The sequence below is a fragment of the Dermatophagoides farinae genome, chromosome 6 (genome assembly GCF_024713945.1).
Source record: "Dermatophagoides farinae isolate YC_2012a chromosome 6, ASM2471394v1, whole genome shotgun sequence".
Taxonomy (NCBI): Eukaryota; Metazoa; Arthropoda; class Arachnida; order Sarcoptiformes; family Pyroglyphidae; genus Dermatophagoides; species Dermatophagoides farinae.
The window spans coordinates 1,586,080-1,829,872 of NC_134682.1; the positions used below are offsets into that span (position 1 = coordinate 1,586,080).

Sequence of the window (243,793 nt, forward strand, 5' to 3'; positions counted from 1 at the left end):
ACAACAGACACACAGAATGATGATTTGGTAGGCGACGAGACTGGGCGAGTATAAACCGATTCACCAATCCAAATTCTCAAAAATTCGAATGTAAAAAAAAAGTTGAAATTTTCTTTCGTTTGAATTCTTGTTTCGTTTCGTTTTTTTTTGCATTTCCAAAATTGAATGATGATGATGATGAAAAAAACTCCATAATATGCGAATATTCTACAGTTATTCTATAGTCATTGATGAAATTAGTGTTTTGAACAACAAAACATTCAACAAACCATTCCATTCGTTGAAATAAATATGGCAAATATAGATAGATTTATTTATTATATATGGATGACTGGATAACGAAGATATGTAATTTTTGTTTTCCATTCTTAAAATTTGGATTTAACATCATCATCATTCGTTCGTTCAGAGTGGTCATCTTGTTGAAAGCCATCAATTTTTTTGTTTCGTCTATCATTTCCACTGATGAAACAAAAAAAAAAGTTCGATATCGATCGATATTTCTTTCTCTCTCATTTATATTTTGCCAAAGTTTTACAGGCCACGACTGTAAACATTTCATTACATTTCATTTTTTTTTCTCGGGCATGATTATGATGATGATGATGATGATCCAAGCAAGTTTTTTAAAGAGAAAAAAAAATTCAAACAAAATAAAAACGAGATGAAAAACATGTATTTGAAACATCAAAAAAAAAATAAAAAATAATAATAATGTACTGTTGTATTTGAAGGGAGACTTTCGAGAATATTCAAAAAAAATGATGATGATGATGAACCATATCGATTTTTGTTTTGTTTTTTTTCCTATATGCATGTCGTTTTTGTTTGTTTATCTTTTTTTTTGCCTTTTGTTGACTCAAATTCATCATCAAAATGAAAATGTATTCAATGACTTTTCTTATTTTTTTTTTATTTAAAAAAACTTCAAACTCGTAAATTCATTGGATCATCCATTCGTAACAAAAGAAACCAGATGGTCAGAAATGAAAAGATTCATCGATTCTCATCGATTGATTTCCGATTTTGGAATCATCATCACGCTTAGAACAAAAGGATCATCATATTTTAATCATCATAATATTGATCATCATCACAAGTATGTGTGTGTATGTATGTATCGAATTCTTTTGATTTCGTGTATTGAAAACATAATGCGTTTTTTTTTCTTTTGTTTTTTCTTCTGTTTTTCATTCATTCATCATCTTGTAGTGATGATTAGCAAACGATGACGACGACGAATGAGTTTTATTTTTTCATTGAGAGAAAAAAATCGTCGAGTATCTTAAAGAGAAAGAACAAAAAAAAAATTCCATATCAGTACGTGCGTTTGTGTGATTGGGATATATAATATTATTTACAAACACACACACACACGCATATCACATATCACAGTAAGAATTGATCCAGAATTCTGTATATTGTTTTTTTTGTCTCAATATTCGAATGTTGATTTTTGTTTTAGGGATTCTAATTCAGTGATGTTCACCCCGACTACCACCATTAATTCTGTGATTCATGAAAATTTTATTATTATTTTTTTTTTTTTTGGTGTTTGTCAATTCATTCAAACTTTGCTGTTAATGATATGGGCAATATATCATCATTGCATTATTATGACACTGTAGTTGTCGTCGTTTTCCTCATACATTTCAAATTTATAATGGGAAATTCTTTCTCCAATTCACAATTGACTTTTTTTTCTACTAATAATTCTGAATCATCATCATACCCAACGACTACGACGACGACGACAACATGTGAATCGAGGAAAAATGATCCATTCTCAACAAGAAGAAAAATTCAATTCATTCCATTCCATTCTATTGAATTTAATTTAAATAATTCACTTTCAAAATGCAGGTACATTATACACACACACACGCATATATACACTGATTTAATTAATCTTTTATGTGTGCATGTGTGTGTGTGTGTGTGTGTCTGTGTATATTTGAGGGATACACAATTCACATGACATGTCACAATAACAAAATATTCCATCATCATTCATTCATCATTCAATTCTCTATACTCGTGTGATTCTTCTGTTGTGTTGTATTATTGAATTCATATTCTCTATTCATTCAATTCATCCTTTTCGTTCGTTTGTGTGTATGTGTAAGTTTGAGAATTGTTATAAAAAGATTTGTTGTTGTTATCATCATCATTGTTGTTGTTGTTGTTGTTATTATTCGAATGTATAACCAGACAACCAGAAAAAAAATTATTTGTTATTTGATAACACACATGACTACCAATGATTATGATGATGATGATGATGTATAATGAAATATAGAAGAATTCCATCAACAACAACGTAAAACGAATATTGATGTTTGCGGAAATTTTTTTTTTCGAAACAACAATCTATTCGAGAAATTCATAAAAAAAGCTATATAGAAAAAAGAAGATGAAAAAAAAATTATAAAATTTTTTTCGAACAAATATGGGCGTTTGTGTTGTATTCATGTGTCGATTTAACTGGTTCGTTGATTTTTTTTCTCTTTCTCTTTCACTCTTTTTGGCTGGTTTTTTTTTGTTCAAAATTGATAATTTTACAATGCTGTGTATTTATATCGATTTTGTGATTTTGTTTATACAGAAGAGAGAACGAGAGAGAGAGAAAGAGATTTTACAATTTTTTTTTCACTTCTTGTTGTGTTAGCCATACATGATGTAGAATATTCTATATCCTGTATGTGCGTGTGCTTTATAACACATACACACACACACATGGAACAAGAATTTTTTTTTTTTTTTTGATTATTATTATGACTGTTTTCGATTTACAATAAAAATGTTTTCCTCTTCTTAGCTCAAATCATCATTAGTTTTCTCTCTCTAACTACTATATACGTACTAGGCTGATTTGGTCGATGTTCCATATGTGTTTTTTTCGTTCATTCGTTCATTCGTTCGTTCATTTGTTTGTTTGTTTGTTTTTAATCCAAGAAAATTCTAAATAGAATCCTTTATTATTCTGCTTAAAACGGTTCAAATTGGTTTCGTTTGTTTCGTTCATCAAGATGATGATGTAATCATCGATGTTAACTTTTTTTCTTGTCTTTTGTTCTTGTTTGCTTCATTATTATTATTTTTTTTTTTTTGATTATATTTCATTTCATCATCACATCCATTAACAATGATGATGATGATGATGATGACAGGCTCGGCTTATATATTTAGCGAAAAAAATACAGAAGAATTAAAGTAGAAAAAAAATAAATATAAAAAAAAACGATGCGACCATTTCACAAATTATCATTAAGCATCGATGGTATGGTCATCTGTCGTATTCCCCGCGCTCGCACACACACTTTCTTTCTCTTTCTCTTTTGACACTCATTCCCTTCACCCTCATTCAATTAGATTGACTAAAAGTTAGCCTTGTCTATATATTTGTTCAAGGCAATAATCAACTAGGAAATAGGGATCGTGGTGATGAAAGAGAAAAAAAAAATCCAAGCACCCATTATCATCAACAAAATACGAACCGGTAGATGTGAAACGAAATAAACAAGACAACAAAAAAGAAAACCATTCTCTGTGTGTGTGTGTATGTCTCTTTTCCATTGAAAGCCATTTTTTTCATCGCTTCTCTTATTCATAGTGTTCATATATATGGATTGTGATCAAATAAAATTGATCACCAAATCGTTTGCCATCAACAACAATAACAGTAACAGTAACAACAACAACAACTATGATTCTAAATTCCAGGAAATAACATTCAACAACCGTGTATGAGTGCGAAAGTAATCGAAGTAAATTTTTTTTTTCAAATTTTACGGTCTTCACCACCACCATTTAGTGCTTGTGTTCCAAAACATTTGGAACATTTTTTTTTCTTTTCATTTCACTGACAAACCAATAAATGACAACAACGAAATAGAAAGACTTTTTTTAGATTTAAAATAAAAAAAAAAAAAAAAAAATTCTTGACGTCGGTGTATGACCGTCAAATGACTTGTGTCGTTATGATTATATATATATGGCGGCAATCCAGTAGTTTTTATTCGATGTCGTATGGGGCAAAAAAAAAAGAAATTAGGCAATCAATAAAATAATTAAAATGAAAAAAGTACGATTCAAAATGTGTAATGTTTTGAAAAAAAAGGAAATCACCGAGAGAAAAAAAAATCAATTATCGCCCACCGAAACGAGGCCATCATCATCATCCTCATCATCAACAACAACAACAACAACAACCATAGACCATTTGAAGGGAAAAAGAAATGGCAAAAGAATGAATAAAAAATGAAAATTCTCAATTGGGAACATCAATATATTCATTGCTTGTTGTCATTTTGATTCAATCAGAATGTTATGTACTTTTTCATTCATCACTGATGATGATGATGATGATCTTGAAACTAGATAATCGTTAAAAAAACTGTCATTTATTGAAATGTGTGCAAAAAAAAAGAATCAGAGAACGTAAATGATGTGTTTTTTTTAATATTAAATTTATCGATTCTAGCTAATTTTTTTTTCTATTTCATTCTCAATTATCAAACCACTATATATAACAACCAAGGCGTGTGAAAAGTGCATATTGAACATCCGCACCCACCCACTCACACACACACACACACACACACACACACACACACACACACACAATTAACATCATTTGATCCTAAGGCAAATAATAATAACCAGACGACTACTACAAAAAAAAACGACATGACAAAATCAAGTTCTGATTTCTAATTGCAAAATGTTTTTTCTTTCACCATTTAAACTATTCATTGTCGTTTTGTTGTTGTTATTAGTTGTGTAAATTAGATTGCCAATGAATGTTTTACACCATATTTGGTGATGCAATGCAATACCAATTCTATAGATTGAATGAATGTAATGTGATAGAGAAAGAAAGAGAGAGAGAGAGAGAAACAATGAAATTTATTAGTTCATTAAATGAAGATTAAAGGTTTTTTTTCAACAACAACAACAACAACAGAAAAACAGCATGATTCCGGTATTTTCTTTTTTTTTCATTTATCGATATTGGTACCAACCATCTACCAGCAACAACAAAAAAAAATCAACATTGCACGAATATTGTTCATCATTGAATCAAAAAAAAAAATCGTTTTTTTTCTGGTTTCACTATTCTCAATAAATGTATATACATAAAATGAAATCAAACAAAACGAATGAATGATCAAATAAACCTGGTGAATAAATGAATGAATGAATGAATTCGGCAAACATCGAAAATCGAAAATTGAATGAGCAACGGGCAAAAAAAAATTTGATCAAGTTGATCGATATTGAAATCAAATATTAAGTGAATCGCATACAAAATACTGAGAGAAAAAGAGAGAGAGAGAGAGAAAGAGATTGAAGAAAAATTCCAATCGGGCAAAAAAAAAAAGTTATTTAAAACAACAGAAACGATACTGCATAACGCTTGGCCAAAAAAAAAAAACGATCGAAACGAAAATCAAAAATCAAGCGACCGATAAAAAAAAATACGAAATGGGTGTGGCGCATTTTACATTCATCCAACAAACAGTGTATTTCATTTTTCGAGTAGAAAACAGAATTTTATTTTATTTTTTTTCACCATCGTTTCAATACAACGCCCTATTTATTCACTTTAAATTTCGGCTCATATTCATCATCGTCATCGTCATCGTCGTCATCATGTTCAGGATTGAAACTGGGGAGGGGAAAAAAATCTGAAAAGTTGAAAAGAAATGAAAATAGGCACAGTATAGTAAAATCGATTTGCCGAATCTTTCGAATGGTGGTGGTAATACAGGAGAAAGAAAGAGAAAAAAGATTATTCAATTTAGCAGCAAAAATTTTTTTGTTCATAACAAAATAATACGAATCAAGGAATGAAGACGGTCAGAAATGAAAGTGAATGTATTTGAATATTGTGTTATATCATCATCGTCGTCATCATCATCATCATCATACATATGATGATGGAATCATTATGGATGGCTGAATTTTCATTGAATTTTTTTTTCTCCCATTTTCTTTACTTGGATTTAGAGCTGAATCCTTTTTTCTATTCTCTTTTTGTTGTCCCTCTTTTTTTTTCTGCATTCTTCGATCGAATGAATCCACTGCCACTGTAAGACTGATGACAAAGTGACCTTATTCCAATTCTGCTTCTTCTTCGTCTTATTCTTCTTCTGATGCTGATGATGATATCGAATGATCAATTTTTTTTTGCAATCTTTTTGGAACTCACAAATTGAACAGATATCATATCAGATCGTATTTTTTTTTTTTTAGATGTCAAAACATACATGTAACAGGCAAAAAAAGATGGAACAAAAATGACAATATAAATTTGACACACTATATATTAATATACTAATTTGATGAAAATTTCTGGAACCGGTTTTTTTTTCAACGAAAGCAAATAAAAAAAAAATTTTTCTTCCATATTCTTAATCAATTATTCATGGGGCACTTTTTTTGAATAAAGAACAAAAATTGAGATTGAGAAAATATGAAAATTTCTACCAAAAACAAACACACACACACACACACACATCATTTTCAGTCTTTTTAGACATCCGGCCATACAACTTTGACAATGAATGAATGAATGAAGTGAACAAAGTGAATGGCTTGGGAACAAAACAAATAATAAAAAAAAAGTGAAACTGAAAAGACAAAAAAAAAAAATTTCAACCTGAACAATGTATGAATGTAGTGTACGATGTGAATGGAAAATTTTTTTTCATTTTTTTTTTCACTCTCACTTTCTCACACTCATCGCCGTTAAATAAAATTCTAATCTTTTCTGGTAGTTTTATCTAGTTACCAGTGTAGTTTTTGAGTTAAGTTTTTAACCAGGAAAAAAAAATAAATAAAAAATTCTTCAACAAGAAAAAAATTTTTTTTTCATTTCTTATTCTTTCCGTATTCTTCGTTTTCCATTGGGATTCTCCATTCAGTTTCATTCACTTCCTGCTTGTCTTTTTTTTTTGTTATTCGTTCACTCTGTCTCTCTCTCTCAACAACAAAATTCTTTTTCATCATCATCATCATTTTTGTTTTCTCTCAAGTTAGATAAAAATTCTTATGTCTTGATTTTGTTTTCAAGATTTTTTTTTATTGTTATTAAAATTAAATTTATCTCATGATTTCATTTCATTCCATTCCATTTCAACATTTCGTTTAACCGAACAGTTTTTTTTTCGGTAATTATTATTATTTTTTTTTTGTTGTCCAAGAATTTTTTTTCTGTTTGTTGTGAACAACTGGCTATATTTTTTTCTTGTTATTTATGGCTCAAAGAATTCAAATAAATTCTTCATTCGAAATCTAAATTACTGAAAAAAAAAATTTTTTCTTCTTTTCATTTTCATTTCTTAGAATCATCATCATTCGATCATCATCATCATCATCGTCATTGTCCCAAGACATGGTTATAAAAGTCAAAGTTAAAATTACTGATGATGATGAAAGTCTACATCTTCCCACTCATATATATATAAATCAGATTTACGTCAGTATTCACGGAATTTTTCGTCTTTAATTTCAAAGTTATAATAATAATAATAATAATAATAATAATAATAATAATAATGAATTCATTTCATTTTCGTATGTCTGCATAATTTAACGATTCTTTGGGATTATCATTACTAGATCCAAGTTTTTTTTTGTTGATTCTACCAAGTTCTAGAAAACAAAAAAAAACAAAGACAAAAACAAAATTTACTTTCGGGTATGCGTGTGTGTGTTTGTGTTGATTAAAAAAAATGGAAAAGATCAAGAAAACAGGAAAAAACAATAATAATAAAAAATGAGAAAATTATTTTCGACGTGTGCAACGTGAATTTTTATTTTGTTTTATTTTGTTTCACCAAATCCAACTTTTTTTTGGATCATCATCATATCATATCATATCATTCGGTACAGATCAAATTGTCATTGTTTTTAGGCCATAAATTTATGATTACACCATTATTATATAAGACGCGACATTGAAGCTCGTGTTGAATGAAAAAAAACCAGTAAAAAAAATGGCAATGGAAAAAAATAAAATGAAAAAAATTTCTCAAGTTTTTTATTTCACTTGGCAATAAATGGACAATGATGATGATGATGATGATGTTTGCCATGTTTTTTTTCATTGAAACATTATTTAATGTAGAATCCAACCAACCGAAACAAACACAAACACACAACATAACCAAAAAGAGAGAGAGAGAGAAAAAAAATACACAATCCATAACAATGATGTTTTGAATGGAATGTTTTTTTTTTTGGCACGAAATTATTATATCCCATTCAATGTTTCATCATCAACATCATTCTATTGGATCGTCAATTTCAATGGAATTTTTCTCCTTTTTTTCTGTTATTGTAATTCTTTGTATTATTTTATTTTATTTTTATATTTCTTTTTTTTTCGTCTTCAATGGATTCTGATCGGTTTTTTTCACAACATTTTTATATAGTCAAGTCACGAAAACTATAGTTTCACACACACACACAAACGATATAACCAATTGATCATTTCTTGGTATTGTTGCTGTTGCTGTTGAAACAATGCTCGATTCATTCGTTTCAATTTTTTTTTTTTATTATTCTTTGGCTGTGTTGAAGTTTTTTTTTATAGAGAAGCAAAAAAAGAAAAAAGAAAATCAGCCATCATCATTATCATTGTTGTCGTCGCTTTCGTTGTGCAAAAATACATTTAAAATAATCTTGTTATCAACAATCACCATAATAATCATCATCAGTCTTTATTGGCTTATTATTATTATTATAACTTACTGGAATTCTCATCATTGACAATCGTATTTTCTTGGAACATTATTTTGATGGTGTTGCTGATGATTGCATTTTATTTTTGAAAATTTTCTGATACAACTGCTGCCATCTTTCTTCTATAGTGATGAAAAATGTTCATAAACAGCTGTTTTTCAAATAAACAAAACAAAAAAAAAAGAATTCTTGTCTTGGAAATTAAGATAAAAAATGTCTTTCAACAAGTTTTGGAAGCAAACATTTTGCCGTTATAATTTCATTATTTACAATAATTGCCGAAAATGTTCCATTTCATCATCACAACCAATACAATCATCGTTATATGTTTCAGCCAAATATGGACAGGAATTATTTCGTGTACTTGATCCTACATATGATGTTAATTATCTGAATTATATTGAACAAAATCTGGATAAAATTGAACAATCATTTCGGATACGTAACATTGATAATGATTTTTTCAGCAACCATAAATTATCAGAATTATTGAATGATTTTATCAAACATTTTACGGCCACAGAATCGTTGAAAAAGAAACGAAATAAATTGATTGGAAAAATAAGAAAATCCGACGGCTCGAATGAAACTTTACGGGAAAAATATCAACAATGTCAATCGAATTTGGTTGAATCACGTGAAAATCTTTATGCCTTAGAGGAAACTATTGTACCATTTCTGTTGAGCATACCATGTGAAATTGAACCAAGTGTCGGTAATGAACCTGAAATTATGGATCGATGGCAATCGAATACTGTTGATCAAATTTCACATAATTATGTTCGTCTCGGTTATATCAACAACCTGTACACTAGATCGATTGTTGGACCTGGTGCCAATTATCTTCATGGTCAAGGTGCATTATTGTATTATGGTTTGATCGATATGTTTAGCCGATCGCTCAATGAATCTGGCCATATTTTAGTCAATGGTTTAGATCTAGTCAAAAGTGCCATTATTGAATGTGTTAATTATAGATCATTTTCGGAAGACCAATATCGGCTACGTTTAGCAAGTAATCAAAGTGAAGATAATCAACGTTTACATTTGGTTGGCGATGCTTCATTGGAATCATTTTGTGCTTGGCTATCGAAACAGAAAATTAATCGAGGACGATTTTATCAAATCGGTAGCACTTATAATAATTCAGATCAAATGGAACAAAATCATACGATACGAGCGACCATTCTTTCCGATCCAAATGAATCATCCAAATCGATGAATGAATTATATAAATTATTTTGGAATCTATTCACCATGATTGGTATTGAACGTTGTTCACTTCGAACCGATATTCAATCATTGTATCCAAATGAATATGATAAATATACACTATTATCATGGTTAAAATCTCGACAAGAATGGACACCAATTGGTGAGATTATACATCATCATCATTATATTACACAAAGATTAGGAATGTCAAACTATCAAGATTGTCATCTAATTACATCATCAATCAATATTGTTCCATTAATATATTCGATTGTTGAACAATTTCAGATATTTGAAACGGGTAAACTTGAAATACCCGAAACGATTAGAAAGTATTTCATTTGTGAATAATTAATTTTTTTTTATTATTTATTTATAAATGTTAATAATTTGAATCAATTTTTTTTAAACAATAAAATTACAAATTTTTTTTCTCTCTCTTTTCAATTTAATTGATTCAAAATTTAACTACGTGTCTTGATTTTTTTTTTTTTTTTGATTCTTTTATCGGATGTGTATGTGTATTGTTTTGTTTGTTTAAAAACTTTGTCACTTTTCAGCAACCCTAATTTTTTTTATTTATTTTATTGGCTTGCCTGTAAATGATGCGAGGAAATCAGTGACAATCTGTTTAAGTTTACCATCTGTATCTGGACTAATTTGACCTTCAGAAGCGATCGTTGTCAACAAGTTTGAATGAGATGTTTTGATGTGTTGCAAAAATTGTTCTTCAAATTTGCCAATCTTTGATGGATCCAATTTATCCAAATAGCCACGTACACCAGTATAGATGACGACAACCTGTTCTTCGATTGGCATTGGTACATATTGTCCTTGTTTCAAAAGCTCGGTCAAACGAACACCACGGTTCAACAATTGTTGAGTTGCAGCATCCAAATCGGAACCGAATTGAGCGAAAGCAGCGACTTCACGATATTGAGCCAATTCCAATTTCATAGAACCGGCAACCTGTATTAAGATGATTGTAAAAAGAATTAAATAAATAGTAAAACAAGTGGAAATATTAATTTTACCTGTTTCATAGCCTTGGTTTGAGCAGCTGAACCGACACGACTGACAGACAGACCGACGTTAATGGCTGGTCGAATACCTTTGTAGAACAATTCAGTTTCCAAGAAAATTTGTCCGTCGGTAATTGAAATGACATTGGTAGGGATATAGGCTGACACATCACCGGCTTGTGTTTCGATGACTGGCAAAGCCGTCAATGATCCACCACCGAATTGTTCATTCATTTTGGCTGCACGTTCCAATAAACGGGAATGAAGATAAAAGACATCACCTGGATAAGCTTCACGACCTGGGGGACGACGAAGCAACAGTGACATTTGACGGTAAGCGACAGCCTGTTTGGACAAATCGTCATAGATGATCAATGCATGCATGCCATTATCACGGAAAAATTCTCCCATAGCACAGCCAGAATATGGAGCCAAATATTGCAATGGAGCGGCATCTGAAGCGGTAGCTGATACAACGACGGTGTATTTCATGGCATCAGAATCAGTCAAACGTTTGACGATTTGAGCTACGGTGGATCGTTTCTGACCAATGGCAACATAGATACAGAACAATTTTTTCTTTTCCTCACCAGCATCATTGAATCGTTTTTGATTAATAATAGTATCAATAGCGATGGCGGTTTTACCGGTTTGACGATCGCCAATAATCAACTCACGTTGACCACGACCGATTGGTACCAAAGAATCGACGGCTTTCATACCCGTTAACATAGGTTCTCTGACACTAATACGAGGAATGATACCCGGAGCTTTTACACCGACACGAGCACGTTTGCCACTCTTGATTGGACCTTTACCATCGATTGGATTGCCCAAAGCATCTACAACACGGCCAAGTAATTCCATACCAATTGGAACATCGACAATGGCACCAGTTCGTTTGACGATATCACCTTCTTTGATAAATTTGTCGTTACCGAATACGACAATACCGACATTATCGGGCTCCAAATTCAAAGCCATACCCTGATGTTAATGAATATACACATTACATTGATGATTGTTTTTATTATTACAGGTACAAACCTTAAGGCCACTCGAAAATTCAACCATCTCTTCGGCTTGAATATTTTTCAAACCATAAACACGAGCAATACCGTCACCAATAGATAGCACACGACCAGTTTCATCTAAACTAGCCGAAACTGATTGTCCAAGAATACGTTCCTCAAGGATGGTGGACATTTCGGCAGCTGAAGCTTGTTGGCATGTTGATGTTTGAAAATTTCTTGATGCTACATTACCACAGATTGGAACATAACATTTGGTAAGCTAATAATAATTAGATCGGTTAAAAAAACACGTTGAATCGAATGAAACACAAGAGATATTGCATACCGTTTTAAGGGCACCACTTTTACCAGCAGCGGCTTTGGTCAAATTCAATGATCGAATTGCAAGCGAACTCATTGCCATTTTTCTATACACGTTCGTTATGGTTATTTTCAAACTATTTATATTATATTTAAATGATTGATTATATTTATTTGAAGATTCAAAACTTACAATGGACAAATGAAAAAAAATTTTTTCTTTTAATGTTATTGGAACAAAATCAAATGTAAAGAAGCGAACAGCACAACATACATACAAACACACACACACCAGGCACCAATGTCGGCGAATGTTGTCTCTATTCGAAATACACAAGAACAAAAAATCCTCACTCTTTTTAATATAAAATGTGTGTATGTTCATTATAAGAGGAGAATCGATCGTTTCTAAAGACGTGCCCTCAAACGTATGACCTGTTCAGAGGATGCGCAATATACAAAAAAAAATCTGGTTAATAATACCCATTCAAATCAAACGTGACTCAAGTTTTTTAATTTTCAAAAAAAAAATCAAATTGATAAAAGTTCAATTTTTTTTTTGTTTTACTGGTAAAGACAAAAAATCAATTTTATTATTATTATTATCAACAGAAAAAAAATTGGAAAATATTTGACTGAACAAGTAAAATAAAATTGAGAGGGTGCTGCTGCTGCTTATGCTGGTTGACAAATTATCACAATATGAATGGTAATAAATATTTTAAGGGGGAATTTTTTTTTCATTGAATTAAAATTCAATTCAATTCAATTCAATTCAATGAATCAATTGTGTGATGATCGATGTCCTTTCATGTAGGCAATCCAACGATCGGCAACCGTTTTGAAAAGATCATTTCGAGTGATCGTATATAAATATAATAGCTGATTTATATGTGTGGAATGATAATCCCAACGTGCAAGATTCGGTGCTATGCCTAAGCTCAAATGACGAAGATCATAAAATGATCCAGAACCAGAATCATATAATGATAATGCTGATTCTAATGATCGTATACCTTCATCATAAAATTGGCTAGATTTTTGACATATTTGATCGTTACAAGCTTTGCTTAGATCATATAATCCAAACAATGAATATATGAATCCATTCAAGACAAATATGCTCGGTACAGTTGGATATTCTTCATACCAGATGTATTTATCAAACAAAATTGCTTTGACACCGTTTTTATATGATTCAATTTCAAATATATTCAATGCTTTTTTAGCCGTTTCTAGATATTTTGTATTGTTTGTAGCACGATATAATCGAGTCAATAAACTTATAGCATGTCCTTGTGCCATTGCCGAATGCCAACCTTTTTTGATGACCAATAAACCTTTGGATAATTTTCTATCCACTTGAATACGCCATCCACCTTGAGCGTTTTGATTTCGCATCAACCAATCGCCGGCTGCCATAGCAAATTCTTCATGTGCTGAAGTTTTAAGGGCTAAATTTTTGATATAAACAGTACCATCGATTTGAATGTATGAAACATAATAATTGTTGCGTTTTCGGTCAGAAATGAAATATCCTTTGTATAGATCAACAAGTAAATCACGAGTAAAATGAAACCATCCACGTTTGAATGCTTTTGATCCTAAACCATATGTGATTTGATTATCTTCAGTATCTATAACAATCACATCATCAATAGTTGAATACAAAACATAAGATATCTGTTGTGTCTGTATATTGAACATGACAAATGTAATCGAAGCATTTCCAATCAGTTTCATATCAAGTTGACCAATTAGATAATTTGTATGATTATTTTTCAAATCGATTCTTGAATCTTTAACAATAAGATAGTTTTTCTTGAAATCCACTATAAAATTATGATCGACATGGAAATCGGATACAATTCCATCGTTAATCAATTGAATACGTTCGGACGGTGCAGATGTAAGATTCTTATTAAAATGACTAAGACCATATTGACAGATTTGTGTTGGATAAAGATGACCTGCAGGATACCATTGTGTCGATAATGGAACATTATCGATAGCCGAAATACATTTTACACGATCACGAAATTCTACATTATAATTGCCGAACCAAAGAAATACATCGGCAGGATCGTATGGTTGATCTGGATAGAATATCTTTGAATAACTGTGATTCCATTCAAAATATTCATCTTGACTTTTTTGATTGACAATTTTGCCACCAATTTCAAAATATTTATGAATAAATGAAAATGGAATATAAACAGAAGTTTCTTTGCCACTCATTAATTTCAAACAATTAATCTTATATTCACCATTAATCTTACAGGTAATGCTTCGTATTCGTTTCGGTTTTGATACCGATCTAGATTCGGCCAGTGGATCAACATTTTTACTATCAATCACTATTGGTTGTTTTACCGGTGATGCAACAATAAGATCATTGGACAGAGTTTCTGTTTTATCTTCAATTAATTTTCTAGCAATAGGATGAATGGAACTAGCAATAATCGAAAGGTTTTTAGTAGGACTACTATTAGAAATGAAAATAAGCCAACCGAAAATTGATCCAAACGCTATAAAAAGAATAAGTAGAAAATTTCGTTGATAAAGTTTCATTATTTCAAACGTTTATTGTTTGAATAATCAAAATTTTTGGATGAAAATCATGAGTTTCGCAATTAAAATTCATCATCATTTCATTATTGATCATCATGAAAGAGAATTGATAATTTGAAATAGAAAAAAAAACATTCCGAATTTGGTGGTAAACAATGTTGTTGTTTAGTTGAATTCGATATATCGATAGTTGTTGCAGCCCAAATTTACTTTTTACTTTTATTTCTGTGTGTATATATAATCGATATTTTCAACTTTTTTTTTCTCTACATTGTTTACAATTTTGGTTATTATTATGTTGTGATGATGATTTGGAATGTTCCAATCTTCAGTTTTGATTAGAAAATTGTTTTTTTTTCTCCACTATTCTGGTCTAATAAATGTCGAATAATATGACGCCAAATATTGATAAAATAATACAATCATTACAAAAAAGTACTCAACAGATAGATAATCTAAATGAACAGATGAATGATTTGTCCAATTCTTCACAAGATTTACATAAAACAGTCAAATTGAATAAAGAGGTTTGTTTTTTTTTCAAACAAAATTATTTAAAAATTCTTTCAATTCTTTTCTCTCCGTCCAGTATAATGATGAACTTAATAATCTAAATAATCTATCTACATATAATTCACGAGCTTCATTGATTATTGCATTGGAACAGGAAAGAAAAACTATACAAGAATTGGAGAATGAAAATCAAGAATTAGAATCAGCCATACAAAATCATCAAGAAGTTCTCAATGTTATTATGGCCAAATATCGTGAACAAGGACATTTGTTAGAAAGATTAAATCAATTAGAACAATCATATGAAATACAAGATGATCTATTGAATGAACGTGAAAAATTTTTCCATACAAAACTAAATGAATTAGTGCCATTACTGGATTCGGTCGGTACATTCGATGAGATTGAGATTGAAAAACAAGATGCCCTTATTCAAAAATTGATTGAAGAAAATAACAAGATAAAAAACCTTTTACAACAACAATTATATGTTGATAATGAATTATGAACAAATAATGGCCATTTCAAATGTGCCATGATCAGTCATTAATTATTTGTTTTTCCTTTTTGTTGGCAATAATTTGTAAATTTTTAAATCTTTGCTGTACAAATGAAAATAAATTATTTTTTTATTTATTTATTATTTCCATCTTCTTGATTACTGTAATATTCTTCGGGATCTTCTTCATCCAATTCTTCATCGATTCGATCTGGACGAGACAAAGTTTTGTATACTTGAAGGGCCTATTCAAATGGTTGTAAACAAAAAAAAAATTATTGTTTGATTGCAATCGAACTGTGATTTAGACTTACATTTGCCGACATTTTAGCAATATCACCAGCATCCGATGATAGGATTAATGTATTGCCCGTTTTGGCCAATTTTGAAAATGCACCGATATATTGTTCAGCAATATTTAAACTTGCAGCATCACTACCTTCTATCGAACGTAATGATTGTCCAACAATATGAATAGCTTTTGATTTAGCTTCAGCTTTTAGTCTAGTTGCTTCGGCTAGACCTTTAGCTTCGTTGACTTGTTCCATCAGATGAGCTTCAGATGATAATATTCGAGATTTTTTCTTACCCTCAGCAACATTGATTTCTGCCTCACGAATACCTTCGGATTCAAGAACGGCTGCACGTTTTTTTCTTTCAGCTTCAACTTGCATTTGCATAGCCTCCTGAACTCTTGCAGGTAACGTTATATCACGAATTTCATAACGCATACATGTTAGACCCCAAGAATTACTCGCCAAATTGATCGATTCAACAATAGCAATGTTAAGCATTTCACGTTCTCTGAATACAGAATCTAAATTGATTTTACCTATTTCTGATCGCATAGTTGTTTGTGCAAGTTGAGTGATAGCGAATTCTGGATCTTCAACACCATATGATGCTTTATAAGGATCATTAACTTTCAAATAAAGAACACCATCAATATGTAATGTGACATTATCACTTGTGACAGCCGATTGTTGTGGAATATCAATGGCAATCTCTTTTAAACTTTGAACATAACTGATGCTATCAAGAACTGGTAGTAAGACATTGAGTCCAGGATCTAATATTCGATTAAAACGACCCATACGTTCGATGATCCAAGCTTCTTGTTGTGGAACGAATACCACAACCGTATTTAATCGTGCTGAATGTCTAAGACGAAATTGTTGATGCTGGAAATTCCATGGTTGCTGTTCACTATGGAATTGTAATGCCAGACGATTTGGTCGACGTAATGGAACAAATCCATCTGGTTTCAAAAGAATTCTGGTCAAATATCTTGTCGCCGAATTCATATCGAATGATTTAAATTTCACGAAAAAAACTGATTCAAAAAACAAAAAATCAAATGTAATCCACATGCAATCATCGGCAAATCGTCTATGTCGACATCATGAGCAGTTTTAGGAAAAATAGCCGTACACAATTGAACAAAAAAAAAAATTTTGTTCGATTAGATTTTTATTAATAATTGAGATTTGAAAAAAAAATTATGAATTCATAATAATGATAATAATAATTATTATATAAATGATTATGACAATGATGATAATGATTGAGAGACGAAAAAAAAAATCAAAATAATAATTTTATGTTGATGATGATGATGATGAAGGAATTTTTTTTTTTACTCGGCTTTCTCTTCCTTCCATGTTATTTATTTGTTGTATAGAATTAGTGAATTAGTTTTTTTTCATCTTATCCAATAACAAATTGATCAATGATGGTGATGATGATGATGATGATGATAATAATAAAGTTTAGAAAAAAAATAATCGTCTCATAGCAAACAATAAATTATTGACACAATTATGAATCGATTGATTTGAATGCGTGTGTATGTATTGTGTATTCCAATTTCTTATTTGCAAATAATTTTTTTTTTTTTCGTTAAAAAATTTTAGGAATTGTCATACAAGAAATTTTTTTTCATGCTTTTAAAATATTTGAATTCTGTCAATGTCTGTGTGTGTGTGTGTGTGTGTGAGCTTTGATTGATTGAATTAATATCTGTTAATAATAAATTGATTGATGATTTGATAGAAATGATGATTGAAACATTGTTTTGTTTCGTTGTTGTTGAAAAATCTGTCCAATTCATTTTTTTTTTTTTTTGGATGTATACCGAGCACAATGATAATACTGTTTACAAAACAATGAAATTGGATCAATTCTCAATCCAAATCGTTTTTTTGTTTTGTTTTGTTTTTCTTTCTTATTTCGCTTGTTATGTTGTTGTTGTTGTTGTTGTCGTTGTCTGTGTGTCATGTCTTTGATTGATGGGAAAAAAATAAAGAAAAAAAACCTAGGTAATAATTAGATAATAAAAAATAGAAGATAAATCAATAGTCAATGACAATGTTGTCGTTAATGATGATGGAGCTACCCCCGTAAATAAGTATCGGAAATTTGTTGACTCCAGTCTGACACATATGAATGAATGAATGAATGGCAAATGTTGAAAATGTGAAAAAAAAATTATTCTACATTCGCGTTTATGGTAAAATTCTGATGATGATGATGATGATGATGATACATAAAAAGTTTGAAATAATTGAATAAAATTATAAATGTTATATATGTGAGTTTGTTTCGTTAGTTTTTCGTTTATTTTCTTTAAAAATTGTTGAGTGATTGATGAGGTTGATGTTGATGATGATGATGATGATGATGATGAAAAAATAATGATAATTTCTGTTTCTCTTTATATATCGCCACAAAAAATTGTCTGGTTTTTTTTTCGTTTTGTTTTGTGGAAAATCACCAAAAAAATTTTTTTTTTGTCAATAAATAAATTTTCATATTCTGCGGTGCATGAATGAGAGAGAAAAAATCGAGAAAGAATAATCTCCATACACGTTCGGTATATTATTATGTTATCATGTTAATGATGTTGAATCAAGATGATGATGATGATGACAATGATGATGATGGAAATTGAGATTATCGAGAATTTGGAAACGGAAAATTTTTTTTTTGTTCAAGTTCTACTTGACAATTTTTTTCCTTTTTTTAAAAAATTTAATTTGATGCGTATTATTTACATTGGCCTTCGACTGGCTGCTTCTCGTTGTCTAATTGGGTATAATGGAATAAAATTTAAAAATGTTATAAGAATTGAAAAATGTATGAAAATACCTTAGAAATTCTTCTTGAAGAATCTGATGTTGATGTACTATTAAACGCTCACGTTCCATTAGCATTTGTCGTTGAAATTGTTCATGTTGTAATGCTTGTGATTGAGCTGATAAAGCTTGAGCCGAAAACTATTTATTTTATATATATCGTTTAATTAGTTTCATTTCTGAATGAATCAAGAATTTTACCTGATGATTTAGTTGATCTTCAAATGATCTATACAACGATGATTGTTGTGACAATTCGGATGGTCTAGGTATGATCGAAGCCGGACGTGATGGATATGCAGATGATTGTAGCAATGGATGACCTGCAGCAGCTGCAGCAGCCGCAGCAGCATGTAAACTTGCCGGATCAAATTGTGATCCTGGCATGCCGATCGCAGCTGCATTTGCCAATGCAGCCTGTGCGGCAGCCGCTTGTTCTGCCGCTGCTGCAGCATTCTGAGCACTGGCAGACGATGGATGCAAGGATGGATGTGATGGATGTTGAAACGAAGGGCCTGGACCACCAGATCCAGGCGCAGAAGCTCCCGGATGTAATGCATCGGGATTGGCTAGACCCATTTGTAACCGGAAGATATGATCAGCACTTAAACCACCAAGACGATCAGCATTGGCTTGAAATCGAGCAGCATCAGCCGCTGCAGCCATTTGTTGAATTTCACGTTCATTTGGTGAGAATAACATGAACGGATTCAATCCTGGATTCGTACCGGCGAGTGACATGGCTGCATTTGCTGATGATGTGTTTGGATTGTTGGCCATAGAAGAGTTTGGCATACTCGGTGCTGTCGATTGTGCCAAACGTCTTTGCATATCTAATAAATGTGGATCGAACAACGATCCAGCGGCTGAAGAAGTCGAAGGCATAGTGGGTGGTGGTGGTGGTGGTGGCGGTGCTGGATTATGTTGTTGTGTTTGTGATTGTGAACGTGATTTCATTTGTTCCATTTCTTTTTGTTTTTCCATCATTTTTTGTTTCTCCTCTGCTTCCAAACGTTCTTTTAGCATCAATTGTGCCAATGTAATTTGATCGATTTGGCCAGATGGTCCGGCAGCAGAGGAATGTAAACTAAGAGGTAAATTCGGATTCATCGGATGGCCAAGTGAAGGATGAGAAAATGGTGAATACGCTGTATGAGGTCGAGCATATTCGCCTAATTGTCGAAGTGCAGGTGTGTCAAAGTTTCTCGGCGTACGACGACCACCCATCGAACCGAGATGTGCATTGTCACCTACCATACCGGGTGGATTCGATCCATGATTGGATTTCATTTCAGCGGCAGATTTTTCCGAAGATTTCTATGAAAATATAAATTAGTTTAACTGATGCAAATTGACGAATTAACAAAATTTTCATACCTTATGCTCTTCACGTTCTTTTTCGGCAGCTTTACGTGCACGTTCTTCTCGTCTACGAGATAAATGCGATTCTGGTGCCGGTTTGAATGTTAAATCTGTTCGTGCACAAGAATTGTATTCGCCACGATTCCAATGTCTTAAAAATCTATAAACGGGTAAAAATATTAGATAAATTTTTCAGAAAAAAATAATTAATAAATATCATACATGGCCGAATGACTACGATGACATTCACTATCTTCGATTTTCGGTTCTGGACTAGGTCCACGATGCAAGAATGAACTATCAAACTCCTCTTCATCATGTTGATAGAAATCTCTTCTTGGATCGAATACATCTTTATTGTCATGGGATTTATTTGATGGTAAATGTGATGATGAACCATGATGTGAACTCGATTGCGATGTAATGGGAGACTTAGATTTGGATGACATTTGCGAATGAGGTGAATGTGAAGCAGCAGCCGAAGAACCTGGAACGCCGATATTACCACCAGATGTTGTCGAGCCAGGCGGTGGTGGTAAAAATGATGAAGGAAATGCACCTTGTGGTAGACGTGTCGCTGCAGGATACTGAGACCACAGACCAAACGGTAGACCAGGCAATCCGGGTGGAAATCCAGGTGGATAATTCATGATTGGATTGAAAGGCAAACGATCACTACCGGGTGGCAGACCTGGGAAATTCGGATGCGATAATAAAAATGGATCGTTTGGTGATGTCATAAATGGTGGCACTGTTGGAAAGTGCAGTGAATTGTTGTTAGCCATGTATTTTGACATTTCATCCATTTGTAATTCATTAAAATTACCTAATGAAGGAAAACTAGGAGCTGATGAACTGGGCGCCGATGTTCTTGGACTGGGTAAGCTTCGACCACTTTCGCCTTTATTACCACTGTTGCCAGATTTATTACTCCCCGTTTCTTGTCCATCACGTTGTTTATCATCACGTGAACCTTTTAACGTTTCAGTCGATTGACCAACATTAACGGAATCCTTCTCACTGATCGATTTCATCGAAGTCGGATCGTGTTGATGTGGCGATGAAAAATTCAATGGTGGTACTAGATATGGGAATTGGGATCGATCCGATGGTATCGGTGGCATCGGAGGTAATGTTGGAGGAAAGTTAAATGATGATGATGTGGGCGGTATTGGTGGTGGGAGCGATGGTGGTGGTGGACCACCAAGATGAAGTGGATGATGAGCAGGATGATGATTAGGTGATGGCGACATTGATGATGATGATGGGGGCGACACTTTAGTCGAAGCTGATATTGATGATGAATTAGTTGTGCTCGTTGTCGAATAATTGACAGCGGTAACATTGTCTTCTTTTTTGATGATCGATGATATCGTTGATGCCATTGTGGGTGATGAACTGCCACGAATCATTGAAATGGTCGAGAAAGGCACGGGGGGATTTTGTTGCTCGGCCAGACATGGTTTTTCTTGTCTTGATGAAGACGATGATAGATCTTGTGGTGGTGAATAAGGTGGTTCATCTTTGATCAGTGTTGGTTTATGATCCAAATGATCAGATGATGATGGCTCAATTGATGATGATTCGGATTTTTGTTGACCATCCAAATGACAACCATCATTCGAATCATCTTTGGTCGATTTCATCATCATTTGATCATCATCTTCACGAATTCTATCGGAGAATTTTGTTTCATCAGAATCTTTTGTATCTAGACCATTTTTCGATTCAATGGATTCTAGTTTGGCAGAAACATCAGTCATATTCGTACCATCGGCATCATCTGAATCTCGATATTCACTTTTGGTCATTTTAGCTGCTGTACCACTATTATCATCGTCATCATCATCATTATCTTGTGAATCATTTTCCGGTGAACTGTCTTTGATTTTTTCGATAATTTTATTTACATCTTCATTTAGATTAATAGCCGATTCATCCGGTTTACTTTGATCGGAATCAAGGCCATCATCATCATCATCCAATGATGATGATAATTTTTTCCGTTTAATATCATTGTCCAGCTGTTCATCATTTATTGTTGATGATTCTTGTTGTTGATTATTGCCATCACAACCATTAAAATTGTCATTGTTATTGACACTGGAATAATGTCGTTTTTTATTGCTGATGTTAAGAATTGTATCATTCTTTTTGTTTTCATTATTATTATCATTACTAGTACCGGAAATTGTAACGGAAGTAGCATCACCATTAGTTGTCTCATTTTCTAATGGATTTGCATCACTATTACGTTCAGGGCTACTATTTTCAGATGATTTTGAATTACCGCGATTTAATTCAAATTTACTACTTTTATCGCTTTTGTTTCGTCGTACACGTAAATTTGGTTTGCCATTACTCAATTGGCTTGCCGTCGTTGAGAATTGTTCATCTTCCATTTTATTATTATTATTATTAATATGTAGATTGGAAGATGTCGATTTATTAATTAGATCGGTCGTTGCAGTTGTTGTTGTCGATGTTGTCGTTGATGATGATTTATTAACACAAATAGGTCTATGTTCACCAAATTTTTTCAGATAACTTCGACATTCATTGCACAACAATGAACGATCTTTGCCTGTTTGATGTAGTTCTTTGGCTATTGTATTACAATTACTACAGGCAAGGTCACTGTTAATTTGTGAATCCGAATCGTCAGTTTGATCGGCTTCGTCTTCACTTGCAGAACTAGCGGCTACGTTATCGTTATCTTTGTTCGAATTTGATTTGTTTTGAACATTAGGATTATTACTGTTATTATTACTATTGTTTTGTGTACGGATTCGTCGAAGTACACAACGTCTATGACGACGATGTGGTCGTGCCGAAGCCGCTTGTGGAGTTTTCTTCCAAAGATAATAATATTCGACCAAATCGGGCTAAGAAAACACAAAAAAAACAAGAAAGAATGGAAAAAATTTCGATCCAATCAAGCGTAAACTTACCGTTTCTTTATGTGATAATAATTCTTTACGAATTTTGAAGAAATTTTTTCCATATAATCGTAAACCTTTAACGAATCGTTTCTGTAGTATGACAATGATCATATTATTTGAAAGTTTTCATTTTAATAATAATCAATAATGATAATTTTCATAACAAACAATCGATTACCTGCTCTTCTTCAGTCCATTTTTTATCAATGCCTTTTGGCACTGGACTTTTGACAAGAGCTTGTAGAGCCTTACCAGTGTCGTAATTGCTTTCGTGCAACTATTTTGATGATTAAATTTTATATATAACGTAACAAAAAGAGAAAAATCGATATGTAAAACCAAACGAAATAAAAATAGATTAATGAGGTTCAATTAACTTTTTTTTCAAAAAAAAAAAAAAAAAAAAATTAGATACCAATTGTAAAGCGTTTATAGTTGTATCGTCCCTGGAAGCGGCTAGACATCCATCTTCAGCTGATCCACCATCACACATACCGGCGAATGCAGCCATGCTTCTAGCCGCACGCAGATACATTTTTAGATCGCATTCTTCTAGTCCAGGCATCCATCTCAGCTCTTCTAATAATTCGCATTTTTCGGGCATCTCACGAGGCGACACATCCAGTTTGCAATCGGGCAAGCGTGCCTGGTGTGCTGGCCCAACGCGAATTTCGCCCACAGAATTTACTGCCAAATCGTCAGCCACCTTGTTGTACACTCCCGCCCGTTTATGGTGAGATTATGAAGTGCGTTTTCGCTTGTTTATATATCAATTTTATTGTTGTTGTTGTTGTTGTCGTTTTTTTTCAATATTTATATAAAAATCCAGTCAATTTTTATATTTGATAAATTTATCCGTTGATCATTTTCCGGAAATCAAAATCCGTTTTTTTTATTTCATTTGATGATTGACCAATAATCGATATAGAATGGAGGATTATGTTATGCAATCAAAACAAAAAAAAAACCTTGACAAATGACAACAACGATTGATGGCGATGATGTGATCGAAAAAAAAAAATCTAAATGATAAACAAAAAAACGAGAAAAAAACATCACAGGAAAATTAGTATCATCATAATTTATAAAATTTATCAACATTGTAATTAGAAAAAAAACAGCAACAAAAACAGAGAAAATGGAATATTCTTTACTGTCAAATATATTTAATCTATGATCTGAGCTACATCACAGATGATGAGATACAAATCAGAATTTTAATTTATTTATCAATACCAACAACAAAAACCACTACAACAAAAAAAATATTGAAACAAAACACTTAATGTAATCATCATCATCCAGAATTTCTACAATTTTCATACTTGCGGATGAGAACAAATCAATTCTGGGAAACAAAATTTCGATATTTCATTTTGAATTTTACTCATTTTTTTCCTTTCCTTCCAATTTCTGCTATAGTTGGCTAATATTTTATTCTTGTTTTCATTCTAGGTTCACTAATTTTGGCAATTTCATCCCACTTTTCTCCCATGGATACACAATCAGAAAACAATTAGAATTTCCAGAAAATTTTCTCATGAAAAAAAATGAATTCTTATCAAATGAATAGACAGACAAAAAAAAAGAATCGGAATCGTTTATGAGACGATGATGATGATGATTCTGTTGTTATTTTAGCTTCATTTTCATTTCTTTTTTTTCAACTATACATACATACAAACAAATATACTCAACTTACATATATAAAGAATGTGAAAAAAAGAGTCATGAAAAGTTTAGTTCATCAGAATCGTTTGTATGTGTGTGTGTGTGAGGACAAGAATAACAAGAATAATAATAGGTTACCCCCCATACTACCAACATTGGGTTCAAAAAAAAACAATTTTTTTCCTTTTTTTCAGAATATTGTTCATTGTTATATGTCATTATTATATAGCAAATGTGTGTGTGTATTAGACAAAAAAAAAAAAAAATTTTTTATATTATCACACACAAGTGTATTGTAAAGTATAGGATCCCACTTTAGATTTGACGCAAACACACACACACACACACTAAACACTTTACCAATTATATAACAAGATTTGTTATACATACTCGATTCTTGGTTAGTTGTGTGTTTTATTCTGTGTGTGTGTGTGTGTGTATTCTTTAGTATATATTATTATTTAGATACACATATACTTCCTCGATTATCATGCTAACCAACCAACCAACCAACTAACTAACTAACCAATCGACCGATAGACAACTTCTCTATTGCTCATTCTTCTTTTCTTTTTTTTTTAATTTTTTCATAGCCACAACAACAACAACAACAAAAAAAAATCAAACCATCTTTACGCACAAACACAATGGTCTTTTAAAACGTATCATCATTTTTTTCTCGACAAAAAAACAGGAAGTTATTAAAAAAAACATAGATTATTACATTACAAGATGCAAGAGACTGAAAAGAACCAAAAAAAAAAAAAAAAAATTTGATGTTGTTTTTCAAACATTTTTTAAATGGATGAATAAATAAACAAACAAACAAACAATCAAACATTAACTAATTGAAATCATTAATGAATACAAATTATTCTCATCATCATCATCATCATCATCTACATGATGATGAAAATCTTTCTTCCATTTCATTTAATGTCAACAGAAAAAAATTGGTTAATTAAAATATAAAAAATTTTAATCAACATCACACGATTCACATGATCATCGTCATTAGTTAATGATGATTATAATAATAATAATAATGATAAAAACAAATTATTCAAGTTTTGACCACACAGAATCATTAAAATGGTGACCATTATAAGAAACGGAATTTAAATAATTTATCAATTATAGATTTTTCACCCCCCTCTCCCTGATTTATCAATCAACTACATCAAAAAAACCACCGATAAGATTCTCGGAAGGTTTTCATATTTATATATACACACACACACACAAACAAACATCAAAATGACATTGACCGACAAGTTCATCATCATCATTATCAATGTCCACAATGAATATACTAACTGCTGTCCACATAATGAACTACCGGGAGAAGACAACCACTACTACTACTATTATTATTTAGCGGCTACTAAAAAAAAGAAAACAAAAAAAACTAACCAAACAACAAAAATGATAATCATCATCATGATGATAATAATAATAATAAAAAAATCAAAGGTGAGAAACTTTTAACAACACCAACAATAGCAACAAAAAAAAGAAGGGAATAGGAAAAAAAAACTTTGATTCGAATCATGCAAAAAAAAGTTCAATTTCAAGAATTTCATCCATCCATCCATCTTTCTCTCGTTTTGTTGTTGTTGTTGTTGTTGTTGTTGCCTGATGTTTGTAGGATTCGAGTTTTTTTTTCTCTCCTACCAAAAAAAAAAAAAATCAGCTCAATTGAGCTGATTTGATATTATTATCATTATTATTTGCTGTTGTTGTTGTCGATTTTGTTGATTTGAAAAAGAAAAAAAAAACCATCAAACATCACCACCACCACTACTACTAAAACACTCAATACCTACAAGAATCAAAACATACATAGAAGTAGTCATGCAAGTCAATTATGAATTATTTACACCACCAACAATCCACACACACACACACACACACACACAGAGACAAATAAGAATGGTATCTTTTTATTTATACTCAAAAAAAAAATTCTTGTTCTTCATGTTGTTGTTGTTGTTGTTGATTTGATGATGGCCAATTGTGTAAAGTGTGTATATGTGAGATAAAGACATTCTCTCTCTCTCACTCACACACACACACAGACTATGCTTGTTTGTTGGTTGTATAATATGTTTAAGAATGATAAATGTTTGTCTGTCTTAATATTCATATAATCATTTGATTCAATGACAGTCATCATCATCATCATCATTTATTCATTTAAAGCATTTATATATGTATTCGATATATGAGGATATAATCTTTTCATATTATCATCATCAGAATTATTGTTTTTTTACATATTGTTGTTTTTTATATTCATTTTTTTATTATTTATCTACACACACACAAAAAAAAGTCATCATTGACAATTTTTTAAAGAAAAAAAAAATTTTTTTTCTTGTAAACAAAATTCTTTACACATATACAAAGACAACAACAACAACAACAACAAAACAACAAGAAAAAAAACAGAAGCTACAAAAATGAGAAAGAAAAAAAAATCACTTTATCATTCATTTTATTCATTAAAATTCATCTTGTTCTTGCTTTGTATATATAGTAGTAGTAGTAAATGAATAATACAACCATACATACCAATTGGAATTGGAATCATTCAATTAGTTGCTTATTATAATTTAACACACACCAGAATAATGAATTTTGTATTGAATAATTTTTTTTTCTTTCTTCATTTTTGGATTTTATTCTGTACAATATATATATATATCACACATTAAGTTTATACAATTCAAATACAACGAACAAGAGAAAAAAAAACAAAAAACGAACCTATGATAAAACCAAAAAACACACACACATATACATAACTTTTTTTTTGTGTAAACGGACTCGCCTTTTTTTCTCTCTGTTCATTTTGCCATTGAGTGTGAGCACAATATATAAAAATAAAAAATAAAAATAAATAGAGATCTTAATGTTAACCAGAAAAAAAGTATATATAAAAATGAGTGCGTGTGTGTGTGTGTATGTATGTATAAAAAACAAACAAACAAACATTGCCCAAATGATCCTTACTTATCCTTTAACAGAAATATCAAAAAAAAACAATCCATATAATGGTGGTTAAATATATAATCAATATAAATGTGTTCCAGTAACAAACAACAACAACAACAAGGAATAAGAATAATAGAAAACCAAGTGTGTGTGTGTGTGTATATGATTCAAAAGATAAGCAATCTTGAAAGTTAACAACAAACACGGTAAATACATGTGAAATCATATTCTTTTTTTTCTCTCTCTCTCTCTCTCTCTCTTGCTCTCCTGTAAATGTGACAATTTATTATTCTAGAAAAAAAAACAAACGACAACAATATATTTACAGTTTTGAAAAAAATACAACAGAATCATCATCATATAGTAGAAAGAATTGTGCCAAAAAAAAAAAAAATTTTTTTTTCATGCTCAACCAGCCACCACAAATTCTTGGCTTGTAATGAAATAAATTCATTTTTTTTTCTTTTTGACAAACAGAATATTTATGATTTCATTTTTCTAATATGGCTTTGGTTAACAATTTTATTCATAAACAAAAAATAATAATAATCCTACAAGAATAAACATAATGATGATCATCATCATGATGATTATGATGATAATAGTGGCGGCGGTGATGATGATGATTAAATCCTTTTTTGCTAAACGAAAAAAAAAATCATTATACAATGTGACTATAATAATAATCATCATCATTATGATTATCATTTACCATCAACAGAATTGATGATCATCATGTTTTTAAACGATGATAATGATGATGATGATGATGGTGATAACATTCTTAGACAAAACAAAACAAATATAAAACCATTAAATATCCAATCCAATATAATAATTTTAATGATAATGAACAAATCAACAAAATTTGAATATGACTAATAGGGGTCATTTTAATTATTTGACAATCAAACATACAAATCAAACAAAAATCATCATCAAGTTTATATTAGAATATTAATATTCAAAACTCATCGATCATCATATAATTCAATCAATCATTATGAATAAATTTGTAATTCATTCATTTAAAATAAACAAGGGAAAATAAAAATACAAATAAAACACAAAACAAATCCTATACTGATGACAAATGACAACAATGTGGCAGTGAACAAAACATGAACATTGTTCGCCAAAAAAAAAGGATCAGAAAAAAGATCTCTGTAAAGAATCTCCCATAAATACACACACACACACACAGATCATATTGGGACAACAAAAAATACAATAATGCGATTTGTGTATTAATGAAAAGGCAAATACAGACAACAGAACATTTTATTAAAGAATCGAATATTATGCGGAGCAACAGAATTGAATGGAATGAATGAATGAATGAATAAAAAAAGCAAAGGAAGAGGATGCCGATTCTGAGCCATTTTTTTCTCTTTCATTCACTCATTCACTCTATTTATTATATGCAATTTAATGGCAGCAATGAAGTGGTTATGTTGATGATGATGATGATGATGGGCAAACAGACACTTTATACAACAACAATACACAAGCTACAAAAAACCAAAATCTACAGTGTGTGTGTGTGTGTGTGTGGATCGGGATCCGTGTTTTTGGATCACTTCATTCACATATTATTATATTATTATTATTATTATTATGATTATAAAAAGTTTATAGCTAACAAACATTCATGTGAGAACTATTTGTCCATTGTATTAGGGCTGTGTGTGTATATTGTATGTGGTATAATATAATGTGTGATATAAATATGATGACTACGGCGACCTATGGTGCCAACATAACAAATCATTTTTTTTCTCACTTTAGTAATTCTGTTGTCAGAATTTTCATTTTTTATTCATTCATTTGTTTGTTTATTTATTTATTTACAAGAATAATGTTGTTCTGTTCACAAAAATTACAATCTATTTTAATAATGAGTAATATAATATATTTTGTCGAATATAATAATGTTTTGAGTGGTGAAGAAAAAAAAATGCAATAAAGATTATGATGTTAGTGGATAATAAACACACACACACACACACAGGACAACAAAAAACTAAACTAGCAGACCGGAAATTTTTATTCAACCATTACAACCATTTTTATATATTGTACTACTATATATTTGTATGTTTGTTCAGTATTCTGGATAATTATTTTTTTTTTTGTTTAAATTACAAAATAAAGAAGAAAAAATAGATTTGAACAATGTTGATTGATTGATTAAAAGATATCATCATTTTTTTTGGAAAAACGGAAATACAAATTCATTGATGATTCAAATCATTATGTATCACACAAACGGAAAAAAAATAGGAAAAGTTTTCGATTGGAACAAATTGAAATAATGTAATATGCGTGTGCGTTTCTCTGATTTCAATCTAACAAAAAAAGAAAAATAAAATCATTATCATTACATAGAGATAGATAGATATGTATCGTATTTTCATATCGAAATAAAACAACAACAACAACAACAAAAATGAAGAAATCGAAAAAATAATGATATGAAATAACCCAAAATAATCATCATCATCATCATATAATAATAACAATCGGATCATCATACATATTCAATTTCAATTGATTTAAAATTTATAAACAAAACTCACCTATATATATAGTAAAAAAAAAACAACAACAGCAACAACAAAAAACAAAATTTAAATTTCCACCGGAAAAGAATATTTATTACATATATTTTTATTTATAATAATCATTTCGGTTGTTGTTGTTATTGTTGTTATTGTTTCGTTTTGCTGTTTAACACAAAATAATCGACGTGGTAAATATTGGGTGTCGATATATAAAATGTAAAAAAATGAGTATCTTTCGTTGTACACAGTATATTTGCATACAAACACACACGTTAAATGTTTAGTTTGATGATTAGTTATTTAAATAAATGAAATGAAATTCATTTAATCAATCAATTTGATTTGTTATAATCAAAATAATGAAAACAAATGCACAACAAACATACACACACAGACACAAAAAAAAACGAATGTTGTGTTTGTGTATCAAAAGCAAAATGGTTTCAATGGTTGTTCACATTTATTGTACATACACAAATAAATTCACACAACAACAACCAATACATTTAAATAATGATGATGATGATGATTATGAATTTCTAAATGATGATGATGATGATGATAATGATTTGTTGATTATAATGATCAAATTCATTTATTCATTCATCATCAACACAATAATCGTATATCACCAATTATTATATATACACACACACACATAGACACATATTGAAATATATCAAATCAATCAATATCAAAACATGATTTGGTATATATATACCTTATACACATACACAATACATTGCTACCATATTATATGCACTGAACAAAAAAAAAATTTTTCTTCACTAACTGATGATGATGATGAGACTATAATCAATCGATGAATTAATCATCAATAATAATAATTTGATTATTATATATATTTTAAACATTAAAACTTTATAATATTTTATAACGATGATTGTTATATTGGGCAATATATTATTTTTTTTTTTCTATTATTGATCCATTATTGATTTGGTCAAGTATGTTGATGATGAGGTCAAGGAAAAAAAACACGAAAATATAAAATGAATGATGATGAATGAATGAAGTGAGCACACAATAAGTTTAAAGATGTATAATAATAATATTCAGTTGAATTTTTTTTATTTTGATTTGACAATTTCAATAAAAATAAACTTTAAAAAGAGAATAGAAAAAATTCACTCACAATAATAATCAAAATGTTTTTCTCATCATTGTGTTGAACATGGGTCCAAAAAAAAAATATACCGAATCCGATTATTTTGATGTTGATGTCGATGTCGATGATAATAATGATGATGGTGGTGGTTATGATGTTTTAAAAAAAAAAAACACAGACACACACACACAACACAAATATAACACACTAATTATACTTCATTTTTTTCTTGTTTTCATTCGATTTCTCCATGTTGATTATATCTTGGATTTCCTTTTTTTTTTATTCAGGATCCAAGATTCTTGAATATTTTGTGTTGTAATAATATTATTATTATATTATTATTATTATTACAATACATTGATGAGCTAGCTCTATAGCTATAGCTAAATGGATAGATATAATAATGGTTGATGAAATAGAGATCAAATAATCTGGCACCCAAGAGAAAACATCAACATCACCAATAACAGCAACAACAACAGCAACAGCAGCAGCAGCAGCATCAACATTAGCCACTGAAACAACAACAGATATATATAAAAAAAAACAGAGGGAGAGGATATATAACCCAAGAAGGCGCACAAATCTATCTCTAACACACACACACACACAACAAAGACACATATAATAGATAGATATATACGACGACGAGTGCGACAAGATTCAAAGATACTCGACTCAATTCAACTCAAATCGGTTCGGTTCGGTTTGAGCTCTCACTCACTTATTTTTCTCTCTTTTTTTTTGAAAATTGAGGAGGATGAAAATTTGTTCAGGAACATGATAATATGATTGAGAGGATGAGGAAAAATACTTATAGCTATTTGTTGTGTGAAATATACAAATTTACACGATTCCGATTTTTTTTTCTTCTTTTTTTTCTTTTTTTTTTTTACTCTTGTTGTTCGAATTTGAGCGCACGGACTTAATAATAAGTTGTGTTTGTTGTTGTTGTTGTGTTAGATGTGTGTGTGTGTGTATGTAAAACACACAATGAATGAACGAAAGAACAGAGGTAGAGGAAGAGAAGAATATGTCGGCTGTAATGTATGTGTATACGTTTGGATTATTTTTTTTTATTTTGTTGGTGAAGAATGTATATTAGTTACACAATGAAAATGATTTTTCAATTGATTCATAAATTTTGAGTAGTAGTGTATACAAATCATCATTGGTATATTTATTGGTGGTAGTGGAACTATCTATAGTTCTATCTTATGTGTATATGTGTGTGGGTCGGTCCAACCAATCATTGTATAAATATTGAATATTGGAAGGCGCAGTCATTTATTGTCTTTGTTCGATTCCGACCTAAAATAGCGAAAACCGAATATAGCGAATGAAAATATTACATATACGATATCGCTATTTTCGGCTATCGCTAATTTTTTTTTCGCTATTGTTGGTCGAAACCGATTTTTTTTCACAGGGGCAGCCATCTTCTTCTTCATTGAATCGAATGTTTAAATTTTTTTTTCTATTTATTTATTTTACAAATTCTTTTATGTATATTGTCATCATCATTAAATTTGTACTCTATAGAATTCTATGGAAATTTTATTAGTTGTGCGTATATTGAACAAACACGTAGCTAGAATGATGATAAAAAAAATTAATTTCAAATATCACCAAACGAATTATGGCTTTACACACTATCAATTGATCGATTTAGATCATCGGATATCAATTTTGATATTCAATCGAATGAATGGAAATCCTGTTTTAGTTGTTGAAACACAACAACAACAACAAATTGGCGCCATTCATTTATCATAATTCTCAATATATGCCAATAACGCCATCTATTAGATGCCGATCAAAACCATCTGGCACTAACATACACATTCATTTATGACGTTCGAAAATGTTTTCTTTTCCTTCACGAAACCACATTTTTTCAAAAAAAAAAAAAAAAAAATCTGAAATTTTAAAGAAAAAGAAACGAAACGAAAAAAAAATCTTTTCAATATTTGTTTATGTAATAATAATCTGATCAACAACAATGTCAACACCAGAAGCTAGATGGGTTTTATAATATAACAACACTTTACTTTCAATATGTTCAATTTGTATTTATAAATGTGTGTGTGTTGTTAAATCTGCGCAAGCTACAAAAAAACAACAAATTTTCTTTTTTTTCTGTTAAAAAAAACTATATTGTTCTGTGTGTGTGTGTGTATGTGATATATTCATCAAAAAAAAAAACCATTCCACATTTACCAACCAAAAACGATTTCCCCATGTATACTTTATCTATCTAATTTATCTGTATATGTATAGAAATCACACACATGTATACACACGGTTTTTGATATTTTGGTTGGAGCCAATGACAACAACAACAACAACAACAACAGCACATTCAATCTGTTTTAATCCAATATTTATCCAACATCATCATCATCATCATCATCATCATCAGCTACATATACACATCATACACAAAAAAGAGTGAAAAAAAATAAAGAAGAAGAAGAAGAGAACACAATAATTTGGCGCCCCATTAAAAAAACACACACACACACACACAATCAAGCAACCAACCACCTACAACCAGATATTTATATTTTTACATTTTAGTTAGTAAAAAAAAAAAAAAAAAATTTACATAGCTATTGTATAAATTTTGTTGTGTATAATAATCTCGCACATGTATGAACAACATCATCATCATCATCATAATTGCAAAATCTATAGACAACAGAAAAAAAATCAAACAACCAAATCTCTATCACCATAACAGCCTGTTTTCTCTTTCTCTCTTTCTCCATTGTTTAATATTCTCGCTTTTCATAAGCAAAATTCTTTCAATCCATTCGTTTTGTTTGTTTGTTTGTGTGTGTGTGTGTGTGTGTATCGGTGTTTATGATACACATTCATCAAATCAACAATAAAAACACAATAATTGATGATAATAATTGATCATCGCCAAAAGATTCACATAGTAAACATCATTGATTGATGAGAATTTTTTTTTCTATCCATCAGTGTGGACATTTCACAATGATGATGATGATGATTATTCATTTTGTTATTTAAATTCTATAAAAAAAACAAGAATTTGCGAAAATCAAATCAAAAAACAAAAATTTGTTTTGGCCTTACTTTTCTGTTCTTTTGTTTGTTTATTATTATTCCTCAATTCAAATTGATATCCACTATATATATTCTGAACGATCTGATCTGTATGATCAAACGAAAATTTGTGCAAATGTTTAAACAAATTCAAATGGGTTTAAAAGCATTTCTATTATTCACTGCACGTGTTTGGTCTTGTATATGTTATTCATTGAAAAAACAAACTCGAGCGGTAAGTTATTTTTTTTTTGTTTCGAAAATTATAGAATTTTTTGTTTTTACTCATTTAAATTGTTTTTCATTTGTTTCCATGATATATATGAACACATCATCATCATCGTCATCAGCTGAAACAACATCAAACAGTTAAATATGACATAATACCATTATCACCATTATCAGCACATCGATTAAGTAAGTTGTAAAATTTGATGATCATCATATGCAATAATTTTATGTTTTGTTTTTTTCGATTGTTAGATCTTGTAAAACGGAAAACATTGGTACTTGATCTTGATGAAACTTTGATACATTCACAACATGATGGCGTAACAAGACAAACAGTGAAACCGGGTACACCACCGGATTTTATACTTCGTGTTACAATTGATCGTAATCCAGTCAAATTTTATGTACATAAAAGGCCACATGTTGATTATTTTCTTGATGTGGTAAGTATTTTTTTTTTTTTTTTGAAAAAGTTTTATTCATTGTTGATTTCATTTTTTTTCCAGGTGAGCAATTGGTATGATTTGGTTGTATTTACAGCCAGTATGGAAATATATGGCCAAGCAGTTGCAGATAAATTGGATAATAATCGTGGTATATTACGGAGACGTTTTTTTCGTCAACATTGTACATTGGATTTTGGTAGCTATACAAAAGATTTGTCCACAATTGTCGGTGATTTATCAAGTGTTTTCATACTGGATAATAGTCCAGGAGCATATCGTTCATATCCAGGTAAGAAATTTCAAAGGGAAAACAAAATTTATTTTTAATTTTTTTTTGTTGTTGTATCGTTAGACAATGCCATACCAATTAAATCTTGGTTTTGTGATCCTTCCGATACGGCATTATTAAATCTATTACCAGTATTGGATGCATTACGTTTTACTAGCGATGTACGATCTGTATTAAGCCGGAATCTTCATCTACATAAAATGTTTTGAAAAACCAAAAACTAAAACCAGAAAAAAAACATCTCAACATCATGCCTACATTACAAACAAAACAACAATTTTCGATAAAAAAAATTGTCTATTTTTCTTAATTTACACAAATTGATCATCATCATTTTCAATTATATTTTGCAGCCCATAAACTATAAACTACCCATAGAGGTGGCAGCCCATGAAAACAAAAATTTATTTTGCATAATCATCACCATTATCATCATCATAATTAATCACATCACGAATATGATTTCGAAAAAAAAATTATCAGCCAAAAAAAACAATGATTTCAAATTTTCGCCAAAATTTTTGCTTTTTGCGTTTCTGCGTTTGTTTCCTTTTCAAAAAAAAAGATTCGAATTTCAATCTTTTTTTTCCATGATTCATTTTGGTTCTCATTTTCAAAAAAAAAAAAAATCACATGTAAATCAAATCATCATGTTTCGATCGATTTGTTTGTGTGCGTGCGTGTGTGTGTGTGTGTGTGTGTGTGTGTGTGTGTGTGTGTGTGTGTGTGTAAATTGTAAATATTTTTAATTATCAAATTTAGGATTTATATTTAGTTTTGTTTTTTTTATTTTATTTCACGACTGAAATGTATGTAAAATTGGTATCTAAATTTGGATAACAACAACAACAACAAAATTCTGCCATTTCAAGATGAGAGTTTGGAATTTGACGACGACATTATTCTTCAATTCAAGTTTGAGACAAAAAAAAAATTTCCATGTTCAATTGTTTACCTTTTTTATTTTTTTTTTTTTTTTTGATTTATTATTTGTTGCTTTCACTTTTTGTTGTTTCCAATAAAAAAAAAAATGACAATGTTATGTGATCATTTTTTTTCCAACCAAATTTAAACTTGAGTTACATGGTGGTGTTGATGTTTTTTTTTTTTTTTTTAAAAAAAAAAACGTCATAGTCAATATGTTTGACCATTATTTTTTTCGAGCAAATCAAATCGATTTCATCGTTTTGATTATTTATTGTCATCAGATCATGATTGTTGTTGTTTTTTCATTTTCATTTTCATTTTCATTGTGATTTATGAAAAAAATGGCAATTTTCATCCAAAATTTTTTCATTTTATCCATCATTCTGGCTACAGTATTGATTTATGCAAATGAAATTCTTGGCGATGATGATGTTAATGGTACGATCGTTTTTTCAACCATCCAAAATGATCAACTACAAATAACCAATCGAAAACATTTGACAGAACCATCAACATTATTATTGAAACAGAAATTGAATAAAGAAGAATATGATAATTTCCGTGATAGATTATTTTCGATGCAACAACATCGTTCACGTAATATGATTCGTTTGAATGATTATTATCAACGATTATTACGAAAAGGTTCCAGTAATATTGATCTTACATTTCGTGCATACAATTTTACTACCGGTATTCAATTTGAAGAAGAATTTGATTGTGATCTACATTTATTAACCGATTGTGAATCAAGTTTATTACGAAAAATTGAAATTATTGAAGGTCGTTTTGTTGTGTTTACCGTTAATCGTACCGAAGAGGAAGAAGTTGCATCACAAATTGATGTATTGAATGTATGTCGATCGTTGGATAAAGAATTTACCTGTTTGATTAGATTTGCTGATAAATGTGAAGAAAAAATGACATGGTCAACATTTAGCATATTGAAATATATTATCACGCAGAATAATGAAACAATTGTTTCGTGTAAACAAAAAGAAATCGATTGGCTTGGTCCACAAAATGGTGATGAAATTATTACCGAAAATGAATGGATCGATCAGAATGGTATAAGCCATACGATTAATAGTAATTCACGTGGACCATGTATACCGACACAAGTTATTTGGATATGTTGGACAACAAACATGGGCAATGATTTTCAATTTGGCCATGATGAAATAAATACCGGTGATCAATGTGAATCTTTATATCATTTTGAACGTTGTTTGAAAAAATATCTCTATGAAGAAGATAGCAAATGTTCATTGGATGAAAAAGAAGCTACCATACAGATAATTCTTGGCACAGTCAAATGGAATTTGACACAGAAACAGAATTTGCCAAAAATTTGTTTTGAATTAAAACATCAATGGATGCGTAAAATACATGTGATTGGTATGCAAGAAAAAATCTTCAAAGATTATTGGGATCGTTCACGACGATTTGCATTCGATCTACGAACAGATTTTGGCAGTCTTCTTGATCCATATTGTAATTGGGTGGTGAAAAAATTCGATAAACCATGTGAACATCGTTTTGATGGCCGTATTCGTAAATTATGGAATGAAGAAGACGTAAATGGCATACAATTAGATTGGCAACGTGAAAGTGAAACAATTTGTTGGTAAGAATTTAAAAAAAAAATCATTTTGATTTTATCAATTTAATAAGAATTTCACTAACTTTTTCGGTTTGATTTTTTTTAGTGCCATTTCTGAATTTAAACAATGTGTTTCCATATACGTACTTATCCGTTGTGGTAAAGATTCATTTCGATATTTTAATAATTATTCAAAAATTGCACAATTGGATCAATGTGATCAATTGGATTATGGATCTGAAACATGTTCAATGCGGTTAAATTTTTAAACAATTTTAAATAATTTTGTTTTCATCAATATATATCGATGTAATATTTTTTAATTTAATTTATGACAATAGATGTCGACAGAATCGAACCAAAAAAAAAAAATTCGAATCATTCCATTTCCACATTTTACATGTAACAATTTTTTTTTGTTTGTTTGAAACGGTATAGGAAAATATAACCGTTTTCATTGTGTTTCCGATTTATATTTGCACATGCTGCTTGTGTTTGGGGAAATTTTCTTTTCTTTTTTTTTCTCAAAATTAAATTTTGTTTGAAATTGATATTTTTTTCCAATGAAAATCATCAAAAATGAGTGATAAAAGTTCAGACATTTATAGTGCGTACGTGTGTTTGTGTGTGTTTGTACATTTCTCATTTACAATACAATAAAATGCATCATGATTGCCATTTATCAACATCTTTTGTCGCATGATGATCCGATTGATATATTTTTTTTTTATTTTAATTTTGGCAAGTTATTTTTTTCATAAATTTTATCTTATTCAATAATAATAATAATAAGAATGTGATTCGTAAACAAATTCGATTTTGATATATTCGATTATTTGGCAAGATACATTGGGACCTGCAAGAAAAAATGAAATCATTGGCATATGAAAAACGTTCGAAACATAAATGATAAAATTATGGTTGATGATAATATCGTATGTATGTATTTTTATCTGTCCTTTAATTTGTCATTCAATGAATTTTTTTATTTCTGAATCTATAAATCGATTGGAAAAAAATGTCACCACCGCTACCACACCATTCGATAATTATTTGGATTTGTTTTTCCGAAATTTCGACAAAAAAAAGTCAAAAAAAACGATCATGATGAATGTTTACATTTCGAATGTAAGTTTATTCATTTTTTTCTGTTGGAAAAAATAGCACCATTTTGATTTTAGGTAAAAAAAATTGAACGAAAATGATGTTGATGAATACTCATCATTATCATCATCATCAACAACATCTTAATTTCTTCATTCGAAATTCATTTGAAAAACAGTGGGTCTATTTACCCGAACTAATTTTTTCCCGATTGCATGCACACACACTTCACATTCATCAAGATGATGATGATGATAGTGGTGTTGGTAATGGTGGTAGTTGTGAAAATTTTATAGGAAATCTGGACTTAATGGATACCATTAATAAGTTTGATTTTTGTTTGTTGTTGTTGTTGTTCGAATTTAGTTGTCCAGTCTGTGAAAATAATCGAGATCACACACACACACACGCATACATAACATCCAAATACAATTCGAATGAATGGTAATTTCTTCTTTTTTTTCTTTTTTTTACAGTACCATTAGATGAAACTATTTTTAAGTATTATCGGATTTTTTCATGGAAAAATCTCAATCTCAATTTATTATTGTAATCTCTTCACCAAAATTCAAGAGAAAATTAGAAATGAAAAAAAAATTCGTCAACCTCATCTAATGATGATTATGCTGCTGCTGCTGATGGTAATGATGATGAGGGCCAGATGTGTGAAGAAACGTTTTTTTTTCTTCATTCCCGAACGACCAACAATTGTGATCGGTTAAACTATTTTTTTTTTGTTTTGTTTTTCATTTGAAAAATTCTGTCTCGATCATATTGTTGTCTTGCCTGTTGATGATTTTTTTTTATTCATTTTCTTGTGATTTTTTTTCGACATTCTGATTAAATTTTTGTCCCATCATCATCATCATTATCATCAACTTATCTTATTGAAATGAATGAAAAATCTTGTGACATATACCATTTGCATCTTGATTTTTGTGATCATTTCAATCAATCATTCAATCAATCAACCAAACAATCAATGACAGAGTATCAAATTTTTTTTTCTTGCTTTGTAGTTTTATTTGTGTGTGTGTATGTGTGTGTTTCCACACCCAAGACAGATCAAATTCACACTCACACACACACACAGACAACAGAAAGAGAATGAGTCTTATGAGTTCTGGTGACAAGATATAAAAATACCGAATCATGATAATAAAAAAAAATCAACATTAAGATAACTTTAATTTCAGATATATTCTAAATGACTCACAATGTGTGTATGTGTGTGTGTGTGTTCATGCATCAAACTATGGATGTCATTCATTGTGACACTCGCATCCGCCCACACTCAATGACATCCATAGTTTTGATGTGTGTGTGTGTGTGAACAAGAAAAAATAATCGACACTAATCGATCGATTTTTTTTTCAGCTTATTGCAATTCATTTTCATATATCTCAAATTTTCTTTCTATATTTATTCCATTGGATTTTTCCACTTTTTTTCAATCCAAAGAAAAATATAAACAGATTAGATCATCGAATCATATCATTGTGTGCGTGTGTGTATGATCAACAAGTGGAAAAAAAGCAATGTCCATCACCAATGTCGGGTCGTTGTTTTATTTCATTTTATTTTTCTATAAATGTTGATTGATGATAAATGTCTGTTTTTTTGTTCTTTGATGGTAATATAATTTTATATATCGTTGTTTGGACCGAATTGAAAATTCATACGATCATTTTCTATCTGAAGTGATGATAATGAGTTTGTTGTTGTAATGACAAAAATATCGATATTTTTAAATTCTGAATGTTGATCGAAAAAAGCTAATTGAAAAATATTACCACAACCAATTAAAATAATAATGATTCAATTAAGATCCTACTAGCCAATTTCTAATTACAATTATGATGATGATGATGATAATGATAATGATAACAGACAAAACTGTTATCATCATCGTATTGATTTTTTTTTCTGCAAAAAATTATCTCTAGACATAAATGTTGAAATTAATCACCAATTAATTGATTGATTCATGTTATCATCACCTAGATTTTCGATGACCAAATTAATTATCTTTTAAATCAATCAATAGATCGATCATCATCATTATTATTATAATCCAAATAAAAAAAAACATTGTTTTTTTTTCTTGAACTATCAAGACGACAACTTGATTTGTCATTTGATGATGATGATGATGGTGATGATATTAATGTTGTTGATGATCAATGCAATGATCACATCACCATGGTGTATGTATGGTGGTGGAAATTTTATTTATGATTCGTTTGTGATGATGATGATACCGGGTCTGGTTTGATATACTAGTGTGTGCGTGTGTTTATATCCACAACCTCTTAACCACATTATCATCCAACAAAAATCAATGGTTGATTTTTTTTTTGTTGGTAATATTTTTTCTATGATGATGATGATGATGATAATCTGTACTTACACACACACGTTATCAAAATCAAAAGTTTCTATTTGCACTTCAAGGATCGATATTTTTTTTCCATTTTCGATGTTAAAATCGCTATCAGTTTTTTCTATGTTCTTTCAATTCGAACAAATCAACAACAACAACAACAACACCCTATTATCCATATGAAATATTTGACCAGAAAAGTTTTTTTCCACAGAATTACATTATCATCATCATATATAGATTGTTGTTGTTGTTTTTGTAATTTTTTTTTGTTGTTATCATTACACTCCCTCCACCCATTCAGAGCAAAAAAAAAAACGATTACCAGAGAAAATACACAGAGAAAAAAAAACAGTAAACTCATCTTTATTTTCTTGACAATTTCTTCTAACAGAGTAAAAAAAAAGAATGGCTGATTTAGCAGAAGTATGATGATAATGATGATGATGAAATTTATCTATTGCTCTCGCCTATACATCATCATCATCATCATACAGTTTGTTTTTAGTGTATGGATACGACCAATGACAACGATCTCAATAATCATTCTTTCTATTGATGGTGATCAAATCAACTATAGAAGATATACAAGAACAGAACTGGCAAATAAAATTAAATCCAATCTGTAGAAAAAAAAATGAAAAGATTTCTTTTCATACATCACACACACACACACACAAACATAAATATCTTTTCTATTATTATTATCATCATCAACAACGATGACAACAACAACAACATTGTATTGGATTTGATATATAAATTGAGAATGAAATAGAAAAAAAAGATCGGATCATCCCTATGGTGGTGGTGGTGGTGGTGCTGTTTTAAACCTCGAGACTTTATCATCATCATCATCATCATCATTGTCGTCGTCGTCGTCGTTGATGATGATGTATATAAATAACGGTCGACATTCGTCTATGTCATTCCGTTTTTTTTGTTTGCTTTCTTTTTTTTTCATTCATTCCTGTTATAAATATGTGAAAGTTGTACAGTGTGTGTATATTGTATTGTGCGTTTGTGTGTATGTTTGCCAAAAATATATTATCTTCTTTATTCCGTTTGTCAACTTTGAAATTCTTTCACCAATTCTGAATACAAACGCGATGATGATGGTCGGATAGATGGATGGATGGATGGATAGATGGATGGTTTGGATGGTTGATTCGTCATCATTTTTTTTTTTTTTTTTTTTCGTAAAAAAATTCCTATTTTTCTTCATCATCATTATATCACCAAAAAAACACACACACACTCGACACACGAAAAATGGTTCGTCATTTTGTAGTTGCAATCCTTTTTTTCTGTCTTTCTTTAAAAAATTTTTCTCATTTTTTAAAAAAATTTTTGTCTGATTAGGAATTGAGGTTGGTTTTTGAAATATTTGTTTTTTTTTATGATTGCAAACAAAAATCATGGTTGTAGGTATGTTTTTTTTTCTGTTGCTGTTGTATATTTAGGAAAAAAATGAGAATATCGATTTTCATTCAGTCTGATGATTTTGATTTTTCACTCGAATCAAATGGATATTGTTACCGTATTTTGTCCATTGATGATTTCTGTTCATACTAAAACAAAACAAAAATGCAAAATACAAAATTTCTTTTCCTCATTTTATTTTGTATTCAATTTTTTTTCCTGTTTGATAAAAATATTTCAAAGTATAGAATGGGGAGAGAGAGAGATAGGAAATTTTTTGATTTTTATTTCTCTGTTCTCTCTGTGTACATCATTTTCTGATTTTTTTTTCATTATTATTCCCCACACCACATTTCTTTGATGTGTGATGCCTGTCTCTCATTTTTTTTTTCATTTCCATTTCCATTCTATCTCTATCCATCTATCTCTTTCTTTTTTTTCTCTCTCTCCTACTAACTAACTCTATGTCATTCTCATATATATCCTTCACATATAAAACACATGTCTAATCACTCCTACTTTTTTTTTGTCTCTTTGATATTTTTATATGTGTGTGTGTGTTTTTTTTGTATGTATGAAAATGTCGCCATTTGGTTCAATATTTTTTTTCTGGCTATGATGATGATGATTATGGTGGTGTTGGTGTTGGTGGTGGCCATGGTGTCGGCGTGGTTGATGATGATGATGATTGTTGTTTGCTTTATTTTTTTCTTTTGGTTGTCTGTTTTGTTGGTTAGATTGGTTGTTGTTGTTGGAATGAATATATAATGTTAATCTTTTTTTAATTTATGATTTGTGTTACTGTTTTTTTACTGTTCCCCTCCCACATTCAGTTTTTTTTACATTCATCGTTTTTTTTTTGTTATTATAAACCAGGATTATTATAATACCAGTGTTGCGCCAAAACAAACCAAAAATCTTGTATCATCATCATCGCCATCAACATCATTATTATTATTTGTTGCCCTATCATTCTTTGATTCAAAACAGTATATCGCACACATTTGTAAATCACAACTCCAATAGTATGGTAATATATCTGCTCAATGCTATGTGTATGATATCTGTGTGTATACAGTTATCGTTTTTTTTATACTAAATATGTAATGTGAAAGTTTCACACCCATAATCATCATCATTTTTTTGTTATCTTTGTGTTTTCATTTCATTTTTTTTTCGGTTCATGATTTGAAAATTCATCGAACGATCTAATATAATATATTGGTATAATATTTTACTATCTATGTGTATTTTGATTAGTTTGATCATCATATATCCATTTAGCTAAATGCTTTTCATATACCAACAATCATCATTGATTATTATTTTGTTGTTGTTGTTGGTTTCGGTTCAATTGATATATCGATTTATAATACACTCGTCTCTGTTATTGATCTGTAGTATTTTATTCAACTTTTCACGCACACATACACACACATTACACACAAATAAATCTGTGCCAATGTTATTGATGTGTACCAATATATATATGTTGTATTTAGGAATAACAACAACAGCAGAAAAAAATATACCACCAATAATTCCACCAATCAAAAAAAAAAAAAAAAAAATTAACAGACAGCCACAAACAAAATGATCATGATGATGATCGACCAACAAAATGAATAAACGTCGATGACATTGTAAATTTAGCAGTGGTAATACAGGAAAGGCAACAATAACAACAACAACAACAAGAAGCAACAAGTGTGTCGCCGTATTGAAACAAACGGCTACAACGATGTTGATGATGATGAATACTTTGATTTTGATTTCAACTTTTCAAAGCTTCAAGCATTTTTTTTTCGAGGATTGATGATGATGATGATAATAATAATAATGATGATGATGTTGTTGTTGTTGTTGTTGTTGTTGTTTTTGTCTTTGAATGAAAAAGAAATACAACACCAGCCTTTTTGAATTGATGATCATACTCACACATCCAAAAAAGACGTAGAAGAAAATGAAATGAAATGAAAAAAAAATTTTTTGTTTGTAATTGTCGCGCCCGTATATATAATACTACTTGTTGTTTATTGATTGTTTGTTGAGTCCAAAGAAACTTATTTTATTTTTTTTTTGTTTTGTTTTTAAAAGAGAAAAATATCTCGTGTTTCATTGATGAGCTTGACTCTATTTTGTGCGTGTGTGTGTGTTTTGCTGTTGCTGTTCTCGTATTACTTTTCTTCAATTTTTTTTTTTGAAACGCCATCATCAATGATGATGATTGAAAATGAAGATCATCATCCAATCCAATAATATATATTGCCGAACATACAAGTGCTAAACACCGATCAGAAACGACATTTGTGTATTTTGTTTGTACGTGTATGTGTGTTTGTTTTGAATTCGAAATTTAATTTTTTTTTTTGTTTTGTTTTGTTTTGTTTACCTGTTGCGTTTTGTATTATTCGGTAAGTATATGAAATTTAATGTATAGGTCAACCAACTACTAATAAAAAAAACCAACCGCCATCATTTTTATTAAATAGTTGTGAAATCATCAGATCGACAATATAAATGGTAAATGGTGACATCCATATGTGTGGTAAATCTATTTCATCATCATCATCATCATCATTTTTTTCCTACTTTCAATCCTGATAAAATGGTGGTATTATCAAAATCCAAACAAGCCAAAACAAAATGTCGTTGATCGGATCCTAAACAACGAAACGAAAAGAAAACCACATCACAACCGAAAAAAAAAATTTGTTCATATTATTATTATTATACAAACATAACTAATCTCGATTTTATTTCTCGTTGTTTTTTTCCTTAGTGACAAACAACCACGATCATGATGATGATGATGATGATGATGGAGGATGACGTGCAGAAAAAAATAAAATTAAACAAAACGATGATGATCCATCCACACGGTATGATGATGACGTTTCGATTCGATGGATTTTTTTTTCAAATTTTCGTTTTTCGAATAATTGCACATATGTGATTGATTCGACACAATTTATTTTACATTGAATTTAATCGATTGGATTAATCCAAAAAAAAATTCAACCTGTAAAATTAAAGCTATTGAGTAACGGTTGCCATCTTACCAGACATGTATTAGATCCATTTTTTATCGAAATGAATAATCCATCATTATTATTCTAATACTGTCTCGTAAGATGTTGTTCGATTACTTATTATTCAACATACAACAACAACAACAACAACAAAAAATAAAGATACGAAAAAGGTATTGTTTTTTTTTACTAAATTTTATTTTTTACTTTTTTCAATACTTTCATCCCATACAGTTAAATAAATAAATAAATAAAATAAATTGTAAAAATATTTGCCATAATGATTGATTTTCATTTTTTATGATCCGAAAGAATATTCTGAAAAAAATGTTCAGCATCCACTTCGACATATGAAAGTGTTGTTGGATTTTCAGTTGTTGTCACAATTTTCGTTGATGATGATTCCGAAATGATTCTGTTTGTAGTTGTAGTTTTTGTCGATTCAACAGCTATTGGAACAATATTGGAACTGCTGAAATTTGTAATACTGGGAAGAATTTTTGGTGGCGGATTTTTCGGTATCATACCGGATGACATTATCTGTGAACTAGTCATTACATCACCAAATTGTACCAAAACATCATTGACAGTAATTGCCAGATTGGATAATGTAGCAATGGCTACAACACGAGCACGAAGTGATTCAAGATTTCGATAAATTTGTTGCACATATGTTTGTAATGGCCGTAATCGCATTACCAATCGATATTGACGATTTAAATTAGCTTTAACTATGGCGATGCCAATCATTTCTTCAATCTTTTTCAAATCGGTTAATAGAACAGAAAAACGTTCTTCTTGTTGGTATTGATTTTTCGAATCAGCTGATTCATCGACCTGTTGATTGTTGACATTATGATCGATGGCCATTTTTGAATCACCATCATCATCAATGACTACTGATGATGATGATGATGATGCTTCAACATGATCATCCGAAATATAATAATGTTCACCAGAAATCGAATCATCATTATTATTATTATTATTAGCGGCTAATAATTTTTCAACCAATTCATCGACACGGATCAATAATTTTGCTGTTGTTTCGATCGGATCAATCGATTGTGATTTTTCATCGCCACCATCATCATCATCATCATTGTTATCCGTAGTAGCATGAATATTGTCAGTCATCGATGGCAATCGGCCATCATTGCTTATATTTATTGACGTTCCAATCAGATTGGCATAATTCAGTATGAATGAATTACCCAAAATGAATGAAAATAAACAACAAATCGATAAAAATTTCATCATTTTTTTTTTGTTTGTGTGTGTATTATGAAAATAAATGAAGAAACAAAATGAACAATTTTTTTCTTGTTGATGACGATGACTATGACTAACGATCAATTCGAACTGAGGTCAATTCATTCATTCATTCATTCATTCGCTAAATAAGATTTATTCTAACCGATAAACATAATAATAATAATATAATAAATTCGAGAATGATCCGGATGAACCGGTTTTTGTATCAAGTTTATTGGTTTTTTTTTGGTTCCAATGAATCGTGACCTGATCATACGTTGTGTATAACGGTGAATAAAATTATTAGCCACTCAACTAACAAACTTGTTTACCTAAGCAACTTTATTCGAAACAAAAACAACAACAACAACAACAACCATGAGAAACATTTTTCAAAAAAAAGTGGAAAATGTCAAATTTATTCATGATTAATCTCAAAAAAAAGAAAAAATCATTTCATTTAATTATTTCCAAATTAATCCATGAAAAGTATGTATATGATAATCAGATGTAATTGTGTTTGTGTGTGTGTGTGTATGTTTGTGTGCGTGGGTGGATGGATGAGATTGTGGTTGTGTATATAATCAAAAAAACAAACAAAAAAAAATCAAATTAAAACAAAGAATTCGAACAAAAATGTGATTATAATCAGTCGTGATCGAATCTTTTTGTACTTTTTTTTTAAATATAAAAATGCAAAAATGAATAAATGAATAAAATGAATGATAGAAAATTAATGCAACATTTTGGTCAATTTACTTATGGATCTGGTTTTTTTACTTTTTCTTGATCCAACAATTATTCCTTTATTATTATTATTATTATTGTTGATATTATGATTGTTTGGAACACTATTTGTATTATTTATTGCTACCATCGTTGTTGCCATTATACCATTATTATTATCCAAATTTTGATTATTGCTATTATTGATTGATTGATTTATACCATAAAATCTGGCATCATATTTTGAATATTTTATGGCCATTACATCATGATCGTTTGAATGATTCATTGGTAAATCATTATTTGATTGATTATGTTCCAAACTACCAACACTACTGACTGTTGTAACAACAAATGAATCGATTAATTGTACAATTTCTTTGTGACCACAATTCAATGCAACATCTTTGGCATTTCGGCCATAAAAATCTCGATGTGAAATATCCGAACCAGCCTGTAAAAGATATGCACAGGTTTCATAATGACCTTGTTGAGCTGCCACTAGTAATGGTGATGCACCTTGAGTCGATGATATTGGATTGACCATGGCACCGGATTCAATTAACAATCGTAACACTTCAATATGACCATTCCAGGCACACATATGTAATGGTGTTCTACCTTCAGCATCGATGGCATCGATATTCGTTCCAAGTTTAATTAAACAATCAACTATTGCATATGTTCCTTGCCAGGCTGCCACATGTAAAGCTGTTCGGCCTTCGAGATCTTTAATTTCCAAATCAATACCAAATCGAGCTAAAAATTCAATTGTCTTAACCGCTGTTTCCAGATATTCTTCTGGTCCATTTTTGTACAATGCAGCAAGATTGAAAAATGGTGGCCCTTTTTGTTCTAATGTGCTATGCGTAAATGCAACAACACAATAGATGATTGATCGTCCATCAGCATCTTTATAATTAACATCGGCACCTTTAAGGATCAATAATTGAGCCAAATCGAGGTAGTAAGATAAGATTGCAATTCTCAACGGTGAATTACCACTATGAGCAGCAAAATTTATTGATTTCGGTGTAATTAATGGTTCGCATACTTCAAAATTATTCTTAGCAACTGCTTCATGTATGGCAAGTTTTCCGGATTTATCTTGTGTATGAATTAATTTATCGCCACCAAACTCTACAAGAACTTCAACAGTTTCAAGCGAACCATTAGCAGCGGCCATATGTAATGCAGTTTGACCATTATTGTCTCGATGCATTTCATCGCAACCAACAGTAAGCAATAAACTTATTGTTTGTCCCCATGTTTTCGGTTCATTAGCAGCAAAATGTAACAAAGATCGACCAGTTTCATCAATAAAATCTGTATGCGATCCCCAATACAATAGTAATTTGATAATTTCCGGTGAACAATTAACAAGAATGGCATGTAAAATTGGTGGCATTGAATATCGATCCAATAGTTCAACATCGGCATCATTTTCCAATAATAATTCACACATGTCGAACGAATGTTGCATCAATGCCAATATTAATGATGAATATCCCCATTGCGGATCACAGACAGCATTGACATCGGCATTAAATTCAAGAAACAATTCAACCAATTTCATATTGCCTTTTTTGATCGCCCAATACATTGGTGTTTTACCATTAATGAAATTCTGATTGATTATAACATTACCATAACGGCTTAAAATGCTACGTAATGCTTTTAGATCGCATAAATGTAGTGCTTGCTCAAATTTCTGATATAATTTGTTTAGATATTCTTTGGATATTTCTGTTTTACTTAAATCTTGATCATCGACTAATTGATTTTGTTGTTCATCACCATCACTGTCGACAAGACAATCATCATCGATGGTCATTGGTAGATATGGTTTGGATTTACAATCCTTCAATGAATTCGATGTAGTACTTTCAACCAGATTTGTGGAATTAATAAATGAACTACTATGATGATGATGATGATGATGATGTTGTTGTGAATCATTCGGTACCAATGTTGAATCAAATTTCAATGACAATTTTCCATTATATTTTTTATTATTATTACCAAGATCTTCTTGTTCAATGGAATTAGTTTTTGTTAAATTTTTATCATTATTATTATTGAATTTATCAATATGACTGTAATTGGCTTCGGCATAAATGCCTATTGTTTGAAGTTCAAATAGTTTATTATTTGAATTTGTCGATACTTGTGCTTGTCCACTGGTTGTTCCCATTTGTGAATCTGAACGATCTCTTTCATATAACATATCATCGGATATATCATTGATTGAATCATCATTATCCTGTATATATTTATTACTGATGGCCAATGCTAGTTGTCGATTTTTTGCAACTTGTTCACTAAGATTCATCATTAATAAATGTGATTGTTCCGTATCTGGAAAATATGATCGACAAATGAATCTTGCCGTGCAATGTTTAATATCGCTTAGCCATTCAAATAGACTACCATGTATTAATTTGATCGATTGATCATTATCGGTATATAGAATCAAATGATGAACAAATAAAACATTCAATATTTGATTCAATGTTTCTTCTGAACATTGAAGTTTTGTGAGTAGATTAGCGACGGATACTTTAAATGAATTAATTCGATCTATCGATGAGAATATTGTTTTGAATTCTGTTTCCCATTTAGAATTATTGTTAAAAATGTTGGTGAATAAAGCTAAATAAAGACCATTTAAAGTGGCACCAACGAAATCTAATTGTTGAATGTCGAAAATTTTTCTTTCAAAACAATCGAGCAATATTTTCACATATAAAATCGATCCATTACTTTTATGAACAATTCTATTCAACAAATGTTTCGATGATGATGATTGTGATGATTCGTTTGAGGTAGTTGCTGATGTAGTTGTTGCTTGTATTTTCGTTTGATGTTTACAAAGATAACCCATTATATCATTATAGACATTAGATTTTTTAATATCATCAATGACAATTTTACGTGCACCAGAAAACATTTTCGTTATGCCACGATAACGTTTTGGTCTTGCCGTTATGATTACATGTAGCCAATTAGGTAATGAATGTAAATTGCTAGCAACTAAATCACAAATATCTGGACGTAGATCAATCGAATCGATTAATAATAGATAACGTTTCGATTGTAATTGATACTTATTTACAATAGTCAAATCTTTTGAAAAACTATTCAATAATTTAAGTAAATTTTCACGAAAATTAACACTATGATTAGCAATGTTGTTTGTATCGATAATACGCGATGTAAATAATGATGAGGATTTTTGAACATGGCTAAATATCTGTTGAATCTGTTGATCAAAACAATCAATGAAATCATTTGGTGTGGATGAGGTGAATTTACAATAGAATGAAATCAAAACACGACTTTGAAAACGTTTTGTTTGACTGAGCAATTGTATAAGAAATGTTTTGCCACTACCGGCTTGACCGAATATTACGGTAACATTTTTAATTGTAGGCTGTTGTTGTGATGATTGTTGTTGTTGTTGTTGTTGTTGACCAATTGAATTATTCCCATTGGAAATGTCGAGAATTTTTTCAATTTTATTGAAAAACCAATCACGCCATATAATGTCATTATTTTCACGAATCTGTTGAAGATTTGTTTCTAATTCTGAATCAGATATATGAAGATCGGTTCGTGGTAACGGTTCAGATGGCTGAGCTTGATTATCATCGGATGATGATGATTTTGGAAAACTGATATTGTCGGCCATATTGTGTCGGCATATATTTCAAACACAATTATATGTAGCGCGAATATTGAAAATATTGTCAAAGAAAAAAAATATATGAAGTTTAAGAATAATTGAATTGAACGAACAAATTGAAAAGTGAAAATAATTGTGTATGCGAGAAAAAAAATTATTTAAAATGAACAAAAATTTTTTCAGATTGAAAGTTGTAGTTTGTAAATAATGATAATTCATATATATTTCATTTTAATGGCGATATAATTGATTATAATTTATGGTGATTCAGGATTCATATTCTTCATCTTCATTTGGAACATTTAAACTATGCTGAGCAATGGCAGCGTTTTGCATTTGTAACCATTCTTGTTGTTCAATCAATGCTTGTTCTTGTCTAGCTTTGGCGAATAATTCTTGTTGTTGTCTAAGTAGTTCTTCTTCAGGTATGCCTAAATGTTCTAAACGTGTTGATTGTCGTCGTCTTTTACCTTTACAATCATTCATAACAGATTCGGCTTCGGATTTATAATTGGAGAAACCAAGTCGATCAAGTGCTGATAGAACATGTTCAGCCGACATTGTTTTTTTCTGTTGACTTTCACATATTAAATTTGCTTCTGTTGTTATTTTATGTATAAATTCTGAACAACATTGAAGAATAAATTCACGAGAATCATTGGCCACACGAATATCTGGTACAATCTCTTTGATCAATTTATTGATTGCCGCACGCGGTATTGTAAGTTCATCATCATCTTTATCGTTTGAGGCCATTTGACGAAATAGTTTGCAATATTGGATAGAATTTTTTTGAAACAATTGTAAACAAACACAATTATTATGTGAATTTTATATATCAAAGTTTGGATATTTTCTCGATGAAACAATGTTTTCGATTGAAATGAATGGTATCCATACAGCGGTCAATCCACGAAACACGAATGACGTTTTCTAGATATTTTTTTTCTCCAGTATTTATTTATTATCGAAAAAAAAATCTAAATCTAAATGGAATTAAGTTCAAAAATGTTGTCGGTTTGCATGAATGAATGAAAAATATTTAAAAACCAAACAATCACAAACAAAAATAATGAAATTGTAGAAAATTCTGAGTCAGGCCATCGATCGTGATACCCGCAAGACAGAGAATCCTCGTTTTTTATTATTTTTCTCGCTCGTTTTTTCAAATGGACCGTACATAGAGGATAGGAAAATTTCAATTTAAATTTTTCAATTCTAAAATTTATTCTATTTTTTTTTTAGTTCCAAAAAACAAAAATAAAAATTAAATCAAAGTAATTTCTGTTTCGTTTCATCATCTGATGTTTGGACTAGATAAAAAATTGCCTCATCTTTTAGAAAACTGTGTGGTAAAAAAAAAACAAAAATTAATGGTCATAATTAATTTTTTCCGTTGATAAAAAATGGTTACCTATACCAGAAAAATGGAAAAAATGTTGTAGCCAAATGCCAAATGGAATGAGCATCGAATGTGTAGAAAATTGGAGCAAAATCAAACAATTCCAATGTTAAGCACAAGTTAACAAATAATAAACTTAGAAAACATTTTCGAACATGTGTACGATGATGACGATTGATGAAACACCAGACTAACCATAAAATTGTACTTGCAATGCCTAACCATTAATAATCATCAAGATTATTTAAAATCACCAATGGCTAACAATCACATACCAGTTATAACATTGATTTTCATATTGTAACCATAATCGAATCGATGATACATTCGAATCAAATGATAAACGTAGAAGCTGATGAAGGGCATGGCTAATGAAATCTGAATCATTTTAGAATTAAATTTGAACACTTCGACAAACATTTTGACAGTGATTGTAAACAATAAATAGATCACAATTAAATAGGCAGAAAAGTAATCCAATTTCTAGTGAAAAGAAAAAAAATTTAGCTTTTGAATCATCTAATCAAGGATTTTTTTAAAAAAATAAACCTCGGTTAACGGTGTTTCACGAGCATGGAATGCCATTGACCAAAACCAAGCATTCATCGAGATAAATGCTTGTATTTGCCATAAATTATAAAATGGATCATTTGAATATTTGCCGAAAATTCGATAATCTTGCCAACAGTAAAAATTTGTTGCCAAATTACCGATGGAAAAAATGAACGATGCTGGTTCCTGAATTCCGAACAATCGATAAAATGTCCACTGAATGAATTTCGTATAAAATTGTTTAGAATATTAAGATAACCATAATTTTAAATTACATCTTACTTTTCCATAAAATTGTGGAATAGATTGTGGCGTTTCATGATTCTGTAATCGATCAATCGTTTGCCATTGTGCTTCTAATTGACATTCTGATTGGCAATCCCATCCGAATAATTTCAGATAAATTGGTTGTCTTGATTCGAATTGTGCCAATGAATTTGGTTTTGAACAATTGTTTCGATAACAATTGATGAAAAAATATTGAAACAATTTTAATCGATCACCGAACGATGCTTGAGCTATATTTTCATCAATAGAATTGTTAAAATGATATTGGATTATCAATCAATAATGAGAATTACCATAATCAAATAAAAATATTGCAACAATGATGATCCATGTATATTTGATCATGGCTATCTTTTGGAATGATTTAAGATGATTAAATTATAGAGACATTGCACTAGGATTCCGAATAATTTATTCATTAAATAAAATGATGATGATGATTCTCGACATTATGATTTGGAAAGTTTCTGGAAATTGTTTTGTTTCAACGAGAAAAATTTTTCCCGTTCAAATGTTCGTTTGTTTTATTGTCGAACAAATTTTTGTTAATAAACACGCGTTTTTATTTTTTTTTCTAGTTCCAAAATGTCATCGAATTCGGAAGCCGATCGTATCGAATCTCGAGTGATTGAATTTCTGGAAAATGCTATCGCTTCAACCAATGAAAGTGAAAAAGTATCATTCCTAAATCAGGCTCAAGAACTGGTCATTCATAATGATATTTTGGATAATTTTCTCGATGAAATTCTTGGATTTCAAAATGATAAATTATCTGAAGTACGTAAATTTGTTGCCAGTTTTATCGAAGCAACATGTAGAAAGGATCCGGATTTTTTTCCCAAAAGTTATTGTCAATTTAAGCCTTATGTTAGCCGATGAAGTTCCCAATGTTTTGAAACGTGTAATTCAAGCTTTAACTCAATTGTATAAAATATTTTTGCCATGGATTTCGGCGGCAAAAGTGAATGAAGAAATTGAATCAACTGGTGAAGTTTGGAACCAGATTAAAAATCAGGTTTTCTCATTGATCGATTTAACCGAAAACGATGGTGTTCGTACCCAATGTGTTAAATTTATCGAAATGGTTATCGTATGTCAAACTCGAAGGGATAATTTCTCTAAAGAAGAAGATTTCTCTCTGGATCAAATCGTTAACGTGGATAAAAAATTAATCGACATTGAAACATTGGAAGACGAAGCAAAACAATTGTTTGAACAATTGATTAATTTTCAATCGAAAATTCATATTTCTAGTGTAAATTTAATGGCTACAATGCAAAGTTTATCGTTGATTGCAAGACAACGTTCACGTTTGTTTTTGACAAAGTTGTTTTGGCATTCGAAACTTTAAGTACAAATTTACCACCAACATTGGCCAAATCACAAGTTAATTCTGTCAACAAACAATTAAAACTTTTAATGTTCATGTTATTTAAACATCCTTATATTCAATTCTCGAAATATCAATCGAAAATAATGCAAACATTGCAAAATATTGGCGTCAAACAAAGCGAAATAAATCGTTGTATACAGGAAAGTAAAAAACGTGGTATCAAAATCGAAGCCAACAACAGCAATAATAATGTTGGTCATGAACCGAAACGAATCAAAATTGAAATGGATGAAGATGATGATGAAATGGAAAACAATAATGGTAATAATAATCAAGTACAAGAAAATGAACAACCAAAATTCAATCTGGATACTAGTCTACATGATTTGTCAAGAAAATTTTCTCGATATGATGCTATTAAAGCTGCCGATATAACGGCCAAAGATCTAATTGGTCGTCTAAATAATTCGAATACTGTCTGTGATTTAGTTCTTACATCATTACATTTATTACCAGATAATTTAAAGCCGGAATCAATTGCTTCATTAAATGATTTTTCATTCTCATTGAATGATCCGGCAGCTATTGCAAAAAAAATGGCATTTTTTCTCACCGGAATGGCTATCGGACCAGGAATCGATGAAGTGATAGCTAAATATATGAATCTATTTGAAACTCAATATCGAATGAAAATTGACAATGAAACAAATAAAAAAATAACAAGTATGGTAAAAAAATTAATAAGTCGTGAGATGAAAAATCAACAACAAAATCATAATAAAGTTAAACTTGTACAATCGGGAAAGAAAATGACATCAGCCGTAAAGATTAAACAACTTAAATTGGAAGATATAACTAAACCATTGGAATTGAATGAAAAAATTCGTCATATGGAAAAATGTATTTCACGTATATTGGTGTCCAATCAATCGGCACAATTTTCAGCTAAACAATATGAAAATTATCGTAAAATAATTGGAAAATTTTCATCAAATCTAGTTGCATTTGATCCATTGAAAACATTGATAAAGGATTATATTTTTCAGGATATTCGTTCCCGTTATGATATATTATTCAATGCTTTATATCTAGAATATATTCATTGTAAATCACATGAAAAATCAATGAAATCATATTCCGATTATCTTGCATGGATCATTGAAAGTGTATTCGATACTTGTGAAACGAATGATTTGGATTTTTTTCTTCAAAAACTGTATCTAGAATCACCATTACTTGATGATAGAGCTATTGAAATGTTTAAGAATTTTGTACTTCATTCAGAAGATTTTGAATCATCATCAACCATATTACGAATATTGGTTGAGAAAAGACCATCGTATAGGCAAGAATTTCTCACCTGTTTATTACAGATTTGTATTGAAACAGAAAATGCTGATATTCATCAATCATCATTGGCGATGATTATTGAGATTTATCAGAATCCTAAATTTAATCTAAAAGAAACTGCTGAATCATTTGCATTAGAATGTTTGAATCGATTGAAAAATGATACATATGGTCCGAATGTACTTGGAGCAAAGGAACCGATGCCCTGGAATGATGATGCCATCAAAGCTGTACTTGCTGTTTATCTAAAATTATTACCACTTAATCAAAAATTGATTCATGAATTACCAAATGTTTATGTGGCAACAAATGCCCATATAAAACGTGTTATTTTACGATTAATTCAAGAACCAATTCAAGATATTGATATGAATTCAATGGAAATGATTAAATTCGTACAGAATGGTTTTATTGATGGTGCCGAAATTCTTGTATCACGTGTAATACACATATTGACCGATAAACGAAAACCAAGTGCTAAATTGGTTGCCTGTGTTAAAGATTTATATCAAAAACAAAAACGTGTTACCGATGTTCGTTTTCTAATACCAGTGCTAAGTGGTTTTACCAAACGAGAAATTATTGAAATCTTACCACAACTAATCAAATTGAATCCAAATGTTATAAAAGAAGTGTTCAACAGAATGTTCGTTTCACATGGTTAGTCTTTCGTATAATTGTTTCCGGTTTATTAAATCTCTTCTCGTTGTTTTTGTTTTTTTTTTTATTTTAGATCCATCATATCAAAGTCCAATTTCACCTGCCGATCTCATGATTGCATTGCACAATATTGATCCATCCAAATGTGATTTGAGGACAATTATAAAAGGTAAAATAGTGATATTACCCTCTCATAGTTATACATCCTTGACAATTTGTTTTATTTTTCGATTTAGCCATACATTTATGTTTCGAAGAGAAATCATTGTTTACAGCTGAAGTTTTTGCCATTGTCATGCAAATGCTTAGTGAACAAAATCCTTTACCAACATTATTGATGCGTACAGTGATACAAACATTGGGCCATTATCCAAGGTTAATCAGTTTTGTTATGAACAATATTCTTCAACGTTTAATATTGAAACAAGTTTGGAATCAGAAAAAAGTATGGGAAGGTTTTATCAAATGTTGTCAACGAACATTACCACAAAGTTTTCCTGTATTATTACAATTACCACCAATACAATTACAATCTGTATTTCAAACATGTCCAGAAATTCGTCCATCATTGATTAATTATCTACAACAGATGAATCAACAACAGGTTTCATTAATACCACAATCATTATTGGATGTAATATTATCATCTGAATATGATATGAATACAAATCAAATGATCAATTCTGATGGTGGCCATCATAGATCACAACAACGGCAGCAGCAGCAGCAATCAATCACTGAATCAATAACTGATAATGTTGATTCATCATAATAATAATTCAGTATTGTAAAATGAATAATTTTTTTATTTTTTTTCAAAAAAATTAATAATTTTAAAAAAAAGTTAAATTAAAATTTGTGAGTTGAGTTTGTGTTTACAAATTTTTTTTGTTTTGTTTTGTTTTGTTTTCCAAATCATGTGTACACCGAGGAATGAGAAAAAAAAATTGAATATTTTATTTCCAATATAAACACACACACACACGCACACACATAAACAGAAAATTTTCGATTTCATCGACCCTTTTTTTCGAAATTACATTCCATTTGTGAAATCCATAATAAGTATATATATAAAATCAAAATCGATCAATCATTTGATACCATATCTGTTGGTGTGTGTGTGTGTATGCATAAATACATCCAATGTATTCGAGGTTGTGATGATGATGATGATGACAACCTATACAGGATGCCATGATCTGCATTTGTGAGGGAATGTCGAAAAAAAACCAGCTATTTCAAGAAAAACTAGAATTTTGTTTTTAGGGTAAACAAGGACACATACACATTTTGTATAATTTGAATGGTGTAACCATTCAAAGAAACATAAAATCATATAAGATCTTCATAGTCATCATCATTGTTTGTCTTGAAAAAAAAATTGTTGTTCATTTTAGTGAACCTGAAATAGGGTTGATAGGTTGGTTGCTTGGTTGATTGGTTGGTTGGTTGGTTTGGTCGGTCGGTTGGTTGATCGACGATAATGATAGTGGTGATGGTGGTGGCGGTGGTAGTAGAGAGGTGATTCTTTTGGTGTACAGAAAAAAAAGTTTTTTTTTGTTTTGTTTTGAAGAAAATAAACCCGAAAAAAAAGGAAATGGAATGAATGGATGACATATAATAATGATGATGAAGTGTATATTTAGGTTGAGCAACAGGTGTGTGTGTGTGTGTGTGTGTATGTGTGAGCCAAAGAAAACATTGGTATTCAAAAAGAGGGGGTTAATTATTTTGTTTTTCTTTTATCCAGATCATTTCCTATTCCTGGTTTTTGTTTTGTTCATTTTTTTTTTCGTTGATTTTTATTATCATCATTATTATGATGATGATGATGATGATGAGACTGTGGTAGCATCAAAAAAGGGAAAAAAAGATGTTTAAACAGTACAGAAACAGAGCTTTAAAAGCAAAAGAATTGTTCTTGTGTGTGTGTGTGTCTGTATGCATGTTTTTCTGTTTATATTTGTATCCGGTTGTGGATCTTTTTTTTTGCTGTTTTGTTTTTTGTTTCATTTTTCTCGGTCATCTGTGGTTGAGGTCGTGAGAGAGAGAGAGATAGAAAAAAACATATAAAATTCATAATGGTTACCAACAACGGTCAATGATGATGAACGACCGAATTTTTGTGTGTAGGTTAGGGTATACAGTGGAGTCATGAGGTATCATCATCATCATCATCAAGGAAAAAAAATCAATTTTTCACTGTACTAAGTATAATATAGATATATAGGATTGACAGAATAAATGGATGAAAACAAAATAAGTTTATTTCTCATCATCATTCGACATCATATGTCTCTTGTTATTTATTAATGGCTGAAAAAATGGTAATCGATATATATATGTATTCTGATAATGTGTTTGTGTGTGTGTATGTGTCAATGGCTCGATAAAAAAAAAGTTCAAATCATAATAATAATAATAATAAATATTCAGCAGAAAAAAAAGAATAAATAAATATCATCATGTGATTGATAGATAGATTTGATATATTAAGAATAATAAATATATATTATATTATATAAGATGATTAGATGATTTTCAAATTGAATGAGTAAATGATGATAAGGTATTTGTGTGAATTTGATGATCATAAAATATATACAAACAAAAAAAAATGATTTTTTGCTTTTCAATCTTTGCTCTTTTTTTTGGCTCATGAATCATTCAACAATCATATTGTTGAAATTTTTTTTTTGTTTTGTTTTCATTCTTCATTTTTTATGATTCTTTTTATTATTATCATCATATGCTGTTGATCTGAATCCAATATGTTTCTTTGAATTATTATTAAATTCTTTTTGATCCATATGCAATAATCGATCAAATTGGCTGGTAGGAAAATCAATCCTTGGCAATAATGGTTTTCCATAACCATTCATATTTTGTCGATTATGATTTTGATGATGATGATGATGATTATGATGATTGTGGTGATGATGATTATGATGTAGATGATGATGATGATGATGATGATGTCCAACAGTAGCTGCTGCCATTGATGCAGCTGCAGCAGCGGCTGCTACATTTGTAGCAGCTACCACTGATGATCGTGAATAATCTTTACGAGAATTTGGTGGCGAACTGATTGACAGTTTGCTAAATTTAAGACAATCAATCTCGTCTAAATATATGAATATAAAAAAAATTGAAATTAATTAATTATTCACAATAAAAATTAGAATAAACTAATTAATCAATCAACAAATTCACACATACACAAAAACAAATATAATGTTTGTCTGATCAAATGATAATTATCATTGACATTGGCCGTGGATGATCATGATCAATGCCAATTATATCCAACATTATCATCATCATCATTATTATTATCATATCATTATACATTGTCAATGTCAATGATTATTATCATACACACACCAATATCATTATCAACAACAAAATAAAAACGTTTATCCTTGGGCGTTAACGATTTTAATTTATTAAAGCGAAACCGGTAAAATGAAAATAAATCAACCAACATAAAATATAAAAAAAGGTTGACATTGAGATTGTCACCAGAACAACAATATCGATATAGACAGACAAAACATTTGAAAAAAAATCGTTGATATGAACCAGAAAATGTGGATTGTATGGTTATGTTTATCACAATACATCGGATTAGATTTACATTTGATTATTTTTTTCGATAGGATTTGAAAGAAAATATTCTTAAGTGTATATTCCACTGTTTCACAAAAATTTCATTCATGATTTCTCAAATGATATAATGAGATTCATATGAATTAATTTCACGTTTCTTGTTTGTTTTTTGAAATTCAGGGATATGGTCAAGTTCAATCAGCAACGATATTATCATCATCATCATCATCACTATTGTTAACAATCATTCAATCAATGATGATGATAGTAATATACTACATCATTATCATCATTTTCAATTAAAACATGATAATATCAAGATGTGTGTGCGTGTTTGTCTGTATGTACAATATTTCAGTGTCAAGAACTTTGTTCTTGAAATTACAATCCAAAATGTATATAGTAAGTAAGATGAGATATACATTTCAACATTGAAATTTAGAAAAAAAAGATAATATTACAAGTGAAGAGAATCCTAAAATGCGGAAATTTGCCCTTTAAAGTATATATATAATACAGCAATGATAATCATAGCAAGAGAAGACAACAAACAAGTCAAGAGAAAAGGATTCATCGTGGTGACCCGGTGTGTGTGTGTTCATTCAAATGGCGCCATGAAAACAAAAAAAAAATCAAGGGCAAACAATATATATGTTTGTGTTTGAAACTATTGAAAAAAAAATTCATTTTCATGGCCAAATGAATTTAACGAAAAAAAAATTCATTCAAAAAAAAACGGACACACACACACACACGCTATCTATACCATCATAGAGATTCAATCATCAATAAACATTTCAGGAAACAAGAACGACCGGAATGAAATGATAATAAAGTGAAACAAACAACATATTTACCTACTGCTGCTGCTGCTACTTGTGTTTGATACAACTTGCTTCACCACAAACTTAATGAAAATTTCAAAAAAAAAATAAAATAAAATAAAACTTACAAGGAATGAAAATTTGTACAACAACAAAAAAAATGTGAATGGATTCACCAAGTGAAAAAAAACAAAATTTTTTTTTTTACTTACAAAATAAAAAAAACTAGTTCTTTTGCCTGTTGACCTATTCTCTTCTTCCCCTTTTTTTTATATTCACATTTGAAAAAGAAATAATCAAATGGCGACATTATTATTATATAACACTCACACAGAGAGACACAAACATAGAAAAGAAAACTTGCCCTGAACTTGATAACAATCACTTTATATATATATTATATATATATATAGGGAGAGGGAGGCTAGCCTAGAAGATAAATTTCATTCATTGAAAATTCACAATCACACAACAAGCAAGAGAAAAAAAATCCCTTTACAACCAATTAATGGATTATAAAGAAGACATTATGGACAAAATTTTTCTAACGGAACATACAAACATACATACATGTATATATGTTATGTTATAAAAGTGTGTGTGTCCGTATATTTGTGAATGGAACTAGATCTTATGTGTGTGTGTGCGACTTGTCTTAAGTAAAGTAAAAAAAAAATAAAATAACTTCCAAGATCAAGGCTGATGATCACCGGCGGCCATTATATTATTATTATATATCGGGTTATGGGAACGATACAATAACAACAACGACGATGTCGACCACAAGCACATAGTGAAGCCATCAGTATCAAGCTCAGAAATTTTTCAAGAAAAAAAAAGAGAGGACAAGGAAGAGAAAAACGAAAAACTGATGATCCGAAATGATGATGATGATTGAAATTTATAAAATGTATGTCATTTCAGACAACAACAACAACAACGATCACTACATACATGATTCTAAAAACAATTCATCATCATCATCATCATCATCAATATCATTAGCATATGTTGTTGTCATTTATACCGATTAGGTTTGGTTTGTTTTAGTCAATGGCAATGAATTATTATCATTATTTCAATGTTTATGGCCCACACAGTTGGGAACTAACAAATTTTTTTTTTGCTCCATAAACAAACAAATATGGCAATGACCATGATATCTCTCACTCTCTATATACATATAAATAAAACACAAAACAATTGAATGTTTAAAAGGGTTGACACAACACATTCTAACAAATTGTCAACTTGATGGTTGTTTTGTGCCTAAAGACCATTTTGCCCGCAAGAAATAAAAAAAAAATTCTTTCGAAAAATGTTTCTAAATTTGGATCAAATTCATTGTTCACACACACACAAACACAAGAATTCATTGCTTCTTTGATAATTTTGAATTTTCTTTTTTTTTTTTGTCAAATGTTAATTAGCATTCAAACACACAGGGTGACTGACTGAATATGACCGATTGGCTGAAATATTGACAATGATTGACGGATTTGGAATACAAGAAGTACAAAAAATATTTTCCTTTTCATTTTCAAGTTCATTGTGATCAACGAAAATAAAAATCGACATGATTGAATGGATAGACGATAGAAAAAAAAATGACGATAAACAATTGTCAAATCATCATCATCATCATGAATCAATGCCAAGGGCTTGCCTTCAAGAGTGCAAGAGAAAAAAATGAATGAATGAATGAATATATAAAGCAAATCCAATATTTAATGGTAACAATTTTGATACACATTCTATTACTCTCTTTCTTTTTTGGGCCATAATAAATGTGTACTCAATGGCGGAACTATGCTACATTACCGATTTGGTATTTATTCATTTTTTCTTTGTTTTGTTTTGTTTTTTTATACATTTCATCATCAAAATCATCATCATTAGAAACATTCAGTTTTTTTTCTGTATGAAAAAAATAAAATTAAAATTAAATTACCAAGGTCATCATCATCAAAATTATTAAAGAGAAAAAAAAGTGAAAGCAATCATCAAATGATTAATTTGTCACTAATTATAATAGCATAAAAATTCATTCATTCGTGATATGAATAATGGAAAGGATTGGTTAGATTGAATTTTTTCAGAATAAAACCATAAATTCTCTCTCTCTCTCTCTCTCTCTCTCTGATGCTGATAATGATTTTTTTTAAGGGAAGACGGGGGGTAAATTATTATCCTTCTCAATATATTGTCATTAATTTTTTTTTGTTGCTGTTGTTGTTGTTGTTCACTTCAAGATCATTCGAAGGTTTTTGTTTTGTTGTAAAAAAAAACAAACAAACATTCAAATTCGAATGTTGTACACGCGGTTTCATTCAATCGATCGATTGATTGATAATTGTAATTTGTTTGTTTGTTTGTCTGTTTATTCAATCAATAACAAGAAAAAGACAGAACAAAAATAATTTTAGAAAAAAAACTTACATGTAGTACGCATTTTATCGGATCGAATCATTGAAATTTTTTTTCTTTAACAATTTGTCTCAATGATGTAATGGAATGAAGGAAATTTGAATGAAAACAAAAAAAAAAATAAATTCAATCTATAGATGAAAATTCACAAAATTTATTCGAAAAACACAGACAGACACACAAAATTATGAAAAAATTTTCATTGTGAATGTTTTGGATTTTGAAAAAAATTGAAGCCAAGTTTTTTTTTTCACATTCGAATGTCCGAATGTTTTTTTTTCTTGTCGATGTTGAGATGTGATGGAATGAAACTACGAGATCTTTTATGATGATATAGTGTGACATGAGTATGTTTGTGTGCATGAAATGTTTTGTTTGATTCAACTGGTGGTGGTCGTCATCGTCATCGTCATCAACATCATCATGATTATTATTATCACCACAATCAAAAACAACAACAACAACAACATCATATATCGACCACTAGTTCTAGTTTATCAATGTCTTCTGTTCTGTATGTTTTTTTTGTGTATGTATAGTTTATGATCATCAATATATCTGAATCTCAACATTACATGTTTTCGATGTTTCGATGTTGATGATGATGATGAATCAAAACCTAAGGTGGACAAGTCAAGTTTTTTCTTCTTCCACTTTTTTAGCTGCTTTTTTTTCAATTATTTCGGGTATCTGGAAAAAAATTTTGAATTGATTGTGCGGTGTACACATGAGAGTGTAAGAGAGAGAGAGAGAGAGGGATGAAGAATAATAATTGAAATGAAAGATGAAAAAGGGGGTATATCATTCGATTCTAACAGTAGTAATATATGTGTGTGTGTGTAAATGTGTTGTAGTAGCATTATCAATTGAATGATGACAACTTGTTGAATGAATTTGATGAACGCCCCTTTCGTATATATACAATACATAATCTTACTCCTCCTCCACTGTTTCATACGTTGTATATGTATCGATAGATATTACCTGTTGCTTAGACTACTACCCCAAAATGAATAGATAAACGCCTTCCTCTCTCTCTCTCTCTGTCTGTCTGTCTAATGGAATGCATCACCAAAAGAAAGAGAGAAAAACCAATGTGTGATGTGTGTGTGTACCACGTGCAACAATACAAAGGTACAAATCAATTTTTTTTTATTCATTGGAAATTTTCAATTTACCGCTCTAACCTTTAAGATCATCATCATCGTATTATATTGTGTTGAATACACCTGGGCCAAAACGGTAAATGTGGGAAAAAAAATTTGCAACCCTCTTCCGAATTTGGTCCTTACACATACAGACTTACACCATATATATTATATATATATGGAACAGATGCAAAAGAAAGATCACGGGAACAAAAACACAGAAAAAAATCATTCCAATTGTTATTTTATCATCAAATACACACTTGAATTTGTAATTTTCAATGTCAACCGAATTCGGCTCTTTTATGTAAATGACTGCAACATCTATTGGATGCAAAATCTGCAGCAAAGTGTGCTGAGCTAGAACAAGAAAAAAAGTTTACGTGTTTCTTTGTTATTGTTTGTAATTTTCAATGTCAACCTTTGGCTCTCTCACTCACTCACTCTTTTTATGGGCTTGTTATTTATTTGAATGAATGAATGTAAAAAAAACTCACTCTTATGGGCTTGTTATTTATTTGAATGAATGAATGAAAAAAAAACTTTCTCTTCCCGGTTTGTATTTGATTGAATGATTCAAATAACAACAATATACTATCGCTTTCTCTCTTTTTTTCCAATTTTTTTTTCATGTCCCAATTTTATTTTCATCTTCAACAGTCAATGTTAATGATACAATTTCTGGTCGATGATGATGATGATATATACCTAGAACGACCTTTTTGACCTTTACCTCATTATTTTCAATGATAGACAGCTGACAAACGAATAATAACGGATTTTTAAAGATTCTCTCCCCCCTCACCAAAAAAAAAATTCACATTTGTTCTTGGAACGACAAAATTTTTTGTTTTTTAAAGAAAAAATTTTTAAATTTCATTTGCCAGAAAAAAAACAGCAACCACCAGGAAAAAATTTAAAAAAAAAATATGAAAATTGAAAACGAAAAATTGAAATAGAAATTTTCAAGGGTGTGTATCCCGAGAAACGTTTTTTTTATTAATGAATTCAAAAAAAACTACAACAACAACAACAACACAAAAGAACGGAAAAGGGCGAGATCGAATGGTGAAAGTGATATCGACAACAACAACAACAATGATAAAAAAAAATCTAGCGGGATTTAGGCGAGGCCAGCGTGTGTGATCAATTGAAATCGAAAGAAAATTCAATCAACTTAAGTGGCACGAGACAGGCACACGACACCTTAGTGGAATCATTCTTTTTGGTGAAAAAATGGATGATGTTGGCTTAACCTTCGAATTTTTTTTTCTTTGTTCTTCTCCAGACATCTTTCTTTTTTTTGTTCGTTACAATTTTTTCTTTTGAATAACAATCGATTTTTTTTTTGAAAAACAGGAAAAACATATGCGTCTTTAGCAGCAGCAGCAGCCTTTTTGGTCATCACCAGATAATGACCAGGCCTGATGTGATCCACACATAATCAATGTTGAATGACCATTAAGGTCAACAAAACAATACAAGACAAACAGACAGAAAGAAAAAAATGGATCAAAAATAAAAAGAAAAATCCTGGATACAAACAAACAAAACAAAACAAAAAACTAGGTCCCATTTTTTTCTGTGGATTGAATGACCGAAGAATTTTGAATCTCAATCCATCCAAAAGAAACAAATCCTCTAAAAACGAACACAAATAACTTTCATATATGACAAATGGACAACAACAACAAAAAATTTATTTTAGGTCATAAGTTTGTGTGAATGTAAAAAAAAGGGCCAAACATAAATTCATGAATTAAATGAATGTTTTTGTAGTCATTCAATGTGAATTCATCATCATCATCATCATGACTGAGATCACTGGATGAATGAATGAATGGTAAAAAAAAGGTGAAACGAAAGAGTTGATTGACCTAAACGAGTTCATTTTATAGTCATTTTTTTTTCTTCTATTCAATCAGAAAAAATACGTGTTTAGACATTATCATTATTATTAGCTGCAAACTGCACGATTATTTGGATATTTTTTTTTAGTCGACGACCCCACAATGATCCCAACAACTTGTTGTCGTTGTTCACGAGAAAAAAATAACACACACACAAAAATTGTGATAAAAGGATTTAAGCAAAGAAGAAAATGGACAATGAACAATCAGTCTTGTCTATTTTTTTTCTTTCTCTAAAAAAAAAAAAAAAAAATATAACGGGATATTTGCTGTCCATTTGTTGTTGCATGCACACGTTTTTGTTGTTCACTCTTTTTATTTGGTTATAATTGACCATAAGGTCCATATGATGATGATGATGATGATTCAAGGTCATGCACATGGGTTCTTAGAAAATTATTTTTTTTCATCCAAAAAAAAAGCAAAAGCCTATGTGTAGTAGGTATTATTATATTTTTGTCGTGTGCCGGTGTGTTTAGAGATTGTTTGAAATAAAAGAAAAAAAAATCTCGACACACACACACGCACACATGCACAATGCAACCAAATAAAAAGCCAACAGGAAACCAAACCAAGCCAGGTCGATGATGTGTCAATGTCGAGACAACAAACAAACAACAATATTAAACGAATAGAAATGAAAGAAAGAACGGTATATACAATCGTAGATCGCGCGACTTGCTCGTGTTTCGCTGACCAAATGTTTTTTTTTTTTTTTTTTTTTTTGGTAGTAGATGATGGTGTCCCGTTATAGCCTTCGAGAAAATAAAAACGAACCAAAAACGAAAAAAAAGGTGTTCTACAAATATAAAAATAAAATCCAAATTTAGAAACTCGGCATCTGCCTTTACTATATAGATTATGGGCTTCTGTTAGAGAAAAAAAAATGTTTTTATTACAAATTCCTATGTATATGACATGACCTTTGGCGTGTGTGTGTATGTGTGTGTGCACATAAGCACCGGGTCCTGGGTCAAAACCCCAACACAAAAAAAAAATCTTTGCAATTATCACAATCATCATTGAAATCCGATGATTGTCCTCACATTTACACACACACACACACACACACACAAAACGTGTGTTCCAATGATGACCAGCAGATGATGATCAATGTACAAAAATAAAAATAAATTTCAAACTAAAAATTAAAACCAACAGTTGTATAGGTCAAATGGTCAAATGAATGATTTTTTGTTCTGACCAATTCAATCAAACAATAACAAAGAGAATGATAATAATAATAAAAGAATTTAAATTTCAATTAATTCAACTCAAAGATACTAGATGGCGACTGTTAACAAGAGTAAAGAATCCTGAATTTCTTGCACATTGTTGATGAGAGCCGGTTTGTTGTTCTCAAATTTTTTTTTTTTTTTTTTTGATGTTTTTTTTTGTGTGTTTCGTTCGTTGTCAGTGGTGGTGTTGTTGTTGTTGTTGGTCTTGCTTTTTTTTTTTTTTTTTTTTTTGGTGTGAGCCAACAACCCGTAAAACTATAATTCCATATACATCAAAACTATATGGCAACAATGATGTTGTTGATGGTTATTCAATAATGATGATGATGATGATGATTCATTGAAAATGTGTAATTTATTTCATTTCTTTGGCTATCTTACTGTTGTATAGTACATGTGAATTTGAGAATAATTCTTCATTCTTGAAAATATTCTTCATATAGTGAGACATTTTAAATGTGTTCATGTGTGTGTGTATGTGTGTCTGCGTGTGAAATATACAAAAATATTTTTACCACTTCTTTTTTCCCTCATATCTTGTTTGTCAATTGTTGGTGTTTTATTTTGTTTGTTTGTTTGTTTGTTTGTATGTATAATTTGTCTATTTTTGGGACAATATACTATCTAGCACTTTGAATATTTGAAGAATATTTATATAATAATTCAATATAAATTGAACAAGTTCCCAGAATTTCAGACAATAAGCAAGTATTTTTGTTTGTTTTTTTTTCTTTATTCCTAATTTTTCTCTTCATTTGCTTACTTGCTTGTCTGTACACTACCACTAATCATTCGTCATCATTATCAACTGTCTCAATTTTCACTTCCATAATGATAAATCACATACACACACAAACGATATCCAATAAAATTTAATAACCAGCCACGCCGCCATCATCATCATCAATGAAATTCGACGGAACGAAAAAAAACAAACAAACAAAAAATAATGATTAATCATAAAGATTCAAATATCAAAATCAGATGATCGATACATCATTTTTTCTTGTTGTTGTTGTTTCGATGGTGATCGATTGATTATAAACAACACATATAATGATGATCAACAACAATAATTGAAGCAATCATTACTTGAACGTATCAAACATCACCAAAGTTTAATTAAATTGACAATCATCATATCATTCCCGAGTAAGAAAGAGTAAAAAAAAATGAATTGAATTGTCTGTACTCAAGATTATTTTAAGATTCTTTTTTTTTGGAAGAAATAATAATAACCAAAATCACAAAGCAATTACGTGTATGTTTTTTTTTTTTTGGCCGAATTTTATTGGCAAACAATACTCCAATTACCAATAATAATAATCATCATCATCATTGTGAATGGTAATAATTTTTCGGGGGGCGTTAATTTTTATAATTGGAAACAATTATTATTCGAATCGAATACAATAACAATTGTGGAATTTAAAAAAATTCGAATTTATCGTTTTTGATTGATAGAGTGACCCATATACAATTAATGTCTTCAATATCAAGACAGGCATCATTGCCCAACGAAACAAACGTAGCCAACACCAACAACAACAACAACAACAACGACAACGACAATATTGTTATCGAAGCAACATCATCACCAAATGCTCAAAAAATGAATGGATTAACATTAAGTGAATTATGTTGTCTATTCTGTTGTCCACCATGTCCAGCACATATTGCGGCTAAATTAGCATTTTTACCACCGGAACCAACATATACAATCATACCAGATGATAATCATTCATCGAAATTAACATTAAAATTTTCTGAACGTGCCGATTGGCAATATACACAACGTGAATTAGAATGTTTCGAAGTTCAATATGCTCAATCAAGCCGTGGTAATCGTATTGCATGTAAGTTGTTAATGCATGCACATTGTTTTGATGTTTGATTTTTGATTGTTTATATTCAATTTTTTTTTTGACGTTGATAATGATTTTGTTTTATTTTATCAATTAAAATATAGGCATGTATGTACGAGCAACGGCTAATCCTAAATATACGTTATTGTTTAGCCATGGTAATGCGGTTGATTTAGGACAAATGAGCAGCTTTTATCTTGGCCTTGGTACTCGTATCAATTGTAACATATTTTCATATGATTATTCTGGCTATGGTGCCAGTACTGGAAAACCGTCCGAAAAAAATCTTTATGCTGATATTAATGCCGCATGGTTAACACTACGTAGTAAATATGGTGTTAGTCCGGATAAGATTATTCTTTATGGCCAAAGTATAGGCACGGTACCTACTGTTGATCTAGCTTCACGTTATGAATTAGGTGCCGTTATTCTACATTCACCATTAATGTCTGGTATGAGAGTTGCATTTCCTAATACAAAACGTACATGGTTTTTTGATGCTTTTCCAAGGTATTTTTATTTTGAAAATTATTTGTTTCAAGATTAATTTATGGAATTTTTTATTTTATCAATTATAGTATCGATAAAGTTCCAAAAATTAATTCACCAGTACTAGTAATACATGGTACCGAAGATGAAGTGATTGATTTTTCACATGGTCTAGCTATTTATGAACGTTGTCCACATGCAGTTGAACCATTATGGGTTGAAGGTGCTGGCCACAATGATATCGAGCTATATTGTCAATATTTAGAGCGACTCAAAAAATTCATATCGGTCGATTTACCTGCCTCTGGATCTACAGCAGCATCTACAACAACGACTACGAATCAATCGTAATAAAAAAAAACAAAACAATTCAACCAAAATACTTTCAAAAGAAAGAAAAATATCAAAATAAAACAATCAACAAATGAAAAATTATCATTATCACCATGAAAACAAAGCGATAAATTAGGGCTTTCTTTCAAATGAAAACTAATTTCAATTCAAAACCTTTAACACTTTTGCCTATTTAAAATTTTCGAGGTAAATAATGTTGGTCGTCGTGTACATAAATCACATCATATGAATATTTACACCAACCACCACCACCACCACTACCATATAAAAAAAAACAATTCAACATAATGCATCATCATCATGATGATGATGATGATTATGGAACGAAAGAAAATGGTGAATGACACACACATACACACACACACACAGACAAACTGATGAAAAACCAAAACTTACATTTTTTTCTTCTTCTTATCTTTTATTATCATTCATTTTCATTCTTCATTATTATCATCGAATCATTTTTTTTTTTTGATATGATCCGAATTTTTTTTTTAATTTTACGAAATTCTTATTTATTTTTTAAAAAACCATTATTATAACCAAAAAAAAGTGTGATGAATGAGAGAATGATGCATTTTTATTGGTAAAAAAAATGAATGAATGAATCTGTATTATTCATAATGAAAATCTGTTAACTGTGTTCTCTCTCTAATAATAATAATCTATATGTGCGCCTGTATAAAAAAAAATCGCACACATACACGTCTTTTGTGTTTTTTTTTTAAAGCTGATTCTGTGAAAGAATTCAAACAACAACAACAACAACAACAAAATTTTTTTCCATTTTATTTTCATTCATTTCTAAATAAAAAAAAATGAAATTTTTTTCTAAATAAAAATGATGATGATGAAACATTATATATTACGGTGTGTATTTGTGTTTATACAGCGAATTTTTTTTTGTCATATATATTGCCGCCAAATATTCTTTGAATCATTCATTTCCTGACAAATGTATCCGGTTGACTGTGTGTCGGTGTGTGTGTGTGTTGAAGGCTATATCCGGTTTCATTGTGTGTGTATTGATGAGCCATCATCATCAAGAATAATAAAGTTTTTTTGTTTTTTGTTTATATTCAGTGTTTGTGTGTGAGCGTCTTTGGTGTAATTAAATGGTTATATATTGATCATAATGTTTAATGATGAAATATTTTCGATATTCCGCCAGGAACATTATCCAACATTTTATAAATATAATGGATTGCCAAAAATTTGGATCGATATCAATTTATTTCGTTTGGTTGCATTATTTACAGCCGCATTATTGGCTTTTTTAATTATTATTCCGGGATTTCGTGGCAAGGTGTGTCTTTGTTGATGTTTTTATCAAATTTGATATGATCGATTAATTATTGATTGATTGATTGATTGATTATTATTTATAGAAATTTTCGGTCGTACTACGTTGGAGTACCAGTTTGGTCATTTTGTTTCTAATACTTTGTAAATATATTTAGTCAATTGATTGATTTTCAATAAAAATTATTCTTGTTTTGTTGATTGTAGATTGTAATCTGATGCCATATTGGGAACGTGGACAGATACGATCACAGATGCCATATCGTTTTGGACGAAATTTAAAAATTGATGCAACAATTGGACTTGATATTGGACTAAGTGGTATCAATATTACATTGATTGGCAATCCAATCAATCAACATAATGATACGATTGATTTTAATGAATATTTTGATTGGACATGGTCACAAGGAAAACCTGGTTTTGGTTATGATGGTTTGTTTGTTGGATGTAGATCTGTCTTTTAATTCTATAAAAAAAAATGTTTTTCTTTTCTTTTTTTTTGTGATTTGAAAAAAAGCTGGTAGTCTGCAAAAAAATTATCGTCGTGCACAATTTCGTGGCCTACCATATCCAATTCTATGGGTAGCTGAAACATTTACAATTGATTATGAATCAATACATATTGGTCGATATTATCGGCAAGCCGGTTGGCTGGCACATATATTCCTTTGGTATTTATTTTTGTATACAATTAAGTCAATGTACGGATTTGATTAATCGTTATTCATTCATGTTGTTCAAGGACGGCTATACCATTATTCATCTTGTGCAATATACTATTTCAAATGGTCATCTATTATGGATCATTATTCATTATATTTACTGGTATTAGTTTATTGAGTGCCAATTTTGTTCATGATGTTCTATTTACATTATTCAATACCATTAACATTGGCATTTGAAAATGGTTTCTTAATCACACATTATTCATGGTGTTTTTATATCAATCTAATCAATGGAATATTATGCATTATAATCGGTATTATTACATTGATTGCCGATCTCCGTTTACCGGATGAAACGGCCGAATTTTTCGGCAATGATGTATTACAAAGTTATGAGGATTATTTTGCCGATCCACAGGATAATTTTGGGCCAAATGAATTTCATAATATTCATTCGAAAAGCGATAATGAAGTTTTGTTACGAAGAAAAGAACAACAACAAGTGAACGGCGAAAAGGTATTTATATCCATGATTTTTTTTTATTCTTTTTGATTTTTCTATTTGTCCAAAAAAAAAACAAAAAAAAAATATATAAAAAAGGTCATGACACATCAAGCAATCATGATGGGTGGCGTAACAAGAGGATTAAAGAAACGAACCTTATCGAATCGATTTTCACGTTTTCAAAAATCAACAATACGTTCTGTCAAAAAACCGGATACACATACGAAGACGACAACGACGACAACCGATAGAAGACATTATCAGGATGATGAACCAAATAATAACTCTGCGAATGAAATCATTATAGATGATGATGATGATGATGATGATGACGGTGATGTTGATGTTGATGTTACGTTAATGTCAAACATGGCTAATGATGGTGGTGATAATAAACAATCGGATGAAATTCCATTATATGAAAATTTTCGTCAATTTTCAACCATCGGTGAAGAAAAGGAAGATGATGATAATAATGAAATGTAAATATTAATTTAAAAAAAAAATCAGGCTGCCATCTAGCGTTAGCGGTATTGATTTGAGGAAACCAAAAAAATTTATTCGATTCGTTTGTGTTTGTTTGTTTGTTTGTTTGACGAACAAAGATTGTGAAAAGTAAATATTAATCTCATGTGGATGATGAGAAAGAGAGTTTTAAATTTAAATAAATAAATAATAAAACTTTGCATTTGCATCAAATTTCATTTCATTTTTTCATTTTTGTTTTACATTTTATTTTATTTTTTTTTTGTATTTCAACACCACCACTTCCATCAAACATCAACATCCATTTCCTCTAAATTGAATGAGAAAAATTTTATTTTTCCTATTCAAATGTAATCATTCGTCAATGTATACGAATGTTAGAATTTAAAACAATCAAAATCATTCAAGAATTGATGGCCGATAAGTCAATTTTGTACAATTTTCAATCTGAATTTTCATTATACAAGGTTTGTAAATGTGTGTGTGTGTGTGTATGTGAAATTATAAGTATGAAATAATTATAGAAGTGAAAAATTGATTAATCAATCGTGATTGTAACACAGTGATGAGCAAAGGATGATAATAATAGTTATGATAATAATTGATCCAAGTCGTTGATGGTGGCCATTAGTTATTGATAATGATGAATTTATTTTCATTCCAGGTGTCAATTCTGGTGCCATATAATTTGTTTCATATTCCCAAATTTCATTTCCATCATCATCATTATCATTGCCATCATCATGAAGATGATTTCGGTTATTATTAATGTTCATAGTAAAGTCTGACAAAATTAAAAAAAAAATGGAAATGAAAATAAAAATAAGTCATTGTTGACATATATATGGGTTTTTTTCTTCAAATGTAATGTTTACCTTGATGATCTTGAGACTGATGAACATTTTTAATAATCATATTTTCCGATGTTTTAGTTGGCTTATCTAAATTATGATTCTGTTTGTTTTCATATAAATTTGAATTTGACTTTTGATTCGGATTCTGATTCTGATTTTGATATTTTCGTATGATAGTTGTTGGTCGTTGTGGTTTAATTGGTCGCCTTGTAGATGGTGGCCGTTTTCTTTCCAAAAGTTGTACAAAATTTTTTTCACTACCCATTTTATTTTTAGCTATACAATTATATTTATCAAAATCATTTTTCTGTATATCACTAATTTTGAGCCTAATGAAGCAAAATGTTAATTTTTTTTTTGATTACAACAAAAAAAACCATGTATTACCTGGCAATAAATCTATAGGAAATGATACTTTCATTCATCGATAATGTATATTTCCTATCACTATAAACAATTGGTGGTAATTGATTATTTTTTTGCCAATAAACATTAGCCCTTGGATAGGATTCAATATGACATTCAATTGTAGGATTGGCATTGATTATTGCTTCGACCATACGTTTATTTGTCCATATTATTGGTGCAACTAATTAGGATAAAAGGAATGTTTCAAGAATTTTTTCATAATTTAAATATAAACTTACAGCTGACGCCAAGAAATATTCGTTTACTTATGGTTGGCAATATACCATTGGAAGCAATACAAAGATAGGCACCTATATATAGCAAACCATATATCGCATTTACATTAGAGATTCAATATGAAAAAAAAAATTTTTGATTTTACCCATTTGATGTCTGGAAACATTTTTTAAATTCAAATGTTGACCTTTGATTGTCAACGATGCTTTTAAAAATGAAATGAAATGATTAATCACCAATAATTGATCAATTCATTATAGATTTACTTACAATCATTTGTTTGTGAATCCAATTGAATTGGTTGTTCATCTTCACGACGCCATAAAATCTGTGGTTCTGGCCGTCCATTTGCTGAACAATGTAATGTTGCCGATGAATTTTCTGTTATATCAAAATCTGAACTAGTTTTTTCCTCAATAAATGATGGTGGAACTTTTTTTTATTTTAAAATCATAATTATAAACCAGAAAAATAAAAAATGATAATTTTTCATCAACAATTCAACACACACAAACTTACCATTCACTTCTAGATGACCGATTTGTATACGCATTGGTTTTGTATTCACTTGACACATATAAAAACCACGATCCATTTCCTGTACATCATGTATGGTCAAATAAAATGTTGTATTCGCATGTGATCGTACTGAAATACGTCCATTTTTACTGATAACCGTATCATGCATGGCTAACAATACATGATGATCCTGATGAAACCAGACCAGCTGTCCGAGAACAAACCAAAAAAAAAAAAAAAAAAAAAAACGAAGAACGAACAAAAAAAATTCAAAAAAAAAAAAATAAAATAAAACATATGTTGATGAACAAAACAAAACAAAACAAAAAATAGAAGAACATAAACGATTCAATTCAAGTTTCAATTTTTTTTTAATTTAATTTAATTCAATTTAATCCAATATATATGCGCGATATCTCTAAAACATTTCATCCTTTTTCTTCATTACTCAACAATCATCATCATCATCATCAAAATAGATTATTACAATTATTGTTCAGTTGGTGATGATGATGATGATGATGATGATATTAAACTTGTCAGACAACACAAGTCTTTTTTGACAAGTTTTTTTTTATAAAAAAAAAAAATTTTTTTCGCTTGCTTTTCAACAACAACAACAAATAGTGAAAACTGCTGCTGCTGCTGCTACTGCTGCTATTCAAGAAACATTTAGCAAAACATTTCATATAGTTATATGTCATTGTTCCACAATCACAATTACATGCACTCGAGAATAACATTCCATTTCACAACGATTGTCTTGATGTCATCATCATCATCATCATCGTTTCATAAGTTTTCTATTCATTCTGTCATTCTGTTATTATTATTCACAGAATGATGCATTTCTTTGTGTGTATATGTGTGTGTGTGTGTGTGTCTATTGTGGTATATTTGTGTATATTCTGGGATGTCAATATTGTTGTTGTCACATCATTTTTTTTCAATAGGAAAAAAAAGATTGAAGGGAATATCACTGTGTGTGTGTGTGTGTGTGTGTTAGACTTGTTTTTTGTTTCTCTCTTTCTTTGTATGATAAGCATTTGGATTCTTTTTTTTTTCGTTAAAGATAATAATATGGTGCTAATTGGCCATCTATTGGTCATCTAGTCAGGCAGATCGACTGACCAACCAACCAGATCATCAAATTGATTGATTTTTGTTGTTGTTGTTGTTGTTGTTGTTTGGATTCATGTACGCTCATCATCATATCCTCGAATATATTGTGGGTATTGGAATGCATGAAATAAGGATTATTAATCAGGATCGAAAAAAAAGTATCGAATTTTTTTTTGTTTTGAAGATGTGTTGCATTAAAAAAAAATTGAAATCGATAAACTGATCGTGTGTGTGTGTGTGTTTGTGTGTTCGGATCGAACGCACACGAAATGATCCAGAATAGAAAATAAAAATGATCCATAACTGGAGAAAAAAAAATCATAACCGCTGAGCAGGCTAAGCATTAGTATTGTGAAAACCAAAAAAAAAAAAAAAAAATTTCATCAATCAAAAACAAAAAAAAAATTCTTTCTCTGTTTGAAACAAGTTGCCCAATTTTCGACGATTCTATCATTTTGAAATGATGATGATCATCATCATCATGATTATGATGAACAACTGGTCGAAATTAAATTAAATTAAAGTTAAATTTTCCATTTTTTCCCCCATTTTTTTCGTTCTTACCCAACGAAAAAAAACGGATGAATGGATCCGGAATATCTCCCTGAGAAAGGATTTTGCAAATTTTTTGTTTTGTTTTTAGCTTGTTTCATTTCATTGAAATATAAAAATTCTTTTGTTTCTTTTTTTTTTGTTCACCGCCAATATTATCGATTATAGAAGAGAATTAAGAATTTTTTTCCTCTTCGAAAACCAAAAAATAAAGAAACAGAAAATTCTTTGGAATTCTAGTGTGAAGAAACCAGTGAAAAAAAAATTCTCTATACAGAATTGAATGAAAATCATAAATGGAACAATGTATAATAATTCTATGACAACGAAAAATTTTTTTTTTCTTTTTTTTGGAACGGGTTAAAAAGGATTGAATTTATGGCAACTGGAAAACAAAACAGAAAAAAAAACACTTTCATTTATCATTTTTTGATATTATTTTTGTTGTTGATGAAATGATCACATTCTATTTGGCAATTCCAATTTTTCAAGATTCATAAGAAGAAGAATAAAAAAAAAACACAAAGACAAGTCTCAATTCCAAGAATAAGTAGAGAAGAAAAAATTTGAGTGACAAACAACATCGGTTTGTTCGAAATTTTCTTACTCATTCGCTAAATGATGGCTATTCTATTTGTAACCCCATCATATTACAGATTCAATTCAATTGGAAAAATGAAACCCATAAAAAAAGGCCGGGATTATTCATGATCATGATGATAATGTTGAAGGTCGACGACTAACCAACCGACAGACCGATTGTGAATTTTCTTTTGTTGTTGTTGCTGCTGCTGCTGCTGTACAACAAACGATTGTAACACAACAAATCAGTCATGACAATTAAATATGGTGGAATCTGTTTTTCATTTTTAGGCTGTCCATCATTCATTCATTTCATTCATTCCATTTTATTCATCCATATGTGGATATATTTCGTTTCTTTTTTTTATTATCGTCATTGAAATTGTTGTTGTTAGAATTGGCTACAACAACCAGGCCAGAATCCATTTTATTATTACTACACACTCTTTCTGTCTATGTATGTTCAGTGTTCTCATATCTCAAATTTACTAAATTGATCTTTTGTGTTGTCATCATCGTTTAACTCTTTATTTTATTCTCAATTCTCAACATTTCATATACGATTGTATGTATGTAATGTATAGCACATACAATCGCATATTATTTGCTTATTCAGCATCAGAATATTGTTCAAAAAAAAAAAAAAAAAAAAAAACACAAAACATTCACACACACAATGGGATAAAAAAAAGAAGAGAAAAAATAAAAAATAATGTGACCAAAGCTAAGTAATGATTAAGAATTGTAGAATTGTAGAATTCCACATGTGTGTGTGTGTGCGTCTTAAATTGAATCGAAAGAATTATTATTATTATTATTATTATAAGAGTTAATTAAAGAATAAATTCTAACTAAGATATAAAAAAAGGTCAAAAAATGTTATTATTCAAAGATTTATTGAATTTTTTTTTTAATTTCAATGAACAACAGTTGCAGCAGCAGCAGCAGCAGCAGCCATAATAATGATAATAATTATCTACCCGGCTGCTGTCGAACAACCGGATTCAAGTACATTGAACAGGAAGTAGTGTAAGAATAATAATAATCATCATCATTATTCAAATAATGAATTATCATCTCATTCACACACAAAACCAATGAATGACTTACACGAAAATCTTTTAATTTTGGAAATACACATTCAAATGTTGCATCACGACCAGCAGTAACGGTTATATTTTTCATTGTATTTGGCCAATCTGAATTATTTGGTGTTGCTGAAATGACGTGTCTTGCGTCATGATTCTGATGATGCTGATGCTGATGCTGATTGTGATTTCGATGATGATGATGATTTTTAATTTTATCATTATCATCCTGTTCATTATCATCATTAGGATGCAGATGTTGCTTTCTTTGATTTTTCAATGATGATATTTCATCTAAATCATTTAGTTGTTGGCCATCATCATCATCTTGTACATTTGTTGTTGTTGTTATTTTGGTTTGAAGATGATGATTCCAATGATTGTATGGTCGATGTTGTTGTTGTTGTTGTTGTTGATGATGATTCCTAATTTTTTTTTTCGATATGATGTTTTTCATATCGATATTTGATTCAAATAAGTAAAAAAAAAATGAAAAGAAATGATAACTAATTAGTATAATGATTCTAGGCTTGTTTTCATGTTATATTGAACATGATGATGATGATGATGAAATCAATTATTTACCACGATAATAATGAACGATGTGATCGTTGTATTAATGAAATATTTTTCCATTTATTATGATCAACATGATCAAATGAAGAAGATGAATAAGATTCAGTGGCCACAATAGAATTTATATTATGATTTATAATTGTTGTTGCCGATGTTTCTAAGGATGGTGATTCAATAATGATTTGATCATCATTAGGAATGTTTGAATTTTTCATTATAATTGTATGATGATGATAATCATTCTGTTTATCATTATTTTGATCCAAACAAACAATCATTGTTGTAGTCATCATCATCATCATCATCATCTTCGTGTAGAAACATCTGGTCAAAGTTGGCTTAATAGAATCTATAATAGAATCAAAAAAAAAAAAAAACAAAAAAAACAGACAAAATTAAATTGTAAATAAATATTAATCACACACAGAATATTGACCAAAAAAAAAAAAAAAGAATCAGGCAGGTAATCTCTGCACTGAATGAAATGAATTTTCGTTTGCATTAAATTTTCATTTCATTATTATTCAATCTGTAAATAAATTCTATCAAAGAATTATAATTATATATTCCATCATCATGATATTAATGATCATGATGATGATGATGACCATTATGGCACGTATTGGAATTTTTTTCTTTCCGGAATCGGATTTGTTATTCACATATGGAACATGTCTCTATCTATCTATCTATCTATTTACAATGTTTCTGGTTTGTATGTTTTCAATCATAGTTATGATATGGAAAATGAAATTAGAAAAAAAACAATCTACTGATGATTATCAATTATCATTATTAGTATTTTTTTTTTGTTTCAATGAATTATTAGTATTCAGCTGATCAAATCATATATATTGTATATGATGGATGCTGTTGTTGTAGTGGTGGTGGTGGTGGTCATTCGTACAGCAAAAAAAATACTTTTGATTTGGAACTTTTGAATTCATTTTTTTTCTACCTGATATCCGGTGGTGGATAAATATTTTTTTTTTTTCATTTCAGGTTTTTTTTTGTTTGTCTATGCTTTTTTGTTGCTGTTGTTGTTGTTGTTGTTGTTGTTGTTCCAGAATATTGTTTGTTTGAGTTTGTTTCATATCGTCATCATCACCAAGAGGTTTATGAGTGGAAATTTTTCATTGAATAAATTAATTAATTAATTAATGAAAATGAATTATAGAAAATTTATTTATCCACACACACACACACAGGTTTACTTACTCTAATTTTTTTTTCATCTGTTTATACTATCCAGGTTAGTTTTTTTTCCGGACAAGATAGAAAAAAAAGTAGGGAAGATTATGTTTATTCAAGCCAAAACATTATTGACAAAAAAATTGAATTATGATCATCATCATCATCATCATGTTGAGAATGAAAAAAAAAAATGTTTCCGGGAGCAAAATTAATTCGATTCCAATATATATGGCCAATGTGTGTAGATATTCATCATCACCATCATCGTCATCATCATTGTACAAACAAACAGATAAATGAATTGCAAAGCAACATCAGTAACAACAACAACAACAACAAAAGAATATTCCATCATAATAATAAACATAGATTAAAAGTATTAGGGCATTGTAATTTCTATTACGCCGAAAAAAAATCATCATTTGAAAATGAAACTTCTAACTTCTAACCACATTAATGATGATCATGATGATGATGATGAAAAAAAATCAAAGATAATGCCCATCAATGTTTATCTCATCAATATTTTCATCGAAAATACATTATTTCGGGCAAACAAAAACAGAAAAAAAAATTCGAATAATGAAAAAACAAACACCGAACAAAATGATGTTGTTTTGTTCTGTTCATAAATGACGAATATATCACCGATAGAAATAGTTTCGAATTTATTTGATGATGATTATCATTATATGTGATTAGGTCAGATGGCAAACAATAAACAATCATCATCATTTGATGATCCAAGTGGACAGTATAAAATGATTCATTTTTTTTAGGTTTCTGGATCGAGAAAAAAAAACAACAACAGATCTATGAACAAATGGATTTGAAATTTTGAACCAGCAAAAAAAAACGATGAAATTCAGTGATGCATTAAATTTATTATAGTTTTTATCCACAAAGATGATTGAAAATGAAAAAAAGCAAAATCTATGATGGCCGAAATAAAAAATTGACTCGTTTGTCTTTTTTTTTCATATACAAACACACACACACACACACACACATCATATATCTTGATGAAATTAACTTTTATCTGATTTGATTCAATTTCTACAAACAACAAACAACAAACGACGACAACGACGACAACGACGACGACCGTGGAAAACATCTCAGATAACTTCTTTATTTTTTTTCTTTATTTGAAAATTGATTTCAAGTTTACGAAAGAAAAATTGGAAAATTTTCTGAAAAAAATTCTTGTTCAAAAAATATAGAAAAATCATCATTTGAAACTTACAAGAATGATAAGGCGCCATTGTTTTTTTTTATTCTTCTTAATTTTCTGCTTTTCGTTTGTTGATCGGAATCGGAATTGGAATTTGTCTTTTTTTTTGAATGAAAATAAGGTGAATTTTTTTTTTTGGTCAATGAATAAACCAAATAATCACTTGTGGCAATTTCAAATGTTTTGAATGATTATGATGATCAAGTAGTGTCATCATCATCATCATCAATGATCACTATTACAGTTGGACCAAAGAGATAGATAGAAAATAAAATCGATTCAAATCGATCGATGATTGGTCATCATCAATGAACAATTAGGACAATTTTTGTTGTTGTCAGATCGTTGTGGTCGTCATCATTATTATTTCAATATAAAAACAATTCAGCGAAAAATAATAATAAAACACATTAAGAAGATTAACATTCGATCATCATCAATTTTGTGTAAGCCAATAATATTCTTGTTGATTAGTGTTGGTTTTGTTTGTTATGTGGTAACAAGAAGAATTTTTTCCTCTTATCTTTTAACGATTGAAAATTGGCTTAAGAATTTTGTTTCAATTGACAATTTTCAATCTGAGAGAGAGAGAGAGAGAGAGAGTGAGAGAGAAAAAAAAATCGTTATTCGTTGTCTAGGGCGATAATATCAATGGATAATTCTCAATAATAATAACCGGATAGATTCTGGTGATGATTAATTTAATTGACATGGTAAACACACACACACAAACACAAAGAAGTTATTGATGAAAAATTTCATTTTACGCATTCATTCAAGTTTTTTTTTATGATCATCCTCATGAAATTATAGGTAGTAAAATGATGATGATGATGATGACGAGAAGGATGGAACGATGGATCCAGCCAATTTTAATTTAAAAATGGTCGTAAATTTGATTATATTTTTGATGATGATAATAATATTCGTATTTTTATCGCATCAAAAAAATAAAAAAAATAAAAAAAAACCATCGTCGACAGAAAAAATTCCAATCGGTTGTGATTTGGCTATGGACAACAAACAAAAAAATTTCTTCACATAGAAGATAATCATACGCGTGTTCGTTTTCGTCTATGGCGTTTGAATGATTATTCTGAAACTCTTAATAGACCAATCACACATACACAATGGATCCCGATATATTTATATTATATTAAAGTGAAAAAAAAAAATTTCTGTCGATCTGGCTGGCGCGGATGTTGCGTAGCAAATGTGTTTGATGTGTGTGTGTGTCTCTGTGTGTGTGTGCCAAATGGATCGCATCCAATCATAGTGATGTGTTTTTTTTTGAGATGTATATGTGGCGGTACATCCACATGTGAACATATAATCAATGTTTTGGAATCCCGACAATGAAGACGACATTGCAACATAGCAATTTCAACTGCAACTATGACGAATAGAATAAAAGAAATAGTGGAAAAGGAAAGAATAAAGAAAATAGTCATTCAACATTTCACTACGACCAACAACCAACAAAAATAATAATAACCAATATATAATATACAAACAAGTCATTTTGTCTTGTTCCAAAAAGAGAGAGAGAGTCAAAGTTCCACTAGTGTGTGTACACTAGTCATTTTTTTTTTGTATTATTGAATTTCAACCAATGAATTGGTTTTTTTTCCTCTGGTTTTATTCATGGTCATGATTCATAGTGGTTCATTCTTATTCGACGACAACAACGACAACAACAACAACAACAAATGAAAAAAAAAATCACGATCGATATCTTCAGGATCAATTGGATTCCGATATTATGAAAGACTACTAGATTTGTAGACTATATTGTTGAGGTTTTTTTTTTGCTGCCTTATTACAATGTGAGATGAAATTCCATATTTCACATTAACAACTTTTTTTTCGGGTTATTTCGTGTTGTTGTTGCTTTGACTATGTCAATTTTTTATATTAGATCAAAAGAAAGAGTTCAGCCATCATCATCATTGGATTTTTTTTTTATTCATTACGATGATGTTAGTGGATCCATCAAAAGAAGAAAAAAAATGATGCATAAAACAAAAAAAAACAAAAAAAAAACAAAGTGATGAAGATAACAGCAAGACATGACTAGCTAGATTTGTTAACTTGAAGTTAACAAAGATCCAAAAAACAGAAAAAAAAGAAACAGAAAGTTTCTAGAAAATTGTAAATTCATTTTCATTACCATGGTGAAATATATCGTTTTTTTTGTTCTCTGGTAAATTTGTGAATGAAACAGAAACAAATTGACAACGGCACAATTGTGAGAGATGATGATGAGAGAAATATCATCATCATTGAATTTGAAAATAAAAGTTCAATATAAGCTATTAATAGTCTACAAAAATTTGAAATCATGTTTTTTTCCAAAAAAAATCTATTGAAAATCTTTATATAAAAAAAAATAATTTCCTTTACAAAATCATCCAGAAATGCCATGAATCTATTATGTACTCATCCATTTTTTTTTTTCGTTGTAGAGATAAAAATCAACGAAATGAAATGAATCACATCATCATGTTTTTTTTGTGCGAAATAGAAAAAGAGAGAGAGAGAGAGTGAGTGGGAGATGGATCGGTTAGTCGTTTTCGTTGGTTGGTTGGTTGGTCGGTCGGTTATTCGGGATAAATGTGTATCTGGATGGATGAATGGTGTTGATGGTTTGAAACAAGACAACTATTGGATAGATCATGACGACCAACCCCAAATTGTCTAAAACTATGGATAAAGTTGATCTACACACACACACACACACACACAAGTCGTACAAATGAGTGACAGCATCCATCCAAATTTATTTTTTTGGGTTCCACATAAATAGAACAAAAAAAAAGAAAAAGAAAAACACCAGATACAACATCAGCAACAGCAGCAGGAAACATTTCATCTTATATTCTCCCATTCTACATTCATTGCCCCATCGTTTTCTCCAAACTACTGATCCAAAATTTGAACTTTGAAAAAGGGCACAGAAAAAAAGGATAATTTCTTTATGGTTTGACTATTTTATGGTATATTGGATCATCCTTATATGACCAAAAAAATGTTGATGATGACTATACCGACCGCCACCACCACCACCATTATTGAGTATTCAAAATGAATGAATCCTAGAAAAAAATACTCGAAAGTGAACTTTGACATTGACGGTCATTTGGTTGATGATTGTTTCTGTTGACGCCAGTATTCATTTTGGTTGAATCAGAACAGAAGATTTTTTTTTATGCAGTTTATGGTTTTTGATTGCTGTAACATATACATCAAGTAGTAGTCAATGATTGCATGGATTTTCCCAATTGATTGTGAATGAATGTTGTTTCATTGGACCATTCCGTTTCAAAATTCTTGTTTGTCCATTGGATTTTTGGTCATTTTTATTTATTATATCCGGATACAACTCACATCACCATCTTTTATTATGGTAATCACAAAATGACAACAACAACAACAACAAAAAGTTTTCATGATGCTACAAGTGCCATTTTGATTTGGCCTGTTGTTGTTGTTGTTGTTGTTTTCGTTATTGAAACTTCGTTTCTTTTTTTTGATGAAAATTCTAGATTTTTTTTCTATCATTCATGATTAACCCTATGTGTGTAACAAAATAAAAAAAAAGAAGGAATCATAAATCATAAACAATACAACAACAACAACAACAACAACAACGGCGTAAACCGTCGTATTTTTACATTTCGGTTGTTGTTGTTGTTGTTGTTTTATTGTAAATTTCTCCAAGGAACAACAACAACAACAACAACAGCAGCAGAAAAAAAAAGAAAAATTACCGAAAGAAAACAAAACAAAACAAAACAAAAAAAAACATTTAACCCATATTAGTTAAGTCAAGTCATTCATTCATTCATTTAGTATTTAGTTTAGTTAATTTTTTTTTATATATTAGACTTTAGTTGTTCATTAAGTTTGTCTGCCTGTCTTAACTCCCGGTTTTAATAATAATGATGATGATATAATATTAAATTCTTAACTTGACATTCTACATGGTGGTTTATTATTTCATTTAAATAATCACCAAAGAAAACAAAACACAGAAAGAGAGAGCGAAAGCGTAATAATCTAATCTAGTAAGATTTACAGGGATAATTTATGATTAACAACAACAACTGAATTTTTAGCCATTTTATTATTATTATTATTTTAGTGTAGTAGTCATCATCTACCCATCCGCTTTCATATATACACATACACGAAACAGATTTTTTGATCATAATATAATCATTTATACTGCCTAAACCGATGTTTCAATTCTTTATTTTTTTTTTTTTTTGAACACACACACACAAAAAAAATACAAGAATCGTTTTTCTATTGTCAACATAATCTATTACACACACACACACACACATATTTGCTATATCGGTGTATTGTCGTTAATAAAAATCGAGAAAATGGCAAAAAAAAAAAAAAAAAAAATCAGTTCAAAAACAAAAAAAAAAAAAAAAAAAAACGATCAGTTGTTCCAGAAACAGGGTGACATGGCACACACACACACACACACACACACAGGGTTTTTTTTCTGTTTTGAAAAAAACTTTTTTTTGTTCACATTTCTACAACCATACGGCAAATCCATACTAACACGATCGTCATCATCAAATTTGATATTTTCGGTAACAAATAGAAAAAAAACAAGAAAATTTTTTTTTGTCTCTGTCAAAAATTCATCAATGGTCAATAGAGTGTGAAGCAAACTCACACACACACACACACGATTGCATCACTAATTATTCAAAGAATATTGGATATTGGAAAAAAAAACAATGGATGGATAAAAAGAAAGCAAGAAAAAAAATGAATAATTTGAATAATAAAAAAAACATTCACACCGGCCAACAATAGAGTGTGTGCAAGAATATTATTATTATTATCATTTAGATTAATTCTTCATGACAATATGTTCATCATAATCAATCTCATCATTCGCTACTGCTGCTGCTACCGTCGCTATTGTTGATTATCAATATATTCGCTACTGCTGCTGCTACCGTCGCCATTGTTGATTATCAATATAAATTCTATGAGAATTCAGCAATAACAACAACAACAAAAAAGAGTTGAAGCCGTTTTTTTCCTGAATTTCTAAATTCTACGGTTGTGATTGAGCCAGAATCAAAAAATAAAAAAAAAATAAAAAATAATCGGATATTCAGCCATAGTGAATGGTAAATGTGTTCAATATGTATGTATATGAATGGTGGAAAAAAAATGAGATAACAAAAAAAAAACAAATTCACATGGATTATATATATACACACATATTCACAACCATAGTCAACTTGTTTTGTATGATGATGAATCAAATTCTTGATATTGAAATTGTTGTTCAATTATTCTTTGACTTTTTTTGGATTCGGTTTTCTTTTCTTTTCTTTTCATTCTAGTTTTTTTTTCATGGATAAACGACATAATAATGATGATGATGATGATGATAATAATAATTCTATTTCAAACGACAACAAAGAATTCATTTGAACGCTTGATTTGTTCGATCATTCGTTTGGTGTGTATAACCAGAAATTGTGCATATTGTTGTTGTTTACTGAATTAAACTTCAATATAATATATCCAACTACAGCAACAAAATATGGATATGGATGATGAAGATGAACCAAAAAAAAAAAAAAATGGTCAGTCAACGGTGTCATTGGTGATAAGAGAACATTATTACTTTTTCTATGATTCTTTGTCGCTACTGCTGATATTCTTCTTGGCCAAAATTTTTTTTTTTTTTGGTCCTTTGCTTCTTGTATGTTTGATTCGTTGGCTGGTTGGTTGTTTGTTGTTGTTGTTGTTGTTGTCCACTGGATACAATTGACCATTGTTCATATTTTTTTTTTAATTTATTTATTCATCCATTCATTTTCAGCTAATAATCTTTTTTTCTTTTCTTTCTTACAAGAAATTCTGAAATTTTTTTTCTCTCATTGCCACATTGGTGAAAACAATATCCGATTCTTTCTTCGGCCAATGGTTTGTTTAGAAAAAAAAAATTCTTGATTATTCACCGACAACAACAACCATATTCCAGAAACAATAATAACAAGCACACACACCTGAAAAAAAACACACACACAACACTTGTATTTCCAGTAGCTCAAAACATTGGAACAAAAAATCATCAATTGAATTATTATTGTCATCAAACTCCGAGAAATAAAAAAAACTAACTTCACATATTTCATATGATCCGATGGTCAAAGCAACAACAACAACAAAATTGGATATTTTGGATCTAAATATGACTAATAGGCTTATCTATTTCATTCATACGAATTCGAATTCGAATTCTATTTCAACTTATTTAGGTCCAAAAAAAAAAATAAGAAATAGATAAATCAATCGATTGATCTGTGTGTCTCATTTTTTCGACTTATGAACTGTGATAATAATGATGATGAAGATTTGATCTTCAAAAGATGAGAAATAACACGACGACGACGATGACCAATGTGCATTGACAGAATTATTTTCGAATAACGGATATTCTTCTTTTCAATAATAATCATATTCTCTTTTTTCTTCTTCATTGATAGATTGCTACAACAACAACAACCAATATAATAATAACCAAACAAACGGCTAATAACCACCATCATCACCAACATATGAGCAATGCACAAACACACACACACACACACACACAAACATCAGAAGAAAAAACCAGATAAATTCTAATTGAAATGATATGATATAACCCTCCCCATAAGAAACGACGATGGGACAACCAAAATAAAAAAAAAGATTGAATAAAAATCCATCATTGATGAAAGTAAAATATTTTCCCATCAACAAATCAAATTTATATACGGATTATTTTGTTTATGATGATCACTAAATGAATTTCAACATAATTTTCTCTCTCTTTTTTTTTTTGATCGTCCAATGTCCAATGTGACATTATATATACACCATCTTCTTTTCAAATGTAAAAAATATGAATGAACAAGAAATATTCCTAAAAAAAAACTAACAAAATTCTTTAGCCTTTTTGTGATGATCATAATGAGATTCAATAAATCAGAAACGATTTTTTTTCTTCTTTTTTTTGATTTCGTTTTGTACAGCTACTTATTGAATCAGAATCCAGCTTATAATTTCTCTTTTTTTTTGATTTGACTTTTTTTTCTGCTGGTGTCTTTGGATAGCTCGGGTCAATTTATTTTTTTTGTTGGTGAACAAAAATATGGTGATGATGGCGGTGGCCTGGTTCTGGATGGAATAAAAAAAAAAGAAATGTGATAATTTTGAATGACATTTGTTTGTTTGGATATTCGAAAATTTTGTGTCGAAAGAAAGAAAGAAAGAAAAAAAATAATTATATTTTCGAGACCAGTTTTTTTTTTGTTTTTTGTTTTTGTTTTTTACAAGAATCCTCGACAACAGCAAAGATGATATAACATGATTTTTTGTTTCGTCTTCATCTTTTTCTTTTGGTTTTTTTCTTTTACATTTTTTTTGTTGCCTATTCTTCTATTGGTGTTAATGTCAAAAAATTGGACAATGGTCATAACACACTTACACACACACACACTGGTGTATCCAGTTTGGTTTGACAGTTTTGTGAATTTTTTTTTTCTCTCTCTCTCTCTTACTTATGGATTTTATAATTCTGTTGGAAGTGAATGGAGAGAGAGTGAGAAACATGTTTCACTCTTTGGATAGAAAAGATTCTTCTTCTAAAATGTTTCTGAAACATTTTTTTTATATATTCTGTCCATTTGATTTAAATAATAATGATATTTTCTGTTTTATTTTTGTTTCATTCGAAATAAACACTTGTCATCAACATCATTTTTTCATCTTCTTCTAGTCATGGATTGTCAATTTGTATTTTTCTGAAATTTTTTTTTATATTATTATTTTTGATTTAGTAAACAAGTGGTGGATTGTAATTCAATTACAAATGTGTTAGTATTGTGTGTGTGTGTGTGTGTGTCTCAAAAGCACAAAGGTCACTCACATGGATCAATCGATCGATTAAACGTTCAAGGGCATTTAGGGTCAATTAAATTTTCAACAAAGGAAAAACGAAAAAAAAAATTGAATTTGAACTCTATTGGATGAGAGCAATTTTTTTTTCTTCTATTTATTTGTTTCACAGAACAGAAAAAAAACTCTGAATTATTTATAGAATTAAATTGACCAGAAGTGTCAGAGCATCATATCAAGCGAAAACAAAAAAAAAATGGCCAATGGGTAAGATATACGAATCGGACAAAATCGACCGAAACTCAGACACACATACAAAGAAAAATGACCCGAATCAATGAATGGAATCATCATCAGATGTCGATAATAATTTAAATAAACAACTCGATCCATTTTGGTTATTGGTATCTATCTTGGTGGATTTGGTATATTTGCGGTTATATACACAGCTACATTATATATAGTATATATAGTAGTATTAATGATTGGAAACGATCTAAATGATGATGAAAATGATTAAACTTTGATCATTGTACACATATATTCTCCTTACATCCACCATAATGATTAGTCTTTGATATCAATATTTTTGGATTCTCTTTTTCTCTTTTTGCAATAATGAAATGTATATATCGATAATCAGATGATGATGATGATGATGATGATCATTGATTAGAGTAAAAATGTATGTATTGTTTCACAAAAACTTACAACTGGTTTACTGAATATTTTTTTTGTTTCTTGAATTTGAAAGACATTTGTCATATGGCCAACATGTGCCATTCTGTTCTGATGCTGATCATGGCAATGATGATGATGATGATGGTGATGATGATGTTGCTGTTGCTGTTGTTATTATTGTGATGACAAAATTAGATTATCGAATTGCACTCTGGTGAATTCGCCTTTATATTCATTTGTCTCTATCTCTTTTTCTTTGATGTTTTCACAATAGAATCTTTTGCAAACAGTGTTATGACTATGGTGTTGACCATCAACATCATCATCAACATTTATTTTGTGAATAGAAACATTTGTAATGTTTAAGGATAGAAAACAAAACAAAAACAAAAACGAAAAAAAGAAAAAAAAATTCTTCGGCGCCATCATTTCACCAAAAAAAAAAAAAATTCATTCACAGCCAGTCAACAAACACATCCCCCATTTTATTTTCGGTTCTGGTCTATTTGCCCGATGATGATGATGATGATGGTGATGAAAACAGCAATCAATTTACAATGTAAATAACCAAATTATTATAATAAATAAAGACCAAAAACACACATACATCGACACCCGAATAACCGAAATGGCAATGAATGAATGAATAATAGCCACCAACAGGGTGAAATATATGGAACGATCCAAAAAAATGACAACCGATGAACCATTTCGAATGAACCAAAAAAAAAAAAAAAAAAAGATTCGATTCTATTTCGACCACGAGCTGTTATTTTGTTTTTTTTTTTTTTTTTTTTTTTTTTTTTTTTTTTTTTTTTTTTTTTTTTTTTTTTTTTTTTTTGGGGTGGGTGGGAGTGTTTTATTTGCGAAAATTAATACGTTCGATGTTTTCAAAAATAAACAAACAAACAAACAAACAAACATTGAATGACATTATTCGTTGAAGCCATTTAATTATTGTATATTCACAATTCTGTCCGATTTGATGATTTTAACCACTGCGAGAGAGAGAAAAAAAAGAGCAACGAAAGCAAATTTTTTTTTTTGTTTCAATTTGCAAAATTCGTGATTCATACATATTCGTTTTAATCATGAAAAATCTCAGTAACACACACACACACACACACACACAGAATATGTGATTCATATTTTTTTTCTTGTGAAACAAACAAACTAAAAAAAAATGGATATTAAAAATCTGGAACCAGAGCAACTTTTTTTCTGTTGTTTTTTTTTTTTTGATTCTCTAGTTTGATCTAATAATCAACGACATGATGATGATGATGATGATGGAAAAAAGTACCCGTTGTCACCGTTGTTCATTGTTGTTGATTTAATAATCGAATCGACAAACAAACAAACGAAAGCAAAAAAAAAAAAAAAACATTCGATAACCGGCCTATGGCCAGAGAGCGAGCGACAAAACTTTGTGTGTGTGTGCATGGTGCAAAAAATTTTTTTTTCTTGTTTTGATTTTTTTTTACCGAAATCTAAAACTTTTTGTTTCTTCATAATTTTTTTTTCTGTTGTTGTTGTTGTTCCGGATTATATAATTACGTTATGGTATTGGTCAAAAAATTTTTATGGATCGAAAATTTGTATTGCACTGGTGTTTTTTTTTTTTTTTTTTTTGCACACATACATCGTAATCGGCCCTTTTTGGTTCCATGATGGCATTGATGATCAGAATAGATCTTTTCTTTAATACTCAAAATCATCAAATGATCATCATCACAAATAGAATGAATTCACATCATCATCTAATGAGCTTTGATTGGAATTGTATCGAATCGAATCGAATTGAATCAGATCGAATAGAAAATGAACATTCGTTTCATTGGATGATGATGATAAACATCTTTATGACTTTTTTGTCACATTATACATTTAAGAACAAACAAAAAAAAACATGATTCAACCGAATAGAATTCCGAATATTCTTCAACAAAATATGATGACAAAAATGATAACAACAAATCCATTTGGGTGTCAATGTACAGAAAAAAAATGTCATATTCTATAATGACTGTTAATTATGGAGCACATAGAAATTCTTTTCAAATCTCTATATATATAAATATCCATCATCAATCGTTAAGAATTATATCGATGAATGAATGAAAAGATTCACATTTGTCTATCGAATGATTATTTCCAAGATTAATGAATTTGATTAGATTATCATTAGATGATTTTTTTTATCGTTTACTCATCCCCCCCAAAAAAACATCTATTAAAAAAAACCGGAATTACGAATCAAATGAAAAAAATTCTCGAGTTACATACTATATGAATGGCTACCCGAAATTGTTACCATTCATTCATGGTTTGCAGACGATTTTTTTTTCACTTCATCACTAAAAATGGTTCTGATGCATTGAATCAGGCAAATTCTTTTCATAAACATGAGCAAAGAGAATTTGTTCTCTGTTAACCATGAATAAACGGTATTTTTGTTTATATTAAATCAGCAAAAGAGAAGAAACAAACGAAACAAAACAAAAAAAAATCCGGGATATACTGGATCATCATCGTCATCATCATCATCATCATCATCAACAACAACAACAACATCATTCTAATAAGGTCACAGAGAATTTTATTTTGAAAAAAAATCACATTCAAATGTATTTTAAAAACAACGGCAGCCAAATTCATTGACAAATGTTGTTTACGTTTTTTTCGATAAACAATTTTACCAAATATTTTATCCTTTTCTTTTTATTGATATTTTTATTGATACTCATATCGAATGTACCATTCGGTTTTTTTGGTCATTCGAATGACAATGAAAATATTGATTCATCAACCGAAATAATATTGGCCCGTTTAAGTCGGGCTATGGCTGAATTGACAGCACTTAAATCACAAAATGAAGAACTTAGAAATCTTATACAAAATTTTATTCCACAATTACAATTGAATGATGATATCCATAATGGTGATGATCGAATGGCTTCAATTCATTCATCATACATTGGTCATAAACAGTTTGATGGTGCAAATTCAATATTCTCATTAGATTCACAATTTGAATTTAGTCGACGAAAATTAACGACCGATGTGAATGAATTATGGAATTATATTCGTACAGTAGAAACGACAAAAGCTGAAACGAAAAATTTTGTCAAAGAACTTAAAAATAGTCTACTATTTGATCTGGGTATGTAAATAAATTTTTTTTTCATTATTCCACAATTACTTACTATATGAATTTTAATCTAATTTTAATCACCCATTAATGGGTGTAGTCATCATCGCTAAACGTGATGAACGATCCAGATATAAACAATTGGAACTATTATCCAATTATATACAGAATCGAATTCATGAATTACAGAATCCAAAAGATTGTAAAACAACTCAAAAAATTGTTTGTACACTGAACAAAGGCTGTGGATTTGGCTGTCAGATTCATCATCTATCCTATTGTATGGTTATTGCTTTAGCTACTAAACGCACTCTGATATTGAATTCACAGAATTGGCGTTATGCAAATAAAATTCATGGCTCATCAACAGCTAAATCTTCATCATCATCATTATGGGAATTGGCATTCCAACCGCTCAGTCATACCTGTCTAAATGATTCAGGTTCACCACGTACAAATTGGCTCAATTCTATTGATCATAATCATCATCATCCACGAAATGTTCAAGTAATTGATCTGCCGATATTAGATTCATTGAGACCACGACCACCTTATCTTCCATTAACAATTCCGCAAGAGATATCAAATGAATTAACTACATTACATGGTTCACCATTTGTTTGGTTTATTGGACAAATATTACGATACATAATGAAACCATCGGATGAAATTGAACAATTTCTTTCGATGAAACGAAGTAAATTTAATTTCAAACATCCAATCGTTGGTGTTCATGTACGACGAACAGATAAAATCAATACCGAAGCTTCATTTCATTCGTTATCTGAATATATGATACATGTTGAAGATTATTTTGATCGTTTAGAATTGTTCAAAAAACGTCAAAATGATGAGGTATTTTTTCTCTGGTGAAGAATTCCATTTTACTGATGATTTTTACCTTTTGCAGACAACCACCAAACGTATTGTATATTTGGCTACCGATGATTCTAGTGTATGGAGAAAAGAAGTGCCGAAATTTGAAAAGAAGGGCTATAAATTTATTGGTGATTCTGAAATTTGTATGTTGTTTTTTTTGTTTGTTTGTTTATTGAATGATTTTTTACAATTTTTTTTCCAAAATGTTTTATCCTAAACAGCCGATACAGCTAGCGTTAATCGTCGATATTCATTTGATTCGCTCAAAAATATTATTCTTGATGTATGGATGTTGAGCGAAACAGATTATATTGTCTGTACGTTTAGCTCACAAGTTTGTCGATTAGCATATGAATTAATGCAATCGAAAAATGTAAGTGAAACAAAAAAAATGTTCAACAATTTTTATTTTCATTTATTCGATTTTTTTTTATCATTCAAACATTCATAGCCTGCTATTGATCGTTCTAACAATTTCTTTTCACTTGATGATATTTATTATTTTGGTGGTCAAAATAGCCATAATCAAATAGCCATATTAGATCATGAAGCAGCAACCAAAGATTCCGAGATAAACATCAAACGTGGTGATATAATTGGTTTGTTGACATTGGTTTTTTTTTGACATTTTTTTTAGATAACTAACTAATTAAAAAAAATCATCAACAGGTATTGCTGGTAATCATTGGAATGGCTATAGTAAAGGCATTAATCGTGTTACACAACAAGATGGTCTTTATCCGGGATTTAAAACCAAAGAAAAAATCGAAACAGCTAGTTTTGAATTGTTCAAAGATTTTAAAGATTCTCATCATCATCCAAAACATAATACAGACAGACGACGACGACGACAAAATCAACCAAATTGAATGAGTAATTTTTTTTTTGTTTCATTCTAGTAGAAAATTTCATTGTCTATCTGTAAATATTATTATCACTCTGTGCAATATATGAATCTATTTTTTGTTGTTTTTTAATTCGTTTCTCATTTTTTTTTATCTTATTATTATTTGATCCCAAAAAAAAGATGTATTTTTTGTGATATCTTTTCCAAACCTGAATATACATGAATATAATTAGGTTTTAATGAATTTTTTTTTCTGTATATGATAAATAAAGTATTAATTAATTGAAGATGATGATGATTATTAAAATCCATAATGGATGGATCGAATATATATTCTTTATTTTTTTTTTAACTAATGACAAGTGCTGCAATCTAGTGGTCGTATGGAATTTTTATTTCTATTCTTGACCACTGCTGCTGCTGCTTCTGCTGTTGATAATGATGATGATGATGCTGTTGCACCTATAATAATAACAAACCACTACAAACATATTCGAGTCGAATAAATCGCGGCCAAATATAATGTGAAAGAAAACTTGAATGAATGAAGAAGAAGAAGAAAAAAAAAAAAAGAAAAACAGTTGACCAGGTGTCATCCATTGAAATATCTGGATGGATGGATGGATGGATGGATGTATAGATAGATAGAATGGTATACTTTGTGTGAACGTCTTTTTTTTCATTTGGCTATTGTCCGAGTAGGTTGAGCTCATCATCATCATCATCAACAACAACAACAACAAAAATCATAATAACTCAATGTAATACGTCAACAACAATTCATTTTTCATATGATGTTCAATTGTTTTTTTTTGTTTTCGTTTCTTCATCATTTGACCATTTATTTTTGGCCAGTTTAAAGTGGATGTGAAGGGAAAAAAGTTACCCGAATTCTCCACTACCCATCTTTATTCATTATTTGACGACGACAATCTAAGAATCTCACACGCAATTTAATAATTTACATCACCTGTGTGTGTGTGTGTTGTTACAATCTTACAGTTAATGATATGTGATGATTGGATCGAATTGATTTGTGAATCAAGTGAATTTTTGAAATTTTCAAATGAATCCCGTTATTCTCGGATGTTTGTTGATCATCGAATCAAATTTCAATTTCCCATTTTCATTGTAATCAATTTTTTTTTTGAATAAATACAAAAATTTTCTACTACAAAACGTAAGTATCTACCATTCGATTTTAATGATTTATCCGTTTTTATGAATTCCAAAAAATAATAAACAGTAGCTATATTGATAAGCTATTTGTATTACAAAAATTCAGTAGCATTATGATTGTTTTCATTCATTTCGAATCCTCATTGTGAATCCAGTTCCCCTCCCCATAAATAACCACTATTATATTCTTTTATTTTTGATGATGATGTTATTATTATATATTGTATATACTACCAACACGCTCTCATTCACATATATATACAAAACACACACATCATGAATTCATATATTGGATTCAATATTTGAATCGGTCGTCGAAACGAAGTGGCATACATACAACACAAACACGACATAGAAAGAAGATGTGTTTGTGTGTTCTATGTATATTTATTTAACATTTATTCAAGTATCAGGATCATACTACACACAAAAAAATATAAAGTGAGAGAGAGAGAGAGAGAGAGAATCCATACTTGTGTGCTCATTTTTTTTTTGCCAGAAAAAAATTTTCGGCTCGATCCTATTTTTTTCCATATCATTCATACATCATACAAATGAATATTCCAAACACACACACACACACCATGCTTATTATTCATTCGAAAATTATATGAACCAAAATTGAAAGGCTAGAATTTTTTTTTTACGAATGAAAACCTGTGCAATATCCATCCATCTATAGATCTCAATCATTATCATCAATCTTTTTTTTATATTTTAAATTCGATTCTCGATTTTTGAAAGGTAATTATTCATTTTCAATATGATACAACATTCTTCGAATGAATTTTACATTTTTTTGACGCGGTATCCTTAGGCGTTTACATTCTCCTCTTCTATGCTAAAGAAGAAGATATATTCATGAACCACCACCCATTTTTGCGATTATCTTCTGTATGTTTTTTTTTTGTTGTAATCATGGTGATGATTATGGTCATAATTCATTGAGGCCTTCGGCTACAAAATAAGGGCCACCTTTTTTTAATATAATGACGACGACAACGTATCCGGATCAAACGTTGTTATGTTGCCCGTGTTGTAGACGAGACTTTCCCCTCTTATTAACATTAGTCTTTTCGATGATGATGATGATGATCTCACTTGTTCTTACATAGGGTTGTTGTTTTGCTTACAGATAATCATTGATGTCTTCAGAATAGTGGCGGTCAGGTCCGGCCTACAATCACGTTTTTTCTCCTCTCTGTGTTTGTTTGTGTGTGTACGGAATCGATCTAATTAGTTTAATATTTTTTTTCCACTTCAAATATTGACTCGACAAATTCATTCATTTTTCATATGTCGAGTTCAAACACACACACACACAACAACAACAACTTTTAAGTTTACCTGTCGGTCTAATTTTTTTTTTACTTTTTTTCATTCCGACAATTGTAAAACGAAAATCTAATAGTTTGAATGAAGATTCGTCAATCATTCGATAATTTTGATAACGATAATAATAGTAACAACAATAATAATAATAACAACAACAACACTATGGATGACGACACTGTACAGGATAAGGAACGATTTGCAAGGTATGAAATTTTATAACTTTTTAAAAATTAAAACAAAACAAAAATAAATGAATGAATTTTTTTTCCACAGAGAAAATCATAGCGAAATTGAACGTCGTCGTCGAAATAAAATGACTGCTTATATAACTGAATTATCCGATATGGTACCAACATGTTCAGCATTAGCAAGAAAACCGGATAAATTAACAATATTACGTATGGCTGTTGCACATATGAAATCATTACGAGGAACAGGCAACACAAACAATGATGGAACATATAAACCATCATTTTTAACCGATCAAGAATTAAAACATTTAATACTTGAAGCGGCTGATGGTTTTCTTTTTGTTGTTTCATGCGATTCCGGTCGTATTATCTATGTTTCAGATTCTGTTACACCAGTACTCAATCATTCACAATCAGATTTTTTTAACACTTGTATCTATGATTTAATTCATCCTGAAGATGTGGAAAAAGTTCGTGAACAACTTTCCACTCAAGAATCGCCTAATGGTGGCCGTATATTGGATCTTAAAAGTAAGAGTCATTGTACAAAACTTTTTTTTTTTGATCGATTGATTTGAATAAATGAATGGAAATATGGTTTTTTTTCTTTTCTTTTATATTGAACTATAGCCGGAACTGTAAAGAAAGAAGGCCATCAATCTTCAATGAGACTTTGTATGGGTTCACGTCGTGGTTTTATTTGTCGTATGAAAATTGGCAATCTTCCTTTGGATGCAATTGCGCCCAATCATTTACATCGAATCCGTCAACGAAGTGGTCTTGGTGCTAGTATTGATGGTAATCATTATGCAGTTGTCCATTGTACGGGTTATATTAAAAATTGGCCACCATCCGGCGTTCAAATGGAACGACTTGATACTTCGGATGAAAATCATGCTGTTAATAATTGCTGTTTAGTTGCAATTGGCCGTCTACAAGTAACATCGGTTCCAAATACTAATGATTTAATGGCCACCAATGCAAACAATGAATTTATTTCAAGACATACATTGGATGGAAAATTTACTTTTGTTGATCAACGTGTAACGAATATACTTGGCTATCAACCACAAGAATTATTGGGTAAAATTTGTTTCGATTATTATCATCCGGAAGATCAAAGCCACATGAAAGAAAGTTTCAAACATGGTATGTCATGACAATCATAATCAATCATAATCGATCCATTTATTTTGTGTTTTTTTTGCCCAACAATAGTTCTCAGCCTAAAAGGACAAGTAATGTCCGTTATGTATAGATTTCGAGCAAAAAATTGTGATTGGGTCTGGTTTCGTACTAGTAGTTTTGCATTTCATAATCCATATACTGATGATGTTGAATATATTGTCTGTACAAATTCGTCTACAAAGTAAGTTTTTTTTTTAAATAATTGATTTGATTTTTGATTGATAATAACCATATTTCTTATTCAGAAACATGCATCACAATGAAGGAATAATAAATGAAACACAGACATCTGTATCATCAGCTGTTGATAATGGACAACAATCTCAACATTATGGTCAACAAAATGCCGCCCATCAACAACATATGGGAACAATGGGTCTAAATCCAATAACAAAAACTGATTCAACCATTGATTCATATAATCTTCATCGAGTCAATGATTCATCAATGTATAATCAAATGGTAGATTTAAAATCATGAAGATTATTTTCATTTTTGCCTATAATTGAATCATTTATTTTTTTTGTTATCAGCCCTATTCTATCTATTCGGATCCAAATGTCATTGGTTACAATCCAAATGGATTATTATCAACACCAATGAATACCGCTGAAATGGCAACAACACAAAGTAGTCCATCATTAAATAAAATGGTATCCAGTTCCTCGAATGAATCTTGGGCAACGCGAAACATGACTAGAGTATGTTTACAACAATGATAGCTGTTTTTTTTTGAATTTTATATACTAACATACTTTTTGATTTTGAAAATCAATTAGACTGAAACTTATTCCAATCAATCCGGTGCTTATAATCAGGTTAGCCCATCACGTAGTCCATCAGCTGGAGCACCAACTTATACACAATTGGGCACAACATCCACACGACCTGGTAAGAATTTATTTAATAATTTGATTTTTTTCAATTTTACCAATTTGTATAATTTAATAATAAGCAATGTGGACACAATGGTCACAAAGTGGAAATGAACATCAACAATCTGCACCACCTCCACCACCACCACCGAATATGACGCCAAACAATACAATAATTACTGGCCAACAACAACAACAGCTTGCAAATTCTCATCAATCACAACAGCAACAACAACAACCATCTCAACAACAACAATCACAACAACCACAATCAGAAATGGATATGTTACATATGTTAGGACAACAAGATCAAAATTCATTTGAAGATTTAAACATGTTTAATTCATTTAATGAATGAAATTGATACATTACATACAATGAATGGGGACCACCACTTATGTACAAAGCATCATCAAATTTAACTAAATAAGAATATATCAATTATTTTATTTATATAATATACAAAGAAATTATTATTTCGTACATTATTTTCTGATACAAATTCCAGAACATTTATATATTGATACAAAATAATAATACAGTAGTAGTGCATAAAAAAATATACAAACATAGAAAATTTTCATATCAATCAATCAATTTTTTTTTTATTCTAATAATTTAAAAAAAAAAATACAACCAAATGCAAACAGTGTACATTTCATCACATTTTGATCAATTATTATTATTGATTGTAAAATTTTTCACTATTAATCACCATTCCAGAATCCGGTACATAATTTAAAAAAAAAATAGAAAGAATGAAATAAAACAAAAGAAGAAAAAAAAATTCAAATAGAAAAAAACTTTTTTGGAAATTTTTATCAAATTTGACGAAACAAAAAAAAATTTCCCAGAAACATCAATGTTTGTGTTTGTGTGTTGTTGTCATCTTGTCTCGTTCTTCTCTCTCTCTCTCTCTATACCTCTCTCTGTCTCTTTCTTTCTTATTTTTTCATTCACGTACTGTGTATTTTTGTTTTGCGTGAGTCAAACCGTCCACCGTCCGTTTTTTTTTTGTTTTGTTTTGTTGTCTCTTTTTTTCCCCCTCTATTTGTTTATTTGTGTGTGTGTGTGTGTTGAATCTGGAATCTCTGTTTGTTTGTTTTGTGTGTGTGTGTGTGTGGTAAGCTAATTTTTATTAATTAAAATCAAAATAAAAGATTTAATTTTAAAATAAATTTAACAGTGATAATTGATCAAATGGATTGATTTGGACGGATGGATGGTTTTTATTAAATTTCAATCCATATTGTGGTATGACCATTTTTATTGATTATTTGAACATCAATAATAACATTTGTCATCATTTATATATCAACGACAGCGATAGGAAATTGATCAACATCATGGATGGCTTATTGCCATCATCAACGACAACAACCAATGGAAATACGAAAGTGATTAACAGGTAAACATCTCAAAAAAAAAAATAATTCGATCATCTTGATGAAATGAATTTCGTTTCAACGATGATGATGATGATGATGATAATGACGATAATAATCAGAAAAAAATGTGCTGTTTATTCATTGCCATTTTCTTCTCTTATATCCCCATATTTTGCTCAATATCACCTTTATCAAATGTAAACAAAAACAAGTTTCTTTCCAAATCCTGTAACGACAACAAATCGAGATTATCTTAATTCAACTATATCACAAGCACAAGCAGTTGATTATTTTGGTCTTGATCATCAATCAACAGCCGGATTACAGCAACAACCGGATGTTACACATTCGAATAATTATGCAGCGGTAGTTGCGGCAGCTGCCGCTGCAGCAGCAGCAACAGCTTCAGCATCGATGCCTTCAGAATCATCTCATCATCATTATGGTTCGACACCATATGTGACAACAATGGCTGCCGATAATGTGATTGCCGCATTCTATGACCATCATCATCATCAACAACAACAACAACAGCACCAACAACAACAACATCATCATCATCATCACCATCAGCAGCAGCAGCAACAACAACAGCATCAAGCTGCACACGTAATCACTTCACGTTTATCTCAATTAAATATTGATTCAACTAATGTGACAACACAAGCACAAATACAAAAATCTGTTCAATATCCGAATCATGATCTAAATTCTTCATCTTCATCATCATCGATGTTACAACATCAACAACAACATAATTCGACTACAACAAAGCCACCGCCATCATCTTTATTATCATCAACATCAACTACGACCACTGCAGCCATAATTACTTCACAACAACAACAACAGCCACAACAAATTGTTGATAATTCGAATGCATCATTTTTTATTGCCGATTCAATACGTGAAGAATTGACACGAAGGATGGCTAAAACTCAGGAAATGGTCTCTGAAACGACAAATATCGAAATACCAGCCAAAGTTGATGTGTTCATTGATTTGATACAAATCGAACCATTATCTGGAGCCAGTTCATTTACATTCAACGGTATGATATCAACTGTTTATCGTGGAACAAATAGCGAAACTGGTCAGTTGTTTTGTTTACGAAGGTTTCATGCATTTCAACCGAATACAGCCAATGCTAAATTGTTGATGGGCACAATAGAATCATGGAAAAGGATCCAACATCCAAATATAATAGCATTACGGCAGGTTTTCACTACAAAAGCTTTTGGTGACAGTTCTGTGATATTTGTCTATGATTATCATCCACTCTCCACAACTATCATGTCCTGTTATTTTTCCAATCAATTAAATTCTCTTGGAGGTGGCCATTCAACAACAATGACAATGAATGGTTATTCAACATCATCACGACCATATAGTCAACAGCAGCAGAATACTCGAAAATTTTTACCTGAACAAACCATATGGAATTTTATCATACAAATATCATCGGCGTTAAGAACAATCCATCAATCTAATCTAGCATTTCGATCATTAGATCCTACGAAAATTCTCATTACAAGTGGTTTGAATGGTACCCATTCAAGTGCCAATCGTGGTCGTGATGCTCGTGTTAAACTTAGTTTCTGTGGTGTAACCGATATTCTTACATTGGATACAATCCATCCTTCTACTAATCATAGAGCATTCATACAACATTTACAACAAGAGGATCTAATCCTATTTGGTCGGCTTTGTTTAGCCATTGCATCAAATTCATTAACAGCATTCACCGCCCTACAACGTGATCATCATAGTAATCTTCAAGAATATCTTGATTCTATGCCTCGTTCATATTCGAATGACTTAAGAAATTTGATCATGTATTTAATATCATTTAAAACAAATTCAGCAAATAAGCCACGATCTATTGATGATATAATGCCAATGATTGGCGCACGTTTCTATATGCAGCTTGATTATTTCTATCTTAGATATGATTATCTTTATGATGAACTAGCCAAAGAAGTTGATAATGGTAGGTTATTACGTTTATTATCCAAATTAGGAACAATCAATGAACGTCCTGAACATCAACTTGATCCTACTTGGTCGGAAACTGGTGATCGTTATATGTTGAAATTATTTCGCGATTATCTATTCCATCAATGCGATGAAGCTGGTAAACCATGGCTTGATCTTGGTCATATCATATCAAATTTAAATAAATTCGATATAGGATCCCCTGAAAAGATTTGCCTAATTTCACGTGATGCACAGAATGTAATTATTGTTTCATTTGAAGAATTGAAACGTTGTTTCGAAGCAGCAATCAATGATTTAATGCAATGATGATGATGAGAAAAAAAAATGCCAAAGCAACTAGAAAAAATGGTAAGTATTTTTAATTTATATTGATGACGCAAATTCCTAAATTGACTGACATTTTTTTTTCTTCCGGGTTTTTTAGCGGAAATTTTTTTTTGCTTAGCCAATATTGCTTTTGACTATACACGAATCATCATTAGGTTTGTATTGAGAAAGAAAAAAAAGGATAAAACGTTCCTAATTGTTTTTTTTTTTTTTTGAAACCATTTTTTCCTGACAGCCACCTGAAAATTCTTTTTATCATGAATAAAAATATCACCAACAATTCGAACAAACAATAAAATGTGCATTCGGGCAAATAAACAAACAAACAAACAAAAAAAAATCCATATCCAAACCCAAACTATATAAATAATTGATAGAGACCAACCAACAAACACACCACACCACACACATACATACATTGGTAACCAGAATGTTACGCCTATAACCTGATATATGGTTACCATATATGGATAAAAAAAAGATACAAATGATGGAAACAAAATCGGATATCCGGAAAAGTAAAAATAAAAAAAAAATTATGAATAATTCACATTAACACAAACATACAAATCCATTAAGAAAAACTCGACATTATTTGTATTTGACTATATAAAATTTTATCATCATCAATCTTATATATTTCAATATATTCATCAAAAAAAAAGAAAAAAATCGTTATAAATATTTTTTTATATTTACCACCACCACCACCATTACAACATCTCGTCATCCCTGTCAACCATTATTATTATCCGCCCATATGAATTTGGTGAAGAAAAAGGAAAAAAAACAAAATACATCATTGACCATCTCATTGAATGTTTTTTTTTCTCCTCTATTATTATTATTTTGGTCAATTTTCTTCTCTTTTTTTTTTGCTTATGCGGTCATCGTATATGTAGTATTAAAAAAAAATGGTGAAAATTGCTGAAATGAAATTTTATTATTATTAATTAATTATTATTATTTTTGCTAATAAAATTTGGAATTGGATACATTAACCAGAATAATTTGTATAATATGGGAGGAATTTTTTTTTTTTTAAAGAAAGTCATTTCATTGTGGAATAACCGAATGAGGATTAACCAGAATTTTATCGCCTATATATATTTAGTTTATATTCAGAATTTCGAATAATAAGTCGAAATAGATTCAAATGTTTTTAATACGTCATCATCTACGTGTATACAACAACCGTTTTTTTTTGTTTTTTTTGAAAATTCATGTTTCATTTTTCTGAGAGCGACTGGGGGAGAGAAAAAAAATGTCACCAAATGATTTTTTTTTTTTTTTGGATAACTGAGATGTATGAATGATGAGCTCAAACAGCTGTTTGTGTGTGTGTGTTTTTTTTTTTTGAGGACAGCAATGAAAACAAAAATGTGGATGGCCGTAACGCATTGATGAATTTATGGATCTATGACGTTGTTTTATTATACTATTGAATCTCATTTTTTTGTCGAGGAAAACGACATTATCGACACAATCGAATAAAAAAAAACAGGATCGTCTCGAATGATGACAATGAAAATGTTTTCCATTTGAAGATGGAAATTGTTTTTGTTTGCTAAAAGAACTTTGTCACAAATTTTTTTAGTGTTTTTTTTTGTTCTGGATCATTTCTCTTTCTCTTTCGAATAAGAAATGATAATTTTCTCTTTACATTCTCATCAATCGATCGACCATGAATTTGGATCATAACCACCATCAATGAATCATTGATTCCAATGTTGAATAATCATGACCATCATCATCAGAGTTGATTTTCATCAACCACATCAATCGTGAAATCAAAATTCTTTATCAAACACACACGATGACCATCATCATTAGTGAAGATCAATGATGATAAAAAAAAATAATTCAAATATAGCCGCCATTATTATCATATATGTGTGATAACGACTGTTGAATATATATATATAGATTTGTTATATCTTTAACAGAAGATTTTTTTTTCCTCTTCTCTCAAAATCATCCATTTCATTTCATTTATGCGCCTGTCGTTTTGTTTTCAAACAAAAAAAAAGAGATATCCAATGTTGGATCCACAAACACACACACACTAACAGAGATATAAACCAACCACGACTACCGAAAAAAAAGGTAGCTGTATAAGAAGTATGGATTTCTGTGTATATAGGGATCCAATATTGAGATTCAGTGCTAATCACTCAAAAAAAAAGGCTGGTTACCAACATCATCATCATCATCATCATGAAAAGCAACAACAACAACAACTGACAAATACGGCTTCGTCAATTGATTTCGTTTTATATTATATTTATTACTACCACCACACACACCAAACCAACACATACAACATCCTGATGAAGAAAAAGAAGAAGACGACGACGACAAAATATCATCGAAAAAAAAATCAACTACATACACAGCTGGTCCATTGGTGATATTTTATTCATTCAATATGTGTGTGTGTGTGTGTGTTGTTTTGTTCTGTTTGTGTGGCCATCCATGTGTAATACACACACACACAAACCGATATATGTAGAAATGAAGAGAACGATTTTTTATTTTTTGATCAAAAGAAAAAATCAAAAAAAAAAACCAGACCTGAATATCCATGCCACCAGGCACTATAGTGTAGTCATGTTGTTTTTCTAGAATTTATTCATTGCATTCGTTGTTTTGCCAGCATCAACAACAACCACCACAACAACAATAACAACAAACTTTTTAATCGTTGTCGAAGTTAAAATTTCATTTGTTTAATCATATGTGTTTATGATGATGATGATGATGAAAAAACACCGCCGAAAACATTGAAAAAAAATAATAAAAACAATTTATGTTTACATTCGATTCTGGACAGATTACATATATATATATTGTATTTACTTTGAATCAATCATTCATTCTCTCTTTTTCTACCATATCAAATTATCAAATTTCCACCGTCTTTCTGTGTGTGTTGTGTGTTTTTATCAAATCATCGGTTACAACACATGATTCGATTCGATTCAATTCGATTGCCCATCAACAACAAATTTCGAACATAACGGGAGGGGAAAAATGAAGAAAAAAATTTTGTAAAGTCCTGCTACATTAAAATATTACACGTATATTCAACCACCATCACCATCCTAATTTCATTTCACAAATCAAAACAAAAACAAAAACAAAACGCAAACAAAAAAAATTTATCATCTAAATGAAACAAAATTACGACAACGACAAAATACCATGACGATAATAATATCATCAACAATAATAATTGAAAAGCAAATTTAAAACGCAAATTTTTGATATCCGTTTTTTTTTTTTTTTTGGAAACTCTCACAATATAATCATTAAAAATTCAAAACATTCATCGTTTGACAACAACAACAACAACAACTACAAAATGAAAAAAATACGCTCTAATCTCTAATGAATCGGAAGTGATATCATCGTCATCATCATTATCGTCGTCTCTTCAATTTTTGTGGATTTCCTTTCAAAAAAAAAAAAAAAAAAAATTTTTATCAATTATTTACTTAAAATTCATTAATGATGATGATGATGGCCTAGTATATATATTTTGTAATTGGCAATTTGATCTTTTATTTTTTTTTTTTTTTTTTGTTAAACCCGTCTTTCATAATCAACAGCGACACGCACACACATTATTGATTTTTTTTTGCCATTTTTAGATAATTTAGATTTTTTTTTTCATTATTTATCACACACACACACACACACATTCAAACATTAAGTTTGCTTCATTCATCATCCATATATATAAATGTTTTGCATATCAGCCTTTCCATATCATCATCATTATTTTTAAGAAAAAAAAATTTTTTTCTGTCATTTCAGCAATCAAAAAAAAAAAAAAAAAAAAATTGAACAGAAATCAATAAATATATATATATATGCAATCAATGCATAAATCAATCAATCACATATTTCATTCATGATCATATGTGATTATTGGTTCTGATTATTATCATCATCATCATCGTCGTTTTTTTTCGTTGCGATTTTCACCAAAAAAAAAAAATTGGTTTTGGTTCTTTTTATCACCGTTATTATCAACTATAGTATATTGATTTCCTTTGCAATATTTTTTTTTTTAATTTTGATTGATTTCATATTTATACTAACACACACCAACACACACACACACACATACAAACTTCGATCGTGTGTGTTTGTGTGTGTGTGTGTGGTGTTAATCAAATATCGTCGATTTTTGCATAAATTTTGTGCCACCATCATCATCATCATATAAAGAATCATTAGTTGCTTTGGAAAAAAATTGATTGGAAAAAAAAAATTTTCCATTATCTTCTAAAATATCATGTGGCATCATACTTTAACATTACAATCATCATCATCATCATCACCATCATCAAAATGTTTGGCCAATAATAATAATAATAATAAAAGAAATTTAATACAACAACATTGTCGAAATCATCATCATCATAAATATACCAATGAAACAATTCTGCCATCATCATCATCATCATTTAATATAATAGCAATGTTTAACAAATTTTTTTCTTGTCAAAATAATAGTTCTCATTATTATTATGATTTGCATAATACTAATAGACAATATGGCTTTTATAGAAAAAATTTTTCACCACCACCATCATCATCATCATCAAATACTAAATATTTGATTTCAATTTGGTCAACTATTATTCTATCTTTAATATTCATAACGACAATCACGACAACAGTACAAGCGATTCGTGATCAACATCATCATTATACAAATGAATTTGCATTAGCATTGAATAATTGTTATGATCATATTGTCGATAATGATGTTTACCAACAAAAATATCATGATAATATTGCCCAACAATTAGCCGATCGTTATGGTTTTATTAATCATGGAAAGGTATGTTTCACTATTTTCAAATTTTCAAATCACAAAATTCTTTTGGGTTTATGTTTTTTTTTTTCGATTACAACAACACTTTTTTATTGGAATCGAATTATTGAAAAGAATGAATAAAAATTCCATTCTCTCTCTCTCTCTCTCTCTCTTTCATGAATTCCTTAATTCCAACAACTTTTGTTTCGCTTTGTTTTATTATTCGATTCAATTTGCAATATTTTCACTTTTTTTATGATCAATTCCTATATAGACAGCTTATTTGATGATGCATTCTGTTAGTGTATATTATGTACGTCATTAAAAGGGAAAAAGATTTAAAAGTTTCACATGATTTTCTTTCTTATAAAACAAACAAACGAAAGAAAAAAAAATTCTTTTTATTTCAAAGAAATAATTCTCATTTTAAATGTTTGTTGTCGTTATCGTTGTTGTTGTTGTTGTTGTTTCTACTCACGTACACAACACTTGCATAGTAAATAATAGAAAAATTATAATCCAGCCAAACGTAATGAAACAGATTGTTTGTCGATTTGATGAAAAAAAAAGTTTACAAATGAAAAATATTCTTATCCTTTTATTATTATTGCACGAACTTTAACATTTTTTTTTTTCGTTTTCAAAATCCAGACCACCACCACCACCACATGATATAATCAATTTTATTTTGTTTGAACATTATGTGGTCATATAAAAAAAAGTTTTTATTTATTCTACACATTCAAATGATGAATTTTTCTTTTTTTGTTGTTGTTGATTGACCGAAATTCAATTTTTTTTTCTATTTTGTTTGTGTTTTTTTTTTGTTTGATTTATTAGTAGCAAATCCAATGTTGAAACGGTTGTTTACATTTGTTTAATAATAAAATGCAAACAATTTCCAAAAACAAAGAATATTTGATTACGGTTTATTATTATTGCGTTTGATGATGATCATGATCATGATGATGGTGATGATCTCCTATTGTGTGATTTCAATTTTTGAACAATAACAAATTTTTTTTTTTCTAAAATTGAAATTCAAATTATCACATTTATCATTTATTACGACCAGTTATTATTATTGGATTCATTTATTCAATCGATATGTGGTGGTTTTTTTTTTTGGTTGTACTGAAATATAGTCATCGATCATATTACAACACATCGATAAACAAAACAAATCAAAGCAAAAAAATCCGATATGCATGAAAATGTTTTGAAAATGAAATTAAATTTTAAAAAAAGCGCCCACTGTGTTTGTTTGTGTGTGTGTGTGCAATGGCATCTTGAATTTTTTTTTTCATTTACATCAAATCATGAAATATTATTATTGCAAATTTACAAATCGTGGAAATAAATATTACACACACACACACACACACAAAAACAAAATAACCTAATCAAACAACCATACCAATGGAGGGGAAGGGGGTAAATGTATGATTTATTTAAATCCGGCTACAATACTATAGAAATATTCAATAATAATAATTGACTATATGTAGATTTCAATAATTCACACATTTTTTTTTCTATCTGATTATGATGTGGTGAATAGTGTGTACGAAACACACACACACAAAAAAAGCGACATTTATTCTAGAAGTATAGCTGTAATAATAATAATAATAATGACAATTAAAATCAAACAAAACGATGAAATATTACAATTGTCCTTCAATTGTAATATTTTTTTTCAACAGTGTTTCCCATTTACTTATTTTTCATACACACACACACACAACAATTTCATGCTGTAGTCGTCGTCTTATTGCATTTTTCATTACATATATAATAATAATAATTCCATTGGAAAAATGAAATTGCAATGATGCAAAAAAAAACAAACAAACAAACAAACGAAAAAAACTGATTGATAATAATAATTATAAATGTAAAAAAAAAATTCATTGAAATCATCAATGAATTATATTATTATTATTTTTTAAGTATTTTAGGATATTAACAACAAGAAGAAAGAGATGTGTGTGTGATGTTCACATTGATTGATGATTATTAATCAATGAATGATAATGATTGCCTAGCTATGTATTTTCAATTATTGGAAAAAAAATGACGACAATGATGGTGATGATGAATTTTTTTTCTCCAACTTTATATTGAATCGAATATTGTCAATCGTCGAGGTAAAAATGTTGATGATGAATAAAAAAAAAAAAAATATCCACTTGGCCATGGATATATGATGATGATGATTTCAAAGGATTTTATAAATGATGATGATGATTTCGCTTAATGATTACTTCAAAAAAAAAAAAAAAAAATTTCATTTCATTACTTCATCATTCAATTTTCATTTCACCAATCATCAATTGTCAAATAATGGAAATTTTATATTGATTGGATGATTGTTGTCCAATTCTCGAATCGTATTGTTGTGATTGATTGCCAAATTTTTATTGTCAAAATGTCATTTATGTTGATTCTTTGATAAAGAATCATTTTCACATTTATATGTGTTTTTGCGTGTGTGTGTGTGTGTATCCAGATTCATCATCATTAAAATCCATCATTATTTTGATGCTCCGGATGTAAGGTTTCATTTAATTTCATTTCATTCATTCACTAGAACCTATTGCATTTGAAATTGGAAATTTTGTTTTTATTACCATTTTTTTCTCTTTGATTCTTTGAAATTACAAATGGTTTTTTTTCACTACTTTTATTCACAATCATCATTACTATTATTATTCAATGGAAAATTGATTAGTTAGATCGAATTAATGATGTTGTTGTTGTTGTTGTTGTTGTTGTTGATGATGATGATGATGATGGTTAAACCTTGACATTGAGAGTGAATTATTCCAAAGAAAATGAAAATAGGATATATTTTGGATTGTAATTTGTCAAATCATTCAGGTTTTCTATTTTTTTTCTGTTTCTGTCAACTATATATAAAGCATTTATTTTGCAATGACAAATTTCATTATCATTATGAGGAATACAACAGACATGGCCAAATCAATTTGAATAATTTTTTTTTGTCTTTTTTTTTACTTCATTGCAGGTTGGAACACTAAACTGTCATTATCTATTTTCGCACAATCATGTTAGTAAACGTTCGGCTGATTATTCTCATCAACATCATCGATTGTTGGCCAACGATGAACAGGTAAACTTTGTTGTTGTTGTTGTTGTTTATTTTGAGATCATTTGGATCTCATACTTGAAAAATTTTTTTTCAACTTGGAAAAATGAAATGTTAATCTTTTCTGTTTTGTTTTCATGTTCTATTTCTCAAATGATGATGATTCCAATTTAAAGGTTCATTGGGTTGAACAGCAACGAATTTATACACGCCAAAAAAGAGATAATCAAAAATCAAATTATCGTTATAGACGAACGATGCCGGATCCTATTTTCAGAGATATGTGGTATCTGGTATGTTTTTTTTTAATATTCAACATTAAACATTTAATGTCCACATTCAAAAAAAAAAATCCTAATCTCTAATTTTCTCTTTTTTTTCTCTCACAAAAAAAAATATTAACACAACACAAATACAGAATAAAGGAGCCCGTGGTGGATTCGATATGAACGTTCAGAATGCATGGAAAATGTAAATGTCATATTTGAACATTGTTTTTTTTTGTTGCAGATAAAAAAGAATTGTCATTAACAACAACTGGTTTATCAACAACATGATGACAATCCCATTAATTATACACACACCAACACACACCTTATTTTTGTATTTTTCTTACGTTTTCCATAAATTTATTTTTCATTTGTTTTTTTTTTGCAGAGGTTACACTGGTAAAGGTGTTGTCGTAACCATTCTTGATGATGGTATTCAACCTAATCATCCAGAACTTGTCAAAAATTATGTAATTATAATTTTTTTTTATATTTCTTTCTGTAAAAAAAATCGAATGAATCGAACAATGGTGCACAACACACATTTATTGATTAGATTTTTTTTATATTTAAAATTTCTATGGTTGACAATGATTCTAATTGGTATTTTTTTTTATTCTTTTCTCTACAAACCAAAAAAAAAAAAATCATTACCAAAAAAAAAGGATCCTCATGCCAGTTACGATATTAACGATAATGATCCTGATCCTACTCCTGCCGATAATGGTGATAATAAGTAAGTAAATGATGATGATATTGTTTTTTTTTTGTTTACAATCATTATCATCATCATCAATAATAATACACTAATGATCATTTTCATTTGTCATTGTCTCTTTCCCTTTGGATTTTTTTCCATTTGTCTTTTAAATGTTTTTGTATACATTTTTCATAATATTTTTCTTTTTTTTGTTTCATTTCATTTCATTTTTTTTATAAAGACATGGAACACGATGTGCTGGTGAAGTTGCAGCCGAAGCATATAATGGTACGTTTTTTTCTTTACATTTTACATTAATAATCGGATCAATTGATTGATGATTCTCGTATTTTTTTATATATATATTTTATTCAACTATAAACAATTTTTGCGAAAAAATTAATGAATAAATGGATTTTTGTCGTTTTTTTTACATCGTTTAGATTTTTGTGGCGTTGGCATTGCTTTTAATGCTAGTATTGGTGGTGTTCGAATGTTGGACGGAATTGTTACAGATCAGGTTGAAGCCCGAGCCATTGGCCATAATCCTCAATATATAGATATTTATTCGGCTTCATGGGGACCAGAAGATGATGGCAAAACTGTTGATGGACCAGGCAAATTGGCCAAAAGAGCATTCGTTGATGGTATACGTAAAGGCCGACGTGGCCGTGGATCAATTTATGTTTGGGCTTCTGGTAATGGTGGCCGCCGTTTAGATAATTGTAACTGTGATGGTTATACAAATTCAATATATACACTTTCGATAAGTAGTGCTACTCAAAATGGTAATAAACCATGGTACTTGGAAGAGGTAAATGAAAAAAATTTTTTTTTTCATCATATATATTTACATTAAAATGTTAATTCCAATTAATTTTGTCTGACTAAATCAAATCATTCAGTGCTCATCAACTTTGTCGACAACATATAGCAGCGGTACACCGAATAAAGATGGCAACATATTGACTTGTGATCAGGATACATCATATTTTAAAGCATTGAAAAAAGGAGAAATACCAGAGAAAGATAGTTTATGTACTCGTACCCATACTGGAACTTCTGCATCAGCACCTATCGGTACTTTTTTTTTATTTTTATCATCTTCATTAACATTGTAATTATTATTTGCTATTTTTCTTTACAAATAGCTGCTGCAATCATCGCGTTGGCCTTGGAAGCCAATCCAAATTTAACATGGCGTGATATGCAACACTTGGTTGTCATGTCTTCACGATATGAACCTTTACGGCATGAAAAAGGCTGGACAACCAATGGTGTTGGTAGAAAATTTAGTCATAAATTCGGTTATGGATTACTCGATGCCGAATCTATTGTCCGATATGCCGAAAAGTGGACAACAGTTCCATCGGCTCGTATTTGTGAAACAGCTACTCAGATCAAAGAATGGGAAATACCGGCACAACATCGAAAACAATTGGAAGTTTCGTTGTTGACAAGCGGATGTCGTGGAACATCAAATTATATTCGTTATCTTGAACATGTTCAGGCTAAGATAACCTTGAAATATCAACCACGTGGTAATCTAAAAATTTCATTGATATCACCTTCTGGAACCATATCGCATTTGCTTTTCCCTCGGCCAAGAGATATGGAAGATATTTCATTCAATTCTTGGCCATTTTTATCCGTCCATTTCTGGGGCGAACCTCCAGATGGTACATGGAGACTTGTGATTCAAAACGATGGCTCGAAATCTAGTATTGTACCAGGAAAATTATATTCCTGGTCATTGGTTTTCTATGGAACGTTCGAGAAAACTTATGCTCAACGTTTCTACAATGAAACTATACGTTATTATCCTCGAAGTACATCGCCGGCAACGGCAAAATTGAATGACTGTGTTCCTCAAGGATTATATAAGATGTATGAATCGGATGAATGTGTGAAAAAATGTCCGCCCAAACAATGGACCAATAATGATATTGGCCAATGTATTCCTTGCAATAATGCCTGTGATAGCTGTTTTGGGCCTTCATCAGATAATTGTCTTTCATGTACGAATGGATATTTTTTTGATTATCATTGTTTAGATCGTTGCCCGGATGGTTATTATGAAGATATTGAGCTTAAAGAGTGTTTACCTTGTTCTACAAATTGTTTAACCTGTTCACAATCACCTGATATTTGTATAACTTGTAGATCATCTGATTACAAATTGAATGAGAAAAATCGTTGCTTGTTAGATGAAGAATACTCCATTTCATCCAATCAATTGTTATGCCATGATAGTTGCGAAAAATGTAATGGATCATCATCAAACGATTGTTTGACGTGCAAAGATGGTCTTAAATTTTTCAAAGGTAGTTGCATCGATTTCGACTGCCCAGAAGGATATTACAACAAACAAAAAGAACGATCAATGTCTTGTGAATCGTAAGTTGTTTGACCTTCACCTTTATTCTTTTCATAGATTTTAAATGATTTTTTTTTCTTTTAAATCAACAATTTTTATAGCTGTCATTATTCATGCGAAACTTGTAATGGACCTTCACATTTTGAATGTAAATCTTGTTTCAAAAATTCGACCCTAGTAAATGGAACCTGTTATCTTTGTCTGGAAGGACATTTTATGAATCAAATGAAAAAATGTGAATTATGTCATTCATCTTGTTCAACATGTTCGGGACCACTTGCCAGCGATTGTATCACCTGTAAATCGGGACTTTTCATGGATAATATGCGTTGTGTGCCTTGCTGTCAAAATATGCTAAACGAATTTACCGAATGTTGTCGTTGTGTTAATCCGGATGGTCCTTGTGCTTCAATAGATGTACCACGCAGTATTCAAACAATCAACGATAAACCGGATCGAAATATCATTTCAATCCATCAATTGTTTGGCTTTGTTTTCAGTCATTTCTCCATGTACATCTTGTTGATCATATTGTTCAGCATAATTGTTTTAATGATTTTACAACGACAAGTTAAATCATTCGGATTGATGAATCGTAAACGTTCAGAATCATTTTATCATGTTAACTATCAAAAATTAAACTTTAACAAATCAAGTCGTCGGCGAAACATTGAACGATCATTGGATGAAGATTATGGCGATGTCGATGATGATGATGAAGAACATACTCTGTTCCAAAAAGTCTGAATTTCTAGGAAGAATTTTCTAGTCTTAATTTTTTTTATTTTGTTTATTTTTTTGTATAAAAGAAAAAAAACGCAAAAAATGCTGATACAATAAGTTAAAAAAATTGATTTGTATAGAAAAAAAATTACTATTTTTGCAATTGAATCCAATTTGAATAAATTCTATGAATATTTTTTCATTTTTGATTCTTTGTTACAAATTCTGTATGTTTTGTATTTTGATTCTTTGTTACAAATTCTGTATGTCTCTGTGTTTGGGTGGATGTGATGTGAAATTAAATTTCAAAGGTCATCATGGAATTCTTTCGTTATTATTTTGTTACCAGGCATTTCCGATTCTCGTTCACCTTCACTAGACTTTTTTACTTCTTATTGAGTATATTACCAGAAAAAATTCCTGAAACTATAGATGGAATTTGACCCGTTCATTGATCCCATATTATTAAACCGACTATGCGCGAATTCATTTTATTTTATTCCATTCTTTTTGATTCTATTCACAATTATTATATGGCATCTATTTGGTTTATTGAAGTATACAATATTCTACAGTGTCAATAATATCATCATATATATGCTGTTGGTTGTTGTTCCATAATCTCACAAAATAATTTTTCTGTGTGTGTGTGAAATTCGACAATCCAAAACATTGGCATAGAATGTGTTGGTATATTTTTCTTTTGTAATCGTTGTAGTCGTAGTTTTTGAAAATGATGATAATTCTTATTCGATAAAAAATTAATTGGCCATCATCATATCATTCAATCAATTGGATCAATCATCATTCAGTTTAATGATCCAAAATGGATGATGTATCATCATTGAATAGTGATCGTTCTAAACGATTATCTGTTATATCAAAAAGAACAACCAAGTCCGATACATCATTACCGTTGTCAAATTCACAGATTTTAAAACGTAATTATTACCTTGTATTTGAATTTTTTTTCATTTTGATTCATTCATTCATTGCTTTTTTTCTGATGATTGATTTTTTCCAGCTGAAAATATACCCGTCGACCTACTTTTACAAGAAGCTGCCATGAAAAATGATGTGACGGCAGTTAAACAGTTGATTGGTTTGGATATCGATTTGAATAAAAAATCACAGCTTGGTCGATCGCCAATCCATTGGGCCATCATCAACAATAATACTGAAATTGTAGCTTTGTTGATCAGAGCAAAATGTGATATCGAAGCTTCGGATAAAGTAATTTTCAATCAAATCCAATAGATTAAAATGATTGATCTAATTTTTTTTCGAATGTTTCAATAATCATTTAAAGTTCGAAATGAAACCAATTTTGATGGCCGCCATGGTCGGTAATCTAGAGATGGTTAAAATGTTAATCGAAGCTGGTTGTAATTGTCGTGTCATGAACAAGGTATTAATATTTATTCATTACGAAAAATGAATGATTTAATTAAATTGTTTCTAATTTTTAGAAACATCAAACCGTATTACATTGTGCAGTAAAACATGATCAAAATGAAATATTAGCATTTTTACTTGACAATGTGACTGATATCAATATCAACGCTGTGAATGAGGTAAATTATTTTTATTCAAAAGTTATTAAACTAATCATTAATTATACTTAGTCATGGCAAACTAGTCTAATGATGGCTTGTATCAATAATAATCTGGAGAATGTGGACAAATTAATTTCGGCTGGAGCCGATGTCAACATGAAAGACAAAGTAAACAAAGAATTGAAAATATTGTCTAAAATATATCTAATTTTTATTTTGATTCAACAGCAAGGTAGAACAGTAGCACATTGGGCAAGTTTCAAAGGATATCATCAAATTTTAGATCGTGTTCTCAAAGCTGGTGTCAAAGCCGATGAAAGAGATCAAGATGGTAAAACTGGTAAGTTAGACATTGGAAATCATAGCAATTTACATTCAAATTCAATTTCATTTGACAGCTCTACATTTATCTGCCGAATATGGTTTCGAAAAAACATTGAAAACATTAATCGAACATAATTGTGATATTTTCATAACCGATACGGTCTGTATCTTCGACATTTGGCCCTAATAGTTGATTTATTTGTTTCATCTATGCATTTTTTCCAATTATAGAAAGGACGAACAGCATTGATGATTGCGGCTGCATTAGGTTATCTAGAAGTGGTGTCCATATTGATTGAACATGGTGCCAATCCAAATTGTAAAGATAAAAATGGTAATACCGCATTACATCTATGTGTTATGGGCAATCATTCTCGTGTAGCACAATTTTTGATACGTAACAAAGCCGAAATCAATGCTTATAACAATGTAGGGTGGATTTTCTTTTTTTTCCTCTCATAAAAATGAGGTAAAACTAATGTTTCCATTCATTTTTATCATCTATTATCAATAGCGAAAACAAACTCCTTTGGTGATAGCAGCCGAGCTTGGCCATACTGAAGTTGCCGAAGTATTAATCAATCACAAAGCAGATTTGTTTGCCACTGAAAAGGTATTGTTTGTTGCTTTTGTTTTGTTCTATTTCATCTTGCTATTGAAATTGATCACTGACCCTGACAATGATATTTTCAATTGTAATTTGCAATAATAATTTCATTTTGTCTCTTCCTGCAAAAATATTTCATAACATAATGAATAACAGAGTGGTAGAACAGCTCTTTATATTGCATCGCGTGGAAGTTTTCAAGCCTTGGTCGATATGCTCATTAAAGCAGAACGTGAACAATTTTTCAAACTAGATTCCAATAATCAACCGATTCAATCAACAATTGAAAAACAAACATCATATGAATTGCCAACAGAATTGGAGAATCAAGAAAGTGCACGATTAGGACATATTCGTAAAATGTTATATCATCTATCTAGACATCATCTAGAATCGAATGATTGGAAAAAATTGGCACGATTCTGGAACTTTACCGAAGAACAAATTAAAGGTAATCATTGAATCTAATTTTAAATGATATTTCAACTGAACAACATAAAATTCATCAATTTTTACAATAGCAATCGAACATCAATATACGGGTAAAACTAGCTATAAAGATCATGCATATCGAATGCTATTAATATGGTTACATGGATTATCATCAAGTAAAGATCCAATGAATGAACTATATGATGCATTGATATATATCAATAAAAGTGATGTAGCTGAAAAGATACGAAAAAAAGCGGAAGAAGATAGCTTCTATCATTATAGCCGTTATAAATGTCGTTGTCTACCAGGGATACCATCAACTGTTTGTCATTATTGCTCCATTACGTGATCCATTCAAACTTGTTGCTTGTTTTTTTTTGGACAATTTTTTTTCCTGTTATTATTTTTTTTTGTGCACCGAGTGTTTTTCAAAATATCTATTTCTCTCTCTCTCTCTATTTCACTCATCATCATTGATAATTGTTCCAATTTTGATTTCGATTTGATAAAAACAAACAAAAAAACAAAATTTTTTTTTTATCAACATTATCACAGATTTTTTTTTTAATTCATTGATTTTGTTGAAAATGTTGTTGTTGATTTTATAGTTTATTGTTACAATAAAAAGTTATAATCTTTATTTCTGAAAAAATGAACAATAAATTTAGTTTATAATAGTTAAAAGAAAATTTGGTAACATACAAAGTGTTGGGTTAACATTAATAATTTTCACTTGGATCAAAAATCACAAAATTACAAGAAAAGCATAAACACACACAAAATGATTTTCACATCAAAAAGTTCGATAAATGTGCTTTCGACTATTCAGCCATATTCACAAACAATGTACCGCAACAATTCTCCCGCCGAGAATGTGATATCCAAACCAAACGATTCGTTGGTCTCCACAATTCTGTTCCATTAATTCGAATTTTTACAGTACGACATATGCCATCAGAACCATTCTTGACTTCCATTACTTGTCCAATAGGCCAATTAGAACGTTTAGTCAGATATTCAGGCAACATTAACCAATCACCAATTTGCACATCAGTCGATTTGTTGGTTGACATTCGAGCCAATTTCTTCAGGTATTGGGACATCCATAATTTGGCAACTTCTTTGACAAATTTTGATCTCTCATTTTTCATTTCCCATACGTTGTCCATATTATTTTCTTGATTTAGATTCATGGTACGACCCATCCATAGTTCAAAGGCAGAGAAAAAACGGCCATCATTTTGTATTATCGGTCGTTGGTTAATAACAAATTCCACGTAATTAAAATTTCGTTGCAAAGAAAAAAGTGAACGGGCCTTTTTTGGCAACATTTTCAAGCATTCCTTCACCAATCTAATCATTCGTTCGGCTGCACCATTCATCCAAGGCGCCAATGGTGTTGACGTTTTCCAATTAACAGTATTTGTTTGACCAGATAGGGCCAATTTATTCAATTTTTCACGAACAGCCATAAAATTGGTTGCGTTATCCGACCACACTTCCGTCGGATATCCAACTTGATTCCACACGGTTCTCAAAGTATCATATAACGAATTTTCGGACAAATTTTCGAGAACACTAACTTTAACCGCTTTTGTTGTTCGACACATAATAACGATTCCATAGCATTTTTTACCATTTGCAATAGTTAACGGTCCAAACGCATCCATCATTATACATTCAAATGGCTTCATGAACCGTTTCTGAATTTCATGTAATGGTCCCAGTGGTTGTTTAATTGCATTACCTCGGATCATTCGGCATAAGACACAATCATTAATTATTTTTCTCATATGACGATTAGCATTTGCAATTCGAACTTCATTCAAAACCATTGCTAATGACATTTCACATCCACGATGAAGCGATTTTTTATGTGCCAATTTCAACATTTCGTTAGCCAGAATTGTATTTTTTGGAATCCATATAGGGCGATTTTCCAAATCTCTTGACCAATAATGCAACAGTCCATTCTTATCGACCAAATTATCTGCGCGTTTCAATTCACTACGTTGGTAAATCAGGTATAAGGTATGTAGAGCGCTAAAATGAGGTTTTCGGTCGGTAGCACTTTCCATCCAATTCAAACATCGTTGTATCCATTTTGTCATTTTTGAAATCACACCGCATTTGTCCATCCAATTCCGCACCGTTTGATCAGGAATCCATGTTTCTCGAATGGTACAAATCAATTTCGTTACAACAGGTTCACTGCTATCAGCGATCATTTTATCAATATCGATTTCATATGGTTTGACGGTAATATAACGTTCAGCGTTACATCCTCTCGAAAACAAATCAGCAGGATTAAGTTTACCACTTATGTGCCGAAACTTAGCATGAATTTCAAACCCAGTCATTAGAATCGAGAGCAATCGACGTGCAATCGAAATCTGAAATTCATTCGGTGACGATTTTAATCGATCAAATTTGCGAATCGGTAAAAATTTCAACTTCGCCAACATATTTCAAATAATCAACAATACGCGAGGTGGCTTTAACGCCTTCATATAATGCCAATAATTCCAAATCGACGATTGTTCGACCACGTGGAGATATTTTAGACTTTCCAAAAATCAGATCTTTTCCCAAATATATGGCGTAACCATAACCATCAAAACTTGCATCCACGAAACATGACACTTGCCTTTGATCTTCAACATAACGGACAAATTTAATTTCATTCAATTCACTTAATCCAATCGTAAGATCGTTGATCTTGGACACAATTTCTTCGTCTAAATCATCATCCCAATCCTTATCCTGGATTGTAGCAAATTCTTTACGAAATAATAATTTCACAGGTTCACAAAATCCTAAAGGATCAAATAGTTGACCAATAAATCGTAATAATTTTCGTTTCGTATCAATTTTATCAGGGATTTTCCAATTAATATTCAAATAATCATCGATACAATTCCAAACCAAACCAAGCAATTTACAGCTTGACGATTCGATTCCAAAACAATCACGAATAAATGTAGAATTCGAGACCATTTTATGTAGAACAAAACCAGACGATTCAAACGATGATTTTGCTTCATTCATTACATTCAACAACAAAGATTCTGAATGAGATACGGCGAGCAAATCGTCCATATACATAGAATTTTCCAAAATACTTCGTGAATTCAACGACATGTTATTAATAATGGTTGACACAACTTGCGTCAATATTGCTGGCGCACTAATAACACCAAATGGCAATACAATCATTTGCATTATCATCAATTGATTACTTTGATTCTTCCATAAAAATCGTAAATATTGGCGATCAGATTCATCGATAACGATTTGTAAAAACGCCTTTTGTAAATCACCAATACAAAGAAACGGAGCCATTCTAATTCTCACAAGATGAGGCAATGTATTCAAATTCAATGATTCACCTTTCCAAAGCAAATCGTTCAATGAATTCCAACCGAATGACGCATTCAATACAATTCGAAACTTGGTAGTCGCGGCATCAGGTCGTTCAACTTCATGATGTGGGATAAAATACCCATCTGTTTCATTAATAATCTCGGCATGATTATTTTCAACAAATTTCATTAATTCAGATTCATATTGTTCCAAAAGACCTTTTTTGCTCAAACGAGATTGCAGACGATCAAGATGTTCAACCGCTTTATTAAAATTATTCGGTGGTCTTTTGCTTGAGAAAAACGGTAGCTTAACTTTAAATCTACCATTATCCAATTTTTCTATTTGTAAATTCATTTTTCCATCATCAACTTCTTCAGGACAATCATTTTCATTCCAATTTACAACACGTTTTTCATTTCGTTGTTCAATAACGTTGATCACTTTCATTGATTCAAGATCTATATCGCCAAACACGGTATGCCAAACACGGTGACCATCACGAAATAATTTGGCCATGTAATCTCGACCAACAATAACATTGTTTAATGGGACACCATCAGAAACATAGGCCTCTATGTTTGATTTGCCATCAGGATGCGTTATAACTATATCAGCAACCTGTTCGACGATTCGGGACATGGATTTTTCGAATCCACAAATCTTTATCGGTGTGACTTTACGCCGGCATTCTAAAGGAGCCAAATTGCTGGCAACAACTGATACGTCAGCGCCGGAATCTATTAGTATGTCACATTCATTTCTGCCGATACGGCCACGGAATTTACCAATATTAAATCCAGTTGAACCACGCACGACGTTCATGTCCGCGGTAGCCACAGTTTTTACTTCAGTTTCAGCAAAATTTATACCATGCAATGATGACGGATGATTGCTATTACATGATGTACACTTTATTACGTCCTTTCGACGGCAATCCATTGATTTGTGTCCAGGCCATAGACATATATGACACAAACCTTTATCAAATACAATTTTCTTTTTATCGGAGCTGGACAATTCACTTTTACAAACGGTAGCCATATGTCCAGGCTTATCACACAAAAAACATTTCTTCATTGGGTAAGCCATCACAGATCGAACAGATGATACTCTGGGCTTTGGTTCAACATTTTTCACAGATTTTGCCGACAACTTAAGCTCAGCATTATGTTGTGCCCACGTTAGGGCATGGCGATGAGCCTTTTTAACCCGTTCCACAAGATCGTCCAACGATTGACATTCAGCAATGATTTTTTCTGATTCTTTTTTCCAAAATTTATTGGCAATTTTCCAAACTATTTGGGACGTGTTATCGACATAACGAGGACCCAAGTTAAACATGGCATTCGCAAATTCTTCAATTTGCGTTTCAATCTTTCCAAGACCATCGGTATCGTATTTGTCCTTCACATTGGTCATTTTCAGTATCATCGACTGGATGTACATATTTATGAGCTCAGGATCTTCGAATTCTTTCGACAAGGCTTTCCAGCTCTTTTTTATATCCATTTTTTGGGTTTCGCATCGATCCCATATCGAAGATGCTTTACCTCTTACAATACCGGAAATGATGATTCTTTTTGAACTTTCAGAAATATTTTTCCGTTCAATAATCAGCGATTCAACACGACTTTTGAACGCTGGCCATTCAGCAACATTATCCTTAAACGATTTGATTGAATTTACAATTTTGTAAATCGGTATATCATTTTTCGCATCAGGATTGGATCCACTAGACGAAACACGATCATCATCATCGAGATGACTACCATGAGTACTTCTATCATCATTATCAGCATCAGATTCATTTAGATCCACGTCATCATCACCATCATCATTATTCAATAATTCATTGATTAACATTATTGATCATTGCCTTCAATATATCGTCATATTTTTTCCATAATTCCAATTCATCTTCATCAAGTCCAGCCGTACGATTTTCGAATTCTTCGTTCAGTTCGGACACCAGTTTTCGATCAAACTTTTTCGATTTGAAAGATTTCGTGATTTTTGCTTTAAAAACTCGATCGGACAATTTATCCATGATTCAATAATCCAAGATTCAAATTCAAACGATCAATTCAATAAATTCAAAATTCAATCCAAAAATCAATTCGATTCAATAAGATATTCAATAAATTCAATTCAATTCATACAAATCCAGGCCAAATTACTTTAAATAAAAGAAACTTGTTACAATAAAAAGTTATAATCTTTATTTCTGAAAAAATGAACAATAAATTTAGTTTATAATAGTTAAAAGAAAATTTGGTAACATACAAAGTGTTGGGTTAACATTAATAATTTTCACTTGGATCAAAAATCACAAAATTACAAGAAAAGCATAAACACACACAAAATGATTTTCACATCAAAAAGTTCGATAAATGTGCTTTCGACTATTCAGCCATATTCACAAACAATGTACCGCAACAGTTTATGTATATAAAATGATGATAAACATTTTTATTTGTGGGTTTTTTTCTCGCTTGATGTTCACATGTTTTTCTTTATTTGTGTTTTCTGTGTGTGTGTTTGTGTGTACATATTATGTGTGATGTTTTTTTCCATGAAATTCTTATAGCAAATAATCGATTAAAAAAAATCTTTTATAAAAAAAAATTATATAACATTTTTGTATATGGAAAAAAAAATTCATAAAATATTGGAATATAACCGATGATGATTTGAAATGTGTCCACAAATTATTGACTTGCGGCTGCTTTATTGGTTGATAATGTTTGAATATTTGATGATGAATTTATAAGACTTGGTGAACGATCAAAATTTTCTGGATTTTTTATCTTAGCCATTACGATTGTCCAATCGAATTTTTTCTCAAATAAATCAATTAATGTTTGTTCAGTGTATAGAATGCTTGAAAATTGTTCAAAACTAATTTGCCAATTTAATGGTTCATGATGATGATGATGATGATGATGGTGTTGTTGTTGTTGTTGATTAACACTTGTAGTGTCCGTCGTAGTTGTTATTGATGACGATGATTGTTCATTAGTTATTTCTTTATTATTTTCAACAATAATATGTTCACTTGAACAGCTACTGAAACTTTTAATGGATAAATCATCAAGTTTCAGATCTTCTTCGCTAATCGTTTGAAAACTATCATCCGATTTTATTGTTTCTTTGTCTTTCTCACGTTCGGCAATAGCCATCGATGTTAAATAACCATGACGAAGAAGATCATTACCAACCCGTGCAATACAATCGAAAATATATTGTTCATTGGTTTCATAGGCAAAAATATCGTACATGGTTTTCCATAATTTAATAAATTGCATTTCTTTCATATTTGGTAATTTTTGAAATGGCATTTCATCACCATCTAAATTATTCATGATATTCTGTTGTTGTGATAATGTATAAGTGATGCTAGTAGTTCGATGTAGTTTAGTAATGGGCAATAAATATAGAAAAGCAGAAAGTGTGAATTCTTTCTGTGGTTCTTTCGGATGATCATCTTGATCATTATCAATTTCTACAAGATTAATTTGGTCGTCTTTGGATGATTTTTGTGGTGAAATTTTGTCTTGAAAAAACTCCATCGCTTCGGATGCGGTTTCTACTTGATCATTGGATTTATCATCAGTATGTTTACTATTATTATCATCATTCATGTTTGTTGTTCCCATTTTCAATATCTAACAAGTGTATGGCGTATAAAAATTTCAGCCGTAGTTCCACATCAGCCTTGATGAAAATAACCATACAGAATAATAGTTGATATGCACCGATTGAACCGTGATGATTTTCATCAAGAAATTGAAAAACACGGCTAATCAAATTTTCAATATTATCACAATTCCATGGAACAAATTGAATAAAATAGCAACGAAATTGTTCAATATCGATTTTAAAAGAATATACATCATTCTTTTCCAATAATGTTGTTGAACTAATTTGACCCCAATATTGTTGTTTCAATTGTTCTTCTTTCAATACCATATACATGCTAAATATTTCTTCATAGGTCAAATAATGAGCAATAATCGGAATGTTTTGTAATGTACGAATAGTATTTTTAATTGAAGTTTCTTCCAAATTTTGAACCACAGTCATACGATGTTTAAGTCTTAATTTTTCAATTTGATTGGCTGTTATAAAATTAAATTTACTATAAGATTCATTGATCAAATCTTTAATGTCGGTCATTTTTTGGCTAGCACGTTTACTAGCTGTTCCATATGAAAATGAATGTACCATATGTGGTACTTTGGCTTCTGGATTGACAATATTCTCCAGATAACCACTAAGTACAGTCATAGCTTCACCATCATCTTTACATTTTCTTAATGCTTCTTCATTTGCATTCAATATTCGTAATGCAATTTGAAAGACGACTTTAGCCCCATCATAGAAAAAATAATCAACAATATTGATAGCCGATTCAAAAGGCATGACACTTGAGAATATGGTCAAAAACCACGATAATGAAATCATTGGTAAAATTCTCAAATGTAATAGTTGATTATAAAGTTCAGGTAAATGATCTTTAACCAATTCTTCTAAAACTCCTTGATCCACTAAAGCGCCTATAACTTTTTTGTTATAATAATCGGGCAACAGACGTTCACATAAGGCAACCAACAACCAAAAGGCATCTTCTTCATTGGCGTACAAAAGAAAAACGGAAGCAACAATATTCATAGCTTGACAATAACCAATGTTTGGATTTCTATGAGCATAGGCTTTCAACACTCTTCGTAAAGCGTTGATGCCAACTTCAGATTGAAAAGCTGGATGTTCCGGTAGTGATCGATGAAGGTCACGTTCAATCTCGTCCGAAGCAACATTCTGTACAGCCATAGAATTTTCCACCAGTTTTTCATAATAACCAGGATTTGTCTCTTTTTCATTAATAGCTCCGGAATAAAGAAGCCATAGTTCATTTCTAAGTTCGTCTGGAATTCCTTGCAATATAAGATCACGAGTTTTGGCCACACGATAACAGGTTATTCCACGGCCATATTCAATAAAATGCAATTGCCATAGATTTAATTTAACAGATTCTTTAGCCTCAGTTTCGGGTGATACATTGCCAAATGAGAATTTCTTATTTAGAGCCGGTTCAATAGTAAAGGAATATGATCTGAGAGTCCGATTTTCGCGACCAAGAACATCAAGCCCTTCGCCACTAGTTTCAAAAAAAAAAATTAATTTATTACAAATTGATACTATTCAACGTTCAAATTACCTTTTAGTGTGATCCAATCGAGCCAACATATTGACAATTTTACCAATGAGAAAATCTCGATCTTCAACGTGATCAAAAATGATATTAGTTTTACTCAACGTTATTACTATGGCTTTGTTCCAGACAGGCCAATTTGAACTGTTGTCCAATTTTTCGACCGAACGAATCTCACGCATTGGAATGATCAATGATAAAAGGCTTAAGACCTGCAAATATTTTCAATTATGAAAATTCAAATATAAACACCACAAACTATTGGATAAACCTACTCGACTCTCGAAACAAATGTAATTATTTGATAGATACATTTTGCCCCAAACATGTTGTTTATTGTATGGCGTCCATAATGTACATGGTAATGTTCCATCGAGTTTTTCGTCCATTGGTAAACGGAATGTAATTTTATAATTTTCACACATTGCTCTAGCGTCCAAATCTCGTTTAAGTATTTTCAATTTTTTGGAAGCACCACGTGAATATTTCGGTTTATTATTTTGTTCATTATCGATAGTAAGTAAATGTTGTTTTTCATCCGAAATCAATGATTTCATAGCAAGATTAACCAATTGTTCCATAAGTGAATAAACTTCAACAGCTCTGAGAAACATTGAGAATAGATATTTTTTTGTTCGAGTGATTACCCGTATGCTATTCGGAAAGAAACGTGGATCATCAATTTCAAGATGCTGTTTTTGATGAAGAAAAAAAATCCTATTAATCCATTGAATGAATGAATGAATATTGATGAATAACTTACCTTGACATCAATCCATTTGGTTATGATTTTGATTTCATTACCAAAAATATTGGAATAGAAACATAAATGATTGATGCTTATGTAAAGCCATCCTTGTCGTGGAAATGAGCCTTTAAAATAACTGCAATAATAATCTAAAAATATTGAAATTAGATTATCATTTTCAAATCAAGAATCATCCATATAGCTTACAATTTACAAGTTTTTCCTCTTCAGGCATCGAAAATAATTTGATAAATTTAGAAACAGATGAAATAACATCCTTGGAACTTTGAACATCTGTTTCGGTAGCATTTTGATCGATGATCATCTGCAAAAGACTTTCAATTTTACATTTAATAAAATCTGTTACATCGGCATCATTTTCAAAATTTGTCAACGTTGGCATCAGATGATTTTCAATGTATTCCCAATCTTTGAGAATTTCGGCAAAACTAGATGATGCAGCAATAACTTGAAACAAGAGAGAAAAAAAAACTGATTAGCTGAAAATCATTTTTTATGGAAAAATGAAAATCAAACATACTGTATGTTGTATCAGAATTGGAAATTTGATGCAAAATCCTAAATGGCAAGGGCTAATAAAATTTTTTTTAATATCACAAATTCCATTGTCAATCATCATGAGAAATAAATACTTTTGTATCGAAAACCGAATCGATTGTTCCAACCAAAAGTGAAGAGAAACCTTTCGTTCCATGACCTAGACGTCTTTGTAGTACAAAATATGGATTGGCACGTTCGGTTATCCTTAAAAAGGTATGAAAAAGAATTTGTTAATAACATGATTGGCACAAAGAATCCAGAAATAAAATAAAACTTACCAAAAAGCATTTGCAACGACAACATTTTCTAGTTTGACCCACATGTTGATTCTAAAGCGGTGTTTGATAAATAGATTATGAGACAATAACACAATATGACAATCAATGGACGATTGGAAAAAAAAATCACAATGAATATGGAAAATCGACTAGGACGATGACTTTCACATTTGTGAATTCGTTGAAATGAAAAAAAATTGTTTACAAATTTATCATTGACCATTCAGTTATAAAAAAAATGAATTCAATTCAATGATAATATGGTTTTTCCAGTCTATTCATCGTTTGATTCATATCGTTCATAGATTCTTTGATGTTTAAAATAATAATATATCGACTGTTGTCAATGGCAACATTAATCATGCAACTAAAGGCAACAAAACAAACCAAACTAAATCAAAAAAAAAACACTGCACTAATTTAATGATAATGATGACAACGGCTGACACTCTATAGCCAATGTATGATGATCCAATAATTATCCAATGAATTAAACTAAATTTTTTTGGAAAAAAACATAAATAACGCAAAAAAAACAAAATAAAAATATCGTCAAGATTTTTCTCGTTGTCTTTGTTTGCTGATCGAAGAGAGGTGTTTATTCTTCTGATCATCATAAACATCAAAAAAATAAAAAACCACCATTATCATCAATCGACAAGCTGCAGCAACAGCGACATCATCATCAACATTAGCAACAACAACAACAACAACAACAAAAACATCGAGACAAAAAAAAACCACAATTTCAGTTAACGACAGAGGGCGTCCACACATTTGGATTAAATAAACCGCTCGAATTACAAATAAAAAAAAACGTTTTTTTTTCATTTATTGCAATATAACAAATACATTTTACAATCATATTATCAATTGTAGAATGATTATCATGATTTTATTATCAATTTGTGTGAGTTATTATGTAAATGATATATGCATAAAAGATTTTCTGTAATAGGATGTATATATAAAAAAAAATATATATAGAGAAAAATAGTGATTGTAATAATATGTAAGCAAATAATTCATATAAAATTCATGATAATTAATATAATTATTATAAATTATAATTAAAAAATAAAATCTTGGAATTAATAATGTTGATTGATTGATTGATTGAATTGAATTGGTATGGGTTAGATTTTGAAATTTTGTTTTGATTGTCCGGCAATCAAAATTATTCATTCATTGAGTAGGTGGAAACATTTGTAATGCATTTTCAATGTTGACAACAATTTCTTGATATAATTTCAATTGGCCAGTTAGAAATTCACGCATCACTTTATTCAAATCATTGATTCGTTCCTGTTCAAAATGATTCATTTCAGCAATTGTTGCATAAGTGACAACATCGGCACGTTTTTCAATACCCATCAATGATTTATCATCTAATCGTCCTTCATCACGTGCTTTTTTATGTTCACGTTTTTTATTAATCGATCCTTTATACACTTGATATATTTCCGGCCATGCAGTCAATATTCCACGATATTCATGCATCAGATTTGATAATGGAACAAAACCACGGCAATCTTCTTTTTCGAATAATTTTCCAATAGTTTCATATGTTTCACTAGTGTTGTTTACTGCCTGTATCAAAGCACGATTAGCTGTACCATCTTTTGTTGGACATGTTTCGAATGCTTCACTTAATGTACTGAATATGCTGCTCATTTTGGAAAATTCACGTTTATAAAATGATTGATAACGTTTGATCATCTCTTGTGATAAATTATAAGTATTTTTCATCGATTCATCTAATTTACCAATAAAACGTGCAAATTGTTCAACTTTAGGATCAGTATTCATATCGATGGTCGCATTTTCTGGTATTTGAATCGTTAAGAAAAACATTCCACCAACAAGTTCATCTTTTTCTGCTCTTCTTTTACCATTTTTCCATTGTTTTTCATCTTTACATGTAATAAAATGTTTCCATACGGTCGATTGACAGAGAACTGGATGGCGACAAATTCTTTCCACCCATGATTGTAATTGTTTTCTTCGATTTTCAATAAAATCATCTTGATAACGACCGGATATTTGTTTATCCGGCAATGATGGTATCGGTATTGTAGTGAATTTATCCTGTAAACGTTCATGTAGCCAATCAAAATGTTTATATCTTCGTTTCACGGGTATGCCCGTATCTGATGGTGTTAAACGATAAGCGATAAAACTTTTCAAACCTTTCATTTTACTTTCTTTTTGGGGTTCTTCCACCCTCACAGTTACATTAAAATAGGTTGGTGCCCATTTTAATTGGCCATCATCATCGAAAACAATATGAATTAGATCATTTTGATTAACATTATATGTTTTCAAACCAAGTATATAATCTTCACCACCTGATTTAACAAAATGGGAAAATCTATTTATGCTTTTCTTGATCGATGGTTGACCAATTTTATTTCCATAATTTCCATGATGATTACCATTGTTACCAATATGGATTGGAGCTATTTGATTCTGTGGAGGATTCGTTGGTGAGTAATCAGCAGTAAATTCCGATGTTTGACTATCATCATCGTCATCCCAATCATCATCACCCCAATCAGCATCATCAGCTTGATCATAATTATTATCAACATTATTAAATTGTTGTGGTGGTTGACTGGTTGATTCAACATTATTATTATTATTATTCATAGCTGTTCCAGTAGGATTCACAAACGATAACATTGTCGGTTTTGGATCTTTTGATGGTGCAATCCAGGCATCATTAGTAGCCGGAATTGGATCAGCGACAGGTGAAACATATTCAGCAGGAAAAAGACCTTTTTGTCCACGAGAATTAATACCTTCCCACCATCCTTCACCAATATCTTGACGTGTAACTATGTGAAAAAAAAAATTTTTTTAGAAAAAAATGGCTAAAAATTATGATGAATGATTTTCATTGTCTTCTTCTTCTTCTTGATTGATTTTTTTCTTCAAAGACAATCTAAAAGACAAATATATCAAATTACCCGTAATCATTTCATCTTTTGTGATGGAAATTTCGCCAGTATCAGGCTGTGCTTGAAAATCATAAAGTGCAATTACTTTCATTGTTGTGGACGATTATTATGATGATGATGATGATGATGAAATGAAAAAAAAATGAAAACACTGTTAGGGGATGAAATAAAAAAAAACTAATCAATAAAAAAAATGTTCTGACGATGAATCATTTAAAATATATGTATTTCGATTCTATTTTAATCGATTATCATCATCATCATCATCATCAATGAGTAAAGAAATAATTATTATATATTTATTGTTTATTATTTGTCGAACACTAAATCAATATATATCATCGAATATCGAATAAAATGATATGATTCTGGATGATTTGACAAAAGACATGGCAAAAAAAAACAAAGACAAAAACAAATAATAAAAAAACATCACCAACACCCACAATCAAATTATTATTATCATCATCATCATCATTTGATACCACTGCATCACAAATCACACAATATCATCATCATCATTAACAGATGAATGAATGAAATGGTATGCATGTTTTGACTCATTGATCGACACACACACACACACACACAAAACACACACGCAGAAAAAAAAACAAGACGTAATTATACGCAAGCTAAGGCTCTACATACACACATATTGTATTTGCATGCATACAATATATACATTTTCTATATTGTGACAACAAAAAAAAAAAAAATTTCAAATTCGAATAAATTGTTGACTACAATTATCATCATTACATTATTTGGAAAAATGTTGATGATTGGAATTTCGTTTTTCTGAATTTTTTCTCATTATAATCTTCATTTGGACAACATCATTCAAACACGTTTTTATGTAGTTTGTTGTTGGTTGTCGTGGTTTTTTTTTTGTTATCATTCACTGCTGTGGATAATTTTTTTTTTGTTTGTTTGTTTGATGTTGATGACGTTTTTGATATTTGTTTGGTTTTCGAATGTTTTGCACAATGAGGATATGTGCGTGTTGTGGACAATTTTATGGAAAGAATTTCAATTTCCTATATCCATGACATTTGCCAATCGATATATATTTTGTTTGAATTCTTGAAAATTGTATTCATGTTCAACCATGACTACAAGAAATGTAAATTCTATTAGAATAAAAATGAAATTCTACGTTTTTGTTTGTTATCCAAAAAACATTTTTTCTTTATTTTCATCATATTTTTAAATAAAAGAGAATTTTTTTTAATATTCAAATATATAATGAAAATAAGACAGGATAGATCCATTGCAGATCAGAGTTCGATTATTAAATTTAACGGATCTTCTTTTTCGGTCGAATATTGTTCGAATGGCCACATTTACGTTTTCGGCAATTGGTAGCTTTTGGATGAAGTCGTGCATAACATCTATTCGATAGAATTAAATTTGATGATGATTGAAGAATTGAAAAATAAAAAGCAAAAAAAATACTCACTTTCGACAGATCATCTTGTCGCAATTATATTTACGAGCCAAAATCAAAAGACTTGGTTCAATAACACCACCACACAATCGTGAAACAAGATGAAGAGTAGCATCTAAAATGAATAAATGAATAAAATAATTTAGAAATATAATTTACTAATTTACAATTACACCATACAAACCTTTGGAGATATCATAATCATTCAAACAAGTTTCCAATTGTTTACCACCGAAAATAAGACGTTGGTCTTCGACCGGTACACCTTCTCGTTGTTGGATTTTAGATTTGATCGAATCGATTGTTTCGAAACGATCAACATCGATCGAAATGGTTTTGTCAAATGTTTTTACAAAAATAAACATTTTTTTGGCGATTCTAAAATTAATTCAGAATAAAAAAAAATCCAAACGAAAAGAAAATACAGACTCACACACACAAACACAAAGCCGGAACTCTGTTATAAAGCAATACAGAGAGAGCAGCAACGTGTTCACTGTATGGATACCCGTCATAAACAATGTATTTCAAAAAAAAATTGTTGGAATGTTTTCCTAAATTATGCTCTTCATTTATATATGTTTTACGTGCGTGTATTTTTCTGTAGACTGATTTCGCAAAAATTTGTTTTTTTTCATCAAAATGAAGATCGAACAAATCAGAAATGATTTATTTGATATCTATCGACAATCAGATGCTCGAGGTTTAAAACAAAGTGCCAAATGGGCTGCCGAAATGTTACGATCGATCAAGAATCAAACGCAGGTGAAAACCAAATGTTTTCTATCGATTAATGATTTAAATAATACATTCGAACAACCGATGGAACAAAGTCCCATTGTTGATAATCAACTGATCAATGATCCGGATTATTTATTCGCCAAAAGTGTTTTTGGTTGCGGGGAGTACAAACGTGCCGCTTTTCTATCACAGAATTTGATTGATTCATCAGCAGAATCTCGTTTTATTCATTTCTATTCGGAATATTTAGCCATTGAAAAAGAAAGACAAGATCGTATGATTGAACCAACATCAGTGGTACCTAATTATCTTCATCGATCATTCATTGAGCTAAAAAATCATATTGAAAAATTATTTCAACAAAATGATGTCGCTTCAAAGGACGGCTATATGCATTATCTTCATGGAATCGTTTTATTGAAATTGGGTCTCAATAAAGAAGCTTTAGATGCTTTATTCAAAAGTGTACGCATCAATCCATTATGTTGGTGTTCATGGCATCAAATGACACATGTTATTGTTGAAGAATCACAAATGTCAAATCTAGTTTTACCGGATCATTGGATTAAATATTTCTTTTTGGCTGCCGTTTATTTGGAAATCAAATCAAATGAAGAATCACTATATATTTATCAAGATTTATTAAAAACTTTCGAAGATAATGCCTATATTCGTACGCAAATGGCTATTGTTAATAATAGCCTTAGAAATTTCGATGAAGCAATCAAATTATTTGCTATTGTACGATCTAGTGAACCTCATAAATTGGATGCAATGGATATCTATAGTAACCTGTTGTACTGTAAAGAATTACAAACTGAACTCAGTTCACTTGCACATTTATCGAATAAAATTGATCCATATCGTGTAGAAACCTGTGTTTGTATTGCAAATTTTTACAGTCTTCGTGGACAACATGCAAAATCTGTCGTTTACTTTTCAAGAGCATTACAATTGAATCCTAAATATCTGTCCGCATGGACATTAATGGGGCATGAATATATTGAATTAAAGAATATAAATGCTGCTATACAAGCATATCGTTCGGCAATCAAATGTAATGAACAAGATCATAGAGCCTGGTATGGACTTGGTGAAGCATATGAAATACTCAAAATGCCCACCTATAGCCTTTATTATTATTCAAAAGCTTTGTTCCTGAAACCTAATGATACTCGATTTATATTGGCACTTGGAGAAACATTTGAAAAAATTTCCCGCTATGAAGAAGCAGCCAATTGTTATGCTAGAGCCGGATTCTCATCATTGATCAAATTGGCCAATCTTTATGAACGTATGAATGAAGAACACAAAGCAGCTGTCATTTACAATGAATTTGTTACGAATTTTGAAGCCAAAAAATCCCAATATAAATTGAATATTTCGGATCTTGCCAATGCATATAAATATCTTGCACATTATTTTCATCGAAACAAACGATATAAAGAATCACATGCGGCCGCACAGATTTGTATGTATTTTAATGAATGTCGTGATGATATCAAAGAATTGCTTATGACATTGGATGGTGTTTTTAAAATGCCAGCTAAACCATCGGCCACACAGAAAAATTGATCTCATTCATCCATTGAATCATCATCATCGGTCGTTTTTGTTGCAGTTGAACATTCATGTACATCCATCGGAATCTTGTCACCCCAACGTGCACTTTTTATGCATTTATAAACATGTCTATATAATAAAATATTTTCATTAGTAAAATTTTTTATATTGAAATGAATTAAAATTCAACATCTTTTTTCATTTACCTATCTGATTTGGATTTCGATACAATTATTTGTTTAAGCATCCCATCATTATCACAGATACGACAAATAGCATGTCCGGCTCTTGCTGCTACCGGTTCGATTATTTTGGCCCAATTTTTTTGTTCCTCTTTCCATTGAAAATGGCCATGTTTTTTCATGATTAGAAATGTAAATTTTTCCGATTTTATACGCGGATTCGGTTGACCATAATCAAGTGGCTGATAATATACACCGAAATTACAGTAAGATTTTTTATGCAATGTAGATTGCCTTGGACATACAAAGTCATGTGGACACTATATAATCGATAATGTGATATTGATTAAATGCGATAAAATTAGTGATAATAAAATGACACATACTGGAGCCATTATTGATCCACTTGTAGATGATAATCTATCAACAATTTCCGTTTCATCTGATTGTGGCCTAAGTGGTTCTGGTTCCATTCGAATTTGACGATTGATTTGTAGAAGAAAATTACGTGCTTCCATAAGGGCGGTATAACCGGCTTTAGAACCATGTTCGATTAGAACTAAACAACCAGAAGTTTTTTGCCATAAATTCTCAATCACATATAATCGACTTCGTGTATCTTCCATTTCAAGCAATGAAAATGCACTAACAACTAAATCATAAGATGGCTAAAGATTGAAAAATTATATGTCAAAAAGAATCGAAAATTTTGAAAAATTAAATCTTACAATATGTTTGGCTGGTAAAAATTGGCGATAAAAAATGCGATTTGAAATATGATCATCATTCGATGTTCCTCGATGTAGTAATTCTCTCGATAATTGATTCATATTTTCATTCATGTCAACACAAAAATATTCTCTAATCGAATCATTCCAATAATGGTCGGCAGCCCAAATAGTGGTACCTATACCGGAACCAAAATCGAATACACTGGATGGATGAAAATCTGGTTCTTCATTGCGAATCTGTTTGAGTTAAAAAAAAAAATTTCAAAAAAACTAATAACCATCATAGCTGAAATTCGAACCTCATTCATTACACGTGAAAGTACGGCATAATTAGCCGGTAATCTTGCAGCCATATAACTTGCACATTCATGGTTATTGTAACTAATTTTTGAAATTGGTGAAAAGAAAATATTCATGTAAATAATGATTGTCAATCATTTTTTCATACAATTATCATTTACAATTCTTTTTGAAAATATAATGTTCGTTGTTGTTGTTGCATTTCTCGTTTGAATTCTCTGTCTTTTACAGCGGTTTCATAATTAAATGATTCATCAACTATGAATAATGAAGACAAAAGAAAAGGCGATAATGTCATGAATAAATTCCATGAATTTTTACCTTTAATTTTCTTTGTGTTATTGGAATCATTTGCACTGGATTCATTTTCTCTGGCAACAAATATTCGTAGAAAATCATTTTCTATTTCATGTACATTTCGACGAAAATTCTTGTTACGATATTCTATACAATTGAGAAACAAAAATAATGTCATTATGAACAATTTTAGGAATTACTGAATCCAATTACTATTGATAACAGATGTAGCAGCAAATTGTAATTTAAATGGTAAATTGCCGGCAAAAAGTCGACGAGTTCCCGGTTGATTTCGATATTTTGTGCCATTTTCAAAAATTTCGGCTAAATTTTCTTTTAATGTAAAATCATGTTTATAACGAATGGATAGACGCCATATATTATCGAACGATTTGAACAAAGAATTCATTGGGCACGAAAAAAAAAATTTACCAACAAAAAAAATGGAAATAATTCAAGAATTTCTCAACAGCTGATCGTAACCACGTGATTTAAACAAATTCTTCAAATATATTCATGTTACATCATCTAATGACGAGACATTGTTATTGATCGACATCGTTCGTTCATCATTTTTTATTCGATCATCAAAAATAAATTCTTTTCCACATTTTTTTTTTACTGAATTAGATTAATTTTCAATTGAAAAAAAATTGAATATCATGGATGGAATTTTTTTTCAACCTTTGAAATTCAGAGTATGAGCCACCTGTTCACACACACACATACAATTGATGGATCGAATGAATAAAAACTTGTTTTCATTCTATATTTATAGTGAGATGATCCAAATTGATAAAAGAGACTCAAAAAATGAATGAATGAGATTAGATTTTTGTTTTGTTTTCTTCGATACTTCGATCTTATTGTATATGTTGTTTGTCTGTGTTTGATATATTATTTTCAAGTTAAAACCTGTATGTTTTTTTTTTGATATAAAATAAAATGTATATATATTGTGATTAGAATAATGCAAAACATGCGCAACCTATTCAATATATATTGTTGAATTGTGAACAAAAATAACAACAACAACAACGACAACAAACAACAACAAAAATATATTGAGAAATTAAATGATTTTTTATTTGTTGTTTTTGATAATAATAAAAACTGTCGTCGTGTCTTTCTCTGTTCCTCTCTCTCTAATTTCTGTCTCATCATCGTCATCATCATCAACACATTATCATCCATGATTATATGACGCATTTCATGATCATTTATAAACATTTATTTGATGATTGAATAAAAAAAAATATCATTACTGTAGTGGTAGCCAAAAGTGAATAATGTCTGCCAAAAAGCTTGAAATTGATAATCTTAAAATATTTACCTTGAATTGTTGGTATGTGTTTTGTTGAAATTTTTTCTTTTTATTGGAATATTCTCTAATTGAAATAATGATAATGATGATGATGATGATGATTACAGGGGCCTAAGATATGTATCAGATCATCGGCAAGTACGAATCAAATTAATAGCTCAACATTTAGTCGATCAAGATTATGATGTTGTATTTTTACAAGAAGTAAGTATGATTTGTACTTTGTTTTTTTTTCTAATTTGTAATTCTAAATAAAATTTCTCTAGGTTTGGATACAATCAGACTTTGAATATATTCGAACAAAAACAAAATCTAAATATCGATTTGCTCATATGTTTAACAATGCAAGCCTTCTTGGAACAAGTGGTTAGTGTTTTAAATTGAAATCAATCGATAATATTAATAATTAATATTTATCATTCGCATCATAGGTCTTGTCATTATGGCCAAATGGACACCACAATTTATCCATTTTCATCCATATAGTATAAATGGATCACCATTTCGTCCATTTCATGGTGATTGGTTTTCAACCAAAGGTATTGTTGTTTTGTTTTGTATCAAGAATCAAGATTTTCTCATTTTCAATTTTTTTTTTGTTTAGGCGTTGCATATGTTCGTATTGAATTACTTGGATTAAATTTACATTTATTTTCTACACATATGCATGCTCAATATGATCTTAATGAAAAGATAATCGATCAATATTCAATTCATCGAATTTGTCAAGCATATGAATTGGGTAAATTTATTAATCTAATGTCATGTAATTGTACGAATACTGGATCAAAAGATTTGATTATATTGGCCGGTGATATGAATACTTCATCGAAAGAATTACCATATAAAATGTTGAGTATGTGTATTTTATTCTGTTTGAATTTTGCCCATTTATTGATTTTATGATTTCTTGTTTATCCTTCTTTTTTTTACAACAACAACCAAAAAAAGTCGAATTGACCGATTTGAATGATTGTTATAAACTTCTTCAGATTGATCAACAACAAAAACGATCATTGAAATGTAATAATAATAATAATAACAATAGTATGGATTTGACAACAAAAACATCGACACCGAATAAACGTATAAATAAAATGAAAATTCAAGAATCATCTATTGATCATGAATCCAGTGATGAAGAATTGACCACTTGTGGACATCGTGATAATACATTTACACCACAACAAAATCTAAAACCAGATGAAAAAGCTGGTAAACGTATTGATTTTATTTTCTTCAAATTACGTGATTCATGTTCACCATCCGTATCTGATCATCATCGAATTCTACATAATCGTTTGAATGATAATGGAATTAGTACTATGGATATATTGAAGAATAATATGGAAACCATTCTACCTAATGATGTGATTCCATCGAACAATAATCTAATTGAAACGACACCATTTTTAATGTGTTTACCGGAAAAAATGAACATTGTTGCCAAAGATATTACTGGCTTATCATTTAGTGATCATCAACCAGTAGTGGCAAAATTACATTTTACATGGAAAACAATCCAGGATATTGTGAATGAATCAAAAGATTTAGGTAATAATCATCATCATAGTGATAATAAACAATTTATGAATAATAATATGGATGAAGAATTGAATTCATCTTTAATTGAAACCACTATAGGTTCATCATCGTCATCATCATCATCATCATCAACAATATCATCTTTATCGGCAGCAATGAAAACAACAACGAACGATATAAAATGTTTAACATCATCAAAATTGATATCAAAATTTCGTCGAAAAGAATGTTATCTAGCATTACGTGAACATCAACCAATGTATAAAAAGATTAAAGATTCAGCATTAATACAGGAGATTGAAACATTATTGACAACGTATGTGGATAAATTTCGGCCATCATTTAATTATACACTAATCACCGTATTGGTTATGGTCATCATGTTCATATTGATATTGATGTTATTTAAATTTATAATTTCATTGACAATCATTGAAACAATTTTGATGTCATTGATAATCATGATTATTGCATCGATTGGTTTATTATTGAAATTCATAACACATCGTACAGAGATTAATGCAATCAAAGCAATTTTAAATGATATACAACGTAAAAAAACATTTCATCCAGATTATGGCCTATGTAATGAATGAATGAATGATAAATATTAGTTTTATTTTGGAAAAAAAATTTGCCTTTCAATTTTTAAATGCTAATGGATGGACGATATTCATTCCAAAACCTATTGGTGGTACATACCCTTTATTTATATAATCAAATTGTATCGAACAAAATTCCAGAATACGATCAACAATATTCCAAATAGGAATAAAAAGTGAAAATTCAGAACAACAACAACAAAAACAAATTCGTTGTGCAAATATTTTTCAAATTTTTTTTTCTTGCTATAAATAGATATATATATAGATTCTTCTAAATGTTATTCGTGGCTGGCTGGTCCAAAATTACCAATTATTTATGATGAGATTGTGTTGATAGTTATAATAAGAAAATTTTATGAAAATTAATCAAAATGTAATTTTTATTATTATTCAATCAATCGATAAAAAATAATAGTAGCACATTATAAAAAAAATGGATTATTGAATATCGTTTTGTTGTTATTTTCATTAGAAAAAAAATGCAAAAGATTTAAAAATTAAAAAACAAAAACATTAAATTATGCAAATGATGGAAAATCTTCGATGATGATGATGATGATGATTCGGAAGTATTCGATAAGTAGTGGTAGTGTGTGTGTGTTTATGTGTGTTTGTTTGTGTAGTTTTAATAGCCAAAAGTGTTGAAATAGAAATTCGATCCACAAAAAAATTATTTTGATGATGATGATGATGATTGAATAGCCATTATTGGATTGGATAAGATTAATATATCAATATATAAAATAGTGATAAATGTTGTGATGTTGAAAATGTATACTGGATTTATATTGTTGTTGTTGTTGTCGCTGATTCTTTTTTTTGGATTTGAATATTGTCAATTTGTCCCCGCAGAATAAACAGATGATGATAAGATGATGATGATTTTGCAAAAAAAAAATGAACATGAAAAAAGGGGGAAGCCCTACAGTAATCAGAAAAGAATTTTGGAATTTTTTTTTTCGTATTGAAAATTCAATGTTTTTGGAGCAATTATATCAAGAATTTTCTGAACAAAATTTCAAGTTTTTTTGTTGTTGTTTCATCAAAAAAAAAAAAATATAAAAAAAATTTATAGCCACAAGAAATGAATGAATGAACATGAACAGATTACTATAAGAATAGATTTAAAAAAAACTCACAAACTGGATATCAATGAATCAAATGATGATGAAAATGACATTTGATTTTTTTCTAAGAAAAAAATCAATCAGATTGATAAGGAAGAACATTCGAATCGATTCGAATGATGAATGAAAATGCAAGCATTATATGTGTCTGTCTGTGTGTGTATGTCATGTGGATGTTTTTTTTTAGTAAAAAAATAAATTGATTACAGGTGAGATACATTCATATATACTTCATAATGAATAAACCATTCGTTTGGAACAAAGTAGAAGACGTTGAAGAAGAAGAAGAAGAAAAAAAAATAATGAAACAGAAACATAAACAAAGAATTTTTTTTTCTGCTTTTTTCATTCATCTCAATCATCATCATCAATAAATACATATAACATGAATATTTGGAAAGATCAAAAAAAAAATTCAATGAACGTGTTCAACGAAACAAACAAACAAAAAAAAAACAATGTGGATAATTTGTCGTTGTATTGTGAAGAAAAAATAGAATTCCAAATAGAATTTTTTCGTTTTACCTGGGCCAAAATGAACATTGTGTTTTGAGATAATTTTTTTCCTGTCTGTCTGTCTGTCTGATTCTTGAATTATAAAATACAAAAAAATGTATATGTTTTGACAACAAATATATTGAATTGAAATCTAATAAACGAAACAAACAAACAAATGAAAAAAAATTTGATCATATTCAGCTACCTATATATATATTACTGCTATAAATTGCACGAAATCAATAGATCAATCAATCAATGCTGTTGTTGATGTTGCTGTGTTGGACCAAAAATCAAAAAAAAAATGATAAAATAAAAATAGACGATGATAATAATAAATTGAAACAAACAAACAAACAAACGAGCAAAAAACAATCGAATAAATTATGTTGAATGTGAACAAAAAAAAATTTGCAAAATCGAACCCGTTGAAATCGATTGATGTGTTTTTTGTTTATATATGTACTAGGTGTGTGTGTGCGTGTGTTTATGATGTAACAATAAAATTGTCCAGCGGTGGGAAAAAATGTCCGTAAATCTTCAAGGCAAACAAAAAAAAGAAAGAGAAACAAAACTCAAACCCAGTAAAAAATAAAAAAAAAAATTAAAGCAAAATGAAACAAATTTGAAATTTTTTTTTTTGCATTCATTCATTTGATCGAATAATAATAAATCAATAATCAATAATCAATAATAATAAAACAAACACCAAAATATAATGATAATAATAAAAAATAAAAATAATGGTTATTAAATGCCATCAATCATTATGTGGGTGGAAGGGCGTGTATTGTATTGTGAGAGAGTGAATGATTATGGAATTTGATTATTTTTGAAATTAAATGAGAGAGAGCGAGAGCGAAAAAAAAATAGATTAATTCGATAATTCGAAATTCAGTGTTTCAGTTTTCTCTTGTGGGTGTGTGTGTAGGTGTGTGTATTCTTTGTGTATTCATCCAACAAATTATAACGAGATAATAATAATCATGATTTTTTTTAAAAAATAATTAAAAAAAAAGTTAACACCAAAAAAAAGAAAGAAAAGAAAAAACACTTGAAAGATCAAATATTTTGTTTGTTCAAACAAATTGTGTTTGTGTTCGTGTGTGTGTGTGTGTGCACTACCATAAATAAATTGGTTGTGGTGGTGGTGGTGGTTTATACTTTCCAAATATTTTTTTTTTTTCATCATCAAAATAATAATAATAATAATGATCAATAACGAGATTATCAATGGACCAAATATAAAACAAGAATTTTTTTTGTTGCTATTTCGTTACCTTTACCCACCTACTATATATTTGATATCAATATTTCAATATATTTAATAATGTGAAAACATAAACATAATTCCTGTGTACATGCATGCATGTGTGTGTGTGTGTGTTTGATGATAAAACAAAATGACAAAAATGAATCATGGAAATGAAATTAATTAATAATAATAAACAGATCAATCAAATTGTTGTTTGTTTGTTTTTAAAACCAACGGATTTTTTTTTCTTTATAACGAGAAAAAGAAGAACAAGAACAAAAAAAAACAAATTGAAAAAAAAGTATTGGTTGCTGCTTCTGCTGCTGTCTGTGAATCGATAATTAATAATCATCATCATGGATAATAATAATAATAATAAGAATGTGACAAAAAAAAGAAGTGACCATTACAAAAAAAAAAATTTTTAACGATTGACAAAAAAAAGATGGAACGTTTTGTGTGTGTGTATGTGTGCGTATGTGAAACAAAACAAAACAAGAAAAAAAAATGGAATTAAGAAAACAGAGAGATAACGGTATCATCATCATGAGTTTTTTGTAATTGTTTTTTGTTTGTTGTTGTTGTTGTTATATATTGTTATTAAGATTTATAAGTAACAAAATATAATAATGATGATAATAATAATAATAATTTTTTTCTGAAAGATAAAAACAAAAAAAATGAAAATAGAAAATGAAAAAAACAAATCCATCTGTTTTGTACTCGCGTTTTGTTGAAATTGTTGCAGCAATTTTTTCTTGTTTTTTTTCTCATTTTGTTTCTTCATATTGATGAATTCGTTGCATTTGTCATCTGATCATCTTGATCATCATCAACATTAATATTTCATATCAAATCATATTTATATTCGGCAGTAGCCACCAATTTTCATATGCGAATAAAGAAAAAAAAACATCAAGATTAAATATTCTTAGTTTTGATGTGTTGCTGTTTTTGTTGTTGTTGTTTAAATTGTGTTTGTGATGATATAATCATCTTCATCATCATCACTATTATTATTCATAAAAACATGAAATATGTTAAAGACAAACAAACAAACAAACAATCAAACAAAAAGATGGAAAAAAAACACGAAGACAGATGATTAATGGAAGAAAAAACGAGAACATCCAGTGATGATGATGATGATGATGAATTGTATCGAATCATTGAATTGATACTTGTTTTGTGTGTGATTTATGCAACTGCATTTGGAAGAGAAAAAGAGAGTTCGATGTACGAAAATGCAATGATTATAATGATGATGCGACATATTAGAAATTGAATTATCAAATGTAATATAACAAACAAACAAGAGAAAAAAAAATAGAAACAAACAAATGCTTTCAATGAAAGAAAAAACAAAATAAAAGATTTTTTCTGAAGGAAGAGGTGTGTATTGATGGTGATGATGATGATAATGAAAGTAGTATCAAGAAGAAAGGACAGATTTTTTTCTTCTCATTAGGAATTCGGTTCCAATTTAGAAAAAAAAGATCAATTGAGATTTGATTAATAATGATAATGATTTGATTGATGTGATCTGATGTGTGTGTGTGTTTGGATTCGTATAAAAATAAAAAAAAAAGTTAATTCGATATATTTGAATCGTTAATCAATCGATCAATCAACAATGATGAGATGATAACGATGATGATGATTGGATATATTTGTGATTCAAAAAAATTCAACAGATACCGCTTGTAGCAACTGCCGTAGCCAATGATTGTAGCTGAAGATAACGATAAATGTAGATACGATAATCTTTACTTGCCAATACAACAGAATTATCATCCATCAATGCAACATCGAAACATTGTGAATGTTTTACTTTTGATTCAAGTGCATTGACCAATGTACCATCTTGTGTGAATATTGTAATATTGAAATTATTATGATTATCAGCTACTAATATTTCGCCATTATCATTGATGCAAACACCAATCGGATAATTGGTCAATCCTTCACCACCAATATTACGTAAAAATGTTCCAGAATATGAAAATACTTTGACACAATGTGCACGATTATCGCTAATGAATATCTCCTGTTTATCATTGACAACCACACCGTTTGGAAATTCCAAATGTTTACTGCAGCCAAATTTATGTAGAACGTTGCCCATTAAATCGAATATGATGACACGCATCACCTTGCATTCGACAATAATGATGTTGCCTTTATTGTCGACAGTAACACCACGCGGATGTTGAAGAATATCGGCTCCGAATTTTCGTACAAATTGGCCATATTGATTGTATACTTGAATTTGATGAGTAGGCGAACGTTCAGTGACAATGATATCGCCAGATTGTTTGACAACGGCCACACGATTCGGATACAAAAGCTGCCCATCACGTTTACCACATTCACCAAATTGAAATTTAAAACGACCATCTTTATCGAATATCTGTATACGATGATTATTTGTATCGGCAACGATTATGTCATTTTGAGCATTAACAGCCACACCGGAAGGTTCTGTAAATTGACCTTCCATAATGCCAAATTCACCAAATTTACAATGATAAATCATTTTCTGTCGTTGAACTTGTGATTTGATAGGCATTGCTGATGATGCCATCGATGATAAAGATGATTGTTCATGATTATTGATGAGATCAATTGAATCTGAGCCGGTCAAATCGGCAAGGCCATCGGTGACATTATTCCATGCAGAGAATAATGTTGAATCAGGCGAGGAATTTGAACCAGTTCCAGCACCTCCACCGTTATTACTACCACCAGTTAAACCATTACCATTCATACTGCCTACAGCTGACCATTTGTCATAACTAAATGCATTATTCAATGAATCAGAAATTGATGATGACAACGAACGATTATTGTTGGAACAATGATTCTGTGAAATATTGAATGATGAAAAACGATCAACAAAGCCATTCGAAGATGAATCAAAGCCATTCATTTGAGAATTATGTTGTTGATGATGGTGATGATGAAAATTATTATTGGCGGCCGTAGCCGATGATCTCGATAGATATTTATTATTATCCGATGATGATGATGCTCGTATGTAACCGACATTTTGTTTGAGTATCGATTGAATACCATTATAGTTGGTGACAAATTCAAGTTCATGTGAATGGAAGCTCGAATCGAGATCAATATTTAAAATGGCTTGAAGTTTATTATCGATAAATGATTTACAATTAATCATGTCGTTTGGACAATCCTGTCCTTGTTCCATGTAGTATAACATTTGTTCAATTTTTCGCAAATGTTCTTCAATTTTTGATGTGAATATCGTCAATGATATTAATCGTGCATTATAAACATCTTCCAATTCTTTCATCAAATCGGTTTTACCTTTTCCCAATGCAGTGATTAAGGCCTGATAGGCATTATCAATATCTTGTTGAGCTTTTCCATGTTGATTATGTAAACGATTTGATATATGTTCAAGATTTTTTTGTTTATGTGCCAAACGATTTCGACATTCTTGAAAAATTCGAATCATATGCGTTGTATCGGGCTGTTGTTGGCCATTATTATTATTATTATTAGTATTATTGTTGTTGTTGTTGTTATTATTACCGACAACTCCATTAATGTATGGGCCATTTGTTGTTAAATTGTTTAATGATGAAACAGAATTATCATCATTACTACTGCTTAAATTTGATGGTGAATTAGATGATGATGATGATGACATTTGTTGCTGTGATGAATTATTATTCAAATTATTATTATTGTTATTATTGGAATTGGAATTATTATTATTATTATTGTTTGACAAGACATTTCTGGTCACTGAATTGGTCGTTGCCGCTGCTGCTGCAGATGATGCTGCCGATATTAATTCATTGGCAAAATGATCATGATGATGATGATGGTTATTATTATTATTGTTATGATGATTGATACTTAGATGATTGATCTGATGGCTAATTGGTGTGCTTGTGGCCACAGCTGCGGCAGCAGCAGCAGCAGCAGCGGCGGCGGCCGTTGATGTCGATGACATTGTTGACAACGTCGATGTATCAAATGTTGTCATCATTTTGTTATCAGTTTAAAAAAAATTGATGATGTTTTTGTGTTGATAATATTAAAATAATCAGATGAGAACAACGAAAAAAAAACAGACAAACAAATAAAAAAAAATGAAGAAAAATAGGGCGAAAGAAAGAAAACACGATCAAATTCCAAAAAAAAAATAATAACGTAATACACAAAAAAATTGATAAAAACGAACGAAAAAAATTGAAGAAAAAATTCGGTTGCACATACACACACACGCAGTTGGATCTTGATTCGCTGATGTGATGAAATGATCCTGGAATTTTTTTTTCACGGATTCCCACTTCATATAAAACAAACGCGAACAAACACGCCAGAAAAATTTTCCACCACTACACCCGATCAACAAATCGAATGGGAATGAATTTGGAGAGAGTGAGATAGAATGTGAAAAAGCCGAAAAAAAAATTCTCTTGGTTGCTTGTGCTTGATTCTCGTTTTGGTTAGACAAAATAAAATAAAAAAAAAAGACAGACAGACCGAATCACACACCATGCACGATGTGTACGTTTAATATTAAAAAAAAAAAAATACGAGATGAGACAATGGAAAAAAGGCAATGGCACTATCTTGATTTTTTTTTCTTTTTCTATTTGTCGAAATTGTCGTCTTCTTGTTTCTTGTTCACGTCCAATAGACTAAAACGAATATAAAACCAAGAAGAAAAAAAAAGCTAAACCAAAACTTCGATTGATGAGAGAGTGAGAGAGCAAGAGCAAGCGTGGTTCGGGAAACAAAGAAAGATGATGATGATGATGATGAGAACTTGCTGCTTTATGTGGGGTATATCAAAAGCAGCGTGTATATGTGTGTGGTTGGTGTTGGTGTGAGTGTGTGTGTGTTGTATTAGCTGCGGCTGCTATGCATATAATACAAGTTTTTTTTTCAATGCTTATCTTTTCTTACACATATATTGTGTGTATATGTATTGTATATATGTATATGATTGTGTTGTGTTGGTAGATGGTTCTTCGATTTTTTTTTATAATTTCAAAGTTCTGGCGCTTTTGTTGTCGAGGATGATGCACTTGTTTTTTTTGTTGTTGTTGTTGTTGTCGTTTCTAAATTAAAAAAAAAATGTTGATTTCGTTTGAAAAAAAAATTTTCTTTTGATTCTGATGATATAGTGGAAAATCAAGATTTCTGGTTGTAGTTGTCGATGATGATGATGATGATGTATCTTGAAAAAGGAAAAAAAAAATTCAAAAGACAATGTGAATGAATTGAATGAGTTAAGATGGTGATGATGATGATTTTTGATTTTAGAAAAATAGGAAAAAAAACAAATTATCTTGATGATGATGGCGATGACCAAAAGTTCGTCGTCTTCGTGATGATGATGGTGGTGGAAGTTTAATATCCCTTTTTTCAGAATTTTTTTTTCTTTAAATGTTTTTGTTATTATTAATATAAATAATAATATAATATTGGGCATGTGTTTGGTTCACAGGTTCATCATCAGGTTCTTTTGTCGTGTCGACAAGTTTTTATATATTTTTTGTTGTTGTTGTTGTTATTCGTTTTTGTCGATAGGGGTTGTTCAACTTGAACTTTCTTTTAAGGTTGTCGTTTTTTTTTCTTGGTCGCTTGTTTGGTTGGTTGACTGGTTGTCTTGACGATGTTTGAATTTGATGATGATGATGATGAACGATGATTGGTTTAAGTAAAGAAAAGATACACACAGGGTCAAAAAGTTCATTTGAAAAAATTTTCAATGCTATGATGTTAATGAAATTATTTTTTTTTCTTTCGTTCTTCATCAGTTTTGATTTGGAATGATGAAATCAAAGAACAAGATTGAAATTTTATAATTTTCTTTTTTTTTCGTTATGAAAAATTCACAAATGATGGAATCTTTGAATGTTTTTTTGTTTTCAATGATGATTTAAACAAAAAATCTGAATCTTGATTCGATCCATGCCTGTTTGATTTGTGAATCAGAATGATGCGCCCGAGTTTAACGGTTTTGTGAGTGTGTGTGTTGGGACCAAAGTTTTTTTTTCAAAAAAAAAAAAAAAAATCAAAACAACAACAAAAATAACAAATGCTTTTTTTCGTCAAGACAGATGCAATTCTTGGATCATGGGGACCACGGACACACACGGAATGGAAAAATAAAAATTAACAAACAAAAACAATAAAGAAAAAAAAACAAGAAAATTTCGCTTTCATAATATCAGACTTGAATAATGTTCATCATTTGATTATGCTCACAATTCATTCATTATTCTTTTAATTTCGAAATTTCGTTTGTCATTTTTTGGTGGTCTATTTGTTGATGATGATGATGATTATATCGATGGGGGTTAATAATAACGATAATAAATAGTTTGAATCATCAAGAAAAAAAAATACACATGAAAACAAATGATGGGCAACACAAACATACACACAAAAACCAGTGTCAATGAATTGCACACCCGAGAAAAAAAAATGGAAAAAAAACCGCCACCACTACTATTTTATTCGACAACCACGCCGCCATATGGAATAAACCAAATCAAGCAGCAGTAACATAGAAAGAAAGAGAGAGAGAGAGACAAACAAACAAAAAAAGAGGGAGGGAGGGTGTGGATCCTAGAGAGGAAATACACTCACACACACACACACACACACACACACACAAAGAAGATAGGTTGGTCGGTTATCATCATCATCATCAGTATTATTATTTGATGGTTTGGTACAATATTTTGTCATGGGTGGTGGCAGTTCATAATCATCAACAATTCTTTTGGTTATTGGTGGTTGAATCCAATTTTTTTTTCATTATTCACTTTTTTTAATACCGCTACCATAACGAATATACCAAAAAACTTTTTTTTTTACCTATCACCAGTATTTTTATTTTTTTTTTGTATCATCATCCTCCTCATATTGTGTGTGTGTGTGTGTGGATGAATCCAGCAGCTTGAATTTTATTTTTTTTTTTTGGTGTGGTTGAACTTTAAGCAATATATTTATTTATTATATATGAGGGTAAATCTTTCCGCGCGATATTGCATTTATTTTATTCATCTGTTTGTTTCTGTTTGAATGAATGGAAAAATTTTTTTTTTCTTTTCGTCAATGACTAACTCTCATTGAAATGTGAAATGGCAAATTCAAATTCAAAAAAAAAAAAAAATTCATATAATGCACATGCGTATTCGATACATGAATTCAAATTATTTCAATGAATGAATGAAATTTTTTTTTCGTTTTGTTTTGTTTTGTTTTGTTTTCATAAAATTTCAAATTGAAATTATATACGCACTAAATAAACAACAACAACAACAACAAAATCACCTTTTTTTCCAATATACATTGCCTCAACACCCCCCACCAACCTCCTATATATTTTTACATCATACGCGTTTTTTTTATCTAAAGATGACAATGATAGTGGTAATGCGTGCGTGCGTGCTTGCGTGTTTGTCCTTGGTCCTTAACCCTGAAAATATTTTTTTATGCTCGTGTCGTATGTGTTTGTGTGTGTGTGTTTGTTGAAAAACTCGGCCCATTATATTGAGACAAATAACAAAAAAAAAGAATTTTTTTTCTTTTTTTTCTGGTTCTATTTTTTCTTTTTCTTTTTGTTGTTGTTGTTGTTTTGGTTTTTCCTGCGTTCCATTATATAATCAAACTAAAAATAAGGTATTCATATATATTAGTCAGCTCGTTTTTTTTTAGTGATTCTCCAATTCATTTTTCTCTTTATATATGTGTGTTTGTCGATCTTTTGGTGTCGTCGAACCTCGTAGTGAACGTAATCATCAGCAACCGACAAGGCATCATCAACATCATTTGAATTGGATGCGGCTACTAGACCAAACTAATAACTTAGACCTGGCTAGTAAAGACAAACTATGTGTGTTTAGTTGAATTTTTTTTTTTTTTTTTTTGCTGTTGTTGCCAAAATCCATATACATTGACAGAACAACAACATCCATAGACAGACAGAATGGGAAAAAACAACAAAATACTAATGCTGACGGCAGATGCAATGAGGATGAGGATGAAAAGTAGTAGGGGTTATAGCTTGGATCCTTCCATTCAATGCATTCATTATGAAAAATTTAATGATCACCATCATCCAGTAGAGAATCCGCAGCGAGAAAAAAGTAAAAAAAAAAACGAAAACGAAGAAGAAAATTTTGAAAAGAAAATGAAACGATCGTCGAACTCCATTCATAGAATAATGATGATGATGATGATGATGATATAATAGTAGCGTGGCAGCTTCTTCAACATTCGGTTGTCGTGTATATTTTATTATATATCGAGAGATGGCCTTCATCACGGCCAACACCCTCGCGGTCGTCTCATTGTCGTTGTCGTCGTCGGTTGCTATTTATTTTGGTTTGATTATTCACGTAATGTGATGTGATGGCAGCCATTGGTGTGATTGTACGACGAAATCCTTGAATTTTTTTTCTGATTTATTTTCTCGGCTTTTTCACAAAATGTTGTCTGTATCTTATACTGCAAGTATTGCTGCTGCTGCTGTCCTCTATCGGTTGAAATTACAGATGTTAATTATAATTTAATTTTTTTCCATTTATCATCAACAGATGGTGTGTATTGGTTCGTTTATTTTTTTGTAAATTAATTACTCCCACTTTACTCACCCTCCTCCTTCTTTTTAATACATTCAACGTTGTTTGAAGTAGTAGTAGTAGTAGTAGTAGTAATAGATAGCGGTAGTAATAATAGTAGCAGTATTTGATTCGATTTTTTTTTGTTTGCAAATGAATCCCAAAAACCCAAAAAAAAAAAAAATAATAAAAAATTTCTCTGGTCCTTGATAATTATATTCATTCCTTGGTATTATATTATTTTTTTTTATCACATCAATTACATCTTTTATGCAGCATGATAATGAGAATGTGTGATGATGATGATGGTGAAAAATTAAGGAGAATCCATCTCTCTGTTTGGTGGTTCGGTGTGTGCGTTCGGCATGCTCTATTTCAAAATGGTGCTTTCAATGATTTGAATTTTTATGCTTGCATTCATTAAAAATCATTTGTTTGTTTTGTGCGTATGTGATGAGCATGCATACATGCTGGCTGTCTGTGTTCAATCTAAAAAAAATTCACTTTTTTTTTTTTTAATTTCTCCTTGGTCCCTTATGGTGTGCGTTTGACTATATTGTGTGTGTGTGTGTGTATACTTTTTTGGTTTTGTGGTGGTATTCATCATCATCATTTTTATTTCGTTTCATCCTCCTCATTTTATAACTATACTGCTAGTGGTATACTCGTGATGATGATTATGATGATAATGGTGGTGGTGGTGGTGGTGGTAAAATAGTTTGCGAGCATTTTTTTTTTTAATATTATTCTCATCATCTTTCTCTTTTTGAGAACAACAAAAAAACAATCACCATCTTCATCATCATCGGTTTTTTTTTCTGTGTCACTTTCTGGTCTTCAAAAAAAACGGATGTCTAATTTTTTTCCTTTTTTTTCGGTTTTTTTTTATTTTCAGTTCATAATTCATACACATTCATTTATCATTAAAAAGATCTTTTTGGACCATCATCAACAACAACGGCAACAACATTTTTTAATCTGCTAAGTTAACTCATACTAACCATCATCCATCTTTTACTTTGTGTATTGTGCATCAAATTATCATTATTTCGTAACGAAAATATCCTTATTATTCAATCAATTGTCCGGTATTTTTTTTTCTCATTCATTACCCCACCATTTGTGTGATCAAAAAAAAAGAACGTGTAAACACCGAATAATCGAAAAAAACAAAATTTCGGAGGCTGAGTGTTCGCAGTTCTATTATAATCATCATCATCATCAAAAATATATCACATGCGATCCTGTGTGCCAAAAAACAAAACCAATTTTGATGTTCATTTTTTTAAAAATTTGATTTTGCATATTCCAACAATATATTTGTACCACAAATCAAATCATCAACCAATTATTCATATATATAACAGCAATCGAATGCTTAAAACATTCGATTTAAAAAAAGTGAATTCATTCAATCAATCTATCAAACACCTCAAATATAAATAATAAACAAGAATTAATATTAATATTGCTAAACAAACTATAGTGCCTCAACAAAATTTATCCGAATCCATTCAATAAATAACAACAACAAAATGAAAATGAAATCCTAAAACTACCTGATCTTCATCTCCCTTTCATTCATTGATTCGATTCCTGTCCTTGGAGCTCTTTCAAAAATTCATTTATTCGATCGATCTTTGATCGATTCTCGCTCTACTTTATAATTCATTGATTTTTTCACTTCTCTCTGAACAAACAAACCAAGAAGTATTTTGAAAAATTTGTAACAATTTTTTTTTCAATTGTGTTTGTTAATGGGAAAGCAAAAAAAAAAAATTATATCAATCAATCATCAAACAAACAAACACACACATCTTTTATTTCCACGTTTTTTATCTATTCCACATCCATACACACACACACCCACCCACATCCCCACATATTCTCTTTCTCCAGTCTATTATAAAAATTAAGAACCAATAATAATAATTTCATCATCAATTCATTTGTGATACATATATAAAACGAATGTGAACAAAAAAAAAACGAAAAAAAACCCGATTATTTATATATTAGTATCTCATGAGTGTCGTCGAATGAAACAAAATCTTTTTTTTTATACACTACTGAAACAAAAAACAAAATCTAATAGGAGATATAATAATTGAAAATTTTTTTTTATTTTTTTTTTTAATAATAATTGTATAATATCAAATTACACATTTTTCATTTTTTTTTCTTTGCTACAACCGAATTTTCTTCTTTTTGAATTTAAATCTAGTTTTTCTTTTCTCTCATTGTGAAACGATTCTCTATCATCAACATCATCATTTTGTTTGTTTGTTTGTTTTTTTTTGTTTGTTTTTTTGTTTTGTTTTTCAAAATTTATTATTATTATTATCATTAAGATACAACAACAAAACAATTGCAATAATTGATTGTAAATTTGAATCTCAACAAAAAAAAAACAGAATCATCGGCAATCACATACACACACAAAGACAGAAAAGAAATTATTAATTTTTGAAACTGATCAACTACTACTCATTTGTTTTGTGTGATTTTCTCACAACAACAACAACAAAAAAAATCTTTAGAATCTCATCTTTAAAATTGTAAAAGAGAATCTTTTTTTTTTCTCTCTCTCTCTCTCTCTCAAGCTTTCAAAAGAACACACTTATTTTAACCTTGTTTCAATTCAATTCAAAAAAATTTTTTTTTTGTCTCGATTCGACAGTTCAAATTGCCTTCTGCTGTCTTGTCGTTTGTTTGTTTGTTTTTTTCGGTTTCCCTTTCATAAAAATTGTAAAAACTTTTCTTGTATCAATTTCTACATACACACACACACGTTCGAAAATTTATAAGCAACATCATCATCGTCGTCATCGAAAAAAAAATCATCTTGTTCATTATCATCATTGACATTTGTTTTTCTCGTTTCTTTTTTTTTCGTTTCGACTTTATTATTTTTTTTTTCTTTCACTCAATACACACACACACACACACACACAAAACAACAACAACAACATACACACACACACACACAACATAGACATTCGAATTTTATTTTGTAACTGACTGTGAAAATTATTGCGATATATTATTAATAATATTATACTAATCATTTTTTTTCATCAAGAAAACATGTCGAATTCTTCGGATGTAAGTTTTTTTTTAATATTTATATAGAATAATTAAGAATAATGTTTTCTTTTCTCTCATGAATATAGTCAAAGATTTTTTTGCCAAACACCGATTCATTTTCATCATCATCATTTTATGATTCTAATAATCATAATCATTTCAATAATAATTCTACATCAAATCATTTTAATTTTTCATCATCAACAACAACATCACCATCGACAATTGACCATTTTCATAATAGTACATCTATTGAATCATCATCAGCATCATGTGTCAAAGAAACAGGTATTATTGAAAAAATGGTACGTTATTCATTATCATTGTTGTATTATGATTATGATTATTAACATTTAATCATTTAATTAACGAATTCAGCTAGTATCATATGGCTTCATTCAATGTTGCGAAAGACAGGCTCGATTATTCTTCCATTTTAGGTATGATTATTAGTTTAAAAAAAATTGATATAATGACAATTTCTCCTTGATATTCTAGTCAATATGAAGATAATATCGAACATCTCAAAATTGGTGATCCAGTTGAATATGAAACATCGTTTGATCGCCGTACTGGAAAACCGGTAGCGATCAAAATTCGTAAGATAACATCGAATAATTTTATGGTAAAATTGTCAAAATCGGAACGATTAACTGGCGTGATTGCAGCTGAATTGTCTGATGATCGTGTAGGACGTATAGCATTTGATAATATGGGCGAATATTTCTTTCTGCCATTCACTCATGAAGATGTTCTTGACAATGTAAATTTTAAGGTCAACGATAAAGTGTCGTTTGTGTTGAATACTGATGATAGTGGAAGTTTTGGTGCAACTAGTATTCAATTGGAAGCATCATCGATGCCTAATAATCAAGGAATAATCAGCGCTATCAAAGATACGTTTGGTTTTATTGAACGTTCTGAGTGTGGACTGAAAATATTTTTCCATTCATCTGATTGTGATGATTTTAAATCGTTGATAATTGGTGATATCGTACAATTTGATATCACTACTCGAAAGAACAAAGAATTGGCCACAAATGTTACTAAGCAAATAAATTTGGATGAAGAATTTTCTGAAAAAATTTATAGAGGACAAGTGACCAAATATAATAATCGATCAAATCTTACATCGGGAACTATTTATTGTCCAGAAATGAAAAAAGATTATTTTTTCTATGATAAAGATGTTCGAGGCAATTTCACTATAAATTGTTTTGATTTGGTCACTTTCCAGATTGCTACCGATCGACGAACACATTATGAACGTGCTGTTAACGTAACTTTTCTTGTCGAAACATTCACTACAAATGCCGAAAATCGTGAACGAGGATATGTTGCCAGTTTGAAGGTAAGATTGTGGAAAATTTTGTATCAAGTAATATAACTTTTATTTCTATTATACAAATGAATATTTCAGGATACTTACGGGTTTATCAAATGTCCAAGTAAAGAAGGTTCCTTAATCTACTTTAAACACGCCGAATTATTAGATCCAAGCATTGTGCTTAAATTAAATGATGAAATTGAATTTACATTCATAACTGATGCTCAATTGAAAAAATGTCAAGCTATACGAATCTCCATACTTCCTAATGGCACATTATTCAATAGTATACTTTCCAAACAACGTCAACCAAACAACAATCATAATCATAATTTTCAAAATAATAATCATTCACAACAGCAACAACAACAATCATCGGAAACAGTGAACGAAGTTTTCAATCTGATTGATCTTACTACACCATCGATTACAATGAACAATAATAATAATGCTGAAAACAATGATACTCAACAACCACTACAACATAATGAAAATGGTATTATCAAACAGAATGGAATTACTGACGATAATAATGGTTGTTCATCAAATTGGACTAAAGAATTGTTGGAAATATTCCAAAAGACAGAAAATGATATACATTCACTAATGCCATTAACTAATGGTAATATTGACTATAATAATCATACATCATCATCCGAATCTGATGAAATCAGTGGTGTAAGAAAAGCTGGCATCATAATCGTTCTTAAAGAAAACTATGGTTTCATTGAATCGATTGATGGTGAAAAAGAATATTATTTCCATAGTCTTTCATATAATGATGATGATTGTAAACTTGGACAATCAGTCGAATTTGATACATTATTTTCGAATGGAAAATGGAAAGCGATCAATGTTTCTTCAAAAGATGAGATAGATTTATGTGAAGATATATCATGCGAAACATTCACTGGAACTGTTGTACGTACTCTTGAGATGTTTGATTCTGATCAAGATAATTATACTGGATTGATTGCTAAGAATGGTATCGAAGGCAAAAATGGCATGATAAATGGATGGGATAAAAAACCTGAATATGAATTCAGCATGATTTCATTGAAATTTCTGAAAGATTACATTAATGTTGGTGATTTGGTACGATTCCAGGTGGCCACTAATCCAGTGACGAGAAAACAACGTGCTTATAATGTTGAAGTTATTCGTGATCGTCTCAAGGTAAGTAATGGTGGATGATTAATGAAAAAATTGATTAATCGTTAACAAAATGTTTTCGTTCAATAAAGGGCACTGTGCTTACATTGCAACGATTATATGGATTTTTGAAACCAGATAATCCGGGTATTGTTGGCAACATTTATTTCAATGCGGCTGAAATTCGATCAAATGTCAAGATTAAATTTGGTGATAAAGTAGATTTTCTTTTGGTCAAGAATAAAAAGACTGAAAAATTTTATGCTATCGATATTAACCGTTTGGATGATAATCAATTTACATCGAATGGTGGATCAACAGCAACTGATCGACAATTTATTCGAAATTTTATCATCAATAAAGAAACGAATGGACCAAAAGTGATTGCCATTCGTCAACCGAAAGCACCGGATGGTACTAAAGGTTTTACCAAACATGATAACATTTACTGGTCAGCATTAGAAACTTTAAAATTTTCAAATGAAAAGTTGAACGAAAATTATTTCAATGTACCTGTGAAGCTATTTGCACGTTCATTTTTTTCGTGTTTTTTTTTCATTCATTATCATTATCGCCGATGCAATATATATATTTGAACCCGTCCTTCACACCAATTATATCTGCTGATTGCAACGTTGAAACGAATCCAAAAAAAAAAAATAACTGAAAAACAATTATCTCTTTCAAACAAATGTGCCTTCAAATTCTTTTTTTTATTATTCTTCTTCAACGAATTTGGAAACGAATCTCAATATTATTATTAACCACCCGATGATTCTTGCTGAAAACAAATTACCACATTTTTCCCTTTCGAAGATGATAATAATGGATGGCGAAACGTTTTTTTTTGTTGTTGTTGAAATTAAATTAAATATATCCAATCAAACGAAAAACAACTGATGATAGAAGCAAACAAGTATATAAAATAATTAATGATTGAAAAAAAAGATTCTACAACACCAGGTGTGTATTTGTGTTTATAATATGTCTGAATATTTTTTTTTATTCACTTTTATTCATTTTGATTTCATTATCACTTATCATCACCATCATCATCATCATCATCATCATTAATGATTTGATTTATAAATTTTGTTTTATCCATTATATACAGTTTCTGTCTTTAGAGAAAACAACATATAACATACAGACTATACAGAATTTCTTATTTAGTAACAATGATGATGATGATAATGATAATTATACAATAATAATAATAATAATAATTTACCCGGCTAGTCGGTTTTCTAGTGTTTCTCACCTTTTTGCATTTCGTTTCATTTCATTTTTTTTTTGTTCTTTACAAATCTCTATACATATATAAGTAAAACAACAACAACAACAATTTTTTTTTGTCACAATATAAACATGATGATGATGGTGATGAAAGTATAGTGAGAGTTTTACATTCATTACAGACTCATTTTCTTAATAATAATTTTTTTTTTTTGGAAATCTTTCAAAATATTCACTCAATCAATCAATTTTTCATTCTAATTGAAAAACAATTAGAACGAAAAACAATTAATTAATTAATTAATTAATCATTATGGAAAAACAATCATATTTAGTATTCAGATGTATGAATCTAACAAAAAAAAAAACATAACGAAAAAAAAATTTTCCAATGACCAATATATTGGTTATTTTTTCATCATCATTATAAATATGTGTATAGTATAGTAGAGTATAGTAGTCTTATTATTTCTTTATCGGCCATTTTCACTTTTTCATTTAATATCGTCGAGCAATTATATTTGATCAATTGTAAATTGATAACACACATACACACACATATATGAACACAAAACACTGTATACTGTAAAACTTTTTGTTCTCATTTTTTTTTTCTTCTTTTTTTTCGATGTAATTTGATGTGATCACAATTTGTTTCTTCATTCAAAACATTGTTCTTCGTAACAAAACATATTCATTGCTTCACATTTTTTTTTTTGATAATGATTAAGCGATTGAAATTTTAAAATTACGCAAACAACAATTCCATATTGTAAACCAATCACAATATATATATAAAAAAATACAACAATTATAAAAAATTTATATTATCAAAATGAAAAATCTCTTTCATCATTCTTTTCATTGAAAACAAAGCAAAAAACAAAACAAAAAAAACAAACGAAAAAAAATTAATTGTTAAAAATTTAACGATAAAAAAAATTGTAAAACCTGATCTATAATCGATTTGGAACAAAAAAAAACGAAAATTTTTGAAATTATTTCCATAAAAAAAAGAAAATAAACCAAAAAAAAAAAAAAAATTTCAATCGAATCAATTTGAATTTCTATTTTCACTTTTTTTGCTGTGTGTGTGTGTGTGTCGGTTACAATAGGATTTTCGGTGGGATTTGTTTTTATTTTAAATTTTGGTTTTTGGATTTTTTTCTCCATCTTTACAAATTTATCACAATTATGAATTCGTAAGTATTCTGTGAGAATTAGACCGAAAAATTGATTATGTTTTAAATTTTGAAATTAGCTATTTAATATCAAAGAACAAGATTACTGTGGCAAAGCCATGTAAATTTTCATTAGTTCGTGATCATCCATTGTCTGTGATGTTGTTAGATTCAGAAATAGATTCATCATTGATCAATGGCCAAAATGGTGATAAAAAACCATTGGGAAAAACAAATTCCATTGAAACAAAATTGGTGACAACCACCTGGAATGGTTTGGATCCATTATCGGCAGCCATTTCTTCCTCTGCTGAAGATGAAAACTCAATCGTTAATGAAGATGAAAGTGTTTTAAAATTTGGCAAAGAAAAAAATGTCTATATTGGAAGTGATTTTAATCATTGGCAATCGTTTCGAACGAAAATTCTCAATAAATTCAATACAGCTGATAAATTAACAATCAGGTCTTCATTTCAATTTGATAAGGGAACGCTGTCAACGCCAAATGTTTCACAAAAAGTTCGTACTCGTTTAGAACAATTAGATGAAATGGAAGAAGGTTCTATTAATGAAATGCATGATCTTAGCCAACAAGAATATATCAAACGTATTGAAGAAATGAATGTTGCCATTAAGAATGCCTGGGAAAGTGACCAACGTGTAAAAGCATTGAAGATTGTCATCCAATGTACGAAACAATTATCATCGATAAATGTCATGCATTTTTATCCAAGTAAATTTGTTCTAATCACTGACATATTGGATAATTTCGGTGAACTTGTATATGATAGAATTGAAAAGAAAATTCATAACCAAATCGAAGATGCTAAAGAAACCTGTCTGAATTGGTTTTACAAGATTTCTAGCATTCGAGAATTGTTGCCTCGTTTCTATATTGAATGTTCAGTGTTACAAATCTATAGTTTTTTGATTACACGAGAAAATCAACGAGAAGAATATGAACGAATTCTATTACGTTTGACTCGAATGACACGTGGTATTGGTGATCCATTGGTGTCAATCTATTGTCGAGTATATCTATGTCGTATTGTCATTAAATTATTTCCAGAATCAAAGAAAATTTTCCTACAAAACATCTACGACATTATTGATAATGTTGATCAGGTATCGTTTTTTTTTGTAATTATCGATTTCCTTGTCTAAATATTTACATTTTCAGTTGACATGTCATTATGTACGTGATAGTTTGATGGCCCAAAATATTGAATATCCACTTTATTATAGCTTATTTCATCCGGCCATGGATTGGATTTTCAATTGTCTATTCTATAAAGGTTCTAATTATGATAATATTCTAAAATATTTTCGTAACAAAATCGAATTCTTCAAGAATACTAGTTGTTCAGCATTTGTCCTCAGTTCGATGATTATGAGCTTTCCACCAAGTTTCATCGCTCAAAACCTTGCCAATCTGGTCACTTTGATTAAAAACATCTACCACAATAATCAAATCGAAGATCAAGCGATCAAAAGGCTGTGATTATCCAAAATATTTGCTTGTCAAAAACATTGGTGAATCATTGGTTCATGAAGATGATTTTATTGAAAAATATTCTGTCGATAAAAATTTACTATTCGTTGATCTTTGGACGTTGTGCCGCAATGTTGAACAACCTAGAAAGGAATTCTTGAGTTGTTTAGAAACTTGGTCAGAAATTATTGCCAAATATAGTTCCGTAGAACACATTAATAAATTATTAGGCGAAATCATACAGAATATAACGGCCAATAATCGTGAACCATATGATAACGTACAACAATTGTTACAGATATTACAGAAAATCATCATGAACGGCAGCAAACGAATTGGTTATGAGCAATTTTTCTCGATGAATAATCTGTTACCATTTTTGGATTTATTCAAAAAAGAAGCAATTAAAATTGATGCCTATAAATTGATTGTTTCATCTTATAACAAAAATTGTTCAGTCATCGATGATTCTCGTATGAATGATGCACCAGATCCGGTTATTCTGAATGCAATGACATATCTTTGTAAATTAATTCACGATTCAATCGATTCATTGACATTGGAAGATGAAAAACGTCAGATTTCAACATTAATCATTGGATTTATTCGCCGTGTTTCATATAAACAACAACAGGATCTTGAAGCTCGTTTAAATTTTTATATTGAATCTCGAGCTAATTTTTCGAATCTTGACCCGGTTCTTAGTTTTATCGTTCATCAGGTCAATACTTTAGCTATGGATGCGTATCGTTTTGTAAACGGAAGACATACGAAGAAAACAATTTCATTTGTAAATGCCTGTATGGCTTTTTCTTATATAACCATTCCATCAATGTATGATATCTTTCTTCGTTTACAGCTTTATCTTTCCAGTTCACATGTAGCATTAGTGAATGGATGTCTACCACAAACTGATGCATTCATTAAATTTACCATTACATTGATTCGACAACTTCCACCTTATTCGGAAAGTTTTGATGGCAAACTATATTCAAATGATGAATTTTTACATTCATATTCATCACAACTTTTATCAACATTGATTGTTGTTCCAGATAATCCTGAACTTGGTATACTATATCTTTTTAAAGGTTTATATAATGTACTCAAAGAATTTCGATTCGAATCAAATTCCAATTATAAACTATTAATATGGATGAATATGGCTAAATATTTAGCCACCTGTATACAGGACAATTATCCATATCATGTTGATCGACTAGATTCGAATGATAGTCTCTATGCACAGGATGAAGAATTTATTAAAGAAGTGGAAACATATTTTGATATCATCTTTCAAGAATCATTGGATATGTTTAAAAAATTTCAACATGATTTTGTAAGTTTTTTTTACGATTTATTTGAGAAAGAAAGAAAAAAATTTATTCATTCTTTTTTTTACATGTATTAGAGTGTCAAACAGCAATGTAATATTGCATTGGATTTTATCAATTTGATCATTAATTTTGGTAACATTCAAAAAATGAGTCATGTCATCAATCAGCTTTGGAAGTGGACATGTAAAACATTGGCCAAACATAATTTCCATTGTTTCGATCACAAAATGGTAATTATTACAGATTGTGGAAAGAATTTTTGGATTTTTTTTGTTTGTTTTCATTTATTGTTGTTTTTTTTCGTAGAAATCAATCTACAATTATCTTGGAAAGACAGTCGATATTCAATTGAAAATGAATTAATCTTTTTTCGGTTTTATTTCTGTCCTCTCATCAATTTTTATTCCGTTTCATTACTATCAACATATTTCCATAATCCATAGGTTTTTCCAATGGTATTTTGCCATAATCGAAGTGTACCATCTTCACTACCACTAGCATATAATTCACCATCCGGTGAATATCGTAAACAATGTACGGCACCAAAGTGTCCAGAAAATGAATCTGTGATTTATAATTTATATATAAAATAAATGATTTTGAATAATAAACAAAAAAAAAAGATAAAATCAATTACCAATTTGTTCACAGCGTTCATAATCACATTTGTAGATAAGAAAATCCTGACCACCACAAACGAATACATTTTTATCTGGATGTAATGACGATGTTTCAATCACTGTAGGTGCTTGAAATTTTTTAATCTGAATCATTCTGGACAGATCAAAGAAAATGACATTTTGATCATAACAAATGGATAAGATTGATTTATCATCAGTCACTTCGATTCCATTTGGTTTTTCATCAAATGTCAATTTAAAATATTCTTGATTCGAACGTTTATCCCAAAAACGAACAGTTTTATCATCGGAACAACTGACAAATTTTGTGCCTTCAACATTAGAGAATACTGCTTGTCGTATGTTATCATCATGACCAAAAAAATTTTCTGGATCTTTAACACAGATAATGGATAAATTTTGTTTAGTAATGTAATTCGAATAAATATAGAAAATCTTACCAGAATTAATATTGTTCAAATCGAACAATCGAATGATTTTATCATTACTCGATGTGAGCAATTGATTATCATCTTTGCTAAAATCCACACTTTTGACAATATGTTTATGTGGTAATGAAAAAAGTTCATCACCTTGTGTTGTATTCCAGATTTTGGCAGTAAAATCAGCAGAACCGGTAGCAGCTAATGATGCATCACTATTTAAAACGACTCCCCACACAGCACCTTTATGTCCTTCGAATGTACCAATCCAATCACCTGTATCGCCTTTTCTAAGCATCGGTTGACCATCTAAATTTTCAAATGATAATCAAAAGTTAGATTGTATTTTTAAAAAATGATCACCAACCTTTGGAAGCTGAAATCAAATAGAAACCATTCTCAGTTATTGTGCTAAAATGTAGATATACAATTGGTCTCGTATGGCCATTACAAGTAAGTGGGACTTGTTTCAATGATGAATCATTGTTTGAATTGATGGAAAAAATATCCATTATTAGCCAATAATCGGAAATATTTTAATTAAAAAAAAATTATTATGATTCAATTTAAATCAAAATGATCAATCAATCGAACAATCAAAATTTGTACACACGTTTTTTTGTTTGATATTTTATGAGAAAAATTCACAATGTACGTACAAAAATAATTGAATTTTATTTGAATTTAAAATTATGCAAAAAAATTTTATATTTATAAAAAAAATACGAAATATGGCATTATGTTATTTTGTTTATGAAATTTTTTTTTAAAAATGGAAAGACCATAGCAATTGGTATATGAAGATCAATGTGAAATGATAAAAAAAAATTTTTTGTTTGAAGATCCGATATTATTGTCAATAATTGAATATTTTCTTGTACATGAACATTACAATGGCAGCACTACCAAGCCAATAGAATACTGTTTGACTGAATGCCGGAACATAGGTTCCAAGAACAACTTTCTAAAATGAAAAGAAAATAGATAAAAATATTAATCAATTTTTTAAAAAAATTCTTACCCATCCACCATGATTGGCCACCCAACTGCAAACACGATCAAGAATATAGTTTAGAAACCAATTGAATAAACGTTTAAGATTAGCCACACGATTCGTATATGCACGAACAACAACATCTGAACAGAAAAAGAATAAAACAACAATTCTTTCACGAGTAATACCATTGGCGAATAATTCTTCCAAAAATTGTCGAAAATCTTCATAATTAACATGATCAATGTCTACCTGTTGAGCTCTTTCCAAAACACGATTACGTTCAGAACTTCTTGCAAATTCTTCCGATATTGCTTTGAGATCGCGTCCAATTTGTTTCAATGAGAAATTATTAAGCTGAAAATTTCTGTTGAATGTAAAAAAAAAAGAATTTTTAAAAATTGAAAACCATTGTCGGAAAAAAAATGGACAAACTATCATACAAAAATTCTAGCTCTGGATTCGTTTCTATTGCCGTTTCATCAACAGCACCACTATGAAGCAATTGTTCACGTGTTAATTCGGAGAATAAACATCTTGTATATTGTTTTATCTCTTCTTCATTATCATCATCGAAATAGGCAACCGTAGGCATCTTGAAACATGGAAATTGAGATCGAATTGTAAAAAAAAAATTATAACTTTGTAGCAGAACAAAAAAAAAATTCAAGGTAAATGATTATAATCGTTATAACGGTTATGTGCGTTTCAAATTATGAATATACCACTATTTAATGGTGTCTATGAATGAAAATGATTGTTTTTTTTGTTGTTTCCTATTTTTTTTTTCATTCAATGGCTTTGAAAATCAATTGATTTGTATGACTATATTTAAAAATGGAATAATGAATTGTGAAAGATGAGAGATCCAAATTATACATGTACATTAACCACTTAATAAACACACACACACACAGACAAACAGTGAGAGAGAATCTTAAAGTTTTTTTTTTTGGCTCGACATTTGACCAAAACAAAAACAAACTCGAACAACAACAACAACATTATTGAATTCACCCTCCTTATGAAGGCGTGTCATAGTTGCATAGGTCAACGTTTTATATTCGTTTTTTTTCATCACAATCAAGGTGATGATGATGATGACTATAGTTCAAATTTCAAGATCAAAATTTTTAAAAGAGAAAAAAATTTTTTTTTTATTCATTTAAGAAATTTTGGATTATATTATTATCACAGTGTATGTTTATTAATTTTTCTGTATCATAATAAAATATTGATGATTGTTTATATTATTATGATAATTAATTCTCATTTTTTGTCACCATTGTCGTCGTGGTCGTGGTCGTTGTTCCAAAACGTATGGTGGGAAAATAGACTGTATCGATAAAATTAAATTCAACACAACCCTATAGTGGATTTGTAACAAAAAAAAATTGATTGATTGATTGATTTTTTCTCTTCACATATAAAGAAATTCATCACTTACCTTTTCATTGTGACCAGAAAGAAAAAGTTTTAGTACAATATTATTTGTTTTAGCAACTTTTATATAGGATTGCACCTTTGGAAATTAAAATAGAGAGAAAAAAAATTAATTAACTTTTAATCAATCAATCAATCAATCTCAAAATTTATATATTACCTCATCTTGAAATGTCAAATCATTTTGTTGTAATGATTCAAAATGTTTTCTAGCTTGTTCAAATAGCTGACAAGCTTCCGTATATAATAATCTTGTCGATGATTTAGATCTAACAAATGAATCAAAACATTCACTATAATTTAAATATGATTGTAATGTTCCTTCCAATTGTAATAGTGGTGAAAATCGATGTTTATAACGAATCTCTTCACTATTTAAACTTTGTTTTAATGGTTTAATTTTTTCATCAATCATAAATGCCATCATTAATCGATTCATTGCAGCTGCCATTTGATTCATACCCTTATAATATGTGATAAATATTTCATGTATATTAAAACGATTACGTATGATTTTTGATTTATTCTTTTTACGGCTATTCTTGCTATTCACCGTTGTCGAATTATTTGTTGAATCTGATTTTTAAATATGGAAACAAAAACAGAATTAGTATTTAATTGATTTAGTGTTTAGACATTGACAACTTACTTAGAAATAATTCATGTTCCATATAATTTTCTAAGGCACGTTTAACAATCAATGAAATATAATCCCAAATATGATCCAATTCAAAATAAATATAACCAAATTCATGTATTGAATATAATTCCAATTCGAATCCAGTCAATAAATATTGTGATATGAAATAAAATTTATAAAACATTATCCACACTTGAAGATGATCACAAAATTTTCTATAAATTAAAATCTGTTCCAATACGGCACATTGTTCACCAATATAGACAACATCTTTGAATATCATTTCTAATTTTCCACGTTGACTTGCACGATTATGGCCATAGATTTGTAGAATTTTTTTAAAAAATCTTGAACAAAAATCAAAAAATGATTCAACATTTTCTTTTGTATCTGTATCCAATGTAATTTTGCCACATAGAATCGGTGGCTTAATAAAACGTTTACATGATTCTTTCACTATTTGAATGAATTCACGTTCACCAAAAACATGATCATCTTGTGGTAGATAAAATAATTGCAACAATGAACGTGATACAACACATGATGGTGTCTGTTGACTATATGTATTGAAAAATTTTAAAACATCTATAAATTTTTCAATTTCTTGTACTTTTAGTAGTTTTCGGATTCGTTGTAATAATTCTCGTAAAAATTGTATAGTTTCTTTGCGACTTTTAATCTTTGTATAACGTGGAAATGATGGTGCCAACAAACGTTGATTGATTAATGGTTCGAAACCAATTATGGTGGGATAATCAGGCTTATTATTATTGATCTGTGATGATGATGATTGTTCAACATTCGTGATTGTTGTGATATTGTTCGGTTGGATACCATAATCAATAGTGGCCAACCAATGAACAAGCAAATCTTCTGAAAGATCAAGATTTTCATTCAATTGTGAAAGAAATTCACCAAGTGATAAAGCATTTTGTTGATATAAATATTTTTTGAATGCATAAAAACAAAGGAAAAAATATTTGGTAAATTTAATCCTTATCAATAGTGCTTCCATTTTTTTTCGTCGATCATGATTAGTGTTAGTAGAACAATTATTTTCGGATTCATTACAGATTTCCGTACGAATTTCATCTTCATTCACTTTGAGCATTGGTAAAATTTTTGAAATATTCACATTACTGGCCAAATCAAATCCATAGTTTTTAGGTTGAAAATCTTCCTCTTCATAAACAGCAGCACGACTGATAAAATTACTGATCATATCCACAATCTTTAACATTGTTATACAAAATGTTTTCAATGTTTTATCACAAATTAGCTGTGGATTATGTAGAAAAACATTGATAAACACTGTTTGTGCTAATGAATGTCCATTCATCCAGGTGACCAAACAACTATATGTATCATCAATAATTCCAATCAATTCTTCAGTAGTGAATGAATCAATTTTGATTAGATTTTCTTTTATCATATCTTCAAATTTGTAATTTTTTTTATTCTTTTGGCCTACCATTCCGGCATCCATTTTTGGATCCATCAATTCTATGGCGGCCATTGCATCGTAAAGGCTAAACATCACATCATGGACTAGTTCACCAAGTTTTAATTCTATTCATTTAATAATTATAACAAGAGAAAAACAAAATAATATGATGATAATGATAATAATAAAGTTATATGATGAAAATTGAAAATTCATACTTTCAGTAGCATTCTTAAAATCTTCGGTTATATCAATCCAATTGTATGTGTTGATTTTTTTTAACGAATCCATTATGCCGTTCTTGTTATACCTGAGATGAATAATCTCTCTTGCATACACACACACACACACACACACACAATCACTCCGAACAATATTCTTTTTGAAACTTGAATTATTTCGTAATTATGAATCACACCACATTGAACCGCAAATATTTTTATATGATCCTTATGAAATAAAAATTAGTAAAAAAAACCAATCGACAGAATCGGATATAGAATTTTCTTGTTACAGGAAACAATGGAATAAATCAATAAAATAAATATATGAAAATTCTATCAATAAACGTGTTGATGATGATGAAAATGATCATGCCATGCACCAAACAAAATTTATTAATTCGCCCTGATCATCGTGAACAGAATAATGAAACATTGTTTATGAACGGTATATATGATTTTAGAATCGCAACCACTACTTCATTGTGTTGGTGAACTGTGTGTGTAAAAGAGAGTGGTAGTGGTGAGCCTTTATAAATCGGTTGAGCCATTTTTATTTCGCTCATTGTCTTGATTTGTGTGTTATTTTTTTTTATTGTGTTGAATTAGGGCAACGATCACGCTGTTTATCATTTCAGATTTGATTACTGAATTTTTTTCCATTTCAATTTAGAAAATTTTCCTTTCATTTTCAATAATTCAATCTATAATCATGTCCGAAAGAATTGATATGTCATTGGATGACATCATTAAACGTGATCGTATTTCAACTGGACGTCGTGGACGTGGTGGTGCCAAAGGTGGACGAGGTGCTCGAGCTTCTGGTATCCGTGGTGGTGGTGGTGGTCGTAAATCGGGTAATATCCGAAAAATTGGTGCCAAAGCTCGTCAAATGAAAGCTGGTGGAGGTGGCGGTTTGAAACGAACCAAAATGACGATCGTATGAATGAAAAAATTTCAAATTGGGTTATTTATATTACTAAAAATTCTATTGTTTTCTCTCACAATAGGCACGAAAATTGCCAGATAAATGGCAACATGATAAATTTGTTGCAGAAATTAAATCAGCAACATTGATGATATCCAATCTCGATTATGGTGTATCAGGTATCCATTGGATTTAATCGTTTTTTCCTTTATATTATTTTCTTGAAGAAAATGAAAGATATTTTTGCTTAAACATGATCTAATTTTAAATATCATCTTCAACCTTAAAGACCAAGATATTCGTGAATTGTTTTCGGAATTTGGCCAACTCAAAAAGGCAGCCGTACATTATGATTCATCTGGACGATCACTTGGAAAAGCTGAAGTTATATTCTTCAAGATAAACGATTCAATTCGTGCCATGAAGAAATACAATGGAGTACCACTCGACGGTAAATTTGCGTTCCTTCTTGATGTTGATATCATTTGATATTGAATATGGATATGAATGAAAAATTGATGATGCGCTGTTATTGTCACTGCAATAATCTGCGAAACATATATGAGTCCAAACTGTTGTCCGGCACAGTTCCCTAACAATTTGGGCATTGAGACCCATATTAATGACCTTTATATGTTAATGGTATCTTTACGAAAGATAATTTTTTTAATTTTCGATTAATTTGACGATGGATCGATTGATGATCCTGATTTGAATATATTTTTACCTGATAATGTTGGCGATGGCGTCTCAACGCGCTGAATTCGCGATTAAGATGATGATAATGATGAATTTACCTTGACAAACTAAACGGACTGCAGCAGCAGTATTGCTACATTCTGTGACTTGTTAAAAAGTCAGCCTTCATCATTCAATCAATTCAGCCACAGAACATATCCATGATGAAACATCCATCCGAATTATTCGTTTAACCAAAGTCCTGTGTATATCTACATCTATCTATATTATTAATATAGGACGCCCAATGCAAATTCAACCAGTGGTAACGACGACGGCCAAAACAAATATCGCATCTCGTATCGGTAATCCCGATGTATTTAAAAAGAATATTGCCTCTGGTGGTGGTAATAATGCTCGTGGAATTGGTCGTGGTGGTCCGGTGCGAACTGTTGGTCGTCGTGGCCGAGGCGGTCGAATTGGACAACGTGCTGGAACCCAACGGTAATTATTTTTATTGAATTTTTTTTTTGAAACATTTTCCTAATTTTTTGTTTCATTCATTCATTTTTAATAGTGGACAGAGGAAGGTTCCAACTGCCGCCGAATTGGATGCTGACTTGGATGCTTATGCAAATAAAGTATGTAGTTTTTATTTGAATCCATCATGATAAATAAAAACTAATGGCTACAATTTAATTTGTCTAGGTCTAATCATAATTTTCAAGAATTTTGAATTCAATTTTACTGTTCATGATATGATTAAATAATCAATCAATGTCATAATTGTCTTTATATAACTAAATATTCAATGATAAAATCGTAATTCTATCCATCAATTTTCATCTTTAATCACAAATTACATACATACAACTGTTATAACGATAAAAAATTGTTCCCATTATTTAAAATATGTCATTTGATTAAATAATTTTGTCTATTTAGTAAAAAAAAAAAAAAATCCATTCATTTACTTTATTCATTAAAATGTTCAATTTTTTTTTTGCATTTCATTACAAATTACAAACTATCTTTTGATCATCAATGTTGCTTGTATAATGATGTAACAGAAAATTGATAATAAAAAATCTTTATAAAATTGGCCAAATGTAAATCGATTGTTTAAAATACGATTTTGGCTATTACCATTGTGACTATAATAACTATTATTATTATTATTATTATTCATTAACCAACCAATAACAAAATGTATCGATTCGAATGTGAAAAATAATGTTGTAAAATTGATACTATAATATGAACCGATACAGGAAATCACAAATAATAATAATGTTACATTCATTAGATACATTAATGGCCAAATGAATATCATTGATAGCATTGAATTTTGTTGCCGCTGAAATTGTTGCGATTGCTGTAATGTTTTATAATGTATTGGTGATGATATTAATGATACTTTTCGTGGAAATGATTCGTCCCGTGGTGGTAATGTACCACAACTATGTGGTTGACTTTGAAATGAATCGGTTGATGATGATGTGGACTCTGAATGATTCAATGGAGAATTATGCTATAATATAAAATATTATGATTATTAGGATTGAAATTATTTTCGAATAAACACTTATACCTGACGAGATGATGATAAATAATCAGACCGATGAGCATCAAATGTATTTGGTGATGATGAGGGCAAATCTCGTGAAATATTGGAATCACGATTTGTTGTTGTTGTTGATGATGATGATGATGATGAGGTTTGTGATTGACTGGATTGGACACCAAAAATACGATTCATTCGATCTTCAGAATTTGTCAGAATTTTTGCACGTCTTAACCTCGCTCGTTTCTCAGCTTGTGACGAGGAATCCATGATTGGTTCAATTCAATTATTAAATCAATCAATGATTTAGATCTGAAAAGCTTTTTTATTTTTAATTTTAATGAAATAGAAATATTAAAAACAAAAAACATGAATGCCGTTGGTACACAACTACTGCTTTAGAAATGTTCATTATTTGATCAGCAGAGTATTTAATGCAGTAGTAGTAGTTCATAATAATCGATATAATCGATGTTTAGTGATGAAGGCCGTAATTTGAATTAATTTTTTTTTGTTCATTGTTCGCTTCCTTCTTAGATCATGATTCTAAAAGATTTTCAAGATGTTTAATATACGAAATTGCTAAACGAAGAGTTTCAACTTTAGATAATCGTTTATCACGTTGATCCGGTAACAATGGTAAATGATTACGTAGACGTTCGAATCCATCATTAACATTACGAACTCTGGTTCTTTCACGTTCATTACGGCGTTTAATGAATGTAGTTGAATCAAAATAATTATGATTACCACCACCATATAAATTCGGTAATGGTATTCGACATTTCGGACTAAATGGATCTTCTTTTTCTTCATATTCATCATCATCATAACCATCATTATCGTTGGCATTTCCAATATTATTATTATTATCACATTCCAAATTAATGGTCATCATTGTCATAATATTATTATTATCAGACAGTTGTTGTTGTTGTTGGTATTGATCCATATTCAAAATGTCGATGTCCATCATCATTGACCGAAACGATTCGATTGATTGAATTGAAAGAATGATCTATACATTTTATTTCAATATTTTTTTTTTGTCGTCGTCGATGGTTGATGAACACTATCTTTATTATCATCATCATAATGAACATCATTTTTTGTTCTGTAAAGCAACAACAACATCAACAACAACAACAACAACGACGAAAACAGAAAAAAAGACATGCATCATTAACACCGATACGGATGTTTCCTACTAACAACATTACAATAGCAATGAACGCGTGCAATATATTTGGTTAATCGACAATCGTTTTTTTTTGTAGAATTTTTATTGAATATGGCACCTGTATTTAAAGCAAACAATTTGATGAAATAGACAACCAGAAACATAAAAAGAGAAAGAGAGGCCATCTCATCTAGTTATTCAAATCGTATCAAATTCCAATCGGGTAATCCAACACATTCGTTTGTTTTTTTTCTTCTAAATAATTAATGAAATGATGATGATGATGATGATGACATTCATTGGAGTAAAGCAAAGAAAAAAATGATCATTAAATTTTTATTTTGAATACAATTTTAACAAGAAAGAAAGAAAGAAGAAGAAAAAAATTACAACATTGAATTTAATGTAAAAATTATTAACAATGGATGGATGAATTGAATTGAATCAAACTAATGATTCATTTTTTATCGAATATTGTATGAATGTATCCTGTAATTTTGAATCAATTAAATCGCATGCATTCAATTCTTTGAATGCTAAACGGCCAATCGATTGTGCGATTCGTTTCAATGCAGCTATTGATGCTAATAACACTGTGTCGCTGTAATTTCGTTCTTTTGGTTCTTTACATAGTTGTATTAAACGTGAAACACCATTTAATTTGTAGATAATTTTTGCCGTACTTTTATGTGTACCCAATCTTGCTAATGCTACGGCAATTTTTTGCTGTATCCTTTCCACCGATAACATTTTTGTTCGTTCCATTCCATCGATTGCGTTCACAGTCAATAATGTTTGTATTAGAAATATTAGGCCACCACTACTTACAACCAGTAATTGATGTTTTTGAGACATATTTGCCAACAATGTTATTATCTGATCTTTTAATAATGGTTGATCACTTGATTCGAATCGTTGTCTTGCTGAATTCAGCACAATGGTTAATGTATCATATTTGATTAAAGAATCAGTGTTCATAAATGATACATTGGCAATGGCAGCACAAGCCATCAAAAATATCTGATCATTAATGGCTGTTTTCAATATATCCGTCAAACCATTTACCAATTCGTTTATCAATGATTTACTATTCAAACTTCCCATCTCATCCATATTGATTATTTTATCCTTATTATTATCAATAAAAACTGTGGTAACTTGAACAAGAAATCCAACGATTTCTCTTTGAACCATTTCTTCAGTTTCACTTAAAATCATTGAAATCAAACATTTATTGCCAATAAATTCACGTAAAATTTGTCGTACAGCATCACGATTAGCCGATAAATAGGTTAGAACACGTAATGCGGCTGCTTTAATCTGATATGATTCACTCAAAGAAACGTTACAATAATTTTGTACAATATCCAGAAGATAATTGATAATTTTTTGATTTTCAATAAACAATCGACACATGTATGGATCCTTTTGGGTTAGTTGCCATAATGCCAACAGTGACCATTTTAAACAAAGACGACTAGTTTTTTTATTCAATGATGATACAAGAATCTAGAAGAAAAATAAATGAATCGAATTATTAAACTGAGATAAAATTAAATTTTCACTATTTAAACTTACCAATGATTCTTTTTTAATAGTCACATCGACCAATTCACCGAAACTTTCTTTCAATTTACGAACATTAGCTTCAATTTGTGCATTATTAACATTTTGTTTCCATAAAAAATTTTTCATAAATCTTATTGTTTGTTCACAAATAACAATTACATCGATGGATAATTGTTTGTTGGCCACATAATCACATCCTTTACGTTTACAAATTTCAATTAATGATTGTATTTTTCGAAATGTATCATGAAATTTTTCCTCAAGATAACAAAGACCATCACAATAAACGGGTAATGAATCGATCAGTGAATCTAATTCATCAATAATAATGGTCGAATTATGACGTATCTGTTGGATGGAAACCTGTGCATTTCGAATGGATAATGCTTCAAATGATTCTGGTGTTGTGGCCACCGATTTTGCTTGCAATGCACTAAGACTTTCAACTTCAGTTAATGATTGTAATTCATTAAGCCATACTTGTACAGGTGATTCAAAACAAGCCTGAAAAAAATAAACAATCAAACAAATCAATGAAAAATTGAAAAAGAATGGAGAAAAAAACAAAAAAAAACTTACAAATTCAAAACCAGGACTTGCGCAGATACCGAAACGTTTTTGACTACGATTCGTATTGAAACCGGAAAAATATCGTTGACTCATTGCCATAATGGGTGATAATTTTTCGTAGATGACCATAATTTAATATATATAGTTGAAATTCGAAGGCAAACAAAAAAAGAAAATTCCGTCCGTCTAATTCGAAAGTCAAAATCCAAATGAAAAAATCCAACGGTCATGATGAGATCAACAGATTTTACTACCAGATTCAACAAACTACCAGATCCTAAATTGGTCCAAATATAGCAGCTGTCATTTTTTTTGTGTGTGTTGTGTTTGTGTCGGGTGGTAATTTTTATTCGACAATGACGCGAGCCAGACACGCGTCAAAACACATTTCGTATCAAACACGCGTTCAATTCAATGGCTCTTTGTTTGAAAGTACTAAATATTAAAAAAAAATTTATTCCCAAAAGCATCTGCTGCTGTTTGTTTCTCTTTTCGGTTTTCCGTTAAAAGTCCCAGAAAAACAACAATTTTTATATTTTTGTAATGGAAAAGACCACGTGCCTATCGACAAACAACCAATGACCCTCAGAAAGTTTGATTCGATTGATTTTGTTCGGTCGTTGGCTGTTATTATAATCGTTAACTGTTGGTTATTCTCCACAGTTTGTATGACAGATGTTCATCTGAAAAAAAATGCCTAATGAATGAATGAACGAACACAACAAAAACGATGAACGAACGATAAAGCCAGCCAACCGCCGTCAATGAAATGTTGTTGAAGCCAACCACCAACCAACCACTATTTTGCCTTCAGTCTAACCATCCGGGTCAAACACAGAGTTACACACAAACATATGGCCCCTTTTTGACCTTCAACCCTAACCCTATACACTGTATGTTGATGAAAATTTTCAAATTTGAATTAGCAAAACAAAAAAAAAATATGCAAGAAGATTCGTAAATGATGAAATTCTATCTTGTTGGAGAAATTTTTTCATCATCATTTAATTAATTGGAAAATTCAATCCCTGTCCAGTGTTTTTTTTTTGTGTGTGTGTGACATATACAAAAAAAAAAAACATTTAAGAACCTAATTTAAGATCGTTTTTTGATGTTGTCGATGATGATGATACTTTTTTCTTGTTTAATACTTGTTGATTAATTTTTTTTTTGTTTCTCATATAAATTTTATTTCAATTCGATAGAAAATGATTATTATTAAATCCAAAGAAAACTTTTTTTTTAAAAAACTTAAACTTCATCATCATAGATAGAAAAAGATCATCAACAAGAGCCATTAATCTCAGGTGTAAAAAATACTGATCATCATCATCATCAAAATCAACATTTGGTGTGCATAAAAAAAGGATATAAAGAAGAAGTAACTAAAAAAAAAAAAACGACCAAGGAGGAGTCTCAGACATATTACCTGATGTTACCATGGTTGATCGAAAAAAATGATGATGATGATGATGATTCGAATGTTTTTTTTTCGTTCACTTCTTCTTCATTCTTTGTCGTTGTTGTTGAACATTTATTTTATTATTTATTTTAGATTCATCTTTTTGAAGTTATTATTCGTATATACCACATTTTTCCGTTTTTTTTTTTGTTCAAATCATACATATATGAAGGTAAAATAAACGAATGAATATTTTTGTTTTTTTTTTCACCGCCGCTATTGCTGCCGTAACTAACCGCCATCGTCGATTAATTATTATTAATCTTGACACTATGATCATCATCATCTCATCCGACCATAACGATTATGATGATGGTGATGGTGATGATGATGAAACAGACAAAACGACACGTTCACTATATATTCACTGATTGGTATATTGTAAAGAAGAAGTATGAGAAGAAGAAAAAGTAGGAGAAGAAATGATGAATAAAATAAATAAATTCAGACATTTTTCAATCCAACCAATTTTTTTGTATATATACGATCAACGAACCAGAGAAAAAAAAGAATCAATCTGTTGCTGTGTGTGTGTGTTTGTTTGTTTGCTACTGCTGCTGCTGTTGTTGTTTAAAAAATTTCTCGTTTTTTCTCTTTCTCGAAAACATTTCATCTTTTCGTTTATCCATCTATTATCTGGATATGTTTCTGTCAATGTTGATGATGACGATATCTAAATTGAATTTTTAATTTTTTTTTAAATGAACAGCTATAATGTTATTAAATAGAAATGAAAGGAGTGAATCGAGAAAAAAAAAATAAACACCTGAATACAAATAGCTAATAATCATTGGTGGTCGATTCGAATTTTTTTTTTTCGTTATACGAAATAAATTGAATTGTCCCAGGACACATGACCAAAAAAAAAAATGAATGATCGCAGTGAGAATAAGAAGCCAAATGTCAACCATTTTCTATTGACCTTGCAAATGATGGTCTCCAAAATATATAAAACCCTTTTGTTGGGCTATTTGACGAATGTGAATGAACACAAAAAAAAATCGTTTCACATATGACCCCCATCCACATTCATGTGTATTGAAAATCAAAATAAAATTGAAATGAAAAGAGAAAAAAAAATTTGTTTAGTATAAAATGGTCACCAAACCAATTTTTATTCAACATTCCGATAGGCCAAAAAAATAAAAAATAAAAAATCCAACCAAACGAAAGGTGTTCAATGGTTGTTGTTTTTTTTTGTTGTTGAATAACCTTAAACCAAAAACTTGAAAGCCAAACTGAAATGAACCGCGCAGCAAAAGGTATTATGATGATGGCAATAGATCAAAGTCAAAATGAATAAAAAAATCTACCTGCGCGTTTCGAAAACATAATATGCAAAAAAAAGAAGAAAAAGACGAATTAAAAATCAAAAGAACGATGGGAAAACCAACTGTGGTGATAGTGAATGAGAAAAAAAAAACCAGAGAACGAAAAATCATCAACAACGTCGTTAGTAGACGTTTGACGATGATCATCTCAGCTGCAAAAATGAATCGATCTCGCGTTTTTTGAATTTGAAAAGAAACTTTTTTTTCCCAATTTTTTTTTCATTCAATATCAAATCAAATTGGTAAGGGAAAATCAATGAATAAAGACGGACTGGCTTTAATTCCCAAACAAAACAAAACAAAACAAAAAAATAAGCGCAAGTGTTAGGTTTTTTCTTTATAACACTGTGTCTGTGTGTGTGTGGTGTTCGGACGATCATGATCATCATACTCTCGTTCTCTCTCTTTCTTGGTCTTACACTAACCAATGTAAACAGCATTACGAAATTACGAAAATAACCAACAACAACAGCAACAACAACAACAAGATTTGTCCATACAAACGACAAACAAATATATTTTGAGAATAAATCTTCTGTCAGGTGGAAAAAAAAGACGAATATGAACGAAGAAAAATAAAAAAAAAATTTGTTCAGATCAATGAAAAGAATGAAAAGCAAGAGATATAGATGGCTAGAATAGATAGTGATAGTTATAGTAGTATAAATTGAATGAATGAATCGAAAATAACCAAAACCCATATATGCATGTATAATATACACACACACAGAGCCGAATGGAAAAAAGGTGCTAACTTTTTTTTTGGCAATTGGTCATTTTGATTATTTGAATCGTCGAATGAAGAACTGAACGAACTGAAGACTGATTTTGGTGTTTTTTTTTTAGAAAATTTTCATTCATAATAATGATATATGTGTGAATCATTAAAAGAAAATAATGATGAAATTATTATTATTCAAGTTTTGTTGATTGAAATTTTCATTTTTTTTTTTTTTTGAAAAATTTTTTTTTTATTGATCACAATGATGATGATCGAACGTATTAATTTGAAAAATTCTGTGATAATTACATCATCATCAATGTTTTTATTATTGTTTCAATTGTTATTGCTAATTGTTGTTGTTGTTGATTCGACAAACATCGTCATTTCATCATTGATTGAAGATCGTGTTTTTTGGACATCACACATTGATCGTTCTATTGATCCACTGAAAAGCTATGACAATGAAATTGATCAATGGATTGATCGGCTATCTGAATCTCGATTCATTCAAATTGAATATGGTTGTGGTCGGATGCAAAATCGAATGTTAATCACTGATAGTGGTGAAAAAATCTGTGCACGTTATCGTCGTAATAATGAACAAATTTTAGGTGAATATTATTCATTTTTATTGGCACGTATTCTACAAATTTCGAATGTAATACCAACAACTTTGATCACATTCAATGACAATGATGATAATAATCAATCAAAAGTGAATTTTAATCGTTGGAAATCAGTAGCAAAAATTCTACATGATCAAGCACGATGGGAGACAAATAAAACAATTGTATTGACTAAATATTTAGTTGATCTAAAACCAACATTAATTCCATTACAATTTCGTTCAAAACCAAAACGTTTATATCCAGTTCCGGAAGATTTGAATTTAACATCTAATCAACAAATTCATGAACTAGTCCAATGGTCTGATTTGATTATATTGGATTATTTGACTGGTAATACTGATCGTATGATCAACAATATGATCAATGAAAATTGGAATCCACAAATGATGGAGAATCCTGTTCATAATTTATTGCAACAAAATTTCAATGATCATAAACTTGTATTCATTGATAATGAATCTGGCCTATTTCATGGATATCGATTGTTAAAACGATATGAACATCTACATCGATCATTACTCGATGGTCTTTGTGTGTTTCGACGTCAAACGATATTGAATTTGGAGAAAATTTCAACAATGAAACCGAATCAATTTGCTAAATTATTACAAAATTATTTTGATCGTTTTGCCATTGAACCGATTAAAAATTCTAACCATTTGATGCCTGTTAAAAATTTCAACATACTTCGACAACGAATACGACAGATATTGAAACAGGTCGATATTTGTCGACAAAAATTTTCTTTATGGTCTCATCATCACTCATTATAATTATATATATAGTCCAAATTCTTATTGTTATATTGAATCATTATAGTTTGTAAAATTAAAAAAAAACATTTTTTAATTGAATTTTGTTTGTTTGTTTGTTTTTATTGTAGAAACAATTGTCATAACAATAATTTTAATTTCATTTCATTTAGAAATAACTTCGCAAAACTTTACATTGTTGATTCATTTCATCGTTGGTCAATAAACGTAGATTGAATGGATTATCCAATTCATCATGTTGTTCAAGTTGTTGATAAATTTTATCAACATTGCCACCGAAATCAGTTTTTTTCCGTGGAAGTATATGTACGTGTAAATGTTCAATCGATTGTCCGGCATCTTTTCCATCCTGAATGGCTATCGTTGATGCTTCTGCCTGATAAATGGTTTCGATTGCTTTCTGTACTTTCTGTACCAATTGAAACAAATCAAATATTTCATCATTGTTAAGCTCGGATAATCGTTTTGTGACTGGTCGTAATGGTGATACAAGAACATGTCCCGGTAACACTGGCCGATGATTGATGAAACCAACCGAATAAAATGTCTTGGCAAATATCTGATGTGTTTTGACGATTGCATTTTCACCAAATTTAAAATCTTCAGCACCTAGACTGGGTTGCTTTGAATTTGTTGTCAAATCAATTGGTTCAGCATAAGCCGGACGAATATAGCCATATAGTTCGGGTTTTCTATCAGTCCAAACGGGTAATCGTTGACGAACTTCTTTCAGATAATCGAAATCGATTTCAGCTAGAGCATAACCTGGTTTTTCATCGTTAATTTCGGCCAAAATCTTACCCCAAGGATCGACGATCATGGCATGGCCATACGATTTTCGTTTTTCATTATGGGCTCCAACTTGAGCCGCAGCAACAACATAACATTGAGTTTCAATTGCACGAGATCTGAGCAATATTTCCCAATGTGCCTTACCAGTTGGTACTGTAAACGAAGATGGATAGCTAAGAATATCGGCTCCAGCTTTAGCCAAAGAAATGGCAAATTCGGGAAAACGGACATCGTAACAGATACCCATGCCAAGTCGACCACAAGGTGTTACCGGTGGTTTTATAACTTCAGTTCCTGGTCGAGAAAATTCCGATTCAACAAGTCTAGTACCTGGAATATCCAAATTGAATAGATGAATTTTTCGATATATCGAAACAATTTGACCATCTTTATCAAGAATGATATGAGCATTGAACAAACGTTTGTCTTCGGATTCTGGACCTTTTTCGTGTAGACCTCCTAATGATAACCACATATTCAAATTTTTGGCCAATTCCTGATATCGTTGCACAGTCGGTCCATTAATCGGTTCACCATTTTCCATTGTAAGTTTTTTACTTGGACAAACCATATCGAAACATTCAGGTAGAAAAGCCATCCGTGCACCTTCATCTTTAGCGGATTTGATTAATTTTTCTGCAATCTGAAAATTATCATCCTTATTCTGTTTTGATGTCAATTGGATGACAGCAATTTTGGTTTTGTTGGCGGTTTCCATACTGAAATGATTTCTGATTATCGATACAGATGATAATCGAAGAATTTTTTGATTGAATCTAGATGATAATTGACTAAGACAACCACCAAGAATTACAAACATAATTTATGACAACACCAATAATCATAGAAATGATCAATATAATACATAGAAAAAAAGAACGTTCTACAATATAATATTTATTTATCATAACGATATCATCATAATTTATCGTGACAAATTTTTTTTGTTCCTTGTATCAAGAAAAAGAACAAATTTTTTTCCAAATGAATAGAAAAATATTGTTTACAATTTTTTTCCATTCAGTCATGGAATCTATGAACAGTTTGATTAATTAATTGATTAATTTTATTATTTCATTTAATAATAAAATTTGATAATCGATTCGATGATCAATACAAGATAATATGAATGAATAAGTGGATATTTTTTCAAAAAAAAAAAATTAAAATTAAAATGAAAATTTAATGTCGAAAATATAATGATGATAAAATACAAACAATGGTGTATAATGTGAATATATGAAACTTGATTGATAATTGTATGTGTGTGTTTTCATTGATTAAAATTGTTATATATGGATAATTCAAACAAAGAAAGGAATAAATATTTTTTTGAGAACAAAAAGACTGCGACCAAAAAAAAAAACAAATGTCATGTATGTGTGTTTGTGTTTGTGTGATAGAATATAATGAAATTAATGATGAAAAAAAAACTGAATAGATGAATCTTCAAAACATTCTAATCGACTATACTATTACGGTATGAATTTTGCATGGATGCAAAACATTCTTCATCGAATAATTGTCCTGCTTTTTTCAAGTCTACTTGATATTTTTTGCTGATTGCTTTGATTATAGCCTATTTTGAGATTTAAAAAGAAACGGAATGATTATTAATCAAAAAAAAAAGAATTTAAGAAAAATAATACATTACCTCAGGTATCCAAACAGAATAAATATATCGTCCAATCATTTCATCAGATTTATCTTGTTTATTTTTGTTTAAACAATCTTCATATAATTTTGATAGATGAATAAATAGTTCATATTGTTGATCTTCATCTTTTATAGGTCCAAAATGATGTTGTCCCTCTTCACCAGTAACATTGGTTTCAATTTGTTCATGTTGTTGTTTTTCGAAAAATTTTTTATGTCGACTATTCTGTACCTTACCTTGATGGATCGATCGTAAAAATGAATCAACTGAGCCATCTTTGATAAATTGATATATAAGGGTACCATCAATCGAAATCGATGTATTCTTATTGATACCACTACTTGTTTGTGAAGTTTCATTAGGTTTAGCCATTGAATTTATCATCGTATTTGATTCAAAGAAAAATTCCATCGGATTTATCTCATCTTCCAATGCTCGTTTTCGAAGATATTGTTCAACTTTTTGTACGGTACGAGATTCGTTTGGATGATTTTTAAGAAATTTATTCACCACTGAACGATCATGCGATACAACCGATTTGGTTGTCATTTTAAAACTGTGAATCAATTCCAAAAATAACAGACATTAGAATGACCATTAATAATGTAATATTAATATCACAAACCTAGTATTTTTTCCACTATAATCTATAGCTCTTAATACCAATTTTCGATCATTCATCGATATATCGATAATTAATGCTGGCCATAAACCGGATCTTCTTTTCACTTCTACCCAAACAATATCTTTGATGGAAAAGCCGTCAAGTTTTTTCACTTCTTCATCTTCCTCATCCTCTTCATCTTCTTCTTCTTCTTCTTCAACATTTTCCTCTTCCTGTTCGGTTTCACCATTGTTGACATTTTTTACATCATCTGATTGGTCATGATTCATAGAAGTATGATCATTTTCATCGATTGGATCAATTCCATTGTGGTCATTATTTTCAATTTTTTCTTCTAATTTATTCTTTTCATTAATATCATCAATTTCAGGTGCTTTACGTTTTCTCAATAATCTACCACTACCACCATTTTGACTTGATGATGATGCAGATGGTTTGATTGATTCCTCGTTGTTATTTTTTATTGTTGATGTAGAATTTTGAACAGTTTTAGATGGCGATAAAATAGAATGTTTCGGATGTGATCGAAAATTTGCACACCAATTCTTATGTGATTGAAATGCAGCGACAATTTGTGTTTTATAATCACAAATATCGCAAGCCAATGCATTTGAAAGTGGTTCATCACGACATTCCGGTTGCATTCGAATAGATATTTTCAAATGTTTTTCTCCAATTTGATAATCACAATAATCTTGGCTTGAACGACGATCTTTTCGTTTAAAATTGACAACATTTTTCGGAACCTCGGTGATCGGAGCACGTGGAGTAGTGGGTATAGATTTTGTTGATTTATTGTCTTGAATCGATTTTTGAGTGTCATCAATGGGGGGAACATCAACATCTTTAGAAAGATTATTAACCGGTGATGGTAGATTACGATAAGAGACCCTTTTCTTTGGTTGTTGTAATGGCGTTGATGATGATTGATCCTGTTGTTGTTTTTGTTTTTGATTTGTCGATCGTAAATCATTGTGTGGTCTCATAGATCTGGTTTGTGTTTTCATAGGCTCTTGATTATCATCGTTTGTAACACTATCTTTATTTGCATTTTGTTGAAAATCAATCGATCCGCTTTTTATTGCGGCCTTATTAGTAAAATTGACCGATATTATGCCTTTACCATCATTATTCATTGTAATTTTAACCTTATCCGATATTTTATTATTAATGATATTTTTATTAACAATTTCACCGCCAATTTTGCTTGATGTTTGAATTTGATTCAATTTAGCTGTTGATGGTAGTGTTGGAAGCTCTTTGGTTTTTATTGTCCGTGGATACCACATTTTTGACGATCCATTATCATCCGGATTATCACTAGAAATCTCGATTGTTGTGGTTAATTTAGTTTCCTCTGTAGTTTTTGTCTGTTCTTTATTTTCCGGTATGTTCAACCAGACAATATTTGATCTGCTATATGTTTTTAAGGATTTAGACAATTGATTCGTCTGATTAAATGTAGTATGTCTCAATAAACTTTCATTTGTCAGCTTTTTTGATTTATTCACTGAAATAGTTGCTTTTTTATTTATTTGAGGTTCCGATTTTAAAATTGTAGCCGTTTTTGTCGGCGATGGAGATAATGCCAACGTATGTGCTGAAATTTTATTATTGTCAATACTTTTGAGATCTTTATCATTGTTTACAATTATTGTTGCTTTCGAAGAAGATTCTGGCATTTTTTCACCTTCTACATTTTCAATTTTGTCTCCGATTAATATTGATTCGGTTGTAGCTTTTGTTGGCGTCAAAATGGATTCATTTTCGATTTTTGTTTCAATATTTTCCTTTACTGTCGTTGATTTTGAAACTTCTTCGACAATTGATTTAACTTCCGGCACTACTACACTTGTAGTAGGAACAACATCTTGTTTTGGGACATTATCAATCGGAAATTGATTTTGATCAATAACAACAATTGCTTCACTGTGGCTATTTGAAGGCAATTCTGTAAAAGTTGGATCAATAGCTACATTTAACGTATTAATCGTTTCTAATTGATGAACATTGTCATTTGCAGCAATCAATAATTCAGCGGTACTGTTCTCAATGGGAACATTTGATCTTTGTACAATTATTTGAGTTTTTTCACCTCTTTCATTTTGAAATGTTGCAATTATTTGTCCATCATCACTTTCCATATATTCACCAGTAAATGTTAATGTTTCACCATAATCCAACATGAGTGCCGGTGGAATCTCTATTGTATTCGAAATGGTTGCAATTTCAGCAGAATCTTTTACCTGAATTGATGTTGGATCTGTAACTGCTGTATCAATAATTATATGTTCATTAGTTTCTGATTCTGGTTGTGATGCCGATGATGGTAATAGATCCATTACAATTGATTCAGTATCATTTATCGAATTTGTTGCCACCAATATCGTTGATGTTGATGTGGTTGGCTGTGTTGTTGATTCAAATTCGATTGGAACTTCCATGATGATAATTGATGTTAATTTGTCGCTTGTGATTATTCAATTGATTGGGATAAATTGATTTCATTCATTCAAATCGTTATTTGAAAGAAGAACAATAATTAAAGCGGTAAAATAAAATTTATTAACCAAATGTATATTTCGCTCGTTATATATATGTTCTTTCAATTCAATGAGTGAGTGAGCGCCATATTCGTTTATTTTGTATGTAAATGTGATACATGCAGTGTGTTTATATCTTTTGTGTCACTAATTTTAATAATAGCGGCCCATCATTTTTTTGTTCATACATTGAAAGTTGATCAACAAATTCGTTGTCATGATACACAACTGCCATCTGATGTTATTTTATTTAAATTTATGAGAAAAGAAATTATAAAAAATTCAATCATATCATATCTATTGATCATAGAACACTTATTAAATCATCATCACCATAATCTATCATCATTTAAAGATGTTTTCGTTTTATATGATTATTAAGATGATCTTTACGTCTAAATCTTTCACTACAATTGGTACAATTAAATGGCCATTCATCTGTATGTGTAATTTTATGGCGATTAAATCTCGATTTCAGTTTGAAACATTTTGAACAAATATCACATTTATATGATGATTTTTTATCGTCAGTATGGATACGATTAATTGATACATTATTCGAAATTGTTGTTGAAGAATTAGATTCGCTTATTGGCTCATTTGATGGGTGTTTACGTCTTTTATGTCTGGCAAGATCTGATTTTCTTTGACTTATGTAATCACAATGATCACATTTAAATGAATTTGATGATTTTTTAACCGAATGTGTGACAAGATGTCTTTTAAGATCCGATTTTCGTATCGTTGCGTAATTACATCGAGAACATTTGTAAGGTTTTAAATTTGAATGTGTGCGATGATGTTGTTTAAGTTCTGATTTTAATTTAAATCTATTGCCACAAATTCCACAAACATATGCTCGACCAGGAACATGTGTTCTTAAATGTCTATTAAGAGTGTATTTTGTAGGGAATTCGAATGGACATTTTGGACAAAGAAATTTCTGATCATCCGTCATTTGTAAATCATCATCGTTATTGATCGCACTATCTCCAGACTCGATAGATACATTATTCATTGTAGTAGATGTTTGTCGATCTTGACAATAAGGTGATGAATGTTGCTGTTGATAGTTATTGAAATCATTTCTCAACGATTCTATTTGTTCTGAACAATTGTTCAATTTAGATTCTATTTGTTCCAACTTGGACAAGATCATTTGAATATTACTAATCATAGTATCTGTTGTCTAGATGAATCGAATGAAAAAAATCATGTATTACAATAATCAACAAATGTTTGCTAACCAAATTACCTGTGTGGAACATTCCATTGTTATCGATTGATTTGTATTTGAAACAGTTTTATTTATTCGCTGATATTCGTGATCAATACGTTCATTGTATCCATAATGATTCGATAATAATGAATTATCAACTTCTATAAAACGATTTTCAATATGATTAAATTCAGAAAGAATTGCTTGACAACGATCATTATGTGAATATCCATTGTTAGACATTGTTGGTTATAGCTAATTTGTTGGTATTTAACACAAGTTTTTGACATTTATAATCAGCAATAAAAAAGAAATCTAATTAAACATTTTTTTCAATCTGATTCTACAGTATATATATACACAGAGCCAAAAGTAAGCAGGGTACCCTGCAAGGTAACCAAAAATGCAAATTTGCAGTTTACCCTGCAATGAAGGGGCCGTTCATATACAATGTAACTTAAACTGCAAATTTGCAGTTTATATGCCCTCCAAATTTGCATTTTTGGTTACCCTGCACTTTACCCTGCAAACTTGCAGCTTATGTAACATTGTATATGAACGCTTTGAATTTTTTGAAACCCTGCAGTTTACCCTCCAAATTTGAATTCATTTTGCCCCCCATTCACTTCATTAATTTTACCCCCATATTAGGATTAAAAAATTTTATTCAAAATTAATATTAAATCAATAAAGCAATGACAATAATTAAAAAAAAAAATTAAACATGATCCAATTTTTGTCTTGTCCATAGTGATCCATTTATAAATTAACCAATGACCATGAGCATATGTCCGCCAATCCAATCTTTATGATCCAAGACTAGTTGTCGATCTTAAATAAAGAAATTCGTTAGTTATTTCAATCATTTCAATCAAGAATCACATACCATGTAAATAAAAATCTATCGTAATGGGCATTCAGTTTTCCATTTCCAAAATGAATCTAGAAAACGAGTCAAGAAAATAGTTGTTAGTTTGGGTAATCAATTGAACAATTTACATACCATGATCTCTGATTTCTCCAACTGGCTTGATTCCAGATTCAATTTCCAAAATGTTCACCTAAATGGAAATAAATATTAGTTTTTTCGTTCAATCAATTCATTCATTTGCTTACCATTACCACTTTCAACTATGTGTTTCATTTCGTGAATCTTCGAAAATTAATCATGTTTGTCAATTGTTTCATTGGTTTCAAAACTTCAACTAGCATCAAATCCAATAGGAAAAAGCTCAGATCATGTTCCTAAACCTAGCCTGTCCTATCCTATTCCTAACTTAAATTTGAACATTACCGAGCTTTTCTTGAATCTGATGCCACTGAAGATTGAAACCGCCAAATCAATAACTAACATGATGAAAAATCGAATTTCAGAAACAAATCTAAAAAACAAAACGTTATCAATCAAGTATAATATCCAAACTTACCAAATAGCTATGGATTTTTCTCATGTCAATGAGAAATCAGTAAAACTAGAAATGGAAAGTTAGTGAAATATCATAAAATGAGACATACCCGAAATATTGGTTAACATTTGTGATGGAACAAAGTCAATACCAAATAATCATTATAACCCGATAAAATTTCATGATCATTTCACCAAAAATTGTCCGAAATCAGCAATCAAAAATGAACAAGACGAGTGACGAAGCTTGAGAAAAAAACGAGCATTTTTGCACAAAGACCAAATGTAAAATATTTTTTCCAACCGTCAAGCAAAATGCTTGCAAGCATGTTTGTTCATTTTGATAACCATCAAAATGCACTGTTAAAGTTAAACAACCATTTTACAAGGCGGAGCATAGCTTACATTTTGAAAGGTGAAAGGGTAAAATGTCTCGAGGCCATAATGACCATTCGATTAGCTTGCAACTGAGCCAACAATATTAACTTGGTTGTGACAAACATGATAGTTTGGAAAATTTGTTGGCGCGAACTTAGACAATTTTTTCTTTTTGAATTAGGATGGATAAACTTTGTAAACAGAAAATAACCCCTTCAGAAGCCCGGATACCCGACCAAACCGGGAATTATATAAAACGACTGTTACAAATTATTGAATTATTTAATCATCTATCTATCTATATTATTGATAATCTATAATATTCAATGAAAAACCAATAAAAAATAATTATTTAATCTGAAAAATTGCAATCTTGAAATTATTTCCATAAACGATTCATTTTTTCATATTATTTGTTAAAACACAATTAGTTGGACATGATTTGCTTAATGCATTATGATTTGTTGCTACCCATTAGTTTTGATGGATTCTTCCATTTACAATTTATGCAAGAGAATGACGATTGAAGACATTTAGCACTAAAATGATTTGGGCCACCACATTTGACACACACTTGTTCATTTCTAAATCATTTTTTCCAAAACAAAGGCATCAATAGCATTGGGTAACTGAGACATAATTTAAAATAGTATAGACATTGTAACTGTTGTAAATATAATTGTTGAATAGAAAATGTTTAATGTAATTATTGATTGTTGGTGGTGTATATAAGTTTGAGTTTAGAATTAAAATAAGTTAAGTCGCCCCCCCCCCACCCCACCCCCCCCAACCCACCCACCCCCCCCCCCCCCCCCCCCCCCCCCCCCCCCACCCCCCCCCCCCCCCCCCCCCCCCCCCCCCACCCCCCCCACCCCACACCCCCCCCCCCCCCCCCCCCCCCCACCCCCCCCCCTTTGTTGTTTCATTTATTTACTCCGTTCATAAATTACCTAATTGTGCTGTGTTCAATTATTCAACAGTAACCAATAAAGATTTTTCCATTGCTTATTCACAATTACCACAATTCGGTGTAGCCCGGGCAATTGCATGTTTCAATCATTTTTAACAAATATAATTTTGAACAATTCCTTTGGATCATAAATTACTTGACGAATTTCATCATTTTGGTTTAAAATCATATCAGGAAGATCTTTTTTGGTAAACATAGGGTGAATGTTTTTCACGAACTTTTGGAACTAAGTCACAATTAGATTTGTTCACCAGTTCATTTAATTTTCGGCAACTTTGTTCATAAGAACATCTGACTTTATGATACAAAGATGTTCAGTTGGAACATTGTATTTTTTAGTTTCAAATAAAGCTTTGGCAAAAGATTTTTTTTTCCATAAAGGCGTAATCATCAATTGATTCTTAGTGTTGAATTGATCCATTGATTAGTTGAATTGATTTGTCAATTCATTTTTGATTTTGTTTTGAAAACTCTTCATGTTGGAAAAATTGTTCTAATTGTTAATAAACTTTTTAAAATGATTTTTGTACTCGGTCATCTCATCGGTAATTTACTGCAACGCAGCTAGTTTCCAAAGATAGATTAGTTGATGTTACTTGAGAGCAATCTTTGTTTAATCGTCGCAAAAAATTATCATCAACGTTACAATAGTTTTTTGCATTCTTGTAATTCATTTTCATAACCAATTGAACAGTTCCTCACCATCGATGCAATAAATATCAGAATTTCATGAAAATGGTGATATGTGTATTACCATGATCATTTGCAAACGATTGTTCAACCAGATAGATCTTTTATTTTTTCTTTTTTGAAGATTAATTGTGATGTAGGTGAATTCTTTTACGAGATAAATCATAACTTTAAAATTACGAATAAAAACTCAAAAAAAAAACAAAAAATATCCGATAATATTTGGCAACTAAAACAACAACAATCATAAAATTGTAAAATTACATTGAAAATGAATGAATCAAAGATTATTCCCATAATGGGTTGTTTGTTATTCATTTGTGAAGTGATATTTTGATATTTCATGATTTAAAAATTTATTTTTTAGAATTTATCAATTAAATTCTAAATTTGATTAAAAATGAAATTCAAAATTGGAGGTTAAGCTCCAATTAGAAAGTGTATTTACCATTCTTTGGTGGAGGTTAATATGCAACTTTGCAGTTTAGCCTGCAAAATAACCCGCAACTTTGCAGTTTTGCCTGCAAAATAACCCGCAAATTTGCAGTTTAGCCTGCAAAATAACCTGCAAGTATGCAGTTTACATTGCAACGAAGCAGCGTAACCTCATAATAAGAAGCGTAGCCTGTGAGCATGGATAGTAACCTGCAAATTTGGAGGGTTTTTAGCACTCAATCTTGCAGTTTACCCTGCTCACTTTTCTCTCTGTGTAGAAGCTTTTCATTCTATATTATAAATTCATACATTGAAAGTTGAACAATTTATATGTTGCCATGCTACACCACTGCCATCTGATGTCATTTTATTCACATATATTTTAAAAAGAAATTAAATTTTTTTTTCATTTTAATAATTATCAAAATTCAATTGGAATTAAATCATTAGATAATTTATCCTGAATCTGATTGAATATACGTAAGAAATGTTCATTGTTTCGTTGTTGTTGTTGTTGTTGTTGTTGTGTTGGATCAATAATGTTCACCATATTGGCTAGATCTTTATTCATTTGAAATATTTCATGTATGCTTGTTAGAAATAATTCTTCCCAATCGTTATTAAAATTTGATAATTGATGAATTGTAATTAATTTCATGAATTTTTCGCACATATCCGATGAATGTGATTTTTTACTTTTTTCCAATATTAATCGCCAAATATTTAGAATGGTCCAAACATGATAATTACAAATGTTCATTAATTTTTCAAAATGCATAATTTTGTCAATATTTTTGGTTATCTGTAAACAAAACAAGAGAAAAAACATGAGTATCCAAAAACGTGAATGAAAAAAAAAATTTCATTTATGAATAACTTACTCGTTTCTGAATTAATGTTAATAATTTGGATAAATTATTCAATGATGCTGGTGTTTTATCTTTCGATTTGACTAGTATACGTTTCTGTAATACACGATGATGTTGTGAAAATTTAGCCACTTCATCTTTGAATTTTTTCAATTGAATTTTTCTTTCCATACGATTACGTATGGCCATACGAAGATGATCGATAAGATTAAAATTCAATTGAATTGATTCAATTTTAATGGTTGTTGATTTGTTTTGTGTCCATTTATTTGTGATTCGTCGTAATAATTGTTGAAACGATACGTATAGGCCACTTAGATCATTACTTTCAACAATAAACAGAATATTTTCCATTGATTGCAATTTGATTGTCGATTGAATTTGTTCATAATTATGAAAACAAAATGAAAAACTATTTGAATTAGAATAATTGGTTTGATTATCGAATAAATCATCGAATAGATTTGCCAATAATTGTGATGATTTTATATCCAATGATTGTTTTGATATGGTTAATTTTATCGAATATTTTTGTCTACCATTCGATGCTGATGTTGATGATGATGATATTAATTTGACCAAACAATCGAATGGAATATGTAAATTTTTCGTAATGATTCGTGAAACATTATCAATTGAATAAATGATTGCATATTTGATTTTCGTCGATAATGGTAATAGATTTATTTTGAATTTTATTTCAACATTAAATCGTTGTTTATCATCCAGATTATCAATGATCATTTCATTTGGTATGATATCATAAAAATCATTTTGATGTGGCATTAATTTCACTTTAGAAATCGTTGTCAATGGAATCATTTCAATAATCATGGTCAAATTGTCCACATGATTCTTATGACATTCAATTAGATTCAGATTAATTGCATCGGCTAATCGATTATCTCGTTCAGCTGGATTATTGTTTGTCTGTTCAAAATTGATCATTTTTTTCAATTCTCTTAATTCTTCTTCGATTTTTTCATTATTCTGTGAATCAGCTAGTGATGGTAATGCTATTATACGTAACGATGGATTCGTTCCAAGATATCCAACAGTCAATTGTCCTTGATCCGATAGTAACACAATGCTTCCGGCAATGTCATTTAGATTAGCACGTCGAATAGCGACAGGAATGAATGGAATTTTTGTTGCCCATCGTAGAATATCATTCTGATAGACCAACATGTTGCTCATCTGTGTTCCAATCAATGTGATTATTGAATCTTTTTGATCATTTGCAAATGCACAAAGACAACTTGGATTGGCATCAAATTTTTTCACAAAAAATAATGTTCCATTATCACGAAGAATGCAAAGATTTTTTTCACCCAATATAACGACATACCATTTGTCTAATTTTACTGTTTGTATATCAATGATTGGTTCACCAAATGCATATGACCAATCGGAAACGGAAACTTTTCTTCCATCTTCATTTTGTACATTTGTCGTTGAATTCATTGCCAATTCTTGATATTGATAACATTGAATTGCATATAATTCATCAACAAGAACAATGAGATCACGATTAGGAATATAGGTGAATTCCATTGGAAATCTAATCGATCCGGTACGATTCCAATGATAACCGAATGAAAATGTTTCATTTTCATAGAATTCAAACATGGATTCCATATTTTGTACGCAAATAATATCTTTTCCTTTTATTTCAGAATTTTAATGAATGAATGAATTTTTTTTTTTGCTAAAAAAATAATTTTCTCACCTTTAGTTTGTCCTAATGGTCCGATTAACATATTGGTCGCTTTATGATTGAATTTAAGTTCATAGATCAAAAGAATATTGTATGATGTTCCATGATCGGTCACACCGGTTGTAGCTAATAATGGGAAAAAAAAGAACCAACACTGGTTGTTTTAATTGAATTGAAACACAGAAAACAACAACTTACAAGAAATTGAATAGACACATAATTTGTTTGGATGTAAAATGGCCAACTGTACATTGGCTGAATTCAATAAATAACCGGATGCAATCTGTAATATTGGATTTTTAAAATCAACTTCCAACAATAGATCAGATATTTGGAAAAGATTTTGTTCATTTTTAATTGCATCATTATTCAATATGATTTTAAATACACGAAGAATTCCATTAAAACTTCCAATGATTATTTTATCTACATGAATGAACAATGACAATAAATTGAAATGAATTTCATTCCACAACCACACTTACCAAATCCATCTGGTTCATTATCAATGTTTGATACACAAATAGAACATTTATCAAATTCTTCATCATTACCAAGATTTGTTGTCCAAAATTCTCGTAAATGAAATAAAGTCATAATATTTCTTCGAATGTCAGACCTAAAATGATGAAATCATACAAATGTGCTCACCAAACATATCGAATTCTTATGACTTGATGACGTATCCCATAGTGACGGTCGTCAATTTTTCAATTTGAAAAAAAATAAACAAAACATTCCATAATCAATCATAGAATTTTTTCTAATGAACAGATCATAATTTTATTCATGTAGAATTTATATAATAAGAACAAAAAAAAAATGCAACATTTTTTCAGTGTTTCATTCTCCAACAAATCAGTGTTTAAAACGTTCCATGTTTTTTTTTCTTAAATATCCGATTATATGAATTGATTGGTGTGTTTGTGTGAATTATAAAAAGGCACTCGACACACAAGCTACAGATAATGTGATTCCAAATAAAATTCATACAATTTACATAGAGAGACAGTCCTGTTTTTTTTGTTATTCATAGGTACAAAGATTTTTTTTCATTCTTCAAATAATTTACATGAATTTAAAAATCAAAATTTTCCCATATGATCGGGCATGTGTGTGTAAGCAAACACAACAAACACATTGAACATTTGAATAAGCGAACAAAACAAACAAACACCAACAATCTGATATATAAAAATCTATATATCAATAATCATTAGCCCATTCATTTTCTGATAGAAAATTATCAATTACTTCTTTCATGGCAAGATTTGGTATCAATTGATTAGCTGTTAATGGTGTACGAGTAACTGGATCAAAATGGCCAACACGTTGTAAATGTTCATCAATATCTTTACGATCATATGTTATACCACTGGGTGTAATAACTGGATCTTGCATTATTTCAAAACTTATTTTACCACATAGATAATCTGGTACTTCACGTTTCTAGAATGAAAGAATTTGACAGAATAATAAATGTTAGAGAAATGAAAAAAAATCACATTCAATAAAGAATAATCAGTTGTATATGTTGTTACCTTTCGTCGTTCATCGACCATTGTGAACAATTCATTTGTAGCAACAATACGTTCTTCGAATGATGTATGAATCATTTGTTCTAATTGTTTGATTATTTGTTCATCTTTGACAACTTCATCGATAATATCTTGTTTAAGTTTTGCCATTTGTTGTTCTTTATCTTTGTGAATTAGATCACAAAGATAACTTTGAAGCTCAATTTCGGCTCGAATTCTTTTCTCTTCCATTACATTCCAACGTTTCTTTTTTGCCAATCGTATTTGATATGCAATTTCATCACCATAATTTCTTTTATTCTCTTTTGATAATTCTAATGCTGTGAAGAAAAAAAAAAATCGTTTCGATTATATTGTAATTTTCAATTAATATTTTGATTATGATTACCTTTCTGTAGATGGGCAATCGATTCATCATAATGTCCCAATTCTAATAATGCTAAACCAAGAAAGAAATGACCTTTAATCGAATTTGGATCGAGATCAAGTGAACGGCGACTATCGTCACATGATGAATCCCAATTTTTTAATTTTAAATGACACAATGCACGATTTGTATAGAATGTGGGCGTTGTTGGGCTACGTTTCTGAATAATAAATGATTTTTTCAATTAGGAAAAAATTGATCAATAATTTTTGATAAATAAAAAAACTTACAATAGCTTGGCTATAAAGATTGATAGCATCTTCATATTTATGTAATGAAAAATATTTATTCCCTTCATCTTTTAATTCAAATGCTGACATCATTTCATTACGTTTCATATCGTTTGTTTCTATACGATCATTAGATTTTAATTCTTTTTTTTGTTTTTTAAATTTTTTCCGAAACAAAAATGATGACTTTGGGCTATTCGATTGATTATGCCCAAAGTTTTTGCTTAGATTCCTTATACGATACAGTTTTTATTGTGATTGGTTGGTTGGTTGGCTGTCAATCGATGATTTTTGGATTGAAAAAGAGATAAATTTTTATAAATACTAAAAAAAAATAGTTACAAAAAAATGAGCAAAAAAATGTTTATTTTTAATTTTGATTGATTGAATATTAAACACACACACACAGATACACAGACAGACATACAATGAATGAAGGCCAAATGATAATAGATTGACCCAATCAATCAATATCAATCGATACGGATGGAACAAAATTTCGGTTCAAATGTCAATTGTTTCTTATTGTTTATCTAATCTTTATGATTAGGATGTATTTTTTTTTGGTAATCAATTGCAGTGTTCGATTATGATGGTGATGATGTTGATGATGATGATGAGTATTTTCATTATGACAAACAAACATTATATAAAATTATCTGATGATATCTGATAATTGATATTTTCAGATTATTCTAAAAAAAATAAATAAATTTTTTCAAAATCTAAAAAATAGAGCATTTGGCAAAATCACCTCACACAAAAAAAACAATCAAAAATAAAACACAGAAACAGTCTGATTTTTTTTGTGGCAATTTTTTTGTTGTTGTTGTTGTTGTTGTTGTTAGCGAAGCTCAAAATCTTTCGTATAAATTGCTACATCTATTTGTTGTTGTTTTTGTTGTTGTTGTTGTTGTCGTCGTTTTGGTTGAAGCAACGCGTATTGGGATGAAGTCATTCATTTTTTTTCCAGCTATATATCCACATAAGCAGTGATTCTCAACCTTTTTTTTGTGGATTATATTCAAAAATTACATTTTTCTTTTATTTGCGTGTTTAAAAAAAAAAAATAAAGTTTATCTATTAATCTCATCCAAAATCATTATTGTCTGAGTTTTGTTGTTGTTGTTGTTGTTGTTGTTATTGCATCAATTCACTATTGTGTATCCGAACAATTGTATAAATATGGAATGTATTCACCAAAAGGCATTCTTGGTTCAAGCTGTTTACCAGATGATAATCCAAATTTTACATATATCCAATTATCATGATTTAAAGTGGTTATTAAACGAATTGTAACCACATCACATAGAACGACAAGAAAATCTACCGGTAATTTTGGATATGGAAGACAAAATTGATAACCTAATCTAATCAATTTGTCATTTTGGACAGCATCATTATCGCCACCAATTACAGCATAATCATTGAAACCTAATTGTTTACACTATTTTTTATTGGTGAAAAACAAAAAAAATCGAATCAATTATTCATCCACCACCACCACCAACACAACTTACCGATTGTTTTTCTCTCATACATTGCCGTGTTTGATCGATCATGATCCAATCTTCATTACAAATTTTTGATTTAATTACACTTACAACTAAAGAATTCATTATGGATTTTGTCTTCGTATACGGTAACATTGCCATTGTAATTGAACAATTTTTGATTCCATTTTCACTTTGAATATGATGGATATCATTCAGATGTAAATCTTGGGCCCTTAAGATTGAATGACAAACTGAATTTTTTGTTGTTGTTGTTGTTGAAATTAATTACAAACACACACACTGGAAGGAAATTATAACTGTATCACTTACTTGGTATTTTTTGTTTAATGAAATTAACACGTAACACAAAACCTTGATTTATTTTTACTCGATAATTAATTTGTGCTGCATTATGTCCAGTTATAATGGTTTTTACGGCATTTTTTCTACACATATGATGAATACGTTCATTAGCATTAAGATCTCCATTCGATTGTGGCCAATATCTTTTTTTAAACATTATACCATCGACAACATCAATATATTGACTTTGATCACAGTCCATATCGATTTTAACGAATGATAATTCAATTAATGAATAACGATCAGTCAGAATTGTCATAAGACATTCATTAGAATGGGTTTTTCTCTGTCGATGATAATACAAACCAGGCATGGTGATGAATCCATTTTCACAATCTACGTTAGACATTAATACCGGAAGAATAATTTGTTTAGTTTTCAAGATATTTTTTTTTTTTTGAATATTATCATTTACCATTTATAGTTATACCAACAGCATTAGCATCATAAAATTTTGGTAAATGTGTACAAGAAATTGAATAAGATGAATGATGAATAGATTTATTTAATGGTAAATAATCTTGTATCCATATTGGCCGTACAGTGAATACAACATAATTATGTGATTTTCCACCTGATATCAAATGAATGGCTGAACTACGACAATTATCCACTTTTATTTCGACTATATTATATTAGTGAGGAGGTGGCGGGGGTAAAAATTTGATTTTGTTGTTGTTGTTGTTTTTTTTTTGTTTGCACAATTTTCACATTTACTTACATATTTGATTCGATAAAATATCATTATACCATTGATATTTAGATGGTATTAACTGTGTGGTAAAACCAAATAAATGGCCACCATCAATTTCAGCATAATCTTCAACTTTAATTGACCGTTGTTTTGAATAATTACCAATATCATAATCGATAATTTTCAATAATGTTCCTATAATTTCTGGTTTTTGCCATGATGATTCGACCATATAAATTGAACAAATTTTCGATTGTTTTTCATTATAATTTTGTATTAAATATGTTGGTGTAAAAGTTTTGATTGTTTCTTTCAAATGAATAATAGTATTGCAAGCTAGAAAAAAAACAGGTTATTTTTTATTATTAAACGGTTTGTATGAGAGAAAACAAAAAAAAAACAAAAAACTTACGATAAGGATTGAAAATGAATCGTAAATTAAAATAAAATCCTATTTTTTCTTCATTTTTAACATCCGAAGAATGAGCTGGAATTGCATTGTACATATAAAGAATTTGTGCCACATTTTCTGTTGAATGAAATATTTTTTTCTTTCGAGATAAAAGCATTTCCTGTCCCAATGAATATGCACATGTTGTTTCCATACGATCTTTGAATGATTTTTTCAAATGTTCATTTATCGGTATATAGTCTTGATTATATTGCCAACCATCAAAAAAATCAATATGTGTATCACTTTGGCCATAATGGTGGCAATATTTTTTAAAATTTACATGTACCATTTGAAATTCAATTTTATAATGTGGTGGTGCCAATAGATAGATAGCGCATTCATGTTTTGCAATTTCTCTAGTAATTTCCATGAAATAAAAACCTTCTTCGGCAAGTAAATAATTACAATATTCGATGTTTGTTTCACCATTATTCATCACTACCGAAGTGGTTGTGTCCAACAAATCGATCAATTTTGTAGGAATTTCCGGAAAAATCGGTGCATGTGTTAAACAGATTAATCTTGATGGTTCTGAATAAAGTTTATGGAATACATCCCATTTTTTTAGTGTTTGAAATTCAAATTTAATATGTTGATTTTTATGTCCATTTATGACCATACGTACGACAATGTTTGGACATATTATTGGAAATTGATGATTGACTAAATGAATTTGGAAAAGAAAATGTTGTTATGAATGATGAAAACAAAAAAATTTGCAACAACAAAAAAACAAAACAAATTTACAATGATTTTCATTGCAAACATCATGATAGACTTGCAATTCATCCAATGGTGTTGATTGTTCACCCAGGTATCCACCGATTTCTACATAACTATTTTGTCCATCTTTATTGCACTGGATAAAAAATAAAAATATCGAATTCAATGAATTATAAAATGAAAAATTGTATACACCACATACACGACCTGGCCATTTAGATGCCGGCATTTTATTGCCACCAACTTCGATTGAATGTATTTTCATCATCATACCATCAAATCTTGGTGTCCATGATGGTGGTTGTAGAATATATAATGATGAAACAATATGATCATTTAAATCATTTGTTAATTGAAATTCTTGTTTAATATTTGGTTTGGCCAATGCAAAATTAATCGGAGCTTTTTTTGATGATGATGAAAAAAAGGAGATAAAATTTCAAGCAATCAAACCAAATTTCTTTCATCTAAAATATTCAGATTTTATCAGAAAACAAACTTACCAAATGATCTATTTCTAAAATGAACACTAAATGAAAAACCAGTATTTACCCTTTTAATTCGATAATAAAACATTGCTGCATTCTGTGACATTTCATAGGAAATTTTTTTTATCGATTGTCCTTTCACACAGATTTGTTTATTTGGATTCCATTTGGTTTTTTTACGATCACGTTGTACAGGAAAATATTGGTCATACCAAAACCAGCCATCAAATAAATTTACATATTCATCATCATTATCACATTTGACTGTACCATGTAAATAATTTATCATAACAAATGTTTGAGCTTTTTCAGCCAATATATAGATACGACATTCTCTGTCCACTAATTCTTCACCAATTTCTACTGAATATTCTCCAGGTTTAATTATTAATGGATCACAATCTATGGTTGAAAAAGATGAACAACAACAAAAAAAAAATGAAAATGAAATCATCAATTGAACAGAAAAAAAAACAAATAAATAAATAAAAACCATTGGGTCCAATTTTTTCTTTTCCAATATTCCATTCTTGTGGTGATTGGTTACCATCAAATCTTGATGCCGTTATCTTTTGAATATGATTATCGAAAAAATTATTGATTATTATCAACAATAGAATGGATAAAATTGTTGAATGATTACAACAACGATAAATTGACATAGAAAAATTGTTTTGAATCTTGAAATTCTTGTCCAGTAGAACGAAAACGAGTTTTTTTAAAAAAAATGATTGAAAAAAGAGAAAAATATAATAAATAAATATCGACTGAATCTGACTAAAATCCAAGTAAAACAGGCCAAATTTCTGTTGTTTCTAAAACTAAAATAATAATTTAATTTTGAAAATTTAAATTTAATTTATTTATTATTATTCTGAAACATTGAGAATTGTTAAAATTGATTAGTTTATATATTGTCCCATAATAAGATCAATTGAAGTTAGTTTAAAAACAAATAAAACTTGAATACATGCACACAAGATCATCATTAGCCAAGAATAATAATTAACATATATATGTGGAAAAAAAATTAAATAATAACTGATTAGAATAGAAAAAAAACAAAAGAAAAAAAGGGGTAAAAAAATGAAAATATTTGAACAATAATTCAGTGCTGATAAATTAATCAAAAAAAAAAAAAAAAAAAAATAATTGCAAATAATTATCTTCGGCAAATATTTATAGACAAATTCTTGAGTGGTTGAATTAAAATAAACATGATCCGTTTTTGTTTTGTTTCGTTATTTATATGTCGATTGATTTGTTGAATTTGAATGATAAAATGTTTCTTTTGTTTGTTTTTTATACACAAATTATCTCATCATATATAACAGCACATTTGGATCGTTGAAAATGTAAATTCAAATTTTTTTTTTCTCAATATATTATGCAGCCAAAATGTTGAACAGTTTGAAAATTATTGATTGATTGAAATAAAATAAATTTTTTTTCCACCCCCGTTGATTATGATGAACTAGTAGAATAATCATCGTATAATGATTTGTGATGAATTAATCAGAATGGTCAAAATGATCGAGATGATAGTATTTTCATAGTCTTTTCAATGTTCGTTTATGTTTATTTTGTGCTAATTTTGATTGCTGTAGATTACGATTATTTTTCATTTGTTGTTGATCGATCATATTTGGATTGATATTTGTGTTAATATTATTAGCCTGTCGTTTAGACAATGGCATTAGATCATTTGTATTATTCGAAGATTTTGTTTTATTATTGGATGATGAATCACCACTTGTTGTTGATTCGTTATTATTATTATTTCTATTATAATCATTTTGTAAATTTTTATCACTGTTCTGATTATTATCATCATCATCATTATCATTACAGTTTCGATCATCAAGACAATTTATTAAACGTTTAGCATGAATTTCAGTAATCATTTTTGCTCGTCGATAATATTCATCATAATCTTCAAGTAATAATTTGGCTGCATCTTCATTCAATGCTGATTCTGGATTCGGTACGATTAACAAACATTTAATGACCAATAATATATGTTTGATGCCCATATTTTCATTCCAATCTTTTTTCAATGTATTCACACATATTTCACCATTTCGAGATACGTTTGGATGAAATATTTTTGTCTGAAAATAACCTTTAGGTGGAGCCGATGGAAACGATTTACCAAGTAAAAGTTTGACACGAAATGCACCATTCTGGTAAGGTGTACCAGCTTGAATGAATGAACAAAAAAAAAATTAGTATAAACAATAAATGTTCTGCCAACAAAATTATTTACCTGGTCCTTCAACAATTGCCTGAATATCGGAAACATCCTCTTCATTCGGTATTACCTTAATACCTTCTGGTGGTGTTTTTATTAATTCGGCTAATTCTTTCGATATTTTTCTCAATACATTCGGTGCAAGATTTTCAACATTTGAAGACTTGATAAAAATTAAAAAATTTTAATTAAAATTATCGATATATTTGAGATTTAAAATAACCGATACTTACAGACATGATGATTATCAATTTTAATTTTATTAAAATTAATTTAATTGAGACAAAAAAAATCCAAAATCATAGACAAATTCGGATAAATCATAAAGGAAAAAATTTTCAACGGTTTTTTTTTACTCTCAAACATTGAGAGCGAGAGTGAGCTTCGATGCCACTCGTAAATAATAAGTATATCTGCGTCTATTTCAACCTGTTTGGTGATGACAAATGAATATAATTTTTTAATTTTAATGATGATGATGATGATGAACACGTAATCCAAAAAACAAAAACAAAAAAAAACAAGATTCAAAGGTCAGATTATCATCCAGATTAATCAACAGATAAATAAAAATTATCCATCAAAACATGGTCATCGAACATAGAAGTAAAAATCATATCAACATTATGAATCTGTTAACGAAATGTGAATGCCGATTTCAACAGATTAAAGATAAATCTGATTGGCGATTAGAGCAGGTAATATAAATATTTGTGACTTATCTTTATTGATTCGAATTGATAATTTTTCTGTCTTTTTTCATCGATACTCATCAGTATATAAAATCTATATTCCAAATGCTTGAACAAGAAGAGATTAAGACCGGTAAACTGTAAGTAATTGGTAATATTATAAATTCTTTATTTTTCATTTCGTATATTCAAATTATTCAAATTAGAAATGATGAATTGGTAGCAGCGAAAAAGAAGGCACAATTTTTTCAAGGATTACTTGATGCCCATTCCAAAGAGACAATATTGGAACAATATTCAATCATTAATTCATTGCAATCAAATTCGGAAAATAAAACAAAATCAGAAACAAAACGAATACATCTAACTGAAATAGCTAACTGTGATAAACGAATTAAAACTGAACTATTATCATCAACATCATTATTATCATCGGACAAAATAACCGATGAACAGGAAAATCGAAAACCACAAAATACTAAAAACAAAAATTATGATGATATCGTTAAATATCATGAATTATTACAAGAACAAGTTACAAATGAAATGGTTGTATTGGTTCGTAGTTTAAAACAAAATCTAACCACCAGTAATGAAATTGTTAAAAAAGATACTGAATTATTGGAGAATACTAATCGTTTTACCGAAACAAATGTATCGAATTTACGAAAAAATACGGATAAAATTCGTGAATTTGCCAGCGCTGCTTGTGAATATTGGTTATGGATATCATTAACATTGGTTATATTTGCATTTTTATTTATGGTTATTTTTATACGATTGTTTCCGAAAAAAGCCACCATTATTGTTATAAATAATGTTGCTGGACAATCATCATCGGAAACAATCAATGCCTATTATAATAATGATAATAATCAACCAAGGATAGAATTATGATTGTAAAAAATATGGAAATGTAATATATTTTTGTTTTTTCATTTCAAATAAAAACTCCCAATAAATTTTTCTTTTTGTCCATTCGATATATAATCAATCAAATCAAAGTCATATAATGATGATGTATATACGAAGCGCACGCACGTGCATTCAATACAACAACAACAACACCAAGCAAAAGATCAAGACATTGTTGAGATCTCTGTGTGTGTGTATTGATTGTGAATTGGCTGGCTGACATTCTTATTTTTATTTTTTGGCCAAGCAAATGGTGATGTGAATTAAGTGTTTTTTTTCTATTTACCTTCAATACTCGCCCCTCTCACCACTCTCATCGTATATATACGATATAGACTTTTTTTTAAAATATATTACGATGTCGTTGTAGTCGTCGTCGTCATCATTGTTGACATTTTTATTATCATCATACATCATTATCATATGATACATACATCATAATGTCTTCATCAAATACAAACAATGATAACCTTAAATGTCAACAACAACAACGTAGTCTACTTCTCGATCGATTAGATTCATTGATAACGCAGGTATATAACTCATTTATGTCAAATGTTTCTTATCAATATTTGAATAATGTGGATTCCTTTTTATTTTATCCATCCATTCATCCATTTTCTTTAAGTGTCATAATCGTTTTGTTAATCGTTATGAATTAGCCACTGAAAATGATTCATTAGTAACAGATCTTTTATCGATAATTGAAGAAATTTTCACTCATGGATTGTTGACAAAAAGACCAAATAAAATTATTGGACGTGGAAAGTAAGTATAACAATTTTTTTGTTAATGGATTGATTGATTTTAATAATGATAACATATGTTTTCAAATGATAGCAAATTATTGAGCAATATTCTTACCAAGAATGATTCAAACCTGTATTTTTGGAATTATATTAGTTTATTTCTTACCGAACATGAAGTAAAACGATTTTTATCACTTCGTAATATCCATACAGGTAATGATAATTATTTTTTTTATTATTATGTTTGAATAATCATAATGAATAATTTCATGATTAATAGATCTAGGTCGAGGACGTGCATGGATCCGTAATTGTTTAAATGAACATTCGTTGGAAAAATATTTCCTAATGATCGTTGAAGACCATCATGAACATCGACAACAATTTTATGATGATTGGGCCTTATTTTTATCTCAGGATCTACTTAATGGATTGCCTTCATTATTTAAACGTATAAATTCAATTCTCTTTGCCCTAAATATTGATAATGCAGATCTGGATAGGCCATCATTGTCATTGTCATCATCACCAAATAAATTCGAAGATGATACGATAGTCAAATCTTTGGCACCGATTAGAAAAAATGATGAAAATGATCGTTTAGTAAAATCGATGAGAAAAAAGAGCAATTTGATCATAATACATGATAATGATGATGATGATGTTGATGATAAATATGAAGGTCCAGAAACTTCTGTTGCTTGCCTTGCTCGAAGTGCACCAGTCAATTCATTTCTTATACCTTCAAGTATGTCAACAGTAACTCAGGAATCAATGATTGATGAATCGAATTCATCTGAAACTAAACGAAGTTTATCATCATTATCTCTAACTGAATCTGAACCATCAAAATTAGTTCTTTATCCAATATCTGATGATGTCAATATTGTACCATCGTCATCGACGAATCCAATTCTAGATGATAAATATCAAAATGATCATTCCAACGATGGTTATTCTATTTTATGTGAAAAAATTGATGATTTACAAAAAACTCGAGATCGTCTGACAAAAGAGAATAATTTGCTCAATATTCAGATGAAAAAATATATAGCAACAATTGAATTGCTTAAATATAATAAATGTACAATTCAATCACAACCAGAAACATATCAGCAACAACAATCATCATCCCATCATAGTGATTATTTAAATCATACAATCGAAGATTATCAGAAAAAATTGATTCAAGTTTCTGAAATGCATGGTGAAATTGTAGAATTTAATGAACATCTATATAAAGTAATACAGATTAAAGATGCAATCATTGCTAGATTAAGAAATGAATTGATCGAATTACGAGGTCCTGTAAGTTTTTATTTTTTTCTGATTCATTGACTGAATAAAAAAAAATTGATTGTCATTTTCATTGATTTAACACACAGTTACCTGATCAGGATGAAGTAATAAGCATATCAACGGAATTAGAATCGAATACTCATTCATTGCAATCATTACCACAACCATTGATACATGTATGGATACCAACGGCATTTTTATCCGGTGGTTTCAAGGGAAAATCACATCACATCTATCAGATTTATGTACGAATTAAAGATGAAGAATGGAATGTTTATCGACGATATTCACAATTTTATAGCCTTTATAGGTTATTAAAAAATCAATATCCAACAACGGCAAGATTTGAATTTCCACCGAAAAAAGCAATCGGTAATAAAGATTCACGTGTCGTACAGGAACGTCGTAAGAAATTGGAATGCTATCTACGTAATGTAATCAATCATATACAGTTACAGCATATGGATATTAATAATAAAGAAAAATTTACAACCATTTTGCCTTTTCTTAGGTAATGTTTCATTCATTTTTACTTTTAAATTGTATAATTATCATTTTTTTCTCCTTTTAATTAGTGACAAATATTTCCTACAGGATCGATCACAATCAGAATCGAATCTTCATCAGCATCATCAACAACAACAACAGCAGCAGCAGCAGCAACAACAACAATCTAGTACAAGAAATTATCTGGGATTCTAGACGCCATCAATCAATCAATCAATGAAACAGTTCAAATTATTTTATATAAATTTAATTATTATCATTGTTATCTTTTTTTCTGTGAAAATTTTAACTGCACCATCAATTGAAAATATTTTATTGTCAAAAAAAAGAAGAAAAAAATATTCAATAAATTGAATGAAAACAACAACAAACAAAAATATTTTAATTATTTATAAAGTTTGTCGATTTTATTCTCAATATGTTCGATTTGATCATAATACCCGTAATCCAAGACAGAAAAACAGAGAGAGAGAAAGTAAAAAAAATGAGATTCAAGTATTCGATTAGAATATTAAATATGTGAATGATGATGATTGGATGGATTGAAAAAAAATTGGATGCCAAGTTCAATAAATTCGATGACAATCAGCTGATTTTTTTTCGAAAGAGAGAGTTCATTTTCATTAACTATTAGGTTTGCTTCTGCCACCATTTCGGTCTTATGTATCTGCAGATGTGTGTGTGTGTGATCATGAATATTTCTACAAAAAACTCCTTTTTTTATTTGGCCGAATTTATTGATTTAAATTTTAATATAATTGTGATAAAAATCAATTGACCATCCAATTATCATACATTACTATAACCGTTGCTTTTACCATTTTATTATTATTGATAAAATAAGCAGTCATGTGTATATAAGAGTTGAAAACAATGCCGAATGATGAATCACAGAATCCATTTCAAATGAAGTATATCAATATTTTTGTTATCATAACTGATTTTAGGATGAATATTTGACCATATTTTGCAATTTAAAGGGTACAAGTGTCTAGATTTAAAGGTTTTCATCCAGGTACTTTTTGTTAGCAGTTTAAGCAGTCATGGCCGAGAGGTTAAGGCGATGGACTTGAATCCGAAAATCCAAAAAAAACCATCCATTTGGATTTGTTAGACATCCATTTCCCAATGGGAGCGCAAGTTCGAATCTTGCTGGCTGCGTAATACGTAATGAATGGCGCCATATTTTTGGTGCCATTCATTTTTATTCAAAAAAAAAATCTAGATTTTGTATCCATCATGAAGATTCATCATTACAATGATAATAATAATGATGATGATGATTATCAAGTTCAGAAGAAAGAAGAAAAAAATGATAAATCGACCTTTAATCATGAATTGTTTGAATTTTTCGTTTTGTTTAAAAAATCTGAAGAGAAAAGAAAAGACAACTGGACAAAGGTCAACATTATAATATAACGGATGTTTGTTATTATTTTGTTTTTCTTTTTGTGACAAATAAAAAAAAATAAAGAAAACTTTCGAAACGATTATTATAGTGCGATAAAAAGACATTATTATTATTATGATCATTTCTATTATGTGCGAACAACAACAATGACCTGGTTTTTTTGTTGTTCTCTGCTGTTTGTATCGTTGTCCGTGTCCATTTGAATTTTATTTTCTTTTTAATCTCTATAAAATTGAAAATTGTCGTCGTCGTCGTCGTCTTCGTATCTTTGTCGTTGTGACATATACTGGAATGAAACAAAAACAAAACAAAACGGAAGAACAATAAAAAAAACAACAATAAAAGTCAACAAAGTTTTTTTGGAAATACCCGGCTAAAATCATCATTTTCCAAAATTTTTCCACATCATCTACGTCAACATCGACATCATCATCATCGTCGTCGTCAGATAGTTCGGATGAGAATATTCTATTATCATTCACGACAACAACAAGACCACTGCATAAAAACCAACAAAAAATGAATAAATATCGATCATCAAAAAATCCTCGTCACAATCTATCAATGACAACAACTACAAAATCCAGTAGTCTTGATCGAAAATTGACTAAAATGAACAAATGGAAAAAATCAACAAATAAAAATAATAATAATCCACGAATTTATGATGATGATGATTATAAAAAACAAAATTATTTCAAAATTAATTCAAATAATAATTATGGCCATGATGATGATGATGTTATTGGCCAAAAGAAGCCTCCCACACCACCATTACATCGTTTACCATTTGCCTTTTCTTAGGTAATGTTTCATTCATTTTTACTTTTAAATCGCATAATTATCATTTTTTTCTCCTTTTAATTAGTGACAAATATTTCCTACGGGATCGATCACATTCAGAATCGAATCTAGTACAAGAAATTATCTGGGATTCTAGACGCCATCAATCAATTGATCAGTTCAAATTATTTTATATAATAAATTTAATTATTATCATTGTTATCTTTTTTTGAGTGAGTTAACTGCATCATCAATTGAAAATATTTTATTGTCAAAAAAAAAAAAAGAAAAAAGTATCCGAATATTATTATATATAGTACAAATTATGATCATTGCAACATATGATATAAATAAATAAAACAAAACGAAAAAAAAGAAATGAATTCGATGATGAAGAATTATTGTGATTATTTGAATCAAATTATTTTCTTCATTTTCATTCAATGATGATGGTCATTTGTCATTTCATTATACCAATTATTTTGTTGAGCTATTTCTTTCGTGACAATTACGAATACTTCCGCATTCTTTTCGGTCAGATTTGTCTGCAAAAAATTGAACAAATTTTCCTCCTTGAAAATAATGATGATAATGATGATCACAAATTATCATCGATCGATAGACCAAATCAATCACAATCAATTTTTTTCATGTTCAAAGTAAAATAATAATTTGATTAAATTGATGTGTTTGATCATGATTATGTATTGACTTACCTGGCCAATTGTGATTGGTTCTTTCAATTTGGAATCTAAATTATAATATTGTGAGTCAAATTTTCTGACAGCAATCCAATGTCGTCGAGATGATGTGAAAAATGTCAATGCATTTTTCCAAAAATCACAGTCATTTGGAATATTTAGAATGAAACCAAATATAACATTCAGATTCAATTGTTTTGGATCTCTATGTAAAAAAAAATGTAAACAAACAAACAAAAAAGAATATTATTTCAATTAACAACAATAAATTGATAATAATTACTTTTTCTTATTGAACCATACGGCTTCGTAATTTTTATTCTGTAATGCCATCAATATAACATTGACATCATAATTACCGAAACCGAATGTTGATTTATGCGGATTGAACAATATCAACGATGATGGTGATAATGTTTCGGCAATTGAATCGAGATCATTTTTAGTGAAAGCATTCGAATTTTGAAATAAATTATTCAATGCATGTAATGCACAAAGTTGGCGACTTTGTTTTTCATGATAAATATTGACTTTGTTTGTCATTTTTACATTATTTACAAGCACATTTTTGATATCATCATCATTTTTAACATCATTCGAATCCGGATCGTTCATTTTGTTGGCCGACATTTTCACCTTAATTTAGCCATCAAGATCTGAAAAAAAAATTTCTCATGGGTTTTTCTAATTATTCGTACATTTTTGTTAGCTGTATCGGTCAATCTTCAGGACATATTGATTGAATATATAAAATTTAATTAGCCAACAATTATGAACATTGAATATTGAGGGGAGGGAAATTTTCCAACAACTGTGGGAAAAGTTCCCATCAAGATATTTGAAACTCAATTTTTTTTTTTTTTTTTTTGAATGACTATCACAAAAAAGGTTCAAATTTATTACATTACAATATATAATATAATATAATATAATCATGATTGATTAATTTTCTACACTCTTCGTGGTAAAATATGACCTTCAGTATTGAATACATAATTGTTTAACAATTTACGTACAATCTTATGGTCATCCATAAATAATAAATACAGATATTTAAGAGTTTCTGCCAACCAAAAAGATTCCATTAAATCTTTTGGTTTAACATTTTTTGGATGACGGACATCATTTATTGTTGTATAACCACCGGAATTTACACGGGTAAATTTTTCAAATGCATTGAATACTTGCATACCCCAATCACGATATTTTTGATTGCCAGTTATATGATAAAGAAAAAATAACGATTCAACAAATTCTGGACGTAATAAATTATGGGTATCTCTTGGTTGGATATAATATTCATGCTGTTTATCATTGATTCCGAAATATGCGATTTCCGGTGCCAAACCAGTTTCAGTTAGATTATACATATAATGGCACGTACGAGCTAAATCTTCAGCTAATTTTAAATGACTAATAAATGTTTCATTCGCAATACCCGATTTATGAAATGGACGTAAATGTTCATGATAATATCCTAATGCTAATGTACCGGACAGAAAACAAACAAGATGATCCATTTTTGGATGAATTGATTGTGGATCGCTGTTTATAATTTCGCCTATATATAGTAATTTTAGTTCACCTTGAGTTGTGGCCACCAATCGATCTTTAATGGCATCGATCGATCGAATATAATCATCGAGTAAGAATTCGATTTTTGTTTGAACATATTGTTTGTAAAGATATTCGTAATATGAATCAGCACGAGCACCAAGTGTTATGGTGGAAGACATTAGATTTCCCGAAAGAGGATTTATATACATTGGCAGCAAATAATTTTTACGTTTTTGAATTAATTCGTGAATATATTTTGATGTTGCAAATGATTTCTCTTCATATGATTTGTCATTTGTTTCATAAGATAGATCACGAAATTCTAGCTGTACAGTGGATACTTCCGACATTGATGATTCTGGCATATAAACTGGTGATTTAGAGATTTTACTTTTAAGATTGACATCACTAAAAGGAACCGTTTTGCTTGGTGAATCAAAACAATGAATCAAACGATTGCCTAGATCTATGGCTTTCTCGAGTAAAATTTTTTCTTTGCAAATATGATACGCTGACGTTAGTCCAGCTAAATGTGTGAAAAGAAAATCAAAAACTATTTCAAGAAAAAAAATCCATACACTACCTAAGGCACGGATAGTTGTTTCAAAACAATTCACATTTTCATTCACTTCGAATGTAAGTTCATGTTTAATCCAGTTTAGAGCTTGTTGAAATTCTATATTGACGAAAAAAAAATGAAAAACTGCATCAAAAAAAAGTAAACAAAAAAACGAACCATTTTCCAGGCCAGCAATCAGCAAAGTATCGAGCGAATCTAAAATGGTCAAACCGATACCGAACCAATTTTTACCTTTTCTAGTGATCGGTTTCAACATATCTTGGCCCCATGCATATTCATGATAACCTTTCCATGAATGTAATATGGCTTCTTGAATCATTTTTTGTTTCTCATTTTGTTTGAGTGAAGCTTGAAGAAATTCTTCACGGGTTATTGCTTTATCATTACTATTATCGCTTTCATCAAGCAAAATGGGTGGTATTTTTTGTGTCACAATAAATTCTTTGATTGTATTATCATCCAAGTGCGGATTTTGTGGTGGAATTAAATTATGTTCAATGACTTGTGAGGGATGAATACGATCATCATCATTTAACAGTAAATCATTTTCATCACTGGCATTAATTTCAATTAGATTTTTCTTTGATGCAACAAAAAATACATAATAAGAGAATGTGAAAGCAACAAATAGAAAAACTACAATCAAATAGAAACGAAGAAATTTCGGTAATCTATTCCATTTCTGTGATCAAAGAAAAAAAATGGAAAAGAAAATGAATGCTAAAATAATAAAGTTCACGAAATAATGCATACCCTTTTTAATAAAAAAAATGATGATTTAAAATTCGGTGACATCTCATTGAGATCCATAATATAATTGTGAATGATAAAAAATGCTGATGATCATCATTCTATGATGATATCTTTTGATGATGACATTTTTATAAATTGGATTTTTTCCTTTGATATAACAGTTATAATTTTTTTTTTTTTTTGGGATTGACGATGTGATGCTTTGTGATTCTGTGAACACACACAAACACACACACACACAATCATCGAAAAAATCGTATTCACAAATGACGTTTGATTTTTAATTTTTTTTTAATAATTTAATTTAATTAATTCGTTTTTTTCAATTAGAAAAAAAATTTCATTAATTAATGTGGCCATAATCATTATCAATGACTTGTTGTTGCTGTTGTTGCTTTTTCATTTCAATATAATCAGATATAAGTGTTGTAATTTGAATAATTTTCTGTTCAGATAATTGAAAAAATAATGGATGTCCATGTTTGTTCAACATTTGATTACGGAATGTAACATTATCAGATTTCAATGTTTCCATTGATAATAATTCATTTAGGCAATTTTGATCAATAGTTAATGTAAAATAGGATTTAAGATAGCCATAATTGAGAACATTTCTATATGATATCTGTAGAATCGAATGAAACGAATCATGTTCAAGTAGTTCGATAAAATCTTCACCAATTGCAATCCAAATGGCTGAATGATTACGGAAAAATTTATACAGATACAGACTGGCTAGATCATCGTATTTGAGACAATTAAAAATAGTAGACTCAAACAATTGATATCCACACAGATTCCATTTCCGTGTACAATTCAGATAGATTCTCACACAATCCAACAACGATCTATCACATAGTTCGATCCAACGTTGCGTCACGATCTCATTGAAACCATTTTTGTTGTGAAATTTTTCGGGCAAAAAACGAATCACTGCCTGTTTCCAAATTTGTTCGACATTGTTGTTATAATTTCGATAATTACCATACTCAATTTGAATCATTAACGACATCAATTCAATGGCTAAATCATATGTCACTGGGAAACGATTGTTGATGACCTCATTGTTTATTTCATAGATCCATATCAACCGTTCTTTGTCTGTTTCGTTTTTAAAATGTCGTTTCAAACATAGTCGATGTTTGTATGTAAGTTTAATTATTTTTGTTGGCTCAAATTTGCCCAGATTATATTTACGCATTGTTGATTCCCAATTGGAAATTGCATCGGCAAGTTTTTCAGATGGATCCAAAAGATGTTCAACATCTTTTTCAATAGGATCGTCACTATATAATGCAAATCCAGAATAAAGATTATCTCGAATACCGGATTCTAAATTAATTTGTCGAATAAATTCCGAAACAGTTGTTGAACCATCAAATCCAATAACTTGGTAGGAATTATTGGCAAAATGTACCGGTATTGAATGTGGCATCGAATGTTGATAAGGATTACGTTGAATGATTGAAAGTACTTCCATTCGTGATGGTATTTTTCGTCGTGGTCCATTCATCAATACTCGTCCTAATGCTCGTTCACAATAAAGAAAATATTTTCCCAATTCAGTTGATTCGGTTTTAAATCGATTAATATGATGTTTAAGTAGCCAAAGAACTTGATTTTGTGGTAAAAACAATGAAATAGTTGTAGATAGAAATTGTAAACATTGTAAAAATAGTGAAGAATCTTTTTGTGATGAAGGTGATTTAGGTACCGGTTCCGGTGGTGATGTGATATCATCACATTTAAATAATGAATGAGGTGCGCACCAAAATGTACGTGATTGATTGTTGGAAGAATGAGGAAATGTTAATCGATAATCCATCATAATATTCGGTGAACTTTGTTTGATTAATTGATAATAAAGTTCAGCTTGTAATTCTGGATGATCCAGACAAACTTGTAGAGAATTTTGTATCAATGTTATATGATAATCAATTGCGTTCGATTCAATTGGTACCGTAATGAATAGATGTATGGATCGAAATAGTTTCAATGATTCACGTTTCAATTCTGCATTGTATAATGAAATCAATGGTTCGATAATGTTGTCATCATTTGAAAATGTTAACAATGAACTATTCCATATTTCGTGTGAATAAAATTCTTCTTTTGAATTACAATTGGATTCAATATTCAATAATGTAATAAGTAGATTTTCGAATGCCGTTTTTGGTACATTATTTTCATCGAATGCTAATTTCAGATGATAATACCATAGACTAAAATCTTGTTTATTCATAAATACAAGATATATTGGTTCATTATTATTATCACCTTTTGGATGAATCGATATTGAATAATGAACATTTTTTTTAATATCATCATAGATAAGAACATTATCTTCAGCATCCGGAACTTGAATCTCTTGTATGTCGCTATCTTTTAGACTAGTATAACCGATTGGAATTTTTTCAAATGGATTATTAAAATAAACAAGATGATGATTATATAATGCTGTCCATGATTTGATTGAATGTCCAAATCGTACTTTGATTAGATAATTTTCAATGATTGGCACTTGATTATCTTGTAATTTTAAAATATTGTTTATAGTCAATGTTTGGCCAATAGCACGAAGCCATTCATTGTATGAATCATTCGTTTCGGCAGCCAAATGAATTGTACGTTGGCCATCTTGATAGGACAAATGAAATCGAAGATCTTTTGATCGAATCAATGAACAATTTTGATCCAATACAATTTTGCCTTTTGGCTTTGTCTTTTTCGACTTTTTTGTTGGCGTATTATCTTTATCGTTATCGTTATTATTATTATCTAGGCCAGTGTCATTTTTACGTTTAAAATAAAAAAGATTTCCATCTTTCAATATGAACCATCGTTTTTTCCATACTTTGAATTTTCCGGACAGTTTGAATAGATAGCCTGATTTTTCAAGTTTATTGTCATTCAATGCTGTCGATGATGATACAACGCCAAACAAAGCTTGTTGTGATGGTGTTAGATTTGAGGCAATTTTCAATTTTTCAAATGAATCTTCAAGAAAACGATAATGATGATGATGATGATCGACTTCGAATGTTGTTAAGGTTGCTGCCCGTGATGAATATTTTATTTGATCATTAAAATCGTGGTGATTTTTTCGCAATAGTGAATGTTGCTTCGGTTTCGTTGTTGTTGTTGTTGTTGCCGTCGATGATGATGATGATGATGGTGATGATTTCAACAACAATTCATTTGTTGCAGCTGTAACTTTATTAGCCATAGCTGTAATTGTCGCCGTCATTGTTGAATCGGTTTCATTTCCACTTGATGTGGTCACATTACTTGCTATCGAATGATGTTGTTGTTGCTGTAGTCTGTTGATGAATGTTGTTGTTGTTGTTGTCGGTAACAAAAATGGACGACTTTCATTTTCACTTCCGACATTTCTATTAACCATTGCCTGTGACATTATGTTGCTACTGTTGTTGTAGTCCAATGATGATGATGATGATAAAAAATGTGTTTTCGGTTGCTGAAATTGGCTACAATGGTGTTGTTGTCGTTGTTGTTGTTGATTTATGATCGCTTCGCTTGAATCATTTTCATACCATTTGTTTTGAATCTGATGATGATCGTTGATATTGTTATAATTATGATTATCATTATTATTGTTTCTTTTTTCAAAATCATTTCTTTTAAAAAATTGTACATCATGTTGTACTGGTGTTGACAATGTACTTTGTATGATGCCATTATTGGCTATTTCATAGATACGTGATTCCCAAGATGGTAAACGATGTAATGGTGGTGTGGGAGGCTTCTTTTGGCCAATAACATCATCATCATCATGGCCATAATTATTATTCGAATTAATTTTGAAATAATTTTGTTTTTTATAATCATCATCATCATCATAAATTCGTGGATTATTATTATTTTTATTTGTTGATTTTTTCCATTTATTCATTTTAGTCAATTTTCGATCAAGACTACTGGATTTTGTAGTTGTTGTCATTGATCGATTGTGGCGAGGATTTTTTGATGATCGATATTTATTCATTTTTTGTTGGTTTTTACGCAGTGGTCTTGTTGTTGTCGTGGATGATAAAAGAATATCCTCATCCGAACTATCTGACGACGATGACGACGATGATGATGATGATGTCGATGTTGACGTAGATGATGTGGAAAAATTTTGTTTTTTCAAATAATATCGATTATTATGTTGTTGGCGTTGTTGTTGTTGTTGTTGTTTATTTGTCATATATCGTCGTCTAGGTGCTTCAGGTGTAAATGATTTTTTCATTACATAACGTTCTTTTAATTTCGATAATTCTGCATTCACTTTTTTATTTTCCTTTTTCAATAGTTGATTTTTTTCCTCCAATTCTTCCAAACGTAATGATATCCATTCTTTAATTTCGGTCACATTTTTCAATGCCATTTTATCGCCATCCTCACCATTCATATTGTTTATTGATGATGATGTTGATGATAATAAATCCATATTTTCGTTTTTCAAAAAAAAAAAAATTTCAAAACAATGATGATGATGATGACAAACACAATCGTGAGTCGCGGTGATCCATCCAAATAAACACGCACACAAATAAATTCTATACACATTCCCCATTCTTTGTTTATATATAGAGTAAAATGAAATGAATTTCCGATCCCCTTCACGCACACACACACACACACACACGCATACACCCGATCCATTATTGGATTCATCCATAAATGATGATTTTAGCCGGGTATTTCCAAAAAAACTTTGTTGACTTTTATTGTTGTTTTTTTATTGTTCTTTCGTTTTGTTTTGTTTTTGTTTCATTCCAGTATATGTCACAACGACAAAGATACGGAGACGACGACGACAATTTTCAATTTTATAGAAATTAAAAAGAAAATAAAATTCAAATGGACACGGACAACGATACAAACAGCAGAGAACAACAAAAAAAAACCAGGTCATTGTTGTTGTTCGCACATAATAGAAATGATCATAATAATAATAATGTCTTTTTATCGCACTATAATAATCGTTTCGAAAGTTTTCTTTATTTTTTTTTTATTTGTCACAAAAAGAAAAACAAAATAATAACAAACATCCGTTATATTATAATGATGACCTTTGTCCAGTTGTCTTTTCTTTTCTCTTCAGATTTTTTAAACAAAACGAAAAATTCAAACAATTCACGATTAAAGGTCGATTTATCATTTTTTTCTTCTTTCTTCTGAACTTGATAATCATCATCATCATTATTATTATCATTGTAATGATGAATCTTCATGATGGATACAAAATCTAGATTTTTTTTTTTGAATAAAAATGAATGGCACCAAAAAAATGGCGCCATTCATTACGTATTACGCAGCCAGCAAGATTCGAACTTGCGCTCCCAATGGGAAATGGATGTCTAACAAATCCAAATGGATTTTTTTTTCTGGATTTTTGGATTCAAGTCCATCGCCTTAACCTCTCGGCCATGACTGCTTAAACTGCTAACAGAAAGTGCCTGGATGAAAACCTTTAAATCTAGACACTTGTACCCTTTAAATTCCAAAATATGGTCAAATATTCATCCTAAAATCAGTTATGATAACAAAAATATTGATATACTTCATTTGAAATGGATTCTGTGATTCATCATTCGGCATTGTTTTCAACTCTTATATACACATGACTGCTTATTTTATCAATAATAATAAAATGGTAAAAGCAACGGTTATAGTAATGTATGATAATTGGATATTCAATTGATTTTTATCACAATTATATTTTAAAATTTAAATCACGGCGTTTTGCTTCCGGCCTTCGGTTTGGTACCGCAGGGTAAATTCGGCCAAATAAAAAAAGGCGTAAACCGTACTTATTTTGCTAATCGATAAGTTTGAAATACGATATTTATAGATACTGTATTCGTTGGATCTTTTCTTCAAGAACAAAAATCTTCAGATTTTAGGATTTTTGCAGCGGCATAAATATTCATGATCACACACACAGATACATAAGACCGAAATGGTGGTAGAAGCAAACCTAATAGTTAATGAAAATGAACTCTCTCTTTCGGAAAAAAATCAGCTGATTGTCATTGAATCGTCAACCGCTGTTTAATATCGTAAATGGTCCATTTTCTTTATTTTAAATGAAAAAAAAATTTTAAATCACCGAAATAACTTACCAAACGATGAGTAGATTGGCATGGAAATAAAAAAAGAATTTTTTGAATCAAATTGGCACACATCCAATGTATTTTTCAGATTCGATAAATCCATCCAATCATCATGCATATTTAATATTCTAATCGAATACTTGAATCTCATTTTTTTTACTTTCTCTCTCTCTCTCTGTTTTTCTGTCTTAGCTTACTAAATTTCGGTTTTACTGAAAATAATTAGGAATGTCCAGCTCGGCTTTGCCAAGTTCATACAATTTATTGATACTCTTCAGACAATTTTTTTCAGATTCTCCACTCTTCTATCACATTTCATCATTGATATTCTAATCGAATACTTGAATCTCACCTTGGATTACTTGGTTTCGCTCTTCAGACAATTTTTTTCTTCTCCATTCTAACATTTCATCATTGAATCTCATTTGTCCACCACCAAAATCATCATCATTATCATCATCATCATCATCAAGATCACAATGGATAATAATGTGTAAGTTGAAAGGTTGCTGCCCTTTTCTTTTCTTTTATATCATTTCTTCACTATAGATTTATGGTTTGCGTTTGCTATATGTGTGTGTTACGGATGAAAGATTATTATTTTTTTCTTCTGTTTTTCATATACTTTAGGCTAAACTTGTTGCTGGCAAAATATTCAGAACACATAAATCAGTTGGATTCAAATACATTCCAAAAGTTGTTCAAGCTGGTATTTGAACATTTTCATCATTGTATCACGATCAACATTGGTCGCGGAAATCAACTCGTTAGTGATAATAATCATCATAATCAACAACAACAACAACAACAACTTGCTTTCACTCATTCGGACCTTACACTTTCTACATTAACTACTGTTGGTGTTAGTGGCGATCATCATCATCATCATCATTATAATAATAATGATGATGATGATAATAATAATAATGATCAACTTGGAAAACTTCTTCAAAATTCTACATTAGCCAATATTGATAACATTAATATTATTGCCAAATCATTATTGAATTTATATTATGAATGTGCTCGATCAAATGCTAAATCTAGAACGGTGAAAAATATTCTTACTGAAGTCGGTTGGTCTGAAGAAAAGCAAACAATTTTCATTGAACATTGGCATCAAAATGCAACGGAAATTTTCGATATTCTCAAAACAAAATCATTCAATTCATCGGCTGAATATTTATTGAAAAATGTTGATCGTAAAATCAAAATTCTAACTGACCATTCAAATACATCGAAACCAAAATTACCATTGGGTGAAATTAATTTCGAATTCAATGATAGCCATAATTTAACATTGAATTTTAATCATTCTGAATTGTTAAATTTTTATGATCAAATCGAACAAATTCAGAATAAAATCGACAAACTTTATAAATAATTAAAATATTTTTGTTTGTTGTTGTTTTCATTCAATTCAATTTATTGGATATTTTTTTTCTTCTTTTTTTTAATTATTTGATGGCAATGACATTTAAGACATCGCCATCTAGAACCAGTTTTCATTGTGTATGTACCGAACAAAACAAATGTGTTAACCTTTGTGAAAAAAAAGGTTCACCGTACACATTTACACATAATCATCGAATGTATTTATCCGGTCTTTTGACCTTTTGATTAACCCGTTTGTTTTAAATATTCTACTACTCATTTGTTCGTTCGTCTATTCACCTTTTAAATTCTGTTGTTCAACCTGATTGGATTTCAGTGAAAATTTCAATCATTTAAAAACCACTATTCATTCACATATTGATCATTTTCATTTATTCATTTGCATCGGAAGCATTTAGAATCACTGTCATCATCAGTTTTTTTTCTTCTCATAAACATGAAATCTTTTCGGTTATTATCATTGTCATCATTATCATCATCCTGTTTATCATCATCATTATGGTGTCTATTCTTCCTCATAATTTGTCCATCATTGTCATTATCCATCAATTCATCTGTTATATATGAAGATGATTATGATGGTGGTGAATCTAAACAAAATGAATTGGAAGTTCCACCACGAGGCAATAGTAAGTAATCATTTTGTCATAAATTTAATCACACACACACACAGACACACACATTGTGGCTTCACAAGCATACATCATCATCATTACTTTATTGTTCGAAAATCAAGTGAAAAAAAAATTTAAATTGAAAAAAATTATTTCATTTTTTTCTCTTAATTCATTTTCAAATGGTCACGAAATACATCTTATGATGATCGATCGAAAATCATCATATAATAGCTGATGACAATGGATTAAAATTGATTTGTTATTATGGCAGTTGGGCTGTTTATCGACCGGGAAGAGGAAAATTTCCAGTAGAAGAAATTGATCCATTTCTATGCAGGTATCTTATTGAAATAAAAATCATTTATATACACGGATCAAACTATTGATTCTCATTTTTTTTTCTCTCAATCATTAAATTTTCATTTTTTTTTTGTTTTGTTTTGTTTTGTTGACAATTCCCACACACACACACACACACAGTCACATCATCTATGGCTTTGCTGGTCTAAGCTATGATAATAAAATTCGTCCACTTGATCCATATAATGATTTAAAAGAAAATTGGGGCAAAGGTGCCTTTCTTCGATTTACTGGATTGAAGAAAATTAATAAAAAACTTAAAACAATGATTGCCATTGGCGGTTGGAATGAAGGATCGGTCAAATATTCGAATATGGCATCGAATCCTGAATCACGAAAAACATTTGTCAATTCAGTTATGGATTTTTTGGAACGTTATGATTTTGATGGTCTTGATTTTGATTGGGGTATGATAATGTGAATAAATTTCAAAATAATTTTATAACTAATTTAAATCAATTCGATTCATTCAGAATATCCTGGATCACGTGGTGGTAAACCTGAAGATAAACGTAATTTTGTCATTCTATTACGTGAACTTAAACAAGCATTCGAACCAAAAGGTTATATATTGAGTTCAGCTGTTGCAGCTGGAAAACATTTTATGGATCCTGCATATGATGTTCCTCAAATGTCAAAATATTTGGATATTATCAATGTTATGTGTTATGATTATCATGGTAGTTGGGAAACACGTACCGGACATCATGCACCATTATATGGTCGACCAAATAATCCGGATGATTTTCAATTAAACGTAAATTTCTCCATCAATTATTGGCTTGCCAAAGGTGCACCACGAAACAAAATAGTTCTTGGCATGGGAACCTATGGTAGAGCTTTTACATTGCGAAAAGCCGAAGATCATGATGTTGGATCAACTGCTCCTCAAAAAGGTCAAGCTGGCCCATACACACGTGAAGGTGGTTCTCTGGGTTATAATGAAATTTGTGAAATGAAAATGAAATTAGGTGATCGAATGAAAAGCCAATGGGATCCATATTATATGTCTCCATTTTCATATTGGGATCGTCAATGGGTTGGCTATGATAATATGAAAAGTATTGAAATCAAAGCTAACTATGCAAAAGCGATGGGTCTAGCTGGTGGTATGATATGGTCAATAGAAACCGATGATTTTGGTGGACATTGTGGTCCAAGATATCCGTTATTGAATACAATACGACGAGTGTTCCAAAGTCAAGAACCGCCAAGAATGCCCAAACCAAGTGTTGATCAAGGTCACGATGAATCAACACATCGACCAAGTTCTACATCACCATTTCCTTCGCCATCAACTAGATCACCGCCTCCTCCAACATCACCAAGACCATCATCACCACGGCCATCATCACCACGACCATTTCCACCATCTACAACAACAAGTCGAATGCCAAGTAGTGAAACACCTACAACGACAACAAGATGTATTAGAACTAGTACTACTAGAGCATCCGCATCAAGTCCAATCATAACGACACCCATGATAACGACAACTACAACAACGACAACCAGCCAAAAACCATGGAAGCCATCATCATCGATGACAACAACATCAACAACAGCTCAACCTACAAAAAGGCCTGATGATTCGACAACGGGTTCAACTTGGTGGTCAAGTTCAACACCATGGTGGCCACAGAAACCATCACCAGGTGCATCGGCCAGTTCAGAAATGTGGTGGTCATCAACATTTCCAACGGTAAATAGAAAAATTAGCATTAGTCCACAAAACAGTATTGAAGAAAAAATAACGACAGTAAAAAATCCATTCAATTATCCGGCAAAAGATGATGATGATGAATTTATTTGTGGTGAAGAAGGTTTATATAGACAACCAGATGATTGTACAAAATTTATACGTTGTGTGGAAACCAAAATTGAAGGACAATTTCAATTATTTTTCTATGAATGTCCAGAAAAGACTGTTTTCAATAATGATTCAAAATTATGTGATTGGGTTGAAAATGTTCCCGAATGTATGAAATCGGTACCACATTATTATTTTCGTGGCAATGTTTTTACCATTAAAAATACCATACTACCAAAAGGAGCTTTGGATCATCCAAAAAAATGAAATGTGGTAATGTAATGGTAGATTTTTTTTTCTTCTTTTTGTTTTTACGATTAAATGGATGATAAACCAATTTTTTTACAAAAAAAATATTTGTGATGGTGATGGAAAAACAAAACAAAACAAAAAAAATTCAGTCGCACAGATCAAATGTACAGTGGCAACAAATGTTTGTAATCAATCAAATTTTATTTATTTGTAATTAAAAAAATTATTATTTTTTTTCAATCAATCAAACAGCAAAAAAAATGGAGAATATTTCAATCTAATAACAAATGATTTTGTTGTATAAATGTTGAAATGGTATTTATAGAATCGAGACTAAAAAATTTCGTACCAAGACACATTTCATATTGTATGGATGATAATTTATTATCACAATGTATTGCATGATAAATGTGTATTAGATCTGGATCAGCTGAACGAAATATGGTTAAATTACTGGCAATAAAACGATCATAAAGATTAACATCTTCCATACCCCAACCATTAATGTTTGTATCATAACCACCAACAGAAATTAAATCCTGATTATATACGGAAACAATACCATAACCAAATTGACGCCAATATCCAAATTCTTGATCATGAATAGATTCATTTTTTGTTATTAATTTTTTCAATGAATTTTGATATTGGCTGAATACAATTGGATAATAAACTTGTTGCTTGAATATAGTATTACTACGAACACGATGTAAAACTTGTTCAGTGAAAAGCATATCAACATCTAAGAAAAATAAAAGTGATGAATTATTGAATAGTAATGAACTTTGTTGTAATGCTGTTCCACGAGAAAATTTTCCATCAACTTGAAGGATATTTTTTGTGCCTGAAAATTCCTTCATAATGATTTCAATTTCAGACACAGTTTGATTCGAATGATTGGGAAATAAAACCACTGTTAAAGTTAAACGATCATCTTGTCGATATACTTGAATAAAATTCCGAACAAATCTTTTAAATGTTAATATTCGTCCGGCTAATGGAACAATTACATTGACAATATCCACAGGTTTATCTTCCAAATGTAACAAACGTGTTGGAGAAAATGTTTGAACAGCGTAAACATGTTTTCGAATAGGAATCGTTAATCGTTTACCTTGATATTTTCGATACATCATCAAAAAATCCAGAACAAATTGTGTGCCAATCGATTGCGTGGAACGAACATAACCATAATGTAAACTATGATAATCAAATAATGTTCCTTTTTTGAATGAATTATGATTCAATGTATTCATTATTTGTTCAATATTTTGATTAAATGCCTGTACAATATCTTTTTCAATATTCTTTTTCGGATTCAATGATTTTTCAGTGTATAATTTTTGTGTGAAAAATTTCCATGTAGGATTTGTTAAAGTTTTTGTAAATAAAACTTTCAATGATGGATAGAAACCAATGTTTTCTGCTTCGTTGGCCAATCGTTTTATGCTGATCAATGTTTTAAATTTCATCGATAATAAATCTATCCAATCATTTCGATTAGTAGTAGCAATAAGTAGAATATTTAAACGTCGAAATAATTTTGTGATTTGAAAATTTAAATTTTGATGATCAATACTTTTAAAATATCGATACAGATTTTTCATTGCATTAGGATTTTTAATCGGATGTATGGTCAAAGCATTCAATAGATCTTTGGATGGAATCATATCGTTTAAAATTGATGTCTGTATTGATGAATTATGGTGGAAAAGATTTTGCATATCATAACTCCATGTACAAGAAATTCCGGCAAATTGCCGTAAACAACGACCAATTTCAACATCTTCATGTGTTGAATAAAGATTTTGTAGACAATATTTAACATTCGAAGCGATTTTAGCCAATGATTTGAATGAAATAATGACACCAGGTCCACCCATACAGAAATTATCATGTGAATCAAGATTCAGTTGTCCAAATTCTTCTTTATTTCCAACACCAGTTTGACCAATATAAATCGATTCCGAACTATTAAGACTTTCTAGAAAATTTTTTAAACGTTCAACATTGACAAAAACATCATCATCGGCACGCATAAAAAATTTATAACGATCACCGAAATAATCGTTCATAAATTTGAACATGAAAAAAGATTTCTTCTGTGGTGGATAAGAATCATCCACCTGTGGTAAGGCGACAAATGGTAGATTCGAATTGGTCCTGTGTTTTCAAAAAAGGATATTCTATCATTATCATGTACATTTCAATTCACTATGAATAGAAAAAAAATTTACTTTTGATTTGAGCTTGTAAAAAATAATACATCACCAGGTAGATCACGACCCCATGTATCATAGATTGTCTGCGCTCTGGTATCCAAAAATGATTTGGCAGTCATCACACCAATCAATAATAATTTACGTTGATGATTAGTTGATGTCATATTATGAATCGAATGAAATGTATGTGCCAAATCATTTTTGGTCGATACATGAATAACATCATTATCATTATCATAAAGCCAAGATGATCGATATGAACAAAGTTGATAGAGAATATCTTTTTTAAAATTTTCATAATTAATCAAACGAAATTGACATGTGATCCATGAACCAATAATGATGCCGATTACAATATGGATGGCCTGTTTCAATGTTCTAAATGATTTACCATAGTTTTTTTTCATCATCATGATGATCAATTATAATTGCAGATGAAATTAGAATTCAAACGACTAGATGGATGATTCCATTCAGTTATTATTATGCCATACCATTATGATGAAAAATGTTTTAAATTTCAATTTCATTTATACGTTTTTTTTTTGGTATCATCATGATTTGGAACACGCAATAACAGATCGATAGTGAACACCCACACACTCGAAGAGAAAGAGAGCAACAGTTATGCACAAATGATTCTGTCATATGGCTTGAATTGAAATCCGAACCAATATATTGTATCATGACTCATTCATGGCAATGATAGAATATATAAATTAATGAACAAGTATGACACAAGATGGCGTTTGGAAATTCCGGTTGAATAAATTGAAAACAAGAATCTCGATTAATAAGAGGTTTTAATGGTTTTATTATATTATATTCATTAATAACAAGAAAAAAAATCAACCGGAAATCGGATTAATTGAAGCGAAGAAAAAATCACACATAATTGATTGCAAATTCACCCACACACACACACACACACACACACACACACACACACACACACACACACACACACACACACACACACACACACACACACACACACACACACATACATTAAATAGAGAAAATAATCTTAAATATCAAAAATAAAAAAAAACAGAAAATGGAATGTTTGAAATATTTTTTTTGTTTTGTTTTTCGATCCATCATTGATTGGCAGCATTGCCATTGTGTATTAGATGAGCGACGATCGATTCGTTGTTGTTGTTGTTGTTGCTATTGAATGGGTGTTTTGATTTTGATTGATTGGAATCGATCCTTGCCCTTGTGGCTGCTGCTGTTGTTGTTGTTGAATTGTTCCACCATCATCCGGTATTCGATTAATAGTCGGCTTAAATTGTTTATACATTATCTGTGAAAGAGTAAGAAAAATATGAAGTTTTTTACACATCAACATCAACAACAAAAACAAACCTTTTCCTCCATATCAGGTACACGGGATAGAAAATCAATAATTTCATTATTATTAATGGAATCTGGTGAACGAAATTTTTTCGTAAATTTATTTATACCCCACAAAAGAATCAGATAACGAATGTGTATAAAATAAAGTACTATCGTTGCCATTGACATACAGATAACGGCTAACCATGTTAAATAAGGCACTGTAAAATTTGTGGCACTATTGAAACAAAAAACAAAAAAAAATTAAATTTTCAACATTCGATTCAACATTGTTACATCATGATTGACTTACTTTTTACAACGTTCAATATATGATGCAATTTGTCCAATAATCAACATGACCAATGTTGATAGATCCTGAACGGTTTGTAATTTTTCTTTAAATGATTTTTTCTCTTCACCTTTTTCATCAAAATCTTCATCAATTAATTTTGTTTCATCGATATATTCATCATCATTATAATAATCATCATTGTTGTTATTACTATTATTAATACAATTCTGATTATGGCCAACTTTTCTTGTGGAATAATTATGAAATCGAATACCAATATAATTCATTAATATATACAACAATATGACCAATGGTATCATATAGAATTCAAAATAATAAACTGATGCTAAAAATGTGATAAATGCAAATATTGATCGTGTCGGTGATTCCCATTGTATGCATGAATGTAAGAATTGTCCAATTTCAACAAATTCTAAGCATATATTTTTCAATCTCATTGCATTACGTATGAATAATGTACGTTTGAATTTTATTTCATTCTGTACATATTTTGTAGGCCTTGGTGTAAATGTTAGAACACTTGCTTTTAGCTATTTTGTACGAATGATGAATGAGTCGAAAAATGATGTAAAAAGATAAAATTGATAAATGGGATTTTTTTGCATATCAATGCCATGGACATAAGACATGAGATATGAAAAAAAAGAGAAAAGAAAATTCAATTAGAATAAAAATCAGATTTTTTTTTTGTTTGAATATTCACCTGATTATATGTGATCCAGCATTCCAGAAAAATATGGCCTTTAGAACGATGACGTAATTTTTTATCCTTCAATGCATACCAATGTTTTTCACCATTTTTTATTTTCAATAATGGTAACGCTACTTTTCCAAGAAATTCTACACGATCTTTATCTTCATCATAGACGGTCACTTCAAGTACATCATGTATGTCTTTAATTTTACTAGTTTTTTTTGTTTTGTTTTGTTCGTACATGTCAAATTCAGATTTTAAATTTTTCATTAATTTTTTTCCAAATGTTACATCTACTTACAATTTAAACAATTTATTCCAAACAGGAGACAATGTTTTATACTCAGTACTTGTACGTAAACGTTCATTTACCAATTCAAGAACACAGAATGGATCAGATTTTCCATTGATATCGGCTGCAGCTAAATTTTCTGCTCTATGTACTGCGTGTGTGTGTGGGTGTGTGTTGATCAAACATGATGATCCAAAAAAAATGATCCATTTAAAATGATGAAACTTTTCAACGTTTTTTTATTATTATTCCTGCTCTTACCTTTTACGATCAATGTACCGATATCGAGAAAATTTTCATAAAAATTATTCAGGTCCTAATAATGGTTAATGGATTTTTTCCGGATAAAAAAAAATAAAGCAAAAAATAAATAAATAAATAAAATTGTTTGTCTTGGATCGATCAATCGATCAATTAGATTCAATTGATAAAATTATACCTTTAGCTTGGCAAGTGAAATTAATTGTTTCAATGAATTTGGCTGTTGTTGTTGTTGCTGTTGTTGTATTTGAATCATATCATATGTTTCTTGTTGCTGTTGTTTAGTTGTTGATGATGACTGTAAACCAGTAATTGTAACGAGCATTTCAATTCTAGCCATCATCATTGTTGTTGATTTATTAAAACTATTATTGTTACTAGAATTACATGCTGCCGATGTAATTGACAATGTTGTCATTGAATTACGATTAACCATCATTGGATTAGTATTGAATTCATAAACAAAACGATGTGTATGTTCAGGTTCTAATTCACTGAGATCTGTACAAACTTTATCAATAAAATCATTATTCTGTTGATGATGATGTTGTTGTCCTGAATAACCAAGTGTAATTTCCAATACTTTTGATTGATCAGCATAAAGATGTAGATCAAATTGTTCAGCCCAATATGGTGATCGTACCGATTTAACGGCTGTTTTACTTTTATATTTTTCCATTCCCAATTTCATACGTATACAATAATCATGATCTAGATCAATATTATCACCTTTTATCAATACAATCGATACAATTGAATCATATAGCTGTGATTTGATTCGTTTATTTGTTTGTCCATCCATTCCGGCTATTGTGGTCCATTTTCCACGTCCATAATAATATTCACGTTCTTCATGTGTTTTTGGATTCAAACGGATTGTCAATACTATTTTACCCCATGAGGAATCATAATTTTGCATATTATTATTTGCATTATTATTATTATCATGAAGATAAAGTTCAAAATCTGTTGATCTATAGTCAAAAAAAAGTGAGTAAAGAAACTGTTTTTTTTTTGTCTATAATTTTCTATACTTCAACATTACTTACATTCCAGGTTCAAGTTTTGTTAGATCAATATTGGCTGTACCAAGATAATCATCCATGAAAAATAAATCATAATCAAATACTTTCAATGTCATTGGTTCACAGATATTATCCACTGGTAAAACAAAATATTCATCCCATATTGGATTCAATGTTTTATATTTTGTTTGACTTTTATATACAACTCTATTTCCAAGCATAAATTTTACATATGGATCACTAGTACCACATGAATCTTTTGCTAAAAGATTTTCACCATGTTTAAGATGACAATCAATCTGAAAGAATGGATATTGTAATAATCGATGTATTCGTTGTAAACGCATCATATCCTCCTATATGAATATGTGAGAATCTGTTAATCCCAAAAAAATTTGACATTTGTAAAAAGATAAAAATTCAAGAATAAAACTTGCATAATTTTGTGCTTTTGGCAACAATGTTGATGTTGCTGTTGTTGTTGTTGTTGTTGTATCAACCATTTCTGATAATCGGCCATTTACATTCGTATCCGTTATTGTTGCCGTTGACATTTCATCACTGCTATCATCATTTTTATTTAAATCAATTGTTTTACTGGCTTTTGTTTTCAGGATACGGATTTTAGGCTTAATTTGTTGTTGTTGTTGTTGTTGCTGATTATCGATTGCCATCATAATCGGTTCATTTTGTTGTTCATCCATAATGGCTATTGGTGCCATTTCGTTATTTTGTATTGATTCAATAGAGTTGTTGTTGTTGTTGTTGTTGTTGTTGTCGTTATTATTCTCATCTAAACTTGAGCTATTATTTGTTAGTTGTTGATAATTTTGTTTTGTAGATATGAATGATTTTTCCGAATGACAAGAATCATCACTTTGTACAACATAATCGGTACCACGAAATTTTTGTTGTTGATTACGTTGCAAACATATACGATGCATATCACGTTTAATTCGTTTTAGACGACTCATTTTTTTCACATTTTCCATTGTTGGTATTGATTGATTTTTCATTAATGTTGATGATTGTGATGATTCGTTTTTTGTTTGATCTTCATAATGATGATCATTACTGATATTATGGCCAATATTATTTTGTTCATCATCTTCAGTTTGTGTATAATAATTATCTATTTCTACACCGGTAGTTAATTTTTTTGTTTTTGTTGTTGTTGTTGCTGTTGGTTCACTCATCATCTGTTCAATTAAACAATCATCTTTAAGATTCATTGAACTTAAATCCGGTATAGATATAGCACGACGATTATCTTGATCAAGAATTAATGATTTTTTTGGCTTCCAAAATGGTGATAATCTCATACTACTTGTTATGCGTGCATTTCTGTGATTATTATTATTTTTATTCTTATGATGATGAACATTATTATCCGATTTTAATCGTTTCTGATGATGATGATGATGACGATTACGTCGTAATAATGTTAAATCATCTGGATCAAAATCACTTGGTTGTGTATCACAGTCACTAGTCATTGTTGATGGTGTAAAACGTTTGAATGAAAACAATAATTGTTTTAGACTTGATTTTGAAAATGATCTAGTTGATGATGTATATTTTGAATGGCGATGAAATGGACTTGCCGATGATGATGTACCACCGGATGAACAATTTGATTGATTTGAACCACATCGATTTTTATCGATATTATTGTTGGTTGTTGTATCATTCATAATATTTGCATTCAAATGTTTATTCATACGTAGTTGTTTCAAACCATAATTATTATTATCATCATCATCATCATCGTCATCACTAGTTTTATCAACAAAAATTTTTTTTGATTTTTTCATCAATTTTCTTGATGACCTTCGACGAATCATTATCGGTGTCAGTGCTGTTGTTGTTGCTGTTGTCATTGCTGATGCTGTTGCTGTTGTTGTTGTTGTTGCTGTTGTTGTTGTTGTTGTTGTTGCCATTATTGCCGATTCTGATTCATCATAATTATCAATGGTTTTTGGTTCAACACCAAATAATAATTGATCACAACGATCTATGAAGAAAGAATTATTATGATAAATAAAATATAATAATGGTATTGAGATGCAAATCCAAAAAAATGTTGAAAATGGAAATAATGGTATATAAACAATGGCAAACATGCAAAATAATCTTGGTGATAAAAAACGGAAACGATATTGTTTCCAACGTGGTAATATCACACGATAAAGTGGATGCATTTCATCATAATCATGATGTATTCGGGCCATCTTTTTTTTGTGTGTGTGAATGAAAAAAAATGGATGATAATGGCAGAGAAGTGAAAAAAAAAAAATAAATAAAATCTCAAGAATCTCAAGGCCAAATCTTAACACTCATAGCTCATTGTTTACGATGTGAAAAAAATGGTCAATAATAATTGTTTTGTCTTTTTTTTTCACAGATTTCAAATAATAATAAATTGTTTAATTTGGTTAATTGATTTTTTTGTTTTGTTTAATTTGAAAAAAAAATCACTGAATCTATGAATGCATAAAAAAATTCATCCATTCATTGATGATTGTGAATGAGAATAAAACAAAAATTCGAATTCGAATGAGCTGTTTTTATATATGTAATAACAACAACACGAAAATATCCTTTGTTTTTTTTTCTGCATTGGCATGTTTGATAATGATAATTGTTGTTGTTGTTGTTGTTGTTATTGATTGAACACAATCATGATGATGACCAAAAAAAAAAAAAAAAAATGACGAAATTCAAAACGAATTTGATTGATTAACTATCGAATCATACACACACATTGGTGAAAAGTGTCATTTTGGTTATAATTCACTTGTTTGGTGGTGGTGGTGGTGGTATTAGTGGGGGAAGTGTATAGGATTTTATTTTTTATATTGTTACACGAAACAAAGAATGATGATGACAACATCCTTTCATTTGTTTTTAACCAGAAGAAAAAATGACGAAAATAAAAATCAAACAGAAAAAAAATGCAAATTATGCAAATGTGTGTGTGTGGACATGTAATAAAAATGAAATAGAGGAAAATCATCATCATCATCATCTTTAAATGGCTATTTGCATTGTATCTGTATGATGCTATTCAATGGTGAATTGATCATCAAAAAGAATTTGGTTGTATCTCTTATACCTTACATACGAAAAAAAAATTGATCATCAATATCGATCGATTGATGAACAATTCATCCATTGATGATCTATCCATAAATATCGATTAGATCAATGTGCCAATAAATATCAATCCATATCACACACACACACACACAAAAAGATTATATTGTTTCATTATTATTCAATGTCAAGGAAAATAGAAGCTGATGATGAAAATTTTTCATTTTTTTTTTGTTTGTTTGTTTGTTTGTCTTAATTTTTCATTTTCATTATCAATCAATCAATCGATATTGATTTGATGGTATTTTCTAATGGAAAATATTTTCTTTCCTTGTCTCTTGTTTTTTCTTTCAAAATTTTTTTTTTTTTTTTTTTTTGATGATTAATCTTTTGACCTATTGATTAGAGCTAATTGATTAATTACAACCATTATAGAGACAAGAAGAAAAAAAAATCTTATGATCCATCATCATCGTCATCGTCATCATCGTCATCATAGTCATCATCATCAGATATAAACACGAGCATAGTGAATGGGTAGAGATAAAATGAAAAAAAACAGATTTTTTTGGTTATCTCGCCATTTATAAAATCACGATTTGAAATAGATAGATGATCTCTACCATCTCGTCATCTAAAAATGTCCTCAAAACTTTGAATAAATATTTGCACTCTGATCCATCAATCCAGCAATCTAGCAAACACGAATGAAATGAATATGTGTTAAAATTCATTTGAACACAACAAAATAAAAAATATCCAAGTATTTGAGCAATAAAATTCAAAAATAGTGGTGGAAAGAATTTCCAAAAAAATTAAATTTTCACATCTAAACAAATTTTTTTTTTTTGATCAGCAAATAGAAAAAAAAACTGATTGCAACAACCAAAAAAAATTTTTTTTTTTTCGTTTTTGATAAGGAAATGAAGATTAAATATCCACATAATAATATACCATATATATAAATATTCAAACAGCAATCTGATGATATGATAATTTCAATAATGGTGGAAATATCTCAAAATATTGCAAACAACAACAACAACAACAACAACGGCAATCTAGGAGTGAAAAAAAAAACAAATGAATGAATGAATTCACCAGATTACTTGATGGTAAAAAAAATTTTTTCGGTTTTTCCCTGTTTGGTTTTGTTTGATTGTCCAAAAAAAAGGTCATCACTTTCATCAGAATCGATTCAATTGAATTGATTTGGTTAACCCTAGAAAGGTAACCTACGTAAAATTTATGCTTTTTGCACTTCAAAATGTTCCAAAAAAACACTCACGATGCTAAGACAGCTGGAACCCCTTTCTATTCCTCAAGAATATATTTCTACACCTTTAGAAATAGAAAAGATCCAGTTTTCGCCTTTTATCTGTTATCTACAAGCTCAGGCGTAAAAGCTTGTACGTAAAATTTACGTATGGTTGCCTGAATCAGCATAGAAAAATCTTAGAAAATTTTGCTGAGAGCGATAGTTTCGGAAATTTTTCCCAAAAAACGTCATTTATGAATAAAAATAATTTTAATCTTTTTCTTTTTTTTATCTTTTCACTTGTCAAAAACGTTTTTTCTCGCAATATTTTTTGAAATAAACGTCTTTTCTGTTCATTTGTTTATGTTTTTCACTTTATTCAAAATTAAAATGCTTGCAAAAAGCGTTTAACAACGACCGGATGTAAACGTTGTGGCACCGCCCCCGTGGCGAATATCAGATAAAAATTTGTCAATCATGTTTCGATACACAATCATCGATTGATTAATCATATTTACAGGATCATTTTTCATTTTTTCTTTACGCTGTGATAATTTCAAAATTGACAATAAAAAAAAATTCAAAATTTACACCATATCTTTGATTTGATATTTTTGAACTTTCCATTTTTGAAAAATGATTTTTTTTTCTTTAATATAAAATAGAGGTGTGATTCAATGAATAAACGTTAAAATTTAACATAAATAATCAGATGAATAATTTTTTTAGCGGAAATAAGTTATGCATATCAACTACGTAAAATTTACGTAGGTTACCTTTCCCGCAATATCGATAAGGTTACCTTTCTAGGGTTAAACATGTGATGTATTTTTTTTTTTTTTTTATTAACAATTTGTGTATGCAATGTATGGTATGTGATTTTCTGAATGTAGTAGAATAAATTTATTTTACTGTCTGTCATTTTTCACTAGAATCATGAAAAAAACAAAAAAAATTTACTCTGCACGGTGACGCATATAATACAAACACGTTACATTATTATTATTATTTACAAATCATCATCATCATCAATAATGAAAATTGATGGTCAAACAAATGACCGTAAACACACACACACACACACACACACACACAGGTTGGGTAAATATTACATTATTAAGAAGTAAAATGAGAAAAAAAAACCCCTCGAGTATAAGTTTTTTTTCATCATTCATCTTGAATCTGACATGCTGTATACATACATACAAATGTATGACGTTCATATGTAATATAATAACAAACACAACGCAATGAAAAAGGTTGGCAAACAAAACGAAACGAAACGAAACGAAAAAAAAAGATAAATTGAAAAGGAAATTGATAAATGGCCACTAAAATAAAAAAAAGGAAATTTAAATATTTCTAAAATTATCAATTTTCCTTTTGTTGACAATTTTTTTTTCTGTCTGTGTGCATGTGTGTGTTGCATCGATTGAAATGCACTGAATTTGTTTGGTTTTGTTGATGATGACAAAAATTCGGGATTGCCGTTTTTTTTTATTGGATTTTGATCAATAAAAAAAAAGAAAGAAATTCACTTACCGGAAATGGATACATTTTTTTTATTACCATTTATAATTGTAATACTTGATGATTGTCGATTATTATCATCATTATTATCATCATCATCATCATCAAAGTTGAGTTGATTATCGATACCATCATTGGTATTGGTGGTAGTGTTCATCACACGTTTATTTTGTTGTTGTTGTTGTTGTTGTTGTTTATTTAATCTGGTTGTTCTTTCAATAATATCACCAACTATTGAAATACGACCAAAAGTTGTTGATGATAATCTTTGTTTTGATGTTGACGGTGTTGTTGTTGTTGTTGTGATTGGTTGTTTTGATTGATTTTTTGTTTTACGTTTACTATTGCTACTGCTACTGCTACCAACACTTCTGATTAAACTTGATGAAAACATTTTCAATTTTGAATCATATGTTCTATATTAATGGATTTTGATTTTGTTGTTGTTGTTGTTGTTGTTGATGATGTTGATGATTTAATTCGGTATTTTAAATCAAAAAGAAAAAAAAATTGAAAAATACAAAATCCAATACACTATAGTAGTACATCATGGTATTATTTCTGCCAACCTGTCAGCCATCACCACCACCACCACGACCACTATCGGTTGACAAATTTTTTGTTTTATTCTACCAAAAAAAAAAAAAAAAAAAAACAACGGAAATGTTAATTCATCATTTTCTTGAATGTTATCAAAATGTTGTGTGCATTTAAAGTGTTAATGATGATGATGATGATTTTTTTTTGGGTAAATAAAAATGAATGATCTCTATCTATGTAATAATAATGGAATTATTACACAGTCAATATCCATGTACATATATACAGATGTTTTGTTTGTTTAAACCGGGCGTATATATTATTATTATTAATGTACAGAATGAAATTCTGTACATTAATAAACTGTGTGAGACAAAAAAAAAACAAAACATCCAGATGTTTCATTCTATTATGATGGTGGTTAATCCTTTTTTTCTATCTATCAAACATTCAGGTTTTTTTCCATTAGCCGAATTATCAATTCAAGGTAGTTGTTTTATCATCATCATTTTTTTTTTGGGTGAGAAAAAATATTTAAAAACTTTTTTTTTGTTTTGTTTGTCTACAATGTCTGAAACGAGTATTTTTTTGTGGGGGTGGACATATAAAAACAACATGTTCTGGAACAATATCCAAATCATCGTCATCATCATCATTGCCGAAACGGAAATTTTCCACACTTGTCACCCATTTGGTTTTTTATATAATCTCATTATTATATATGGAATAAAAATAAATGATCTAGTTGATGATGGTGATGATGTGATCCAGCAAGAATTTCGGTAATAAAACAAAAAAAAACAAACATAGTAAAAAAAAAATTTGTCATGACTTGGCTTAAAAAACAACAATAAACAAATTATTCTTCATTATCGTTATTGTCGTCGTTATTTGTCATGTTATATGTTACAAAATACTTGAATTCTAGCTAGAATTGTAGCCTAGTTTTTTGTTTGTTATAATGTATTTTATCATCATAAGTTAAATAAATGAGAATTTCATTTAAATGAAATAACAATCTAAATGTGATCTAAAATGAGAATTTGTTTGTGATCCAAAATAATAATCACCATTATTATGTTATTATTATGATGATGATGATGATGATGATCAAGGAAAGAAAAATGTGGAAAAAAAACCAGGTCATTCTGGTTTAATAAATATTTTACACATTTCTCCAGAATCTAATTTCAGTACAAGCTTGTTTGTTTGTTTGTTTGGTTGTTTATTTGACAAATTTTGGTTCCTAGTGAATTAATTGAATTGAACAAATAAACCGCATATGCACCGTGTGTGTGTACAATATGATATGGACATTTTCATTGTATGGCCCACAAAAAAAATGGCAGATATCAAATTTTTTTTTATATCAACCAGTCAGCCAACTAGCCAAAAAAAAAAACAACCAATATAACCAGGTAACGTGAAAAATATTAAAAGCGTACCGGTGCATTTACATATGTGTCTAAATCTAAATTTAGATTAAAATTTATTCTCCACAATGATCATAATGACATCCTTTGAAAGCAAAAAAAAAAACTTTGCACCAATGATTATGGTGAACAGAGAAAAAAAACAATTTTTTTTCCATCGTCATCCACATCATTTGTATTCACAACAGGATTGTCATGAATTTTGTTGTTGTCGTTGTTGTTGTTGTTGGTTTTTTTCATTTTTTTTCCACACACACACACGAACAATTTATCTCTATGAATGTTTGTTTGTGTGTGTGTGTGTGTGTTTCGTTGCAAATGATAATCAAATAAATTGATTCTCCATTTTTCTTTCTGAAGGACATTACACACACACACACACACAATGGTTGAAAGTGGTCTATTTGGTTTTTTTTTTGGCATTTCATTTCATTATGATTGTCAACCAGTAGATATTTTTGGTTGTGCAATTTCAGTGCAAAAAATTTCTGTTTTTCAATGGAATCTATTCTCGTTTTTTGTCTGTGTGTGTGTGTGCGTGTGAAATTATTTAACCGGATTCGTTATTGTTTGGCAAAAAAAAAAAATTGGAAAATGATTGACAGATTCTGGTGATGTTGGAAAAAACTTTTCAGATATAACTGACTATGATGCTATGATTATGGTTCTGGTGTTTATGATTTCACATGAATTTTTTTTCATGCAAAATTGGAATCTTTTTTGCATTTCAATTATTTTATTTTATTTTTTTTCTGTTTTCACATATCAAACAACATTTAGCATATATTGACATTGACATTGATAAATTTCAATATTTACAAAATCATTCATGTGTTTGACAATTGAAATTGGCAATTCTTAATCATCATCATTGATTGATTGATTTATTTCTTACAAATCTTTGAATAGTTGTAAAATTTTCTATTTTCTTCTCAATACAAACACACACACACACACATGCACTTACACATACATACACATTAATTATAAGTCGTAGGCTGTTGTTGTTGTTGTTTTTTTTGACATCTTAACTATCACTAAATAATAATAATGATTGCTTGTTGCAAGAAATTTCCATTGAAATTCTTGATTAGAAACAGTGATAAAAAAGCATTAATTATATAATTGCAATAATGACTCACCAGTGATAAAATAAATTATTATATGCGTTGTAAATCTGTTGATGATGATGATGGTTAAAACTGGTTGATTTTTTTTTTGGCAAATATATTGAATATATGAATCAAGAAACAAAGATGAAAACTTTGATGTGTGTGTGAAAGTTATGAATTTTCAAACTTTTTTTTTTGAAATTGATCGAAAATATCGAATTTTGTTTTTGATTAATGATTATTGAATCGATTTATTTGAATTGAATGACTGAAATTCTATCCACTATTAGATCCAAGAATCCAATGAAATGAAATAGTTTGCGTGTCTGTCTCTATATGTGTGTGTTACAATATTTGGAACTTATTTTTTTTTTTATATAGCTAGTGGTTCAATTTTCAAGACGCTTACGTTATCGTTAAAGAACGGCTTGAATATATAATAATATTTTGAATGAGAACAACAACAACAACAAAAAAAAATGGCGCGCAAGTGTAATAATAATAACCCGATAGATCATGACAACAAAAAAAAAAAAAAAAAAATACTTGAACCAAATCTTTATTTGAAATGATGCTGATAAAGTGACTGACTGATGATATGGTTTTTATTACAATTTTTTTTTTGGTTCTCATCCAACTCACTAAATCCTAATATCTAGATTCTAGATTCTAGAATCTAATGCAATTTTGTTTCTTTTTTTTTCTTTCTATGAACTAGAATAAACCAGATTTATGTTTCCCGGTTCATGATATACATTGTCAATTTTGGTTGTTTTTTTTTTTTGGTCTGCCAGTCAAACACAACATGGATGATGGTCCGGTCGGTCACACATATGAACACATAATGGATGTGTTGATGATGGTAGTGGTTGAATATTTTTTTTTCGTTTATTGTCAACCATAGAATTGATGATTTATATTCTGGATCAACGAAAAAAAAAAATATTTGAAATACTGGCGCTTGTTTTTTTTTCTCGTTGGTTGATTGGTTGTTTGAATATACATGAATCATAAAAATTGACTGAATTTTGATGATGATGATGATGATGATTATTCATTCCATTTCCTGGACGTCTTTCATATGTCATGGAATTTTTTTTTTTTTTTTTGTTGAGAATGAATGAAAATTTAACGACTCATTATAATGGTTCATTTCGTTTGAGACGGGAAGATTCTTAATTTTTTTTTCTCTTTTCCAGCCCATTAATCGATATTTTTTTCCAGGTGGTTCTGAGTTTTTTTTCCATATAAATGAATCTCATTTTTTTTCGATGAAAAACAAAATATGATTCGGAAATCATCGGAAACAACAATCGATAATGGACAAAATTGAGGAGATCAAATTTTTAAAGTTTGATTTAAAGTTAGATAAAAATCTTGCCAATTTAAATAAAAGAAAAACAAAATATTATTCTCTACCTCTCGATGATTGTAACCATGTGTGTTGCCATGTTGTTGTAATGGCTATGTAGTTTTGAAACAATTCGCGATGATAAAAATTTTTTTTTAGAAAAAAAATACAAAAAAAAATGGATTTCATTTGAATCTGATCCATTCATATAGGATAGGACATTATTGTTTTTTTTTCTTATTGTGTTGCTATCCTCGTTGATGTGGATGGATTATATAAACATGCAACATGTCAAAGGCATGATTTTTTTTATATTAATTAAAATAATATTTAATACGATTTATTAGTTTTTTTTGAAAGATAATAACCATAGCAATTAGTCTAAAGATAGTTATAGTTAATAGTCATGGCTAGGATTCTAAAGTCCTCAATCATCAATGTGACGTTTTTGTGTTCTTTATTAAGAAAATTCTCCATAAAAGCGGTATGTAAATTGTAATGAAATTGAATGAATTTAAAATTAATTCAATAAAAAACAATCTATTTTGATAAACTATATACTAGGATTATCGACCGCCATGATATTTTCAATCAAAACAAAAACAAAAAAAAATCATTCGTACTTGCCATTATCATTAAATTTTGTTTGTTAAATCGAATATATATACTGAAGAAAACTAAAAGGATCATGGTGATGATGATGATTGGGAAAAAAATGGATTTATCTGAAATATAAAAAAAAAATAAATAAAACGAGGGTTTTTGTTTCGCTTCAATGATGATTATTATGTTATTACCCATATATTGATATTTTGGTTGTAATTGCACCCAAACTTATCAACATTATCATCGAATCCTCGATCGATTTGAATATTGAAATGATGATATGAATGAATGAATGAATGAAAAATGTGTCTTTGAATTTATTTTCTATACAAATTTTCCCCAAGACTAGCAATAATAAGATCATCATCATGTTTTTATGCCTGCTTGCTTGTTATTGTTGCTGAACAATCATATCGAACCATTTTTTTTTCTTGGTTTTTTGTTGATGAAGATTTTAGTGATTGATTGACAAAATATTCACCACTTTATGTGTGTGTGTGTGTGCCTTCGATCACACAAACACATATCGCTTGTCAATAATAAGTAATCGAATATATATTGTATCCTTGGTGTTCAATATGGTGGGCAAAAATTAATAGTTACTGTATCGATTACGATTCATTCATTCATTCATTCATTCAAATTTATATATTGACTTTGATGCGACATTCAAGAATTTTTTCTTTTATTGCAAATCTCACTAATGCACCGAATATCATTATCATCATCATCAAATTTATCGATTTTTCAAATTTTATGGATGTAAAAACAATAAAACAAAACCATCGACAAATAACTAATAATAATAATAAAGATAATATGAATATTAATTATCGTTTCGAGACAATCAGATTTCATCATCATCATCATCATCATCATATTTTTCACATCATTTTCATCATCATTATTATTTTTTATTTTTCATTTTCCAATATATTGGTTATGGCCACTATACCGGAGTATAATCACCATAATCATATTCATTATTCATCATCATCATCATCATCATCAAAATCTTTATTGAATACGACAAATTCCTTAACAACAACAACAACAATAACGCCATCACATCATACAATTAGTCATCATCGACAACAATGTGAAAATTCATCCGATTGTGATTCAAATCTTATTTGCCATAATCATACTTGTCTATGTTCATTGGGACAAGTTTATTTTCATTTTAAAAAACATATACCATCCGATTCAAAAGGAATGTGTATCTATTATGAACAGGCACTTTCATGTACTAATGATGATGAATGTCAAGATATTGATATAAATGTTGTTTGTGATCATCAATGGGGACGTTGTCGTTGTAGACGTGGTTTTTTTCTAAATGCTAAAACAAAATATTGTCAAAAGGCAAGAATACCATACATTTTTATCATAATTTATTAACCAAATTTAATTCTCTCTCCATGATAGATTAATCATTATGAAATGAATTCAAAACCATACAGACCGATTTTGAAATTATCAAGCAACAACAACAATAAAATGACACAACAATCTACAGTACCTATATTATCACGTCGGCCACAATATTTTCGTTTAGGTACAAGTTGTCAGAAAAAATCCGAAAAATTAGATTGTCCAGCTGAATATAGTTATTGTTTTGAACGTAAATGTCAATGTTGGCCAGAATTTGAATTCTGGGAAGATCCAGAATTTTCATTATCAAATGCAGAAAATAATAGTGGTGTATCATCATTACAGTTGATAACAAAAGAATTATTGAAAATTGCATCCGAACATGTTGATGTGTTAGGTGAAAGTGATTGGAATGATGGAATGAAAATCGGTAAATGTCTTAGAAAAATTTGTGACACCGATGATGATTGTCGTAGTAATAATAATGGTGCTGTTACTGGTCGAAATTCAAATCTTGTCTGTAATAATACGGTTTGCGAATGTGCATATGGGTATGCAATACATCGTGATACACATGTATGTGTAAAGTTATTATTACGACGACCAAGTTGTGATTTAACCTGTAAAATAATTGGCAGTCTATTTGCATCGATATTTGTATTAACATTAATCTATTGGTGTTTTTATTGTTGTGTGGCAATCGTAAAAAATTTTCATCATCATCATCATCATCATCATCAACATCACCATAATCAACATAATCGTCGTCAAACACAAATGGATGAAACGGATATAATTTTAAATCTAATCAATAGACGACAATCATTATCAAATTCGATAGCATCATTTTTAACAAAAATGGATAAACCACCAACATATGATGAAGTAATGAGTGATGATGATTGTGTTAATACATCACAATCATCATCATCAGCATCATCATCGATACAAAGACCACAGTATATTGAAATGAAAGAAATATTACCAAGATATTGTTCATTATGGAAACTTGAATCAAATTTAAATAATCCATCATCACAACAACAACAACAACAACAACAGAATAATGAAGAATATGAGATTATTAATTGTCAAAATCCTAATGATAATGATGATGATGATAATGATGGACAATGATGATGATCAACATCATTTTTTATAAAATTTTTACATTGTGTTTACAAAGTATTTTTTTCTTCATTTTTATCTCTGTTGTTTCATAACTGTTTTTACTTTTACACATACAAAAAAAAACATATAATCAGGTATATAATAAATCGAAAAAATGTTTTGGTTTTTCATTTTCACTTTTTCACTGTACAATCAGATTCAATGTGAACGTTTTATTCATTTTATATAAATTGAAAATTGAAAATTTCAAAACAAAAATCAATGATGCCCATCCATCCATCCATCCATCCATCCATCATGATGATGATCTCGACCATCAAAAAAAAAAAAAAAAAAAAAAAATTCAAAACGGAAGCATACAAATCACATGCACTGAAAGTCTCACGAATATTATCATCATTTTTTTTAGCCGACTGTAATCAAATTTCGTCGTTTTTTTTCAAACAATTTCAGCTAATTTCCATTTTCTTATTATTATTGATCGATAATCATGATGCTCAAATGAAAAAATTTGACTAGACGATGATGATGATGATGAAAAATTCATTTTCACTTAATCATCATAATCATTATTATTGATGCCAGGAAAAAAAGAATTCATTCGAAGAAAATGAAGAAAATGTTATCATCATCTTCATTACATTCATAGATAAAAACCGGAAAGAAAAAAAAACTAAAAACATGAAAATTTGGATCAATTTTTTTTCTTGTATTTTTGTTCCAAAAAGAAAAATATTTATTCCCATGAAACAATTGGCGATTAAAAACATTGTTTGCATGTGTGTGTGTGTGT

The 243,793-nt window shown here is 29.9% G+C and overlaps 56 protein-coding genes, 3 long non-coding RNA genes and 2 other non-coding genes across 85 annotated transcripts; 25 read left to right on the forward strand and 36 right to left on the reverse strand.

Annotated features, from left to right (window-relative positions):
• Positions 1–893: 893 nt before the first annotated feature.
• LOC142597627 (uncharacterized) lies at positions 894–2,025 on the forward strand. The gene is made up of 3 exons (XR_012832311.1): positions 894–1,113; positions 1,213–1,394; positions 1,466–2,025. It is a non-coding gene; the product is annotated as an uncharacterized LOC142597627 (long non-coding RNA).
• Positions 2,026–8,887: 6,862 nt separating this feature from the next.
• On the forward strand, positions 8,888–12,459 carry Slimp (Seryl-tRNA synthetase-like insect mitochondrial protein). The gene has a single exon (XM_047056417.2). The coding sequence runs from the start codon at positions 8,965–8,967 to the stop codon at positions 10,315–10,317; it is 1,353 nt and encodes a 450-aa protein (XP_046912373.2). The 5' UTR covers positions 8,888–8,964; the 3' UTR covers positions 10,318–12,459.
• On the reverse strand, positions 10,303–12,727 carry blw (ATP synthase subunit alpha blw, mitochondrial). Of its 2 annotated transcripts, none has more exons than XM_075732044.1 (5): positions 12,516–12,727; positions 12,348–12,459; positions 12,036–12,281; positions 11,001–11,975; positions 10,303–10,935 (listed from the first exon to the last, which is right to left on the reverse strand). In XM_075732044.1, exons 2-5 carry the CDS (start codon positions 12,423–12,425, stop codon positions 10,546–10,548), a joined length of 1,689 nt encoding a protein of 562 aa, XP_075588159.1. In that variant the 5' UTR covers positions 12,426–12,459; positions 12,516–12,727; the 3' UTR covers positions 10,303–10,545. The 2 variants fall into 2 exon arrangements, with proteins under 2 accessions (XP_075588159.1, XP_075588158.1); XM_075732043.1 differs by having other exon boundaries at positions 12,523–12,700.
• A 141-nt stretch (positions 12,728–12,868) lies between these two features.
• Positions 12,869–15,075, reverse strand: Hsepi (D-glucuronyl C5-epimerase). Its single transcript, XM_047057203.2, has one exon. The coding sequence runs from the start codon at positions 14,891–14,893 to the stop codon at positions 13,106–13,108; it is 1,788 nt and encodes a 595-aa protein (XP_046913159.2). The 5' UTR covers positions 14,894–15,075; the 3' UTR covers positions 12,869–13,105.
• A 98-nt stretch (positions 15,076–15,173) lies between these two features.
• Positions 15,174–16,046, forward strand: LOC124494063 (FGFR1 oncogene partner 2 homolog). The gene is made up of 2 exons (XM_047057207.2): positions 15,174–15,420; positions 15,483–16,046. Exons 1-2 carry the CDS (start codon positions 15,274–15,276, stop codon positions 15,912–15,914), a joined length of 579 nt encoding a protein of 192 aa, XP_046913163.1. The 5' UTR covers positions 15,174–15,273; the 3' UTR covers positions 15,915–16,046.
• Positions 15,996–17,299, reverse strand: Stoml2 (stomatin like 2). Its single transcript, XM_047057206.2, has 2 exons — positions 16,220–17,299; positions 15,996–16,150 (listed from the first exon to the last, which is right to left on the reverse strand). The coding sequence occupies exons 1-2, from the start codon at positions 17,273–17,275 to the stop codon at positions 16,040–16,042; spliced, it is 1,167 nt and encodes a 388-aa protein (XP_046913162.2). The 5' UTR covers positions 17,276–17,299; the 3' UTR covers positions 15,996–16,039.
• Positions 17,300–17,563: 264 nt separating this feature from the next.
• On the reverse strand, positions 17,564–32,560 carry LOC124494059 (uncharacterized). 6 transcript variants are annotated; one of them, XM_075732049.1, is made up of 10 exons: positions 31,732–32,558; positions 23,759–24,365; positions 23,522–23,620; positions 23,353–23,433; positions 21,228–23,286; positions 20,624–21,152; positions 20,417–20,561; positions 19,241–20,356; positions 19,053–19,180; positions 17,564–18,988 (listed from the first exon to the last, which is right to left on the reverse strand). In XM_075732049.1, the coding sequence occupies exons 2-10, from the start codon at positions 23,945–23,947 to the stop codon at positions 18,955–18,957; spliced, it is 4,380 nt and encodes a 1,459-aa protein (XP_075588164.1). In that variant the 5' UTR covers positions 23,948–24,365; positions 31,732–32,558; the 3' UTR covers positions 17,564–18,954. The 6 variants fall into 6 exon arrangements, with proteins under 6 accessions (XP_075588164.1, XP_075588161.1, XP_075588165.1 ...); XM_075732046.1 differs by having other exon boundaries at positions 30,591–32,558; XM_075732050.1 differs by lacking the exon at positions 31,732–32,558 and adding an exon at positions 27,589–30,196 and having other exon boundaries at positions 23,759–24,311.
• A 1,132-nt stretch (positions 32,561–33,692) lies between these two features.
• Dd (CTD nuclear envelope phosphatase 1-like protein dullard) lies at positions 33,693–36,791 on the forward strand. Its single transcript, XM_047056696.2, has 5 exons — positions 33,693–35,017; positions 35,133–35,199; positions 35,266–35,456; positions 35,520–35,748; positions 35,812–36,791. Exons 1-5 carry the CDS (start codon positions 34,895–34,897, stop codon positions 35,955–35,957), a joined length of 756 nt encoding a protein of 251 aa, XP_046912652.1. The 5' UTR covers positions 33,693–34,894; the 3' UTR covers positions 35,958–36,791.
• Positions 36,792–36,949: 158 nt separating this feature from the next.
• On the forward strand, positions 36,950–53,018 carry LOC124494353 (uncharacterized). 3 transcript variants are annotated; one of them, XM_075732054.1, is made up of 5 exons: positions 36,950–38,302; positions 38,385–39,217; positions 39,368–39,406; positions 45,285–45,509; positions 45,695–53,018. In XM_075732054.1, exons 1-2 carry the CDS (start codon positions 37,008–37,010, stop codon positions 38,545–38,547), a joined length of 1,458 nt encoding a protein of 485 aa, XP_075588169.1. In that variant the 5' UTR covers positions 36,950–37,007; the 3' UTR covers positions 38,548–39,217; positions 39,368–39,406; positions 45,285–45,509; positions 45,695–53,018. The 3 variants fall into 3 exon arrangements, with proteins under 3 accessions (XP_075588169.1, XP_075588170.1, XP_046913484.2); XM_075732055.1 differs by lacking the exons at positions 45,285–45,509; positions 45,695–53,018 and adding an exon at positions 39,859–40,572; XM_047057528.2 differs by lacking the exon at positions 45,285–45,509 and having other exon boundaries at positions 38,385–39,406.
• Positions 46,399–47,479, reverse strand: LOC124493395 (uncharacterized). The gene has a single exon (XM_047056474.2). It carries the CDS (start codon positions 47,477–47,479, stop codon positions 46,511–46,513), a length of 969 nt encoding a protein of 322 aa, XP_046912430.2. The 3' UTR covers positions 46,399–46,510.
• Positions 47,853–51,890, reverse strand: LOC124493394 (uncharacterized). The gene has a single exon (XM_047056473.2). The coding sequence runs from the start codon at positions 51,888–51,890 to the stop codon at positions 48,207–48,209; it is 3,684 nt and encodes a 1,227-aa protein (XP_046912429.2). The 3' UTR covers positions 47,853–48,206.
• Positions 52,004–52,640, reverse strand: NC2beta (negative cofactor 2beta). The gene has a single exon (XM_047057261.2). The coding sequence runs from the start codon at positions 52,638–52,640 to the stop codon at positions 52,152–52,154; it is 489 nt and encodes a 162-aa protein (XP_046913217.1). The 3' UTR covers positions 52,004–52,151.
• A 73-nt stretch (positions 53,019–53,091) lies between the features above and the next one.
• On the reverse strand, positions 53,092–54,584 carry PGAP3 (Per1-like protein PGAP3). Its single transcript, XM_047057260.2, has 6 exons — positions 54,420–54,584; positions 54,121–54,356; positions 53,836–54,054; positions 53,562–53,769; positions 53,299–53,503; positions 53,092–53,229 (listed from the first exon to the last, which is right to left on the reverse strand). The coding sequence occupies exons 1-6, from the start codon at positions 54,469–54,471 to the stop codon at positions 53,157–53,159; spliced, it is 993 nt and encodes a 330-aa protein (XP_046913216.2). The 5' UTR covers positions 54,472–54,584; the 3' UTR covers positions 53,092–53,156.
• A 59-nt stretch (positions 54,585–54,643) lies between these two features.
• On the forward strand, positions 54,644–58,351 carry Sym (symplekin scaffold protein). Its single transcript, XM_047056557.2, is given in 5 exon segments — positions 54,644–54,957; positions 54,959–55,439; positions 55,442–57,469; positions 57,543–57,638; positions 57,706–58,351. Coding segments are annotated over 5 exon segments (3,387 nt in total). The 5' UTR covers positions 54,644–54,711; the 3' UTR covers positions 58,242–58,351.
• On the reverse strand, positions 58,255–64,981 carry LOC124493481 (uncharacterized). Its single transcript, XM_047056558.2, has 2 exons — positions 64,345–64,981; positions 58,255–60,596 (listed from the first exon to the last, which is right to left on the reverse strand). Exons 1-2 carry the CDS (start codon positions 64,373–64,375, stop codon positions 60,187–60,189), a joined length of 441 nt encoding a protein of 146 aa, XP_046912514.2. The 5' UTR covers positions 64,376–64,981; the 3' UTR covers positions 58,255–60,186.
• Positions 64,982–68,782: 3,801 nt separating this feature from the next.
• On the forward strand, positions 68,783–71,396 carry LOC124494260 (alpha/beta hydrolase domain-containing protein 17B). 3 transcript variants are annotated; one of them, XM_075732058.1, is made up of 6 exons: positions 68,783–69,332; positions 69,512–69,780; positions 69,855–69,975; positions 70,093–70,484; positions 70,598–71,003; positions 71,072–71,396. In XM_075732058.1, the coding sequence occupies exons 4-6, from the start codon at positions 70,112–70,114 to the stop codon at positions 71,331–71,333; spliced, it is 1,041 nt and encodes a 346-aa protein (XP_075588173.1). In that variant the 5' UTR covers positions 68,783–69,332; positions 69,512–69,780; positions 69,855–69,975; positions 70,093–70,111; the 3' UTR covers positions 71,334–71,396. The 3 variants fall into 3 exon arrangements, with proteins under 3 accessions (XP_075588173.1, XP_075588172.1, XP_075588171.1); XM_075732057.1 differs by having other exon boundaries at positions 68,784–69,780; positions 69,855–70,484; XM_075732056.1 differs by having other exon boundaries at positions 68,784–69,332; positions 69,512–70,484.
• Positions 71,397–72,272: 876 nt separating this feature from the next.
• LOC124493318 (dual oxidase maturation factor 1) lies at positions 72,273–74,519 on the forward strand. The gene is given in 7 exon segments (XM_047056386.2): positions 72,273–72,642; positions 72,725–72,782; positions 72,846–73,073; positions 73,159–73,312; positions 73,384–73,516; positions 73,518–73,823; positions 73,908–74,519. Coding segments are annotated over 7 exon segments (1,440 nt in total). The 5' UTR covers positions 72,273–72,471; the 3' UTR covers positions 74,298–74,519.
• Positions 74,520–74,613: 94 nt separating this feature from the next.
• Positions 74,614–83,773, reverse strand: LOC124494343 (uncharacterized). 2 transcript variants are annotated; one of them, XM_075732052.1, is made up of 10 exons: positions 82,676–83,773; positions 80,245–80,584; positions 79,682–80,084; positions 76,316–76,523; positions 76,067–76,228; positions 75,942–76,001; positions 75,799–75,870; positions 75,539–75,740; positions 75,173–75,480; positions 74,614–75,081 (listed from the first exon to the last, which is right to left on the reverse strand). In XM_075732052.1, exons 1-10 carry the CDS (start codon positions 82,692–82,694, stop codon positions 74,840–74,842), a joined length of 2,016 nt encoding a protein of 671 aa, XP_075588167.1. In that variant the 5' UTR covers positions 82,695–83,773; the 3' UTR covers positions 74,614–74,839. The 2 variants fall into 2 exon arrangements, with proteins under 2 accessions (XP_075588167.1, XP_075588168.1); XM_075732053.1 differs by lacking the exon at positions 82,676–83,773 and adding an exon at positions 80,672–81,050.
• A 9,815-nt stretch (positions 83,774–93,588) lies between these two features.
• LOC124494030 (alpha-(1,6)-fucosyltransferase) lies at positions 93,589–96,440 on the forward strand. Its single transcript, XM_047057164.2, has 6 exons — positions 93,589–94,439; positions 94,528–95,282; positions 95,338–95,449; positions 95,528–95,679; positions 95,758–95,905; positions 95,976–96,440. Exons 1-6 carry the CDS (start codon positions 93,941–93,943, stop codon positions 96,173–96,175), a joined length of 1,866 nt encoding a protein of 621 aa, XP_046913120.2. The 5' UTR covers positions 93,589–93,940; the 3' UTR covers positions 96,176–96,440.
• A 158-nt stretch (positions 96,441–96,598) lies between these two features.
• tgo (Aryl hydrocarbon receptor nuclear translocator homolog tgo) lies at positions 96,599–101,575 on the forward strand. 2 transcript variants are annotated; one of them, XM_047057163.2, is made up of 9 exons: positions 96,599–97,333; positions 98,744–98,870; positions 98,941–99,389; positions 99,489–100,007; positions 100,077–100,227; positions 100,292–100,508; positions 100,580–100,747; positions 100,826–100,937; positions 101,002–101,575. In XM_047057163.2, the coding sequence occupies exons 2-9, from the start codon at positions 98,749–98,751 to the stop codon at positions 101,277–101,279; spliced, it is 2,016 nt and encodes a 671-aa protein (XP_046913119.2). In that variant the 5' UTR covers positions 96,599–97,333; positions 98,744–98,748; the 3' UTR covers positions 101,280–101,575. The 2 variants fall into 2 exon arrangements, with proteins under 2 accessions (XP_046913119.2, XP_075588175.1); XM_075732060.1 differs by lacking the exon at positions 96,599–97,333 and adding an exon at positions 97,776–98,076.
• A 213-nt stretch (positions 101,576–101,788) lies between these two features.
• Positions 101,789–105,218, forward strand: LOC124494028 (Poly(A) specific ribonuclease subunit PAN3). The gene is made up of 6 exons (XM_075732059.1): positions 101,789–102,044; positions 102,108–102,175; positions 102,246–102,329; positions 102,522–104,655; positions 104,732–104,789; positions 104,870–105,218. Exons 2-4 carry the CDS (start codon positions 102,144–102,146, stop codon positions 104,611–104,613), a joined length of 2,208 nt encoding a protein of 735 aa, XP_075588174.1. The 5' UTR covers positions 101,789–102,044; positions 102,108–102,143; the 3' UTR covers positions 104,614–104,655; positions 104,732–104,789; positions 104,870–105,218.
• Positions 105,219–105,974: 756 nt separating this feature from the next.
• On the forward strand, positions 105,975–116,848 carry LOC124494229 (furin-1). Its single transcript, XM_047057394.2, has 11 exons — positions 105,975–109,489; positions 112,497–112,601; positions 112,754–112,870; positions 112,996–113,048; positions 113,235–113,316; positions 113,512–113,582; positions 113,788–113,834; positions 113,990–114,360; positions 114,452–114,626; positions 114,698–115,943; positions 116,025–116,848. The coding sequence occupies exons 1-11, from the start codon at positions 108,938–108,940 to the stop codon at positions 116,668–116,670; spliced, it is 3,465 nt and encodes a 1,154-aa protein (XP_046913350.2). The 5' UTR covers positions 105,975–108,937; the 3' UTR covers positions 116,671–116,848.
• A 275-nt stretch (positions 116,849–117,123) lies between these two features.
• LOC124494328 (uncharacterized) lies at positions 117,124–125,559 on the forward strand. 2 transcript variants are annotated; one of them, XM_075732071.1, is made up of 12 exons: positions 117,124–117,587; positions 117,671–117,879; positions 117,956–118,054; positions 118,116–118,220; positions 118,272–118,370; positions 118,431–118,542; positions 118,601–118,686; positions 118,758–118,955; positions 119,041–119,139; positions 119,290–119,584; positions 119,655–120,182; positions 125,374–125,559. In XM_075732071.1, the coding sequence occupies exons 1-11, from the start codon at positions 117,473–117,475 to the stop codon at positions 119,915–119,917; spliced, it is 1,680 nt and encodes a 559-aa protein (XP_075588186.1). In that variant the 5' UTR covers positions 117,124–117,472; the 3' UTR covers positions 119,918–120,182; positions 125,374–125,559. The 2 variants fall into 2 exon arrangements, with proteins under 2 accessions (XP_075588186.1, XP_046913458.1); XM_047057502.2 differs by having other exon boundaries at positions 119,655–120,175.
• Positions 120,177–125,285, reverse strand: LOC142597606 (uncharacterized). Its single transcript, XM_075732061.1, is given in 4 exon segments — positions 120,177–121,995; positions 121,997–122,435; positions 122,541–123,552; positions 123,853–125,285. Coding segments are annotated over 4 exon segments (4,002 nt in total). The 5' UTR covers positions 124,798–125,285; the 3' UTR covers positions 120,177–120,389.
• Positions 125,519–130,452, reverse strand: Tbc1d8-9 (TBC1 domain family member 8/9). The gene is given in 9 exon segments (XM_047056634.2): positions 125,519–126,597; positions 126,599–128,092; positions 128,153–128,358; positions 128,422–128,838; positions 128,910–129,043; positions 129,102–129,362; positions 129,436–129,487; positions 129,548–129,659; positions 129,734–130,452. Coding segments are annotated over 9 exon segments (3,675 nt in total). The 5' UTR covers positions 129,778–130,452; the 3' UTR covers positions 125,519–125,642.
• Positions 130,453–130,599: 147 nt separating this feature from the next.
• Positions 130,600–133,592, reverse strand: LOC124494038 (sorting nexin lst-4). Of its 3 annotated transcripts, none has more exons than XM_075732069.1 (3): positions 133,456–133,592; positions 132,703–132,844; positions 130,600–132,570 (listed from the first exon to the last, which is right to left on the reverse strand). In XM_075732069.1, the coding sequence occupies exons 2-3, from the start codon at positions 132,782–132,784 to the stop codon at positions 130,919–130,921; spliced, it is 1,734 nt and encodes a 577-aa protein (XP_075588184.1). In that variant the 5' UTR covers positions 132,785–132,844; positions 133,456–133,592; the 3' UTR covers positions 130,600–130,918. The 3 variants fall into 3 exon arrangements, with proteins under 3 accessions (XP_075588184.1, XP_075588185.1, XP_046913134.1); XM_075732070.1 differs by lacking the exon at positions 133,456–133,592 and adding an exon at positions 133,134–133,235; XM_047057178.2 differs by lacking the exon at positions 133,456–133,592 and having other exon boundaries at positions 132,703–133,283.
• A 261-nt stretch (positions 133,593–133,853) lies between these two features.
• Positions 133,854–134,609, reverse strand: LOC124494042 (ubiquitin-ribosomal protein eL40 fusion protein). Its single transcript, XM_047057182.2, has 3 exons — positions 134,328–134,609; positions 134,156–134,258; positions 133,854–134,087 (listed from the first exon to the last, which is right to left on the reverse strand). Exons 1-3 carry the CDS (start codon positions 134,506–134,508, stop codon positions 133,994–133,996), a joined length of 378 nt encoding a protein of 125 aa, XP_046913138.1. The 5' UTR covers positions 134,509–134,609; the 3' UTR covers positions 133,854–133,993.
• A 60-nt stretch (positions 134,610–134,669) lies between these two features.
• LOC124494039 (anaphase-promoting complex subunit 8) lies at positions 134,670–136,655 on the forward strand. The gene has a single exon (XM_047057180.2). The coding sequence runs from the start codon at positions 134,786–134,788 to the stop codon at positions 136,457–136,459; it is 1,674 nt and encodes a 557-aa protein (XP_046913136.1). The 5' UTR covers positions 134,670–134,785; the 3' UTR covers positions 136,460–136,655.
• LOC124494040 (ribosome assembly protein METTL17, mitochondrial) lies at positions 136,327–138,501 on the reverse strand. The gene is made up of 8 exons (XM_047057181.2): positions 138,171–138,501; positions 137,982–138,104; positions 137,822–137,918; positions 137,660–137,741; positions 137,358–137,597; positions 137,016–137,297; positions 136,654–136,949; positions 136,327–136,576 (listed from the first exon to the last, which is right to left on the reverse strand). The coding sequence occupies exons 1-8, from the start codon at positions 138,364–138,366 to the stop codon at positions 136,462–136,464; spliced, it is 1,431 nt and encodes a 476-aa protein (XP_046913137.1). The 5' UTR covers positions 138,367–138,501; the 3' UTR covers positions 136,327–136,461.
• On the forward strand, positions 138,499–141,958 carry nSMase (neutral sphingomyelinase). 4 transcript variants are annotated; one of them, XM_075732068.1, is made up of 7 exons: positions 138,499–139,302; positions 139,389–139,485; positions 139,548–139,647; positions 139,713–139,820; positions 139,886–140,150; positions 140,345–140,944; positions 140,996–141,958. In XM_075732068.1, the coding sequence occupies exons 1-7, from the start codon at positions 139,247–139,249 to the stop codon at positions 141,420–141,422; spliced, it is 1,653 nt and encodes a 550-aa protein (XP_075588183.1). In that variant the 5' UTR covers positions 138,499–139,246; the 3' UTR covers positions 141,423–141,958. The 4 variants fall into 4 exon arrangements, with proteins under 4 accessions (XP_075588183.1, XP_075588181.1, XP_075588182.1 ...); XM_075732066.1 differs by having other exon boundaries at positions 139,886–140,137; positions 140,233–140,835; positions 140,893–141,958; XM_075732067.1 differs by having other exon boundaries at positions 139,886–140,137; positions 140,233–140,835; positions 140,926–141,958.
• LOC124494282 (uncharacterized) lies at positions 141,796–150,656 on the reverse strand. The gene has a single exon (XM_075732064.1). It carries the CDS (start codon positions 148,330–148,332, stop codon positions 145,999–146,001), a length of 2,334 nt encoding a protein of 777 aa, XP_075588179.1. The 5' UTR covers positions 148,333–150,656; the 3' UTR covers positions 141,796–145,998.
• A 3,018-nt stretch (positions 150,657–153,674) lies between these two features.
• On the forward strand, positions 153,675–160,053 carry LOC124493610 (RNA-binding protein Unr). Its single transcript, XM_075732063.1, has 6 exons — positions 153,675–156,034; positions 156,103–156,321; positions 156,395–156,456; positions 156,515–157,367; positions 157,437–158,519; positions 158,588–160,053. The coding sequence occupies exons 1-6, from the start codon at positions 156,017–156,019 to the stop codon at positions 159,089–159,091; spliced, it is 2,739 nt and encodes a 912-aa protein (XP_075588178.1). The 5' UTR covers positions 153,675–156,016; the 3' UTR covers positions 159,092–160,053.
• A 785-nt stretch (positions 160,054–160,838) lies between these two features.
• Positions 160,839–164,369, forward strand: LOC124493454 (VPS35 endosomal protein-sorting factor-like). The gene is given in 6 exon segments (XM_047056532.2): positions 160,839–160,933; positions 160,993–162,037; positions 162,093–162,398; positions 162,400–163,743; positions 163,816–163,971; positions 164,048–164,369. Coding segments are annotated over 6 exon segments (2,916 nt in total). The 5' UTR covers positions 160,839–160,925; the 3' UTR covers positions 164,105–164,369.
• Positions 164,006–165,424, reverse strand: wmd (serine-threonine kinase receptor-associated protein wmd). The gene is made up of 4 exons (XM_047056533.2): positions 165,172–165,424; positions 164,823–165,113; positions 164,379–164,756; positions 164,006–164,305 (listed from the first exon to the last, which is right to left on the reverse strand). The coding sequence occupies exons 1-4, from the start codon at positions 165,314–165,316 to the stop codon at positions 164,142–164,144; spliced, it is 978 nt and encodes a 325-aa protein (XP_046912489.1). The 5' UTR covers positions 165,317–165,424; the 3' UTR covers positions 164,006–164,141.
• A 39-nt stretch (positions 165,425–165,463) lies between these two features.
• LOC124493341 (apoptosis regulator BAX-like) lies at positions 165,464–166,739 on the reverse strand. Of its 2 annotated transcripts, XM_047056410.2 has the most exons (4): positions 166,524–166,739; positions 166,242–166,393; positions 165,826–166,165; positions 165,464–165,768 (listed from the first exon to the last, which is right to left on the reverse strand). In XM_047056410.2, the coding sequence occupies exons 2-4, from the start codon at positions 166,391–166,393 to the stop codon at positions 165,661–165,663; spliced, it is 600 nt and encodes a 199-aa protein (XP_046912366.1). In that variant the 5' UTR covers positions 166,524–166,739; the 3' UTR covers positions 165,464–165,660. The 2 variants fall into 2 exon arrangements, with proteins under 2 accessions (XP_046912366.1, XP_075588334.1); XM_075732219.1 differs by having other exon boundaries at positions 166,242–166,739.
• Positions 166,740–166,928: 189 nt separating this feature from the next.
• Positions 166,929–169,963, reverse strand: Naa35 (N-alpha-acetyltransferase 35). Its single transcript, XM_047057440.2, has 5 exons — positions 169,544–169,963; positions 167,891–169,450; positions 167,402–167,817; positions 167,246–167,320; positions 166,929–167,165 (listed from the first exon to the last, which is right to left on the reverse strand). The coding sequence occupies exons 1-5, from the start codon at positions 169,614–169,616 to the stop codon at positions 167,061–167,063; spliced, it is 2,229 nt and encodes a 742-aa protein (XP_046913396.2). The 5' UTR covers positions 169,617–169,963; the 3' UTR covers positions 166,929–167,060.
• A 143-nt stretch (positions 169,964–170,106) lies between these two features.
• On the forward strand, positions 170,107–172,134 carry LOC124494319 (THO complex subunit 4-like). The gene is made up of 6 exons (XM_047057488.2): positions 170,107–170,486; positions 170,557–170,653; positions 170,764–170,925; positions 171,452–171,656; positions 171,730–171,793; positions 171,861–172,134. Exons 1-6 carry the CDS (start codon positions 170,259–170,261, stop codon positions 171,864–171,866), a joined length of 762 nt encoding a protein of 253 aa, XP_046913444.2. The 5' UTR covers positions 170,107–170,258; the 3' UTR covers positions 171,867–172,134.
• Positions 172,106–173,116, reverse strand: LOC124493327 (uncharacterized). Of its 2 annotated transcripts, XM_075732072.1 has the most exons (3): positions 172,744–173,116; positions 172,302–172,683; positions 172,106–172,215 (listed from the first exon to the last, which is right to left on the reverse strand). In XM_075732072.1, exons 1-3 carry the CDS (start codon positions 172,984–172,986, stop codon positions 172,166–172,168), a joined length of 675 nt encoding a protein of 224 aa, XP_075588187.1. In that variant the 5' UTR covers positions 172,987–173,116; the 3' UTR covers positions 172,106–172,165. The 2 variants fall into 2 exon arrangements, with proteins under 2 accessions (XP_075588187.1, XP_046912351.2); XM_047056395.2 differs by having other exon boundaries at positions 172,106–172,683.
• Positions 173,117–173,184: 68 nt separating this feature from the next.
• On the reverse strand, positions 173,185–173,620 carry LOC124493612 (helix-loop-helix protein 6). The gene has a single exon (XM_047056708.2). The coding sequence runs from the start codon at positions 173,618–173,620 to the stop codon at positions 173,255–173,257; it is 366 nt and encodes a 121-aa protein (XP_046912664.1). The 3' UTR covers positions 173,185–173,254.
• Positions 173,621–174,340: 720 nt separating this feature from the next.
• On the reverse strand, positions 174,341–177,832 carry LOC124494015 (protein inscuteable homolog). The gene is made up of 4 exons (XM_075732074.1): positions 177,465–177,832; positions 176,045–176,221; positions 175,475–175,969; positions 174,341–175,405 (listed from the first exon to the last, which is right to left on the reverse strand). Exons 2-4 carry the CDS (start codon positions 176,162–176,164, stop codon positions 174,341–174,343), a joined length of 1,680 nt encoding a protein of 559 aa, XP_075588189.1. The 5' UTR covers positions 176,165–176,221; positions 177,465–177,832.
• Positions 177,833–179,986: 2,154 nt separating this feature from the next.
• fj (four-jointed box kinase) lies at positions 179,987–182,712 on the forward strand. Its single transcript, XM_047056709.2, has one exon. It carries the CDS (start codon positions 180,085–180,087, stop codon positions 180,952–180,954), a length of 870 nt encoding a protein of 289 aa, XP_046912665.2. The 5' UTR covers positions 179,987–180,084; the 3' UTR covers positions 180,955–182,712.
• NitFhit (ntrilase and fragile histidine triad fusion protein NitFhit) lies at positions 181,036–182,566 on the reverse strand. The gene has a single exon (XM_047057150.2). The coding sequence runs from the start codon at positions 182,564–182,566 to the stop codon at positions 181,103–181,105; it is 1,464 nt and encodes a 487-aa protein (XP_046913106.2). The 3' UTR covers positions 181,036–181,102.
• Positions 182,713–182,789: 77 nt separating the features above from the next.
• On the reverse strand, positions 182,790–186,690 carry LOC124494011 (uncharacterized). Its single transcript, XM_047057145.2, has 3 exons — positions 184,029–186,690; positions 183,401–183,959; positions 182,790–183,325 (listed from the first exon to the last, which is right to left on the reverse strand). Exons 1-3 carry the CDS (start codon positions 186,470–186,472, stop codon positions 183,206–183,208), a joined length of 3,123 nt encoding a protein of 1,040 aa, XP_046913101.2. The 5' UTR covers positions 186,473–186,690; the 3' UTR covers positions 182,790–183,205.
• A 96-nt stretch (positions 186,691–186,786) lies between these two features.
• Positions 186,787–188,149, reverse strand: LOC124494017 (uncharacterized). Its single transcript, XM_047057151.2, has 2 exons — positions 187,827–188,149; positions 186,787–187,760 (listed from the first exon to the last, which is right to left on the reverse strand). Exons 1-2 carry the CDS (start codon positions 188,031–188,033, stop codon positions 186,921–186,923), a joined length of 1,047 nt encoding a protein of 348 aa, XP_046913107.2. The 5' UTR covers positions 188,034–188,149; the 3' UTR covers positions 186,787–186,920.
• A 288-nt stretch (positions 188,150–188,437) lies between these two features.
• LOC124493422 (uncharacterized) lies at positions 188,438–189,935 on the reverse strand. Of its 2 annotated transcripts, XR_012832289.1 has the most exons (5): positions 189,306–189,935; positions 188,907–189,172; positions 188,794–188,851; positions 188,677–188,732; positions 188,438–188,621 (listed from the first exon to the last, which is right to left on the reverse strand). It is a non-coding gene; the product is annotated as an uncharacterized LOC124493422 (long non-coding RNA). The 2 variants fall into 2 exon arrangements; XR_006959137.2 differs by having other exon boundaries at positions 188,907–189,935.
• Positions 189,936–192,005: 2,070 nt separating this feature from the next.
• On the reverse strand, positions 192,006–195,000 carry BBS9 (Bardet-Biedl syndrome 9). The gene is made up of 5 exons (XM_047057146.2): positions 194,740–195,000; positions 194,453–194,680; positions 194,267–194,380; positions 192,550–194,201; positions 192,006–192,470 (listed from the first exon to the last, which is right to left on the reverse strand). Exons 1-5 carry the CDS (start codon positions 194,849–194,851, stop codon positions 192,090–192,092), a joined length of 2,487 nt encoding a protein of 828 aa, XP_046913102.2. The 5' UTR covers positions 194,852–195,000; the 3' UTR covers positions 192,006–192,089.
• An 11-nt stretch (positions 195,001–195,011) lies between these two features.
• On the reverse strand, positions 195,012–197,300 carry STUB1 (STIP1 homology and U-box containing protein 1). Its single transcript, XM_075732075.1, has 4 exons — positions 196,450–197,300; positions 196,181–196,379; positions 195,796–196,112; positions 195,012–195,703 (listed from the first exon to the last, which is right to left on the reverse strand). Exons 1-4 carry the CDS (start codon positions 196,555–196,557, stop codon positions 195,461–195,463), a joined length of 867 nt encoding a protein of 288 aa, XP_075588190.1. The 5' UTR covers positions 196,558–197,300; the 3' UTR covers positions 195,012–195,460.
• A 195-nt stretch (positions 197,301–197,495) lies between these two features.
• LOC124494014 (uncharacterized) lies at positions 197,496–201,376 on the reverse strand. Of its 2 annotated transcripts, XM_047057147.2 has the most exons (10): positions 201,161–201,376; positions 200,683–201,069; positions 200,382–200,581; positions 200,204–200,315; positions 199,415–200,119; positions 199,030–199,338; positions 198,724–198,933; positions 198,276–198,644; positions 197,970–198,196; positions 197,496–197,896 (listed from the first exon to the last, which is right to left on the reverse strand). In XM_047057147.2, exons 1-10 carry the CDS (start codon positions 201,327–201,329, stop codon positions 197,606–197,608), a joined length of 2,979 nt encoding a protein of 992 aa, XP_046913103.2. In that variant the 5' UTR covers positions 201,330–201,376; the 3' UTR covers positions 197,496–197,605. The 2 variants fall into 2 exon arrangements, with proteins under 2 accessions (XP_046913103.2, XP_075588188.1); XM_075732073.1 differs by having other exon boundaries at positions 200,204–200,581.
• Positions 201,377–201,505: 129 nt separating this feature from the next.
• LOC124493647 (ubiquitin-conjugating enzyme E2 S) lies at positions 201,506–203,315 on the reverse strand. The gene is made up of 3 exons (XM_047056750.2): positions 203,152–203,315; positions 202,934–203,081; positions 201,506–202,867 (listed from the first exon to the last, which is right to left on the reverse strand). Exons 1-3 carry the CDS (start codon positions 203,155–203,157, stop codon positions 202,218–202,220), a joined length of 804 nt encoding a protein of 267 aa, XP_046912706.2. The 5' UTR covers positions 203,158–203,315; the 3' UTR covers positions 201,506–202,217.
• A 50-nt stretch (positions 203,316–203,365) lies between these two features.
• Positions 203,366–204,572, forward strand: Use1 (Vesicle transport protein Use1). The gene is made up of 3 exons (XM_047056749.2): positions 203,366–203,616; positions 203,695–203,750; positions 203,817–204,572. The coding sequence occupies exons 1-3, from the start codon at positions 203,506–203,508 to the stop codon at positions 204,505–204,507; spliced, it is 858 nt and encodes a 285-aa protein (XP_046912705.2). The 5' UTR covers positions 203,366–203,505; the 3' UTR covers positions 204,508–204,572.
• A 58-nt stretch (positions 204,573–204,630) lies between these two features.
• LOC124493644 (sorting nexin-29) lies at positions 204,631–207,457 on the forward strand. The gene is made up of 6 exons (XM_047056747.2): positions 204,631–205,058; positions 205,154–205,293; positions 205,366–205,487; positions 205,555–206,582; positions 206,660–207,084; positions 207,149–207,457. The coding sequence occupies exons 1-6, from the start codon at positions 204,966–204,968 to the stop codon at positions 207,273–207,275; spliced, it is 1,935 nt and encodes a 644-aa protein (XP_046912703.2). The 5' UTR covers positions 204,631–204,965; the 3' UTR covers positions 207,276–207,457.
• Positions 207,458–208,117: 660 nt separating this feature from the next.
• TRNAS-UGA (transfer RNA serine (anticodon UGA)) lies at positions 208,118–208,241 on the forward strand. The gene is made up of 2 exons: positions 208,118–208,154; positions 208,197–208,241. It is a non-coding gene; the product is annotated as a tRNA-Ser (tRNA).
• Positions 208,242–209,526: 1,285 nt separating this feature from the next.
• Positions 209,527–210,618, reverse strand: Josd (Josephin domain containing). Its single transcript, XM_047056753.2, has 3 exons — positions 210,259–210,618; positions 209,991–210,180; positions 209,527–209,846 (listed from the first exon to the last, which is right to left on the reverse strand). Exons 1-3 carry the CDS (start codon positions 210,603–210,605, stop codon positions 209,715–209,717), a joined length of 669 nt encoding a protein of 222 aa, XP_046912709.1. The 5' UTR covers positions 210,606–210,618; the 3' UTR covers positions 209,527–209,714.
• A 96-nt stretch (positions 210,619–210,714) lies between these two features.
• Positions 210,715–217,651, reverse strand: LOC124493645 (alpha-Mannosidase class I b). Its single transcript, XM_075732076.1, has 4 exons — positions 213,273–217,651; positions 212,269–212,657; positions 212,116–212,208; positions 210,715–212,058 (listed from the first exon to the last, which is right to left on the reverse strand). Exons 1-4 carry the CDS (start codon positions 217,547–217,549, stop codon positions 210,926–210,928), a joined length of 5,892 nt encoding a protein of 1,963 aa, XP_075588191.1. The 5' UTR covers positions 217,550–217,651; the 3' UTR covers positions 210,715–210,925.
• A 533-nt stretch (positions 217,652–218,184) lies between these two features.
• Positions 218,185–218,308, reverse strand: TRNAS-UGA (transfer RNA serine (anticodon UGA)). Its single transcript has 2 exons — positions 218,272–218,308; positions 218,185–218,229 (listed from the first exon to the last, which is right to left on the reverse strand). It is a non-coding gene; the product is annotated as a tRNA-Ser (tRNA).
• A 795-nt stretch (positions 218,309–219,103) lies between these two features.
• Positions 219,104–219,496, reverse strand: LOC142597607 (uncharacterized). The gene is made up of 2 exons (XR_012832290.1): positions 219,340–219,496; positions 219,104–219,174 (listed from the first exon to the last, which is right to left on the reverse strand). It is a non-coding gene; the product is annotated as an uncharacterized LOC142597607 (long non-coding RNA).
• On the forward strand, positions 219,280–220,406 carry LOC124493648 (uncharacterized). The gene is made up of 2 exons (XM_075732080.1): positions 219,280–219,480; positions 219,618–220,406. Exons 1-2 carry the CDS (start codon positions 219,467–219,469, stop codon positions 220,369–220,371), a joined length of 768 nt encoding a protein of 255 aa, XP_075588195.1. The 5' UTR covers positions 219,280–219,466; the 3' UTR covers positions 220,372–220,406.
• On the forward strand, positions 219,825–224,881 carry LOC124493643 (putative chitinase 2). Its single transcript, XM_047056746.2, has 4 exons — positions 219,825–221,011; positions 221,231–221,336; positions 221,480–221,766; positions 221,833–224,881. Exons 1-4 carry the CDS (start codon positions 220,819–220,821, stop codon positions 223,434–223,436), a joined length of 2,190 nt encoding a protein of 729 aa, XP_046912702.1. The 5' UTR covers positions 219,825–220,818; the 3' UTR covers positions 223,437–224,881.
• Positions 223,604–226,291, reverse strand: LOC124493642 (chondroitin sulfate synthase 1). Of its 2 annotated transcripts, XM_075732078.1 has the most exons (3): positions 226,138–226,274; positions 225,659–226,021; positions 223,604–225,584 (listed from the first exon to the last, which is right to left on the reverse strand). In XM_075732078.1, the coding sequence occupies exons 2-3, from the start codon at positions 225,805–225,807 to the stop codon at positions 223,694–223,696; spliced, it is 2,040 nt and encodes a 679-aa protein (XP_075588193.1). In that variant the 5' UTR covers positions 225,808–226,021; positions 226,138–226,274; the 3' UTR covers positions 223,604–223,693. The 2 variants fall into 2 exon arrangements, with proteins under 2 accessions (XP_075588193.1, XP_046912700.2); XM_047056744.2 differs by having other exon boundaries at positions 225,659–226,291.
• A 143-nt stretch (positions 226,292–226,434) lies between these two features.
• On the reverse strand, positions 226,435–238,709 carry Mctp (multiple C2 domain and transmembrane region protein). The gene is made up of 11 exons (XM_075732077.1): positions 238,569–238,709; positions 235,466–236,082; positions 230,007–231,583; positions 229,594–229,925; positions 228,723–229,518; positions 228,545–228,599; positions 228,293–228,434; positions 228,001–228,202; positions 227,295–227,827; positions 227,012–227,219; positions 226,435–226,949 (listed from the first exon to the last, which is right to left on the reverse strand). The coding sequence occupies exons 2-11, from the start codon at positions 235,845–235,847 to the stop codon at positions 226,773–226,775; spliced, it is 4,404 nt and encodes a 1,467-aa protein (XP_075588192.1). The 5' UTR covers positions 235,848–236,082; positions 238,569–238,709; the 3' UTR covers positions 226,435–226,772.
• Positions 238,710–240,133: 1,424 nt separating this feature from the next.
• LOC124493256 (uncharacterized) lies at positions 240,134–243,192 on the forward strand. Of its 2 annotated transcripts, none has more exons than XM_075732081.1 (3): positions 240,134–240,373; positions 240,454–241,860; positions 241,924–243,192. In XM_075732081.1, exons 2-3 carry the CDS (start codon positions 241,156–241,158, stop codon positions 243,004–243,006), a joined length of 1,788 nt encoding a protein of 595 aa, XP_075588196.1. In that variant the 5' UTR covers positions 240,134–240,373; positions 240,454–241,155; the 3' UTR covers positions 243,007–243,192. The 2 variants fall into 2 exon arrangements, with proteins under 2 accessions (XP_075588196.1, XP_046912281.2); XM_047056325.2 differs by having other exon boundaries at positions 240,172–240,373; positions 240,454–241,665.
• Positions 243,193–243,793: the final 601 nt, after the last annotated feature.

Bases quoted from the DNA above. Each gene is read 5' to 3' on its own strand.
- LOC124494343 (XM_075732052.1), bottom strand. The intron at 76,002-76,066 runs GTAAGTAAATCT...CATTTTTAAAAG, and splicing joins GGATTCACAAACAAATGATT to CATCGTTGACAATCAAAGGT. The intron at 75,871-75,941 runs GTAAAATCAAAA...TGCTATATATAG, and splicing joins TGTTTCCAGACATCAAATGG to GTGCCTATCTTTGTATTGCT.
- LOC124494042 (XM_047057182.2), bottom strand. From the start codon at position 134,508: ATGTTTATTTTTGTAAAAACATTTGACAAAACCATTTCGATCGATGTT. The intron at 134,259-134,327 runs GTTTGTATGGTG...TATTCATTTTAG, and splicing joins TGATTATGATATCTCCAAAG to ATGCTACTCTTCATCTTGTT. The intron at 134,088-134,155 runs GTGAGTATTTTT...TCTATCGAATAG, and splicing joins GACAAGATGATCTGTCGAAA to ATGTTATGCACGACTTCATC.
- LOC124494229 (XM_047057394.2), top strand. From the start codon at position 108,938: ATGTGGCATCATACTTTAACATTACAATCATCATCATCATCATCACCA. The intron at 113,317-113,511 runs GTAATTATAATT...CCAAAAAAAAAG, and splicing joins CAGAACTTGTCAAAAATTAT to GATCCTCATGCCAGTTACGA. The intron at 115,944-116,024 runs GTAAGTTGTTTG...CAATTTTTATAG, and splicing joins CGATCAATGTCTTGTGAATC to CTGTCATTATTCATGCGAAA.
- LOC124493612 (XM_047056708.2), bottom strand. From the start codon at position 173,620: ATGACAATGATGACCATTAATTTGGAATGTGATAATAATAATAATATT.
- LOC124494040 (XM_047057181.2), bottom strand. From the start codon at position 138,366: ATGAATTCTTTGTTCAAATCGTTCGATAATATATGGCGTCTATCCATT. The intron at 137,742-137,821 runs GTAAATGATAAT...TTCAAAAATTAG, and splicing joins TTATATTTTCAAAAAGAATT to TTACAATAACCATGAATGTG. The intron at 137,598-137,659 runs GTTCGAATTTCA...TAACTCAAACAG, and splicing joins TTTCACGTGTAATGAATGAG to ATTCGCAATGAAGAACCAGA.
- LOC124493394 (XM_047056473.2), bottom strand. From the start codon at position 51,890: ATGGCCGACAATATCAGTTTTCCAAAATCATCATCATCCGATGATAAT.
- LOC124494011 (XM_047057145.2), bottom strand. From the start codon at position 186,472: ATGGAAGTTCCAATCGAATTTGAATCAACAACACAGCCAACCACATCA. The intron at 183,960-184,028 runs GTTTGTGATATT...ATTGATTCACAG, and splicing joins TATAGTGGAAAAAATACTAG to TTTTAAAATGACAACCAAAT. The intron at 183,326-183,400 runs GTAATGTATTAT...ATCTCAAAATAG, and splicing joins ATTCTGTTTGGATACCTGAG to GCTATAATCAAAGCAATCAG.
- LOC124493644 (XM_047056747.2), top strand. From the start codon at position 204,966: ATGTCTTCATCAAATACAAACAATGATAACCTTAAATGTCAACAACAA. The intron at 205,294-205,365 runs GTAAGTATAACA...TTCAAATGATAG, and splicing joins AAAATTATTGGACGTGGAAA to CAAATTATTGAGCAATATTC. The intron at 205,488-205,554 runs GTAATGATAATT...CATGATTAATAG, and splicing joins ACTTCGTAATATCCATACAG to ATCTAGGTCGAGGACGTGCA.
- LOC124494015 (XM_075732074.1), bottom strand. From the start codon at position 176,164: ATGGTCATCTACGAAAAATTATCACCCATTATGGCAATGAGTCAACGA. The intron at 175,970-176,044 runs GTAAGTTTTTTT...TATTTTTTTCAG, and splicing joins CAAGTCCTGGTTTTGAATTT to GCTTGTTTTGAATCACCTGT. The intron at 175,406-175,474 runs GTAAGTTTAAAT...TTTTTCTTCTAG, and splicing joins CTATTAAAAAAGAATCATTG to ATTCTTGTATCATCATTGAA.
- LOC124493481 (XM_047056558.2), bottom strand. From the start codon at position 64,375: ATGATTCGATCCGATAAAATGCGTACTACAT. The intron at 60,597-64,344 runs GTAAGTTTTTTT...TCATATATTTAG, and splicing joins CGATAAAATGCGTACTACAT to ACGAGATTGATTGTCTTAAA.
- Dd (XM_047056696.2), top strand. From the start codon at position 34,895: ATGATCAAACGAAAATTTGTGCAAATGTTTAAACAAATTCAAATGGGT. The intron at 35,018-35,132 runs GTAAGTTATTTT...CATCGTCATCAG, and splicing joins TGAAAAAACAAACTCGAGCG to CTGAAACAACATCAAACAGT. The intron at 35,457-35,519 runs GTAAGTATTTTT...TTTTTTTTCCAG, and splicing joins TTGATTATTTTCTTGATGTG to GTGAGCAATTGGTATGATTT.
- LOC124493642 (XM_047056744.2), bottom strand. From the start codon at position 226,056: ATGATGATGAAAAAAAACTATGGTAAATCATTTAGAACATTGAAACAG. The intron at 225,585-225,658 runs GTAAATTTTTTT...TTGAAAACACAG, and splicing joins TTTACAAGCTCAAATCAAAA to GACCAATTCGAATCTACCAT.
- Stoml2 (XM_047057206.2), bottom strand. From the start codon at position 17,275: ATGTGGATTACATTTGATTTTTTGTTTTTTGAATCAGTTTTTTTCGTG. The intron at 16,151-16,219 runs GTAAGTCTAAAT...CCATTTGAATAG, and splicing joins TTGCTAAAATGTCGGCAAAT to GCCCTTCAAGTATACAAAAC.
- STUB1 (XM_075732075.1), bottom strand. From the start codon at position 196,557: ATGAAACGTAATGAAATGATGTCAGCATTTGAATTAAAAGATGAAGGG. The intron at 196,380-196,449 runs GTAAGTTTTTTT...TTTATTATTCAG, and splicing joins ATCTTTATAGCCAAGCTATT to AAACGTAGCCCAACAACGCC. The intron at 196,113-196,180 runs GTAATCATAATC...TTTTCTTCACAG, and splicing joins GATTGCCCATCTACAGAAAG to CATTAGAATTATCAAAAGAG.
- LOC124494260 (XM_075732058.1), top strand. From the start codon at position 70,112: ATGTCTTCAATATCAAGACAGGCATCATTGCCCAACGAAACAAACGTA. The intron at 70,485-70,597 runs GTAAGTTGTTAA...ATTAAAATATAG, and splicing joins CCGTGGTAATCGTATTGCAT to GCATGTATGTACGAGCAACG. The intron at 71,004-71,071 runs GTATTTTTATTT...TATCAATTATAG, and splicing joins TTTTTTGATGCTTTTCCAAG to TATCGATAAAGTTCCAAAAA.
- Use1 (XM_047056749.2), top strand. From the start codon at position 203,506: ATGGTCATCGAACATAGAAGTAAAAATCATATCAACATTATGAATCTG. The intron at 203,617-203,694 runs GTAATATAAATA...GATACTCATCAG, and splicing joins CTGATTGGCGATTAGAGCAG to TATATAAAATCTATATTCCA. The intron at 203,751-203,816 runs GTAAGTAATTGG...TATTCAAATTAG, and splicing joins GAGATTAAGACCGGTAAACT to AAATGATGAATTGGTAGCAG.
- LOC124493645 (XM_075732076.1), bottom strand. From the start codon at position 217,549: ATGGATGAATCCAATAATGGATCGGGTGTATGCGTGTGTGTGTGTGTG. The intron at 212,658-213,272 runs TGAAATGAAAAA...CAGTGATGAAAA, and splicing joins ACACTTATATCTGATTATAT to TGATTTACTGTTAAATGATG. The intron at 212,209-212,268 runs GTTCGTTTTTTT...TCGTCAATATAG, and splicing joins GATTGCTGGCCTGGAAAATG to AATTTCAACAAGCTCTAAAC.
- LOC124493341 (XM_047056410.2), bottom strand. From the start codon at position 166,393: ATGCCTACGGTTGCCTATTTCGATGATGATAATGAAGAAGAGATAAAA. The intron at 166,166-166,241 runs GTATGATAGTTT...TACATTCAACAG, and splicing joins AATCCAGAGCTAGAATTTTT to AAATTTTCAGCTTAATAATT. The intron at 165,769-165,825 runs GTAAGAATTTTT...TTTTCATTTTAG, and splicing joins TGGCCAATCATGGTGGATGG to AAAGTTGTTCTTGGAACCTA.
- LOC124494282 (XM_075732064.1), bottom strand. From the start codon at position 148,332: ATGATGACAACATTTGATACATCGACGTTGTCAACAATGTCATCGACA.
- NitFhit (XM_047057150.2), bottom strand. From the start codon at position 182,566: ATGTTTGTAATTCTTGGTGGTTGTCTTAGTCAATTATCATCTAGATTC.
- BBS9 (XM_047057146.2), bottom strand. From the start codon at position 194,851: ATGACTTTATTTCATTTACGAGAATTTTGGACAACAAATCTTGGTAAT. The intron at 194,681-194,739 runs GTAAGTGTGGTT...TCATTCATGTAG, and splicing joins TAATGAACCAGATGGATTTG to ATAAAATAATCATTGGAAGT. The intron at 194,381-194,452 runs GTAAGTTGTTGT...TCCCATTATTAG, and splicing joins ATGTGTCTATTCAATTTCTT to CTACAACCGGTGTGACCGAT.
- PGAP3 (XM_047057260.2), bottom strand. From the start codon at position 54,471: ATGATCAAATATACATGGATCATCATTGTTGCAATATTTTTATTTGAT. The intron at 53,504-53,561 runs GTATGTGATTGT...ATTAATGGTTAG, and splicing joins GAAAATCAATGTTATAACTG to GCATTGCAAGTACAATTTTA. The intron at 53,230-53,298 runs GTAACCATTTTT...TTTACCACACAG, and splicing joins TTTCCATTTTTCTGGTATAG to TTTTCTAAAAGATGAGGCAA.
- LOC124493395 (XM_047056474.2), bottom strand. From the start codon at position 47,479: ATGATGAAATTTTTATCGATTTGTTGTTTATTTTCATTCATTTTGGGT.
- LOC124493256 (XM_075732081.1), top strand. From the start codon at position 241,156: ATGCGACATTCAAGAATTTTTTCTTTTATTGCAAATCTCACTAATGCA. The intron at 241,861-241,923 runs GCAAGAATACCA...TCTCCATGATAG, and splicing joins AAACAAAATATTGTCAAAAG to ATTAATCATTATGAAATGAA.
- LOC124493647 (XM_047056750.2), bottom strand. The intron at 202,868-202,933 runs GTAAATAATTTT...CATTCATTCAAG, and splicing joins GGCAATTGTTGAAGGACCAG to CTGGTACACCTTACCAGAAT.
- Slimp (XM_047056417.2), top strand. From the start codon at position 8,965: ATGTCTTTCAACAAGTTTTGGAAGCAAACATTTTGCCGTTATAATTTC.
- LOC124494028 (XM_075732059.1), top strand. From the start codon at position 102,144: ATGGTTTTTATTAAATTTCAATCCATATTGTG. The intron at 102,176-102,245 runs GTATGACCATTT...TATCAACGACAG, and splicing joins AAATTTCAATCCATATTGTG to CGATAGGAAATTGATCAACA. The intron at 102,330-102,521 runs GTAAACATCTCA...AACAAAAACAAG, and splicing joins AATACGAAAGTGATTAACAG to TTTCTTTCCAAATCCTGTAA.
- LOC124494353 (XM_047057528.2), top strand. From the start codon at position 37,008: ATGAAAAAAATGGCAATTTTCATCCAAAATTTTTTCATTTTATCCATC. The intron at 38,303-38,384 runs GTAAGAATTTAA...GATTTTTTTTAG, and splicing joins GAAAGTGAAACAATTTGTTG to TGCCATTTCTGAATTTAAAC.
- LOC124494017 (XM_047057151.2), bottom strand. From the start codon at position 188,033: ATGTCTAACAATGGATATTCACATAATGATCGTTGTCAAGCAATTCTT. The intron at 187,761-187,826 runs GTAATTTGGTTA...CGATTCATCTAG, and splicing joins CAATGGAATGTTCCACACAG to ACAACAGATACTATGATTAG.
- LOC124494030 (XM_047057164.2), top strand. From the start codon at position 93,941: ATGTTGTTTACGTTTTTTTCGATAAACAATTTTACCAAATATTTTATC. The intron at 94,440-94,527 runs GTATGTAAATAA...TAATGGGTGTAG, and splicing joins TAGTCTACTATTTGATCTGG to TCATCATCGCTAAACGTGAT. The intron at 95,906-95,975 runs GTTTGTTGACAT...AATCATCAACAG, and splicing joins CAAACGTGGTGATATAATTG to GTATTGCTGGTAATCATTGG.
- LOC124493610 (XM_075732063.1), top strand. The intron at 156,322-156,394 runs GTACGTTATTCA...TAACGAATTCAG, and splicing joins CAGGTATTATTGAAAAAATG to CTAGTATCATATGGCTTCAT. The intron at 156,457-156,514 runs GTATGATTATTA...TTGATATTCTAG, and splicing joins CGATTATTCTTCCATTTTAG to TCAATATGAAGATAATATCG.
- LOC124494014 (XM_075732073.1), bottom strand. From the start codon at position 201,329: ATGTCAATTTATCGTTGTTGTAATCATTCAACAATTTTATCCATTCTA. The intron at 201,070-201,160 runs GTTTTTATTTAT...TTTCAACCATAG, and splicing joins AGAAAAAATTGGACCCAATG to ATTGTGATCCATTAATAATT. The intron at 200,582-200,682 runs GTAAGTTTGTTT...CATCAAAAAAAG, and splicing joins TTTTAGAAATAGATCATTTG to CTCCGATTAATTTTGCATTG.
- Hsepi (XM_047057203.2), bottom strand. From the start codon at position 14,893: ATGAAACTTTATCAACGAAATTTTCTACTTATTCTTTTTATAGCGTTT.
- LOC124494063 (XM_047057207.2), top strand. From the start codon at position 15,274: ATGTCGAATAATATGACGCCAAATATTGATAAAATAATACAATCATTA. The intron at 15,421-15,482 runs GTTTGTTTTTTT...CTCTCCGTCCAG, and splicing joins CAGTCAAATTGAATAAAGAG to TATAATGATGAACTTAATAA.
- LOC124494319 (XM_047057488.2), top strand. From the start codon at position 170,259: ATGTCCGAAAGAATTGATATGTCATTGGATGACATCATTAAACGTGAT. The intron at 170,487-170,556 runs GTATGAATGAAA...CTCTCACAATAG, and splicing joins AACGAACCAAAATGACGATC to GCACGAAAATTGCCAGATAA. The intron at 171,657-171,729 runs GTAATTATTTTT...CATTTTTAATAG, and splicing joins CAACGTGCTGGAACCCAACG to TGGACAGAGGAAGGTTCCAA.
- Josd (XM_047056753.2), bottom strand. From the start codon at position 210,605: ATGTCGGCCAACAAAATGAACGATCCGGATTCGAATGATGTTAAAAAT. The intron at 210,181-210,258 runs GTAATTATTATC...TTTTTTACATAG, and splicing joins GTATGGTTCAATAAGAAAAA to AGATCCAAAACAATTGAATC. The intron at 209,847-209,990 runs GTAAGTCAATAC...ATTATTTTCAAG, and splicing joins AACCAATCACAATTGGCCAG to GAGGAAAATTTGTTCAATTT.
- Mctp (XM_075732077.1), bottom strand. From the start codon at position 235,847: ATGTTTTCATCAAGTTTAATCAGAAGTGTTGGTAGCAGTAGCAGTAGC. The intron at 229,519-229,593 runs GTAAGTAATGTT...TTTTGACTATAG, and splicing joins ACAAAACTTGAACCTGGAAT to ATCAACAGATTTTGAACTTT. The intron at 227,828-228,000 runs GTGAATATTCAA...CGTACAAAATAG, and splicing joins GCTGGATCACATATAATCAG to CTAAAAGCAAGTGTTCTAAC.
- LOC124493327 (XM_047056395.2), bottom strand. From the start codon at position 172,986: ATGGATTCCTCGTCACAAGCTGAGAAACGAGCGAGGTTAAGACGTGCA. The intron at 172,684-172,743 runs GTATAAGTGTTT...TTTATATTATAG, and splicing joins ATTTATCATCATCTCGTCAG to CATAATTCTCCATTGAATCA.
- NC2beta (XM_047057261.2), bottom strand. From the start codon at position 52,640: ATGGCCTCAAACGATAAAGATGATGATGAACTTACAATACCGCGTGCG.
- LOC124494039 (XM_047057180.2), top strand. From the start codon at position 134,786: ATGAAGATCGAACAAATCAGAAATGATTTATTTGATATCTATCGACAA.
- fj (XM_047056709.2), top strand. From the start codon at position 180,085: ATGCAAAATCGAATGTTAATCACTGATAGTGGTGAAAAAATCTGTGCA.
- tgo (XM_047057163.2), top strand. From the start codon at position 98,749: ATGAAGATTCGTCAATCATTCGATAATTTTGATAACGATAATAATAGT. The intron at 100,228-100,291 runs GTAAGTTTTTTT...TTTCTTATTCAG, and splicing joins TGTACAAATTCGTCTACAAA to AAACATGCATCACAATGAAG. The intron at 100,509-100,579 runs GTAGATTTAAAA...TTTTGTTATCAG, and splicing joins CATCAATGTATAATCAAATG to CCCTATTCTATCTATTCGGA.
- blw (XM_075732044.1), bottom strand. From the start codon at position 12,425: ATGGCAATGAGTTCGCTTGCAATTCGATCATTGAATTTGACCAAAGCC. The intron at 12,282-12,347 runs GTATGCAATATC...AATTATTATTAG, and splicing joins AAAGTGGTGCCCTTAAAACG to CTTACCAAATGTTATGTTCC. The intron at 10,936-11,000 runs GTAAAATTAATA...ATCTTAATACAG, and splicing joins AAACCAAGGCTATGAAACAG to GTTGCCGGTTCTATGAAATT.
- LOC124494059 (XM_075732047.1), bottom strand. From the start codon at position 23,947: ATGCCCGAAAAATGCGAATTATTAGAAGAGCTGAGATGGATGCCTGGA. The intron at 19,181-19,240 runs GTAAAATTCTTG...TAAAATAAATAG, and splicing joins AAGATCAACTAAATCATCAG to TTTTCGGCTCAAGCTTTATC. The intron at 18,989-19,052 runs GTATTTTCATAC...ATACCCAATTAG, and splicing joins CTTCAAGAAGAATTTCTAAG to ACAACGAGAAGCAGCCAGTC.
- nSMase (XM_075732065.1), top strand. From the start codon at position 139,247: ATGTCTGCCAAAAAGCTTGAAATTGATAATCTTAAAATATTTACCTTG. The intron at 139,648-139,712 runs GTTAGTGTTTTA...TTCGCATCATAG, and splicing joins AAGCCTTCTTGGAACAAGTG to GTCTTGTCATTATGGCCAAA. The intron at 139,821-139,885 runs GTATTGTTGTTT...TTTTTTGTTTAG, and splicing joins TGATTGGTTTTCAACCAAAG to GCGTTGCATATGTTCGTATT.
- LOC124493643 (XM_047056746.2), top strand. From the start codon at position 220,819: ATGAAATCTTTTCGGTTATTATCATTGTCATCATTATCATCATCCTGT. The intron at 221,012-221,230 runs GTAAGTAATCAT...ATCATATAATAG, and splicing joins AGTTCCACCACGAGGCAATA to CTGATGACAATGGATTAAAA. The intron at 221,337-221,479 runs GTATCTTATTGA...ACACACACACAG, and splicing joins ATTGATCCATTTCTATGCAG to TCACATCATCTATGGCTTTG.
- LOC124494328 (XM_075732071.1), top strand. From the start codon at position 117,473: ATGGATGATGTATCATCATTGAATAGTGATCGTTCTAAACGATTATCT. The intron at 118,055-118,115 runs GTATTAATATTT...TCTAATTTTTAG, and splicing joins ATTGTCGTGTCATGAACAAG to AAACATCAAACCGTATTACA. The intron at 118,221-118,271 runs GTAAATTATTTT...AATTATACTTAG, and splicing joins ATATCAACGCTGTGAATGAG to TCATGGCAAACTAGTCTAAT.
- LOC124494038 (XM_075732069.1), bottom strand. From the start codon at position 132,784: ATGAAAGTAATTGCACTTTATGATTTTCAAGCACAGCCTGATACTGGC. The intron at 132,571-132,702 runs GTAATTTGATAT...TTTTTCACATAG, and splicing joins AAAAGATGAAATGATTACGG to TTACACGTCAAGATATTGGT.
- wmd (XM_047056533.2), bottom strand. From the start codon at position 165,316: ATGGATATTTTTTCCATCAATTCAAACAATGATTCATCATTGAAACAA. The intron at 165,114-165,171 runs GTTGGTGATCAT...TTGAAAATTTAG, and splicing joins TTTGATTTCAGCTTCCAAAG to ATGGTCAACCGATGCTTAGA. The intron at 164,306-164,378 runs GTAATTGATTTT...TATAAATCACAG, and splicing joins TGAACGCTGTGAACAAATTG to ATTCATTTTCTGGACACTTT.
- Naa35 (XM_047057440.2), bottom strand. From the start codon at position 169,616: ATGGATTCGTTAAAAAAAATCAACACATACAATTGGATTGATATAACC. The intron at 167,321-167,401 runs GTAATATATAAA...TAATTTCCAAAG, and splicing joins ATTTGACATTTCAAGATGAG to GTGCAATCCTATATAAAAGT. The intron at 167,166-167,245 runs GTAAGTGATGAA...AATCCACTATAG, and splicing joins TTTCTGGTCACAATGAAAAG to GGTTGTGTTGAATTTAATTT.